Here is a 226,404-nt window from a genome sequence, read left to right on the forward strand (position 1 = left end):
AACCCTAACCCTAACCCTAACCCTAACCCTAACCCTAACCCTAACCCTAACCCTAACCCTAACCCTAACCCTAACCCTAACCCTAACCCTAACCCTAACCCTAACCCTAACCCTAACCCTAACCCTAACCCTAACCCTAACCCTAACCCTAACCCTAACCCTAACCCTAACCCTAACCCTAACCCTAACCCTAACCCTAACCCTAACCCTAACCCTAACCCTAACCCTAACCCTAACCCTAACCCTAACCCTAACCCTAACCCTAACCCTAACCCTAACCCTAACCCTAACCCTAACCCTAACCCTAACCCTAACCCTAACCCTAACCCTAACCCTAACCCTAACCCTAACCCTAACCCTAACCCTAACCCTAACCCTAACCCTAACCCTAACCCTAACCCTAACCCTAACCCTAACCCTAACCCTAACCCTAACCCTAACCCTAACCCTAACCCTAACCCTAACCCTAACCCTAACCCTAACCCTAACCCTAACCCTAACCCTAACCCTAACCCTAACCCTAACCCTAACCCTAACCCTAACCCTAACCCTAACCCTAACCCTAACCCTAACCCTAACCCTAACCCTAACCCTAACCCTAACCCTAACCCTAACCCTAACCCTAACCCTAACCCTAACCCTAACCCTAACCCTAACCCTAACCCTAACCCTAACCCTAACCCTAACCCTAACCCTAACCCTAACCCTAACCCTAACCCTAACCCTAACCCTAACCCTAACCCTAACCCTAACCCTAACCCTAACCCTAACCCTAACCCTAACCCTAACCCTAACCCTAACCCTAACCCTAACCCTAACCCTAACCCTAACCCTAACCCTAACCCTAACCCTAACCCTAACCCTAACCCTAACCCTAACCCTAACCCTAACCCTAACCCTAACCCTAACCCTAACCCTAACCCGAACCCTAACCCTAACCCTAACCCTAACCCTAACCCTAACCCTAACCCTAACCCTAACCCTAACCCTAACCCTAACCCTAACCCTAACCCTAACCCTAACCCTAACCCTAACCCTAACCCTAACCCTAACCCTAACCCTAACCCTAACCCTAACCCTAACCCTAACCCTAACCCTAACCCTAACCCTAACCCTAACCCTAACCCTAACCCTAACCCTAACCCTAACCCTAACCCTAACCCTAACCCTAACCCTAACCCTAACCCTAACCCTAACCCTAACCCTAACCCTAACCCTAACCCTAACCCTAACCCTAACCCTAACCCTAACCCTAACCCTAACCCTAACCCTAACCCTAACCCTAACCCTAACCCTAACCCTAACCCTAACCCTAACCCTAACCCTAACCCTAACCCTAACCCTAACCCTAACCCTAACCCTAACCCTAACCCTAACCCTAACCCTAACCCTAACCCTAACCCTAACCCTAACCCTAACCCTAACCCTAACCCTAACCCTAACCCTAACCCTAACCCTAACCCTAACCCTAACCCTAACCCTAACCCTAACCCTAACCCTAACCCTAACCCTAACCCTAACCCTAACCCTAACCCTAACCCTAACCCTAACCCTAACCCTAACCCTAACCCTAACCCTAACCCTAACCCTAACCCTAACCCTAACCCTAACCCTAACCCTAACCCTAACCCTAACCCTAACCCTAACCCTAACCCTAACCCTAACCCTAACCCTAACCCTAACCCTAACCCTAACCCTAACCCTAACCCTAACCCTAACCCTAACCCTAACCCTAACCCTAACCCTAACCCTAACCCTAACCCTAACCCTAACCCTAACCCTAACCCTAACCCTAACCCTAACCCTAACCCTAACCCTAACCCTAACCCTAACCCTAACCCTAACCCTAACCCTAACCCTAACCCTAACCCTAACCCTAACCCTAACCCTAACCCTAACCCTAACCCTAACCCTAACCCTAACCCTAACCCTAACCCTAACCCTAACCCTAACCCTAACCCTAACCCTAACCCTAACCCTAACCCTAACCCTAACCCTAACCCTAACCCTAACCCTAACCCTAACCCTAACCCTAACCCTAACCCTAACCCTAACCCTAACCCTAACCCTAACCCTAACCCTAACCCTAACCCTAACCCTAACCCTAACCCTAACCCTAACCCTAACCCTAACCCTAACCCTAACCCTAACCCTAACCCTAACCCTAACCCTAACCCTAACCCTAACCCTAACCCTAACCCTAACCCTAACCCTAACCCTAACCCTAACCCTAACCCTAACCCTAACCCTAACCCTAACCCTAACCCTAACCCTAACCCTAACCCTAACCCTAACCCTAACCCTAACCCTAACCCTAACCCTAACCCTAACCCTAACCCTAACCCTAACCCTAACCCTAACCCTAACCCTAACCCTAACCCTAACCCTAACCCTAACCCTAACCCTAACCCTAACCCTAACCCTAACCCTAACCCTAACCCTAACCCTAACCCTAACCCTAACCCTAACCCTAACCCTAACCCTAACCCTAACCCTAACCCTAACCCTAACCCTAACCCTAACCCTAACCCTAACCCTAACCCTAACCCTAACCCTAACCCTAACCCTAACCCTAACCCTAACCCTAACCCTAACCCTAACCCTAACCCTAACCCTAACCCTAACCCTAACCCTAACCCTAACCCTAACCCTAACCCTAACCCTAACCCTAACCCTAACCCTAACCCTAACCCTAACCCTAACCCTAACCCTAACCCTAACCCTAACCCTAACCCTAACCCTAACCCTAACCCTAACCCTAACCCTAACCCTAACCCTAACCCTAACCCTAACCCTAACCCTAACCCTAACCCTAACCCTAACCCTAACCCTAACCCTAACCCTAACCCTAACCCTAACCCTAACCCTAACCCTAACCCTAACCCTAACCCTAACCCTAACCCTAACCCTAACCCTAACCCTAACCCTAACCCTAACCCTAACCCTAACCCTAACCCTAACCCTAACCCTAACCCTAACCCTAACCCTAACCCTAACCCTAACCCTAACCCTAACCCTAACCCTAACCCTAACCCTAACCCTAACCCTAACCCTAACCCTAACCCTAACCCTAACCCTAACCCTAACCCTAACCCTAACCCTAACCCTAACCCTAACCCTAACCCTAACCCTAACCCTAACCCTAACCCTAACCCTAACCCTAACCCTAACCCTAACCCTAACCCTAACCCTAACCCTAACCCTAACCCTAACCCTAACCCTAACCCTAACCCTAACCCTAACCCTAACCCTAACCCTAACCCTAACCCTAACCCTAACCCTAACCCTAACCCTAACCCTAACCCTAACCCTAACCCTAACCCTAACCCTAACCCTAACCCTAACCCTAACCCTAACCCTAACCCTAACCCTAACCCTAACCCTAACCCTAACCCTAACCCTAACCCTAACCCTAACCCTAACCCTAACCCTAACCCTAACCCTAACCCTAACCCTAACCCTAACCCTAACCCTAACCCTAACCCTAACCCTAACCCTAACCCTAACCCTAACCCTAACCCTAACCCTAACCCTAACCCTAACCCTAACCCTAACCCTAACCCTAACCCTAACCCTAACCCTAACCCTAACCCTAACCCTAACCCTAACCCTAACCCTAACCCTAACCCTAACCCTAACCCTAACCCTAACCCTAACCCTAACCCTAACCCTAACCCTAACCCTAACCCTAACCCTAACCCTAACCCTAACCCTAACCCTAACCCTAACCCTAACCCTAACCCTAACCCTAACCCTAACCCTAACCCTAACCCTAACCCTAACCCTAACCCTAACCCTAACCCTAACCCTAACCCTAACCCTAACCCTAACCCTAACCCTAACCCTAACCCTAACCCTAACCCTAACCCTAACCCTAACCCTAACCCTAACCCTAACCCTAACCCTAACCCTAACCCTAACCCTAACCCTAACCCTAACCCTAACCCTAACCCTAACCCTAACCCTAACCCTAACCCTAACCCTAACCCTAACCCTAACCCTAACCCTAACCCTAACCCTAACCCTAACCCTAACCCTAACCCTAACCCTAACCCTAACCCTAACCCTAACCCTAACCCTAACCCTAACCCTAACCCTAACCCTAACCCTAACCCTAACCCTAACCCTAACCCTAACCCTAACCCTAACCCTAACCCTAACCCTAACCCTAACCCTAACCCTAACCCTAACCCTAACCCTAACCCTAACCCTAACCCTAACCCTAACCCTAACCCTAACCCTAACCCTAACCCTAACCCTAACCCTAACCCTAACCCTAACCCTAACCCTAACCCTAACCCTAACCCTAACCCTAACCCTAACCCTAACCCTAACCCTAACCCTAACCCTAACCCTAACCCTAACCCTAACCCTAACCCTAACCCTAACCCTAACCCTAACCCTAACCCTAACCCTAACCCTAACCCTAACCCTAACCCTAACCCTAACCCTAACCCTAACCCTAACCCTAACCCTAACCCTAACCCTAACCCTAACCCTAACCCTAACCCTAACCCTAACCCTAACCCTAACCCTAACCCTAACCCTAACCCTAACCCTAACCCTAACCCTAACCCTAACCCTAACCCTAACCCTAACCCTAACCCTAACCCTAACCCTAACCCTAACCCTAACCCTAACCCTAACCCTAACCCTAACCCTAACCCTAACCCTAACCCTAACCCTAACCCTAACCCTAACCCTAACCCTAACCCTAACCCTAACCCTAACCCTAACCCTAACCCTAACCCTAACCCTAACCCTAACCCTAACCCTAACCCTAACCCTAACCCTAACCCTAACCCTAACCCTAACCCTAACCCTAACCCTAACCCTAACCCTAACCCTAACCCTAACCCTAACCCTAACCCTAACCCTAACCCTAACCCTAACCCTAACCCTAACCCTAACCCTAACCCTAACCCTAACCCTAACCCTAACCCTAACCCTAACCCTAACCCTAACCCTAACCCTAACCCTAACCCTAACCCTAACCCTAACCCTAACCCTAACCCTAACCCTAACCCTAACCCTAACCCTAACCCTAACCCTAACCCTAACCCTAACCCTAACCCTAACCCTAACCCTAACCCTAACCCTAACCCTAACCCTAACCCTAACCCTAACCCTAACCCTAACCCTAACCCTAACCCTAACCCTAACCCTAACCCTAACCCTAACCCTAACCCTAACCCTAACCCTAACCCTAACCCTAACCCTAACCCTAACCCTAACCCTAACCCTAACCCTAACCCTAACCCTAACCCTAACCCTAACCCTAACCCTAACCCTAACCCTAACCCTAACCCTAACCCTAACCCTAACCCTAACCCTAACCCTAACCCTAACCCTAACCCTAACCCTAACCCTAACCCTAACCCTAACCCTAACCCTAACCCTAACCCTAACCCTAACCCTAACCCTAACCCTAACCCTAACCCTAACCCTAACCCTAACCCTAACCCTAACCCTAACCCTAACCCTAACCCTAACCCTAACCCTAACCCTAACCCTAACCCTAACCCTAACCCTAACCCTAACCCTAACCCTAACCCTAACCCTAACCCTAACCCTAACCCTAACCCTAACCCTAACCCTAACCCTAACCCTAACCCTAACCCTAACCCTAACCCTAACCCTAACCCTAACCCTAACCCTAACCCTAACCCTAACCCTAACCCTAACCCTAACCCTAACCCTAACCCTAACCCTAACCCTAACCCTAACCCTAACCCTAACCCTAACCCTAACCCTAACCCTAACCCTAACCCTAACCCTAACCCTAACCCTAACCCTAACCCTAACCCTAACCCTAACCCTAACCCTAACCCTAACCCTAACCCTAACCCTAACCCTAACCCTAACCCTAACCCTAACCCTAACCCTAACCCTAACCCTAACCCTAACCCTAACCCTAACCCTAACCCTAACCCTAACCCTAACCCTAACCCTAACCCTAACCCTAACCCTAACCCTAACCCTAACCCTAACCCTAACCCTAACCCTAACCCTAACCCTAACCCTAACCCTAACCCTAACCCTAACCCTAACCCTAACCCTAACCCTAACCCTAACCCTAACCCTAACCCTAACCCTAAACCCTAACCCTAACCCTAACCCTAACCCTAACCCTAACCCTAACCCTAACCCTAACCCTGACCCTGACCCTGACCCTGACCCTGACCCTGACCCTGACCCTGACCCTGACCCTGACCCTGACCCTGACCCTGACCCTGACCCTGACCCTGACCCTGACCCTGACCCTGACCCTGACCCTGACCCTGACCCTGACCCTGACCCCTGACCCCTGACCCCTGACCCCTGACCCCTGACCCTGACCCCTGACCCTGACCCTAACCCCTGACCCTGACCCTAACCCTAACCCTAACCCCTGACCCTGACCCTGACCCCTGACCCTGACCCTGACCCTGACCCTGACCCTAAACCCTGACCCCCTGACCCCAACAACTCTAACCCTGACCCTGACCCCGTGCACTCTAACCCTAGGCCCTGACCCCTGGTCTCTAAGCCCCTGACCCTACCCCTAAGTGCACTACCACCCCCAACCTCACCCCTACCCTGTAACCCTGACCCTCTAACACTAAGCCCTAATGATGTGCTCCCCTGACCCCAACCTCTAAGTGGTGCTCCCTGACCTGTGACCCCCTAATGCTAACCCCCTAACCGTGAGTGCCCCTGACTCCTTGACCCTCACCCCTCCCTGGAGCCAGACCCTAACCCTCCACCCCCCTGGGTCTGACCCTGTAACCCCTAGGCTGCTTGTGCCGTAAGTGGCTCTAACCCTAAGTGTGGGTGTGGTCCCTAGTGGTTAACCCTAGAGGTGTGGTTGTGGGATGGCTCCTGTAACCTTAGTGGGACAGGCTCCCCCTAGTGGTGGGTGGTGGTGATGCGGGGTTGTGTATATATAGTATATAAAAAGAAATAAAAATAATAAGAGAATGGAAAATAATTTGCATATGGAATGAAATGAGTGGCAGGGTTAGGATGCTAATTGGGAGTAAAGAATTATTATTTGAATAAATTGGGATAATAATTGATTACTCCCAATTAGCATGCTAAAGAGAGGGAAAGAGTAAAGAGAGGGAAAGAGTAAAGAGAGGGAAAGAGTAAAGAGAGGGAAAGAGTAAAGAGAGGGAAAGAGTAAAGAGAGGGAAAGAGTAAAGAGAGGGAAAGAGTAAAGAGAGGGAAAGAGTAAAGAGAGGGAAAGAGTAAAGAGAGGGAAAGAGTAAAGAGAGGGAAAGAGTAAAGAGAGGGAAAGAGTAAAGAGAGGGAAAGAGTAAAGAGAGGGAAAGAGTAAAGAGAGGGAAAGAGTAAAGAGAGGGAAAGAGGAGATAGACAAAATTAAAGTGGACAACAATCATAAAATACAAACAGAGCCCAGAGGGGGGAATCTAACCACAGAGGAAAAGGAAAAAAAAAGGAGATATACTGAAATAAGGAGAAATAGAATAATCAACATAAGGCTAACATTATCACAGTAGAGATAAAATAGAAAACCTACAGGAAAGAACACAGAGGGAGAAAGCAAAGGTAAGCACAAAGCAAGAGGGGGAAAGCAAAGGAAGACAGCAAGGCAGGACAGAGAAAGAAACAAAGAAGGTCAATGAGAGACAAAATAAGAGAAAAAATTTGTCCCGCTCTTTCTTTCTTTTTTAGGAAGCCATAGAAAGACCACCATACAAATAAGAACCAGGATAAATTTTCTCTCCTATTTTGACTTCAAAGGAGAAGATGAACAAGAGCAAAGGACTTCCATGCAACATGTACTGGAAATAACACAACAGAAACAAACAACATTCTCTTTATTTGAAAGGAGACACAAACACAGCCACCTCTATCATCTTTATTGCTCCAAAAAGAAAAAAAAACCCCACAACAATCTCCTTATTCCAACAGCATCAGAAACACCTCCAGCTTCATTCCTCACTACATAAGCATGCTCATCTCCACACTACACGACAGCTGCTTCTGCACCTGCAAAAAAAAAAAAAAAGGGAGGGGGGAAAGACATGTCAGTTACAAAACACTAAACAAAACCACCCCAACAACATAACATACCAGCCCACCATCCACAGCAGCTGCACACACTCGTCACCAACCTTCTCTACAATCACACCAATGCTACACTCATCCAGCAGCATACACTCTGCCTCCCTGCACTTACAAGGAAACACCTGCAGTTCTTTGGGACAGCTCTCGGTAACAACATTACCGAGCACTTCCAAATACCACCCTGCCTAGAAAACCCCGGCCCCGAGCCACAGCTCCGCACCAACATTGGCGATGCTTGTCGCCTCACAGAGTGACCGGGACCGGGGAAAAAAAAAACCCAGCCAGGGGAAGCAAAAAAAAAATCCCCCGGCTGGGGTTTTTTTTTAAAAAAATAAAAATGGAAAAAATTTTACTTGCTAACTACAGCCTGTAAGAACAAAAGGTGCATACAAGGTTAGACACATTCCATACCAAAACCACCCAACATCCACACAACTGCCCACTCAGTCCCACCACAGGCACTCTGCCTCCCTGCACTTACAAGGAAACACCTGCAGTTTCTTGGGACAGCTCTCGGTAACAACATTACCGAGCGCTTCCAAATACCACCCTGCCTAGAAAACCCCGGCCCCGAGCCACAGCTCCGCACCAACATTGGCGATGATCGTCGCCTCGCAGAGTGACCGGGACCGGGGAAAAAAAAACCCAGCCAGGGGAAGCAAAAAAAAAATCCCCCGGCTGGGGTTTTTTTTTAAAAAATAAAAATGGAAAAAATTTTACTTGCTAACTACAGCCTGTAAGAACAAAAGGTGCATACAAGGTTAGACACATTCCATACCAAAAACCACCCAACATCCACACAACTGCCCACTCAGTCCCACCACAGGCACTCTGCCTCCCTGCACTACATGGCAAACAGCACCAGTTTTTAGGACCGCTCACAGAAACAGCATTACCAAGCGTTTCCACATACCACCCTGCCTAAAAAAAAAACCCAGCCCAACCTGCACAGCAACATTTGCAATGATCAAATCACCTCAGGCAGTGAACAACACCACAGGAAAAAAAAGTCAGGGGGAAAAAAAAAAAAATTCAACCACCTGGAGGTTTCCATTAAAACAAAACCTCTAAATGCTAAGTACAATCAGAAAACAAACCAAACACATGCATACAGACTTGGATACACTCAATACCAAACCCAAACAACAACCACACAATTACCCACACCCTCCCACCGCAGCCCTTCCTCACCTCTACTAACACAGCCAATTTCCACCCATTTAAAAGGGAACACTGCACTGCCGTGAACAGGCTCCCACCAAAAACACCATTCCTATCCATCAATAAATAAATATACAAAAAATAAAACTACGCTTTGCCTTACAGTTTCACTCTCACAGAAACCCTAACAAGGACCCATGGATACAGTACTTAGCACAGCCCACACCCTCAACTACACGCACAGGCAAGGCAGCTCCAGCTCCACCCACAAAGACACAAACACACAGACACAACAAAAATCACAGCACAAACAACACTCTCAGCCAGAAAGCCCTACAACAACACATCCCTGCAGCTCACAGGCACAGGAGAAGCCCATAATGGCAAGCAGCTGGCAAAGCCAGGACCGTGAACACACAAGAGGCCAGCCAGAAAGATCCAAGGCTGAAACCACACAGGGAAGACCACCCTGAAAGGATGCCACAAAGGCGAGGAAGAGCGGCAGCGGAGGGCAAGGAAGAGCATCGCCACAAAGATGAATGGCTGCAGAAGGCGAGGAAGAGCGGCCATGGAAGGCAAGGAAGACCATCGCCGCAAAGACGAACAGCCACGGAATGCAAGGAAGAGCATCGCCGCGGAAGGCAAGGAAGAGCATCGCCGCAAAGACGAACGGCCGCGGAAGGCAAGGAAGAGCGGCCACGGAAGACGAGGAGCATCGCCACAAAGATGAACGGCCACGGAAGGCGAGCAGTATCGCCACAAAGATGAGCGGCCACAGACAGCTACGATGCTATTTCAGCGCAACACACCAACCCTTTTGGTGGGCGGCACACAAGGAGACACCATCCCTCAACACAACGCTGAGCACTCAGGCCACTCAATAGCCTGCGGATGCCTAACACCCTAGCCCTGCAAAGTTTACACCGTGCTCCACCACCACACAGGACCAGAGCAACGTCAAAAACTCAGCAAAACACAGGACACCTACAACACACACAGAACACAGCACACAACAACACAGACACAGGCTGGAGCTGCCCAGACTACCACACCCCCCTCTCCCTCTACCTCACACGCAGCACCCACCCTCAGGAGGCCTCCACACTACACTGATTGGCAGCACACGCACACACGCACACACCCCCACACCGCCCAAGACACACCAACACCCTTGGCCCCCTCCACTTAGCTTGGGCACTGCTGTGCATCACCATCCATCCTCAAGAGCCAGCCTCGATGCCAGGCACCTCCTCTCTGACCTTCCTTCACCCTCACCACCTGCCAAAACAGAACACAAGCCATCACCTGCATGCCACACAGCTCCAGCCTCTTCCCCAAAAAACACCCTCCTCCAAAACAACACGGTCCCTCCGCTCACCTGAAACACGACCGTTCCAAACTCAGAGATCCTGCCCAGCCCAGCACTAGGACACCCACAGCACCTGGGAAAAAACAACACAAAAGTCACTCTTCCGCCAGGCAGCACCCAACAGCCCTACTACAAAGGGCACACCGTGCCACTCACCTCAAATCCTCAGCCATCCGGGAAGACACCCCCCACAGCACCTGAAAAAAAGCACAACAAAAGACATTACTGAGAGGCAGCCCGACACCACCCAACCACAGAATAAAGCTCTCAACGACAAGCTGCCGCCTCTTACCTGCTCACCCTCCGCCTCAGCACTCAGCTTCTCCACGCCACAACTGCATCCTGCACCTGCAAAGTCAGAGACAATACCACACCTTGAGGGGATGGCCACAAAACTGCAGCCCGTCCACACCCACCCACCGCTCCCACACTTTTACCTGTGCCACTCACCCTTCCCCACTGTCAGGCTACAGGAGGCCACACCAAGCTCTGCCACGCACCTGCAAAACCAGAACAGCACTGGGCAACAGGCACAGCATCAACAACACAACAGCCCCGCTCCACGCCCTGCTCCATCTCTCACACCAACACTCACCTGGCCAGCCTCCTCCAAGGCACAAACAACCCACTTGCCTCACGGCTTCCCACCTACAAACACAAAACAAACATTGTTCAGGGAACCGCTGCCCAAGACACCCTCCTGCAAACAGCACTCACAAGCTCACCTCCTTAGTGCACATCTCAGTCTTCCTCCGTCTCCCTCAGGCACCCACAACACTGCTCTGCATCTGCAAAAGCAACACAAACTGCACCACCCAAAGGCAGACCTATCCCCATTCCACTCCCCTTCACCACTCCACGCTGCACGTTGCCATTGCTAAAACCCACAGGCAAGGCACCTCCAGCCCCAAACAAACAGGCACGCTCACACGCAGCACACACAAACACAGAACAAACCCCTAGGCAGAAAGAACAGTTCTCACACATAGGACCCTGCAGGCCACAAAGCCCTACAATGCCACAACTGTGCGGCTCAGAGGCTCGGGAGAAGCCCAGGAAAGTCAAACACCACGGTCCATGACAGAAAGCAGCCAGCAAAGCCAGGACCATCAATGCACAAGAGGCTGGCCAGAAAGACCCAAGACCACAACCACACAGGGAAGAAAACCCTGAAAGCATGCCACGAAGGTGAGGAAGAGCAGCCGCGGAAGGCAAGGAAGAGCATCGCCACAAAGATGAATGGCTGCAGAAGGCGAGGAAGAGCAGCCATGGAAGGCAAGGAAGACCATCGCCACAAAGATGAACGGCGACGGAATGCAAGGAAGAGCAGCCACAGAAGGCGAGGAAGAGCATCGCCGCAAAGATGAACGCCCACAGAAGGCAAGGAAGAGCATCGCCGCAAAGATGAACAGCCGCGGAAGGCAAGGAAGAGCGGCCGCGGAAGGCGAGGAGCATCGCCACAAAGACGAACGGCCGCAGAAGGCAAGCAGTATCGCCACAAAGATGAGCGGCCACAGACAGCTACGATGCTAATTCAGCGCAACACACCGACCCTTTTGGTGGGCGGCACACAAGGAGACACCATCCCTCGACGCAACGCTGAGTGCTCAGGCCACTCAATAGCCTGCGGATGCCTAACACCCTAGCCCTGCAAAGTTTACACCGTGCTCCACAATCACACAGGACAAGAGCAACATCAAGACCTGAGCAAAACACAGGACACCTACAACACACACAGAACACAGCACACAACAACACAGACACTGGCTGGAGCTGCCCGGACTACCACACCCACCTCTGCCTCACACACAGCACCCACCCTCAGGAGGCCTCCACACTACACTGATTGGCAGCACACGCATACACACACCCCCCCCCCCACACCACCCAAGACACACCAACACCCTTGGCCCCCTCCACTTAGCTTGGGCACTGCTGTGCATCACCGTCCATCCTCAAGAGCCAGCCTCGATGCCAGGCACCTCCTCTCTGACCTTCCTTCACTCACAAACCTTCGCCCTCACCACCTGCCAAAACAGAGCACAAGCCATCACCTGCATGCCACACAGCTCCAGCCTCTTCCCAAAAAACACCCTCCTCCAAAACAACACGGTCCCTCCGCTCACCTGAAACACGTCCGTTCCAAACTCAGAGATCCTGCCCAGCCCAGCACTAGGACACCCACAGCACCTAGGAAAAACAACACAAAAGTCACTCTTCCGCCAGGCAGCACCCAACAGCCCTACTACAAAGGGCACACCGTGCCACTCACCTCAAATCCTCAGCCATCTGGGAAGACACCCCCCACAGCACCTGAAAAAACCACAACAAAAGACATTACTGAGAGGCAGCCCGACACCACCCAACCACAGAATAAAGCTCTCAACGACAAGCTGCCCCCTCTTACCTGCTCAGCCGCCGCCTCAGCACTCAGCTTCTCCACACCACAACTGCATCCTGCACCTGCAAAGTCAGAGACAATACCACAGCTTGAGGGGATGGCCACAAAACCACAGCCTGTCCACACCCACCCCTTGCTCCCACACCTTAAGCTGTGCCGCTCACCCTTCCCCACTGTCAGGCTACAGGAGGCCACGCCAAGCTCTGCCACACACCTACAAAACCAGAACAGCACCGGGCAACAGACACAGCACCAACAACACAACAGCCCCACTCCACGCTCTGCTCCATCTCTCACACCAACACTCACCTGGCCGGGCTCCTCCTAGGCACAAGCAACCCACTTGCCTCACGGCTTCCCACCTACAAACACAAAACAAAAAGCATTCAGCAAACCACCACCCAGAACACTCTCTTGCCAACAACACTCACAAGCTCACCTCCTTAGTGCACATCTCGGTCTTCCTCCATCTCCCTCAGGCACCCACAACACTGCTCTGCATCTGCAAAAGCAACACAAACTGCACCACCCAAAGGCAGACCTATCCCCATTCCACTCCCCTTCACCACTCCACGCTGCACGCTGCCATTGCTAAAACCCACAGGCAACGCACCTCCAGCCCCAAACAAACAGGCACGCTCACACGCAGCACACACAAACACAGAACAAACCCCTAGGCAGAAAGAACAGTTCTCACGCATAGGACCCTGCGGGCCACAAAGCCCTACAATGCCACAACTGTGCAGCTCAGAGGCTCAAGAGAAGCCCAGGAAAGTCAAACACCACGGTCCGTGACAGAAAGCAGCCAGCAAAGCCAGGACCATCAATGCACAAGAGGCCGGCCAGAAAGATCCAAGGCTGAAACCACACAGGGAAGACCACCCTGAAAGCATGCCACGAAGGTGAGGAAGAGCAGCCGCGGAAGGCAAGGAAGAGCATCGCCACAAAGATGAATGGCCGCAGAAGGCGAGGAAGAGCAGCCATGGAAGGCAAGGAAGACCATCGCCACAAAGATGAACGGCCACGGAATGCAAGGAAGAGCGCCCGCAGAAGGCAAGGAAGAGCATCGCCACAAAGATGAATGGCTGCAGAAGGCGAGGAAGAGCAGCCATGGAAGGCAAGGAAGACCATCGCCACAAAGATGAACGGCGACGGAATGCAAGGAAGAGCAGCCACAGAAGGCGAGGAAGAGCATCGCCGCAAAGATGAACGCCCACAGAAGGCAAGGAAGAGCATCGCCGCAAAGATGAACAGCCGCGGAAGGCAAGGAAGAGCGGCCGCGGAAGGCGAGGAGCATCGCCACAAAGACGAACGGCCGCAGAAGGCAAGCAGTATCGCCACAGAGATGAGCGGCCACAGACAGCTACGATGCTAATTCAGCGCAACACACCGACCCTTTTGGTGGGCGGCACACAAGGAGACACCATCCCTCGACGCAACGCTGAGCGCTCAGGCCACTCAATAGCCTGCGGATGCCTAGCCCTGCAAAGTTTACACCGTGCTCCACAATCACACAGGACAAGAGCAACATCAAGACCTGAGCAAAACACAGGACACCTACAACACACACACAAAACACAGCACACAACAACACAGACACTGGCTGGAGCTGCCCAGACTACCACACCCACCTCTGCCTCACACACAGCACCCACCCTCAGGAGGCCTCCACACTACACTGATTGGCAGCACACGCATACACACACCCCCCCCCCACACACACCACCGAAGACACACCAACACCCTTGGCCCCCTCCACTTAGCTTGGGCACTGCTGTGCATCACCGTCCATCCTCAAGAGCCAGCCTCGATGCCAGGCACCTCCTCTCTGACCTTCCTTCACTCACAAACCTTCGCCCTCACCACCTGCCAAAACAGAGCACAAGCCATCACCTGCATGCCACACGGCTCCAGCCTCTTCCCCAAAAAACACCCCCCTCCAAAACAACACGGTCCCTCCGCTCACCTGAAACACGTCCGTTCCAAACTCACACATCGTGCCCAGTGCGCGCACACCCACAGCACCTGGGAAAAACAACACAAAGTTACTCTTCTGCCAGGCAGCACCCAACAGCCCTACTACAAAGGGCACACCGTGCCACTCACCTCAAATCCTCAGCCATCCGGGAAGAGGCCCCCCACAGCACCTGAAAAAGCACAACAAAAGACATTACTGAGAGGCAGCCCGACACCACCCAACCACAGAATAAAGCTCTCAACGACAAGCTGCCCCTCTCACCTCCTCTGCCTCCATCTCAGCACTCAGCTCCTCCGTGCCACAACTGCATCCTACACCTGCAGAACCAGAGACAATACCACAGCTTGAGGGGATGTTTGCAAAAGCACAGCCCATCCACACCCACCCCTTGCTCCCACAACTTTACCTGCGCCACTCACCTGTCCCCACTGTCAGGCTACAGGAGGCTACACTGAGCTCAGTCACGCACCTGCAAAACCAGAACAGCACTGAGCAACAGGCACAGCACCAACAACCCCACACTATGCTCTGCTCCATCTCGCAGACCAACACTCACCTGGCCAGGCTCCTCCTAGGCACAAGCAACCCACTTGCCTCATGGCTTCCCACCTACAAACACAAAACAAAAAGCATTCAGCAAACCACCACCCAGAACACTCTCTTGCCAACAACACTCACAAGCTCACCTCCTTAGAGCACGTCTCGGTCTTCCTCCATCTCCCTCGAGTACCTGGAACACTGCTCTGCATCTGCAAAAGCAACACAAACTGCAGCACCCAAAGGCAGACCTATCCCCATTCCACTCCCCATCACCACTCCACTCTGCACGCTGCCATCGCTAAAACCCACAGGCAAGGCACCTCCAGCTCCAAACAAACATGCACACACACAAACAGCACACACAAACACAGAGCAAAGCCCTAGGCACAAAGAACGATTCCCATGCATAAGACCCTGCTGGCCACAAAGCCCTACAACAGCACAACCGTGCACCTCAGAGCCTCAGGAGAAGCCTAAGAAAGACTCAAATGCCACAAGCTGTGACAGCAAGGGGCCAGCAAAGCCAGGACTACAGAAGCACAAGAGGCTGGCCAAAAGGACCCAAGGCTGCGACCATGCAGGCAAGAAAACCCTGAAAGGATGCCGCAGAAGACGAGCGAAGAGCGGCCGCCGCAGAAGACGAGCGAAGAGCGGCCGCCGCAGAAGACGAGCGAAGAGCGGCCGCCGCAGAAGACGAGCGAAGAGCGGCCGCCGCAGAAGACGAGCGAAGAGCGGCCGACAAGCACTCAGACATCACCACAAAGATGGCCAGCCACAGACAGCTATGATGCTAATTCAGTGCAACACACCAGCCCTTCTCACAGGCAGCACAGAAGGAGATATGATCCATTGGCACAATGCTGAGCACTCGGGCCACTCAAAAGCCTCCAGAGGCCTACCATGCTACCGATGCAACATCTGTGCCATGCTCCATGAGCACAAAGAACAAGAGCAACATCAAGACCTGAGCAAAACACAGGACACCTACAACACACACCGAACACAGCACACAACAACACAGACACTGGCTGGAGCAGCCCGGACTACCACACCCCCCTCTCCCTCTACCTCACACACAGCACCCACCCTCAGGAGGCCTCCACACTGTAATGACTGGCAGCACACACACACACCCACCCACACACCCACACCACCCAAGACACACCAACACCCTTGGCCCCCTCCACTTAGCTTGGGCACTGCCGTGCATCACCGTCCATCCTCAAGAGCCAGCCTCGATGCCACGCACCTCCTCTCTGATCTTCCTTCACTCACAAACCTTTGCCCTCACCACCTGCCAAAACAGAGCACAAGCCATCACCTGCATGCCACACGGCTCCAGCCTCTTCCCCAAAAAACACCCCCCTCCAAAACAACACGGTCCCTCCGCTCACCTGAAACACGTCCCTTCCAAACTCACACATCGTGCCCAGAGCGCACACACCCACAGCACCTGGGAAAAACAACACAAAGTTACTCTTCTGCCAGGCAGCACCCAACAGCCCTACTACAAAGGGCACACCGTGCCACTCACCTCAAATCCTCAGCCATCTGGGAAGACACCCCCCACAGCACCTGAAAAAAACACAACAAAAGACATTACTGAGAGGCAGCCCGACACCACCCAACCACAGAATAAAGCTCTCAACAACAAGCTGCCCCCTCTTACCTGCTCAGCCTCAGCACTCGGCTCCTCCGTGCCACAACTGCATCCTACACCTGCAGAACCAGAGAAAACACCACACCTTGACGGGATGTTTGCAAAACCGCACCCCGTCCACACCCACCCCTTGCTCCCACACTTTTACCTGTGCTGCTCACCCTTCCCCACTGTCATGCTACAGGAGGCCACGCCAAGCTCTGCCACGCACCTACAAAACCAGAACAGCACTGGGCAACAGGCACAGCACCAACAACACAACAGCCCCACTCCACGCTCTGCTCCATCTCTCACACCAACACTCACCTGGCCAGCCTCCTCCTAGGCACAAGCAACCCACTTGCCTCACGGCTTCCCACCTACAAACACAAAACAAACATTCTTCAGGGAACCGCTGCCCAAGACACCCTCCTGCAAACAGCACTCACAAGCTCACCTCCTTAGTGCACATCTCGGTCTTCCTCCATCTCCCTCGAGTACCTGGAACACTGCTCTGCATCTGCAAAAGCAACACAAACTGCAGCACCCAAAGGCAGACCTATCCCCATTCCACTCCCCATCACCACTCCACTCTGCACGCTGCCATCGCTAAAACCCACAGGCACCGCCAGCTCCAAACAAACATGCACACACACAAACAGCACACACAAACACAAAGGAAAGCCCTAGGCACAAAAAACAGTTCTCACGCATAAGACCCTGCCGGGCACAAAGCCCTACAACACCACAACCCTGTGCCTTTCAGGCTCAGGAGAAGCCCAGGAAAGACTCAAATGCCATGGCCTGTGACAGAAAGGGGCCAGCAAAGCCAGGACTGTGCATGCACAAGAGGCTGGCCAGAAAAACCCAAGGCCATGATCACACAGGGAAGAAAACCCTGAAAGGGAGCCCCAAAGGCAAAGGAGCGCGGCCGCCGAAGAAGAGGCGAAGGAGCGCGGCCGCCGAAGAAGAGGCGAAGGAGCGCGGCCGCCGAAGAAGAGGCGAAGGAGCGCGGCCGCCGAAGAAGAGGCGAAGGAGCGCGGCCGCCGAAGAAGAGGCGAAGGAGCGCGGCCGCCGAAGAAGAGGCGAAGGAGCGCGGCCGCCGAAGAAGAGGCGAAGGAGCGCGGCCGCCGAAGAAGAGGCGAAGGAGCGCGGCCGCCGAAGAAGAGGCGAAGGAGCGCGGCCGCCGAAGAAGAGGCGAAGGAGTTATGTTGCAAATCTGGCACGACACAACGCCCCTTTTCACGGGCGGCACAGGAGGAGATGCAAACCCTTCGCACAACACTGAGTGCTCAGGCCACTCCAAAAACCTGCAGACGCCTACCGTGCTAGCCCTGAAAAGTCTGCATCGTGCTCCATGAGCACAAAGGACAACAGCAACATCAACACCTGAGTAAAACACAGGACACCTACAACACACACCGAACACAGCACACAACAACACAGATACAGGCTGGAGCTGCTCGGCCTAGCACACCCCCCTCTCCCTCCGCCTCACACACAGCACTCATCCTCAGGAGGACTCTGCACTGTAATGACTGGCAGCACACGCACACACACACACCCCAAGACAAGCCAACACCCTTGGCCCTCCCAACTTAGCTCGGGCACTGCTGCGCCGTCCTCAAGAACCAGCCTCGATGCCAGGCACATCTGTTCTGCTCTTCCTTCAGTCACAAACCTTCGCCTTCACCACCTGCCAAAACACAACACAAGCAGTCACCTGCACGCCAGATGCCTCCAGCCTCTTCACCAAAAACACCCTCCTCCCAAACACCACGGTCCCTCCCCTCACCTGCGGCCTGTCTAAACTCCAACATTGGGGCTGGGCGGACACCTGCGGCACCTAGGAAAGGCAACACAGTTACTATTCTGCCAGGCAATGCCCAACAGCCCTACAACAAAGGACACACCTTTCTACTGCAGCTCACACCCTCAGCCACCCCAGAAAAGGCCCACACAGCACCTGAAAAAGCACAACAAAAGACATCACTGAGAAGCAGCCCAGCACCAGCCCCACGGCACAGTAGAGCCCTGACCCAAACAGCTCCCCCTCTTACCTGCTCAGCCTCCGTCTAAGCGCTTGGCTTCACCACACCACAACTGCACCCAACGCAAAAAAACCTAGGGTACAAAACTAGGAAAAAATGTTTTCCCTGAACCCCTCCTGTCTCTTCTTTTCTGCAGTCCTGCAGAGCAACAAACAATTCCCCAACTCTCATCATCTCAGAAGAGCCCCGTGAGGAAGCTGCATCCCTTCCACAATAAACTCAAAAACACCAGAAAACAACAGTGACCGTCAACAAAAGATACAACAGGATATTCAGAAGCCCTTTTTCAGCCCAAACAACCCACACCGAGATGCTACCCAAGAAAAACCCTATCTCCTACAAACACTTCCCTCTCATAATCACAGCTCCAGCTCAAGCTGCCTCATTGCTCTTCTATAGTTCAATGGCCTTCGCATCTCCAAGCGTACAAATAGGTCTTCCAGGATAGTTGTACATCCTCAAATGCTGTTATTTGCTAAGCCCATTACAAACTACCACTCCCACAGCAGATCAAAGGCAGAATGAACTCAGGGAAGACAGACCCCCGCTTTATGTAACCCTAGGCCCCACCCACTTCCCTACCCAGAAACCCTTTGGAGGGGAGGGGCAAACAAACAGCAACCATAAATACATAGGGCTAGGCAGAAGCAATTCTTCTGCCACTCAGCATCTAGAACAGAGAGGACAGAAGGGATAAAGAGACCTCTTCTATGAAATAGAACATCTGTTTTGTTACTGAGACTTCATATAGTATCTACATTATCAAGAGGTAGGTCATTAAACTCCTTTTTACCTTAACTAGCACAAGCCTTCAAATTAAAAACTACAAATGAGTTCTGGTTATACTTAGGAAAAAAACTACAACATTCCACAGTGCCTACAAAGGGAATGCTATACCATAGTCCTCTAATGGGTTCAGGTCTGCCTAGAATACAGCTGCTCGGGCAGGGCAACATTTCCTGAAGGGCAAACCAGGATATCAAAATGACCTCTGGGAACAAGCCCTCTGCTGTAATAGGAGCACTTCCTAAGAGGAATGGGTCTTCTATAGTACCTAAAATGAAGAGAAAAAAAGTCAGTGGCTGGAATGACTAGTTGTCGAGGAGAATACTATATCTGTATCACTAACTGGAGAACTGACACAAGGAGATCTCAGGATGGCTCCAGAGGGCACAAGAGGGATGCTAAGAGGGCTGAAAGACCAATGCAGCATTCTGGGGCACAACAAAGAATAATCCAGAATAAAATAAAGGGGCTCCTCACAAGTCTGCAGGACCAATGGAAGTCTATGCAACACAACAAAGCTCTACAGAGGACTCCAGATTGGATTACACATTTCCAATGCAGACTAGAGAGCAATAAAAAAAAAACCTAGTAGAGAATAACTAGAGTTTCCCCAAGGGGTCCAAGGGAAAACAAGGCTCCTAAGACCACTAGATGATGAACAGAGAGCACTGTTCAGAAAAGTTCTGAGGACACTACAACAATCTTAAAGGATTGACAGAGCCAAAAGATGGCTCTGGGAAAAAAGGAAAGCTGAAAGAGAACTCCAGAGTTCACTACAGGGGTGCTAAAAAGCCTAGACGGCCAACAGAGCTCTGTGGGGGAACGATAAAAGGCCAAAAAAGTGGGCGGGGGGGGAGGGGAGAAAGATTGAGAGCTGCTGAAAGGGCTGGAGGGCCAACACAGAGCTCCACGTTGCGACAAAAGACTCCAGAAACATTTTGAGGCCATCACAGGAGTCCTAAATCAGTCTAGAGGATCAAGATACAGCTCTGGGAAATGAGGAAAGCCAAAAAGAGACTCCAGAGCACACTACAGGGGTTCTAAGGGGTCTACATGGCCAAAAAGAGACTCTGAGGTGCAAGGAAGCCCTCAGGAGGAGTTCAGAAGTGACTACATGGCTCAAGAGGGGTCTAGAGGGCCAGAAGACAGCTCTGGGGAACAAAGAAAGACAAAGAGAGGTCCCAAATACAAGACCAACAAGCACAAAAAACTTCTAGAGCACAATTACAGCCAAAAGAGGGTTCCACAACAGACTGCAGAGCTGCAAAGACAGCTGCAGGGCCAAATGAGGGCTCTATGATCCAACAAAGACCTGCAGAGGGCTTTGGGAGGGACTACATGAGCTAGAAGTCCAAAACAAAGCTCTGTAGCACTAGGAAGGCTGGAAAAGGAGTGCATATCACACTAGAAAGTTACTGAGGGGCCCAGGAAGCCAACATTCGTTTGCAGGGAAAGATAAAAGAGGAAAGGCCAGGCAAGAACAGAGGGCTGTCAACAGGGACAGAGAACTAACACATGGCTCTGGGAACCCAAAGGTCTCCAGAGGGCTCCTGATGTGAACACAGGAGTTCTAAGAGCTCTGGGGAGCCCCAAAAGCGAAACCTTCCAGAGTAGTCCGGAGGGAACTAGACGGGTGGGCCTAACCGCAAAAAAGCCTCTGGACACGAGAAACCTGCGGAGGGGTTCTGGAGGACCTACACAGTGCCAAAGGGGTCTAGAGGACCAGAAGACAGCTCTGAGGTACAACAACTACAGCAAGACTGATTCAGAAGACACGAGAGGGCTTCTAAGGGCTCTCCATAGCCACAAAGAGACTCTGGGGAAGGAGGAGGAGCTCCGTAGGGATTCTGGGCCACCAAGACAGTTTCAGAGAGCTCAGCACGAGCAAAAGACAGCTCTGGGCAGCAAGGAAGAGCCAAAGAGTGGTGCGGAGTGCTCTACAGTGGTGCCAAGGAGCCTAGGGAGCCAAGATCCAGCTCTTGGGCACAGGGAAACCTGCCAGAGTAGTGCCGAGGGCACGAGAGGGGGCCCTCAAGGGTTTACATGGTCCAAAATCCCACTCTAGGGAAGGAGGAGGAGCTGAGGAAGGGGTCTGGACCACCTAGACAGTGCCCAAGGGGTCTGGAGAGCCAAAACAGTGCTGTGGTCTCCGCAGGGGCTCTGAGGTGGATAGAGCAGTGCTAAGAGCTGTGGGGGGCCCGAAGACAGCTCTGGGGCACGCCAAAGGTCTCCCCAGGGGCTCTGAGGTGGAGAGAGCAGTGCTAAGAGCTGTGGGGGGGCCGAAGACAGCTCTGGGGCACAGGGAAACCTGCCAGAGTAGTCCCGAGGGCACCAGAGGGGGCCCTCAAAATGTGTGCCTAGCCAAAAGACCACTCTGGGGAAGAAGGAGGAGCTCAGGAGGGGCTCTGGGCCACCTAGACAGTGCCTAAGGGGTCCGGAGAGCCAAAAGACAACTCTGGGGCACCCCAAAGGTCTCCCCAGGGGCTCTGAGGTGGAGAGAGCAGTGCTAAGAGCTGTGGGGGGCCTGAAGACAGCTCTGGGGCACAGGGAAACCTGCCAGAGTAGTCCCGAGGGCACCAGAGGGGGCCCTCAAGGCGTGTGCCTAGCCAAAAGACCACTCTGGGGAAGGAGGAGGACCTTAGGAGGGGGTCTCGGCCACCTAGACAGTGCCTAAGGGGTCTGGAGGGCCAAAGGAGTGCTGTGGGGCACCCCAAAGGTCTGCCCAGGGGCTCTGAGGTGGAGACAGCAGTGCTAAGAGCTGTGGGGGGAACCTACACAGCTCTGGGGCACAGGGAAACCTGCCAGAGTAGTCCCGAGGGCAGCAGAGGGGACCCTCAAGGCGTGTGCCTAGCCAAAAGACCACTCTGGGGAAGGAGGAGGTGCTGAGGAGGGGGTCTCGGCCACCTAGACAGTGCCTAAGGGGTCCGGAGGGCCAAAACAGTGCTGTGGTCTCCCCAGGGGCTCTGAGCTGGATAGAGCAGTGCTAAGAGCTGTGGGGGGCACCTACACAGCTCTGGGGCACAGGGAAACCTGCCAGAGTAGTCCCGAGGGCAGCAGAGGGGGCCCTCAAAGGTTTACATGACCCAAAACCCCACTCTAGGGAAGGAGGAGGAGCTGAGGAGGGGGTCTGGGCCACCTAGACAGTGCCTAAGGGGTCCTGAGAGCCAAAAGAGAACTGTGGAGCACCCCAAAGGTCTCCCCAGGGGCTCTGAGGTGGATAGAGCAGTGCTAAGAGCTGTGGGGGGCCCGAAGACAGCTCTGGGCACAGGGAAACCTGCCAGAGTAGTCCCGAGGGCACCAGAGGGGGCCCTCAAGGCGTGTGCCTAGCCAAAAGGCAACTCTGGGGAAGGAGGAGGAGCTCAGGAGGGGGTTTGGGCCACCTAGACAGTGCCTAAGGGGTCTGGGGGGCCAGAACACAGGTCTGGGGCACGCGAAAGGTCTCCGCAGGGGCTCTGAGGTGGAGAGAGCAGTGCTAAGAGCTCTGGGGGGCCGGAAGACAGCTCTGGGGCACCCCAAAGGTCTCCCCAGGTGCTCTGAGGTAGATAGAGCAGTGCTAAGAGCTCTGGGGGGCACCTACACAGCTCTGGGGCACAGGGAAACCTGCCAGAGTAGTCCCAAGGGCACCAGAGGGGGCCCTCAAGGTGTGTGCCTAGCCAAAAGACCACTCTAGGGAAGGAGGAGGAGCTCAGGAGGGGCTCTGGGCCACCTAGACAGTGCCTAAGGGGTCCGGAGAGCCAAAAGACAGCTCTGGGGAACTCCAAAGGTCTCCCCAGGGGCTCTGAATTGGAGAGAGCAGTGCTAAGAGCTCTGGGGGGCCCGAAGACAGCTCTGGGGCACAGGGAAACCTGCCAGAGTAGTCCCGAGGGCACCAGAGGGGGCCCTCAAGGCGTGTGCCTAGCCAAAAGACAACTCTGGGGAAGGAGGAGGAGCTGAGGAGGGGCTCTGGGCCACCTAGACAGTGCCTAAGGGGTCCGGAGAGCCAAAAGACAGCTCTGGGGCACCCCAAAGGTCTCCGCAGGGGCTCTGAGATGGATAGAACACTGCTAAGAGCTGTGGGGGGGCCGAAGACAGCTCTGGGGCACAGAGAAACCTGCCAGAGTAGTCCCGAGGGCAGCAGAGGAGGGCCCTCAAGGCGTGTGCCTAGTCAAAAGGCAACTGTGGGGAAGGAGGAGGAGCTGAGGAGGGGGTCTGGGCCACCTAGACCGTTCCTGAGGACTCAGCACGAGCAAGAGACAGCTCTGGCTAGCAAGGAGGAGCCAAAGAGTGTTGCGGGGTGCTCTAGAGAGTTGCGAAGGGGCCTAGGGAGCCAAGATCCAGCTCTGGAGCACAGGGAAACCTGCCAGAGTAGTGCCGAGGGCCCCAGAGGGGGCCCTCAAGGGTTTACATGGCCCAAAACCCCATTCTGGGGAAGGGAGAGGAGCTGAGGAGGGGTCTGGGCCACCTAGACAGTGCCTAAGGGGTCTGGAGAGCCAAAAGACAGCTCTGGGGCACCCCAAAGGTCTCCCCAGGGGCTCTGAGGTGGAGAGAGCAGTGCTAAGAGCTGTGGGGGGGCCGAAGACAGCTCAGGGGCACAGGGAAACCTGCCAGAGTAGTCCCGAGGGCACCAGAGGGGACCCTCAAGGCGTGTGCCAGGACAAAAGGAGACTCTGGGGGAAAAGGAAGACCTCTGGAGGGGGTCTGGGCCACCTAGACCTTTCCTGAGGGCTCGGCACGAGCAAGGGACAGCTCTGGGCAGCAAGGAAGAGCCAAAGAGTGCTGCGGAGCCCTCTAGAGCAGTGCGAAGGGGCCTAGGGAGCCAAGATCCAGCTCTGGGGCACAGGAACACCGGCCACAGTAGTCCCGAGGGCACCAGAGGGGGCCCTCAAGGCGTGTACCTAGCCAAAAGACAACTCTGGGGAAGGAGGAGGAGCTGAGGACGGCGTCTGGGCCACCTAGACAGTGCCTAAGGGGTCCGGAGGGCCAAAACAGTGCTGTGGTCTCCCCAGGGGCTCTGAGCTGGATAGAGCAGTGCTAAGAGCTGTGGCGGGGCCGAAGACAGCTCTGGGGCACAGGGAAACCTGCCAGAGTAGTGCCGAGGGCACCAGAGGGGGCCCTCAAGGGTTTACATGACCCAAAACCCCACTCTAGGGAAGGAGGAGGAGCTGAGGAGGGGGTCTGGGCCACCTAGACAGTGCCTAAGGGGTCCGGAGGGCCAAAAGAGTGCTGTGGGGCACCCCAAAAGTCTGCCCAGGGGCTCTGAGGTGGAGACAGCAGTGCTAAGAGTTCTGGGGGGCCCGAAGACAGCTCTGGGGCACAGGGAAACCTGCCAGAGTAGTCCCGAGGGCAGCAGAGGGGGCCCTCAAGGCGTGTGCCTAGCCAAAAGACCACTCTGGGGAAGGAGGAGGAGCTGAGGACGGCGTCTGGGCCACCTAGACAGTGCCTAAGGGGTCTGGAGGGCCAAAAGACAGCTCTGGGGCACCCCAAAGGTCTGCCCAGGGGCTCTGAGGTGGATAGAGCAGTGCTAAGAGCTGTGGGGGGGCCAAAGACAGCTCTAGGGCACAGGGAAACCTGCCAGAATAGTCCCGAGGGCACCAGAGGGGGCCCTCAAGGCGTGTGCCTAGCCAAAAGACCACTCTGGGGAAGGAGGAGGAGCTGAGGAGGGGGTCTGGGCCACCTAGACCATTCCTGAGGGCTCAGCACAAGCAAGAGACAGCTCTGGCTAGCAAGGAGGAGCCAAAGAGTGTTGCGGGGTGCTCTAGAGAGTTGCGAAGGGGCCTAGGGAGCCAAGATCCAGCTCTGGGGCACAGGGAAACCTGCCAGAGTAGTCCCGAGGGCACCAGAGGGGGCCCTCAAAATGTGTGCCTAGCCAAAAGACCACTCTGGGGAAGGAGGAGGAGCTCAGGAGGGGCTCTGGGCCACCTAGACAGTGCCTAAGGGGTCCGGAGAGCCAAAAGACACCTCTGGGGCACCCCAAAGGTCTCCCCAGGGGCTCTGAGGTGGAGAGAGCAGTGCTAAGAGCTGTGGCGGGGCCGAAGACAGCTCTGGGGCACAGGGAAACCTGCCAGAGTAGTCCCGAGGGCACCAGAGGGGACCCTCAAGGCTTGTGCCTAGCCAAAAGGCAACTGTGGGGAAGGAGGAGGAGCTGAGGAGGGGGTCTGGGCCACCCAGACAGTGCCTAAGGGGTCTGGAGGGCAAAAAGACAGCTCTGGGGCACCCCAAAGGGCCCCCCCCAGGGGCTCTGAGGTGGATAGAGCAGTGCTAAGAGCTCTGGGGGGCCCAAAGACAGCTCTGGGGCACAGGGAAACCTGCCAGAGTTGTCCCGAGGGCCCCAGAGGGGGCCCTCAAGGCGTGTGCCTAGCCAAAAGACAACTCTGGGGAAGGAGGAGGAGCTGAGGATGGCGTCTGGGCCACCTAGACAGTGCCTAAGGGGTCCGGAGGGCCAAAACAGTGCTGTGGTCTCCCCAGGGGCTCTGAGCTGGATAGAGCAGTGCTAAGAGCTGTGGGGGGCACCTACACAGCTCTGGGGCACAGGGAAACCTGCCAGAGTAGTGCCGAGGGCACCAGAGGGGGCCCTCAAGGGTTTACATGACCCAAAACCCCACTCTAGGGAAGGAGGAGGAGCTGAGGAGGGGGTCTGGGCCACCTAGACAGTGCCTAAGGGGTCCGGAGGGCCAAAAGAGTGCTGTGGGGCACCCCAAAAGTCTGCCCAGGGGCTCTGAGGTGGAGACAGCAGTGCTAAGAGTTCTGGGGGGCCCGAAGACAGCTCTGGGGCACAGGGAAACCTGCCAGAGTAGTCCCGAGGGCCCCAGAGGGGGCCCTCAAGGCTTGTGCCTAGCTAAAAGACCACTCTGGGGAAGGAGGAGGAGCTCAGGAGGGGATCTGGGCCACCTAGACAGTGCCTAAAGGATCTGGGGGGCCAAAAAACAGCTCTGGGGCACAACGAGTACTACAATTGTAGTTCAGAAGTCACGAGAGGGCTTCTAAGGGCTCTGCATGGCCACAAAGAGACTCTGGGGAAGGAGGAGGAGCTCAGGAGGGGGTCTGGGCCACCTAGACCGTTCCTGAGGGCTCAGCACGAGCAAGGGACAGCTCTGGCTAGCAAGGAAGAGCCAAAGAGTGGTGTGGAGTACTCTAGAGCAGTGCGAAGGGGCCTAGGGAGCCAAGATCCAGCTCTGGGCACAGGGAAACCTGCCAGAGTAGTGCCGAGGGCCCCAGAGGGGGCCCTCAAGGGTTTACATGGCCCAAAACCCCATTCTGGGGAAGGGAGAGGAGCTGAGGAGGGGTCTGGGCCACCTAGACAGTGCCTAAGGGGTCTGGAGAGCCAAAAGACAGCTCTGGGGCACCCCAAAGGTCTCCCCAGGGGCTCTGAGGTGGAGAGAGCAGTGCTAAGAGCTGTGGGGGGGCCGAAGACAGCTCAGGGGCACAGGGAAACCTGCCAGAGTAGTCCCGAGGGCACCAGAGGGGACCCTCAAGGCGTGTGCCAGGACAAAAGGAGACTCTGGGGGAAAAGGAAGACCTCTGGAGGGGGTCTGGGCCACCTAGACCTTTCCTGAGGGCTCGGCACGAGCAAGGGACAGCTCTGGGCAGCAAGGAAGAGCCAAAGAGTGCTGCGGAGCCCTCTAGAGCAGTGCGAAGGGGCCTAGGGAGCCAAGATCCAGCTCTGGGGCACAGGGAAACCTGCCACAGTAGTCCCGAGGGCACCAGAGGGGGCCCTCAAGGCATGTGCCTAGCCAAAAGACAACTCTGGGGAAGGAGGAGGAGCTGAGGACGGCGTCTGGGCCACCTAGACAGTGCCTAAGGGGTCCGGAGGGCCAAAACAGTGCTGTGCTCTCCGCAGGGGCTCTGAGCTGGATAGAGCAGTGCTAAGAGCTGTGGGGGGCACCTACACAGCTCTGGGACACAGGGAAACCTGCCAGAGTAGTGCCGAGGGCCCCAGAGGGGGCCCTCAAGGGTTTACAGGGCCCAAAACCCCACTCTAGGGAAGGAGGAGGAGCTGAGGAGGGGCTCTGGGCCACCTAGACAGTGCCTAAGGGGTCCGGAGGGCCAAAAGAGTGCTGTGGGGCACCCCAAAAGTCTGCCCAGGGGCTCTGAGGTGGAGACAGCAGTGCTAAGAGTTCTGGGGGGCCGGAAGACAGCTCTGGGGCACAGGGAAACCTGCCAGAGTAGTCCCGAGGGCAGCAGAGGGGGCCCTCAAGGCGTGTGCCTAGCCAAAAGACCACTCTGGGGAAGGAGGAGGAGCTGAGGACGGCGTCTGGGCCACCTAGACAGTGCCTAAGGGGTCTGGGGGGCCAAAAGACAGCTCTGGGGCACCCCAAAGGTCTGCCCAGGGGCTCTGAGGTGGATAGAACACTGCTAAGAGCTGTGGGGGGGCCAAAGACAGCTCTAGGGCACAGGGAAACCTGCCAGAATAGTCCCGAGGGCACCAGAGGGGGCCCTCAAGGCGTGTGCCTAGCCAAAAGACCACTCTGGGGAAGGAGGAGGAGCTGAGGAGGGGGTCTGGGCCACCTAGACCATTCCTGAGGGCTCAGCACAAGCAAGAGACAGCTCTGGCTAGCAAGGAGGAGCCAAAGAGTGTTGCGGGGTGCTCTAGAGAGTTGCGAAGGGGCCTAGGGAGCCAAGATCCAGCTCTGGGGCACAGGGAAACCTGCCAGAGTAGTGCCGAGGGCACCAGAGGGGGCCCTCAAAATGTGTGCCTAGCCAAAAGACCACTCTGGGGAAGGAGGAGGAGCTCAGGAGGGGCTCTGGGCCACCTAGACAGTGCCTAAGGGGTCCGGAGAGCCAAAAGACACCTCTGGGGCACCCCAAAGGTCTCCCCAGGGGCTCTGAGGTGGAGAGAGCAGTGCTAAGAGCTGTGGCGGGGCCGAAGACAGCTCTGGGGCACAGGGAAACCTGCCAGAGTAGTCCCGAGGGCACCAGAGGGGACCCTCAAGGCTTGTGCCTAGCCAAAAGGCAACTGTGGGGAAGGAGGAGGAGCTGAGGAGGGGGTCTGGGCCACCCAGACAGTGCCTAAGGGGTCTGGAGGGCAAAAAGACAGCTCTGGGGCACCCCAAAGGGCCCCCCCCAGGGGCTCTGAGGTGGATAGAGCAGTGCTAAGAGCTCTGGGGGGCCCAAAGACAGCTCTGGGGCACAGGGAAACCTGCCAGAGTTGTCCCGAGGGCCCCAGAGGGGGCCCTCAAGGCGTGTGCCTAGCCAAAAGACAACTCTGGGGAAGGAGGAGGAGCTGAGGATGGCGTCTGGGCCACCTAGACAGTGCCTAAGGGGTCCGGAGGGCCAAAACAGTGCTGTGGTCTCCCCAGGGGCTCTGAGCTGGATAGAGCAGTGCTAAGAGCTGTGGGGGGCACCTACACAGCTCTGGGGCACAGGGAAACCTGCCAGAGTAGTGCCGAGGGCACCAGAGGGGGCCCTCAAGGGTTTACATGACCCAAAACCCCACTCTAGGGAAGGAGGAGGAGCTGAGGAGGGGGTCTGGGCCACCTAGACAGTGCCTAAGGGGTCCGGAGGGCCAAAAGAGTGCTGTGGGGCACCCCAAAAGTCTGCCCAGGGGCTCTGAGGTGGAGACAGCAGTGCTAAGAGTTCTGGGGGGCACCTACACAGCTCTGGGGCACAGGGAAACCTGCCAGAGTAGTCCCGAGGGCCCCAGAGGGGGCCCTCAAGGCTTGTGCCTAGCTAAAAGACCACTCTGGGGAAGGAGGAGGAGCTCAGGAGGGGATCTGGGCCACCTAGACAGTGCCTAAAGGATCTGGGGGGCCAAAAAACAGCTCTGGGGCACAACGAGTACTACAATTGTAGTTCAGAAGTCACGAGAGGGCTTCTAAGGGCTCTGCATGGCCACAAAGAGACTCTGGGGAAGGAGGAGGAGCTCAGGAGGGGGTCTGGGCCACCTAGACCGTTCCTGAGGGCTCAGCACGAGCAAGGGACAGCTCTGGCTAGCAAGGAAGAGCCAAAGAGTGGTGTGGAGTACTCTAGAGCAGTGCGAAGGGGCCTAGGGAGCCAAGATCCAGCTCTGGGCACAGGGAAACCTGCCAGAGTAGTGCCGAGGGCCCCAGAGGGGGCCCTCAAGGGTTTACATGGCCCAAAACCCCATTCTGGGGAAGGGAGAGGAGCTGAGGAGGGGTCTGGGCCACCTAGACAGTGCCTAAGGGGTCTGGAGAGCCAAAAGACAGCTCTGGGGCACCCCAAAGGTCTCCCCAGGGGCTCTGAGGTGGAGAGAGCAGTGCTAAGAGCTGTGGGGGGGCCGAAGACAGCTCAGGGGCACAGGGAAACCTGCCAGAGTAGTCCCGAGGGCACCAGAGGGGACCCTCAAGGCGTGTGCCAGGACAAAAGGAGACTCTGGGGGAAAAGGAAGACCTCTGGAGGGGGTCTGGGCCACCTAGACCTTTCCTGAGGGCTCGGCACGAGCAAGGGACAGCTCTGGGCAGCAAGGAAGAGCCAAAGAGTGGTGCGGAGCCCTCTAGAGCAGTGCGAAGGGGCCTAGGGAGCCAAGATCCAGCTCTGGGGCACAGGAACACCGGCCACAGTAGTCCCGAGGGCACCAGAGGGGGCCCTCAAGGCGTGTGCCTAGCCAAAAGACAACTCTGGGGAAGGAGGAGGAGCTGAGGACGGCGTCTGGGCCACCTAGACAGTGCCTAAGGGGTCCGGAGGGCCAAAACAGTGCTGTGGTCTCCCCAGGGGCTCTGAGCTGGATAGAGCAGTGCTAAGAGCTGGGGGGGGGGCCGAAGACAGCTCTGGGGCACAGGGAAACCTGCCAGAGTAGTGCCGAGGGCACCAGAGGGGGCCCTCAAGGGTTTACATGACCCAAAACCCCACTCTAGGGAAGGAGGAGGAGCTGAGGAGGGGGTCTGGGCCACCTAGACAGTGCCTAAGGGGTCCGGAGGGCCAAAAGAGTGCTGTGGGGCACCCCAAAAGTCTGCCCAGGGGCTCTGAGGTGGAGACAGCAGTGCTAAGAGTTCTGGGGGGCCCGAAGACAGCTCTGGGGCACAGGGAAACCTGCCAGAGTAGTCCCGAGGGCAGCAGAGGGGGCCCTCAAGGCGTGTGCCTAGCCAAAAGACCACTCTGGGGAAGGAGGAGGAGCTGAGGACGGCGTCTGGGCCACCTAGACAGTGCCTAAGGAGTCTGGGGGGCAAAAAGACAGCTCTGGGGCACCCCAAAGGTCTGCCCAGGGGCTCTGAGGTGGAGACAGCAGTGCTAAGAGCTCTGTGGGCCCCGAAGACAGCTCTGGGGTACAGGGAAACCTGCCAGAGTAGTGCCGAGGGCACCAGAGGGGGCCCTCAAGGGTTTACATGACCCAAAACCCCACTCTAGGGAAGGAGGAGGAGCTGAGGAGGGGGTCTGGGCCACCTAGACAGTGCCTAAGGGGTCTGGGGGGCCAAAAGAGTGCTGTGGGGCACGCCAAAGGTCTGCCCAGGGGCTCTGAGGTGGAGACAGCAGTGCTAAGAGTTCTGGGGGGCCCGAAGACAGCTCTGGGGCACAGGGAAACCTGCCAAAGTAGTCCCGAGGGCACCAGAGGGGGCCCTCAAGGCGTGTGCCTAGCCAAAAGGAGACTCTGGGGGAGAAGGAAGACCTCTGGAGGGGGTTTGGGCCACCTAGACAGTGCCTAAGGGATTTGGGGGGCCAAAAAACAGCTCTGGGGCACAACGAGTACTGCAATTGTAGTTCAGAAGTCACGAGAGGGCTTCTAAGGGCTCTGCATGGCCACAAAGAGACTCTGGGGAAGGAGGAGGAGCTCAGGAGGGGGTCTGGGCCACCTAGACCGTTCCTGAGGGCTCAGCACGAGCAAGGGACAGCTCTGGCTAGCAAGGAAGAGCCAAAGAGTGCTGTGGAGTACTCTAGAGCAGTGCGAAGGGGCCTAGGGAGCCAAGATCCAGCTCTGGGGCACAGGGAAACCTGCCAGAGTAGTGCCGAGGGCCCCAGAGGGGGCCCTCAAGGCGTGTGCCTAGCTAAAAGACCACTCTGGGGAAGGAGGAGGAGCTGAGGAGGGGGTTTGGGCCACCTAGACAGTGCCTAAGGGGTCTGGGGGGCCAGAACACAGGTCTGGGGCACGCGAAAGGTCTCCGCAGGGGCTCTGAGGTGGAGAGAGCAGTGCTAAGAGCTCTGGGGGGCCGGAAGACAGCTCTGGGGCACCCCAAAGGTCTCCCCAGGTGCTCTGAGGTAGATAGAGCAGTGCTAAGAGCTCTGGGGGGCACCTACACAGCTCTGGGGCACAGGGAAACCTGCCAGAGTAGTCCCAAGGGCACCAGAGGGGGCCCTCAAGGCTTGTGCCTAGCCAAAAGGCAACTGTGGGGAAGGAGGAGGAGCTGAGGAGGGGGTCTGGGCCACCCAGACAGTGCCTAAGGGGTTCGGAGAGCCAAAAGACAGCTCTGGGGAACTCCAAAGGTCTCCCCAGGGGCTCTGAATTGGAGAGAGCAGTGCTAAGAGCTGTGGGGGGGCCGAAGACAGCTCTGGGGCACAGGGACACCTGCCACAGTAGTCCCGAGGGCCCCAGAGGGGGCCCTCAAGGCGTGTGCCTAGCCAAAAGACAACTCTGGGGAAGGAGGAGGAGCTGAGGACGGCATCTGGGCCACCTAGACAGTGCCTAAGGGGTCCGGAGAGCCAAAAGACAGCTCTGGGGCACGCCAAAGGTCTCCGCAGGGGCTCTGAGATGGATAGAACACTGCTAAGGGCTGTGGGGGGGGCCGAAGACAGCTCTAGGGCACAGGGAAACCTGCCAGAGTAGTCCCGAGGGCACCAGAGGGGGCCCTCAAGGCGTGTGCCTAGCCAAAAGACCACTCTGGGGAAGGAGGAGGAGCTGAGGAGGGGGTCTGGGCCACCTAGACCGTTCCTGAGGGCTCAGCACGAGCAAGAGACAGCTCCGGCTAGCAAGGAGGAGCCAAAGAGTGTTGCGGGGTGCTCTAGAGAGTTGCGAAGGGGCCTAGGGAGCCAAGATCCAGCTCTGGGGCACAGGGAAACCTGCCAGAGTAGTGCCGAGGGCCCCAGAGGGGGCCCTCAAGGCGTGTGCCTAGCCAAAAGACCACTCTGGGGAAGGAGGAGGAGCTCAGGAGGGGCTCTGGGCCACCTAGACAGTGCCTAAGGGGTCCGGAGAGCCAAAAGACACCTCTGGGGCACCCCAAAGGTCTCCCCAGGGGCTCTGAGGTGGAGAGAGCAGTGCTAAGAGCTGTGGCGGGGCCGAAGACAGCTCTGGGGCACAGGGAAACCTGCCAGAGTAGTCCCGAGGGCACCAGAGGGGGCCCTCAAGGCGTGTGCCTAGCTAAAAGACCACTCTGGGGAAGGAGGAGGAGCTCAGGAGGGGATCTGGGCCACCTAGACAGTGCCTAAAGGATCTGGGGGGCCAAAAAACAGCTCTGGGGCACAACGAGTACTACAATTGTAGTTCAGAAGTCACGAGAGGGCTTCTAAGGGCTCTGCATGGCCACAAAGAGACTCTGGGGAAGGAGGAGGAGCTCAGGAGGGGGTCTGGGCCACCTAGACCGTTCCTGAGGGCTCAGCACGAGCAAGGGACAGCTCTGGCTAGCAAGGAAGAGCCAAAGAGTGGTGTGGAGTACTCTAGAGCAGTGCGAAGGGGCCTAGGGAGCCAAGATCCAGCTCTGGGCACAGGGAAACCTGCCAGAGTAGTCCCAAGGGCCCCAGAGGGGGCCCTTAAGGGTTTACATGGCCCAAAACCCCACTCTAGGGAAGGAGGAGGAGCTGAGGAAGGGGTCTGGGCCACCTAGACAGTGCCTAAGGGGTCTGGAGAGCCAAAAGACAGCTCTGGGGCACCCCAAAGGTCTCCCCAGGGGCTCTGAGGTGGAGAGAGCAGTGCTAAGAGCTGTGGGGGGGCCGAAGACAGCTCAGGGGCACAGGGAAACCTGCCAGAGTAGTCCCGAGGGCACCAGAGGGGACCCTCAAGGCGTGTGCCAGGACAAAAGGAGACTCTGGGGGAAAAGGAAGACCTCTGGAGGGGGTCTGGGCCACCTAGACCTTTCCTGAGGGCTCGGCACGAGCAAGGGACAGCTCTGGGCAGCAAGGAAGAGCCAAAGAGTGCTGCGGAGCCCTCTAGAGCAGTGCGAAGGGGCCTAGGGAGCCAAGATCCAGCTCTGGGGCACAGGGAAACCTGCCACAGTAGTCCCGAGGGCACCAGAGGGGGCCCTCAAGGCATGTGCCTAGCCAAAAGACAACTCTGGGGAAGGAGGAGGAGCTGAGGACGGCGTCTGGGCCACCTAGACAGTGCCTAAGGGGTCCGGAGGGCCAAAACAGTGCTGTGGTCTCCGCAGGGGCTCTGAGCTGGATAGAGCAGTGCTAAGAGCTGTGGGGGGCACCTACACAGCTCTGGGACACAGGGAAACCTGCCAGAGTAGTGCCGAGGGCCCCAGAGGGGGCCCTCAAGGGTTTACAGGGCCCAAAACCCCACTCTAGGGAAGGAGGAGGAGCTGAGGAGGGGGTCTGGGCCACCTAGACAGTGCCTAAGGGGTCCGGAGGGCCAAAAGAGTGCTGTGGGGCACCCCAAAAGTCTGCCCAGGGGCTCTGAGGTGGAGACAGCAGTGCTAAGAGTTCTGGGGGGCCCGAAGACAGCTCTGGGGCACAGGGAAACCTGCCAGAGTAGTCCCGAGGGCAGCAGAGGGGGCCCTCAAGGCGTGTGCCTAGCCAAAAGACCACTCTGGGGAAGGAGGAGGAGCTGAGGACGGCGTCTGGGCCACCTAGACAGTGCCTAAGGGGTCTGGAGGGCCAAAAGACAGCTCTGGGGCACCCCAAAGGTCTGCCCAGGGGCTCTGAGGTGGATAGAGCAGTGCTAAGAGCTGTGGGGGGGCCAAAGACAGCTCTAGGGCACAGGGAAACCTGCCAGAATAGTCCCGAGGGCACCAGAGGGGGCCCTCAAGGCGTGTGCCTAGCCAAAAGACCACTCTGGGGAAGGAGGAGGAGCTGAGGAGGGGGTCTGGGCCACCTAGACCATTCCTGAGGGCTCAGCACAAGCAAGAGACAGCTCTGGCTAGCAAGGAGGAGCCAAAGAGTGTTGCGGGGTGCTCTAGAGAGTTGCGAAGGGGCCTAGGGAGCCAAGATCCAGCTCTGGGGCAGAGGGAAACCTGCCAGAGTAGTCCCGAGGGCACCAGAGGGGGCCCTCAAAATGTGTGCCTAGCCAAAAGACCACTCTGGGGAAGGAGGAGGAGCTCAGGAGGGGCTCTGGGCCACCTAGACAGTGCCTAAGGGGTCCGGAGAGCCAAAAGACACCTCTGGGGCACCCCAAAGGTCTCCCCAGGGGCTCTGAGGTGGAGACAGCAGTGCTAAGAGTTCTGGGGGGCCCGAAGACAGCTCTGGGGCACAGGGAAACCTGCCAGAGTAGTCCCGAGGGCCCCAGAGGGGGCCCTCAAGGCTTGTGCCTAGCTAAAAGACCACTCTGGGGAAGGAGGAGGAGCTCAGGAGGGGATCTGGGCCACCTAGACAGTGCCTAAAGGATCTGGGGGGCCAAAAAACAGCTCTGGGGCACAACGAGTACTACAATTGTAGTTCAGAAGTCACGAGAGGGCTTCTAAGGGCTCTGCATGGCCACAAAGAGACTCTGGGGAAGGAGGAGGAGCTCAGGAGGGGGTCTGGGCCACCTAGACCGTTCCTGAGGGCTCAGCACGAGCAAGGGACAGCTCTGGCTAGCAAGGAAGAGCCAAAGAGTGGTGTGGAGTACTCTAGAGCAGTGCGAAGGGGCCTAGGGAGCCAAGATCCAGCTCTGGGCACAGGGAAACCTGCCAGAGTAGTGCCGAGGGCCCCAGAGGGGGCCCTCAAGGGTTTACATGGCCCAAAACCCCATTCTGGGGAAGGGAGAGGAGCTGAGGAGGGGTCTGGGCCACCTAGACAGTGCCTAAGGGGTCTGGAGAGCCAAAAGACAGCTCTGGGGCACCCCAAAGGTCTCCCCAGGGGCTCTGAGGTGGAGAGAGCAGTGCTAAGAGCTGTGGGGGGGCCGAAGACAGCTCAGGGGCACAGGGAAACCTGCCAGAGTAGTCCCGAGGGCACCAGAGGGGACCCTCAAGGCGTGTGCCAGGACAAAAGGAGACTCTGGGGGAAAAGGAAGACCTCTGGAGGGGGTCTGGGCCACCTAGACCTTTCCTGAGGGCTCGGCACGAGCAAGGGACAGCTCTGGGCAGCAAGGAAGAGCCAAAGAGTGCTGCGGAGCCCTCTAGAGCAGTGCGAAGGGGCCTAGGGAGCCAAGATCCAGCTCTGGGGCACAGGAACACCGGCCACAGTAGTCCCGAGGGCACCAGAGGGGGCCCTCAAGGCGTGTACCTAGCCAAAAGACAACTCTGGGGAAGGAGGAGGAGCTGAGGACGGCGTCTGGGCCACCTAGACAGTGCCTAAGGGGTCCGGAGGGCCAAAACAGTGCTGTGGTCTCCCCAGGGGCTCTGAGCTGGATAGAGCAGTGCTAAGAGCTGTGGGGGGGCCGAAGACAGCTCTGGGGCACAGGGAAACCTGCCAGAGTAGTCCCAAGGGCACCAGAGGGGGCCCTCAAGGGTTTACATGACCCAAAACCCCACTCTAGGGAAGGAGGAGGAGCTGAGGAGGGGGTCTGGGCCACCTAGACAGTGCCTAAGGGGTCCGGAGGGCCAAAAGAGTGCTGTGGGGCACCCCAAAAGTCTGCCCAGGGGCTCTGAGGTGGAGACAGCAGTGCTAAGAGTTCTGGGGGGCCCGAAGACAGCTCTGGGGCACAGGGAAACCTGCCAGAGTAGTCCCGAGGGCACCAGAGGGGGCCCTCAAGGCGTGTGCCTAGCCAAAAGACCACTCTGGGGAAGGAGGAGGAGCTGAGGACGGCGTCTGGGCCACCTAGACAGTGCCTAAGGGGTCTGGGGGGCAAAAAGACAGCTCTGGGGCACCCCAAAGGTCTCCCCAGGGGCTCTGAGGTGGAGACAGCAGTGCTAAGAGCTCTGGGGGCCCCGAAGACAGCTCTGGGGTACAGGGAAACCTGCCAGAGTAGTGCCGAGGGCACCAGAGGGGGCCCTCAAGGGTTTACATGACCCAAAACCCCACTCTAGGGAAGGAGGAGGAGCTGAGGAGGGGGTCTGGGCCACCTAGACAGTGCCTAAGGGGTCTGGGGGGCCAAAAGAGTGCTGTGGGGCACGCCAAAGGTCTGCCCAGGGGCTCTGAGGTGGAGACAGCAGTGCTAAGAGTTCTGGGGGGCCCGAAGACAGCTCTGGGGCACAGGGAAACCTGCCAAAGTAGTCCCGAGGGCACCAGAGGGGGCCCTCAAGGCGTGTGCCTAGCCAAAAGGAGACTCTGGGGGAGAAGGAAGACCTCTGGAGGGGATCTGGGCCACCTAGACAGTGCCTAAGGGATTTGGGGGGCCAAAAAACAGCTCTGGGGCACAACGAGTACTGCAATTGTAGTTCAGAAGTCACGAGAGGGCTTCTAAGGGCTCTGCATGGCCACAAAGAGACTCTGGGGAAGGAGGAGGAGCTCAGGAGGGGGTCTGGGCCACCTAGACCGTTCCTGAGGGCTCAGCACGAGCAAGGGACATCTCTGGCTAGCAAGGAAGAGCCAAAGAGTGGTGTGGAGTACTCTAGAGCAGTGCGAAGGGGCCTAGGGAGCCAAGATCCAGCTCTGGGCACAGGGAAACCTGCCAGAGTAGTCCCAAGGGCACCAGAGGGGGCCCTTAAGGGTTTACATGGCCCAAAACCCCACTCTAGGGAAGGAGGAGGAGCTGAGGAAGGGGTCTGGGCCACCTAGACAGTGCCTAAGGGGTCTGGAGAGCCAAAAGACAGCTCTGGGGCACCCCAAAGGTCTCCCCAGGGGCTCTGAGGTGGAGAGAGCAGTGCTAAGAGCTGTGGGGGGGCCGAAGACAGCTCAGGGGCACAGGGAAACCTGCCAGAGTAGTCCCGAGGGCACCAGAGGGGACCCTCAAGGCGTGTGCCAGGACAAAAGGAGACTCTGGGGGAAAAGGAAGACCTCTGGAGGGGGTCTGGGCCACCTAGACCTTTCCTGAGGGCTCGGCACGAGCAAGGGACAGCTCTGGGCAGCAAGGAAGAGCCAAAGAGTGCTGCGGAGCCCTCTAGAGCAGTGCGAAGGGGCCTAGGGAGCCAAGATCCAGCTCTGGGGCACAGGGAAACCTGCCACAGTAGTCCCGAGGGCACCAGAGGGGGCCCTCAAGGCATGTGCCTAGCCAAAAGACAACTCTGGGGAAGGAGGAGGAGCTGAGGACGGCGTCTGGGCCACCTAGACAGTGCCTAAGGGGTCCGGAGGGCCAAAACAGTGCTGTGGTCTCCGCAGGGGCTCTGAGCTGGATAGAGCAGTGCTAAGAGCTGTGGGGGGCACCTACACAGCTCTGGGACACAGGGAAACCTGCCAGAGTAGTGCCGAGGGCCCCAGAGGGGGCCCTCAAGGGTTTACAGGGCCCAAAACCCCACTCTAGGGAAGGAGGAGGAGCTGAGGAGGGGGTCTGGGCCACCTAGACAGTGCCTAAGGGGTCCGGAGGGCCAAAAGAGTGCTGTGGGGCACCCCAAAAGTCTGCCCAGGGGCTCTGAGGTGGAGACAGCAGTGCTAAGAGTTCTGGGGGGCCCGAAGACAGCTCTGGGGCACAGGGAAACCTGCCAGAGTAGTCCCGAGGGCAGCAGAGGGGGCCCTCAAGGCGTGTGCCTAGCCAAAAGACCACTCTGGGGAAGGAGGAGGAGCTGAGGACGGCGTCTGGGCCACCTAGACAGTGCCTAAGGGGTCTGGAGGGCCAAAAGACAGCTCTGGGGCACCCCAAAGGTCTGCCCAGGGGCTCTGAGGTGGATAGAGCAGTGCTAAGAGCTGTGGGGGGGCCAAAGACAGCTCTAGGGCACAGGGAAACCTGCCAGAATAGTCCCGAGGGCACCAGAGGGGGCCCTCAAGGCGTGTGCCTAGCCAAAAGACCACTCTGGGGAAGGAGGAGGAGCTGAGGAGGGGGTCTGGGCCACCTAGACCATTCCTGAGGGCTCAGCACAAGCAAGAGACAGCTCTGGCTAGCAAGGAGGAGCCAAAGAGTGTTGCGGGGTGCTCTAGAGAGTTGCGAAGGGGCCTAGGGAGCCAAGATCCAGCTCTGGGGCAGAGGGAAACCTGCCAGAGTAGTCCCGAGGGCACCAGAGGGGGCCCTCAAAATGTGTGCCTAGCCAAAAGACCACTCTGGGGAAGGAGGAGGAGCTCAGGAGGGGCTCTGGGCCACCTAGACAGTGCCTAAGGGGTCCGGAGAGCCAAAAGACACCTCTGGGGCACCCCAAAGGTCTCCCCAGGGGCTCTGAGGTGGAGACAGCAGTGCTAAGAGTTCTGGGGGGCCCGAAGACAGCTCTGGGGCACAGGGAAACCTGCCAGAGTAGTCCCGAGGGCCCCAGAGGGGGCCCTCAAGGCTTGTGCCTAGCTAAAAGACCACTCTGGGGAAGGAGGAGGAGCTCAGGAGGGGATCTGGGCCACCTAGACAGTGCCTAAAGGATCTGGGGGGCCAAAAAACAGCTCTGGGGCACAACGAGTACTACAATTGTAGTTCAGAAGTCACGAGAGGGCTTCTAAGGGCTCTGCATGGCCACAAAGAGACTCTGGGGAAGGAGGAGGAGCTCAGGAGGGGGTCTGGGCCACCTAGACCGTTCCTGAGGGCTCAGCACGAGCAAGGGACAGCTCTGGCTAGCAAGGAAGAGCCAAAGAGTGGTGTGGAGTACTCTAGAGCAGTGCGAAGGGGCCTAGGGAGCCAAGATCCAGCTCTGGGCACAGGGAAACCTGCCAGAGTAGTGCCGAGGGCCCCAGAGGGGGCCCTCAAGGGTTTACATGGCCCAAAACCCCATTCTGGGGAAGGGAGAGGAGCTGAGGAGGGGTCTGGGCCACCTAGACAGTGCCTAAGGGGTCTGGAGAGCCAAAAGACAGCTCTGGGGCACCCCAAAGGTCTCCCCAGGGGCTCTGAGGTGGAGAGAGCAGTGCTAAGAGCTGTGGGGGGGCCGAAGACAGCTCAGGGGCACAGGGAAACCTGCCAGAGTAGTCCCGAGGGCACCAGAGGGGACCCTCAAGGCGTGTGCCAGGACAAAAGGAGACTCTGGGGGAAAAGGAAGACCTCTGGAGGGGGTCTGGGCCACCTAGACCTTTCCTGAGGGCTCGGCACGAGCAAGGGACAGCTCTGGGCAGCAAGGAAGAGCCAAAGAGTGCTGCGGAGCCCTCTAGAGCAGTGCGAAGGGGCCTAGGGAGCCAAGATCCAGCTCTGGGGCACAGGAACACCGGCCACAGTAGTCCCGAGGGCACCAGAGGGGGCCCTCAAGGCGTGTGCCTAGCCAAAAGACAACTCTGGGGAAGGAGGAGGAGCTGAGGACGGCGTCTGGGCCACCTAGACAGTGCCTAAGGGGTCCGGAGGGCCAAAACAGTGCTGTGGTCTCCCCAGGGGCTCTGAGCTGGATAGAGCAGTGCTAAGAGCTGTGGGGGGGCCGAAGACAGCTCTGGGGCACAGGGAAACCTGCCAGAGTAGTCCCAAGGGCACCAGAGGGGGCCCTCAAGGGTTTACATGACCCAAAACCCCACTCTAGGGAAGGAGGAGGAGCTGAGGAGGGGGTCTGGGCCACCTAGACAGTGCCTAAGGGGTCCGGAGGGCCAAAAGAGTGCTGTGGGGCACCCCAAAAGTCTGCCCAGGGGCTCTGAGGTGGAGACAGCAGTGCTAAGAGTTCTGGGGGGCCCGAAGACAGCTCTGGGGCACAGGGAAACCTGCCAGAGTAGTCCCGAGGGCACCAGAGGGGGCCCTCAAGGCGTGTGCCTAGCCAAAAGACCACTCTGGGGAAGGAGGAGGAGCTGAGGACGGCGTCTGGGCCACCTAGACAGTGCCTAAGGGGTCTGGGGGGCAAAAAGACAGCTCTGGGGCACCCCAAAGGTCTCCCCAGGGGCTCTGAGGTGGAGACAGCAGTGCTAAGAGCTCTGTGGGCCCCGAAGACAGCTCTGGGGTACAGGGAAACCTGCCAGAGTAGTCCCAAGGGCACCAGAGGGGGCCCTCAAGGGTTTACATGACCCAAAACCCCACTCTAGGGAAGGAGGAGGAGCTGAGGAGGGGGTCTGGGCCACCTAGACAGTGCCTAAGGGGTCTGGGGGGCCAAAAGAGTGCTGTGGGGCACGCCAAAGGTCTGCCCAGGGGCTCTGAGGTGGAGACAGCAGTGCTAAGAGTTCTGGGGGGCCCGAAGACAGCTCTGGGGCACAGGGAAACCTGCCAAAGTAGTCCCGAGGGCACCAGAGGGGGCCCTCAAGGCGTGTGCCTAGCCAAAAGGAGACTCTGGGGGAGAAGGAAGACCTCTGGAGGGGATCTGGGCCACCTAGACAGTGCCTAAGGGATTTGGGGGGCCAAAAAACAGCTCTGGGGCACAACGAGTACTGCAATTGTAGTTCAGAAGTCACGAGAGGGCTTCTAAGGGCTCTGCATGGCCACAAAGAGACTCTGGGGAAGGAGGAGGAGCTCAGGAGGGGGTCTGGGCCACCTAGACCGTTCCTGAGGGCTCAGCACGAGCAAGGGACATCTCTGGCTAGCAAGGAAGAGCCAAAGAGTGGTGTGGAGTACTCTAGAGCAGTGCGAAGGGGCCTAGGGAGCCAAGATCCAGCTCTGGGCACAGGGAAACCTGCCAGAGTAGTGCCGAGGGCCCCAGAGGGGGCCCTCAAGGCGTGTGCCTAGCTAAAAGACCACTCTGGGGAAGGAGGAGGAGCTGAGGAGGGGGTTTGGGCCACCTAGACAGTGCCTAAGGGGTCTGGGGGGCCAGAACACAGGTCTGGGGCACGCGAAAGGTCTCCGCAGGGGCTCTGAGGTGGAGAGAGCAGTGCTAAGAGCTCTGGGGGGCCGGAAGACAGCTCTGGGGCACCCCAAAGGTCTCCGCAGGGGCTCTGAGGTGGAGAGAGCAGTGCTAAGAGCTGTGGGGGGGCCGAAGACAGCTCAGGGGCACAGGGAAACCTGCCAGAGTAGTCCCGAGGGCACCAGAGGGGACCCTCAAGGCGTGTGCCAGGACAAAAGGAGACTCTGGGGGAAAAGGAAGACCTCTGGAGGGGGTCTGGGCCACCTAGACCTTTCCTGAGGGCTCGGCACGAGCAAGGGACAGCTCTGGGCAGCAAGGAAGAGCCAAAGAGTGGTGCGGAGCCCTCTAGAGCAGTGCGAAGGGGCCTAGGGAGCCAAGATCCAGCTCTGGGGCACAGGGAAACCTGCCACAGTAGTCCCGAGGGCACCAGAGGGGGCCCTCAAGGCATGTGCCTAGCCAAAAGACAACTCTGGGGAAGGAGGAGGAGCTGAGGACGGCGTCTGGGCCACCTAGACAGTGCCTAAGGGGTCCGGAGGGCCAAAACAGTGCTGTGGTCTCCCCAGGGGCTCTGAGCTGGATAGAGCAGTGCTAAGAGCTGTGGGGGGCACCTACACAGCTCTGGGACACAGGGAAACCTGCCAGAGTAGTGCCGAGGGCCCCAGAGGGGGCCCTCAAGGGTTTACAGGGCCCAAAACCCCACTCTAGGGAAGGAGGAGGAGCTGAGGAGGGGGTCTGGGCCACCTAGACAGTGCCTAAGGGGTCCGGAGGGCCAAAAGAGTGCTGTGGGGCACCCCAAAAGTCTGCCCAGGGGCTCTGAGGTGGAGACAGCAGTGCTAAGAGTTCTGGGGGGCCCGAAGACAGCTCTGGGGCACAGGGAAACCTGCCAGAGTAGTCCCGAGGGCAGCAGAGGGGGCCCTCAAGGCGTGTGCCTAGCCAAAAGACCACTCTGGGGAAGGAGGAGGAGCTGAGGACGGCGTCTGGGCCACCTAGACAGTGCCTAAGGGGTCTGGAGGGCCAAAAGACAGCTCTGGGGCACCCCAAAGGTCTCCCCAGGGGCTCTGAGGTGGAGACAGCAGTGCTAAGAGCTCTGTGGGCCCCGAAGACAGCTCTAGGGCACAGGGAAACCTGCCAGAATAGTCCCGAGGGCACCAGAGGGGGCCCTCAAGGCGTGTGCCTAGCCAAAAGACCACTCTGGGGAAGGAGGAGGAGCTGAGGAGGGGGTCTGGGCCACCTAGACCATTCCTGAGGGCTCAGCACAAGCAAGAGACAGCTCTGGCTAGCAAGGAGGAGCCAAAGAGTGTTGCGGGGTGCTCTAGAGAGTTGCGAAGGGGCCTAGGGAGCCAAGATCCAGCTCTGGGGCAGAGGGAAACCTGCCAGAGTAGTCCCGAGGGCACCAGAGGGGGCCCTCAAAATGTGTGCCTAGCCAAAAGACCACTCTGGGGAAGGAGGAGGAGCTCAGGAGGGGCTCTGGGCCACCTAGACAGTGCCTAAGGGGTCCGGAGAGCCAAAAGACACCTCTGGGGCACCCCAAAGGTCTCCCCAGGGGCTCTGAGGTGGAGACAGCAGTGCTAAGAGTTCTGGGGGGCCCGAAGACAGCTCTGGGGCACAGGGAAACCTGCCAGAGTAGTCCCGAGGGCCCCAGAGGGGGCCCTCAAGGCTTGTGCCTAGCTAAAAGACCACTCTGGGGAAGGAGGAGGAGCTCAGGAGGGGATCTGGGCCACCTAGACAGTGCCTAAAGGATCTGGGGGGCCAAAAAACAGCTCTGGGGCACAACGAGTACTACAATTGTAGTTCAGAAGTCACGAGAGGGCTTCTAAGGGCTCTGCATGGCCACAAAGAGACTCTGGGGAAGGAGGAGGAGCTCAGGAGGGGGTCTGGGCCACCTAGACCGTTCCTGAGGGCTCAGCACGAGCAAGGGACAGCTCTGGCTAGCAAGGAAGAGCCAAAGAGTGGTGTGGAGTACTCTAGAGCAGTGCGAAGGGGCCTAGGGAGCCAAGATCCAGCTCTGGGCACAGGGAAACCTGCCAGAGTAGTGCCGAGGGCCCCAGAGGGGGCCCTCAAGGGTTTACATGGCCCAAAACCCCATTCTGGGGAAGGGAGAGGAGCTGAGGAGGGGTCTGGGCCACCTAGACAGTGCCTAAGGGGTCTGGAGAGCCAAAAGACAGCTCTGGGGCACCCCAAAGGTCTCCCCAGGGGCTCTGAGGTGGAGAGAGCAGTGCTAAGAGCTGTGGGGGGGCCGAAGACAGCTCAGGGGCACAGGGAAACCTGCCAGAGTAGTCCCGAGGGCACCAGAGGGGACCCTCAAGGCGTGTGCCAGGACAAAAGGAGACTCTGGGGGAAAAGGAAGACCTCTGGAGGGGGTCTGGGCCACCTAGACCTTTCCTGAGGGCTCGGCACGAGCAAGGGACAGCTCTGGGCAGCAAGGAAGAGCCAAAGAGTGCTGCGGAGCCCTCTAGAGCAGTGCGAAGGGGCCTAGGGAGCCAAGATCCAGCTCTGGGGCACAGGAACACCGGCCACAGTAGTCCCGAGGGCACCAGAGGGGGCCCTCAAGGCGTGTGCCTAGCCAAAAGACAACTCTGGGGAAGGAGGAGGAGCTGAGGACGGCGTCTGGGCCACCTAGACAGTGCCTAAGGGGTCCGGAGGGCCAAAACAGTGCTGTGGTCTCCCCAGGGGCTCTGAGCTGGATAGAGCAGTGCTAAGAGCTGTGGGGGGGCCGAAGACAGCTCTGGGGCACAGGGAAACCTGCCAGAGTAGTCCCAAGGGCACCAGAGGGGGCCCTCAAGGGTTTACATGACCCAAAACCCCACTCTAGGGAAGGAGGAGGAGCTGAGGAGGGGGTCTGGGCCACCTAGACAGTGCCTAAGGGGTCCGGAGGGCCAAAAGAGTGCTGTGGGGCACCCCAAAAGTCTGCCCAGGGGCTCTGAGGTGGAGACAGCAGTGCTAAGAGTTCTGGGGGGCCCGAAGACAGCTCTGGGGCACAGGGAAACCTGCCAGAGTAGTCCCGAGGGCACCAGAGGGGGCCCTCAAGGCGTGTGCCTAGCCAAAAGACCACTCTGGGGAAGGAGGAGGAGCTGAGGACGGCGTCTGGGCCACCTAGACAGTGCCTAAGGGGTCTGGGGGGCAAAAAGACAGCTCTGGGGCACCCCAAAGGTCTCCCCAGGGGCTCTGAGGTGGAGACAGCAGTGCTAAGAGCTCTGTGGGCCCCGAAGACAGCTCTGGGGTACAGGGAAACCTGCCAGAGTAGTCCCAAGGGCACCAGAGGGGGCCCTCAAGGGTTTACATGACCCAAAACCCCACTCTAGGGAAGGAGGAGGAGCTGAGGAGGGGGTCTGGGCCACCTAGACAGTGCCTAAGGGGTCTGGGGGGCCAAAAGAGTGCTGTGGGGCACGCCAAAGGTCTGCCCAGGGGCTCTGAGGTGGAGACAGCAGTGCTAAGAGTTCTGGGGGGCCCGAAGACAGCTCTGGGGCACAGGGAAACCTGCCAAAGTAGTCCCGAGGGCACCAGAGGGGGCCCTCAAGGCGTGTGCCTAGCCAAAAGGAGACTCTGGGGGAGAAGGAAGACCTCTGGAGGGGATCTGGGCCACCTAGACAGTGCCTAAGGGATTTGGGGGGCCAAAAAACAGCTCTGGGGCACAACGAGTACTGCAATTGTAGTTCAGAAGTCACGAGAGGGCTTCTAAGGGCTCTGCATGGCCACAAAGAGACTCTGGGGAAGGAGGAGGAGCTCAGGAGGGGGTCTGGGCCACCTAGACCGTTCCTGAGGGCTCAGCACGAGCAAGGGACATCTCTGGCTAGCAAGGAAGAGCCAAAGAGTGGTGTGGAGTACTCTAGAGCAGTGCGAAGGGGCCTAGGGAGCCAAGATCCAGCTCTGGGCACAGGGAAACCTGCCAGAGTAGTGCCGAGGGCCCCAGAGGGGGCCCTCAAGGCGTGTGCCTAGCTAAAAGACCACTCTGGGGAAGGAGGAGGAGCTGAGGAGGGGGTTTGGGCCACCTAGACAGTGCCTAAGGGGTCTGGGGGGCCAGAACACAGGTCTGGGGCACGCGAAAGGTCTCCGCAGGGGCTCTGAGGTGGAGAGAGCAGTGCTAAGAGCTCTGGGGGGCCGGAAGACAGCTCTGGGGCACCCCAAAGGTCTCCGCAGGGGCTCTGAGGTGGAGAGAGCAGTGCTAAGAGCTGTGGGGGGGCCGAAGACAGCTCAGGGGCACAGGGAAACCTGCCAGAGTAGTCCCGAGGGCACCAGAGGGGACCCTCAAGGCGTGTGCCAGGACAAAAGGAGACTCTGGGGGAAAAGGAAGACCTCTGGAGGGGGTCTGGGCCACCTAGACCTTTCCTGAGGGCTCGGCACGAGCAAGGGACAGCTCTGGGCAGCAAGGAAGAGCCAAAGAGTGGTGCGGAGCCCTCTAGAGCAGTGCGAAGGGGCCTAGGGAGCCAAGATCCAGCTCTGGGGCACAGGGAAACCTGCCACAGTAGTCCCGAGGGCACCAGAGGGGGCCCTCAAGGCATGTGCCTAGCCAAAAGACAACTCTGGGGAAGGAGGAGGAGCTGAGGACGGCGTCTGGGCCACCTAGACAGTGCCTAAGGGGTCCGGAGGGCCAAAACAGTGCTGTGGTCTCCCCAGGGGCTCTGAGCTGGATAGAGCAGTGCTAAGAGCTGTGGGGGGCACCTACACAGCTCTGGGACACAGGGAAACCTGCCAGAGTAGTGCCGAGGGCCCCAGAGGGGGCCCTCAAGGGTTTACAGGGCCCAAAACCCCACTCTAGGGAAGGAGGAGGAGCTGAGGAGGGGGTCTGGGCCACCTAGACAGTGCCTAAGGGGTCCGGAGGGCCAAAAGAGTGCTGTGGGGCACCCCAAAAGTCTGCCCAGGGGCTCTGAGGTGGAGACAGCAGTGCTAAGAGTTCTGGGGGGCCCGAAGACAGCTCTGGGGCACAGGGAAACCTGCCAGAGTAGTCCCGAGGGCAGCAGAGGGGGCCCTCAAGGCGTGTGCCTAGCCAAAAGACCACTCTGGGGAAGGAGGAGGAGCTGAGGACGGCGTCTGGGCCACCTAGACAGTGCCTAAGGGGTCTGGAGGGCCAAAAGACAGCTCTGGGGCACCCCAAAGGTCTCCCCAGGGGCTCTGAGGTGGAGACAGCAGTGCTAAGAGCTCTGTGGGCCCCGAAGACAGCTCTAGGGCACAGGGAAACCTGCCAGAATAGTCCCGAGGGCACCAGAGGGGGCCCTCAAGGCGTGTGCCTAGCCAAAAGACCACTCTGGGGAAGGAGGAGGAGCTGAGGAGGGGGTCTGGGCCACCTAGACCATTCCTGAGGGCTCAGCACAAGCAAGAGACAGCTCTGGCTAGCAAGGAGGAGCCAAAGAGTGTTGCGGGGTGCTCTAGAGAGTTGCGAAGGGGCCTAGGGAGCCAAGATCCAGCTCTGGGGCAGAGGGAAACCTGCCAGAGTAGTCCCGAGGGCACCAGAGGGGGCCCTCAAAATGTGTGCCTAGCCAAAAGACCACTCTGGGGAAGGAGGAGGAGCTCAGGAGGGGCTCTGGGCCACCTAGACAGTGCCTAAGGGGTCCGGAGAGCCAAAAGACACCTCTGGGGCACCCCAAAGGTCTCCCCAGGGGCTCTGAGGTGGAGAGAGCAGTGCTAAGAGCTGTGGCGGGGCCGAAGACAGCTCTGGGGCACAGGGAAACCTGCCAGAGTAGTCCCGAGGGCACCAGAGGGGACCCTCAAGGCTTGTGCCTAGCCAAAAGGCAACTGTGGGGAAGGAGGAGGAGCTGAGGAGGGGGTCTGGGCCACCCAGACAGTGCCTAAGGGGTCTGGAGGGCAAAAAGACAGCTCTGGGGCACCCCAAAGGGCCCCCCCCAGGGGCTCTGAGGTGGATAGAGCAGTGCTAAGAGCTCTGGGGGGCCCAAAGACAGCTCTGGGGCACAGGGAAACCTGCCAGAGTTGTCCCGAGGGCCCCAGAGGGGGCCCTCAAGGCGTGTGCCTAGCCAAAAGACAACGCTGGGGAAGGAGGAGGAGCTGAGGATGGCGTCTGGGCCACCTAGACAGTGCCTAAGGGGTCCGGAGGGCCAAAACAGTGCTGTGGTCTCCCCAGGGGCTCTGAGCTGGATAGAGCAGTGCTAAGAGCTGTGGGGGGCACCTACACAGCTCTGGGGCACAGGGAAACCTGCCAGAGTAGTGCCGAGGGCACCAGAGGGGGCCCTCAAGGGTTTACATGACCCAAAACCCCACTCTAGGGAAGGAGGAGGAGCTGAGGAGGGGGTCTGGGCCACCTAGACAGTGCCTAAGGGGTCCGGAGGGCCAAAAGAGTGCTGTGGGGCACCCCAAAAGTCTGCCCAGGGGCTCTGAGGTGGAGACAGCAGTGCTAAGAGTTCTGGGGGGCCCGAAGACAGCTCTGGGGCACAGGGAAACCTGCCAGAGTAGTCCCGAGGGCCCCAGAGGGGGCCCTCAAGGCTTGTGCCTAGCTAAAAGACCACTCTGGGGAAGGAGGAGGAGCTCAGGAGGGGATCTGGGCCACCTAGACAGTGCCTAAAGGATCTGGGGGGCCAAAAAACAGCTCTGGGGCACAACGAGTACTACAATTGTAGTTCAGAAGTCACGAGAGGGCTTCTAAGGGCTCTGCATGGCCACAAAGAGACTCTGGGGAAGGAGGAGGAGCTCAGGAGGGGGTCTGGGCCACCTAGACCGTTCCTGAGGGCTCAGCACGAGCAAGGGACATCTCTGGCTAGCAAGGAAGAGCCAAAGAGTGGTGTGGAGTACTCTAGAGCAGTGCGAAGGGGCCTAGGGAGCCAAGATCCAGCTCTGGAGCACAGGGAAACCTGCCAGAGTAGTGCCGAGGGCCCCAGAGGGGGCCCTCAAGGGTTTACATGGCCCAAAACCCCATTCTGGGGAAGGGAGAGGAGCTGAGGAGGGGTCTGGGCCACCTAGACAGTGCCTAAGGGGTCTGGAGAGCCAAAAGACAGCTCTGGGGCACCCCAAAGGTCTCCCCAGGGGCTCTGAGGTGGAGAGAGCAGTGCTAAGAGCTGTGGGGGGGCCGAAGACAGCTCAGGGGCACAGGGAAACCTGCCAGAGTAGTCCCGAGGGCACCAGAGGGGACCCTCAAGGCGTGTGCCAGGACAAAAGGAGACTCTGGGGGAAAAGGAAGACCTCTGGAGGGGGTCTGGGCCACCTAGACCTTTCCTGAGGGCTCGGCACGAGCAAGGGACAGCTCTGGGCAGCAAGGAAGAGCCAAAGAGTGCTGCGGAGCCCTCTAGAGCAGTGCGAAGGGGCCTAGGGAGCCAAGATCCAGCTCTGGGGCACAGGAACACCGGCCACAGTAGTCCCGAGGGCACCAGAGGGGGCCCTCAAGGCGTGTACCTAGCCAAAAGACAACTCTGGGGAAGGAGGAGGAGCTGAGGACGGCGTCTGGGCCACCTAGACAGTGCCTAAGGGGTCCGGAGGGCCAAAACAATGCTGTGGTCTCCCCAGGGGCTCTGAGCTGGATAGAGCAGTGCTAAGAGCTGTGGGGGGGCCGAAGACAGCTCTGGGGCACAGGGAAACCTGCCAGAGTAGTCCCAAGGGCACCAGAGGGGGCCCTCAAGGGTTTACATGACCCAAAACCCCACTCTAGGGAAGGAGGAGGAGCTGAGGAGGGGGTCTGGGCCACCTAGACAGTGCCTAAGGGGTCCGGAGGGCCAAAAGAGTGCTGTGGGGCACCCCAAAAGTCTGCCCAGGGGCTCTGAGGTGGAGACAGCAGTGCTAAGAGTTCTGGGGGGCCCGAAGACAGCTCTGGGGCACAGGGAAACCTGCCAGAGTAGTCCCGAGGGCAGCAGAGGGGGCCCTCAAGGCGTGTGCCTAGCCAAAAGACCACTCTGGGGAAGGAGGAGGAGCTGAGGACGGCGTCTGGGCCACCTAGACAGTGCCTAAGGGGTCCGGAGGGCCAAAACAGTGCTGTGGTCTCCCCAGGGGCTCTGAGCTGGATAGAGCAGTGCTAAGAGCTGTGGGGGGGCCGAAGACAGCTCTGGGGCACAGGGAAACCTGCCAGAGTAGTCCCAAGGGCACCAGAGGGGGCCCTCAAGGGTTTACATGACCCAAAACCCCACTCTAGGGAAGGAGGAGGAGCTGAGGAGGGGGTCTGGGCCACCTAGACAGTGCCTAAGGGGTCCGGAGGGCCAAAAGAGTGCTGTGGGGCACCCCAAAAGTCTGCCCAGGGGCTCTGAGGTGGAGACAGCAGTGCTAAGAGTTCTGGGGGGCCCGAAGACAGCTCTGGGGCACAGGGAAACCTGCCAGAGTAGTCCCGAGGGCACCAGAGGGGGCCCTCAAGGCGTGTGCCTAGCCAAAAGACCACTCTGGGGAAGGAGGAGGAGCTGAGGACGGCGTCTGGGCCACCTAGACAGTGCCTAAGGGGTCTGGGGGGCAAAAAGACAGCTCTGGGGCACCCCAAAGGTCTCCCCAGGGGCTCTGAGGTGGAGACAGCAGTGCTAAGAGCTCTGTGGGCCCCGAAGACAGCTCTGGGGTACAGGGAAACCTGCCAGAGTAGTCCCAAGGGCACCAGAGGGGGCCCTCAAGGGTTTACATGACCCAAAACCCCACTCTAGGGAAGGAGGAGGAGCTGAGGAGGGGGTCTGGGCCACCTAGACAGTGCCTAAGGGGTCTGGGGGGCCAAAAGAGTGCTGTGGGGCACGCCAAAGGTCTGCCCAGGGGCTCTGAGGTGGAGACAGCAGTGCTAAGAGTTCTGGGGGGCCCGAAGACAGCTCTGGGGCACAGGGAAACCTGCCAAAGTAGTCCCGAGGGCACCAGAGGGGGCCCTCAAGGCGTGTGCCTAGCCAAAAGGAGACTCTGGGGGAGAAGGAAGACCTCTGGAGGGGATCTGGGCCACCTAGACAGTGCCTAAGGGATTTGGGGGGCCAAAAAACAGCTCTGGGGCACAACGAGTACTGCAATTGTAGTTCAGAAGTCACGAGAGGGCTTCTAAGGGCTCTGCATGGCCACAAAGAGACTCTGGGGAAGGAGGAGGAGCTCAGGAGGGGGTCTGGGCCACCTAGACCGTTCCTGAGGGCTCAGCACGAGCAAGGGACATCTCTGGCTAGCAAGGAAGAGCCAAAGAGTGGTGTGGAGTACTCTAGAGCAGTGCGAAGGGGCCTAGGGAGCCAAGATCCAGCTCTGGGCACAGGGAAACCTGCCAGAGTAGTGCCGAGGGCCCCAGAGGGGGCCCTCAAGGCGTGTGCCTAGCTAAAAGACCACTCTGGGGAAGGAGGAGGAGCTGAGGAGGGGGTTTGGGCCACCTAGACAGTGCCTAAGGGGTCTGGGGGGCCAGAACACAGGTCTGGGGCACGCGAAAGGTCTCCGCAGGGGCTCTGAGGTGGAGAGAGCAGTGCTAAGAGCTCTGGGGGGCCGGAAGACAGCTCTGGGGCACCCCAAAGGTCTCCGCAGGGGCTCTGAGGTGGAGAGAGCAGTGCTAAGAGCTGTGGGGGGGCCGAAGACAGCTCAGGGGCACAGGGAAACCTGCCAGAGTAGTCCCGAGGGCACCAGAGGGGACCCTCAAGGCGTGTGCCAGGACAAAAGGAGACTCTGGGGGAAAAGGAAGACCTCTGGAGGGGGTCTGGGCCACCTAGACCTTTCCTGAGGGCTCGGCACGAGCAAGGGACAGCTCTGGGCAGCAAGGAAGAGCCAAAGAGTGGTGCGGAGCCCTCTAGAGCAGTGCGAAGGGGCCTAGGGAGCCAAGATCCAGCTCTGGGGCACAGGGAAACCTGCCACAGTAGTCCCGAGGGCACCAGAGGGGGCCCTCAAGGCATGTGCCTAGCCAAAAGACAACTCTGGGGAAGGAGGAGGAGCTGAGGACGGCGTCTGGGCCACCTAGACAGTGCCTAAGGGGTCCGGAGGGCCAAAACAGTGCTGTGGTCTCCGCAGGGGCTCTGAGCTGGATAGAGCAGTGCTAAGAGCTGTGGGGGGCACCTACACAGCTCTGGGACACAGGGAAACCTGCCAGAGTAGTGCCGAGGGCCCCAGAGGGGGCCCTCAAGGGTTTACAGGGCCCAAAACCCCACTCTAGGGAAGGAGGAGGAGCTGAGGAGGGGGTCTGGGCCACCTAGACAGTGCCTAAGGGGTCCGGAGGGCCAAAAGAGTGCTGTGGGGCACCCCAAAAGTCTGCCCAGGGGCTCTGAGGTGGAGACAGCAGTGCTAAGAGTTCTGGGGGGCCCGAAGACAGCTCTGGGGCACAGGGAAACCTGCCAGAGTAGTCCCGAGGGCAGCAGAGGGGGCCCTCAAGGCGTGTGCCTAGCCAAAAGACCACTCTGGGGAAGGAGGAGGAGCTGAGGACGGCGTCTGGGCCACCTAGACAGTGCCTAAGGGGTCTGGAGGGCCAAAAGACAGCTCTGGGGCACCCCAAAGGTCTCCCCAGGGGCTCTGAGGTGGAGACAGCAGTGCTAAGAGCTCTGTGGGCCCCGAAGACAGCTCTAGGGCACAGGGAAACCTGCCAGAATAGTCCCGAGGGCACCAGAGGGGGCCCTCAAGGCGTGTGCCTAGCCAAAAGACCACTCTGGGGAAGGAGGAGGAGCTGAGGAGGGGGTCTGGGCCACCTAGACCATTCCTGAGGGCTCAGCACAAGCAAGAGACAGCTCTGGCTAGCAAGGAGGAGCCAAAGAGTGTTGCGGGGTGCTCTAGAGAGTTGCGAAGGGGCCTAGGGAGCCAAGATCCAGCTCTGGGGCAGAGGGAAACCTGCCAGAGTAGTCCCGAGGGCACCAGAGGGGGCCCTCAAAATGTGTGCCTAGCCAAAAGACCACTCTGGGGAAGGAGGAGGAGCTCAGGAGGGGCTCTGGGCCACCTAGACAGTGCCTAAGGGGTCCGGAGAGCCAAAAGACACCTCTGGGGCACCCCAAAGGTCTCCCCAGGGGCTCTGAGGTGGAGAGAGCAGTGCTAAGAGCTGTGGCGGGGCCGAAGACAGCTCTGGGGCACAGGGAAACCTGCCAGAGTAGTCCCGAGGGCACCAGAGGGGACCCTCAAGGCTTGTGCCTAGCCAAAAGGCAACTGTGGGGAAGGAGGAGGAGCTGAGGAGGGGGTCTGGGCCACCCAGACAGTGCCTAAGGGGTCTGGAGGGCAAAAAGACAGCTCTGGGGCACCCCAAAGGGCCCCCCCCAGGGGCTCTGAGGTGGATAGAGCAGTGCTAAGAGCTCTGGGGGGCCCAAAGACAGCTCTGGGGCACAGGGAAACCTGCCAGAGTTGTCCCGAGGGCCCCAGAGGGGGCCCTCAAGGCGTGTGCCTAGCCAAAAGACAACGCTGGGGAAGGAGGAGGAGCTGAGGATGGCGTCTGGGCCACCTAGACAGTGCCTAAGGGGTCCGGAGGGCCAAAACAGTGCTGTGGTCTCCCCAGGGGCTCTGAGCTGGATAGAGCAGTGCTAAGAGCTGTGGGGGGCACCTACACAGCTCTGGGGCACAGGGAAACCTGCCAGAGTAGTGCCGAGGGCACCAGAGGGGGCCCTCAAGGGTTTACATGACCCAAAACCCCACTCTAGGGAAGGAGGAGGAGCTGAGGAGGGGGTCTGGGCCACCTAGACAGTGCCTAAGGGGTCCAGAGGGCCAAAAGAGTGCTGTGGGGCACCCCAAAAGTCTGCCCAGGGGCTCTGAGGTGGAGACAGCAGTGCTAAGAGTTCTGGGGGGCACCTACACAGCTCTGGGGCACAGGGAAACCTGCCAGAGTAGTCCCGAGGGCCCCAGAGGGGGCCCTCAAGGCTTGTGCCTAGCTAAAAGACCACTCTGGGGAAGGAGGAGGAGCTCAGGAGGGGATCTGGGCCACCTAGACAGTGCCTAAAGGATCTGGGGGGCCAAAAAACAGCTCTGGGGCACAACGAGTACTACAATTGTAGTTCAGAAGTCACGAGAGGGCTTCTAAGGGCTCTGCATGGCCACAAAGAGACTCTGGGGAAGGAGGAGGAGCTCAGGAGGGGGTCTGGGCCACCTAGACCGTTCCTGAGGGCTCAGCACGAGCAAGGGACAGCTCTGGCTAGCAAGGAAGAGCCAAAGAGTGGTGTGGAGTACTCTAGAGCAGTGCGAAGGGGCCTAGGGAGCCAAGATCCAGCTCTGGGCACAGGGAAACCTGCCAGAGTAGTGCCGAGGGCCCCAGAGGGGGCCCTCAAGGGTTTACATGGCCCAAAACCCCATTCTGGGGAAGGGAGAGGAGCTGAGGAGGGGTCTGGGCCACCTAGACAGTGCCTAAGGGGTCTGGAGAGCCAAAAGACAGCTCTGGGGCACCCCAAAGGTCTCCCCAGGGGCTCTGAGGTGGAGAGAGCAGTGCTAAGAGCTGTGGGGGGGCCGAAGACAGCTCAGGGGCACAGGGAAACCTGCCAGAGTAGTCCCGAGGGCACCAGAGGGGACCCTCAAGGCGTGTGCCAGGACAAAAGGAGACTCTGGGGGAAAAGGAAGACCTCTGGAGGGGGTCTGGGCCACCTAGACCTTTCCTGAGGGCTCGGCACGAGCAAGGGACAGCTCTGGGCAGCAAGGAAGAGCCAAAGAGTGCTGCGGAGCCCTCTAGAGCAGTGCGAAGGGGCCTAGGGAGCCAAGATCCAGCTCTGGGGCACAGGAACACCGGCCACAGTAGTCCCGAGGGCACCAGAGGGGGCCCTCAAGGCGTGTACCTAGCCAAAAGACAACTCTGGGGAAGGAGGAGGAGCTGAGGACGGCGTCTGGGCCACCTAGACAGTGCCTAAGGGGTCCGGAGGGCCAAAACAGTGCTGTGGTCTCCCCAGGGGCTCTGAGCTGGATAGAGCAGTGCTAAGAGCTGTGGGGGGGCCGAAGACAGCTCTGGGGCACAGGGAAACCTGCCAGAGTAGTCCCAAGGGCACCAGAGGGGGCCCTCAAGGGTTTACATGACCCAAAACCCCACTCTAGGGAAGGAGGAGGAGCTGAGGAGGGGGTCTGGGCCACCTAGACAGTGCCTAAGGGGTCCGGAGGGCCAAAAGAGTGCTGTGGGGCACCCCAAAAGTCTGCCCAGGGGCTCTGAGGTGGAGACAGCAGTGCTAAGAGTTCTGGGGGGCCCGAAGACAGCTCTGGGGCACAGGGAAACCTGCCAGAGTAGTCCCGAGGGCAGCAGAGGGGGCCCTCAAGGCGTGTGCCTAGCCAAAAGACCACTCTGGGGAAGGAGGAGGAGCTGAGGACGGCGTCTGGGCCACCTAGACAGTGCCTAAGGGGTCTGGGGGGCAAAAAGACAGCTCTGGGGCACCCCAAAGGTCTCCCCAGGGGCTCTGAGGTGGAGACAGCAGTGCTAAGAGCTCTGTGGGCCCCGAAGACAGCTCTGGGGTACAGGGAAACCTGCCAGAGTAGTGCCGAGGGCACCAGAGGGGGCCCTCAAGGGTTTACATGACCCAAAACCCCACTCTAGGGAAGGAGGAGGAGCTGAGGAGGGGGTCTGGGCCACCTAGACAGTGCCTAAGGGGTCTGGGGGGCCAAAAGAGTGCTGTGGGGCACGCCAAAGGTCTGCCCAGGGGCTCTGAGGTGGAGACAGCAGTGCTAAGAGTTCTGGGGGGCCCGAAGACAGCTCTGGGGCACAGGGAAACCTGCCAAAGTAGTCCCGAGGGCACCAGAGGGGGCCCTCAAGGCGTGTGCCTAGCCAAAAGGAGACTCTGGGGGAGAAGGAAGACCTCTGGAGGGGATCTGGGCCACCTAGACAGTGCCTAAGGGATTTGGGGGGCCAAAAAACAGCTCTGGGGCACAACGAGTACTACAATTGTAGTTCAGAAGTCACGAGAGGGCTTCTAAGGGCTCTGCATGGCCACAAAGAGACTCTGGGGAAGGAGGAGGAGCTCAGGAGGGGGTCTGGGCCACCTAGACCGTTCCTGAGGGCTCAGCACGAGCAAGGGACAGCTCTGGCTAGCAAGGAAGAGCCAAAGAGTGCTGTGGAGTACTCTAGAGCAGTGCGAAGGGGCCTAGGGAGCCAAGATCCAGCTCTGGGCACAGGGAAACCTGCCAGAGTAGTGCCGAGGGCCCCAGAGGGGGCCCTCAAGGCGTGTGCCTAGCTAAAAGACCACTCTGGGGAAGGAGGAGGAGCTGAGGAGGGGGTTTGGGCCACCTAGACAGTGCCTAAGGGGTCTGGGGGGCCAGAACACAGGTCTGGGGCACGCGAAAGGTCTCCGCAGGGGCTCTGAGGTGGAGAGAGCAGTGCTAAGAGCTCTGGGGGGCCGGAAGACAGCTCTGGGGCACCCCAAAGGTCTCCGCAGGGGCTCTGAGGTAGATAGAGCAGTGCTAAGAGCTCTGGGGGGCACGTACACAGCTCTGGGGCACAGGGAAACCTGCCAGAGTAGTCCCAAGGGCACCAGAGGGGGCCCTCAAGGCTTGTGCCTAGCCAAAAGGCAACTGTGGGGAAGGAGGAGGAGCTGAGGAGGGGGTCTGGGCCACCCAGACAGTGCCTAAGGGGTCTGGAGAGCCAAAAGACAGCTCTGGGGCACCCCAAAGGTCTCCCCAGGGGCTCTGAGGTGGAGAGAGCAGTGCTAAGAGCTGTGGGGGGGCCGAAGACAGCTCAGGGGCACAGGGAAACCTGCCAGAGTAGTCCCGAGGGCACCAGAGGGGACCCTCAAGGCGTGTGCCAGGACAAAAGGAGACTCTGGGGGAAAAGGAAGACCTCTGGAGGGGGTCTGGGCCACCTAGACCTTTCCTGAGGGCTCGGCACGAGCAAGGGACAGCTCTGGGCAGCAAGGAAGAGCCAAAGAGTGCTGCGGAGCCCTCTAGAGCAGTGCGAAGGGGCCTAGGGAGCCAAGATCCAGCTCTGGGGCACAGGGAAACCTGCCACAGTAGTCCCGAGGGCACCAGAGGGGGCCCTCAAGGCATGTGCCTAGCCAAAAGACAACTCTGGGGAAGGAGGAGGAGCTGAGGACGGCGTCTGGGCCACCTAGACAGTGCCTAAGGGGTCCGGAGGGCCAAAACAGTGCTGTGGTCTCCGCAGGGGCTCTGAGCTGGATAGAGCAGTGCTAAGAGCTGTGGGGGGCACCTACACAGCTCTGGGACACAGGGAAACCTGCCAGAGTAGTGCCGAGGGCCCCAGAGGGGGCCCTCAAGGGTTTACAGGGCCCAAAACCCCACTCTAGGGAAGGAGGAGGAGCTGAGGAGGGGGTCTGGGCCACCTAGACAGTGCCTAAGGGGTCCGGAGGGCCAAAAGAGTGCTGTGGGGCACCCCAAAAGTCTGCCCAGGGGCTCTGAGGTGGAGACAGCAGTGCTAAGAGTTCTGGGGGGCCCGAAGACAGCTCTGGGGCACAGGGAAACCTGCCAGAGTAGTCCCGAGGGCAGCAGAGGGGGCCCTCAAGGCGTGTGCCTAGCCAAAAGACCACTCTGGGGAAGGAGGAGGAGCTGAGGACGGCGTCTGGGCCACCTAGACAGTGCCTAAGGGGTCTGGAGGGCCAAAAGACAGCTCTGGGGCACCCCAAAGGTCTGCCCAGGGGCTCTGAGGTGGATAGAGCAGTGCTAAGAGCTGTGGGGGGGCCAAAGACAGCTCTAGGGCACAGGGAAACCTGCCAGAATAGTCCCGAGGGCACCAGAGGGGGCCCTCAAGGCGTGTGCCTAGCCAAAAGACCACTCTGGGGAAGGAGGAGGAGCTGAGGAGGGGGTCTGGGCCACCTAGACCATTCCTGAGGGCTCAGCACAAGCAAGAGACAGCTCTGGCTAGCAAGGAGGAGCCAAAGAGTGTTGCGGGGTGCTCTAGAGAGTTGCGAAGGGGCCTAGGGAGCCAAGATCCAGCTCTGGGGCAGAGGGAAACCTGCCAGAGTAGTCCCGAGGGCACCAGAGGGGGCCCTCAAAATGTGTGCCTAGCCAAAAGACCACTCTGGGGAAGGAGGAGGAGCTCAGGAGGGGCTCTGGGCCACCTAGACAGTGCCTAAGGGGTCCGGAGAGCCAAAAGACACCTCTGGGGCACCCCAAAGGTCTCCCCAGGGGCTCTGAGGTGGAGAGAGCAGTGCTAAGAGCTGTGGCGGGGCCGAAGACAGCTCTGGGGCACAGGGAAACCTGCCAGAGTAGTCCCGAGGGCACCAGAGGGGACCCTCAAGGCTTGTGCCTAGCCAAAAGGCAACTGTGGGGAAGGAGGAGGAGCTGAGGAGGGGGTCTGGGCCACCCAGACAGTGCCTAAGGGGTCTGGAGGGCAAAAAGACAGCTCTGGGGCACCCCAAAGGGCCCCCCCCAGGGGCTCTGAGGTGGATAGAGCAGTGCTAAGAGCTCTGGGGGGCCCAAAGACAGCTCTGGGGCACAGGGAAACCTGCCAGAGTTGTCCCGAGGGCCCCAGAGGGGGCCCTCAAGGCGTGTGCCTAGCCAAAAGACAACTCTGGGGAAGGAGGAGGAGCTGAGGATGGCGTCTGGGCCACCTAGACAGTGCCTAAGGGGTCCAGAGGGCCAAAACAGTGCTGTGGTCTCCCCAGGGGCTCTGAGCTGGATAGAGCAGTGCTAAGAGCTGTGGGGGGCACCTACACAGCTCTGGGGCACAGGGAAACCTGCCAGAGTAGTGCCGAGGGCACCAGAGGGGGCCCTCAAGGGTTTACATGACCCAAAACCCCACTCTAGGGAAGGAGGAGGAGCTGAGGAGGGGGTCTGGGCCACCTAGACAGTGCCTAAGGGGTCCGGAGGGCCAAAAGAGTGCTGTGGGGCACCCCAAAAGTCTGCCCAGGGGCTCTGAGGTGGAGACAGCAGTGCTAAGAGTTCTGGGGGGCACCTACACAGCTCTGGGGCACAGGGAAACCTGCCAGAGTAGTCCCGAGGGCCCCAGAGGGGGCCCTCAAGGCTTGTGCCTAGCTAAAAGACCACTCTGGGGAAGGAGGAGGAGCTCAGGAGGGGATCTGGGCCACCTAGACAGTGCCTAAAGGATCTGGGGGGCCAAAAAACAGCTCTGGGGCACAACGAGTACTACAATTGTAGTTCAGAAGTCACGAGAGGGCTTCTAAGGGCTCTGCATGGCCACAAAGAGACTCTGGGGAAGGAGGAGGAGCTCAGGAGGGGGTCTGGGCCACCTAGACCGTTCCTGAGGGCTCAGCACGAGCAAGGGACAGCTCTGGCTAGCAAGGAAGAGCCAAAGAGTGGTGTGGAGTACTCTAGAGCAGTGCGAAGGGGCCTAGGGAGCCAAGATCCAGCTCTGGGCACAGGGAAACCTGCCAGAGTAGTGCCGAGGGCCCCAGAGGGGGCCCTCAAGGGTTTACATGGCCCAAAACCCCATTCTGGGGAAGGGAGAGGAGCTGAGGAGGGGTCTGGGCCACCTAGACAGTGCCTAAGGGGTCTGGAGAGCCAAAAGACAGCTCTGGGGCACCCCAAAGGTCTCCCCAGGGGCTCTGAGGTGGAGAGAGCAGTGCTAAGAGCTGTGGGGGGGCCGAAGACAGCTCAGGGGCACAGGGAAACCTGCCAGAGTAGTCCCGAGGGCACCAGAGGGGACCCTCAAGGCGTGTGCCAGGACAAAAGGAGACTCTGGGGGAAAAGGAAGACCTCTGGAGGGGGTCTGGGCCACCTAGACCTTTCCTGAGGGCTCGGCACGAGCAAGGGACAGCTCTGGGCAGCAAGAAAGAGCCAAAGAGTGCTGCGGAGCCCTCTAGAGCAGTGCGAAGGGGCCTAGGGAGCCAAGATCCAGCTCTGGGGCACAGGAACACCGGCCACAGTAGTCCCGAGGGCACCAGAGGGGGCCCTCAAGGCGTGTACCTAGCCAAAAGACAACTCTGGGGAAGGAGGAGGAGCTGAGGACGGCGTCTGGGCCACCTAGACAGTGCCTAAGGGGTCCGGAGGGCCAAAACAATGCTGTGGTCTCCGCAGGGGCTCTGAGCTGGATAGAGCAGTGCTAAGAGCTGTGGGGGGCACCTACACAGCTCTGGGGCACAGGGAAACCTGCCAGAGTAGTCCCAAGGGCACCAGAGGGGGCCCTCAAGGGTTTACAGGGCCCAAAACCCCACTCTAGGGAAGGAGGAGGAGCTGAGGAGGGGGTCTGGGCCACCTAGACAGTGCCTAAGGGGTCCGGAGGGCCAAAAGAGTGCTGTGGGGCACCCCAAAAGTCTGCCCAGGGGCTCTGAGGTGGAGACAGCAGTGCTAAGAGTTCTGGGGGGCCCGAAGACAGCTCTGGGGCACAGGGAAACCTGCCAGAGTAGTCCCGAGGGCAGCAGAGGGGGCCCTCAAGGCGTGTGCCTAGCCAAAAGACCACTCTGGGGAAGGAGGAGGAGCTGAGGACGGCGTCTGGGCCACCTAGACAGTGCCTAAGGGGTCTGGGGGGCAAAAAGACAGCTCTGGGGCACCCCAAAGGTCTCCCCAGGGGCTCTGAGGTGGAGACAGCAGTGCTAAGAGCTCTGTGGGCCCCGAAGACAGCTCTGGGGTACAGGGAAACCTGCCAGAGTAGTCCCAAGGGCACCAGAGGGGGCCCTCAAGGGTTTACATGACCCAAAACCCCACTCTAGGGAAGGAGGAGGAGCTGAGGAGGGGGTCTGGGCCACCTAGACAGTGCCTAAGGGGTCTGGGGGGCCAAAAGAGTGCTGTGGGGCACGCCAAAGGTCTGCCCAGGGGCTCTGAGGTGGAGACGAGACAGCAGTGCTAAGAGTTCTGGGGGGCCCGAAGACAGCTCTGGGGCACAGGGAAACCTGCCAAAGTAGTCCCGAGGGCACCAGAGGGGGCCCTCAAGGCGTGTGCCTAGCCAAAAGGAGACTCTGGGGGAGAAGGAAGACCTCTGGAGGGGATCTGGGCCACCTAGACAGTGCCTAAGGGATTTGGGGGGCCAAAAAACAGCTCTGGGGCACAACGAGTACTGCAATTGTAGTTCAGAAGTCACGAGAGGGCTTCTAAGGGCTCTGCATGGCCACAAAGAGACTCTGGGGAAGGAGGAGGAGCTCAGGAGGGGGTCTGGGCCACCTAGACCGTTCCTGAGGGCTCAGCACGAGCAAGGGACAGCTCTGGCTAGCAAGGAAGAGCCAAAGAGTGCTGTGGAGTACTCTAGAGCAGTGCGAAGGGGCCTAGGGAGCCAAGATCCAGCTCTGGGCACAGGGAAACCTGCCAGAGTAGTGCCGAGGGCCCCAGAGGGGGCCCTCAAGGCGTGTGCCTAGCTAAAAGACCACTCTGGGGAAGGAGGAGGAGCTGAGGAGGGGGTTTGGGCCACCTAGACAGTGCCTAAGGGGTCTGGGGGGCCAGAACACAGGTCTGGGGCACGCGAAAGGTCTCCGCAGGGGCTCTGAGGTGGAGAGAGCAGTGCTAAGAGCTCTGGGGGGCCGGAAGACAGCTCTGGGGCACCCCAAAGGTCTCCCCAGGTGCTCTGAGGTAGATAGAGCAGTGCTAAGAGCTCTGGGGGGCACCTACACAGCTCTGGGGCACAGGGAAACCTGCCAGAGTAGTCCCAAGGGCACCAGAGGGGGCCCTCAAGGCTTGTGCCTAGCCAAAAGGCAACTGTGGGGAAGGAGGAGGAGCTGAGGAGGGGGTCTGGGCCACCCAGACAGTGCCTAAGGGGTTCGGAGAGCCAAAAGACAGCTCTGGGGAACTCCAAAGGTCTCCCCAGGGGCTCTGAATTGGAGAGAGCAGTGCTAAGAGCTGTGGGGGGGCCGAAGACAGCTCTGGGGCACAGGGACACCTGCCACAGTAGTCCCGAGGGCCCCAGAGGGGGCCCTCAAGGCGTGTGCCTAGCCAAAAGACAACTCTGGGGAAGGAGGAGGAGCTGAGGACGGCATCTGGGCCACCTAGACAGTGCCTAAGGGGTCCGGAGAGCCAAAAGACAGCTCTGGGGCACGCCAAAGGTCTCCGCAGGGGCTCTGAGATGGATAGAACACTGCTAAGGGCTGTGGGGGGGGCCGAAGACAGCTCTAGGGCACAGGGAAACCTGCCAGAGTAGTCCCGAGGGCACCAGAGGGGGCCCTCAAGGCGTGTGCCTAGCCAAAAGACCACTCTGGGGAAGGAGGAGGAGCTGAGGAGGGGGTCTGGGCCACCTAGACCGTTCCTGAGGGCTCAGCACGAGCAAGAGACAGCTCCGGCTAGCAAGGAGGAGCCAAAGAGTGTTGCGGGGTGCTCTAGAGAGTTGCGAAGGGGCCTAGGGAGCCAAGATCCAGCTCTGGGGCACAGGGAAACCTGCCAGAGTAGTGCCGAGGGCCCCAGAGGGGGCCCTCAAGGCGTGTGCCTAGCCAAAAGACCACTCTGGGGAAGGAGGAGGAGCTCAGGAGGGGGTCTGGGCCACCTAGACAGTGCCTAAGGGGTCCGGAGAGCCAAAAGACACCTCTGGGGCACCCCAAAGGTCTCCCCAGGGGCTCTGAGGTGGAGAGAGCAGTGCTAAGAGCTGTGGCGGGGCCGAAGACAGCTCTAGGGCACAGGGAAACCTGCCAGAATAGTCCCGAGGGCACCAGAGGGGGCCCTCAAGGCGTGTGCCTAGCCAAAAGACCACTCTGGGGAAGGAGGAGGAGCTGAGGAGGGGGTCTGGGCCACCTAGACCATTCCTGAGGGCTCAGCACAAGCAAGAGACAGCTCTGGCTAGCAAGGAGGAGCCAAAGAGTGTTGCGGGGTGCTCTAGAGAGTTGCGAAGGGGCCTAGGGAGCCAAGATCCAGCTCTGGGGCAGAGGGAAACCTGCCAGAGTAGTCCCGAGGGCACCAGAGGGGGCCCTCAAAATGTGTGCCTAGCCAAAAGACCACTCTGGGGAAGGAGGAGGAGCTCAGGAGGGGCTCTGGGCCACCTAGACAGTGCCTAAGGGGTCCGGAGAGCCAAAAGACACCTCTGGGGCACCCCAAAGGTCTCCCCAGGGGCTCTGAGGTGGAGAGAGCAGTGCTAAGAGCTGTGGCGGGGCCGAAGACAGCTCTGGGGCACAGGGAAACCTGCCAGAGTAGTCCCGAGGGCACCAGAGGGGACCCTCAAGGCTTGTGCCTAGCCAAAAGGCAACTGTGGGGAAGGAGGAGGAGCTGAGGAGGGGGTCTGGGCCACCCAGACAGTGCCTAAGGGGTCTGGAGGGCAAAAAGACAGCTCTGGGGCACCCCAAAGGGCCCCCCCCAGGGGCTCTGAGGTGGATAGAGCAGTGCTAAGAGCTCTGGGGGGCCCAAAGACAGCTCTGGGGCACAGGGAAACCTGCCAGAGTTGTCCCGAGGGCCCCAGAGGGGGCCCTCAAGGCGTGTGCCTAGCCAAAAGACAACTCTGGGGAAGGAGGAGGAGCTGAGGATGGCGTCTGGGCCACCTAGACAGTGCCTAAGGGGTCCGGAGGGCCAAAACAGTGCTGTGGTCTCCCCAGGGGCTCTGAGCTGGATAGAGCAGTGCTAAGAGCTGTGGGGGGCACCTACACAGCTCTGGGGCACAGGGAAACCTGCCAGAGTAGTGCCGAGGGCCCCAGAGGGGGCCCTCAAGGGTTTACATGACCCAAAACCCCACTCTAGGGAAGGAGGAGGAGCTGAGGAGGGGGTCTGGGCCACCTAGACAGTGCCTAAGGGGTCCGGAGGGCCAAAAGAGTGCTGTGGGGCACCCCAAAAGTCTGCCCAGGGGCTCTGAGGTGGAGACAGCAGTGCTAAGAGTTCTGGGGGGCCCGAAGACAGCTCTGGGGCACAGGGAAACCTGCCAGAGTAGTCCCGAGGGCCCCAGAGGGGGCCCTCAAGGCTTGTGCCTAGCTAAAAGACCACTCTGGGGAAGGAGGAGGAGCTCAGGAGGGGATCTGGGCCACCTAGACAGTGCCTAAAGGATCTGGGGGGCCAAAAAACAGCTCTGGGGCACAACGAGTACTACAATTGTAGTTCAGAAGTCACGAGAGGGCTTCTAAGGGCTCTGCATGGCCACAAAGAGACTCTGGGGAAGGAGGAGGAGCTCAGGAGGGGGTCTGGGCCACCTAGACCGTTCCTGAGGGCTCAGCACGAGCAAGGGACAGCTCTGGCTAGCAAGGAAGAGCCAAAGAGTGGTGTGGAGTACTCTAGAGCAGTGCGAAGGGGCCTAGGGAGCCAAGATCCAGCTCTGGGCACAGGGAAACCTGCCAGAGTAGTGCCGAGGGCCCCAGAGGGGGCCCTCAAGGGTTTACATGGCCCAAAACCCCATTCTGGGGAAGGGAGAGGAGCTGAGGAGGGGTCTGGGCCACCTAGACAGTGCCTAAGGGGTCTGGAGAGCCAAAAGACAGCTCTGGGGCACCCCAAAGGTCTCCCCAGGGGCTCTGAGGTGGAGAGAGCAGTGCTAAGAGCTGTGGGGGGGCCGAAGACAGCTCAGGGGCACAGGGAAACCTGCCAGAGTAGTCCCGAGGGCACCAGAGGGGACCCTCAAGGCGTGTGCCAGGACAAAAGGAGACTCTGGGGGAAAAGGAAGACCTCTGGAGGGGGTCTGGGCCACCTAGACCTTTCCTGAGGGCTCGGCATGAGCAAGGGACAGCTCTGGGCAGCAAGGAAGAGCCAAAGAGTGCTGCGGAGCCCTCTAGAGCAGTGCGAAGGGGCCTAGGGAGCCAAGATCCAGCTCTGGGGCACAGGAACACCGGCCACAGTAGTCCCGAGGGCACCAGAGGGGGCCCTCAAGGCGTGTACCTAGCCAAAAGACAACTCTGGGGAAGGAGGAGGAGCTGAGGACGGCGTCTGGGCCACCTAGACAGTGCCTAAGGGGTCCGGAGGGCCAAAACAATGCTGTGGTCTCCGCAGGGGCTCTGAGCTGGATAGAGCAGTGCTAAGAGCTGTGGGGGGGCCGAAGACAGCTCTGGGGCACAGGGAAACCTGCCAGAGTAGTCCCAAGGGCACCAGAGGGGGCCCTCAAGGGTTTACATGACCCAAAACCCCACTCTAGGGAAGGAGGAGGAGCTGAGGAGGGGGTCTGGGCCACCTAGACAGTGCCTAAGGGGTCCGGAGGGCCAAAAGAGTGCTGTGGGGCACCCCAAAAGTCTGCCCAGGGGCTCTGAGGTGGAGACAGCAGTGCTAAGAGTTCTGGGGGGCCCGAAGACAGCTCTGGGGCACAGGGAAACCTGCCAGAGTAGTCCCGAGGGCAGCAGAGGGGGCCCTCAAGGCGTGTGCCTAGCCAAAAGACCACTCTGGGGAAGGAGGAGGAGCTGAGGACGGCGTCTGGGCCACCTAGACAGTGCCTAAGGGGTCTGGGGGGCAAAAAGACAGCTCTGGGGCACCCCAAAGGTCTCCCCAGGGGCTCTGAGGTGGAGACAGCAGTGCTAAGAGCTCTGTGGGCCCCGAAGACAGCTCTGGGGCAGAGGGAAACCTGCCAGAGTAGTGCCGAGGGCACCAGAGGGGGCCCTCAAGGGTTTACATGACCCAAAACCCCACTCTAGGGAAGGAGGAGGAGCTGAGGAGGGGGTCTGGGCCACCTAGACAGTGCCTAAGGGGTCTGGGGGGCCAAAAGAGTGCTGTGGGGCACCCCAAAAGTCTGCCCAGGGGCTCTGAGGTGGAGACAGCAGTGCTAAGAGTTCTGGGGGGCCCGAAGACAGCTCTGGGGCACAGGGAAACCTGCCAAAGTAGTCCCGAGGGCACCAGAGGGGGCCCTCAAGGCGTGTGCCTAGCCAAAAGGAGACTCTGGGGGAGAAGGAAGACCTCTGGAGGGGATCTGGGCCACCTAGACAGTGCCTAAGGGATTTGGGGGGCCAAAAAACAGCTCTGGGGCACAACGAGTACTGCAATTGTAGTTCAGAAGTCACGAGAGGGCTTCTAAGGGCTCTGCATGGCCACAAAGAGACTCTGGGGAAGGAGGAGGAGCTCAGGAGGGGGTCTGGGCCACCTAGACCGTTCCTGAGGGCTCAGCACGAGCAAGGGACATCTCTGGCTAGCAAGGAAGAGCCAAAGAGTGGTGTGGAGTACTCTAGAGCAGTGCGAAGGGGCCTAGGGAGCCAAGATCCAGCTCTGGGCACAGGGAAACCTGCCAGAGTAGTGCCGAGGGCCCCAGAGGGGGCCCTCAAGGGTTTACATGGCCCAAAACCCCATTCTGGGGAAGGGAGAGGAGCTGAGGAGGGGTCTGGGCCACCTAGACAGTGCCTAAGGGGTCTGGAGAGCCAAAAGACAGCTCTGGGGCACCCCAAAGGTCTCCCCAGGGGCTCTGAGGTGGAGAGAGCAGTGCTAAGAGCTGTGGGGGGGCCGAAGACAGCTCAGGGGCACAGGGAAACCTGCCAGAGTAGTCCCGAGGGCACCAGAGGGGACCCTCAAGGCGTGTGCCAGGACAAAAGGAGACTCTGGGGGAAAAGGAAGACCTCTGGAGGGGGTCTGGGCCACCTAGACCTTTCCTGAGGGCTCGGCATGAGCAAGGGACAGCTCTGGGCAGCAAGGAAGAGCCAAAGAGTGCTGCGGAGCCCTCTAGAGCAGTGCGAAGGGGCCTAGGGAGCCAAGATCCAGCTCTGGGGCACAGGAACACCGGCCACAGTAGTCCCGAGGGCACCAGAGGGGGCCCTCAAGGCGTGTACCTAGCCAAAAGACAACTCTGGGGAAGGAGGAGGAGCTGAGGACGGCGTCTGGGCCACCTAGACAGTGCCTAAGGGGTCCGGAGGGCCAAAACAATGCTGTGGTCTCCCCAGGGGCTCTGAGCTGGATAGAGCAGTGCTAAGAGCTGTGGGGGGGCCGAAGACAGCTCTGGGGCACAGGGAAACCTGCCAGAGTAGTCCCAAGGGCACCAGAGGGGGCCCTCAAGGGTTTACATGACCCAAAACCCCACTCTAGGGAAGGAGGAGGAGCTGAGGAGGGGGTCTGGGCCACCTAGACAGTGCCTAAGGGGTCCGGAGGGCCAAAAGAGTGCTGTGGGGCACCCCAAAAGTCTGCCCAGGGGCTCTGAGGTGGAGACAGCAGTGCTAAGAGTTCTGGGGGGCCCGAAGACAGCTCTGGGGCACAGGGAAACCTGCCAGAGTAGTCCCGAGGGCAGCAGAGGGGGCCCTCAAGGCGTGTGCCTAGCCAAAAGACCACTCTGGGGAAGGAGGAGGAGCTGAGGACGGCGTCTGGGCCACCTAGACAGTGCCTAAGGGGTCTGGAGGGCCAAAAGACAGCTCTGGGGCACCCCAAAGGTCTGCCCAGGGGCTCTGAGGTGGATAGAGCAGTGCTAAGAGCTGTGGGGGGGCCAAAGACAGCTCTAGGGCACAGGGAAACCTGCCAGAATAGTCCCGAGGGCACCAGAGGGGGCCCTCAAGGCGTGTGCCTAGCCAAAAGACCACTCTGGGGAAGGAGGAGGAGCTGAGGAGGGGTCTGGGCCACCTAGACAGTGCCTAAGGGGTCTGGGGGGCAAAAAGACAGCTCTGGGGCACCCCAAAGGTCTCCCCAGGGGCTCTGAGGTGGAGACAGCAGTGCTAAGAGCTCTGTGGGCCCCGAAGACAGCTCTGGGGCAGAGGGAAACCTGCCAGAGTAGTGCCGAGGGCACCAGAGGGGGCCCTCAAGGGTTTACATGACCCAAAACCCCACTCTAGGGAAGGAGGAGGAGCTGAGGAGGGGGTCTGGGCCACCTAGACAGTGCCTAAGGGGTCTGGGGGGCCAAAAGAGTGCTGTGGGGCACCCCAAAAGTCTGCCCAGGGGCTCTGAGGTGGAGACAGCAGTGCTAAGAGTTCTGGGGGGCCCGAAGACAGCTCTGGGGCACAGGGAAACCTGCCAAAGTAGTCCCGAGGGCACCAGAGGGGGCCCTCAAGGCGTGTGCCTAGCCAAAAGGAGACTCTGGGGGAGAAGGAAGACCTCTGGAGGGGATCTGGGCCACCTAGACAGTGCCTAAGGGATTTGGGGGGCCAAAAAACAGCTCTGGGGCACAACGAGTACTGCAATTGTAGTTCAGAAGTCACGAGAGGGCTTCTAAGGGCTCTGCATGGCCACAAAGAGACTCTGGGGAAGGAGGAGGAGCTCAGGAGGGGGTCTGGGCCACCTAGACCGTTCCTGAGGGCTCAGCACGAGCAAGGGACATCTCTGGCTAGCAAGGAAGAGCCAAAGAGTGGTGTGGAGTACTCTAGAGCAGTGCGAAGGGGCCTAGGGAGCCAAGATCCAGCTCTGGGCACAGGGAAACCTGCCAGAGTAGTGCCGAGGGCCCCAGAGGGGGCCCTCAAGGCGTGTGCCTAGCTAAAAGACCACTCTGGGGAAGGAGGAGGAGCTGAGGAGGGGGTTTGGGCCACCTAGACAGTGCCTAAGGGGTCTGGGGGGCCAGAACACAGGTCTGGGGCACGCGAAAGGTCTCCGCAGGGGCTCTGAGGTGGAGAGAGCAGTGCTAAGAGCTCTGGGGGGCCGGAAGACAGCTCTGGGGCACCCCAAAGGTCTCCCCAGGTGCTCTGAGGTAGATAGAGCAGTGCTAAGAGCTCTGGGGGGCACCTACACAGCTCTGGGGCACAGGGAAACCTGCCAGAGTAGTCCCAAGGGCACCAGAGGGGGCCCTCAAGGCTTGTGCCTAGCCAAAAGGCAACTGTGGGGAAGGAGGAGGAGCTGAGGAGGGGGTCTGGGCCACCCAGACAGTGCCTAAGGGGTCTGGAGAGCCAAAAGACAGCTCTGGGGCACCCCAAAGGTCTCCCCAGGGGCTCTGAGGTGGAGAGAGCAGTGCTAAGAGCTGTGGGGGGGCCGAAGACAGCTCAGGGGCACAGGGAAACCTGCCAGAGTAGTCCCGAGGGCACCACAGGGGACCCTCAAGGCGTGTGCCAGGACAAAAGGAGACTCTGGGGGAAAAGGAAGACCTCTGGAGGGGGTCTGGGCCACCTAGACCTTTCCTGAGGGCTCGGCACGAGCAAGGGACAGCTCTGGGCAGCAAGGAAGAGCCAAAGAGTGGTGCGGAGCCCTCTAGAGCAGTGCGAAGGGGCCTAGGGAGCCAAGATCCAGCTCTGGGGCACAGGGAAACCTGCCACAGTAGTCCCGAGGGCACCAGAGGGGGCCCTCAAGGCATGTGCCTAGCCAAAAGACAACTCTGGGGAAGGAGGAGGAGCTGAGGACGGCGTCTGGGCCACCTAGACAGTGCCTAAGGGGTCCGGAGGGCCAAAACAGTGCTGTGGTCTCCGCAGGGGCTCTGAGCTGGATAGAGCAGTGCTAAGAGCTGTGGGGGGCACCTACACAGCTCTGGGACACAGGGAAACCTGCCAGAGTAGTGCCGAGGGCACCAGAGGGGGCCCTCAAGGGTTTACATGACCCAAAACCCCACTCTAGGGAAGGAGGAGGAGCTGAGGAGGGGGTCTGGGCCACCTAGACAGTGCCTAAGGGGTCCGGAGGGCCAAAAGAGTGCTGTGGGGCACCCCAAAAGTCTGCCCAGGGGCTCTGAGGTGGAGACAGCAGTGCTAAGAGTTCTGGGGGGCCCGAAGACAGCTCTGGGGCACAGGGAAACCTGCCAGAGTAGTCCCGAGGGCAGCAGAGGGGGCCCTCAAGGCGTGTGCCTAGCCAAAAGACCACTCTGGGGAAGGAGGAGGAGCTGAGGACGGCGTCTGGGCCACCTAGACAGTGCCTAAGGGGTCTGGGGGGCAAAAAGACAGCTCTGGGGCACCCCAAAGGTCTCCCCAGGGGCTCTGAGGTGGAGACAGCAGTGCTAAGAGCTCTGTGGGCCCCGAAGACAGCTCTGGGGTACAGGGAAACCTGCCAGAGTAGTGCCGAGGGCACCAGAGGGGGCCCTCAAGGGTTTACATGACCCAAAACCCCACTCTAGGGAAGGAGGAGGAGCTGAGGAGGGGGTCTGGGCCACCTAGACAGTGCCTAAGGGGTCTGGGGGGCCAAAAGAGTGCTGTGGGGCACGCCAAAGGTCTGCCCAGGGGCTCTGAGGTGGAGACAGCAGTGCTAAGAGTTCTGGGGGGCCCGAAGACAGCTCTGGGGCACAGGGAAACCTGCCAAAGTAGTCCCGAGGGCACCAGAGGGGGCCCTCAAGGCGTGTGCCTAGCCAAAAGGAGACTCTGGGGGAGAAGGAAGACCTCTGGAGGGGATCTGGGCCACCTAGACAGTGCCTAAGGGATCTGGGGGGCCAAAAAACAGCTCTGGGGCACAACGAGTACTGCAATTGTAGTTCAGAAGTCACGAGAGGGCTTCTAAGGGCTCTGCATGGCCACAAAGAGACTCTGGGGAAGGAGGAGGAGCTCAGGAGGGGGTCTGGGCCACCTAGACCGTTCCTGAGGGCTCAGCACGAGCAAGGGACAGCTCTGGCTAGCAAGGAAGAGCCAAAGAGTGGTGTGGAGTACTCTAGAGCAGTGCGAAGGGGCCTAGGGAGCCAAGATCCAGCTCTGGGCACAGGGAAACCTGCCAGAGTAGTGCCGAGGGCCCCAGAGGGGGCCCTCAAGGGTTTACATGGCCCAAAACCCCATTCTGGGGAAGGGAGAGGAGCTGAGGAGGGGTCTGGGCCACCTAGACAGTGCCTAAGGGGTCTGGAGAGCCAAAAGACAGCTCTGGGGCACCCCAAAGGTCTCCCCAGGGGCTCTGAGGTGAAGAGAGCAGTGCTAAGAGCTGTGGGGGGGGCGAAGACAGCTCAGGGGCACAGGGAAACCTGCCAGAGTAGTCCCGAGGGCACCAGAGGGGGCCCTCAAGGGTTTACATGACCCAAAACCCCACTCTAGGGAAGGAGGAGGAGCTGAGGAGGGGGTCTGGGCCACCTAGACAGTGCCTAAGGGGTCCGGAGGGCCAAAAGAGTGCTGTGGGGCACCCCAAAAGTCTGCCCAGGGGCTCTGAGGTGGAGACAGCAGTGCTAAGAGTTCTGGGGGGCCCGAAGACAGCTCTGGGGCACAGGGAAACCTGCCAGAGTAGTCCCGAGGGCCCCAGAGGGGGCCCTCAAGGCGTGTGCCTAGCTAAAAGACCACTCTGGGGAAGGAGGAGGAGCTGAGGAGGGGATCTGGGCCACCTAGACAGTGCCTAAGGGATCTGGGGGGCCAAAAAAGAGCTCTGGAGCACAACGAGTACTGCAATTGTAGTTCAGAAGTCACGAGAGGGCTTCTAAGGGCTCTGCATGGCCACAAAGAGACTCTGGGGAAGGAGGAGGAGCTCAGGAGGGGGTCTGGGCCACCTAGACCATTCCTGAGGGCTCAGCACGAGCAAGAGACATCTCTGGCTAGCAAGGAAGAGCCAAAGAGTGGTGTGGAGTACTCTAGAGCAGTGCGAAGGGGCCTAGGGAGCCAAGATCCAGCTCTGGGCACAGGGAAACCTGCCAGAGTAGTGCCGAGGGCCCCAGAGGGGGCCCTTAAGGGTTTACATGGCCCAAAACCCCATTCTGGGAAAGGGGGAGGAGCTGAGGAGGGGTCTGGGCCACCTCGACAGTGCCTAAGGGGTCTGGAGAGCCAAAAGACAGCTCTGGGGCACCCCAAAGGTCTCCGCAGGGGCTCTGAGGTGAAGAGAGCAGTGCTAAGAGCTGTGGGGGGGCCGAAGACAGCTCTGGGGCACAGGGAAACCTGCCAGAGTAGTCCCGAGGGCACCAGAGGGGGCCCTCAAGGCGTGTGCCTAGCCAAAAGGCAACTCTGGGGGAGAAGGAAGACCTCTGGAGGGGGTCTGGGCCACCCAGACCTTTCCTGAGGGCTCAGCACGAGCAAGGGACAGCTCTGGCTAGCAAGGAGGAGCCAGAGAGTGGTGCGGAGCCCTCTAGAGCGGTGCAAAGGGGCCTAGGGAGCCAAGATCCAGCTCTGGGGCAGAGGGAAACCTGCCAGAGTAGTCCCGAGGGCACCAGAGGGGGCCCTCAAGGCGTGTGCCTAGCCAAAAGACCACTCCTGGGAAGGAGGAGGAGCTCAGGAGGGGATCTGGGCCACTTAGACAGTGCCTAAGGGATCTGGGGGGCCAAAAAAGAGCTCTGGAGCACAACGAGTACTGCAATTGTAGTTCAGAAGTCACGAGAGGGCTTCTAAGGGCTCTGCATGGCCACAAAGAGACTCTGGGGAAGGAGGAGGAGCTCAGGAGGGGGTCTGGGCCACCTAGACCGTTCCTGAGGGCTCAGCACGAGCAAGAGCCAGCTCTGGCTAGCAAGGAAGAGCCAAAGAGTGCTGCGGAGTACTCTAGAGCAGTGCGAAGGGGCCTAGGGAGCCAAGATCCAGCTCTGGGCACAGGGACACCTGCCAGAGTAGTGCCGAGGGCCCCAGAGGGGGCCCTCAAGGCGTGTGCCTAGCTAAAAGACAACTCTGGGGAAGGAGGAGGAGCTCAGGAGGGGGTCTGGGCCACCTAGACAGTGCCTAAGGGGTCTGGGGGGCCAAAAGACAGCTCTGGGGCACCCCAAAGGTCTCCCCAGGGGCTCTGAGGTGGAGAGAGCAGTGCTAAGAGCTGTGGGGGGCACCTACACAGCTCTGGGGCACAGGGAAACCTGCCAGAGTAGTCCCAAGGGCACCAGAGGGGGCCCTCAAGGGTTTACATGACCCAAAACCCCACTCTAGGGAAGGAGGAGGAGCTGAGGAAGGGGTCTGGGCCACCTAGACAGTGCCTAAGGGGTCCGGAGGGCCAAAAGAGTGCTGTGGGGCACCCCAAAAGTCTGCCCAGGGGCTCTGAGGTGGAGACAGCAGTGCTAAGAGTTCTGGGGGGCCCGAAGACAGCTCTGGGGCACAGGGAAACCTGCCAGAGTAGTCCCGAGGGCACCAGAGGGGGCCCTCAAGGCGTGTGCCTAGCCAAAAGACCACTCTGGGGAAGGAGGAGGAGCTGAGGAGGGGCTCTGGGCCACCTAGACAGTGCCTAAGGGGTCCGGAGAGCCAAAAGACAGCTCTGGGGCACGCGAAAGGTCTCCGCAGGGGCTCTGAGGTGGATAGAGCAGTGCTAAGAGCTCTGGGGGGCCCCAACACAGCTCTGGGGCACCCCAAAGGTCTCCCCAGGGGCTCTGAGGTGGAGAGAGCAGTGCTAAGAGCTGTGGGGGGCACCTACACAGCTCTGGGGCACAGGGAAACCTGCCAGAGTAGTCCCGAGGGCACCAGAGGGGGCCCTCAAGGGTTTACATGACCCAAAACCCCACTCTAGGGAAGGAGGAGGAGCTGAGGAGGGGGTCTGGGCCACCTAGACAGTGCCTAAGGGGTCCGGAGGGCCAAAAGAGTGCTGTGGGGCACCCCAAAAGTCTGCCCAGGGGCTCTGAGGTGGAGACAGCAGTGCTAAGAGTTCTGGGGGGCACCTACACAGCTCTGGGGCACAGGGAAACCTGCCAGAGTAGTCCCGAGGGCACCAGAGGGGGCCCTCAAGGCGTGTGCCTAGCCAAAAGACCACTCTGGGGAAGGAGGAGGAGCTCAGGAGGGGCTCTGGGCCACCTAGACAGTGCCTAAGGGATCTGGAGGGCCAAAAGACAGCTCTGGGGCACCCCAAAGGTCTCCGCAGGGGCTCTGAGGTGGATAGAGCAGTGCTAAGAGCTGTGGGGGGGCCGAAGACAGCTCTGGAGCACAGGGAAACCTGCCAGAGTAGTCCCGAGGGCACCAGAGGGGACCCTCAAGGCGTGTGCCTAGCCAAAAGACAACTCTGGGGAAGGAGGAGGAGCTGAGGATGGCGTCTGGGCCACCTAGACAGTGCCTAAGGGGTCCGGAGGGCCAAAACAATGCTGTGGTCTCCGCAGGGGCTCTGAGCTGGATAGAGCAGTGCTAAGAGCTGTGGGGGGCACCTACACAGCTCTGGGGCACAGGGAAACCTGCCAGAGTAGTCCCAAGGGCACCAGAGGGGGCCCTCAAGGGTTTACATGACCCAAAACCCCACTCTAGGGAAGGAGGAGGAGCTGAGGAAGGGGTCTGGGCCACCTAGACAGTGCCTAAGGGGTCCGGAGGGCCAAAAGAGTGCTGTGGGGCACCCCAAAAGTCTGCCCAGGGGCTCTGAGGTGGAGACAGCAGTGCTAAGAGTTCTGGGGGGCCCGAAAACAGCTCTGGGGCACAGGGAAACCTGCCAGAGTAGTCCCGAGGGCCCCAGAGGGGGCCCTCAAGGCGTGTGCATAGCTAAAAGACCACTCTGGGGAAGGAGGAGGAGCTCAGGAGGGGATCTGGGCCACCTAGACAGTGCCTAAGGGATCTGGGGGGCCAAAAGACAGCTCTGGGGCACCCCAAAGGTCTCCCCAGGGGCTCTGAGGTGGAGAGAGCAGTGCTAAGAGCTGTGGGGGGGCCGAAGACAGCTCTGGGGCACAGGGAAACCTGCCAGAGTAGTCCCGAGGGCACCAGAGGGGGCCCTCAAGGCGTGTGCCTAGCCAAAAGGCAACTCTGGGGGAGAAGGAAGACCTCTGGAGGGGGTCTGGGCCACCCAGACCTTTCCTGAGGGCTCAGCACGAGCAAGGGACAGCTCTGGCTAGCAAGGAGGAGCCAGAGAGTGGTGCGGAGCCCTCTAGAGCGGTGCAAAGGGGCCTAGGGAGCCAAGATCCAGCTCTGGGGCAGAGGGAAACCTGCCAGAGTAGTCCCGAGGGCACCAGAGGGGGCCCTCAAGGCGTGTGCCTAGCTAAAAGACCACTCTGGGGAAGGAAGAGGAGCTCAGGAGGGGATCCGGGCCACCTAGACAGTGCCTAAAGGATCTGGGGGGCCAAAACACAGCTCTGGGGCACAACGAGTACTGCAATTGTAGTTCAGAAGTCACGAGAGGGCTTCTAAGGGCTCTGCATGGCCACAAAGAGACTCTGGGGAAGGAGGAGGAGCTCAGGAGGGGGTCTGGGCCACCTAGACCATTCCTAAGGGCTCAGCACGAGCAAGAGACATCTCTGGCTAGCAAGGAAGAGCCAAAGAGTGCTGCGGAGTGCTCTAGAGCAGTGCGAAGGGGCCTAGGGAGCCAAGATCCAGCTCTGGGCCACAGGGACACCTGCCAGAGTAGTGCCGAGGGCCCCAGAGGGGGCCCTCAAGGCGTGTGCCTAGCTAAAAGACAACTCTGGGGAAGGAGGAGGAGCTGAGGACGGCATCTGGGCCACCTAGACAGTGCCTAAGGGGTCCGGAGAGCCAAAAGACAGCTCTGGAGCACGCCAAAGGTCTCCGCAGGGGCTCTGAGATGGATAGAACACTGCTAAGAGCTGTGGGGGGGCCGAAGACAGCTCTGGGGCACAGGGAAACCTGCCAGAGTAGTCCCGAGGGCACCAGAGGGGGCCCTCAAGGCGTGTGCCTAGCCAAAAGACCACTCTGGGGAAGGAGGAGGAGCTGAGGAGGGGGTCTGGGCCACCTAGACCGTTCCTGAGGGCTCAGCACGAGCAAGAGACAGCTCCGGCTAGCAAGGAGGAGCCAAAGAGTGTTGCGGGGTGCTCTAGAGAGTTGCGAAGGGGCCTAGGGAATCAAGATCCAGCTCTGGGCCACAGGGACACCTGCCAGAGTAGTGCCGAGGGCCCCAGAGGGGGCCCTCAAGGCGTGTGCCTAGCTAAAAGACAACTCTGGGGAAGGAGGAGGAGCTGAGGAGGGGCTCTGGGCCACCTAGACAGTGCCTAAGGGGTCTGGAGGGCCAAAAGACAGCTCTGGGGCACCCCAAAGGTCTCCCCAGGGGCTCTGAGGTGGAGAGAGCAGTGCTAAGAGCTGTGGGGGGGCCGAAGACAGCTCTGGGGCACAGGGAAACCTGCCAGAGTAGTCCCGAGGGCCCCAGAGGGGGCCCTCAAGGCGTGTGCATAGCTAAAAGACCACTCTGGGGAAGGAGGAGGAGCTCAGGAGGGGATCTGGGCCACCTAGACAGTGCCTAAGGGGTCTGGGGGGCCAAAAGACAGCTCTGGGGCACCCCAAAGGTCTCCCCAGGGGCTCTGAGGTGGAGAGAGCAGTGCTAAGAGCTGTGGGGGGGCCGAAGACAGCTCTGGGGCACAGGGAAACCTGCCAGAGTAGTCCCGAGGGCACCAGAGGGGGCCCTCAAGGCGTGTGCCTAGCCAAAAGGCAACTCTGGGGGAGAAGGAAGACCTCTGGAGGGGGTCTGGGCCACCCAGACCTTTCCTGAGGGCTCAGCACGAGCAAGGGACAGCTCTGGCTAGCAAGGAGGAGCCAGAGAGTGGTGCGGAGCCCTCTAGAGCGGTGCAAAGGGGCCTAGGGAGCCAAGATCCAGCTCTGGGGCAGAGGGAAACCTGCCAGAGTAGTCCCGAGGGCACCAGAGGGGGCCCTCAAGGCGTGTGCCTAGCTAAAAGACCACTCTGGGGAAGGAAGAGGAGCTCAGGAGGGGATCCGGGCCACCTAGACAGTGCCTAAAGGATCTGGGGGGCCAAAACACAGCTCTGGGGCACAACGAGTACTGCAATTGTAGTTCAGAAGTCACGAGAGGGCTTCTAAGGGCTCTGCATGGCCACAAAGAGACTCTGGGGAAGGAGGAGGAGCTCAGGAGGGGGTCTGGGCCACCTAGACCATTCCTAAGGGCTCAGCACGAGCAAGAGACATCTCTGGCTAGCAAGGAAGAGCCAAAGAGTGCTGCGGAGTGCTCTAGAGCAGTGCGAAGGGGCCTAGGGAGCCAAGATCCAGCTCTGGGCCACAGGGACACCTGCCAGAGTAGTGCCGAGGGCCCCAGAGGGGGCCCTCAAGGCGTGTGCCTAGCTAAAAGACAACTCTGGGGAAGGAGGAGGAGCTGAGGACGGCATCTGGGCCACCTAGACAGTGCCTAAGGGGTCCGGAGAGCCAAAAGACAGCTCTGGAGCACGCCAAAGGTCTCCGCAGGGGCTCTGAGATGGATAGAACACTGCTAAGAGCTGTGGGGGGGCCGAAGACAGCTCTGGGGCACAGGGAAACCTGCCAGAGTAGTCCCGAGGGCACCAGAGGGGGCCCTCAAGGCGTGTGCCTAGCCAAAAGACCACTCTGGGGAAGGAGGAGGAGCTGAGGAGGGGGTCTGGGCCACCTAGACCGTTCCTGAGGGCTCAGCACGAGCAAGAGACAGCTCCGGCTAGCAAGGAGGAGCCAAAGAGTGTTGCGGGGTGCTCTAGAGAGTTGCGAAGGGGCCTAGGGAATCAAGATCCAGCTCTGGGCCACAGGGACACCTGCCAGAGTAGTGCCGAGGGCCCCAGAGGGGGCCCTCAAGGCGTGTGCCTAGCTAAAAGACAACTCTGGGGAAGGAGGAGGAGCTGAGGAGGGGCTCTGGGCCACCTAGACAGTGCCTAAGGGGTCTGGAGGGCCAAAAGACAGCTCTGGGGCAGGCCAAAGGTCTCCGCAGGGGCTCTGAGATGGATAGAACACTGCTAAGAGCTGTGGGGGGGCCGAAGACAGCTCTGGGGCACAGGGAAACCTGCCAGAGTAGTCCCGAGGGCACCAGAGGGGGCCCTCAAGGGTTTACATGACCCAAAACCCCACTCTAGGGAAGGAGGAGGAGCTGAGGAGGGGTCTGGGCCACCTAGACAGTGCCTAAGGGGTCCGGAGGGCCAAAAGAGTGCTGTGGGGCACCCCAAAAGTCTGCCCAGGGGCTCTGAGGTGGAGACAGCAGTGCTAAGAGTTCTGGGGGGCCCGAAGACAGCTCTGGGGCACAGGGAAACCTGCCAAAGTAGTCCCGAGGGCACCAGAGGGGGCCCTCAAGGCGTGTGCCTAGCTAAAAGACCACTCTGGGGAAGGAGGAGGAGCTGAGGAGGGGATCTGGGCCACCTAGACAGTGCCTAAGGGGTCTCGGGGGCCAAAAAACAGCTCTGGGGCACAACGAGTACTGCAATTGTAGTTCAGAAGTCACGAGAGGGCTTCTAAGGGCTCTGCATGGCCACAAAGAGACTCTGGGGAAGGAGGAGGAGCTCAGGAGGGGGTCTGGGCCACCTAGACCATTCCTGAGGGCTCAGCACGAGCAAGAGACATCTCTGGCTAGCAAGGAAGAGCCAAAGAGTGCTGCGGGGTGCTCTAGAGAGTTGCAAAGGGGCCTAGGGAGCCAAGATCCAGCTCTGGGGCAGAGGGAAACCTGCCAGAGTAGTCCCGAGAGCACCAGAGGGGGCCCTCAAGGCGTGTGCCTAGCCAAAAGACCACTCTGGGGAAGGAGGAGGAGCTGAGGAGGGGGTCTGGGCCACCTAGACCGTTCCTGAGGGCTCAGCACGAGCAAGAGACAGCTCTGGCTAGCAAGGAGGAGCCAAAGAGTGTTGCGGGGTGCTCTAGAGAGTTGCAAAGGGGCCTAGGGAGCCAAGATCCAGCTCTGGGGCAGAGGGAAACCTGCCAGAGTAGTCCCGAGGGCACCAGAGGGGGCCCTCAAGGCGTGTGCCTAGCCAAAAGACCACTCTGGGGAAGGAGGAGGAGCTGAGGAGGGGCTCTGGGCCACCTAGACCGTTCCTGAGGGGTCCGGAGAGCCAAAAGAGTGCTGTGGGGCACCCCAAAAGTCTGCCCAGGGGCTCTGAGGTGGAGACAGCAGTGCTAAGAGTTCTGGGGGGCCCGAAGACAGCTCTGGGGCACAGGGAAACCTGCCAAAGTAGTCCCGAGGGCAGCAGAGGGGGCCCTCAAGGCGTGTGCCTAGCCAAAAGACCACTCCTGGGAAGGAGGAGGAGCTCAGGAGGGGATCTGGGCCACCTAGACAGTGCCTAAGGGATCTGGGGGGCCAAAAAAGAGCTCTGGAGCACAACGAGTACTGCAATTGTAGTTCAGAAGTCACGAGAGGGCTTCTAAGGGCTCTGCATGGCCACAAAGAGACTCTGGGGAAGGAGGAGGAGCTCAGGAGGGGGTCTGGGCCACCTAGACCGTTCCTGAGGGCTCAGCACGAGCAAGAGCCAGCTCTGGCTAGCAAGGAAGAGCCAAAGAGTGCTGCGGAGTACTCTAGAGCAGTGCGAAGGGGCCTAGGGAGCCAAGATCCAGCTCTGGGCACAGGGACACCTGCCAGAGTAGTGCCGAGGGCCCCAGAGGGGGCCCTCAAGGCGTGTGCCTAGCTAAAAGACAACTCTGGGGAAGGAGGAGGAGCTCAGGAGGGGGTCTGGGCCACCTAGACAGTGCCTAAGGGGTCTGGGGGGCCAAAAGACAGCTCTGGGGCACCCCAAAGGTCTCCCCAGGGGCTCTGAGGTGGATAGAGCAGTGCTAAGAGCTGTGGGGGGGCCGAAGACAGCTCTGGGGCACAGGGAAACCTGCCAGAGTAGTCCCGAGGGCACCAGAGGGGGCCCTCAAGGCGTGTGCCTAGCCAAAAGGAGACTCTGGGGGAGAAGGAAGACCTCTGGAGGGGATCTGGGCCACCTAGACAGTGCCTAAGGGATTTGGGGGGCCAAAAAACAGCTCTGGGGCACAACGAGTACTGCAATTGTAGTTCAGAAGTCACGAGAGGGCTTCTAAGGGCTCTGCATGGCCACAAAGAGACTCTGGGGAAGGAGGAGGAGCTCAGGAGGGGGTCTGGGCCACCTAGACCGTTCCTGAGGGCTCAGCACGAGCAAGAGACAGCTCTGGCTAGCAAGGAAGAGCCAAAGAGTGGTGTGGAGTACTCTAGAGCAGTGCGAAGGGGCCTAGGGAGCCAAGATCCAGCTCTGGGCACAGGGAAACCTGCCAGAGTAGTGCTGAGGGCCCCAGAGGGGGCCCTCAAGGGTTTACATGACCCAAAACCCCACTCTAGGGAAGGAGGAGGAGCTGAGGAAGGGGTCTGGGCCACCTAGACAGTGCCTAAGGGGTCCGGAGGGCCAAAAGAGTGCTGTGGGGCACCCCAAAAGTCTGCCCAGGGGCTCTGAGGTGGAGACAGCAGTGCTAAGAGTTCTGGGGGGCACCTACACAGCTCTGGGGCACAGGGAAACCTGCCAGAGTAGTCCCGAGGGCACCAGAGGGGGCCCTCAAGGCGTGTGCCTAGCTAAAAGACCACTCTGGGGAAGGAGGAGGAGCTCAGGAGGGGATCTGGGCCACCTAGACAGTGCCTAAGGGATCTGGGGGGCCAAAAAAGAGCTCTGGAGCACAACGAGTACTGCAATTGTAGTTCAGAAGTCACGAGAGGGCTTCTAAGGGCTCTGCATGGCCACAAAGAGACTCTGGGGAAGGAGGAGGAGCTCAGGAGGGGGTCTGGGCCACCTAGACCGTTCCTGAGGGCTCAGCACGAGCAAGAGACATCTCTGGCTAGCAAGGAAGAGCCAAAGAGTGGTGTGGAGTACTCTAGAGCAGTGCGAAGGGGCCTAGGGAGCCAAGATCCAGCTCTGGGCACAGGGACACCTGCCAGAGTAGTGCCGAGGGCCCCAGAGGGGGCCCTTAAGGGTTTACATGGCCCAAAACCCCATTCTGGGAAAGGGGGAGGAGCTGAGGAGGGGTCTGGGCCACCTCGACAGTGCCTAAGGGGTCTGGAGAGCCAAAAGACAGCTCTGGGGCACCCCAAAGGTCTCCGCAGGGGCTCTGAGGTGAAGAGAGCAGTGCTAAGAGCTGTGGGGGGGCCGAAGACAGCTCTGGGGCACAGGGAAACCTGCCAGAGTAGTCCCGAGGGCACCAGAGGGGGCCCTCAAGGCGTGTGCCTAGCCAAAAGGCAACTCTGGGGGAGAAGGAAGACCTCTGGAGGGGGTCTGGGCCACCCAGACCTTTCCTGAGGGCTCAGCACGAGCAAGGGACAGCTCTGGCTAGCAAGGAGGAGCCAGAGAGTGGTGCGGAGCCCTCTAGAGCGGTGCAAAGGGGCCTAGGGAGCCAAGATCCAGCTCTGGGGCAGAGGGAAACCTGCCAGAGTAGTCCCGAGGGCACCAGAGGGGGCCCTCAAGGCGTGTGCCTAGCCAAAAGACCACTCCTGGGAAGGAGGAGGAGCTCAGGAGGGGATCTGGGCCACTTAGACAGTGCCTAAGGGATCTGGGGGGCCAAAAAAGAGCTCTGGAGCACAACGAGTACTGCAATTGTAGTTCAGAAGTCACGAGAGGGCTTCTAAGGGCTCTGCATGGCCACAAAGAGACTCTGGGGAAGGAGGAGGAGCTCAGGAGGGGGTCTGGGCCACCTAGACCGTTCCTGAGGGCTCAGCACGAGCAAGAGCCAGCTCTGGCTAGCAAGGAAGAGCCAAAGAGTGCTGCGGAGTACTCTAGAGCAGTGCGAAGGGGCCTAGGGAGCCAAGATCCAGCTCTGGGGCACAGGGACACCTGCCAGAGTAGTGCCGAGGGCCCCAGAGGGGGCCCTCAAGGCGTGTGCCTAGCTAAAAGACAACTCTGGGGAAGGAGGAGGAGCTCAGGAGGGGGTCTGGGCCACCTAGACAGTGCCTAAGGGGTCTGGGGGGCCAAAAGACAGCTCTGGGGCACCCCAAAGGTCTCCCCAGGGGCTCTGAGGTGGAGAGAGCAGTGCTAAGAGCTGTGGGGGGCACCTACACAGCTCTGGGGCACAGGGAAACCTGCCAGAGTAGTCCCAAGGGCACCAGAGGGGGCCCTCAAGGGTTTACATGACCCAAAACCCCACTCTAGGGAAGGAGGAGGAGCTGAGGAAGGGGTCTGGGCCACCTAGACAGTGCCTAAGGGGTCCGGAGGGCCAAAAGAGTGCTGTGGGGCACCCCAAAAGTCTGCCCAGGGGCTCTGAGGTGGAGACAGCAGTGCTAAGAGTTCTGGGGGGCCCGAAGACAGCTCTGGGGCACAGGGAAACCTGCCAGAGTAGTCCCGAGGGCACCAGAGGGGGCCCTCAAGGCGTGTGCCTAGCCAAAAGACCACTCTGGGGAAGGAGGAGGAGCTGAGGAGGGGCTCTGGGCCACCTAGACAGTGCCTAAGGGGTCCGGAGAGCCAAAAGACAGCTCTGGGGCACGCGAAAGGTCTCCGCAGGGGCTCTGAGGTGGATAGAGCAGTGCTAAGAGCTCTGGGGGGCCCCAACACAGCTCTGGGGCACCCCAAAGGTCTCCCCAGGGGCTCTGAGGTGGAGAGAGCAGTGCTAAGAGCTGTGGGGGGCACCTACACAGCTCTGGGGCACAGGGAAACCTGCCAGAGTAGTCCCGAGGGCACCAGAGGGGGCCCTCAAGGGTTTACATGACCCAAAACCCCACTCTAGGGAAGGAGGAGGAGCTGAGGAGGGGGTCTGGGCCACCTAGACAGTGCCTAAGGGGTCCGGAGGGCCAAAAGAGTGCTGTGGGGCACCCCAAAAGTCTGCCCAGGGGCTCTGAGGTGGAGACAGCAGTGCTAAGAGTTCTGGGGGGCACCTACACAGCTCTGGGGCACAGGGAAACCTGCCAGAGTAGTCCCGAGGGCACCAGAGGGGGCCCTCAAGGCGTGTGCCTAGCCAAAAGACCACTCTGGGGAAGGAGGAGGAGCTCAGGAGGGGCTCTGGGCCACCTAGACAGTGCCTAAGGGATCTGGAGGGCCAAAAGACAGCTCTGGGGCACCCCAAAGGTCTCCGCAGGGGCTCTGAGGTGGAGAGAGCAGTGCTAAGAGCTGTGGGGGGGCCGAAGACAGCTCTGGAGCACAGGGAAACCTGCCAGAGTAGTCCCGAGGGCACCAGAGGGGACCCTCAAGGCGTGTGCCTAGCCAAAAGACAACTCTGGGGAAGGAGGAGGAGCTGAGGATGGCGTCTGGGCCACCTAGACAGTGCCTAAGGGGTCCGGAGGGCCAAAACAATGCTGTGGTCTCCGCAGGGGCTCTGAGCTGGATAGAGCAGTGCTAAGAGCTGTGGGGGGCACCTACACAGCTCTGGGGCACAGGGAAACCTGCCAGAGTAGTCCCAAGGGCACCAGAGGGGGCCCTCAAGGGTTTACATGACCCAAAACCCCACTCTAGGGAAGGAGGAGGAGCTGAGGAAGGGGTCTGGGCCACCTAGACAGTGCCTAAGGGGTCCGGAGGGCCAAAAGAGTGCTGTGGGGCACCCCAAAAGTCTGCCCAGGGGCTCTGAGGTGGAGACAGCAGTGCTAAGAGTTCTGGGGGGCCCGAAAACAGCTCTGGGGCACAGGGAAACCTGCCAGAGTAGTCCCGAGGGCCCCAGAGGGGGCCCTCAAGGCGTGTGCATAGCTAAAAGACCACTCTGGGGAAGGAGGAGGAGCTCAGGAGGGGATCTGGGCCACCTAGACAGTGCCTAAGGGGTCTGGGGGGCCAAAAGACAGCTCTGGGGCACCCCAAAGGTCTCCCCAGGGGCTCTGAGGTGGAGAGAGCAGTGCTAAGAGCTGTGGGGGGGCCGAAGACAGCTCTGGGGCACAGGGAAACCTGCCAGAGTAGTCCCGAGGGCACCAGAGGGGGCCCTCAAGGCGTGTGCCTAGCCAAAAGGCAACTCTGGGGGAGAAGGAAGACCTCTGGAGGGGGTCTGGGCCACCCAGACCTTTCCTGAGGGCTCAGCACGAGCAAGGGACAGCTCTGGCTAGCAAGGAGGAGCCAGAGAGTGGTGCGGAGCCCTCTAGAGCGGTGCAAAGGGGCCTAGGGAGCCAAGATCCAGCTCTGGGGCAGAGGGAAACCTGCCAGAGTAGTCCCGAGGGCACCAGAGGGGGCCCTCAAGGCGTGTGCCTAGCTAAAAGACCACTCTGGGGAAGGAAGAGGAGCTCAGGAGGGGATCCGGGCCACCTAGACAGTGCCTAAAGGATCTGGGGGGCCAAAACACAGCTCTGGGGCACAACGAGTACTGCAATTGTAGTTCAGAAGTCACGAGAGGGCTTCTAAGGGCTCTGCATGGCCACAAAGAGACTCTGGGGAAGGAGGAGGAGCTCAGGAGGGGGTCTGGGCCACCTAGACCATTCCTAAGGGCTCAGCACGAGCAAGAGACATCTCTGGCTAGCAAGGAAGAGCCAAAGAGTGCTGCGGAGTGCTCTAGAGCAGTGCGAAGGGGCCTAGGGAGCCAAGATCCAGCTCTGGGCCACAGGGACACCTGCCAGAGTAGTGCCGAGGGCCCCAGAGGGGGCCCTCAAGGCGTGTGCCTAGCTAAAAGACAACTCTGGGGAAGGAGGAGGAGCTGAGGACGGCATCTGGGCCACCTAGACAGTGCCTAAGGGGTCCGGAGAGCCAAAAGACAGCTCTGGAGCACGCCAAAGGTCTCCGCAGGGGCTCTGAGATGGATAGAACACTGCTAAGAGCTGTGGGGGGGCCGAAGACAGCTCTGGGGCACAGGGAAACCTGCCAGAGTAGTCCCGAGGGCACCAGAGGGGGCCCTCAAGGCGTGTGCCTAGCCAAAAGACCACTCTGGGGAAGGAGGAGGAGCTGAGGAGGGGGTCTGGGCCACCTAGACCGTTCCTGAGGGCTCAGCACGAGCAAGAGACAGCTCCGGCTAGCAAGGAGGAGCCAAAGAGTGTTGCGGGGTGCTCTAGAGAGTTGCGAAGGGGCCTAGGGAATCAAGATCCAGCTCTGGGCCACAGGGACACCTGCCAGAGTAGTCCCGAGGGCCCCAGAGGGGGCCCTCAAGGCGTGTGCCTAGCTAAAAGACAACTCTGGGGAAGGAGGAGGAGCTGAGGAGGGGCTCTGGGCCACCTAGACAGTGCCTAAGGGGTCTGGAGGGCCAAAAGACAGCTCTGGGGCACCCCAAAGGTCTCCCCAGGGGCTCTGAGGTGGAGAGAGCAGTGCTAAGAGCTGTGGGGGGGCCGAAGACAGCTCTGGGGCACAGGGAAACCTGCCAGAGTAGTCCCGAGGGCCCCAGAGGGGGCCCTCAAGGCGTGTGCATAGCTAAAAGACCACTCTGGGGAAGGAGGAGGAGCTCAGGAGGGGATCTGGGCCACCTAGACAGTGCCTAAGGGGTCTGGGGGGCCAAAAGACAGCTCTGGGGCACCCCAAAGGTCTCCCCAGGGGCTCTGAGGTGGAGAGAGCAGTGCTAAGAGCTGTGGGGGGGCCGAAGACAGCTCTGGGGCACAGGGAAACCTGCCAGAGTAGTCCCGAGGGCACCAGAGGGGGCCCTCAAGGCGTGTGCCTAGCCAAAAGGCAACTCTGGGGGAGAAGGAAGACCTCTGGAGGGGGTCTGGGCCACCCAGACCTTTCCTGAGGGCTCAGCACGAGCAAGGGACAGCTCTGGCTAGCAAGGAGGAGCCAGAGAGTGGTGCGGAGCCCTCTAGAGCGGTGCAAAGGGGCCTAGGGAGCCAAGATCCAGCTCTGGGGCAGAGGGAAACCTGCCAGAGTAGTCCCGAGGGCACCAGAGGGGGCCCTCAAGGCGTGTGCCTAGCTAAAAGACCACTCTGGGGAAGGAAGAGGAGCTCAGGAGGGGATCCGGGCCACCTAGACAGTGCCTAAAGGATCTGGGGGGCCAAAACACAGCTCTGGGGCACAACGAGTACTGCAATTGTAGTTCAGAAGTCACGAGAGGGCTTCTAAGGGCTCTGCATGGCCACAAAGAGACTCTGGGGAAGGAGGAGGAGCTCAGGAGGGGGTCTGGGCCACCTAGACCATTCCTAAGGGCTCAGCACGAGCAAGAGACATCTCTGGCTAGCAAGGAAGAGCCAAAGAGTGCTGCGGAGTGCTCTAGAGCAGTGCGAAGGGGCCTAGGGAGCCAAGATCCAGCTCTGGGCCACAGGGACACCTGCCAGAGTAGTGCCGAGGGCCCCAGAGGGGGCCCTCAAGGCGTGTGCCTAGCTAAAAGACAACTCTGGGGAAGGAGGAGGAGCTGAGGACGGCATCTGGGCCACCTAGACAGTGCCTAAGGGGTCCGGAGAGCCAAAAGACAGCTCTGGAGCACGCCAAAGGTCTCCGCAGGGGCTCTGAGATGGATAGAACACTGCTAAGAGCTGTGGGGGGGCCGAAGACAGCTCTGGGGCACAGGGAAACCTGCCAGAGTAGTCCCGAGGGCACCAGAGGGGGCCCTCAAGGCGTGTGCCTAGCCAAAAGACCACTCTGGGGAAGGAGGAGGAGCTGAGGAGGGGGTCTGGGCCACCTAGACCGTTCCTGAGGGCTCAGCACGAGCAAGAGACAGCTCCGGCTAGCAAGGAGGAGCCAAAGAGTGTTGCGGGGTGCTCTAGAGAGTTGCGAAGGGGCCTAGGGAATCAAGATCCAGCTCTGGGCCACAGGGACACCTGCCAGAGTAGTGCCGAGGGCCCCAGAGGGGGCCCTCAAGGCGTGTGCCTAGCTAAAAGACAACTCTGGGGAAGGAGGAGGAGCTGAGGAGGGGCTCTGGGCCACCTAGACAGTGCCTAAGGGGTCTGGAGGGCCAAAAGACAGCTCTGGGGCAGGCCAAAGGTCTCCGCAGGGGCTCTGAGATGGATAGAACACTGCTAAGAGCTGTGGGGGGGCCGAAGACAGCTCTGGGGCACAGGGAAACCTGCCAGAGTAGTCCCGAGGGCACCAGAGGGGGCCCTCAAGGGTTTACATGACCCAAAACCCCACTCTAGGGAAGGAGGAGGAGCTGAGGAGGGGTCTGGGCCACCTAGACAGTGCCTAAGGGGTCCGGAGGGCCAAAAGAGTGCTGTGGGGCACCCCAAAAGTCTGCCCAGGGGCTCTGAGGTGGAGACAGCAGTGCTAAGAGTTCTGGGGGGCCCGAAGACAGCTCTGGGGCACAGGGAAACCTGCCAAAGTAGTCCCGAGGGCACCAGAGGGGGCCCTCAAGGCGTGTGCCTAGCTAAAAGACCACTCTGGGGAAGGAGGAGGAGCTGAGGAGGGGATCTGGGCCACCTAGACAGTGCCTAAGGGGTCTCGGGGGCCAAAAAACAGCTCTGGGGCACAACGAGTACTGCAATTGTAGTTCAGAAGTCACGAGAGGGCTTCTAAGGGCTCTGCATGGCCACAAAGAGACTCTGGGGAAGGAGGAGGAGCTCAGGAGGGGGTCTGGGCCACCTAGACCATTCCTGAGGGCTCAGCACGAGCAAGAGACATCTCTGGCTAGCAAGGAAGAGCCAAAGAGTGCTGCGGGGTGCTCTAGAGAGTTGCAAAGGGGCCTAGGGAGCCAAGATCCAGCTCTGGGGCAGAGGGAAACCTGCCAGAGTAGTCCCGAGAGCACCAGAGGGGGCCCTCAAGGCGTGTGCCTAGCCAAAAGACCACTCTGGGGAAGGAGGAGGAGCTGAGGAGGGGGTCTGGGCCACCTAGACCGTTCCTGAGGGCTCAGCACGAGCAAGAGACAGCTCTGGCTAGCAAGGAGGAGCCAAAGAGTGTTGCGGGGTGCTCTAGAGAGTTGCAAAGGGGCCTAGGGAGCCAAGATCCAGCTCTGGGGCAGAGGGAAACCTGCCAGAGTAGTCCCGAGAGCACCAGAGGGGGCCCTCAAGGCGTGTGCCTAGCCAAAAGACCACTCTGGGGAAGGAGGAGGAGCTGAGGAGGGGGTCTGGGCCACCTAGACCGTTCCTGAGGGCTCAGCACGAGCAAGAGACAGCTCTGGCTAGCAAGGAGGAGCCAAAGAGTGTTGCGGGGTGCTCTAGAGAGTTGCAAAGGGGCCTAGGGAGCCAAGATCCAGCTCTGGGGCAGAGGGAAACCTGCCAGAGTAGTCCCGAGGGCACCAGAGGGGGCCCTCAAGGCGTGTGCCTAGCCAAAAGACCACTCTGGGGAAGGAGGAGGAGCTGAGGAGGGGCTCTGGGCCACCTAGACCGTTCCTGAGGGGTCCGGAGAGCCAAAAGAGTGCTGTGGGGCACCCCAAAAGTCTGCCCAGGGGCTCTGAGGTGGAGACAGCAGTGCTAAGAGTTCTGGGGGGCCCGAAGACAGCTCTGGGGCACAGGGAAACCTGCCAAAGTAGTCCCGAGGGCAGCAGAGGGGGCCCTCAAGGCGTGTGCCTAGCCAAAAGACCACTCCTGGGAAGGAGGAGGAGCTCAGGAGGGGATCTGGGCCACCTAGACAGTGCCTAAGGGATCTGGGGGGCCAAAAAAGAGCTCTGGAGCACAACGAGTACTGCAATTGTAGTTCAGAAGTCACGAGAGGGCTTCTAAGGGCTCTGCATGGCCACAAAGAGACTCTGGGGAAGGAGGAGGAGCTCAGGAGGGGGTCTGGGCCACCTAGACCGTTCCTGAGGGCTCAGCACGAGCAAGAGCCAGCTCTGGCTAGCAAGGAAGAGCCAAAGAGTGCTGCGGAGTACTCTAGAGCAGTGCGAAGGGGCCTAGGGAGCCAAGATCCAGCTCTGGGCACAGGGACACCTGCCAGAGTAGTGCCGAGGGCCCCAGAGGGGGCCCTCAAGGCGTGTGCCTAGCTAAAAGACAACTCTGGGGAAGGAGGAGGAGCTCAGGAGGGGGTCTGGGCCACCTAGACAGTGCCTAAGGGGTCTGGGGGGCCAAAAGACAGCTCTGGGGCACCCCAAAGGTCTCCCCAGGGGCTCTGAGGTGGATAGAGCAGTGCTAAGAGCTGTGGGGGGGCCGAAGACAGCTCTGGGGCACAGGGAAACCTGCCAGAGTAGTCCCGAGGGCACCAGAGGGGGCCCTCAAGGCGTGTGCCTAGCCAAAAGGAGACTCTGGGGGAGAAGGAAGACCTCTGGAGGGGATCTGGGCCACCTAGACAGTGCCTAAGGGATTTGGGGGGCCAAAAAACAGCTCTGGGGCACAACGAGTACTGCAATTGTAGTTCAGAAGTCACGAGAGGGCTTCTAAGGGCTCTGCATGGCCACAAAGAGACTCTGGGGAAGGAGGAGGAGCTCAGGAGGGGGTCTGGGCCACCTAGACCGTTCCTGAGGGCTCAGCACGAGCAAGAGACAGCTCTGGCTAGCAAGGAAGAGCCAAAGAGTGGTGTGGAGTACTCTAGAGCAGTGCGAAGGGGCCTAGGGAGCCAAGATCCAGCTCTGGGCACAGGGAAACCTGCCAGAGTAGTGCTGAGGGCCCCAGAGGGGGCCCTCAAGGGTTTACATGACCCAAAACCCCACTCTAGGGAAGGAGGAGGAGCTGAGGAAGGGGTCTGGGCCACCTAGACAGTGCCTAAGGGGTCCGGAGGGCCAAAAGAGTGCTGTGGGGCACCCCAAAAGTCTGCCCAGGGGCTCTGAGGTGGAGACAGCAGTGCTAAGAGTTCTGGGGGGCACCTACACAGCTCTGGGGCACAGGGAAACCTGCCAGAGTAGTCCCGAGGGCACCAGAGGGGGCCCTCAAGGCGTGTGCCTAGCTAAAAGACCACTCTGGGGAAGGAGGAGGAGCTCAGGAGGGGATCTGGGCCACCTAGACAGTGCCTAAGGGATCTGGGGGGCCAAAAAAGAGCTCTGGAGCACAACGAGTACTGCAATTGTAGTTCAGAAGTCACGAGAGGGCTTCTAAGGGCTCTGCATGGCCACAAAGAGACTCTGGGGAAGGAGGAGGAGCTCAGGAGGGGGTCTGGGCCACCTAGACCGTTCCTGAGGGCTCAGCACGAGCAAGAGACATCTCTGGCTAGCAAGGAAGAGCCAAAGAGTGGTGTGGAGTACTCTAGAGCAGTGCGAAGGGGCCTAGGGAGCCAAGATCCAGCTCTGGGCACAGGGACACCTGCCAGAGTAGTGCCGAGGGCCCCAGAGGGGGCCCTTAAGGGTTTACATGGCCCAAAACCCCATTCTGGGAAAGGGGGAGGAGCTGAGGAGGGGTCTGGGCCACCTCGACAGTGCCTAAGGGGTCTGGAGAGCCAAAAGACAGCTCTGGGGCACCCCAAAGGTCTCCGCAGGGGCTCTGAGGTGAAGAGAGCAGTGCTAAGAGCTGTGGGGGGGCCGAAGACAGCTCTGGGGCACAGGGAAACCTGCCAGAGTAGTCCCGAGGGCACCAGAGGGGGACCTCAAGGCGTGTGCCTAGCCAAAAGGCAACTCTGGGGGAGAAGGAAGACCTCTGGAGGGGGTCTGGGCCACCCAGACCTTTCCTGAGGGCTCAGCACGAGCAAGGGACAGCTCTGGCTAGCAAGGAGGAGCCAAAGAGTGGTGCGGAGCCCTCTAGAGCGGTGCAAAGGGGCCTAGGGAGCCAAGATCCAGCTCTGGGGCAGAGGGAAACCTGCCAGAGTAGTCCCGAGGGCACCAGAGGGGGCCCTCAAGGCGTGTGCCTAGCCAAAAGACCACTCTGGGGAAGGAGGAGGAGCTGAGGAGGGGCTCTGGGCCACCTAGACAGTGCCTAAGGGGTCCGGAGAGCCAAAAGACAGCTCTGGGGCACGCCAAAGGTCTCCGCAGGGGCTCTGAGGTGGATAGAGCAGTGCTAAGAGCTCTGGGGGGCCCCAACACAGCTCTGGGGCACCCCAAAGGTCTCCCCAGGGGCTCTGAGGTGGAGAGAGCAGTGCTAAGAGCTGTGGGGGGCACCTACACAGCTCTGGGGCACAGGGAAACCTGCCAGAGTAGTCCCAAGGGCAGCAGAGGGGGCCCTCAAGGGTTTACATGACCCAAAACCCCACTCTAGGGAAGGAGGAGGAGCTGAGGAGGGGGTCTGGGCCACCTAGACCGTTCCTGAGGGGTCCAGAGGGCCAAAAGAGTGCTGTGGGGCACCCCAAAAGTCTGCCCAGGGGCTCTGAGGTGGAGACAGCAGTGCTAAGAGTTCTGGGGGGCCCGAAGACAGCTCTGGGGCACAGGGAAACCTGCCAGAGTAGTCCCGAGGGCACCAGAGGGGGCCCTCAAGGCGTGTGCCTAGCCAAAAGACCACTCTGGGGAAGGAGGAGGAGCTCAGGAGGGGCTCTGGGCCACCTAGACAGTGCCTAAGGGATCTGGAGGGCCAAAAGACAGCTCTGGGGCACCCCAAAGGTCTCCCCAGGGGCTCTGAGGTGGAGAGAGCAGTGCTAAGAGCTGTGGGGGGGCCGAAGACAGCTCTGGGGCACAGGGAAACCTGCCAGAGTAGTCCCCAGGGCACCAGAGGGGACCCTCAAGGCTTGTGCCTAGCCAAAAGGCAACTGTGGGGAAGGAGGAGGAGCTGAGGAGGGGGTCTGGGCCACCCAGACAGTGCCTAAGGGGTCTGGAGGGCAAAAAGACAGCTCTGTGGCACCCCAAAGGGCCCCCCCTAGGGGCTCTGAGGTGGATAGAGCAGTGCTAAGAGCTCTGGGGGGCCCAAAGACAGCTCAGGGGCACAGGGAAACCTGCCAGAGTAGTCCCGAGGGCCCCAGAGGGGGCCCTCAAGGCGTGTGCCTAGCCAAAAGACAACTCTGGGGAAGGAGGAGGAGCTGAGGATGGCGTCTGGGCCACCTAGACAGTGCCTAAGGGGTCCGGAGGGCCAAAACAGTGCTGTGGTCTCCGCAGGGGCTCTGAGCTGGATAGAGCAGTGCTAAGAGCTGTGGGGGGCACCTACACAGCTCTGGGGCACAGGGAAACCTGCCAGAGTAGTCCCAAGGGCACCAGAGGGGGCCCTCAAGGGTTTACATGACCCAAAACCCCACTCTAGGGAAGGAGGAGGAGCTGAGGAGGGGGTCTGGGCCACCTAGACAGTGCCTAAGGGGTCCGGAGGGCCAAAAGAGTGCTGTGGGGCACCCCAAAAGTCTGCCCAGGGGCTCTGAGGTGGAGACAGCAGTGCTAAGAGTTCTGGGGGGCCCGAAGACAGCTCTGGGGCACAGGGAAACCTGCCAGAGTAGTCCCAAGGGCACCAGAGGGGGCCCTCAAGGCGTGTGCATAGCTAAAAGACCACTCTGGGGAAGGAGGAGGAGCTCAGGAGGGGATCTGGGCCACCTAGACAGTGCCTAAGGGGTCTGGGGGGCCAAAAGACAGCTCTGGGGCACCCCAAAGGTCTCCCCAGGGGCTCTGAGGTGGAGAGAGCAGTGCTAAGAGCTCTGGGGGGGCCGAAGACAGCTCTGGGGCACAGGGAAACCTGCCAGAGTAGTCCCGAGGGCACCAGAGGGGGCCCTCAAGGCGTGTGCCTAGCCAAAAGGCAACTCTGGGGGAGAAGGAAGACCTCTGGAGGGGGTCTGGGCCACCCAGACCTTTCCTGAGGGCTCAGCACGAGCAAGGGACAGCTCTGGCTAGCAAGGAGGAGCCAAAGAGTGGTGCGGAGCCCTCTAGAGCGGTGCAAAGGGGCCTAGGGAGCCAAGATCCAGCTCTGGGGCAGAGGGAAACCTGCCAGAGTAGTCCCGAGGGCACCAGAGGGGGCCCTCAAGGCGTGTGCCTAGCTAAAAGACCACTCTGGGGAAGGAAGAGGAGCTCAGGAGGGGATCCGGGCCACCTAGACAGTGCCTAAAGGATCTGGGGGGCCAAAACACAGCTCTGGGGCACAACGAGTACTGCAATTGTAGTTCAGAAGTCACGAGAGGGCTTCTAAGGGCTCTGCATGGCCACAAAGAGACTCTGGGGAAGGAGGAGGAGCTCAGGAGGGGGTCTGGGCCACCTAGACCATTCCTAAGGGCTCAGCACGAGCAAGAGACATCTCTGGCTAGCAAGGAAGAGCCAAAGAGTGCTGCGGAGTGCTCTAGAGCAGTGCGAAGGGGCCTAGGGAGCCAAGATCCAGCTCTGGGCCACAGGGACACCTGCCAGAGTAGTGCCGAGGGCCCCAGAGGGGGCCCTCAAGGCGTGTGCCTAGCCAAAAGACAACTCTGGGGAAGGAGGAGGAGCTGAGGACGGCATCTGGGCCACCTAGACAGTGCCTAAGGGGTCCGGAGAGCCAAAAGACAGCTCTGGAGCACGCCAAAGGTCTCCGCAGGGGCTCTGAGATGGATAGAACACTGCTAAGAGCTGTGGGGGGGCCGAAGACAGCTCTGGGGCACAGGGAAACCTGCCAGAGTAGTCCCGAGGGCACCAGAGGGGGCCCTCAAGGCGTGTGCCTAGCCAAAAGACCACTCTGGGGAAGGAGGAGGAGCTGAGGAGGGGGTCTGGGCCACCTAGACCGTTCCTGAGGGCTCAGCACGAGCAAGAGACAGCTCCGGCTAGCAAGGAGGAGCCAAAGAGTGTTGCGGGGTGCTCTAGAGAGTTGCGAAGGGGCCTAGGGAATCAAGATCCAGCTCTGGGGCACAGGGACACCTGCCAGAGTAGTCCCGAGGGCACCAGAGGGGGCCCTCAAGGCGTGTGCCTAGCCAAAAGACAACTCTGGGGAAGGAGGAGGAGCTGAGGAGGGGCTCTGGGCCACCTAGACAGTGCCTAAGGGGTCCGGAGAGCCAAAAGACAGCTCTGGGGCATGCCAAAGGTCTCCGCAGGGGCTCTGAGGTGGATAGAGCAGTGCTAAGAGCTCTGGGGGGCCCCAACACAGCTCTGGGGCACCCCAAAGGTCTCCCCAGGGGCTCTGAGGTGGAGAGAGCAGTGCTAAGAGCTGTGGGGGGCACCTACACAGCTCTGGGGCACAGGGAAACCTGCCAGAGTAGTCCCGAGGGCACCAGAGGGGGCCCTCAAGGGTTTACATGACCCAAAACCCCACTCTAGGGAAGGAGGAGGAGCTGAGGAGGGGTCTGGGCCACCTAGACAGTGCCTAAGGGGTCCGGAGGGCCAAAAGAGTGCTGTGGGGCACCCCAAAAGTCTGCCCAGGGGCTCTGAGGTGGAGACAGCAGTGCTAAGAGTTCTGGGGGGCACCTACACAGCTCTGGGGCACAGGGAAACCTGCCAGAGTAGTCCCGAGGGCACCAGAGGGGGCCCTCAAGGCGTGTGCCTAGCTAAAAGACCACTCTGGGGAAGGAGGAGGAGCTGAGGAGGGGATCTGGGCCACCTAGACAGTGCCTAAGGGGTCTCGGGGGCCAAAAAACAGCTCTGGGGCACAACGAGTACTGCAATTGTAGTTCAGAAGTCACGAGAGGGCTTCTAAGGGCTCTGCATGGCCACAAAGAGACTCTGGGGAAGGAGGAGGAGCTCAGGAGGGGGTCTGGGCCACCTAGACCATTCCTGAGGGCTCAGCACGAGCAAGAGACAGCTCTGGCTAGCAAGGAAGAGCCAAAGAGTGCTGCGGGGTGCTCTAGAGAGTTGCAAAGGGGCCTAGGGAGCCAAGATCCAGCTCTGGGGCAGAGGGAAACCTGCCAGAGTAGTCCCGAGAGCACCAGAGGGGGCCCTCAAGGCGTGTGCCTAGCCAAAAGACCACTCTGGGGAAGGAGGAGGAGCTGAGGAGGGGGTCTGGGCCACCTAGACCGTTCCTGAGGGCTCAGCACGAGCAAGAGACAGCTCTGGCTAGCAAGGAGGAGCCAAAGAGTGTTGCGGGGTGCTCTAGAGAGTTGCAAAGGGGCCTAGGGAGCCAAGATCCAGCTCTGGGGCAGAGGGAAACCTGCCAGAGTAGTCCCGAGGGCACCAGAGGGGGCCCTCAAGGCGTGTGCCTAGCCAAAAGGCAACTCTGGGGAAGGAGGAGGAGCTGAGGAGGGGGTTTGGGCCACCTAGACAGTGCCTAAGGGGTCTGGGGGGCCAGAACACAGGTCTGGGGCACGCGAAAGGTCTCCGCAGGGGCTCTGAGGTGGAGAGAGCAGTGCTAAGAGCTCTGGGGGGCCGGAAGACAGCTCTGGGGCACCCCAAAGGTCTCCGCAGGGGCTCTGAGATGGATAGAACACTGCTAAGAGCTGTGGGGGGGCCGAAGACAGCTCTGGGGCACAGGGAAACCTGCCAGAGTAGTCCCGAGGGCACCAGAGGGGGCCCTCAAGGCGTGTGCCTAGCCAAAAGGCAACTCTGGGGAAGGAGGAGGACCTCCATGGCGGCCTCTGGGGAACAAGAACAGTCCCAAGGGGTCTGGAGGGCCTAAAGAGGACTCTGGGGCACAGCGTTGGGTTCAAGAGTCGTCCCGAGTATACTAGATGGCTGCTAGGAGGGCCGGAGGGCCACAGCGGGGCTCCAGGACAAACCAAGGTCTCCCCAGGGCTTCTGAAGGGACTAGAGGGGGGCTAAAGGGGCTGGACGTCCAAAAGACACCTCTGGGGCCCAAAGGAGGCGGCAAGAGTAGGCCATAGCACACTGGAGGGGGCCTTCAAGGGGTTTATGGGGGCCAGCAGACGTCTGTGGTGAGAAGAAGGTGGCCTAAAGGGGGCTCCAGAGCAGAAGAGAGGGCTGCTGAGGGGGCTGGAGGGCCAACCCAGGGCTCCAGAGGGTTTGTGAGTTGACTCCAGGGGGCCTAAGGGGTCTCGAGGGCCAACATACAGCCTCGGGAAAGAAGACAGGCCAAAAGAGTAGCCCAGAACACACTAGAGGGATGCTGAGGAGACCCGATGGCCAACAAATGAAAACCTGGGGAACAAGGGTGACCTCAGGAGGGCTTCAGAGGCAACTAGACAGTTCCTAGCCAAAGGAACTATTTGCCAGCGGAGGGCTGGCAGACAGCTCTGGGCAGCAAGGAAGACACAAAGAGTGGTCCAGAGTGCCCTGGAGTGGTGCTAAGGGGCCTGAGGAGCCAAGATAGAGCTTTAGGGCTGACAGAATGTTGGAAGAGTAGGCTAGAGCGCACTAGAGGACCGCTTGGGCCTCCATGTCCCTGAAAAATGACTCTAGGGAACAAGGAAGACCTGAGGAGGGGTTCTGAGCAGATAAACGGGCTCCTGTAGGTGCTGGAGGGCCAGAAGACAGCTCTGGAGCACAACAAGCATCCGAGGACGGGTTCTGAGTAACAAATGCCTCTGGAAGGTTTCTGAAGGGACTAGAGGGCCAACAGAGGTCTGTGGGTCAAAATTCAAGGCCAAAGTGGAGAGTAGGGCAGCCTAGAGGGGTGCTAAGGGCTCCAGAGGGTTAACACAGAACTCTGGGGTACAACGAAATCCTACAGGGCAGTTCCAAGGGGACTACAGGGGTCCTAAGGGGTCCAAAGGGCCTGACTGTTCTGGGGCAGAAAGAAGTTTGGAAGAGTCATTCAGAGTGCACTAGAGGGATTCTCAGGGGTCTAACATTGCCAAAAAAAGACTCAGGGGTCAGGAGGGCCAAAAGACAGCTCTGTGGCATAATAAAGGCCTCTAGAGGGGTTCAGGGGTGACTGGAAAGGTTCTAGTGGGTCTAGAGGGCCAATAGAGCTCTCTGGGGCACAGGAAAGGCCAAAAGATGGGTACCGAGTTCACTAGAAGGGTCATAAGGGGGTTATATAATCAAAGGAAGCCTCTGGGAACAAAGGTCCTAAAGGATCCTGAGGGGGAAAAGAGAGGTCCTAAGGGATCTGGAGGGCTAAAAGAGGGCTCTGGGACACAATTTTGGCCAAAAGAGACACCTAGAGTAGACTAGGGAGGTTGTAAGTGGGCTAGAAAGAAAAAAAAAAAAAAAAAAAAAAGCAAGGGGGCACAATGAAGGCAAAAGGAGGGGTTCTGATGGGACTGGAGTGGTCCCCTGAGAGCTAGAAGGCTAACAGAGGGCTCCTGCACAACGCAGGCCAAAAGAGGGGTACTGAAGGAATTAGGTCCTAAGAGAGCTACTGGACCCCAAGAGGGCTCTGGGGCACTACAAAGGCCTCAGGAGGGGTTCTGAGGGTACTAGAGGGCTCCTAAGGACTCTACACACCCAAGAGAGCCTCTGGTGCACAATGGAGGGCTTCTGAGAGGATTGGAGCAGGCCTAGGGGGACTAGACATCAAAGAGAGGCCTCTAGGGCACAGTGAAGGCTTTGGGAGCAGTTTTGAGGTAACTAGATTAGAAAATGGAAGAGTCTTGAGAAGATTAGAGGGCATTCATTGGGTTCTAGGATGGCATGTCAGAAGGATGTCTCCAGTTCAAATCAAGGGCTCAGGAAGGGGTTGTTAGGGAGCCCAAGGGCCAAAGGAGGCATTCTGTGGGGATTAGATGCCGGGGTCCTGAGGGGAAGAGACAGCACACAGTGGGCACTGGGGTGCACCAAAATGGAAAAGGACTGGTTCTGATGGGACTAGGTTGCAAACGGCCCTGGAGCGCGACAGGAGAACACAGGGTTCTGGGGTGCTTTGAAGAACAAACATGGGGGTTCTGAAGCGAGTACAAGATAATTGAGAAGGCATAAGGCAGGCTGCAAGGAAATGGAGGGCTATAGTATGCACTAAGAGGCAAAGAAGGAGAACAGAAAGGGATCTGAGAGAAACAGAATTCCCAAGGAGGAGCTCAGGTGAGATTTGGGGGCATTTAGGCAATGCTGGAACACAATGAAGGCCAGCAGTTTTGAGGCTACATGCCACATGGATTGATTTTGATCAGACTAGAGAACACAGAGAGCTCTGAGGTAAAAGAAAGGAAGATGGAGGAGTCTTGAGGGGACTGGAAGGAAAGGGGACCTGATGGGATAGAGGGCACACAGAACGGTCATAGGGATAGGGCATAGAGAGGACTCTGTGGTGCAATCAATAGAAAAGGAGGGCTTCAGGGCACACTGAAAGGGTGCCATGAGCGCCCAGGGTTCTGGAGTGCCCTCAAGGCAAACAAAGGTTCCTGAGGGGAGCGTGTGGCAGAGGGCTGCTGATGGGACTAAGAGACAGTGAGGTGGGCCCTAAGGGGCTCAGAGGGCAAACAGAGGCATCCTGAGAGGACTACAGGGAAAAACAAAGGCTCTGGGATGCACTAATGGCAAATGGAGGGGTTTTGAGGGACCCAGAAGAAAGAGAGAGGGGACTTAATAGGACAAAAGAACAAACATAGGAGTCTTGATGCTACCAGAAGACCCACAGACACTAAATGGCAGAGTAATCATGCAGGAACTAGAAAGCAGCAAAGACTTCCGAGGGGACAGGAGAACAAATGGAGTGTCTTGGAGCACACCTGAAGGCAAATGGATAGGTCCTGAAGGAACTAGGGAGCAAACAGGTGAGTCCTGGGGTGATGAGGCAGAAAACTGAAGGTTCTGGGACATTAACTCACCTGCCATAATCCTTCCACTTGGACCCTGCCTCTTACCTCTGAGAAGCAGGCCTTTGCTTTCATTCCGCAGGCAGCTGTCAGCTGTTGCGTAGTCTTGGCAGACAACTTGAGGATCACTGCCCAGGCAGTCTTGACCTACAACACCATGTGCTCAGAACAGTTCTCAGGAAGTCATGTAGAGTCATAACCTGAAGGGCAAAAAGCAAATCTCTTCAGGACAGTTCTTATTTCATCATAGGAGCATTTTCCCCCTCTCTTCTCCGCTGTACTGCCTCTAACAACACATCTTCCTCATCACCCTTTTCCCCTGCTACTTCTACTCCTGTCAGTTGCCCCTGCATCTTAGTCCTCTAAAGCACCTGTTTCTCATCCACATGTGCTTTTATGTCCTGTTGCCCGTTCCCCCTCCTATTTGTCCTATACCAGGCAGCTGAGACACCCTGGCCTAGCTCTTAGCCGCACACCCCTTTTGATCCGGCCAACAGCTCTAACAGAGCAGAGGGCAGCACAGAGGGTGGATGCGAACATAGCACACCTAGGCACTGAGCAACACAGAAGCAGCAGCAAGGCATCCAAGAGATCCCATGTTTGTAAAGAAAATATGTAGAGGCAACTGGGGATCCTCTGCAGCTGTGCCCAGGGCTCCTGGAGGCTCTTTCCACCCAGTTAAAGGTAGCTGAACACAGTGACCTTGGGAGGCAGTGACACAGTCCCTGGGGCTGCTGTGGGTGCCTGTGGCTGTTCCAGGGTCTCTCTGGCTCTTTTAGGGTCCTCGGACAGCCACAGTGCTGGTTGCGTTTCCTTGTGCTGCAAAACAGGACAGCTTTGCACCATTCCCTCCCAGCGCCACCACTCCTCCTAGTTGTTGCTGCCTACCTGGCCCCAAGCCTGAACTAAGCTATGACTATCAGGAGCCCCCACAGCCCCTCACACTCTCCCTGCCCTCCCCAGGGACAATAGGGATATTGTTCTCCCCAGGCCCTGGGGAGAACCCTGTCTGGTCACACCAGAGATGGAAAATACTTCCTGCCCTGTACCAGGGAAAGACAGGGAAATTCCACTGCCTCGGTGACCCATGGACACTCTCCTGGGAGCAGCAAACGTCCAGTGAGGAACAGAGACACTGGGCCAATGCTGCAGGGCTGAGAAGGCACAGGCACCTGGAACTACAGCTCCTGGTATGCCACAAAACACAACGTGGCCAGCGGGTGGGAAACCCGCTGACAGCTGTACCTCCGGCCACCTCGAGAGGCACAAGATGGTCGCCCAAAAGCCCCGCAGGGAAAGGTAACACCTGCCAGCATGCCCTGCAGATTAAAATGGCCGCCGGGAAAGCTACCGCTGGAAGACTACTACTCCCAGCATGCAGAGCGAAACAACATGGCCGCCCGGAAGCTCAATGCCGGAAGTTTACTACTCCCAGCATGCAGAGTGAAACAACATGGCCGCCCGGAAGCTCAGTGCCGGAAGTTTACTACTCCCGGCATGCAGAGTGAAACAACATGGCCTCCCGGAAGCTCAGTGCCGGAAGACTCCTGCTCCCGGCATGCACGGCGAAACAACATGGCCGCCCGGAAGCCCCGTGCCGGAAGACTACTGCTCCCGGCACAACGCGCGAAACAACATGGCCGCCCGGAAGCCCGTGCCGGAAGACTACTGCTCCCGGCATGCACGGCGAAACAACATGGCCGCCCGGAAGCCCCGTGCCGGAAGACTACTGCTCCCGGCACAACGCGCGAAACAACATGGCCGCCCGGAAGCCCGTGCCGGAAGACTACTGCTCCCGGCATGCACGGCGAAACAACATGGCCGCCCGGAAGCCCCGTGCCGGAAGACTACTCCTCCCGGCACACCGCGCGAAACAACATGGCCGCCCGGAAGTTCCGTGCCGGAAGACTACTACTCCCGGCCTGGCCCGCAAAACAACATGGCCTCCCGGAAGCCCCGTGCCGGAAGACTACTGCTCCCGGCATGGCCCGCGAAACAACATGGCCGCCCGGAAGTTCCGTGCCGGAAGACTACTGCTCCCGGCATGCCGCGGTCCTCAGCGCTCTGTGAAGCTTGACCCTGCGGCGATTCCGTTCCGTTCCGTCCCACCCCCTGAGACCCGGAAGCCGCCGAGCCCGGAGCGCGGCCCCGCGATCCCCAACCCCGGCCCGAGATTCCCCCGACGCCGCCGGACCGGCCCCGGGTCAGCTCCGACACTGCCCCTGCCCCCACTGCGACTCTCCCAGGCCTTCCTCTGGGATCTCTCCTTCCCCCGTCCCCCCCGACACGGTCCCGGTCTGACCCAGGACCCCCCGCGCCACTCCCACCGCGCAATAAACCACCCCGCCAGCCCCGACGCCCCCCGTCCTCCCTCCCCCCGCACCACTGCAGCCCCGACGCCCCTTTTCCTTCCTCCTCCAGCCCCGGTGCAACCCCTTTCTCGTTCCACCCTCGCCCTGGCGCCCCCCTTTTTTCTCCGCTCCTCGCCCCATCACAGCCCTGGCCCCCCTCCTACCTCCCCCCCAGCCCCAGCGCACCCCCTTCCTGACCACTCCCCGTGGCCCCGGTGCTCCGCTCTTCCCCACCGCCCTGGTGCACCGCCATCCCCGGCGCAGTTTCCGCTGGCCCGAGATGCTCCCGTCTGCCGGGACGCGCGCACCCCCCGGCCCCGCTCACCTCCTCCGCGGTGCGGCCGCAGCGCCGGTCCCGGCGGGCGGTGCTCAGAGGCAGCTCCGTTGTCCCAGACCGGCCCCTGCACGAGCTTCCTCCCGACTGCGGCCCCAGCCCCGGCGCATGCCTGCCGTGGCCCCCAGCCCCACCTGGGGCTTGTTCCAGCCCCAGGGCCCACAGCTGCAGCCCTCAGGAACCAGGGGAAGGGAATTACCCTCAGCCCCATCAGGGACAGCTGGGGCTGCCAGGGCAGCAGAGGCACCCCAGCGCCTGAGAGGTGCTCGCTAAAAGCTGAAGGGAGAGCCCTGGGCTGTACAGAGAGGAAAAGGGAGTATTCAGGGCACAAGAGAACAAATCGAGACCTCTGGGTGCAATAGAAGTTAAAAAAAAAAAAATTACCAGGTGATGATAGAGCAAACAGAGTGACTCTGGGGGCACCAAAAGGCAAAGGCAGGACCCTGGGGCACACCAAAAATCACCCAGAAAACTCTGGGACAGGGGATAAAGATCCTCTGGATCTTTCCAGGGATCCTTGTCCTGGATCCCTGGACAAGGAACTTTGCAGTGTGCTGCAAAACAAACATCGGGCCCCAGGGCACGCGGAAAAGCACACAGAGGGCTTGCCAGCAACCCAAAACGTGAATTGAGCTGTCCTGAGGACCACCAAAGGGCAAATGCAGGGCTCTTGGGCAAACCAAAATTCAAGTGAAGGGCCTTTGTGCACACTAAAGTGGCCACAAGGCATGTCACAGGGCTCAATGCAGCTGACGGCAAGGTGCCTGCAGGCTCCCCCTTTCCCCAGGAAAACTGTCTCCCAGCACCAGGCACACAGGCCCCCGCCACCGACACATGAGGGACATTGCGGAGTGCTGAAAGCAAATCTGAGGGCAGTCTGGGGACTTCACATGGCCCTGGGGGGGGCCCTGGCTGCCCCCAGGATAATGGAAAACTCCACCAAGAGCCCCAAGGGTCGAGGCAATACAAGGGAAGTTACCCCGAGCCCTGTGAACAGCACTGGGGTCCCTGGGAACCGCAGGGACCCCCAAGTACAAAGGATGTGGGGACCAGCTCCCAATCCCAGACACAATGTGTAACCTCCTCCCCTGGGCATCATCTTCAGGCAAAGCGACAGCAGAAACCACAGACACGAGCGCAAAGAGTAAAGCAACTGTTTATTGTTTTACTGCACAGAAGCAACACCTGAGAGAGAGTGCCATGGAGCTCAGTGCCAGCATGCTTCTCCTTACCCTGTGACACCTGAAGAGTCATCTCTGCACCAGCGTTCGTCGGTCCTTTGGGGAAGGGTCAGCTCCTGCTGCTGCCCTTGAGGTGGCAGGCGTCTGAGTAGCTGACAGCCTATCCCCTCTACTTTTTCCTTCAGGGATAGGATTCAGCTCTGACAGGTGAGAGGATCTTTGATCTCTGATCCTGCCTGTCTGCACTACTGCCCTACCCCAGACTAGAGCCCTGCAAGACACTTTCACAGCTCTCACCTCACCTGTCACATCACCACTCTCAGTGCGATGGGCCTGCGCCTTATCAAATCCAGACCTCAGGTCAGTGCGCAAAGCTGAACGCTGGGTACAGGGGAAGGTTAGGAACCCCAAAGAAGGGATTTGCAGCCTGCTGCTTAGGCTTTGGGTCTTACAGTTTATTATCTAAGGATTCAGCCCTTGTCATTTATCAGTAAGGCGTAAGCCCTGAACCCTAAGTGACAAACTGCAAATCTTGGAACCCAAGTGGTTGCTTTAAAATTTACGGATGAGGTTGGATTTTAAATCCTGCGCCCTGATCGCTAAGTCAGCGAACTGTAAACCCTGACTGATAAAGACAACCCCACAAAATAAAGTAATAAACCATAGCCCCTGAGTGACAGACCCTCAACAACAAACTAAACAATAAACCTCAAGTGAAAAACTCCAAACCCTCAGCTTTAAGCAAGAAACACCAAAGTACACATGAGCTTGCAAGTTTTGCCCACAGCTTAAGAAGTTTCCCCTTCATTTAGAAGTACAGCAGAACAGGAAGATATGCATCAGAATCATGTTACAGTTGCTGTTTATAAGCTTGGTCTTAGCCACCATTCAAATGTGAGCACATGCAAGAATCGCTCCACAGGACTGCAGTAAGCTGCACTTCCACTGAACCTACCTGAAACATTGCAAGCGCTTATTCAACTCCATTACAGACAATTAATATTTTTGGTCCCCTCAGTTCCATGGGCAAACATCCACAGCCAGTGACACCAGCAACCACCTAGGGGACAACCACCTTCCACCTCCCAGCCCTGCACACACACAGTGCAGCCCCAAGACTTAGCTGTGTCCACGCTGCAAGTCAGAGCGCAACCTTCATGGCCAGCCACAGATCTCCGCAGAGCTCCCAGCTGTGACACCGCTCCTTCGACTGCCAGACTATGCTTCAGCACCTGCAAAGAAGCCAGAACAGTTACTGAGAGGCCAGGCAACTGCACAGCCCTCCTAGAACTACTCCCTAGTCCAAGGCCCGTAACTATTCCCACAATTATGACTGACCCTCTACACTGCTCCAGTCACTCTCTCAGGCTCCGTTTTATCGCAAGGATGTCACGGCAGCCCTCACATACAGTCAGGCTCGCTCAGGCACTCGGCCACCTCCAGCCTTCGGTAGATGGTCCTCCTCAGGGAAACTGTGCCGCTGACGGACACTCTCAGAAAGCACTGTCCAGCCAAGGCAGGATAAAAACTAAGGCCTCCAAAAACTCCAAACTCTGGAGACTGAGCTGATGGGAAACTGACTCTGGCCTGGACAATGACAGAAGAAGGATTTTGCTTCACTCGTTCAGGCTGCCTAGCATGTGGCCCAAGTTAGACAGACCGTACTGGAAATCCCTGTGACGTGACAGCGTGTTGGAAAGCAGAGCTGAGCACAGGCTCCTGGAAGAGGAGCAGAGTAAGGCTGATGTAGGGAAGACAACAGTTTGCATAAAGTCAGAAAACAGGGCTCAATGCCAGCGACACAATCACGACTCCAACTGCACCGCGCAGCAGCCCTGTCTGCGCACAGGCAGACAAGACACAGTAACTGCAGACTGCGCTGACGTGTAAGACGGACAACAGCAGCTCCAGACTGCCCTAGCACACCCTGCCCTACCTGCACCTGTCCTAACACCCGAATACTCAGAGCCTCTGCTAATCTCTACCACATGCTAATGTCTACCACATCCCCCCACAGCATCTTTGGCCCATTAGTGCTCCCCCACTGCACATCCGCAGCCCCATGCCTCTGCACATAGAGTCACTGCAGGGGTATCTGACATGACCTGAACCAGGCAGATTGATGGGACCCTCTGGTTGCTACTGATCGTCTCTGCTGAGCACCAATTGCCTCTTGACACCTTCCACACCAGACAAAACACAAAGGAATGATGAACCTTCAGCTGGACAGAGGGACAGGGAGCAGAACAGAAGAAAAGAGGGATAGAGAGCTTGGCTGACAGATGGAAAAAGAAAGAGAAGGATAGAGACCTAGCCCCAGGGTCAGGGCCCTGGACAAAGGAAGAGAAAAAGAGGACAGAGGGCCAGACAGGTGGAGGGCTGGACAGAGGACCAGGGAGCAGAAGAGAGAAAAAGAGGGATGTAGAAGTGGACAGAAGAATAAAGAGAGGAAAGGAGGGAAGGGGAAGCAGACAGACGGACGGGAAGCAAAAGAGAAGGGTGGAGAACCAGACAGAGGAACGGGGACTGGAAGAGAGGGAAAGGGAGCCAGTCAGACCAATGGGAAGAGAGTGAGAAGGATGAAGAGCCAACCAGAAAGGTGGAGAGAAAAAAAAGAGAGAGGGGAAGTCAGACAGAGAGATGAGATAGAAGAGGGGAAAAGAGGGATAGGGAGACAAATAGATGGATGGGGAGCTGAACAGAGGGACAGAAATAGAAAGAGAAGGCTGGAGAGGGGGACAGAGGCTGGAAAGGTACAAAGAGACAGACAAGAGCAGCAGAGGGATGGGGAGCTGGACAGAGGAACAGCGGGCGGGTAGTGGGACAGAGAGGGGAAAAGGATGATGGAGAGCTGGACAGAGCGATAGGGAGCCAGTCGGAGGGAGGAAGATATTGACAGAGGGATGCAAAGAGTACCAGAGGGATGGGGAACTGGGCAGGGCAATGAGTAGCTAAACAAAGGGACGGGGTATCGGACAGAGCTACGGGGAAAGAAAGAAAAAGATGGAGCACTGGACAGAGGGACAGCGAGTGGAACCAGATGGATCCAGACAGCCCGGAACAGCCCTCAACCCGCTCCAGTTCCACTCACCTGCTGAGTTGCAGAGCTCTCTGTGTACCGCTGGGCCCAAAGTCCACTTGGGCACTGCTGTGTGGAGGACCCGCAGTCACACCGAAAGGCACGTGGAGGCCACTTGTGGGCCTGCTTGCCTGTATCCCTATACCTCCAGAGTGTCTGTGTCTGCAAGAGCGAGGGTGCACCCACGGGCCCACTATTCCCCTCTCTCCTTGGCTGGTCCATGAATTGTGGCTTATTACTCACAAGTCCAGTGAGGATGCAGCCAACCTTCCTACAGCTGAAGTTCTTCAGCAGGACCACGCAGAGAATCTTTCCACTGGCATTTGGATTCTCCTGGCCGCTCTTGACACGCTGTAACTTACAAAGGTCTGAGAGCGGTAGCCTGTAGTTCTTCATGGCAGCATGTAGTCGATCCCCGATGTTCTGAATACCTAAGATTAACACAATTTATAAACACAAAAATACTGCCGCTATAGGGTGTACAGTCAAGCTACAATTTCCGCCACCAAAGAAAACCCCTCCGTGTCTGCCAGAATGAGCCATATGCATCAGCGCCTATAGCTCAAGGCTAGCAACCCCTCCCAGGTGACGTTCTTCTGGCAGGCTGCGTGTCTGAACTCCTCCGTCTTGCCTAAGAGTCTCCGCTGGGACATTATAACTTTGTCAGCCAGCGCTTGTTGATGGAGGCACGGTAAAATCCATCATCCTCCGAAAGTATAAAGCAAAGCAAAAAAAAAAAAATCAGAGCTCTGCAGAAAATCATAAGACAAACCCGTTTATATGCACAAAAGCAGATCTAATATACACACAAGCAAAGCAAACGAGCACAGGCAAGCCACAAATACCGCTTCCCCCAACTCCCCTTTTGGAAGCCATGAGGACACTTGGGTTGCTGTGAAAGGGAAGTTAGACTAAGTAGCTCCTAGAGCTTAATCTTTCAGAAGCCTTCTGTGTCCACATTTTTGGCACAACCGCGCTCTACCCCTCATTCAATTCAGATGCACAGAAGATGATCCACTTCTTGGTACACTTGCACTGTAACTCTCCCCTTGTTAAGATCAGTGCCCACTGTGCCACTTAGACAGAGGATACTCTGCTGCCTATTTATTTCCCTGACATGAGCTAGTTTAGAGGGAATTGAGCAGATTGGGCTGCATCTGGGCTGATAAAAGGTAAAAGTCTCAAAGACAGTTACAGCCCAGATTGCTTCTAAACAGTCTTTCTCACAGCCAGAGAGTTTCTGTTCGGGCCTCAAAGGGGATGTAAGGATGATGCCACTGGCACCCACTTTCCCTCTACTGCTCTTTTGCAGCAGCGCTGCTCCCACGAAATCAGTAGATGTGGGAATCCTTACTGAAAAAGGCTTGCCTTGTCCTGGGAATTTGAGGGCAGGAGATTTTACAGCCGCTTCTTTCAGTTTAGTGAAAGCAGCATCATGTTCCTTGTTCCAGCTCCATTCCTGACTCCTTTCCCGTAATTCCCACCGTGGTCTGCTGATACCACGCAAGTTATATTAACACTGCCGGAGGAAATTAAATCCTCCTAAAATTGCCCTAAAGTTGGAACTGACAAGAAAGAGTCTTAATTTCATAAGGCTTTAACCTTTTTTCTAGCTACTATATTCCTGTTTCCCCAAATACCATTGCCATATCAGGAACCTGGGGTTGCACCAATTGAGCCTTCCTGAAATTCACCTCTTAATTTTACAATTCAGATACTTCTCTCTCACTCTCACTTCCTCTTCGGGAACTCTGGTCACTTGACTATCATTCCCCTAAGATAATAAGTTGCTGTCTTGTAGCTCTTAAAATATGATGCTTCATAGATACATAAAGTCACATGCAAAGAAATATGTATGCAGCATACTTTTTGTAACACATGCAGACCTTCTGTTATATGTTGGTGATCTGTTATCCTGATCACTATTCCTAGGGATCCTTCCTCAACAGGAGGAATGGGGTTTCCTTTTTGGGGAGATGGAGACAGCTTTCAGTTGGTTCCATTTGATTTTATTACTTCAGCTTGCTTACGTTTTCCTGGTCTGTTCAATTTCAGCCATGGCAATTACTCTAACAAGTATTATATCTTTTCCTTTTTGTATACGGATATAAGATAACAACCAAAGCAAAACTGAGGCAGATACAGTTAACAATATCCAAAAGGTAAGAATGGGTTACTTTAGTCCTCAGTGCCACCCCCAGGAGACAGAAATAACAGGGATTTGTTATAATAGTTACCTTAGTTACCCATAGTGGAACACCTCCTTCTGTAGCAGTTTCTGATGATATTAAGGGTCCATTAAGCTTCATTTTTGCTTCCCTGTTTCATCCAGTCCATTAGGTATTAATCACAAAAAACTGCTTGTCCATCTTTTCTCTTTGTCAGCATTTGCTATCATTGCTTCCATCTCTGTAACAAACAGATAAACTTGCATTTTACCTTCAATGAAACACTTACATTTGTGCATGTTCTTTTTCTCTTTACCATGTTCTTTTTTTATTTTCTTTTCCTTAAAGGAAAGGTGCTATAACAGCACTTGGCATCATACATTACAGGGTAAACAGTTTGGTAACAAAACATACAGCAACTAGGGCTAGGTTATTAGACAGGCAGGCACATCACCTAATACACACCTATGCCATCTTCCATGAAACCTTAGTCTGGTTCACTGTTATTGTACCATTCAATATCCTTTCTCAAACCCTTGTATACACGTGCTTAACCAACAATTCTCTCAGTCTTTAACTACATGGAAGAATGACAGCACTTAATTTGCCTGCCTGTTTCAAACCTGTTACCTTTTTGATACATCTCCTAGATTATCCCTCCTGTACTTGGATGCTTACCTCAGAGGCGATGACCAAAATGAACAACTGCATCATGACGTCTAGCTGCTTCTCTTCAAGGTGTCCCCCTTCAGTGGGCCACCCTACCAAACAAACCCGAAAGACTGATGAGGCCATGAGGGTACCAGATTTTTGGACCACTTCTCAAAGGTTTTCAGGGTGACTGACTTAACCACTTCTCTTCATGTTACTCAAAGCTACGTTCATCTATTACTTAGGACTAACGTGTTTCTATTTTAAGAGAAGATTGTTGTTTCAACTTTACATATAGTTCATAATCTGCTATGCATCATCTCTAGCCCCTTCTGCTTTTACAGAACTTTTGGTAATTACAGGTGGTAATTAATAGCACCCATTGCCTATGGGCTGGAGTAAGACATTGCTCCTTCTCTGAGAACATGCCTAAAAGCCATGCTGTTTTCTGTAGCATCACTGGGGCTTCCCATAGCCCCTCAGTGTTCTACTAGCTTTTTCCTGAGCCTTTCAGTTGCTTAGGTTATCCCTTAGCCTGCAGTTCTATGTTAATATTCTCCTTAAGCATTGTGCACAGCACTATTATTCCAGACCAGCCACGCTTAGAGAGTTCTTTAGCACATACAGAGGGCTTGATGGGGAGGAAAAGAGAGAAAAATCCATTTGTCATCTGTGCATCCACCCATCAACATTCTTCAGCAAGAAGCGCTGTAAATTCCCTCTTCTCTAAAGTGGGAAGGAGTCAAGGGGGAGACACAGATCACACCCGATATGTATTAGAACACCTTTTACAAATTAATCTGTTAATTCATAAATTAATAAATTCATTTAAATTAATAAAACCAAGCTACTATTAGGGGCAGCTGTAGAGGAGGGAGGACTCAGCAAGGCTCAGTGGGGGTTTCCATCAGTTGGTGCCCGGGTTGGCTGAGGCCCACAGTCCGTGCCTTGGGGAGGCATCAGGGTGCCTAAGGCTACTTTTTTTCCTATCCAACTTCTTGTTTCTCTAGCTACAACTCTCAAGTAGACGTTCTAGGGGCTGCACTAATTGCACTTGTCTCAAATTTACCTTAAAACTGTTTGGTTTTAAACTTCCTTGCGACTAACCAGCACCCTCGGGCGGGCCTGCACAGCGGGAGCCGTCCTCCCGCAGACGCCGCTCCGGGGCCCGCCAGTCTCCCCACTCCCCACGGCCGCCTCCGCAGGGGCGAGCGCCCGTCCCGGCCGCGCCGGGGAGGAACCGGGGCCCTGAGGCGACACAGAGGAAAGGGACGGTCAAACCCGCGCTCCCGGCAGACCCCGCCCGAGCCCCCTCCCCAAACTTCGCCCAGCACCTCCGCCTCCACGCAGCGACGGCCCCAGCGGGCAGGAGATCGCCCGCGGCCGCCCGAAGGGACGCGCTCACCTCACCGAAGTCCCCGCATCCTCGACTCCGGGCAGCATCGACCCTCACCCGTCACCGTCGCCGCCCCAGCGAAAACTCCGTCCCTGCGCGCCGCCATGCTGCTCCCCGCCGCCGCGCATGCGCCACCCGCGAAAGGGGCGCGGCAGCGCCGGGGGCCCGGCTCTCGAGCACCGCGCATGCGCCGGCTCCGCCCCGAGCGGGAGGGGAGGAGGGAGAAGGGGAGGAGGGGAGGGGAGGGGAGGGGAGAGGAGGGGAGGGGAGGGGAGGGGAGGGGGGAGGAGAGGAGGGGAGGGGGGAGGAGAGGAGAGGAGGGGAGGGGAGAGGAGAGGAGAGGAGGGGAGGGGAGGGGGGAGGAGGGGAGGAGGGGAGGAGGGGAGGGGAGCGGGAGGGAGGCAAGGCGGGGAACGGCGCCCCCGCGTGCTCCCGGCGCGGGGCTGCAGCCAGCCGGCTCCCGCACGCGCACTGCAGCCCGCCCCCCCCGCCGCGGCACCGCGGAGCTCGCGCTCAGCGGCGGGCGCCCCGGGGCTGCTCGGTCCGTGTCCGAGAGCCCGGCGGGGATCAGCGAGCGGGCTCCGGTGCTGCATCGGTGTGAGGGCACCGCGGAGCAGCGCCGAGACGGCACTGCCCGTCCCCGCGACAACAGGAAGGAAGCACCAGTACGGAAAAGCACTCTGCGCTGCGGGTCTGTGAGCATCGGGAAGGGGCGAGGAGCACGGCCCCTTCGCTTACCCGTTAGCGACAAACGGCAGAGTAGCGGCGAACACGGCGACCGACACTACGCGAGTGTACGCCGGCTGGCTGCAATATTCTCCGCATGCCGGCGAGGGCAGCGGCGGGTGCGTAGCGGGTTGTGGACACCCGAGGGCAGCAGTGAACACAGGGAAACCAGTGCTCAGGCGGGCGCCTTACCGGTGCAGTACTGCTCTGTCGACACACGAGGGCAGCAGGGAGCACGGCGGGATCACTGCGCATGCGCTCGCTCCCTGGGTGCAGTACCGCGTTGTCGACAGCCGAGGGCAGGAGGGAGCACGGCGGGATCACCGCGCATGCGCTCGCTCCCTGGCTGCAGTACTGCGCTGTCGACACCCGAGGGCAGCAGGGAGCATTGGTGGAATCACTGCGCATGCGCTCGCTCCCTGGGTGCAGTACTGCACTGTCGACACCCGAGGGCAGCAGGGAGCATTGGTGGAATCACTGCGCATGCGCTCGCTCCCTGGCTGCAGTACTGCGCTGTCGACAGCCGAGGGCAGGAGGGAGCACGGCGGGATCACCGCGCATGCGCTCGCTCCCCGTGTGCAGTACTGCGTTGTCGACACCCGAGGGCAGCAGTGAGCATTGGTGGAATCACAGCGCATGCGCGCCCTCCCCGTGTGCAGTACTGTCTTGTCGACACACGAGGGCAGCAGTGAGCATTGGTGGAATCACAGCGCATGCGCTCGCTCCCCGTGTGCAGTACTGTCTTGTCGACACGCGAGGGCAGCAGTGAGCATTGGTGTTATCACTGCGCATGCGCTCGCTCCCCGTGTGCAGTACTGTCTTGTCGACACCCGAGGGCAGCAGGGAGCATTGTTGGAATCACAGCGCATGCGCTCGCTCCCCGTGTGCAGTACTGTCTTGTCGACACCCGAGGGCAGCAGTGAGCATTGGTGGAATCACAGCGCATGCGCTCGCTCCCCGTGTGCAGTACTGTCTTGTCGACACGCGAGGGCAGCAGTGAGCATTGGTGTTATCACTGCGCATGCGCTCGCTCCCCGTGTGCAGTACTGTCTTGTCGACACCCGAGGGCAGCAGGGAGCATTGTTGGAATCACAGCGCATGCGCTCGCTCCCTGGGTGCAGTACTGTCTTGTCGACACCCGAGGGCAGCAGTGAGCACTGGTGGAATCACTGCGCATGCGCGCCCTCCCCGTGTGCAGTACTGGTTTTTCGACACGCGAGGGCAGCAGTGAGCATTGGTGGAATCACTGCGCATGCGCTCGCTCCCCGTGTGCAGTACTGATTTTTCGACACCCGAGGGCAGCAGTGAGCACTTGTGGAATCACTGCGCATGCGCTCGCTCCCCGTGTGCAGTACTGTCTTGTCGACACCCGAGGGCAGCAGTGAGCACTTGTGGAATCACTGCGCATGCGCTCGCTCCCCGTGTGCAGTACTGTCTTGTCGACACCCGAGGGCAGCAGTGAGCATTGGTGGAATCACAGCGCATGCGCGCCCTCCCCGTGTGCAGTACTGGTTTTTCGACACCCGAGGGCAGCAGTGAGCACTTGTGGAATCACCGCGCATGCGCTCGCTCCCCGTGTGCAGTACTGTCTTGTCGACACCCGAGGGCAGCAGTGAGCACTTGTGGAATCACCGCAAGGCAAGTCGGGGGCACTGCTCTAGCGTTTTTCGCCTGGCTGCAGTGCTGGTCTGTAATCAGGCTATGGGAGCAGTGCGGCAGCGCTGCGCAGGGGCGAGCCGTCCTGCTGCAGCGGTGGAATTTCATCGTCCGAGGGCAGGCAGTTCTGCGCAGATCCGCACCAGTTCGCAGTCGTTCCTCGGCTGGCTGCAGTACTGGGGTGTCACCACCGAGGGCAGCACTGAACACAGTGCAGCACTATGCCTGCGTTAATCGCCGGGCTGCAGTACTGTTTGTTGTCACTTGGGGGCAGCAGGCAGCAGAGCGGTGCTGCTGCGCCCGCCTGAGCCGAGCGGCTGCAGTACTGGGGTATCACCACCCGAGGGCAGCAAGGAGCTGGTCGGCCTCAGTGCGCATGCGTGCGGCCTGCGGCTGCTGTACCGGCTTGTAACCACCCAAGGGGCAGCAGTGAACTAATTCCCTCGGTGCGCATGCGCGACCCCGCTGACTGCAGTACGGATCGCCCCCACCCAAAGGCAGCAGGGCGCAGCTCGGCAGCAGGGCGCGTGCGCGGCCCCGCTGGGGCATCAGCCTTCGGCGACGGCAGCTCCCCGCGCCCCCGGCCCATCCGGTTGTGCCCCTCGGCCCTTTCGTATCCTCCTCGCTGGGCATCTCTTTCCTGCAGGAGGAGACGGTGGTGGGGACGCCACGAGCACCCCGTGTCCCGGCCGCGGTGCAGCACCAGGGCACAGGAGCGCCGAGGGGTATCAGCGGCACCCAGCGGCCCATGGGGGGCCAGGGCACCCCTGTGAGCGGGCAGAGGGGTGCACCGGGTGCCCGCAGTCAGGGCCCAGGGCAAAGGCCCCCACTGGGGCTTGCCTCTTCCTCCTAGTTTTATGGAAATCGTGCTTACCGCCCCTTTCATCTGATTAGGGAAAACAGTGTCATTCCCTTGTTCCAGCTGTGTTACTCCTTTCCAGTACCTCCCCTTGCAGTCTGCTGATACCAAAAAATTTATGGATACACTGCTATAAGAAATGCAACCCTCTTACTCAGGAATGATGGGAAAGATCCTTTATTTCTCACAAAGCTTTAATCTTTCTTCTGTCAGCTTTCTGTTTCCCCAATTACAGTACCCATATAATGATCTTGGGATTGCGCTAATCCTCCCATCAGGATTCTCTTCCTCTTTCTCCACTCTCAAGGGAATCTCAGTAGCTAGTCCTCCTATTCCTGTCTTGGCATGACTGGACACTGGGCTATTGACTGCTCTCAGCTGCTTCCTGCAACACTACATTAGCATTAGAAGCACATGTGCCACGTTCTTTAATATTAGGTCAAAAAGATGTTTCCTTTACTTTGTTTAAAAAAAAAAAACAAAAAAAAAACACACACACACACACTCTCACACAAGCAAGGTCATTCCTAGGAAGAGCATATGTATACTAACAAGCACCACATAAGGGGAGTCATGCACAATAACACCACAATCTTTGTTTTACACTCAGTTATGAGAGTAAGACAACTAAGACCAATGTCTACATAAAAAGATGAAATGTTTCTCAAAGAGCGCAAATGACAACTGGAAGTAGCAGCCTCTGAGGCAGACAGAACCCATAACCACCTAGTACTTACATTCAGTTCACAAACCTGAATGATGCACAGCAGCATATCCAACAGGCTGAAACAGTGCGAGGGGATTCACCTCTCCTTCCTAGGCAAGAAAGCTAAATTAATATTAGTTTAATTCAAAAGCCAGAATAATTTTGTAAAGTCCACTTGGAGGCAGAACGGCCCTCAGCTGTTTAATGATGTTGCCATGGAACTGACTGCCCCAGCAGATTTTAGGATCTCCATTACTGAGGATTTTCAACAACCGCCAACATAGATGCAGGGAATGGTTTTACAATCCCACTTCAAGCAAGTTTGCCCAGTTTTTAAGATTAAACAAGTAAGGGATGTTTGCAGAGAGTATGCCTACCACACTAAAGCATTAAAAAAAGACCAGTGTTCTGATCATCTTTTGCAGTCCTGCAGGCAACAAGCTAAGTTCCGTTTCTAAAATAGCTCAGCTTTTCGAGCAGAGATCACAGCCTGCAGGCTATTACTCTGTGAAAAAGACTACTGGCTTGATCACTACAGATATTAGGAATGAAAGTACACAGCCTTTTAGAAAAGCTAAACATTGTCTTTTAAATTTCCTCAGAATTGTCATTAATTTTGATTGTTAGCCACCTTCTTGCTACCAAGCTGCAAGAACTTTAAGACAACAACAAAACATTTTGCCTTCAAGTCAGAACTTTCTGCTCCCCAGGACTTAAAGAGACACTACTGTCTGGTAAAAATTGTACTAATCCCTACAGCAAATCATAAGATGCTTTCTCCAGGGGGTCAGACCACTGTATCCCATTCACCTTCACTAAGGTTTCTTAGTATTACATTCCATTCAATAAGCAAAACAATACAATCAATATTTTAATCTGCTCTAAATGCTTTTCTAGAAGAGGATAATATAAAAATGAGGTATTACAGCATTTAGTCTTCATTACATATGCTACCCCAGTGTCATAGACTTATTTTAAAACATCGATAACCTACACTTTTCACAATAATGTTCAAGTAAGCAACATACACCTGATCTCAAGTATGACTATTCTTAAAAAGCTATGACAATGGGGCTAGTTAACAAACCTAGATAAGCCATTATTCACCCTGAGCCTCTGGCTCGCAGTGCTTCCAATGGATATAGTCAATGACATCTTTTCTGCATCCCACCGGCGGAGCCTCCCAAGCAACTTCAGCAAACATCTTACAGATGAGTTTTAAAAGGCAGAAATTATGCACCGCCATGAAGCACCAAACGCATTGTAAGATTAAGACAAACTGCTGCAAGAGAAATGGATTTGCACAGAAGCCACAAACCTTTTCACATGGTCACAGAGATACTTGTGTATTAATTCCTATTAGTGCCACAGGAAATAAGGTATCTAATTACCACTGGGACGATAGGCTTATTCAATTTAAAAATGACAGCCTGCCCTCACTCCCTTTCACATAAAATAACACCTTTTCTATATTCCGGGCAAACAACCATTCTAACACTTCTCTGACCACTGCAGGCATGTTGTGAAACCCCTGCAGGACCTGAGGAAAGGTTTGTCTCTAAATATGAAAGCCAATCTGTAAATTGGTTTGCTTCAGTAAAGACAAAGAAACAGTTAGCTCTAACTGACAGCCACTTGTTATCTTCCTGTGACTTACCAACACCCTCAGGCTTGTGTGCTAGACAGGGACAACCTCCCAGGGACTTCACGCCAAAATCCTGCTTGAGGGCCAGCTCATCTCCAGGCCATGCGTCTGCAAAAGCAAGGGTGCACATACTGGCTGCTCTGGGAAAGAGCCTCAGCCCTAAAGGCAAGAGGGAAATGGGGGCCGAAGAGAGGGATGGCGGGGGAGGGCCAAAGACAGGAATGAAAAGTGAAAGAGAGGGATGGAGAGAGAGTGAAGGACAAGGACAAAAGACAAAGGGACTGTGGGCCAGATACCATGACGAGGAGTAGGAAAGAAGGATGGAGAGCCAGACACTGAGACAGGAGTGAAAGAAAGGAAAAGAGGGACGTAGAGGCAGATAGAGGGATAGGGGGCCAGAGAGAGCAATAGGGAGAGAAAGAGGATGGAGAGGTAGGCAGAGGGATACAGAGAAGAAAAACGAGGATAAAACGAGGAGCAGCCGGAGAGCATGATAGGGAGAGTAAAAGGATGGAAAGATGCTTAGAGGGATGGAAAGGCAGAGAGAGGAAGCAGGAAAGAAAAAGACAGATGGAGAGCCCAGTGAAGGGATGGAAAGAGAAAGGGATGGAAGGAGAGAAGGATGGAGCGCAGGACAGAGGGATGGAGTGCAAAGGACAAAACAAAAGAATGGGAGGAATGGAGGGCCAGGCAGAGGGACAGGAAGTGGCAGAGAGTAAAAGAGGCATGGAGAGCTGGGCAGAGGACAGAACAGAAGCACAAGCAGCAGGATAAAGGGAGGTGAGGAGGGATGGGGCAGAAAGAGGCAGAAGGATGGACTCAGCGAGCTCACTTCTTGCTTCAAAACTTATGTGCTCAGTTCTTGCCTTGTATGTGGCCACATGAAACTCCTTACTCCCTGCTTTTAGAGTTTCCTGAACTCCTGTGTGTGATATATTATGATAGTCTATAATGATTTGCTGTCTTCCAGCCAGCCCTAGTATCCATTCCTTCTCATCTTTGGATTCCTTCTTTGGTCCGCAGCAGTTAAACACCAAGTCAACTGACCTACTTGTTCAGGAAACTGTTCCTCGTATTGTTTCTGCTTTAACACACCAGACATGTATTTTATTCCCATTGTCTCTCTGAGCTTGTAAAATAAACCTCAAGTTTTCTTCAAACCTCCAACCCACTAAGGCAAAACCTTGAACTTGCAATCATAACCCACTAACTCAAAACCCCAGGGCCAACCCCATACCTTCTAATCTCAAACCCCCAGCCACTAAGCTGAGGCTCCTAATCCCAAAATCCCCATACCCAAAGCCTGACCCTCCAATGCCAAAGTCACTAGCTCAAAACTCCAAACTCCTAACCTGTAACCTTAGGTCACTGATCCCAAATGACTGATTCAAAACCCCGAAACCATTCATCCCAAGCCCATAACCCTAACTCCAAACCCGAACGGTAACCCTAGGCCCAACCCCCAAATACCAAATCCCAAACCTCTAACACACATCCACTAACCTCAAAGCTGGGCCCCTAACCCAAAACCCAACCCTAAATTCAAAACCCAAAGCCTCAAATCCAAACAGTGACCCAAAACCCAAACCCTCCTGAACCCTGAAACCAAAGCCTCCCACCCCTAACCCAAAACCACAGCCCCCTATCCCTAAAATACAGCAGAAAGAATCAATTAATAAAAGTACAGACAGAAGGAAAATTAACTGTGAAATAGCATAGTGAAAACAGAGGGGGAAGATCAGCCAAGGGCAGGGCAACTCAAGCAGATGTGGGGAGAAAACAAAACACGCAAGTGAAAATACAGCAGGGGAAAAAAATGCTGCTAAAACACAGAAAAGAAAACCAGGAAGCCTAAAGAGCAAGGAAAGAAGGTTTAAAAAACAAAACAAAGCAAAAAAAAAAAAAACAACACAGAGTGACCAGTAACATCCAACACACCAAGGCGAACTGTGTTTATCTGAAGTGTACGAAAATATATATTTTTAATGACTCTCCATCCAGGGATACCCCACCTTCTCCCAGCGGAGCCCAGCTGGAAGTCACACAGCCCCACTGCCAGCTTGCTCGCATAGCAGCTCCGTGGAGTTAAGCGCAACACCCGCTCCTCCTGGGCAGCGGGGCCGATTCCCCAGTGCCTTCCCAAGGAGAGGATCAGTGCGAGCTGGTCCCGCAGAGTGACTCCCACTGGAGCACAGGTGGGAACAGGATCATTTCATGATGAACAGCCCAACCAGGGGACAGAGCAGCAAAGACAAAGATGAGGTCAGCACAAAAGAGACCCAGACTAGGGAGGTCTGAGGAAGAGAGTGGGGGTGGTTACCGGTGGGGCAGAAGCCTGCACGGAGCTAGGACAGACAGCAAGGTCACAGCCCAGCCGCCCCTGGAAACACAGAGCCGACGCAACGCAGAAAGGCCCTTCCGAGCAGCAGCAACCCAAGACACATATAGCCTCAGGGCAGTGGAGAAGAGTGGCCTGCGCCCAAGGCAGGGCAGTGCCGGCAGGAGCGCTCTGCAGCTACCCCAGCCGCCTCCAGGCCTCCACCGGCAGGCGGTGGTCGCGGGGCGCCCCCCTCACGGCCTCCGCCTGCCGCGCGCCCGGCCCGCGGCGCCTCCCCTGTGGCAGCGGCCGTCTCCAGCCGCAAACCAAAGAGTGAGGGGAGCGCGACCCTCCCCCCCAGCCGCTCGCACTCCGTGCAGGAGCGAACAGCCCACCTCGTGCTGCGCACGTCCTACCCACCCCTTCCCATGCCGGTACCCCCAGCACGACCTACACTCCACCGGCCGCCCCACCCACGGACAGGGCCGGGCGCAGCGGGAGGCAGAGCCCGTCCCTCCCGGCGGGCCGCGCGGCGCGACATGGCTGCCGGGCGGCGCCCTCTGCCGATCTGGGCGCTAGACCCTTCCCGGGCTTTTTAAGCTCTGGTGCTCCTAGCTCTCCTATTACCGCATATATCGCCCGAAGAGGCCTCATGGCAATATAAGCCCCCGATATGCAGCCTGCGGGTCCCTCTTGTCTCATTGGGGGTGGAGTGGCCGGAGAGCACTGCTCGTACATGGGGATGCGTCCAGCAGGCCCGGAACTGTTCTAGCAGGCTCCCACTTGCCCTGGATGGGCACCTAGATTTTTATGTTCCAGGCACAAACTCCCTGCATCGTCCAAACTCGAACTCAAGCGCTCCTGTTTTCGTCTGAGAAGTCTTCTATGTTTTAGGACGATCATTAGCCAAGCATCCACTTTTTGTCCTTTCCTGCTTTCTTGGTTTGACTTCCTTCCCGAGACAGTGCAGTTCTCCGCAGCGCATCGACACCTCTTAGCGCCTCGCGGCTCCTGTTTCCGCGTGGAGCAGAGGGAAGCATCAGGCGCTGCTGCTGGCCAAAGGCAGCGAGGTGCCTGCCCTGCAGCCTAGGGGGAGGGCTCATGGGAGCAACAGGAGCCACAGGAAAATAGCAGGCTGAGTCAGGTGTGTTTTAGTCTGTTTCCGAGACATTTTTTTCTTTTAGATATATTCTGGCAGCCCTTCCTTCGTTAGCCTCCTGAACCTCCACGGACACGGGCGGCTGACCGAGCAAGCCTTGTTCTCGCAGCGTTGAAACCCGCCGGCGGCCGCGCCCTCTCCGCTGCGTGGCCGCGGTCTCTAGGACCCGGCGCCGGCCCGGGCTCCGCGGCCTGCGCCCTGGCCTGCTGCCGCCGGTCCTCGGGCTGCTGAGGCGCCGCGCCGCAGCGGAGGCGGCGGAGAGGGCGCGGGGGCGGGCCGGCCGCAGCGCCCCCCCAGCCGGCGGCTCCCGCGCCGTGCGCTCGCCCGGCCCGCCTCAGCAGGGGAGCGCCGAAACCGACGGGAGCGTGGGGGTGCCGCGGCGGGGAGCCGTCTCGATGCCCTTCTCAGGTGCGCCGGGCAGCCTCCCCGCCAGCTGCTGCTGGTGCCCGGCGCCTCTCAGAGTCCTCTGGTAACTACCTGGCTCGGGTGCGTCCGAGAGGAGCGGGCTCTCGAGCGGCGGCGGGGGCGCTCGGAGCCACCGCCGCTCCGGGGAGCGCGGGCGGCGGGGGGCCCCTCAGCGGGGATCCTGAGGGGCAGCCAGGCCGGCTGGCGCCGAAATCGCCAGCTGAGAGGGCAGGCAACGTCCTTGCGCTCCCCGTTGTTTGGCAGAGGCCTCGCCGGCCTGGCGGTGACCCGGACACGAGAGGGAGCATACAGAGTGCCTTCAGAGGTCTGTCTTAAACAAACCAACGAACTAAAAGTCTCTGAGGAACTCCTTAGAATGAGGTCTGTGGGATGTGAACCTGCCAGCTTTTAATAAGCCTACATTTTCTTCTATTGACGTGTATTCTGTATGTGTTCAAGTCTACCTAGGTCTTTGAATATGTATACAGATATGTGCACACATGGCTACTCAGAGACATAAGGAGGTCTTTCCTACAGGAAAAGAAATCCTTGTTCTTTAATTTTGTTTTACAAATCACTGAAAAATGAACAGAGAACTGAACAGCTGAATTGTTCCATTTGGGAAATTAAGAATTTTTGAAACGCAAAGTTCTCTTGGTTTCTTAAAACCTGATACCATGTGTTTTCTTTATCTACTGCTTTACTGAGGTATCTTAAATATTTTAATTAGAGAATAATTGTATTTATGGAAACAGCTGGTTCAACCAATTATCTGAAAAATAACCGGAGTTCAGTCAGTATTCTGAACTTTCTAGAGCCTTTTAGAAAACAATTACTTTAGGTCTAGCCATGTAAGGTATTGTTTTTCCTGAAAAACATATAGTTTAGTAGTCCTTTTTTTTTAACTTTTTTTTGTAACATAAGTTACAAGTTTTGTGTGTTAGCCCTCTTAAACATAGTCATTGAAGTTTTTTTTCCAGATTTGATTTTTGGATTTTCACCCCTCTTTGCATCAGCTGTATCATTGGCAGAACTTTTCCCTCATTCCCAGTAAACCAGAACCGTCATTCCATACCACAAGCTCTTTTGCGCACTGAGATACTTTATGTCTCTCTGGTCTCAAATGTGATGCTGACTACGCTTCAGAGACTGCTATTGTGACAGTTCTGGGTTTTTTTACATATAAGAAAAATGTTTATTTTGGTATTTCATCTGTTCTCTCTCACATTATTGCGCCCTACACAAACTGTGATCGCTGGCTTTTCCTCAGCGTTCGGTATGAGGCTGTCAAGGTGCCTCTTGAATTCCGTTGCTTGTCATTTGGCGGGCAAGTCACCATGCAGGCCCACTTTTAATTGCGTAAGGTGAAGTAACTCAGGCATTGCATCACAGCAAATCTTACCTGTCTGCTTGACTATCTTGGAACTGGCCGGTTTCTGCTACTTATAGGCATGCTGGATAGATGTACTCTCCACAGAAAACTGCAGTTGACTGAAATGATCTAATACCTTTACAATCCTTTAAATGAACCAGCGCACAACCGGGTGGTAAGAAGCAGCTGAGGGACTGCTCCTTCTGGATCCCTTACCTCACTAGTACTGTAGGTATTCCAGCTCTCTCTTTTCCTAAGCATAAACTACTTTCCTACTCCCTTTGTGCTGATCGTTGTCCCTTTTAATGCCTTTTGTCCATTTTGTCACCAAGAACAAGCTTGGAGCTATAGCTGGCTTTGGAGCTCAAATGAGGTGCTTTGGCTCTAGTTTCATATGGGTGTTTTGCAGGCAGGCTGAACTTTGGCCTTGGAAGAGCCTTCAAAGATGGCAAGTATTTTTGCCACTGAATGTAGGATGTCAGATTTGTTTAGGCTGTGGCCAGCCTGTGCCGCCACTTCAGGTCATCGCCAGTCCACTGAAAGTATAGTGTGAAGGGACAAGTTTGGAAGTGGTAATGGTGAGTAGATGTCAGATTTGGCTATGCTCTGGAAACATTTTTAGGCCTGGGTGGAAGGTAACGTAGACCTCCTGGTCAAGATTTTGAGTGGTCTGAATTCTACCTAAGTCCTTATGTCTGCTGTTTGTAATTGGCTAAGCGCATTTGAAGGCTCAAAGCCATCAGATAGGAAATGCTGGTAATGTGGACTTCAGTAGAATTTAAGCCATCTTACTCTAGTCCTCTATGTTCCCAGAGGTTTCATGATCATCTTATTGGTTTTGCGAACATTTAAAAACAAAACAAAACACTCAAATTTTGTGACTTAGTGTTTTCTTGAGAACTTTGCTTTTAGGTTTGTCTTTTTTGTAGCAATCCAGTTATGAGAAAGATGAATAGTTTTGATTTCAAGTAATAAAAAGAAATGGAACACATCTTCTGTTTTTGGGTTGTTGTATATTATCTAAATGCCCTGAACTACATACTCCAGGGGAAGATGTAAGCTACTTCACTAGTGGAGAGATACAGAAAGGTTTGGTTATAAAGGGAACGTTCATCCTTTAAAAGTGTCACTAGAAGAGAGTTTGTGCTTTTTGGCAGAGCTGGGAAAGTTGAGAAGATAAAATGGAATGATAGAGTTGTTTTGAAATCTTAATTCTAGTGTTATTTATGAGTCTGTTAGGTTGAGATATTCCAACTCTATTCCTGTCTGAGATTCTGCAGTCATTTTCCAACTATGTTCCCTGTCTAGAAGTTCCTCACTACTGAGGATCTCGTCTGTCCTAAAGTTTGTTAGAAAGTAATTGTTTTACAATGTCTTAACTGAAGTAATGATGAAAAGACCTTGTTTTAAGAGTAGTATAGCACTACTTGTAATCTGTGAGAGTGCAGATATCAGAAGTCTAATGAGCTGAGCTCTTTGTTGGTCCTTATATAATCCAGACAAAAAGGACTTGAGTGACCCATGCTATTAAAAGGTTGTAGCAGACTAAAGTGGATATAATTCCGCAAAGAAAACAGAGAAAGTAGGAGTTTATTTTGCTTTGTACTTTCCTTCAAGTTTATTACCATTCCATATCTTTTTCAGTGATTCACTTCTTTTTCTTAATACTCTGATACTTCTATTTCTCAGATTTTGTTTTTTAATTCATAGATTGTGGGCTTTTTCTTCTGTTCTTTTTAGAAATATTATCTCTTTCTGTTTCTCAACACCTATGCTTATAGAATCTGTTTTTATAGATTAGGGTTTTTCTTTTTTGGGGAAGTATGGGGAGGAACTTGGCAAAGAATCAACTGTAATTCCAAATAAAGCTAAGGCAGTTCTGCTACTTATGTCTCTTGTCAGCCTGTTACTGCAGCAGATATGCTGCATCCTGCAACACCCGGCACAGAATAAGAAACATCTACCGTTGCTACAAGCTGCCACTATAATCCCAAATTTTAGTTAGACAGCATCCATGCCAATGGATTTGCAGCAATCTCTTTATTTTCTTATTTTGCTGAATTACCTTTCTTGTTCCTATTTTTGTGTGATTGTTGTCTGATAGAATGGGAAAAGAATTGTTAACAGAATGCTGTAAGGGAGGCGGCTGTTTGTGTAAAGAAAATCTTATTTTCTACCATGTTCAAGATTTATTGGGGCATCAGAATGACAGCATAATACAGAAATCTGATGTGCTGATCTCCTTCGTGCAAAGGCCCTGCATTTGCATTCTACCCTCACTGGAATTTGGGCATTGTGTTTGTTAGACCTCAGTGTATATCTACACTGTGCCAGGTGTTGCAGTATAAGACAGGCCCAAAGCTTTTGCAGGCTTTTCTTTTCCAGACACCTACTTGGAAAGAAATTGGTTGAGAAAAAAGCTCAATCTGAGAAACTGAAGTGAGAACCTCCACTGGTGTTGCAGTTTCTAAGATCTGTCAAGACATAGGATGTGTTTCTGTGTTGTTTCAGAGAGAGGTTGGTATATTTTAAAAATTGATGTTACTCCTTCAGGACAACAGGAGGGCACCACAGAGCAAATACGTAAGTTTGAGCTCGTGCAAGTTATCCATTTTAACTGCATTTTATACCTAGTGCACGGAAGGGGGTAAATGACAACTTCATTAGGGTGAAAATGAAATTTTAGGTGGAAAGTAGTTCTTCTTTCTGTTTCATTACTTCCATAGAAGTCAATTCTTCTGGAGGAGTAAGAGAAATTAAGCCTATTTTTATGGCAATAACCTCGTAAAGCAATCCAGATACTTAGAGAGGAGGAAAACTCTGATCTGGTACAAACAGCTGAGTAGGGTTGAGTGTTGGTATTCCTTTAAATAAAGTTTTTTTTGTGTCTCTAGTGTAAAAGCTCCTTTATGTTATTTAACTAGGTATGCATAGTTATGTAAGTTAGGGTATTTCTCAATATACAAGCAGTCAGCTTTAAGTTTTCTGTTAGCTGAAAGTTACTTTAAAGTGCTACATGGAATGCTTTAACATAGATTTGCAATAAACCTGTTTGTGGTAAAAGGTTAGATTTATGTTCTGACATTTAAGTTCAGGTGTATTGAACTCTGTACAGGTACTCTACAAAAAAACTTACTCTTTACAGTGTATTATTTGCAAGGCTAAAATCAGTAATTTCTATCAAGTTCCAAAACTGGAAGATCTTTTCCACACATGGGACAGAATCTGTCAATAACACAAAAAATATTTAGTGATACAGTACAAGTCATTGTTTGCAGTAATTAACCAGTTACCTTGTGGGAATTTCTTGCCTGTAGACGTAGTTTTTAGCTGAACTTTTTAACATAAAGTTGTAGTTGCTAACATGCAGATTCCTGTCTCCTGTCAGCTTTGAGGATATGTCAGGAGACTGACCCTAGATGATTGACCTCTACGGAGAGGGAGATTATTCTAGGAAGCTTATTCCCAAAATTGTTACATGTTTCTGATTTAATTTTGATGGCATTATTTCAGTATGAAAGAACTATGAAATAACATATTTATCTATATGAGGTAAAAAAGCAGTATCCAGAAGAAAGCATGATACTCCAAGATTGCTCCATGCAAGGAACCCCCACTATTTTATCAGCAGAGGTAAAAACTAACGAAAGTATATTTAAATTTTGCACATCTTATTTCTGTCTTGGATGCTGCCATCACCTGCCTGCAGCTTGCCATTTCTAGTCTTGAGTTTAAGAGGTTCAGTACTCGGGGACAGAGGTATGCTTCTCTGGTAGTAACGGCCAGTTTTGGGTGAGGGACTGGGGTGAGTGGCTACGATTTTGATTTGGACATGAGGAGCCACCTGCCAAACCAAGCAGCAGTGGGACATGTAAGTTGTAGGTGGTCCTACAAGATGTTGCAAGGTTCAGAATAATGGTAGTAGGCTCCAAACGTACTTCGATGTGCAGCTACGTATCACTTTATTCGTGCTTGCACTTTGCTCAGATCATCCTGTCATTAAACTCACAATCCACCTGTATCCTGTTAATTCCTTGGTTAACAAAAAAGAATTTCTGCCTTTTTTTGGCAAACGTTTTTCTTGTTTATTTTTGTAACCCAAGTTATTTTGTTGACCAGATCGTAGTGTGGTTCCTCAAACATATATTGGCAGGACTGACAGCAGAGTGATATTGTGACATAGAAGCAAGAGTGAGTAACTCAGGGAGGATGCAGACTTCTTTAGGCAACATTGCTGCCAGAGGCCCTACATTGTGAAGTTATCCCCTGCTGTCAATACGGTGGAACTTTTGCTTGCAAAAGATCCCAATGGGTCTGAACTCTATCTAATAAGCTTTATCTTTCTAGGTGGACTGAATTCTTGGAGGCATGGCTAATGCTTGACAGAATACCTCAGCAATATTTGGCCAGCTTTAGTCCAGTCCAGATCAGTAAGGATAAAAAGTTGCTCTCACTGAATGGATGTTTGGTGGCTCCTATTCAATACTGTATAGTAGGCGTCATTTGCCCTTCATTTTGCAGTGGTTGACAGAGCAAGCAGAGAAACTCAGAATTGATATGAACTCTGGTGATAAAACTATCGTTTCACACTAGAGGAGCTCCTCATTAAAATAAAACCTGGAAGTAGAGTTTCAGTTTATTGCATTAAGTTATTATTTCATAATCGTTGTTGTAAAGAAAGATAAGAATATGCACACAACCATTTCATGTATAATTCATTACAGTCTACTACCTAGCTGGTTGTGATATTTAATAATACACAGCAATGCAATGCAGTTTATTACAAACTTGAAGCTGCTAAAGGAGTTTGAGTAAGCAGAATACAATCATCTGAATTATAATTACCCAAGATACAAGCTGTTACTCTAGCAAAGCATTGTTCAATCTTTGGTGGCAATAGTTGATTTTTAATATTGGTTTTGACTCTAACCAGAAAGTTTTAAATAAGTCCTTCCATGGTCAAAATATTTTAGGTCATGTTATGCTTGATTCCTGGTGTGGATGTTTGAACCTTACTCCAGGGTTTAATAAGGCTTATATAACATGACAAGCATATAATATGTTTATGTCTTAGAACAGTAGAGAAAGAGCCATTGTGAATATCTGTGTAAAAAGAGAAAACAGGAAAGAGCTTCATGCACTTGAAAGCATTGCTGTTTCATTCTGCGTTAGACTTTTAAAGACATACTACTGGAGGTTGTTGAAGGCTCATTTGCGACGAAGTGGGCTCATGCCGCTAGCAAACCACCAACAGTCCTTGTGCTGTCTGAATTTTCGACTTTCTGAAAGAAATAATGCTGCATAGTGCTGTCATTCCTTCTTCTGGTAAGGGAATATAAGTCTCCAAGATGACTGCATTTCTATAGGTTTTGAGCTGTAGGTGAGGGGGTTGAGACTATCTTTTAATGTCCTTACTGATGCAAAAGCAGTAGCACTAAACATGACTTCCAGGATGCAGCAGAGACCACAAGTGCTTGGAAACCTTGCGAAAGGTATTGCTGTGGGGAAGGCTTCCATCAGAGTTTTTTCCAATTAAATAGTAAGCAGTTATGAGATAACAACTCCACGGGAGCCAGCTCCCCTAGCCCCCGCATTTACCAAGTGAGCGCTTGCCAGGGGCGGCGCCGGCAGCGGCCCTTCGCTTGGAGGGGCGCGGGGCCGTGCTCCGGCGAGCCCTCTGTCCCGCACTCCCCTCGGGAGCTCTGCTGCCAGCTGCGAAGGATGGGCAGCCCGGGACTACAGCTCCCGGCGAGCCCCGGCGGCGGCGCGGCGCCCGAGTGGCTGCGGGGCGGGGGCGGGCGCGCGGGCCCGTGCGCCGGGGCAGCGGGATGTGCGCGCGGAGCTCCCGCCGCCTCCCCTGCGCGGGACGGAGCCGCGGCAGCGACGCTGGAGGGGCGAGGCCTCCGCGCCGCCGCCCGCATGGAGCTGAGCAGCGCAGAGGCGGCCTCCACCCGGCTCCTCAGCCTCACTCAGCGGTACCGGAGGCGGGGGCCGGGCGCGGCGCGGCGCGGCTCGGGCTCGGGCTCGGGCTCGGGCTCGGGCTCGGGCTCGGGCTGTCGGCAGCGGAGAGGCGAGGCGGTGCTCTGCTCGCAGCAGCCGGGGGCCCGGCGAGGGCGAGGCTCGCAGCAGGCGGGGGCCCGGGGGCGGGGGCCCAGCCGGCCCGGCAGCGCCCGGGGTTCCTGGTCCTGCGGGGACGGGTGGCGGGTGGGCAGCGGAGCGGTGGGTGTCCCGGAGCTGCAGTTGCCTCCGTCGGAGGTTGCTGCAGGTGGCGTGGACAGCGCCAGAACAGTGTCTTCTGACCGATTTTGCAGCCTTTTCAGCGTTATGCTGGTACACGCAGGCGTCGCTGCTGTAATAACTGTGGATTTACCTGATTATATTAGGGTGCTTGTGACTGTGTCTGCATCCTCTATGAAAATAAATTAACTGATACGGTATGTTGAAGGGCTAACGAGTAGAGATCTAGGTGGTAAGGGGAAAGGGGAGCCGAAGAGGCATAGGGACTGGGTTGCTGTGATCACACAGGTGCCGTTTGCACACTCAGCCCTTCCTGCCAAACCCCTCCCCCGCCAAATGAAGTGCTTTCCAGTATGAAATTTTAGGAATACAAAACTTTTGACTTGACGGTAGGATCTTAAAAACGCATGCTGAAGTTTAGATTACCAGATATGTGTAAACTAACTTTCTGCTTTGACTTTCAAAACTGTTAAAGCTCATAGGAACTTCTCTTCCTCCTTATCATCCATTTATACAACACCACCAATGTTCCCAAATAGGGGAGAGAGGTGGAGTAGATCCTCGGTACTGTAAAAATATTTTAAAACTTTTTTTTTTTTTAATTATTACTGGAATAAAGGCTCATCCGTACTAAAACAGTTTTGCAATATAAGTAAATTCTAAATTATTGAACCAAACTAGTCTAGTTGGTTGCTAAACCAACACAAATTTTTCAGTGCTGGCAGTTCACCCTAATACGACAAAAATTACTCTTAAAAGTGGTGTAACTAGAGCAATAATGTTTTTCTAAATGTAGGCCAGGTCAGGACTGAGGAAGGATGTAATCCAGTGAAGAAAATAAATAAAGACAGTTAATAGTGACAACAGGATGTTTATAAATTAGATGATATGATAAGTCAAAGACACGATGAATAAAGATCTAGGTGATAGCTAGAAAGGGACAGCCAAAGAGGCATGCAGTCTAGAATGCATTGGGAATATGTAGATTTATGCAAATTGAGTGATAATGTAAATCTGAAATTTGCATAAGTTTAAGCTAAAATGCCTAGCTTTCTCAAGGTTGTTTACGTAGCGTTTATATTGGTGCAAGATTCGGCTTTTAATTGCTTGGTATGTAGGTGAGACTAACTTTTATGTATAATACTGATTTGAAAAGGACTGCTAGCGTATTTAAAAGTTAGGTATGTCTTAGGTACTTTGAATCAAGACTCAGATGGACAAGATGTTAAAATTCTGTTGGAAAAATGTTATTAATTTGCCCATCTGTGTTTGTGATGGTGTATGTGGAGATTCCTTCTTTTTTCTTTTTCTTTTTTTTTAATCCTGTTCTGGCTTAAAGCTATTACGAATGCCTTTTTCTTTTGCACATGTTGTTTTAGAGAACTTCTTTGCTATTCTAAGCATAAGTATATTGAGCAGCAGTGATTACAGTTTGCAGTCTGCATTGTACGTGTATTTGATCATGGATTGCATGATTGTGTTTACATACCTATTTTTTAAAATGTTATTGCACTATGTTAATTTTATTTTAATTTCTCTATTATTTTTTTATAGGAAAAAAGTTTAAAAATTATATCAGTTCATTATTGGGAGTGTATAAGCTTGTTAAACTGGAGCTAATGATGTTTAGTTTATTACCCCTCTTCAATATGAGAAGTGTCTTTAGGGAAAAGGGATTTTCTAATTTATAACCGCAGACAGCATGACAGTAAGTGTTGACATCACCCTTGCTGCCAAATCAAATGAAGATGGTAATAACAATTCATGTACCTCAGTTTCCATAAATGAGTGTCTTATATCATGCCTTCAAAGTTAACAAATTGAGATATTTTTGATTGAGGCAGGAGAACATCTTAGTCTCCGTGAGCTAAGATGTAGCATCATTTAAAATACTTTGAAATAATCCTGAAAAAATAGAGCATGCGTTTTAAGTCCGTTAAATGAAGCTGTTCCTTGCTGGCAGATATGCATAGCAAAATGATTTGCTAACCTCTGCTGCCAGTTGGGTCTTTGTAATGCATTTGTTGCTTTGGAGAAACTTTTGCTTTTCAAATAGAGAGAGCAGTTAAAAAAAATGCCTTTGATACCAAAGGGGCATGGTTTGCGGTGAGAGGATTTCCTTAAATTACTTGAATATAGTTTGTGGAGAGGATAAGAACGTAAACTTTTCAGGCACACAGACTTTTCTTTATACCTTTTTTTAAGGCTTGTCTGTGTTTTCCGTCTATGTTACGTGGTCTATGGAAATATATTGTTTCTCCCCATTAAACTGACTTGTTGATGTTCTCCTCTGCATCATTTGATGGATATACCATATACCATATCCCATCACATCTGGGAATCTCTGTGCTCTTAGAAGGGCCGGATCTTAGCTTTATGGATTGGAATGAAGTCTCATGGGTTCACCTTACAAGGGAAGCGTGGATATCACTTAATTCTTTTTCACCTATACCCCAGTAGGTCTCTGCGACCTTGGGTTTGCGCTGGAAGTTAGGCCTCCTCTGTTTTGAATGTTTTCTGGGGACTATTCTGCTACATGTATTCCACTGTGTAGTAGTGTGCAATCAACTGTTCTTTCTATCAAGACGTGATGGTCAGTGGTGCAAAGTCCCTGCTGGTTTCCTTGTGGAGTGGGGCAGTGCTGTCTCCTCATTATTTTATGTATGCTGCTGTTGGCGACTGTCTACAAGCTTTTCATTGTGGCTATTGTGCAACGACAGAATTCCGACGCAGCCCTGTTGTTCTGTGGCCAGCAAGGTTGATAAAAAGTGAAATGTTCCCAGTGCATCAGAGTGGTTCCTAAAAGCAGACGTTTTATTGCAAGTCATTATGGAAATGCTAAAAAAATTTCTGTAGCAATACTAGGTTTGTTTAGATCAACAGTTTTTTGGACAATGTGGAATAGAGGGTGTCTTTGTATAATAGAGAATATACTTTCCTAGACATCTCCCCAGTTATAAAGAGCTTTACATTTGCAGGTGCAAATAAAACATAAGTTTATGGATTAGCTGGTCTCATGCCACATTCCTCCCTTTCACAGATACCAGGGAGTCTTCATGGTGAATCTTTCTTTGGGCTAACTGGCCTCTGGAACTTTGCTAGAAGCAATGTTGGATACAACTGACACTGTGTGGAGGACAATCACCTTTTCCATGTCGAGAAGAAAAGTTTCATTTGTTAGAACCCAAACTTACTGTGCGCGTCACCTTGTCTTTTATTCTGCTGTGACTCACTACTTGGGAAATGGTACTGCAGTATTTGTTACTGGAACGTAGTCCAGTCAGATCTTAATTCTGCCATCATATTTTGTAGCCTGCTTCCCAGGCTCTTTACCTGGGCGTCTAGGTGTGCTCCTTAATGTATATTTTACATTTTTATAGAACAATGTAAATGATGTCATGCTCTCCTTTACCTTCATAACCAATAGTCTTGTGATGTTAGTGCATTCATGTATTGTATACCTATATCTATTTCTTAGTTATATGAAGTTTGCTTTTGAATACTCTTTTCATAATTTGTTTGTTAAAGCTTTTTATTAGCAAGTGACTTAGTTTGTTATCTGTGCAGGAGATGATATGCTCAGATCTCAGCATGTTTTTCCTGATGCAGTTTTAGTCCTTCACTCGGTTGCAAGTATTGTCAAGTTAATGTGTAGGAGTTAGTTTGTGTATGCACATACCTTCGTAACTCCCTGGGTGGTTCATGCAGCTGATTCAAAAGATGACTTTTCCTGTACTTTCATGCATTTTGAGATTAGCTTTGCCAGAAAGTAGTTCAGTTTTGTAAACTTCTCTTTGCTTTTTGCTCTCCCTTTGTGAAGCTAGCACGAGTTATGAGTTTGTAAAAATTAAAGGTGGAGATGGTTCCATTCAGAGCACAGTAGGCTAGTGATACTCTTTGTGGTGACTTTATAGTTTGTATTGGGATTATCCAGACTTTAGCTATGAAAGTGTTCTGACTTTCCCAAGACTTGAAAAGATTTATTGTGCTAGTAACTGTTGTTGGGTTTTCCCTGCTTCTTAAATTGTCATCTTACATATGCTTCTTCACTTAATCAAAGACTGAACTTAGAATTTCAGAGCTCAGCAACAGCAAAATCAATCTTGACCGCTGTTTCCTTAAAATTCTGCCACCAGTACTGACAGTGACAAATGGTTGTGGACCAGAATTGCTTTTACAGTGGTTTCCAAGGCAACTAGCACACCTAGCCACAGAAACGAATTACATAGAGCAAAAGTCACACACAAAGAAAATGCTAGCACTTCCATAATTACCTGATCTTTCTCTAAAAGTGAAAAATTATACAAAACAGCGCCTTAAGACGCATTACAAATGATGCATACCATTTGCTCCTTGACGCTTCAGCCGATTTGCATGTGCATCTTACAACACAGGAACTTTAAAAATTGTAATTTCGAGGTTTTATTTGGGCTTTCCAAAATCTATCTGAGGTATGTAAAGAGGCAAATAATAACTTCAACCCCATAAAAAGCCAGAATGTGTTTACATTTTTTGTAAGAAGTCTTTCACTGATTAGATTTGAGTTACACATTCTAAATCATATACTCGAGAACTCTTCAGGCTATCTGGAAGGGAAAAGAAAACCTAATGGCTTTATTTTTGTCTATATAGATGTTTATCTTGAAATATTTTTGTTGTATGTCACCTAATCTTAACAGCTGCAGAGAAAATTCTTTAGCCAGATTTATATGTGTTTTCTTCCCAAAAAATGACGTGAACTCATGATTAATAGCTTCAAAATATTTCTTTACTGCAAAGCGTATTGAAATAAGGCTTTTTTTTTTTTTTACTTCAGCTGATGAAAATAGGGAAGAAGATTCTGCGTTTGCAAAACAATGTACAATATGCAGAATTCTTCCATGTAAATAGCATGTATAACAGTAGGGAGAAAGGAAATTGGAAGATTATCCAAAAACAGTCTGTATGGGCATGTTTTGCAGCAGTTACTGCTGCAAAACGATAGAAGGTAAAAATGTCGCAGTAACAGAAGTTATTCTCTGGGATGTGTGATTAATAGGTACATTCGATCTTTTCACTGCTCTGGCCCTCTTCTCTCTTTGTGTTGCGGGCTCAGAAGGAACTGTTAAGTTTTATGGTGTGCTCCAATTTCTGTGTAATAATATGGCAGTATTGCATGGTGAGGTTGACTCAAAGGTCCAACAGCAGTACCACTAGATCTAGAAAGTATTGGACATGGAGTCCTCATGGTTTGTATTCGCTTAAGTTTTGAATGTACTTCTGGATATCCTAAAGTACCTTGAGTATTAGTAAACTGCCTCCCTCTGCCCAAGGTATAATCCTGATTTAAGAAAATTTCTTTTGTTGGCCTCCATTAAAATTGTTTCATCTTTTTCCAGTTGATAAGGCTCTGAAAATTCTCACTGTCAGAAATGTGAAAAGATAGTTAGAGATGTACTGCTATAAACTTCAAAAATTCCATCCACAGAGCATGCTTTTTTGAGGTAGCATCCTGAAGCAGCCCTACCCACTAGAACTGATTCTTATTGTGGCTCATTTGTAATTCATGCGACTCCAAGTTTTTAATTCTGTTTCTCCTCCCTTTTTTTTCTCCTTCTACTTTGTTCTGCTGTGGGGGGAAAGAGAAGGAATTATTGCTGTTACTTTAAATTAGATTGTAAGCTGTTTGAACCACAGACACTGAAATTTATTTTTCTAATCTTAAGCATGGTAAGGCTTTATACTGATTAGTTTGCCTAAGTACTTCTGTCTAGAAGTAGTGCATCTTAAGTATGATGAATTTGTAGCTGCTTTGATGGCAAGGGCTCTTAGATCAGGACCCAAGTCCCAGTCTCGTCTCCTCTCCTCTTCTCCTCTCCTCTTCTCCTCTCCTCTCCTCTTCTCCTCTCCTCTCCTCTTCTCCTCTCCTCTCCTCTTCTCCTCTCCTCTCCTCTTCTCCTCTCCTCTCCTCTTCTCCTCTCCTCTCCTCTTCTCCTCTCCTCTCCTCTTCTCCTCTCCTCTCCTCTTCTTCTCTCCTCTCCTCTTCTTCTCTCCTCTCCTCTTCTTCTCTCCTCTCCTCTTCTTCTCTCCTCTCCTCTTCTTCTCTCCTCTCCTCTTCTTCTCTCCTCTCCTCTTCTTCTCTCCTCTCCTCTTCTTCTCTCCTCTCCTCTTCTTCTCTCCTCTCCTCTTCTTCTCTCCTCTCCATATAGGAACATACAGTTACCTGGAAGGTATTTCATGCTGATTCTCAGGAAACTTAAGATAACAACTGTCTTCAGTCAAACCTAAATTCATTGTGTGGGCAACCAAAAGCTAAAATCTTAAATTATTGCGTTTGTGTTCAGGTGGCAACACTTCAAAATGTGTGATTGTTTTGGAGCCTTTAAAAAATCACGTCTAATGTGGTTTAAACTCAGTTCTTGTGGCCGATTTCCCTCAAATCACTGTTATTACTCCTACCGGGGCATACATATTTGTGTCCCCTATAGGTGTCGGAACACAGACTAAGGCCTTGCTGCCTTCAGGGACCAAACTGGCTGTATAGGCCGTGTCTTGCTTTGGAAGCAGGATAGCTACATTTGTGCACCATGGTGTCTGGCTGAAGGAGAACTGACCAAGAAAGTAGGTTGGTATGAATTACCCAAGTACCTTTAAATACAAATCCAAAAAGAAAAGTTGTCCACAAATTAAAATAATTCAGAATCTAGTGTCATGGTGTGTCCTAAAGACAAGAAGCAAGTATAAGGATGTTGCACTAAAATTTAAGTATTTCTTCTCTTATTGATGTAGTGCTACAATTTATAGCAAAAAGTGAATCCCATATTGTTGGTCCGTGGGTTTTTTTTTACTTTCGTTAAAATTAAAAATAAATTACTTCATTTTCATTACTGCTGACTTGATGGTGGACTGCAAGTTTCAAACATGATAGAATGTTTGAGCTATTCGGCATGGCACACACTGGCTAATCAAGATTTGTGTTAAATTTGCACCCAAATCTTTATTTAGCTTGTATTTTAACATGTATATCCCTATTTCAAATATGGGAAGCTTAGTGTTTATAGTTAGAGGAGATATTTGCCATCTGTTTGACCTCAAGAAGCACGTGTTGATGTACTTAATGTGACATGACTGTATGCGATTATATGTGCTAACGCATGGGGATTTTGAACTTTGCATTCTAGGCTTCCTTTTTGCTTACTTGACAATTTTAGCTTTGCTAAGGTTAGGGGAGGAGGAAACATAGGAAATGCCATTCTTTCCTTACACTTTTGAATTAAAGTAATTGCTTGTTTAGTTTCTCCCTGTCTGTAGGCTAAATAAAGACTCTCCAATAAATGTGGTAGTAACATACCAAGCATGAGCTTATTGAACATAGGTGCAGTTGTTCTGCTCAAGGCATTAAGTTTGGTGCAGGTTTCTGTTCCCTTAGATTAAACAGAGAACTCAAATGCAATTACAAGCCACCATCCACTTTGGAACTCTGAGTTGATCATATCATGACTAAATATTTAATTTAATCATAGCTTTTACTTTCCATCAGGGCACAGACGTGGCTTTCCGTTTGAGGGTGATATGAAAGCCAAACTGCAATGGCCACTAGAGGTTGTGCATGTTGTAAGAAATGTTCTTTACAGTAATGAGCTTATACACTGCAAACCTTGTTCAGCAGGAATTACTTTTGTCAATGGTGGTGTATAGTGTTGCGGGAGCTCTAAGGCTAGTTGATTATGTATAGTGATGAAGCGTTTCTGTTCCAGCTCCGTCTCTGAAGACCTGGGTTGCAGACGCGGAGAGTTTAGCAGAAAGCATTATGGATCTGTGGAACTGGTAAGTTTACACAGCCCATCCTGTAATTTTAACAGTTTGTAATGCAGAGTTCAAATCCTTTTCTTTTCATTTCCAGGTAAAAGACTGGAATTAGTTTGGAAAATGTGCTTTCTAAGATGGGCTTGAAAATGATAGTGCAGTAAAGAAGGGGTTCAGAATAGATACAGGAAACCTCTTCTAGGAAGTCTTTTTTACTACCCCGTTTATGAATCTTTCATCTTACCGTGATAGAAAGTGTTGTATAAATAACACCCAGATTTTTGTGTTTACTTCCAGATTGTTCAGAAAGATTGAAATTGAGCCCTTTTTTCTTCCTCTAACATGAAGTTTGCAAAATATTAGGATTATATTTGATCAAGTACTGTTGGTGATGTGAGTTAAACTGTGTGCATGCTCACGTGTGCGCATATGTGTGTTTGTGCATGCCTCTCAGTAGTGGGAGAAGGTTTAAAATTAAAAGAATTAGGCAGAATAAGGATATTAAAAAACCTTTGTTCCCTAAAATCTGTTAGTTTATTCTATATTTTCTTCAAATTGAAAGATGAAGTTAACACTTCATTTTTCTCACAGATAAATTTCTTCTCTGCTGTAGAAATTAGCAATGTGTCAGCAGCTGAAATAATATGACTCTGTATATAAGGCCATAATGAAATACATATAAACAGAAAATGAGGAGATGTAAAGAAACTGAACCCTAGCTCTGTTACTGTAAGAAAAAATCACTAATGTCATGTTAGGTATTGTTGTAATGTAAAGCTCTTGGATAGTATGTTAATCAATATTTATACTTTTGATATAAATTGCTGACTTAGTTTCTGAAAGTTGTATTGCAAGAAAACCAGGTGCTTTCCTTTCTTTCCGTACATGCCATGTATTAAGTTTAGTGTTACTCAAAAAGGCAAGTGAACTGCTATGTATTAAGAGACTTTTACTGCTAGTATTTGCGTTCTTTTGCTGCAAAAAGAAAAGTTACTGAAAAATATAAATTCGCAGTAAGCTCATGCAACTGATCTTGTCTTTTGATTGATCTTTCTTAAAATTCTACTTGTATTTTATAAAAGTGTGTCTTTTTATCTTTTGAGGTGCAAACATATAAAGATATTTGATGCACTTTCAAAATATTCTATTTAAACTTTTTCCCCTTAGTGTTTTCTCTAGCAGCCTCCCAATTGCTCCGTTGTTTCCGTTGTTTTATTTACTGCAACCTAATTATTTTGTCCCTACCCTAAACATTTTCATAGGAATGTCTTTCCCACTGGTGTAATATGACCAGTTGTCCAAATCATCTGTCTTAACGGTTCATACGAGGCCCCAGGATCTGTTGGAGTCTTTGCCATGTTAGTTTGTTCCTGACATAGCCTCCGATCCCTTCAAAGCGAGGGATGAACTTGAAACAGAACTTGAAAATGCTTTGAGAACTTTTCCACCAAAAAAAGGGAGAAAGTATTGTCCTAGAATAACAGGGACTGCTCGAAGGAAACCAGGAATGATTATGGTTGCGTTATTGTTGTTCAGATCCCATTTCTTAAGTTTGATATGGTATGTGACATTTTTTGCAGTTTTGAGAGAAGTAATATGCAATGGCATTGGCAGCTGATTTTTGAGGAAAAAACATGTTCTCTTCCCGGTCTTCTGTTGTATGAATCCTAAGCAATATTGTTGAACACAGCAGAAATGACAATTTATCCTACATTTCATTGACTTTTTGGAAATTTTTTTTAGAACAAAGATAGACTCAGTATACTGCAAATCTCTGGATTCCCTTATAAAAAGAACAGGCAGGTTTTCCAGAATATTTATGAAGGTGCCAAACATACTGAAATTTTCAACTGGAAATTAGCCATACTTTCTGATATTAATGTTGGAAGCAGGCTAGGAATCTCCTCTACCTTATGTTGTTCAGTGTCATCACTTACAATTATGTTGGGAGATTCTTGCTGCTGTCCGTCTCCTGAAAGCATCAGCATATAAAATGCAATAAAAGACTGCTAGTCTCATCAAAACTGCCAACACGGGGGAGTTTAGGCTCAGCAAGTCTCACGGGACTGGGATAAAGATGTCTGTAAGACCTGTTGTTTTGAAAGGAGCAATCTTCAAGATGAACTTCTGGAAAGAGAACAAATCTAGGCCATGAATGGTTAACCATGCCCGTTGTTTATCATTTGCATCTAACAATGTGAGGAGCAGATGGCCGCTGCTTGTTTCTGGTTCTTCTGTTACAACATACTGGAGTAGTAGGGGAGAACTTTAATATTTGTTTATTTGATAATTGTTTAGAAGAATCATATTTTCCATGCTGAAATCCCTCTATAGGCATTCTGCATGTTGGTGCAGCCAGAAGCTGAAACAGGAGGATTTGTAGTTGGTGCTGGAAGGCACCAAAAGAGCAAATATTTCTTCCCTTTATGCATCCTTAGAGTTATAATCGGGTCATTCCACAACTATATGCAAGCTGATGATAGCTGTGCTGATCCCATCCGTGTGGGCAATCATATAATGGCTGGAAGAAGGAGAAACCACAGTGTGAGCTTTAGTTACTGATCGTATGGATATTTTTGAAATTAGAACCTGTAGCTTAAATTCTCTTACAGCTTATATCTAGTGATGCTGATGGAGCCATTCAAAGAGCTGGACGATTCCGTGTGGAAAATGGCACCTCTGATGAGGTAAGTGGTTAAAGAAACTCATAGGAAGCTGAAAAAATAAGTCAGCTTCAGTTACTATTCACAACTAAGAAGACTTATTTACAGTCAATTGCCTATGAAGCAATCTTGAAAAATGCTAAATAATATGAGAATGTAAGAATCTAACAGGAGGGGGTTGGTGGGGTTTCTTTTCCCCATGTCTAGCTTAGATCTTCTTTCAAGAGTATGTAATCTCAACAGTTTCATTTTTTGTAAGGGAAATTTCCTTTCGTTTCAGTAGCATTTTGTTCACCTGATAATATTACAAGAAAAACACATATCCTCTGAGTAATGCTTTGCAGTCTCCATTCCAACACTTCATGCTGATGTCCTGGTGATGCTATTACATTCAAGCCAACCTTTAGGCTTTCAAGTTTGTTCCTTGGTGTCATGAGGTTATAACTTCCTTTTTTCCCTTAGCTGTCTTGTAGCAGTTATGCTTACCGTCAGATATGAGACGAAGAAGCGGACTAGAGCCTGTAAGAGTCATTCCCTCTGGCTTCCTGTGCTGATAAACTCATAATGTTCCTTCTGCCCACTCCAGGGACACTTACGTTTCTAATAGGAAAAAAATATATATACGTTCTTTGTAAAACATCTTCAACTGTAAATATCTTCTTAATGTTTGAAGAAAGACGACCTCACAATCTTATCAAAGAAATGATGTAAATAATGTATTTTAAGATGTGTGACTTCAATCTGAAATTTTTTTTTAAGAGAATGGTAAGGAAATGCACTTAGTCATAACTGTTGTATAAGTCATTCTGAACAAATGCAAGCCATGCAAAATTAGCTACATTTCTAAAACATAAATATTTTACAGGATTTGTTTTCTGACTTTTAGTTTGTGTCTACATATTCAAGCTGGACACGTTCAAAAGCTGTGTGTCATCATTTTTGAGAAAATGCTTGTTTTAGTTTTGCCTTTTAAACAAATGCCTTAAATTTCAGGACTCATCCCCATTGAATATTTAGTCTTAAATACAGTAATTGACATTAATCTTTCAAAACATACAGTGAAGGAAAATTAGTGTGAAATGATAATGCAAAACAGAAGTTTACAAGTCTGTAATCATGTTGCAGCTGTTTTGGTTTACGTGAAATCATTTGAATACTTAATAGACAAGTATGTCCAGACATTGAAGATGCAGAAGACCTATGTATCGGTATCTGCTCTGGTTAATGTTTAAGTATTTTATACCTAGTATAGTTGTTATAGCAGGGAGAATTGAGAATTCTGTCTATCTCCAGCGTGCAGCTGTATCTGAGAGGCAAGAAAAAGGGAGGAGAAGGGTAGAAGTACATTCGGTTCCCTCATTCAAGGAAGGGGTAAAGCTTCCACATCTCACCGCTACTGTAACCACTAATGATTTGGTGAAAGGCGAAGACGTTACTACTCTTTCTTCTGGTTGTATTTTGTGAGGGGATGCTGGCTTGAACAGCTGCTTTCAGAAGGAAGTTCATGTAGAAGAAGTTATTAATTTTCAAAAAGTCGTGGGGCTGGAGTCTCTTCTCCCACTTTACATTTTTTTACTGAGTAGCTTAGGCAGCTGTCTTTAGTAGACTGGCTTTTAGGGATCCATGTCCTGGGCATGTAATTTCCTCTATGCTTGTGAAGGGACCCTTGTGTTAACTGGTCTGTGGAGTGGCATTGCGGGGAGTAATGTAAAGAAGTGGCCTAAAAATTAAATCCTTGTGGGGATCTAGCTCTTCATAATTATTGTTATTTGGCAGATGGCAGAAATTCCCATAGAATTAGTTAGTTTGAAGGTGTCATTTAATGAAGTAACTAACAAAGAAATTCTAATTTGAATCATCGTTCTTCAATCCTTATTTTTATCAGATTCACTATTAGGGAAGTATATGTAAGGCCTTGGCAAGCTTATAATAACCCGATGTTACTAGTAAACTGTTATTGATCATTTTTTTGCATCAGTGTTGTCAAGTGCAGAGTTAAAGCAAACTAACTATTCTGCGTTCATGTGCTGTGAGGTCATGTTCTGCATGCTGTCTTTTTAGTTCAGTTTCATGCAGGTCAAAAGTTGATTAGCCTGCATCACAGAAAGGTTCTCTGTGCGGTTGATGAATGGCCGCAAGGTGAACGGGTATGGAGAATGGCTTTTTAGTAATTGCTATTGCTGTGTTAACTGTTAATAGAAAAGGACTTGAGGGACATTTGGGGATTTAGCTTAACCAGCTGGTCCCGAAACAACACTGGAGAACTTCCAGAAGCGTGCTCTGGTGTAGCAAGGAGTCCCTGAAGATTTTTATTTTGGGAAGAACAGAAAATAAAATCTGGAGGCAGAAATCTGTTTATCAATTTACTTATTTTTAAGTTTTAACACTACTTATCTTTACTTGAAATCCTACGTTCAATCATCATCTTTTTGGTGGAATAGTAAGCTGTTACCCATAACAGTAGCACAAAGGGAAAGGACTGCAGTTATTTAAAAAAAAAAAAAAGGCATTCAACGTGAAATGCACTGTAAGAAGTTTTAATTTCAGCTGCAGGATAACTGGCTTCAGAATAATTCTTTGCTTTTTAAAATGGAGATAATAAGGCTGAAACTCTTCTGGTGAATCAGCTACTCTTCATTGGCCTTTGCCTGAATTACTTTCTCTGTTTTCATTCAGCATTTAATGTAATAGTCTCCCAATTCTGTTTCAGAATGCAGACTACGCTCCAGGTACATGGCACAGAACGGATGTGCATCTGGAAAACCCGGAGTATCATACAAGATGGTATTTCAAATATTTTCTAGGAAAAGGTAATTATCTTTTTAAAAACAGGTTGAAGACTTGTTTAGAGGTAATGCATTGTAGCTTTGAACTACAATTATTTAAATGTGAAAAAATATGGTCCTAGTTTAGTGTTAATAATTCTTCTGACTTGTACAGAAAATGAGTCAGTGTTTCATATATTTTTTTAACCTAAAGACAGAGGCTTTAGGTTGAGTTGTAAGGAGCTGAACCAATGTAATGATTCCCTGCTATGAAAAGGGGAGGTTTTGACTCCCCTCTTGGCCTTGAAGGCCATGCCAGTCTCTTATCTTTTTATATATATTATATATTTATATTGTGTGTGTGTGTGTTACTGTGTATGCATATGTATATATGCATGTATATATGTGTGTGTGTGTGTGTGTGTGTGTATACACATTTGTGTGTGCATGTCTTCTTTACATTTGATAACACTTCTTGTTTTTTCCTAACAGTTCATCAAAATTATGTAGGTACAGATGTAGAGAAAAACCCTTTCTTTCTATCTGTTGTACTCTCTGACCAAAATAACCAGCGTGTTCCTCAATATCGTTCAATTCTTTGGAGAAAAACAGTAAGGAACAAATACCTATCACTTCTCTGACTTTTTGTGTTTGCTTTTTGTTTTGGATAAATTTCTCCTCATTGACTTTTTTTTTCTTTCTTCATAATTTCAGTATTTAGTATATATTTTTCATTTTATGTAATAAAAACATGTAATTGTTACCATAGGAGGTAAAACTAAACTAAGCTTTCTTGCAGAAATCTGTGTTGCCACATTTTTTTCTGTCCTTATCTGCAACTCATCCTTATTTTTAGAAATGTTGCCTAAATTGCTCTTGATTATGTCCTGCCATCAATTTATGCAATTATTTTATAGTGCTTTTAGGATTTTTCTGTACAACTTCAGGAAAATAGCCAAGTGTGATACTGATTTCACTATTATTTTTTAATTCTGTTCTTAATTTTTTTTTTTTTACTTATCTCTTCATAACTACCTTTTATTGCAGGAAATGATTTAAAACTCTTTAGTGTGGATGTATGGTTCACCTTTTTGGCGATGAGAAATAGTTTGTAATACCTACTAATTTCAGCAGCCCTCATAATGCCCAAAGTAGTAGTGCTAGTTTCCTCTTTAATTTCCACAGGTAGACTAGTCTAAACTAAGCAACAATAATTTTGCACCATACATAACTCCCTCCTGCTGCCCTCCTCCTTCCCCTAAATAAAACGAGGACTGTCTTGATCTTTGCTTTTTACTTGCTTGTTTTTCTTAATATTCATATTTGAATGCATGGGAGATGTCAATATGTCCTGTAATGTTTCCTAGTTTTTTTTCCTTTATAGGGTACTCAGAAAATATGCCTTCCTTATTGTCCCACAAAAACGTTGTCAGTGAAATCTATATTAAGGTATGTATTTACAAATAAGTTATCAGCTACAATATTTGTCTATATCTCTTTTCCTGTAATTCAAAGCTTCTGTTGTATGGTTTCATGATAGATTTATAGAAACAGTAAAACTAAGTATACAAATCTTAATTTTTCAGGACAGCAAAAAGTGGTTTTATGCCAGTCCTGTATTATACTAAGTTACAGCTTAGAAAAGAGAAAAATTCTCTTTCTTTGGCCGAGGATCTGTTTTCAAGTGAATGGGAAAATAGGTGCTATATGGAACTTCAGTGGTGGAGAGGAAATATATGTTTAAACTAGACAGACCCGTCCTTAGGAGCAGTAGATTTTGACTAGAGATTTGATTATAACATGGCTATGGCTGGCATAATGAAATAGGGCAGAAACTAAGAATTATATCTTCAAGAAATGGTCCTCATATATATTTCACTCTATGACCAGGTTATACACGCTGTCACTGAAGCTGAGAAAATTCATTCCCCCAGCCAGAGTCAGTATGGGGATGCTCATACTCTGTCCTGCCTCCTTTGTGATAGAGGAGAATATAAAGTGAGCAAACCCAACACTATTTCTATTTCTTTCAACAGTGTGGTAAGTTCAGAAATCAGAAATCCTTTCTGCGAAGTGTTCATTCCTATTTCACCTGTAATTTTTATGATCTAATGATGCTGATGTGTTTTCTCAAATGGGAATTCCTCGCTGATGGCTTCTTCAAATGCATCTTCTGTAAGAATTGAACTACCTTTAGAAATCCATAGTATAAGTGCTGTCATTTCACAAAGGCAAACAGAATCACAGAATGACTGAGATTGGAAGAAACCTCTGGAGATCATCTAGTCCAAGCCCCCTGCTAGGCTCACCTAGAGCAGGTTGGCCAGGACCGTGTCTGGATGGCTCTTGAATATCTCCAAGGATTGAGACTCTTTGGGCAACCTGTTCCAGTGCTCACTCACCCTCACAATAAAAAAGATTTTCCTTAGATTCAGATGGAACTTCCTGTGTTTCAGTGTGTGCCTGCTGCCTCTTGTCCTACCCCACTGGGCACTGCTGAAAAAAGTCTGGCTCTGTCATCTTTACAGCCTCCCTTCAGATACTTACACAGATTGATAAGATCCCCCGTGAGCCTTCTCTAGGTTAAGCAGTCCCAGCTTTCTCTGCCTTTCCTCATATGACAGATGCTGCAGTCCCTTAATCATATCAGTGGCCCTTTGCTGGACTTACTCTAGAAGCTCCATCTCTCTTGTGTTGTGGAGCCCAGACTGGACACAGTACTCCAGGTGTGGCCCCACCAGTGCTGAGCAGAGGGGGAAAATGTTTACTTAACAAGAAGTGTGTCTCAGATAAATGGGCAGTCTGCAGGTCCTCAAAATCTTTGGTCCGTGGTAGTTGCAATCATGTTTATTAATTGCTCAGAACTGGAGGTCCCCACTTCACCGCTGGATAACATTGCCAGTGCTCATATGAGATGCGCTTTCTGGGAATAGGGAATATCTTTTTGACAGTCTCAGAAAAATCTGAAATCAGTAGCAGCAAATCTGGATTTGCCCACAACTGTCCAAGATTTCTGAGGCTAGTAGACCATTGAGCCTGGCTTCTTAATTTTGATCTCCAGGGCTGTCTCTCCGATTTGGAGTGTCGAGACATAGAGTTGGAAATGTTTCAGGTCTCCTTCACCTGGCTTATGGAGATGAGCTAAGTCTCCTCTCCTAAATCCTGCAGCTCTGGCTTCTACAGCAGTATTTCTGATACTGAGGACCAATCCATCTGGTTCAAAGCAGTATTACAGGTCGTGGGTGCTAGACCAAGCACCTCTAACAGCATCCCTGTGTTAGGTGTCCCTCTCCGTCACAGGAGTCTGGTGCATAATCAGGGTATACTCCATGCATATGTTATGCTGCCAATATATGACACATGCCTGTAAGCTTCCCTTTCTGAATGTTCTTTTGTCGTTGCCCCTAGTAGTGATGGTAGCTGGCCATTCAGTTTTCATTACCTTGTCACTGACAGCAGATTCCTGCTCAGTAAATGTGGCAACGACTTGCTTTCCTGTACTTAGCCTTTGTGAGAGAAGGATGATTCTCCTTGTTAGAGTCCGTGTCTGCCCACCAGTCCCTGAAATACCTCTTCTCAATGTCAGTTTCTAACCTAGCTTCTCCCTCTCCCTCATACGCACTTTTGATCAGGCACTCCAGAGTGGAGAAATTTTGTCTTTTTGTCATCCAGGGTGTTACACTTTTGTTGAAACACCTTCATGGACTCCGTCCTGCGGTGCTCCAGTCTCTTGCAGGGAAAAATAGAGATTTGTTTCAGATAACTTGTTCCCTGCAAATCTCATTCAGTGATGAGTCTGAGCCTACTTGCAGGTAGTTAGACATCTGGTTGTCATCTGTGAAGACCCTTTTTATCGACAATACCGTTATGGAAGCTGCCAAGGCTGGTTGTACTTTTCTGTCTCTTGGTCTCTCAAGGTTTGTAAATAAGTGCTAAGTGGCAAATCCCAGCTAATGAATGTCTTTTCATTTACATTGGCTAAGAACAGGTTTGGAAGTGCTCATTTTGCCCCTTAGAAGTAGAAACTCTTGGATGGAACTGGAAGGGTAAATGAGAATGATTTTTTTCAAAGATGTCCCCTTCCATGTACGTTGTTTCCTTGTACTCCCCCAAATTCTTTCTTATTTCTCAGAGTCCAATACTCTCTGACCAGGTTCTTTTAGATATTGCACATATGGAGGGTTTAATGTTTAATAGAAAGTTTACTTATTTGAAGTTATTTGAAGTTACACGTGATTTTGATTTTAGCATGATGATACAGCAATGTTCTCAAATCACAATATAAACACAAATTACATTTAGCAGAGTATAACAATTGCAATGTACAATTGATTCAGAATAAAAACATGAATCTCATTACCAGTGTCTAGACTACTCTTTTTGTCATGATGCTGGGCATCCCCAGTCTGTGGGAAGGAATACATGGACTGAAACCAGCTCAAGCCCATTGTTCTCTTCAAAGCTCTGTTGTTCATATGTTGGCTGTTACAGTTCATGTTGGGCTGAGTCACGTATGCACTATCCATGCTGGTCTGGCTGAGTTGTTTATAGATGCGTGGTCTCCAGTGCCACGGCTGTGGCCCATCTGTTATCATATTATGCCTGTGCTAGTTCACTTTGCGTCCTGTGTCTTCACTTCTCAAGGCCTGAGCTGTTATACCAGGTGTACGTTTCATCACGTTGCAGTCATAGATCTCATTCTACATAGAACAACTGCTTATTACTGAGCGGCTATTATAAACTTTGGTTGTACTGTACAAAGATAAAAGTAAAAAAAAAAAAAAAAAGCTACAGACAGCTGGTCAGTTGGAAAAATTGCTGTTATAGCTAAACCACTAAAACAAAGTCGTAGACAGGTCAAGAAAAGTTCAGACAGAGCAAGCCTGAAAACCCTCAGTCCAGAGGTGTTGGAGATGTAGTACAAAGCTGAATCATTAGTTGATTTGTTAAGTGTTCTACGTAGTCCATACAAAAACACGAGCCTATTATAATTGCTAAATTGCCGTTATTAATGTGTAGAGCCAAGTTCAGAATTCTTGTAGCTAAAAAAAAAAACTATCCAACAAGCTGCACCCACAATGGAGAAACATATTTGTTCCTTCATCTCCCTCTGAGTCCGGTAGAGTGAGCTGTGCGTACCTGGAGCTGAAGGCTGGCAGCAACTACTGAGTAAGATTATTCTGGCAGGCTGTGTATCTCGGCTCCTCAGGCTTGCCTCAGAGTTTGTTGCTTGCGTAGCAACTTCGTCTGTCCCTGGTTGTAGCTGCATTCACAGCAAGCAAAGTCACCTGCTTAGAGAATGATAGGGCTCTACAGAAAAATATAAAACAATAAGCTAAGTATCAATTATAGTTACTTGAGTAAAAAATATAACTAATTGGAGTCATAGGATCATGGTATATATGTACCTCGAAAACCTGTTCTGTCCTGCTCTGTGGCTACATTTCTTTAAGTCAGAGGCAGACAGTTATAATCAGGTTGTTAAACTTAGCTGATGTAGCTGGTTTGCTTAGAAAAAAGGCACTCGCCCTTTCCTTTAATACTGGGATGAGTTTGGCTTCCTTTGCCAAATCTTTTCAGGATTGTTTGTTATTGAAATTCTGTAGATTGAGAGGGAAATGAAATGGCTTTGAGCTCCTTTTCGCACTTGGGATCGTGGCGAGTAGTGTGCCTTCCTTCAGATGCTGTAAGAAAAAAAAATATATCCAGCCTTGAGTGATAGGACACATCACTCAGAACTGCACAGTAAGCAGTTTGGGAAAATCCAAACTGTTATCACAGGTGTTTTCTGCAGTTGCTACCTCCAGCAGTCTCTGCTTCTGCCTGCTTCTCCTAGGGTTTGTGCCACCTGTGATCAGCTAGATGAACGTCCAGCTGATCCAGATGAAGGGGATCCTTTTGCCCACTCAGGCTTAGACTAAATTCTCTTCCCTGAGTATCTTTTGCTTTTAGGGTCCTTAAGCCTGCACCTGAGCTGACTGGTATTCCTTTGACATCTCACCCTGTGTACGACCAGTGCGAATGTAGGGTACAGAACTGTCTGTCTCAAAGAAATCTGGTTGCTGAGTAACCCTGGGTTTTTTTGTGAATGAATTGGACCATTTAAATCCCTTTCAAAAGGGACTAAATTAAATGCTGTCTGTATTGTGGTCTAGCATAAACAACAGTGGAAAGATCTGTCACCACTGTGCCGATCCACCACTGTGCCCCATACGGACTGTATTCTGCAGTGTGTGATGTGCTGCTGTAACTTCTGTAAGTTAACGGTAGGAGAATATATAGCAAAATAATATTAAATCCACGTAGAAACATGGATTAGGAAAAAAATGTTGCATATTGTATCTTATTGAGATAGTTGATCTTGTTTCTTATTGAAGTAACTTTTTTCTGTTTTTCTATTTGTGGATCTTTGATATGTAAATTTATTGTTAAAGTGCTTGCATTTCATTTGAGTTGCCTGTATTATTTCAGAAGAGAGAATAAGAGTTTACAAAACCAAACAGCTTATTGAGTCATCCTGAAATGCTCTCAATGAGTATGTGTAAAGCCAGAGTGAAGGGTGATAGAATGAAAGTTTGTGCTTTATAAGTAAACATGGTAAATTTAAAGCTGATGTTCGTGCAGTGTCCCTTATTCATTTCTGTTTTTAAAAGAAAAAAGAAGTTCAGGAAATCTTGGAGGTTAGTGTTATGGAAAATAAATAGTTACTCCACAAAGCATGCAATGAGAGAGGCCCTTTGAACAGTTCCTTCTGTAACCAGTTAGTGGATTAATGTTGAAACGTATCCCTTCTCTGCTGTAAAATAATATTTCAGTTGCATTTCAGTGCTATGAGTCTTGACAAGTTTGAGAAGAGCCCAAGGGAAATTCTTCATCCTGAGATACAAAAGGTAAGCGATAACTTTTTCTTCTTTTTGGTAATTTTTCTTTATTTTTTTCCTGGAAAAAAATAAGTCATTAAGTGTAAATGCTACTAGTTTCTTTATTGCAGTAGCAGGATAACAGTTGTGAGTAGGATTATGTGATATTACAGAGTAACCTTTCTTCATCATTTCAACTGAAGTATCCACTTCAAAAGAACATTTAAATACGCAAGGATGTAGTAATTTTCTTTGTGTTGTCTTTAAAGCAAGGGTGTTAAACGTGGTTTTTTTATTTACAGGATTTATTGGTTCTTGAAGAGCAAGAGGTAAATGTAAACTTATCACTACTAGCTTACAGGTCTGCTCAATGAATATAGCTTTGCATTTGAAATATTTGCACTGCTGCGCTTGTGGGAACGTAGAAGTTGATCGCTTATTGTAGTAAAAAATGTAACGTTAGTATGCAACATATGAAGTCAAAAATCATTTTAAGTATCATTTTGAAAGTTAAACATATATAATACAATTCATAATCTATGGTCAAAGGTATTTTTAGAGAAAACATTATTTTAGGTCTTTTTTGTTTGCCTGTTTATCGTAAAATCTCTGGTTTTATTTCTCAGGGATCTGTAAATTTTAAATTTGGAGTCCTTTATGCTAAGGATGGGCAGCTTACAGATGATGAAATGTTCAGCAATGGTGAGTTTTTCCCCCTTTTTCTTAATTATTTATTCATCCAAAAAAACCCCCGTAGGATAGCGCCAGATACTGCGCATGTGGAAAACAGAAGGGAGGTGATGAATACGCCAGCAGTAGTCTTCACGTTCATATTAGGTGCAAAAATAGAGCATAGAACCTTCTATGTCTATCAAAGGTTGTTACAACTTGAAGGATATTGAAATTTCCTTTCTAGAAATAGACTATACAACACAAGGTTAAAAACAAAAGAAAAGCCATAAGGGTAGGCAACTCTTCCTAGCTGTGAAATGTCACTCTTGCTTCTTGATCTTTTGTTCTTAAGTTTTTGCATTGTAATGACATTCTTCTATGCACTCGGACAGAGCCTTGGAATTAGCACAAGAGGTCACTATGTAATGACACGTGATGAACCCTTTTCTGTCATTCTACAAGACTAGACAAAGATATGTATAAAGATAAAAGGCTTGGATAACAGAAGGAGAAAATAGTTCAGCTGAAACTTTCATTTCTGCCTGTAGCTGTGTATTACTGGGAGCAGGACCTGTTTCTGTACATTAATCTTCAGTAGCAGCTCTCTTACTTAGTACATGCACTTTTCATTCCTAACATTTCTCCCTTCTATATGTAGAAACTGGAAGTGAAAGCTTTCAAAGATTTTTGGGTCTCATGGGCGACAAAATTGCTTTGAAAGGCTGGACAGGCTACAGAGGAGGACTGGACACCAAAAGTAAGAATTCATTGAAGAAAGAAAGTAGGGGGCCGCAGTGTAAATGTTTTTGCTTCCAGCATGCACATGTTGTATATATACATAGTAGAAATAATACAGTCTCAAAACAGACTTCCTCAGGTGCATGCTGAATGTTCTGCTTCACTGGGAAAAAGTCAGGCAGGTTAGCTTAAATCATTGGTATGGAATGCAGTAGAAGAAAAATGTTCATATGACCTGTGTTTTAAGGTGAACAGTTTCGCTTTATATTGAAATGGAGTAGATCAGAGACGGGCTGGACTCTGCAGCGTGGAATCAAATAACAATATCACTTTACAGAGTTACACTCTTCAAGAACCTGACATGTTATTTGCTTCATGATGTTAGGGCGTCATGACTTGAAGAACCATGCATGATTGCAGGTGGTTTGGTAAAGGACGCCATAGATTTTTAACAGTGTGAATATGCAGATTAGGTTGCAGACATGGGTTCAGGCACAGGGAGAACATGCAATGTGTACAGATTCTAAAATGTGTTTAGCAAGAAATGGTGGATCAGAAAAAGGGATGACTAAAGAAGGTTTGGCAGTAGGACCCGAAATATCTTCTAATCCTTAGAAGACCTAAAGGGCCTATTCCTGCTGAGAACGTTGTCTTCCTTTGCAGATGATACAACAGGATCCTTTTCCATCTATACAGTTTATCAAGGGCATGAAATTATGTTCCATGTTTCAACCATGCTACCATACTCTAGAGAGAACAAGCAGCAGGTACATGATTTTCATTTTTTGTATTATTGTTTAGTAAATTGAAAACTCCAAAACTCTCTTAAATAAAATAGGGACTTTTTTGCTTGTTTATATTTTAGAAATGTAAGACTCGAGACTTTCGCTGTTTTTTTTTTTTTTTCTCAAAATCATGCCTGATGCTGGGAATTTTCTAATGTTTGTTATGAAGGTACTGCATCACATCCTCTCTATTATGGTAGAAAAGACACTTGGGAAGAATATAAATATTGATTTATTTAAAACTGATCAAATATTTTATTATTCTGATGACTTATAGAATTCTGCTGCAAATATCATTGCCTCAAAGAATTTAGGAAGGTTGGAAGTTAGACTTACATATGAATAGTCAGAATATTCACATACATAACATACAACTCGTAATCAGTCGTTAATGTAGCTGGAAAGAGATTTCCCTTGTGAGCATGTAAATAACTATGGCAAGCTTTGTGTATTCCCTCTGAAGCACTGCTGTTGCCCTCTCATAGATAAAGAACTAGGTGAGTACTTGGGTACTTGTACAAAGATGCTCTTGTCCGTTGCTTGAAACTTTCTATGTATTGTAAGAAAACAATATATACGTTTTATAAGCATATGCATTTACCTGTACGTTTACCTGTACATCAGACATCCATAGTGATTTATCTGAAAGTATTTGCAAATTGCCTGTTTAATTGTTTTCTTTTTTAAGCAATAGTTATATATTAGAATGATGTAATTAGATGATATAAATAATTTTGATATCTTTTTTAAATTTCCGTGTCATTTTTTTCATGGTTTTGCCTTGGATTGATAACAAGATCGCAGCAGAAACTGGAGGCCGATCAGGAGGTTTATTCTTTTTATATAGTGACACCACATCAGGGTTTTTGCCCTTTTTATTTCACGTGGTGGATTTGCTTTTTTTGAAATAATTAGGTGTTCCATGCCCAACTCATTAATATTAATGTTTGCAAGTTATCAATGTTTTGCCAACTTTAAAATATGGAATAGCTGCTGTTTTAACAGCTGCCTTATATGTGCAACATACAACACCCATCTTTAGTGCCATGCCATTGGTATGTTTACTTGGTTATAGCTAAATAATAATTTTATATTGGCTTCAATCATATTGACCATACTTTCTCTTAAGATTTTCATTTCTCTTACCAGCTGTGTATGCAGTTTAGGAATGTTGTATTTCATCGTTCTCTCACAGAATTGTGAAGGCATTGATCTCATTCAGGTCATTGTGTTTGTCCTTCTTTCAGGTAGAAAGGAAGAGACATATTGGAAATGACATTGTCACTATCGTGTTTCAGGAAGGAGAAGAGTCTTCTCCAGCCTTCAAGCCATCCATGATTCGCTCTCATTTTACACGTATCTTTTTCTTTATATTTTCTTGTGGGTGTTCTTTTTTAAGGATAATATTACTTTTGATCCTCCTCTAACTCCTCCTGTGTGCTATTTATGAAAGGGAAGATTATCTTCTAAAGACAGTTGCATTCTTTACCTTTGGCTGCTTGATTAGGAATCTCTTAGTCTGCCATGTAAACATTTTTTACCTTGATCCACTCACAAGAGTAGAGAGTTAAAACAGGAATATGATTTTAAATCTTATTTTTATTACAGACACTTTTTTGGATCCTTTTACACATCAAATTTCATACATTCCATAAAATAAAAATTCAGAAAATATTTCAGTTAAGATTGTGTATTAATTTTGCATTAACTACTGAATGTTGCCTCTTAATATTTAGTTATTTATTTATTTTAGTTCAGTTGTTCTCAAATCTTTCAGACAGTAAACCATCTATCCTAAAAATTTATCACCGCCTGTCTTTCTCAAACTTTCCATTGAGAATATTGTGAAGACAGTGTAGTTCCAAAAACCCACAGCCAGTCACTTGGGACCACTTATCACAGGATCACACCGGTGGCCCATAGATTACAATCTAGGATCTCTTAGTCTAGATGGAAGGAGATATGCAACTAAAGAAGAAGCAGCTGATCTTTATCCATGCTCTGTTGCTGGGATTTTAAAAATGATCACAAAGCTTATGACTTCTAAACCTAATTCTCATGCTGACTACTTACTATTGTTAGAACTTTCCTGCTAACTTCAGCCATGGCTTGTCTTACCTGTTACATTTAAACTCGTAATAAAAGGAAAAAGCTTCTAGAATTAAAAAAAAAAAAAAAAACACGTAAAAATCTAGCTATTACAGCAACATAAATCTTGTTGTTAAGAGGTGTTTACTGTGTCAATGTACCTCTTTACCTGAGTATCAGCATTAGTAAAAACAGAATAATTCTTTTTGTATTGCTGTTGGGAGGACTAGTTATAATGCAATTTATGCATCACACTCTTTTGGATTTTAACAAACATTTCAAGTTTCAAAAGCCTCACCAAGCGAGCGTGGGGTGTCTGATGTCAATTTGTCTTCTGCAATACTGACATCTCCTGTTATCCGCTTGCCTCTTGATCTTTAGTGATAGATGTGGGCTAAGGCTTTTTACACGCTGAGGTGGTAAACTAAGCCACAGCTATCTTCCTTTATCCTGTTAACAAAGATCCTGACCAAACCTAGGAGAAAACCTTTTTAAAAGACAGAGAGGTACTTGACTGTTAATGTGGTGCCTCTGCACAAAGGAGGTAGTTCTCCACAGCTTTACTTGTTTTTTGTTAGTGTGAGTTTGGGGACAGGAGTGGGGGGTGTTAAAGAAACTGAGGAGCTCCGTGTCGGTGTTCTAACATCATTCTATAACTTGGAAATGCTTTTGAGCTAGTATGAAGAGTCACATGATTGCCACATATGCATAGCAAGAAAGTGTCTGGAGCCCTGACCTTACACTCTGAATCCGTGAGGCAGCGATTTGTTGGAAGCTTTTTTTTGTCATTTAAGAAACTTCTTGAGATTAGTGCAGAATGAAGGAGCTGATGCACTGAAAACGCTCTGCAGAACACTCCAATGGTGAGGTGCTAATCTGGTCCTGGATACCTTTCTGAAGTCAGACCTGTTTGAGAGGACTTTACTTTCCTTCAGGGACGTGACTGTCCTATTGAGTAGGAGCCTTATTCAGAAAAGTACCCAGCATCTGCTATTTCAGGGAATTGCTCTCCTTTATCTGAATCAAGTTCTTGCTTTCATAGTGAGTTGGAGGGGCATATGTTCCCTAAATCCATGAGGACTTGTGATCGCTTAGGTCATTGCAAGTAAACCACAGCTGGTCCATGGAGTTATATCACCTTCCTGATGTTTTCAGTTAAGTGTAGCCAGGGAAAAACGTGTCCCCGAGAAATCCTGAGAGTTGACAGTGGTCAGTGTCAAATATGGTTTTAGCAGTGCTTTCTACTCACTTTCTTGCATACTCTAGCACCCCTTTTTATTATTTTTGCAGTAGGAAAAATTAAATTTGCAGCTATCTCAAAATTAGAATCAACGGAGAGAATTTTTGTCACAAGTACAAAACTACATGGTATACCTTATGTTTCCCATAGTGGCTAGAAATTTGTATTTGTGCTGATAGCTCTTTTTTTAAATTGTTGTTCAAACACAGTAAAATTTTGTGTGAGACCTCCTTTACAATAGTAGAATGTGTGTAGTGTATAATATTTTATGTCTTTACATTGATTCATATGTTTCACCATTTTTGAATCTGCTTTTGCTGCAGAAAAAAATATTAAAATACAAATGAGCTTCATTAGTACTGGATTAATTTCCTTAACTAGAGCGGCAGATATTTTTGCCTTGGTGAGATATAATAAGCAGAATGATAGTTACAGGTAGGTGCTGATCGCAACAAATTTCTTCACATTGAATTGGGGCTAATGGGGCAGAGGTAATGGGTAAACATTTGGTATTGTCCACCCGTCTGTACGCCGGGAAGGAAAAGAAATTTTAAAATTGAAGGGTAAAGTAGACCTGGATGCAGATGGCTGTAAACTGGTTTTAAATTATATTTTTCTAACCATCAGAGCAATGACATTCTGGAATAGATTTGAGTTGGCAAAACAAAACTACTTTTTAGGTAAAGCGTAACAAAACGATGGAAGATATGTCTGCAAGGTTCTGACCTGATGATGTCAACAAGACATAGTGAGCTGCATATATGATGAAGTTAATTAGATGTGATGTTGTGATAGCCAAGGCCTAGATCCTAACACGTCTATGTTCAGTTGTAGTTAAGCAAACCAGTTCATTTTTAGTGATCTTAAATTGAGTAGCAGATGTACATTTGGACATTGTGTACCTAAAACCCAGTGAAGCTTTACTGGTTAATAATGTGTTCTTCATTGGTTTCTCAGTTAGCTGTGGGATGCTCACACATGGAGGCATGTGCTGCCCAAACCTGAGTCTGTTTGGTCTCACCAGATTCTGAACAGCAAGCATTTCTGCGGCCTAGTGCCCAGGCTTTAATGCACAATGTGGCTTTTGCCACATAGTTCATCCCAATTGTTGATTTGAGATTAATGGTGAGATGTCAGAGATGTCTATCAGTCTGGAAAGAGCAGAATGTCAGCAGGGTGGCATTGCTTGTGCACATGGAGGGGTTTCAACTTGGGCTTGACCCAAATAAGTAGTAACAAGAACTAAAAAGGCCACCCTATGGTGACCCTATGGTGGCCACCCGTGGCACAATGAGTGCTACGGTTCTCAGTATAGGACACAGACTTACCATTGTTATTTCTGCTTTACAAAGTACCACTAACGCCTAGAGTAATCCCTCTTCTATTGGAAGTATGCTAAATCATTTACTACTTAAACTAGGGCCCCCTCCCCTCCTCAAAAAAGAGAGGATTGCTTTCACATTCAGGTAGACCTCTAAGGACAGGATTGGCCAGGTTTGAAATCACTGCCAACTCAGATGTTAAATTCTCTGATGGCTAAAGAATTTGTATTAAGAAACCAAATTGTTTGGTTTATGCAGCACTAGACAGGAAAATTTGAAACATGAAACTAAAATTATGCCTTAAACTTGGAAAATCTGCATATCAGTACTACACTAAATCAAAAATAAAAACTTGGGAAGATGGAAGGGGAAGTCAGTCTGTTAGGCTCTGGGATGCGTATTCCTAGTGACTGTGTGAGCCTGCACAGCTGAAGTTACTTTTAGCAAAATTTTAAACTGTTTGCAAGTCATTATAACCCACATTTGCAGGACCAGGCTGGATATTAGGCGTGTTTGATCTCCTCCTTTGAGGTAAACTTATAGTTTGTAGTGAAAAGAAAGGAACTGTGCACAGTGTAGTCTTGGAAATGGCTTCTGGGAATATAGGGCCCTTAAGTAGGTTGGTTTTGCTTCCTCCTTCCTTGATGATTACATGACTTTGAGGACTCAGGCAGATTGTGAAAGAGACCAGCAATATCCCTTGCACTGATCACCTGATACTAGTGCTTTCTTGGACAAGCTGTGTCATTCTGATGGCTAAGTATTATAGTACAAGTGTTGAAGGTATTCTTTCAGCCTCTCCTTCAAAGCACAATACAGAAAAGTGGTACCAGCCATGCTCCATGGTTTCAGAAGTTGCTGCTCAGATCTGATCGCTTGGTTCCAGTCATTCCAACTTTTGTAAATTTTGGCTTGCTTTGGAGTTTTTTTATACTTCACACATTGAGCTATCTTCATGGTCATCTAAGAATCTGTTCTTGCTGCAGTACAGGTTAACGTATGTTGATTATCTTTTAATCAACATTAATTACGTTGATTTTTATCAACGTGTGTTGATAAACCTTCTTGCCTAGCTCCAAAACTTGATCATTATCAGTAAAAGTCTGGTGCTTCTTGTGCAGCTGAACTGCAATTTCAACTACTTACACAGTGCATTTCTGAAGTTTACTTGAAATCATCTACGGTGTAAATGTGGAAATGCACAAGAATGTGGAGAGGAGAAGAAAGTGGATTATTATTAATTGTATTTCTTCAGGAGAGGTTGCTCATATATACATGTGATTTCTTCTGTCTTACCTTTTTTTTCTTGAGTCCCTTAATATTAGGGCATCTCTATTTTGGGGCATGCTGGAAGAGAAGGTTCAGGCTATCCTTCTTACTCTTGATGTAGAGTATAAGAGAGAAAGCATGTGTATGCCAAATACAAAAGAGCTGAAAGTCTACAAACTTGAGTGCCTGAGATATATCTATATCCACAGAGGGGATATGTGTGAATAAGTACATCTCACAGGAATTTTTCACTAGAAATAACTTTATTTTTTTTTAATATAGCTAAGCAGAAAATTAAATCTTGATTCATGAGAGCAATACATATTATTATTTGTTCAGTATCCCATTAAATCTAGCCCAAGGGAAGAATCCAGAGCTGTGACTGTTACACTGCATGATACTTCAATTCTTTTTTTTTTTTTTCTTCACATTTATATCTAAGGCTTGTTTGGGGAAATGTTTGTACTGCAGTTTAAAAAGCCTTAAGATTGCCTTAAGATTTTGTGAGTACCTCGTTGCATTTTTTTCTTAATTAATTGTCGTCATGTTTGCTTTTCATAAACTACCATCTGAAGTTTGTGAGAGGCACAGAGCATGCTCAGGATTCCAGTTTGCGGTGTTTTTTCTCGTCTTCCTGCCCTGGGATAGAAACGTGGGCATCCATCCCTATTTAGCCTTTTAGAAGTTAGAGCTATTGTTCTAATTGTAAGCTAATAGTTGCTAGATAAGCTAGTCAAGGTCGATGTTTTTAAAGTTACTTTTTATTTGGAAAAGAGTGTAGCAATAAACGGGATAAAGTTACCTCTCTTGCATTAAATAACTGACTTTTATTACTAGATCAGTCAGGCTTATTCCTTAGTTGCTTCATTCGGCCGGTGTTAACACATTATCCCATAGTGCACACCACACAGTATTTTTGCCTAGTATGATATGCTTCACTACAGGATTGATCAATTCTTTTTTGGGTTTTTTGTTTTCTTTCCAGATATGCAGTCTCCACATTGGGGCCTCAGTGTACTTCAGCTTGGCTTAATAACATTTCTGTGCCCATCACCTCAGGCCTGTGGGCCTCCTGTTTCTTCTGTCACTTTTCCATGAAGACAATCTTCCAAGTGGCCAAAATCTCAGACAGGAGAAATAGGAGATATTCTAGGCCTTTCAGACAAGTTTTCCTTGTTTCATAGGCAATGTCACTGTGAGGTCTGACCCTGAATTTCTGCTTAGAATGACTTTAATTTTACATTAATAAAGACATCTATTGTTTGATTTGGTTTGGTTGTGTTTTTCCCCTTCCAATTCATTCTGCACTAGCCAAGGAACATTTCACGTCTTGGGTAGGGATAAATGACTGCTTTTTAGCTGGATTGAATAAGATGGATATAGGGCATCTCTGAGATTGTATCTTGAATCTGTGAAACAGGTACTAGGATGATCAGTATTCCTGCAGCAACTGAAATGTAGTACTGCATTTCAGATTGTATATGCAGCTTTCATGAAAAAAGACCAGATGAATACATTAGAATCCATTTGACCCAAGACCAGGCAACCTCTACTGCTTTTTTGAACAAGCAAATTCTGACTAGTTTGTATAACAGTGAAGTGGGATTGTATGTATGGTTTTACCACTCACCTTGCTGTGACCTGTATCAGCTGCGTATGCTGCTTAGATGATCTTTGTCTGACTGTTAGCTTATAGTGAAGAAAATTATGTAGGCTATTACTTGAAAAGTCAAAGAAAGATTGCTTTCCGTAAAGAAGCTATGGTTTGCTGAGCATGTTGTATGCACAGCTTTGGTACCTGCTGTTCATTCTTGCTGTGCTGGATTCTTTATGGTTTGAAAAAGCTCAACAGGTTCAACTGTCATGTAAGCCATTCTGACTCTGACTTCCTCAGCAAAAGTGAATTCGCTGTTCCCGAGATACAGGTTCAGCTGCAGTAGCCATCATTATTCAGAAAGAACCAAATCTTTCGTGCGTGTGGTGAAGGCATAGGAAAGATGGAAATCTGCCAGAAGAACACATTTTGTGGGTAAAGAACTGTTTTTTTACAGCTTAGTTTATTTGAAAAGGACTGGATTTTGCCAATACCAGTAAGGGCATTGTTCTGTGAGTAGAATTACAAAGTTCTGTTGTAATTGTTAGTATCCCATTGTTAATTCATGTAACAGACACAGAGCTTTGGTCTGAGTGAATAGTTCTGTGCCCATTTATGAGTTTTTTTTGATATTAGACCCATGGAAGTTCTTACCTAAGGCACGCCCAGATAACAGTTTGCAGTTCCTGCTTCTATTTTGAATAGTGTCTGTTAAAATGGTGGGTTTTGAATGTGACTTTCAATACAAATAAAGAGTTGTTCTTTCAATAGGCTTAAAATATTTTCAGAAGAAAGTGTTCCTCTCTTTGGGCCTCCTCTTCCATCCCCGCCTGTGTTTACAAATCACCAGGAATTCAGGGATTTTGTGTTAGTGAAATGTAAGTCACTTTTTCTTCGGCTAGAAACACTTTTTAAATCAGTGCTCTAATAAATTGAAATTCATAATGCTTAGGATGTGATAAATTATGAACACATTTTCCTGTGTATGCCACAGTTCTGTGCGAATTTTTTTTTTCCTCCAAATCCTTAAGAGTTGGTGGGATGTCAATTCTATCAAACTATTCCAGTCAGGTTGACAAAAAAATGAATTTCTATGCAGTTATGCTTCTCAAGCTGCTAGATCCAAACTGACCTTTGCATTTTCAGAATGCATAGCCATATTTAGCTTTATGTTTGCTTAAGGGACTTGGAGATTTGGAAGAATTTATAAGGTTGTTGGATATATTTAGTAATAAAAGGTGTTAGGTTAACAGCTCGGAAAACGTGGAAAGATGAGCTTTTTTGAATGCATGCTGCATGGGCAATAGTAAGTTTCAGCACCATTAAGAATTTTTTAATTCTGTAGTGATTCAGTTCTAGAGTTACTGATCTTTACTTTACTTACCCTTCTGTATCAGCCAGAAAGAGGTCTTTGGGACCTGATCATGATAATTACAATTAAACATCTGCCCAATGGGAGCTTGTCTGATAACTCATTTCACATACGTTACTAAAAAATGTTTAAATTGGTTTAGTATTTAAATCAGGTAGAAGTCCATGTCTTTAATTTTTGTATCAGTTAGGAGGTTATCAGAGTGACTTGTAGAATTCTACTATTTTTCTTTTTTACCTTTTTAAGCTTCAGGGATTATTATTTACTTAAATATGGGTGAAAAGAAACAAATCTAAATTACTCATGAAAAAACAAGAATTTTTGTACAGACACAGCTTAGAGTCAGTGAAAGGTAGCAAGGACTTCTTAAGTAATTATCTTATTTTCTTACCTTATTTTAGTAATAAATGGGGAAAAAGCCACCTTGGAAACCCCAACATTTGCTCAAAAACGTCAGCGCACTCTGGACATGCTGATTCGCTCTTTATACCAGGACCTGATGCCAGATCTACATAAGGTAAATATAAGTCATGAGTGATCTCTATACCATTGTATACCTTCTCTTGCTCTCGTTAGTACATTGAATGTTCTGTTGCTTAAAAAGACAACCATCGTGATGAGCACTGAATTGCATACGCTAGGCTAAATATTAATTGGCATCTAATTTATTTTACAGTTATATAAAAGTTGTCAGGACGTCCTTTCAGGATAGAATTCTTCATGCATTTAGTTAATAACAGGAGAAGACAATTCTCTGTGGAGAAGCATAACAATGTTATACTTTGTATAATCTTACCTTGAATAAGGGAATAGGAAAGTTAGGCTCTGAAGATTCAGAACAGGTATTAGTCTAGTCACCATAGAAACTGCACTTACTTGTTGTGTTATGTGTAAATTTGGATCATTTTTACCCTTGGGTAGCCATGAGATAACTTCATTCTAGAACAAGAAAGACATTCTCCTGAGGTGATTCTTAACCAGACAGAGAAGATCAGCACTTCTGAAATTAATGATTTTTTCCCCTTATTTATTTTTCTTAGCTAAATAGGGCTCCTTAAACTTTTTTAAATAAACTTATTAATTTCTGCAGTTTTTATTATAATCTTACAAATGTAACATTGATAAATGCTGACGCATTGGAAAGTAAAGCAGTAAAGGATTGAAGGACTTTGTGATTTCTGTCCTCTGAAAAGCCATGCAGTTAGGTTCATCATGACAGGAAAATACCCCAAAAGGACAGAAAATTTAAGTGATATCAGATTAAATTAACCAAAAAATAAAAGAATATGAAAACTTCTGGTTCAGTTACAAAAAAAAAAACAAAAAACTTTCGGATCAGTAAAAAAAAACCACTTTTGATTCAGTAAAAAAAATACTTTTCCTGTTTTAGAACATGCTCAATAGGAGGTCCTTTAGTGATGTGTTACCAGAGTCCCCAAAATCAACACGGAAAAAAGAGGAAGCTCGGCAAGCAGAATTTGTCCGTCTTGGTCAGGTAGGCTCAATTTAGGAAGTATATGTCTATGTCTAGAAAGACTGTGTCACCCATCCTATTATAACTTGGTTAGTGTACAGAGTTATGTCATGGCTTAATGCAATTCTCTCTCGTCAGAAATAGTTCTGTAATATTGCATTAACTTAACCTACATTAAAGTAAAATATGAATAAAAGTGTTTATCTGTAACATCTGAGATAGACAACACAGTTGCAAATATTTTTATAAAATACTTAAATGGAAAGCAATGTTGGAAAAATTGCCCTTTAGGATCAAACCTAAATGGTCTGTCCCTTTTTTGTACAGCAGATGATTTCTGGCTCCAAGCAGAAAAATGTTCTGTCTCTCTGTGCTTTGGAGAGAAGTACTCTTTCATGGAGTTCTTACATAGATTCCATTTAGATTGAATTTCTTAAAACTTACTTACTACTAGCTTAGTCAGGAAGAAGTTTTGACAGTCCTGCTAAGTTGGAGTTTGCCATGCATCTTTGAAGATGAGGATGTTTGAACATGTGAAACACTGCCTCCAGTCTTCTGTGGGCTTATTAATATCTTGATCCAGTGAGGAGTAAAACTTCCTGATGATTCAGATAGCGCAGATTCACAAAACAGGCTGATCAGATCTAACAGTTCATTGCAGCTGAAAAAGGAAATGTCTATGCCTGTCTATGCCCCTGTCCCTCCCCCCTTGTCTCTTCTAGATCCTGGACTGGTTACATGGTTCTGCTGCTTATGTTAAGAATACCTCTTTTTCTTAGCTGATTTAACTTACTAACCTAACAGGAAACTAAACTACAAAAACAAAGAAAAAAACACAACACCCCCAGTCCCCATTTTTCATCCAGATTAATAAACTTAGTTCAATCACAGCAGAGTCTGACAAGTTCCAGATCCAGTAAAAGGTGGCGATTGGAGTCACAGAATCACAGAATCGTTTAGGTTGGAAGGGACCTCTGGAGATCATCTAGTCCAACCTCCCTGCTCAAGCAGGGACCTCTAGAGCATATTGCCCAGGATCACATCCAGACGAGTTTTGAATATCTCCAGGGAAGGAGACTCCACTACCTCTCTGTTCCAATGCTCTGTCACCCTCACAGTGAAGAAGTTTTTTCTCAGGTTTAAGTGGAACTTCCTGTGTTCCAGTTTCTGCCCGTTGCCTCTTGTCCTGTTGCTGGGCACCACGGAGAAGAGACTGGCCTCATCCTCTTGACACTCCCCCTTCAGATACTGGTACACGTTGATGAGATCGCCTCTCAATCTTCTCTTCTCCAGGCTGAACAGGCCCAGCTCTTGCAGTCTTTCTTCCTAGGAGAGGTGCTGCAGCCCTCTAATCATCTTTGTAGCCCTTTCATCTTTGAGTCAGAAGGTTAAGAGCAAGAGAGGGAGAAGCAAGGCCTCCGTCTCTGGTGGCAGTGAGCTGTTGGATTAAGGCTGCAGTTCCATGAGCAGCTGAGCCAAAGTGTGCATTTCAGCTCAAAGTATGCACTGTCTTTGAATCTGTATTTTTGTATGTTCCCAAACTGAAGAACATATTTGATAGAAACATATTTGTAGAATTAGTGCCAGCAGTTCATAACTGCCTCTTAATTGGTACAGCCACCAAACAGCCACTTTACAAAAACAGACCGGGTCTTTGGGGGATTCTGTAACAGTTACTCACTACGAATGAATTTTTCAACAGGCCTTTCAAAGGAAGTTATTTCATAGGACTTTTGATTTCTTTCTTGAATATGTTACTTAACCAATATTGTTGCCTGTTGCAAACAACAGACCTTTGAAGTTGAGGTACTCTCCCTACTGTCCTGTTGCATGCCAGAAATATACTGGATAATGATTGGCAGTGAAGAACATCTCTTCCAAAATATTGTGCTGCACTACCAGCTTAAGATCAGTCTGTGAAAGCTGATACAAAGGAACCTCAGGGCTGTTAAAGCTTGCATTGGCAGAGCTGCAAGGTCTTTTCTTCCATGCTTTGCCCATGCCTCCCCCAACCACCTTGAAATAGCTTGCAACTCTAGACAGACATCAAAATAAGAGTAAATATGTGTTTAATATTCAGAAAGAAGTAACAAATAAATGATTTCCTGGGTTTACCAATTACAGAATTTACACAAATTAAAGAAAACTATGATTAGCTAAAGTACAGAGACCTATAAGCTTGGTTATCCCCCAGTTAAAAGCTGTTAAGATACTCATATAGCAAATGTAACTGGAACAGTTCTTAAACAAGACTTTCATCTTAGGCACAGTCTTCCTCAAAGGGAAACACAGTATGTGGGGTAAACACATAGGGTTATGCTTATTTTTTTCTTGGAGCTTCTCTTCACATTTAAATCTTTCCCTTCCCTGAAAGTTTTCCTCAAATTTACAAACTATATGTTTGAACAGTGTAGCACGTCTCCCAAGTAGTTCATGATCATTCTTGCCTAACTCTGTGGATGTGTCTGTCCCTTAGTTATAGCCATTTTTTTCAGACAGAAAACAAAACTCACTGACGACTGACTCAGCAGTATATTTAAATCATATATTTGTTGCCAAGAAGGTGATTACTACTGACTGGTGGAATTCAGATGTTAACACAATGAAGTATTTCATACATCTCTATAACCTGACAGCCATGCTCAATGCAAATATGCAAATAGTGCATGCAGCTTATTACTACCATTTGATAGAGGCTGTACATGATGGTAGGCAAACTTTAGGGCAGTAAAGCTGGGGTATGTAATTTCTGAACTTTGCATTAAAGGATACTGTGACAATTTCGTGTGCCCTTGCTTTATAGGAACACTGGATTTTGGTCTGCCTGTAGAGATCTTCAGCAATGAAGGTGTATAGGATACCTTAAATAGGCTTATTCTGTGTCTCACTGAAACTTTGTTTACACAATGTTTCTGTAGAGCTTTTAGCCCTTTCAGTATCAGCGCATTTCTAGTTATTCGTAGTTGAAGAATATGTGATGCTGTGGTAATATGTCTTTGGCGTCCCACAACAAGGTATATATGGCTTCACTTAGTGTGTGATCTTGCAAGTGAAAGGTCAGCTTATATAACTGATATCAGGACCCAATATCAAACTAATAGAAAGAATGAACTGTGACTCGCTGGTATTATTTGAAGTGGGTGTTTTTTTTTTTTTCTGTTACTATATTTGACTTTTTTTTAGGTTTTTAAGCGTGTTTTTTGGTGGGGGGAAAAAAGATGTTCTGGCTGTCTAGCACCCCGCTAGTGACTAGTGCGGTCTTTGTTCAGGATATAAGAAATGCTGCTTCTTGCCTGGGAAAATTACTTAAAACATAATAGGATTTCTAAGTAGTATTTCTAATACTACTTTGTATTCCTAAATTGTCCGTTCCTTATAGTTTTGGTATTACTGACAAAAACTCAATTTAAATAAAACATCTATTTTGTATTAGGCTTTGAAATTGAAAACCACTGTGAAAGGGGATGCCCCTACTAACTTGGCAACCACAAGCCTTTGTAAAAAGGAGGTGAGTGTAACCATCTGTCTGACTAAGGAGAGTTATTAGAAACTGTGACGTTCTAAATGCAATTGAGTATGGCATTGCATATCAATTCCGTGTACTGTTTATTTACTTTTGTGATTAGGTGCTATTGCAGCAAAGATGTAATGTGTAGTGTCAGAGTGATTCTGCAGACAATATCCAATAAATAAAGGATGAACCTGAAGCTAGAAGCACTTCTCAAGTTAAGAAAGTCAAAACATTTTTATATCTGAGAATAGTTAATGAAAATTCCATATTTTTCCATATGCAATCATCTTTTAATGTCTCACCAAATTTTAAACAAAATGCAGTTATTGTTTTTATTTCCAATGTAGTGTCAGATTTTTCCAGGGCATAGGGAGTGGAAGATAGAAAACAACACTCTCCTATGTTCATCTTGTATACTGTAGCATCAGAAGTGCTTGTAGAATTTCAGAGACTTCAGCTAATATTTAATATTTGGAGGAGGGGGGAGCCTTGGGAGGTAAGTAGTGAGCTGAAAAATCAGGTGCATGGGTTTTGATTCCGGTATGCCAGAAATGTAGCTTAAATTTATTAGTCTTCTGAGCCAACTGATAGGGAGAATGTTTCCTCTATAAGGAAAAAAACGAAATTCTCATATCTCAAATTTGAAAAATATACTGTTGAGTCATGCATATTGCCAAAAATATCTACATGTTATTACTTGTCACTGCATATCACATTTCATGTCTTTGTGCTCTCTATTTCCTAGTGTACTTAATATGTATACCTTATGTTACTTTGTAGCCATGGGAGTCCCAGTCTTTCTGCAGCAATTTTCCTCATGAGGTTATCTGTGCGGATTCTTGGGGCCAATCCTTGCTAGTTTCTACAGATGCTGGCATCTTGTTAATAGATGGTTAGTAAATGATCCAGTGTTTTGATGTCAATTATTTATGTATCTGACCAAATTCTTGAAAATACATGTTCATAAGCTGTTCAGGTGTCGGTAGCTCTTCACTTATAAAGATAGTTACCAATCCAAGTGAATTTATTACATTTATGTAATCTAGTTGCAAAAATTTTCTCTGCACCAGAATCAAGCCATATCGAGGAACCAATTTTAATTCAGATTTCTAAATGCGTTGTTATTTCCAATGCTGTTTTATTGACTATCTGAAAAGACTTATGAAATCAAACACAAGCCAAAGGAGTGTCTACATGTTCTGCCTGGATTTCTCAGTCCTTGATTTTACTAGTTAGCATGAAGCCAAAGGCTTATGTGACAATGAAAGCCCGATTCTTCCGTAGCAGTGATTTTTCCTGGCTTGAGTCCTTATCCTTTGTGGGCCACATAAGGATTTGTGGGCCTAAGGGATAAAGTTAGTTCTCACTGATTATTCTCAAACTTCCCAAAGGAAATATCCCTTTTATGCTTCAGTCACGTAATCTGATCCATGGCAATGATGAAACTCTCCCTTAAAGAAATATCAACTGTGATACTATAGTATAGACAGCAGATTTATGCAGGTTGTCTCACTTTCACGAGAAAAGAACAAGGCTTTTATTACAAGAATGAAATAGTTCAAAACCACTGCCTAGCAAATTGTGGAATTTTAAAGAAAATGTATATTTCCTTTTTAGATGATCAACCTTCGGTACAAGTATTTGATAAAACTCTACAAATAAAGCAGATGGATGTGCTGGAAGCTCTGGATCTTTTAATTGCCAGAACAGACAAAGGTAGGGGGAGTCCCTGTTCCTTGATTCTAATATGAATGTTCTTGACTCTGCTGTTACTTAGCAGACACAACAGTAGAAGGGAATAGTTCAGCTGTGCTTCCTAGAGGAAGAAGTGGGAAAAAATGCTATTGGTTTCAATTCTTGCAGTACTAGATTTAAACAGTCATGTTTTGTCACATCACAGAGCTGTTACTGTTTTGTTGTTGTTAGGTTTTAGAGCTTCTATTGTTTTTTTAGAGATCCTTCTACCTCTTTCCCTTTCCCCATTTCTTCTGGGCTGCTTAAACACTATTCAGTTATGTGTATGTCCCAAGGTTTTAGGCACTGCATGTTTCATGAGGCAATCATGTCTGTTAGTGGCAAGTGTACCTGAGGCTCCGTTTAGAATAAGGGAGTGCATACAACAGCTGTCACTTACAGCTGGCCTTCTTTTAAAAGGAAGGAAAAAAAACCCTAGACATGTGAGAAAGATTCATGATCTTGTTAGGGCAAACCTGAAACTGGTCATGTGGTGTATTTCTATTTAAAATTACCATGGTAGCTGCATTTTTGTTCCTGGGAAAGAAAATTGACCATGACATACACAGAAAAGATGCCACGTTCCATCCCTGGGGTCCCGTTTGAAGAACTTTCAGAGCACAAAACTATCCCAAATTCTGTAATAGACAAATGTTGTTGTTTTGTATTTGGCCGATAGTATGTAGCTTAAGCTCTTGTCAAGGCAGTGTTTCCCTTCTCTTGCAGTATATCTGGATCTGTGTCCTCATCTGTTCAGCAGCCCACATAGGCAAAAGCTCATTTGGTGGGTTCCTAAAGCCCTTTCCTAACCCTTCAGCATCACTCTGATAGGCTCTTTTGTCAGAACAGATGCTTAAAAGAAGGCTTTGCTGTCTCTGCCGTAGGAGGAGGTTTCTGGTGCATCATATTCTTTGTAGAAATTTTACATAAGGCTACGTGAAGATGATCCTCATAAACCCTGACAAAGGCAGGGTTGGTTTTCTAGTCGGCAAGTTCTGTTGCTTCTTTCTCCAAAGGGAGTAGGCTACTCCATTTATCAATTTCCACTTTTTCCTGGATTGCTGAGAAGTTTACCTATTACAGAAGAAATGTTATCAGAGTCAATGAGATATCCAAATTGACAGCAGGAACCATTTCATTAGAGCCTATTTTACAAAAGAGAGAAGATTTGTGCATCTGGCCCCATCCTTAATTGTTCTCATCCAGAGTGTACATCCCAAATATCATAGAATTTCTGCAGAAAATTAATAGCCTTCTTAATTAACTTGAATCATGTTCAGCCTTGCTACTATCTCAGCAATTCCTCTTCTTTTGCAAGAAAGTAATTTAATCTTGCCTCTTGCAACAGGAACATTTTTGGAAGAACCAAAAAGATTTTTTTGCTCATCTTTAAAAGACCTGTCACATTTTGCCTTTTCCCCTGGCAGTTTTAATTTACTTCTGATCCAGAGTTGATGCAGAAATTGGGAAGTTCTTTCTTCAGCCACTGCTTGAACTCAGCACTGCTTGGAAATCACCTGAACTGGGTTATATGTCCTTTCAGTTGTGCAAAAGGGTGGGGGGGAAATTACTTACGCTGTGACTGTTCTACCAAATGTGCTTTATTTGTATTTTTGTTTTTCCCAAAAGTCCATGATTTGAAATTCACAAAGCGAACATACACATAAAGCAAGTGCGAGATCTTTGTGTGTAACACAAAGAAAGTAGTTACATTGTTTTTGTTGTTTTTTATTACATTATATCTGTTTGTTCAGTATTAGCTGAAGTTACATTTACCCAAACTTAGGGTAAAACATGGCTCCTTTGGTATCCCTGGGATTTGCACAGATTGTGTTCAACAGGGCTAAGGCTTCATCCCTAATTTTCAATTTTTATTTTTATTAAATGTTTGTATTTCAGGAAGACATTTTTCATCCTTAAATACTGTGATATTAACAGTATCTGTCTGTCAGTGAAAATATATCTGATATGGCAAGTGAGAAAGTAGAAGCGTTAAGTAAGACATTTTTGTAAATGAAACTTGTTTGTGATGGTGTTGGTGTGAGCTTTTCAGAAGCATGGCAAAATAACCTCCACAGAATAGAATAAAAAACCTAAAAATCTAAAGGAGAATTTCATACTGAATGGTGTATTTTTAACATTAAGCAAACATAAGCAGAGCAACACATGAATGAACATAAAAGAAAACAGACATGAAAACAAAATCAGAAATGCCAGAATACAAAATCAGATACATTTGGCAATAGACATAGAAAGTAACAAGAAAACATTTTGTGAGAACAAAGAAATTGTCAGTTCACTACTCAGCCAGAGGAGAGGTGATAGGGAGTGGGAAAGGAGAAAGATACTGAGTGAGCCCGTTGTGGATTTTTAAGTGAGTAAAATGTTTTTTAAATCGGTTGGGCCTGATGAAATTCACCCTGGGATACTTGCAAAACTGGCTGAAACTATCTGAAAGGCATTTGCAATGACCTTTGAACACACCTGGAGACATTTCTAAAGATCTGAAAAGGGTAGTTATAGCTGAAGTTTTTGAAGGTTTATGAAGCTGCTAGAACAGATCACTAAATTTAGTCGTCAAACTTGTACTGTTCACTGATAAAACAGTTCACTGATACAGCAAAAATGGGGAAGATAATGAGTTAGATAAGCAACTTTTTAAGCACATACTTTAAATGCATCCTTCTGATGTACTTTAAGTGCATCAATGTGAAACAGTGGCATTTTAAGATTCGAGCAGAAAAATTGAGTATGGTATTATGAAATTGCTCATATAGGGTATAGTATTTCTGCAGCAATAATTTGTAACAGCCAGGCCTGAGATCTCTTTCAGGCAGCTCTTTTAAGCAACAAGTGTTGCTCCCACTGCTTTCTAGCATACCATACATTTCTGAGGGAGAGGAAACGTTAACAATGAAACCAGAGCTGAAGATAACACTATCAGCAAGAGCTCTTTCAGGTCAGCCTTTCAGGAGAAGAAGACATTGAAGAAGTTACCAATGCACCTGCTATCAGTGATAGCAGGATGAATTGCTTTGCTCTCCGTACTAACATTGATTAAATTTGTCCCAGTAATGAGATACAAGGCCAGTGGAGCACAGAAATTGATCTATTTTGTCATCCAAACACAGCTCTTTTCTTACAGCTTACTTTTCTGTTGGGGTGAGGGGGAAGGAGGAAGAGCGCCTTCACTGGTATGAATCAAGTCCATAGGAGGTAAAGAAAAACTGTGAAAAAGCTCAGATGATAGTCTGACAGCTTTATAGGCAGCCATAGATACCTAACACTGCAGCAGGGGTGTTTGGGAGGCCTGCAAAGCAACCAGTATCCTGAAAGAGGTGTGAAGCATCCTAGAGGACATACCTGTCAAATGGACAGAGCTCTTCTAAGCAACAAGTAACCGTGAAGGTTTATGTCTGCTGAAAGGCAGGCTCACTGTCAACCCATTGGGTTGCAGTGTGACCCGCGAGGATCTCTACCCCAGCGCCTTTTTAAAAAGCATATAAAACTAATAACTTCAGTGGGAGCAGAGGACATTATTCTACCTTAATAAAAATGCCTGCCAGAGGAAAATTTTATCATATTTGTCATTCCCTGTTGCACGCACATAGCACGTTTACAGACGTAAGTATGTTATGTTTCAGAGAAGCATAAAGGATCCTCTGAAGTTTGCCATAACCCTCAGGGATCATCCTTGCTTTGCTCTGATTACTTTCCAACCTTCACAACAGACAACTAGATATTGAGTCAGTCATTGTCTGCCCATGGTCATCATCTTCCTTTTTATGCCTTACTCCTACGTGGGTCTTTTTCATAGTTGCCTCTTATGTCAACATAAATTTATCTTATTACTGTGTCTGGGGCTCAAAGGAGAAGTTACTTAGAAATTCATGGAAGAGACTTAAAGTGATGATACTTCATTATGTTGAAAGGAGGAGGGTCTTTTATCCTAGTCTAGAGCTTCGAAGGTGGAACAAAAAAACCTCCAAAAATGACAGTGTTGAACTTAGATGGTAATGCATACTTCCAACTATGTCTGCAGGCTCATGACCATTTTTGTGGTTTAAATAATGTCGCCACTTACATTGCCCAAAGAAAGTTCTTGAGTTTTGCTGTAGGTACACAATGTAGTGTTTTGGAATTGTCTGCATAACCAAGACTCCTTGAAAAATATCTAGCTGAAATAGTCGCTCAGCTAGGAAGACTAAACACAGCAGTTATCACTGGATGAATAACTGACTAATCTGAGGCAGAATCTAGGAGAACGGTAATAAATTTAGAATAAATTTTTCTCAGTCTTGAATAGCTGCACTTTCTATTAGGTTACAAAAACAAAGCCATCTCTGATCTCATTGCATGTGATGGTAGTCGTAAGAGTTACAGCTGATTCTAGATCAGAAAAGATGACCTTCCTTCAGCTTGTGGCAATAGCTTAAAATCAGAATTGGTTGAAATGGAAAAGGATTTTAGGGTACTATGTCATGTGTAGTTTTTTAGGTATGTGATGATGTTTGACAACACTTGCAGCACCAAGAGTCGTGCAGTAGTCTAGACCATTGTAAGAATGGATGAACAGGCATGTCCTTGATTATGTTTCTGGTTTCATAGAATTAAAAAGTTGCATTAATTTCATAGCCACTCTTTATTCCTTTCTTAAAGCAAGATACCACAAATTTGTTAGGGACCTTAGATTGACAAAAAGGGTCAGTTAGTTGCTAGACAGCGACCACAGCCATCCAGCCTTGGGTGTGAGGGTTATAATTTGCACTTGCCAAAACCTGACAGCACGCCGTGAGACTTCCTGAGCAGACAGCATCCAAAATCATTGCGTCTAGCATATAAGATGTTAGCTGGTTAAGTGCCATGGACAAGGACAATTTCAGATATGATAAGGAGATTCTCGGGTACAGTGGGAAACACCTTATAGATAGCCTTACCTCATGAAGAATAAAAAGGCTTGGGAAAAGAGCAAGCCTAATGTTACCAGGACCTAAAGCAGGGAGTAATTGACACACTGTAATTCTACAGCTTAGTTTACTTCTTGATAACTTGTTTGACATTCTAAATGGCTAATGTATGCATTATCTGTACCTTGCTATTTGTCTGACTATTAAGACTCGTCCCCACCACAGCAATCTGAATTTAGAACCTACTTATTTGAGAAATTTGCCTGTTTCTGAAATCATCAAGTTACGTTGGAATAGCTAACTGAACGCCACAAAGCAGAGTAAGTCCAAGCAGACACTGAATTGATGAGAGCAGTAATACTGAGCCTGAATATTTGATTTAGCTAATAAAGTTTTTCAGCCTTCCTTCCAAAAGGGGTGAATGCTGCTTGCCATTCTTCTTTTGTGAACTCCACAAGCACACAAGAGAGGGATTGCATATAGTTTGTTTTCTTTTAGTCCGTGTTGCCACTGAGAATTTGTCTGCTCTCTGAGTCTGATTAAGCAGTATTTCAGATTGTGGTGGACCTAAGGGATGGTTTATGTTTTTTACTCTTTATACTTGCTACAGGAAGAGAAGGTGATGCAAAGGCCAGATTTTGCCCTCATGCATATTCATGTTCTATTGGAATGAAAGGCAGCATCCATTCTGATCTTGCTTTTGAATTTACAGTAGGATCCACCAGTGGGATCGACGCTATATGTTTAGAAAGCATGTTTAATTTTGCCAGCTAATTTATTTATTTGATTTAAACTTAAGGTTGTATTTTCCACTCATCTCTATCGTTGTTGGAAATGAAGGTTTAGCTGTGACAGTAAATACTGTGTTATTTTTGCAGCTGGAATAGGCCTTGGAAGTTGCCTAAATTTTGAAGAACGGACAAAAAAAAGTCAGTTTGCATCCAGAAGGTTTTCAAACTCTGTTGCAGGTTTCATGGTACTGTGAAGCTCTGACATTGTTCTCTGCTGCAGCACCACCTGATGGGAGACTGCTACTGAACTGAAAGGATTTGGTTCCTAGAATTGCAAAGACTAGGCAGAGTTCACAAGCAGTCTGCTTATCCCCAGAGAACAATATGCTTTGTCTTAGCTCTTCCAGCTGTGCCCTGCGTGTTAGGTGCTGCTTCTCTTTGGAAATAATCACTTCAAGCCACCACCTTTTTTTTTCAACTTGTTATTTCATGGCTCTCTCCATCCTTCAGGGAAGGACTCTCGTCTCCTTGTCTTCAGACTGAGTGCTGTCCAAAAAGATATAGAAACAAAGCAGATGATAAGGAGCAAATATGACTGCAGAGAAAATAAACTGGAGAGAACAAAAGGTGCTTTTTATTATTCTTTGTTAAAAGCATCCACTAAGGTATTGTGGCAGTAGTTGCCAGAGGTTTTAATAGTTCTCTTAAAGCTGTGGTAGGTATTCATCTTTAGTTTTATTCCAGATAGTCAATTCAAACTTTGTTAAGTTTATATTTGAAAATAAGTTTGGATATAGTCCAGCATGCCATTTGAGAACTTTGTAGAAGTACTAAGTTACTTGGCAATTCCTGCTAAAGAAAAGCTCTAGATGAAAATAGATACATTGCTTTCAGAATTGAGGGGTACAAGAAGAATTATGCGGGAATGCAAGACTGAAATAAAGGTCACTGTAAGGGTGAGGCGCACTGGCAAATTTCTGTTTAAAAGTAGTGTTTAGAATAGTTTGGGTGTTGCAGATTATTTTAGTAGATGTAAGCATTTTCTGACCTGCAGCAGCAAGCTTCTTTGGAAGGCTGGAACCTGCAGAATAGTAAAAATCTATGTATTTAGTCTTTTACTTGCAAATCTTAGAGAGTAAGGGGGAAACGATGACATTTCAAAAGAGTCGTAGCCTTTTGTCTTTTTCTAGAAGATAACATTAAAATGTTGAGGGAGTTGTAATTCTGTAATGCTAAAGTATCTTAGTCATGCATCAGAGCTGCATTGTATTAACTATCGTACAAATACAAAACAAAAAAGCAAGCCCTGCCCCAAATAGTTAATCTAGAGCATTATTTCCTCAGGCTGCCATTTGTATGCCATTAATACTCACCATGGCAGTGACCTGAGGATTGTTGTGGCTATTCGGAACAAACTACTACTCATCACAAAGAAATACAATCCATGCAACAGTTTAACCAGCAGCTCTCTGCTGTCATCATCTGAATCTCCAGTAGAGGAATTCCAGTACATCCGGGTATGTGTAATCAAATCACTAATTACCTTTACAGACTGGGCAGCACTCAGCTAGGGGGATTGAAGGCAAAGGACATACGTTTTGTCTTCCTGAACCTCTGGATAGATTTAAGGTAGAAGTTGTATTATGAGGTTCCATCCTACATATTCCAAAGAAACCATCCAGATTTTTTTAAATCGGTTTCTGTGCTTACAGCACATCACTTTAAATTCATGCGGAGTACCTGCAGTACTCTTAGTAAGAACTTGAAAAAGAGAATAATTTGATTATTTACATTACAGGAAATATGCCTTTCTGACCCTCCAGTGGTTATGACACTGGTGGATGGACCTACTGGAGACAGTGACAATATGATCTGTGTAGCATATCGGCATCAATTTGATTTAGTTAATGAAAGTACTGGGGAGTCCTATAGGTTGCATCATGTTGAAGCAAACAAGGTAAGTTCTCAGCACTGAAACTAATTTCTCATAGAACCACGCTGAACGTTGTTTCTTGCAGATTTAGTGCATCTTGTGATGGCCTCTTGGAAGTATCATCTAGGGAGCTCCTCAAGTCTCTTACTTTTCACTTCTGTAACCTCTACTTTAGGGGACTCTGATGTGTTTGTTCCTTTTAGGATACTCCCAAGAGATGCAAATACAAGGTTTGACACATTAGGAAAGAGCCTGTATTTCAGACTCTGGAATATCGCTGTCAGCAGAAACACAAAGCCTTCTTTCTCCTTTCTTAGTCAATAGTTTACTTTTTGCTTTTTCTTTATAGTCTCAGTGTTTTATTTTTTAAGAAATTGCAGCACGATAAACTCATTTGTTGGCCACCAATCTCTCATTCAGCTTTTCACTTTTGCATGTACTAAGGCTGAGCTATTTGTCTGTAGCTTTTAGATCTATTTAAGAAATTGCTGCCCAATCCACTAAGAACATTAAGGAAAAGAAAAACTGCATTGATATTACTGTTACGGTGACTGCATCTTTCTAACTAGGATTTAGGGCTGGGGATTTAAGTAAATGTCCTAATTTTCAGGAGAGAGTTCCAGTATTTCCTGCTGCTGGGAAGATGATGCTTTTCAGCATCTCTAAAGTCAGATAATTTTAATTGCTTCTAAATATGGATGTGGCCATCTAACTTTAGACACAAAAAATGGAATATTTTGCACAGTTAAATTTTTTTTAATGACTCTTAATGAGATCAAGGGCTAATCTTTTCATCTGATGGTTCTTGTTGGTAGCTGTTGTTGTTTTTTTTTTTTTTTTTTAAATTGTCTGTATTTTTATTCAGATTTGATGATGAAAATGTTTGGTACTCCTGGCATGGGCGATGCAATGTAAACTTCTCCACAGCACTGGAAATCTGTCTTAAACCTGATCAGGAAGAACTACAAGTAAAGAATGGGGGCGGGGAAGAACTCTCCCCCTCTGCCCTCTTCTGCTCTCCAGTAACCCTCATTTCCTTTGAGAATACAAATAAAGCAGACAATTAATATGAGGTGCGCGAGTGACTTCTGTGATGTTGATATGGAATGCCAAATTATTGCCACAAGTCACAAAGCAGAGCAAGCTTTCAGTCACTGCGAAGGATGGGTCAAAATGTATTTGGTATAAATATGTAAACTTCCAGGTCTGTTTAACAAAATTCTTGACCTATGCAGTCATCCTAAATCAAGAGGTGAACGTGTAGGCTTATTTTGTAAAGGAAGGCCAAAGAGCTGCTGTTCATGGATTTAATCCCTTCCTTCTCTCCATGGTCAAAGAGTAAATATTGTGATCTGGGAAGTGCTTGACTAATCTGATCCTATGTTTCTAATGATTTGATATGTATTTGTATTTTTTTAATTATGTTCACCAAGAAGACCTCATTTTCTGAAAGGATACCCTACTCTCCATTAGTGTTATGAATTTCTTAATTTAACTGTAAAAGACAAATAACAGTGTTAAAGTGTGAGAATTTATGTAGCCTATGCTGGTATGCATTGTAGTTTATCCAGTGACATTTTTCAGCTTCTAAATTCAACCTACTCAGTAATTCTTGAAGTACATCCATATCGATCTCTTTAAGTGTTAGTGGTTTTGATCCAATAGTTGATGTTTCTGGTCATTTTGCTAGTTGTGAGATGCTGTGGAGCTTTTTTGGATTTTGCTTTTTTAAAAACTTTCTTATTAGTATTGATATTTTTGGCATAGCATGTAGACTCACATCTGTCCTGAAATCACCCCATTTCCCAGCATTCTTATTACTAAATGAGTTATGTAAGTTTTAATCATTTTATAATGTAAGTATAGTCAGCATTGAATACAAAAGAAATTGATTTTCATCCTAAGAAGCATCCTGACAATGAATTCCAAAAGAGGCTACATTTGGAAAATGGCATTTTTTATCTGTAGTTTTGTACATCCACCCACTGATAGCATTGCTTTTTAGTCAAAACCTGTTTGTAGTAACCTCAGTATCCTGTCTGTCCATCCATTACCCTTGCCCGTTATCGTTGCAGGTTAATTTTGTTGCAGCTATTGATGTATATGAAGATGGTGAAGCTGGGCTACTATTATGTTACAACTGTAAGTATTTAGGGAAGACTGAAAATGGTATCAATATCTCAATCAGTATATGTAATTCCTGTTTTTGTCAGTATAGTCTAGATATGTATTTTAAAATAAATCTCACTGTTTTATTAAAAGATTTTCAACCTATGTTCTTTTCAGTTTAAATGCATATCACAGAGACTAGAAATAGAAGTATTATTTTTTTGCAAGCTATGCTAAATTTGGAAATGTTAGCTGTGCGGTTTTAATTTCAGTTATAGAAATATGTGTCCAAATGTTTATAGACGTTACCACTTTATTCGTGAAAATCCTATTACTTCAGATCTATCTCATTCTTACTAGGTGTTTCCAAGACATGTACAGTTTATCATTCCTCCTGTTTTCTTCTTTTTGCTGTCCCATTCTGTTTTTGTGCTTTGTCTTCCACCCTATTTCTTTGTGCTGTCCCATTCTTTCATCATAGATCTCTCAACCTCCTTTTGCAAAAAGGCCTTGGATACAGCACATATGCTCCTCCCTGCAACGCACATGTACTTTTGCTTTCAATCCTCATGAAAGTGGAAGCTCTCAGCATGAAGCAGCCTTTGTTAGGTGGTGCTGAAGGACAAGGCGCAGCTTGCTGTATTCCAGAAGGCATGTCCTATTTGCCTTTACAAAGTGAGCGTCGATGGAGACAGGATAAATGTGCCTGTGTTCCAGCACTGGCTGTTGGACTGGTACTGCAGAGCAGGATTAAAGCGTCTCTAAACTATATATCCCTTTATGCTCTGTGAGACCTCATTGGTTCTGGTAGCTTGCCATATCCTAGCTGGTTCTGTTTCACTTGGTACTGCATCAGAACTAATAAGCTATCTGAGAGAGCATGGTGAAGACCCACAGCTATATTTCTGTGCAGAATCAGTTCCCCTCTACTAGACCTATCACTGAGCCAGAGCTCGCAAACCTACCTGATCTCAAAAGTACTCTCCGGTTACTGCGCAGGCTTGCACTGAATTCCTATTTCTAGGACAGTGTCAGGGAAACCTACATTTGTTCTTTGCGGAGTCTCATAATTGTCAAAGTATCATCGTAGAACAAATATGAAAACACAGGATTTGCCAGTGTCCTAAGTTTGTGTTTAGAAAAAAGATCTTCAGTACGTTTCTGGATTTAAACTTAGGCTCAGTCTAAGGACATCAATTACAGAAAAAATAGAATTTTGTCTAAAAAAGTAGAGCTGTAAGAAAGAAGGAAGAAAGTGAAAAATAGAGTAGCAGCAACAGCATTAACCAATGGATATGTGGCACATAAGCTCTAAGTATTTCCGTATTTGAGACACTGATAGATGTTCACCTGGAGCCCCCAATACATTCATCTGAGCTTGTCAAGAACAAAAGATGATTGTAAGGTTAACTCCTTATTAAGGTTTTACTTTGTTTGCTAACATGGCATCTCAGATTCTGAATTCTAATGGATATTTTATCAACAGTAATGCACGTGTCTAGAGAAAAATCTGTTGGTAATGGACAGTTATGTTCCCCATCACCTAGATGCATCAAATAAAAATTCAGAATTGCATTCCAAACAAGTTGTATAAGCCAGAGAGTTCATGTTTGACCGTTATTTTCTGAAAAACCGCACCTACAGCGCCTAAGAAATAGGTACATGAATTATATGATTGATGAAATCTTTGCATCTATAGTATCCCACATGTATTAATGGTCTTCAAAGAACGTGAACTGTGCTAGCATATGGTTGCTTGAAGGGCAGTTCCTTCTGGCAGAGAGCTACACCACTGCTGACATTGCTTTCAGACATTTTCCTGCCTATTCTTCTACCCACAGACAAGGTAAGGAAGTGACTGGTGAAACAGAAGAATACTTATTTCATGAAATATGCCAAAATATTAAAATGTAGGTTCACGGAATCACAGAATAGTTGGTATTGCGAGGGATCTCTGGAGATCATCTGGTCCAGTGCCCTTGTGTGCCTCACCAGTGCTTAGCAGAGAGGAAGGCTCACCTCCCTTAACCTGCTGGCAATGTTCTTCCTTCATGCAGCCCAAGATGCTATTGGCCATCTTTGCCATGCGGGCACCTTGGTGGCTCGTGTTCAGCTTGTTGTCCATCAGGACTCCCAGATCCTTCTCTGCAAAACTGCTCTCGAGCTCATTGGCCCCCAGCGTATACTGATGCAAGGGGTTACTCCTCCCCAGATGCAGGCCTTGGCACTTCCCTTTGTTGAACTTCATGAGGTTCCTCTTAGCCCGTTTCTCCAGCCTGTCAAGGTTCCTCTGAATGACAGCCCAACTATCTAGTATATTTTGATCTTTCAAATGTTGAGTTCACAAAGCATGTTTTCCCTATTACCTACATAGATATAGAGGAAGTTCTACATAAAATATTTGATTGTATCTATAACCCATACTTCTGCAAAATCTACCTATAAGGTCAGTGTTTGTCATTTGCAGTGTAAGGTGATGGATTTTTTCTTTTTTCTTTTTTCTTTTTTTTTCAGATGTTTGTCAGTATAGAAAGGTGTATCCCCTTAATGGAGGTTCTCCACTGATCCAGCCATCAGCTTCCGACTTCCACTTTAGCTGGAATCAAGTTCCTTATGCTGTTGGTAAGAAGATATCATCATATTTCTTTTTACTGAATGTCTGTTTTTTTCATTATATTTAGGCTTGCACTTAGTTGTTAGAGGAGTTACAACATGTTTACCAGGAATAGGCATGTTGCATTCATCATGCCACTTCAGCTAAGTTTCTGCATATGATATTTTTCAAAAGTGGAGCCTTGGGGCCAAATTCTTCCTTGCTAAACTTTTTTCTTTGGTCTTTTTTTCTATTTTTCATTTTCCATTCAGTCTACCTGCTGCCGGACACAGGGAGTGCAGTTTTCTTCTGGCTTGATGTAGCTGAAAGTCCATCAATGTGTTAGAGAATATTTGTCACAGGAAAGGGAGATGACAGATACTCAGGAACAGTTTTCATGGAGCATCTGAGAAACATTTACATTAATAATTTTTCCTTGCTAAATATTTCTTTTCATTGCAGTTTGTGCTTTCCCTTATATTCTTGCCTTCACTACTGATTCCATCGAGATCCGGTTAGTGGTGAACGGGAACTTAGTCCACACAGCAGTTGTGCCTGAACTTCAACTTGTAGCATCAAGGGTAAGACACAAGAAAAGCATGTTTGTATTTGTAAGATGTTGGAATCTAATTCACAAAAAAGTTGGTGCAGTGAAAAAAAGAACCGAAACAAAACTGAAACATTTGTTACTTGATGCGTGGTAACTGCTCATATGTGCACTCTTACTTCGTACCAAGTACAAAGAGAATCAGAATTTATCTCGCTGTCTTTTATTATTCCCAGTAATCCAGATCTGAGGTATTTGATTGTTTAAGGGGCAAAAGCTGTCTTCCGCATCACAGGAGGGTTCATTTATGTTGGGTAATCTTTCTGTGGTCAACCATGGTTGACTTGTCAGTGATACTGCAGCAATGGCTATAGGAAATAATGGACAAACATTTGATTTTTTATTCAACAGTTGAATTAGAAAGTCTGCTGTACTAATGATGAGTTCTTTGTCATTTCAGTCAGATATTTATTTTAAAGCTACTGCTACAGTAAGTGGATCATCTAATAGCAGTTCCAAGGAAATGAGTTCCAGAAGTTCTCCTCAAACACCGATAGTGTATGAAATGCCAGAATGTCCTCTTTCTTCTTTAGAAGGTAATATGGTTTCCAGGCAGGTAGAATGATGTTCTGAGATCATTCCAAGAACGACCACATCTTAATGCAGCCGATCTTTAGTAAATGAAAGTGAATCAGGTAGATTTTGAGTTCATAGCTGAGTCCAGAAGGTAGACATTTTCTGTTTATTCACAAATCTGAAGCACCTGGCTGAGCTTTTTCCCCACAGTATCTCCTCTGAATGCGTGACAGCACTGCTTTGAAGAAATCATTTCTGTAGGAAGGGATGAGTTAAATTTCAGTAGCTGAATGAATCTTTGGCAATATAGCCAAGACTAAGACTGCAAAAAGAGATACTCGGTTGTGGGAAGACTTGAGACTTCACGCACACCATTCATTTCATTTAAGACCAGCTGAACTATCACTGGATGATTAAAGCTCTTTTGCAAGCAAAGAGTAAGGAGTTGTTCTAGCTGGAAAAGAGTTTGCACAGTCAATTTAAGGTAATACGATCTGTGAACAATCAATCAAATGGGGAACAATAATGGAGAAACAAGGGAACATCAACTAGATAACGCAAGGTGTATGCATCTCTTACTTATATCCGCTGTGCCCTCTTGGGAGAGGGGGGAAGGAGAAAGGAATCATAATTTTAATTTTTAAAAGGCAGTGATATTGGATGGTAAATTATTTTTTTCTAGGAATTAGGCAAACACACAGTATTTTATGTCACCTAAGAAGAGGAGCCATAATTTAAGTGATTTAAGATCCAGGCTCCAGTATTCCCGCGTTCTAAAATATGTGGAAAATCTTTGCACAGAATGCAAAGTTATGTCTTGTAGTCAAGAAACCCGCCTCAGGACATGGAAATTTCATTTTACATTTCCACTGCCAGTTCATCATGTCACCAAGAGTCAGTCTTTTCCTCTCTAAGCCAAATGGCCAGGCTGCAAAATGTAGTTGTATTTTTTTTCTCCTCCTAGCCTGTTTATATTGAAAGGTCTCTGGGGCAAGAAAGGTCTTTGTTATTTGGATTAAAAATCATCTCCAGCACAATGAAGTCTGTATAACTTTTCATTTGTCAGTATTAAGAACCATTACTATTGTGGAAGTGTAACATTCTTTTTTTCCTTCTATGTTTCAGGTGATGTTCCATGCAAAAACCTGTACAAAATTCCTCTCAGTAATCTGGTTGGGCGGAGCATTGAACGACCTCTGAAGTCACCTTTGGTTCCCAAGGTCATCACTACTCCGATATCCAGTGGCTTTGCTTCTATTCCTGTTACTCACTCACTATCATTATCTCGTATGGAAATTAAAGAAATCGCAAGCAGAACACGTAAAGAATTGTTGGGTAAAGTCCCCTCGTTCTTTAGCGTATATATCAGTTACCAACTACAACATTTTTAATCTTTGGACCACCACAGACAGATTTCTGATGTGCACAAATTTCTGTACTCGCAAATATGTACTACAAACAAATGAAACTGAGAAAAACTGCTTATTTGCCAATAGCTTAGCTAGTGTCTAGTTACATGCTAGGTCTGATATTATTAACCAACTAGAAACTATGTAGTTACTAATAGAAACTAATGAGAGAGAGAGAGAGAGAGAGAGATCTTAATATCTTCATGAATATTTAATTTTCTTTTGAGAGTATTAAGTCTTTTATTCCTTTATTGAGGCCTCTTGGATGAGCCAATTCCCAAGACAGAAGGCCCACAGAAGCAAAAAAAGGTTCCTCGAAGACAGTCAGACCCCAAGCAGGGAGCAGTAAGATCAACTAGTAGTGACAGGTAAATATACTGGCTTGAAAAAAGAACCTAAGTTAGACTATAAATGTTTTCAGAATTGAAGACTATTCTTCAAACTGTTCATGCTTGTCACGATGGGCTAGGGCCTCACTGAGACCTCTGTATGCTAATGTGAATTTCATACTAATGTGTATGATTATCAGTATCTGAATATCAGTATTATTTAAGTTATTACACTTTCTGCTGAAGACATGTTATAAGCAAAACAAGGCTAAATGGGGTTTTGTTGGGGACCTGCTGCAGCGCCTGTCATTAGGATCTGGACTACTAGATCTGCATTGTGCAAACTCACTTACTCTTTTCTTCATATATTCCTACCTTACCTCTGCCAAAACAAAATTACAGAGAGAGGCACAGTAGCATTTATCTGTATGGCTCTGCTCACCTGGTCTCCTTGCCATTCTGCTGTTTTCACTCTTTTCACAGCCCGCACTTGTGCAGAGTAGAGACAAAACTTAGCCAGCGTACAACAGACTGAGATACTTTTCGTTAATTTGCTGCAATTTAAAACTATATTTGATTTGTTTCAATATTTGGAAAGGATTTTTTTGGAAAAAAACTTTTATCATTAGCTTTTGGGAATATTCAGATGTTTATAATAAATTTTATGTTTTAACTGTGTTCTGCTTACGTGCTGGGCAATATGAGTGGTTACTGACGTACAGTTAAAGAAAGAGAGAGAAACTCAGTTTCAATGGTGTTCTGTCTTTCGTACAATTTGATTTTATCCAGAAATAGCCATTTATCCTACTTGCTCTGATCTGTATTTTTTTAGTGACCTTTGTCTTCCTCTTTCAGGATAATCTCAAGCTCTTCTGAAAGCAATGCTGAAAAGCGTCATCTTTCCACTAGTTCAGATCCTGATACTGTAGCAAACAGAGAGGAGAGTCCACCGTCTAGCTGTGCTTTTCAGCTGACTTCTTTTTATGATGAAGACATCATTGACTTGAAGTGATAATAGTCTTAAAACCTTTCTTCTTTCCTTTACCTTTTCTTATAATGCTGTGAGCTGTATAGGAATGTCACAAACACTGCTTCTATTGATAAAATGTGGCTGGAGGTATTGGTGATTAATCTTTATAGAACTCATGTTGTTCCGGCTAGCTCAGCCTAACTTGGTGATGCTTACATCCTTGACATATAGATGGTTTTTTTTCTTGGTTAATGAACCATTACTCTTTGTGGCATTCAAAAGGTAGGTAATCAATGAGAGCACTAGCCCGAAACTGAGTGAAATAAGAAGTAATACTTCTGAACTTCTTATATTTGAAATATCTGAATGAAATTAACATTTAGCTAAGTTAATTGCTGTTGCTAGTATTATGAGTTGTTTTACAACAGTGTGCCATGTAGGAAGAAGAAGTGGGTAATGCAAATCGTTCCTTTTGTTTTTTTAACCTTAAAAAAAAAAAGGCATAGGCAAGGACTTTCCAAACAGTGCAGTTTGTCTTTGAAATGATGCAGCTGTGTTATGTTCACTGAAGAATCAAGGATGTTCTATAAAGATCAGGTAAGATATGAACATGCTGCTTTCTTTGCACTGACCTATCCGTGCACATTTTTTAAAAGAAACTTGAAAACTGTTTTGGCATTAAGAATCCTTGAGCAGGGAGACTCTTTATATAAAATAGAAACTTTCAAAATATTCCTTAAAAATTGAACGTCAAAGAAATATTTTGCTTCTCCATCCGCTGGAATACTGTTCCTGTAGTGCACCTACAGATTTTCCATTACAGGCAGAAGCCAACACTTGATTTCCTTTTTGACTACACAAGGATTCCTATGCAGGCATCAGAATTAGCTGTTGTCTGTTCTTGCATTAACAGTGTAAGTCTTTGCTCCAGCTAATTGTATTTTTCTAAGCGGATCCAGACTGAAGTTTCACTGCTAAGCAGCTAGTTTTCTATGATGAAATGGTCATATAAGATCATTTGTTATGTTAAAGGACAGAATTTCATCTTTAAGGAGTGATTTCTTTTTTTTTTAACCCTTTCCTCTATGCCAAAAATCAATTTTAAACAGTATTTGAAAGGGTTAACGTTTTCCATGAAAATGTGATGCTTCCAGGCTTTTTATATATGAAGATTTTAGCTTTAGTAGCAAGTATTTCTTGCTCTATACTTAGAAATACTTCTGCTGTCTGGACTTATTTTGTAGTATCATTCCTGTATGATTATTTTCTTTTCTGTCCAAGCATGACTATCTGGAGAGTTGTGCCTTTTTTTTTTTTTTTTTTAACTTCAGTCTGTCTGAATGTAAAACTGTTTTTTCAAAGTATTATTATATGTAATGGTTTAATTGCTCCACCTAAGAAAATATGCAAGGCCTTAATTGAAAGGATCAGTTCTTATTCTCAACTGTAATGGCTGATCAAGGGAAGAAGCAATATTTTCAAACAATAATTAATCCAGGAGCAGAAGCAGTGTTAACCAATGGCTGCTATAGTTTCAGGATTTTTTTTTTTTTTGCACCCATAGGTGTTTGGGCTGTACCTTAATAAACATCTGAAAGGAAATACTAGCTTGAAGTCTTTGCAAGAGGTTGTAACTTTTTTTTTTTTTTTTGCGAATGTTATTTCTATATATTGTATTCATCTATCCTGTCCTATTTATCTGGTCAGCTAAGGCTGGAAAAAAAAATCAATCTGAAAGTATCACATGTGATGCTTAGTTTTGCTGGAAGTTGTAAAAACATCTGTGAACTCATTGAATCTACTTTAGGGAGCACTACTCACACTAGAATAGGTTTAGAAAGCAGAAGCATCACCTTCTCTTTTCCATAAACTGAATTCTCAGTATAGTATTTCACTTCTGTTGTGTGTTTTTGAAGACCGTACCAGTGTGTTGCAAAACTCAGGCTTTAGTTCAGATAAAATTTTAACTGGAAATTTGCTTTGCATTGTCAGAATATTACATATATTGTGGTTGTTTACTCCTGCTATTCTGGCATGACTAATAGCTTAGTAGCAGCTGAAGCAACATAGAGCGTTTAAAACTTGTTTTTGAAGAACTTGAGGCGATACATATTTAGGTATGCAGAAAGGCCTTGGAGATGGAGCACTAGACATATCAAGAAGAGTGGAGAAAGCTTGACAAGATGACCCCCCCCCCCCGGATGCGTATGGCTGCAGCATTTGCATCATAACCAAGGCATGATTATAGTCAGAGGGGCTCAGGAAGGCAAGTTATTTTCTTTGAGCAGAATCAAAACAGTGGCAATAAAGCGTTGCCCAGAATTTAAGCATCTGCAGTATATACACCAATACACATACATGCATACACACAGATGGATGGACACGTATATACACACACACACACGCACACACAGTCTTTGCCTATATATACATATGTCTGTCTATAACAGCAGCACTGTTGACAGCCAGCAAATATTAACAAGCAGTAAAAGAATTGAAAAAGAGTGCTGCTAAATTTTGAATGCTTAAGGTTGCCAAAAAATGATCAGACTGAATACATGGTACTTATCTCGAACAGGATGTTGGAATAGTTTGAAGAGGGAAGCCTGGATTCTGTCAACTGGCTTTTTTTTTTCTCCTAATCCTAATTTTATGCTGTAACTTAACTTACTTAATGTTAGCAGGTCACATTGATACCTTCTGGTCCTAAAAGACTACTACTCATATAGGACAGACAGGATCTGAACACTGAAAAAAATTTTACCTGTCTTTATTCCTAATGTATGCAGTTAAGTGCCTTAACAAGACTGTCACTTCTTGAGTTTTTGCTTCTATAATTAATCAGCATGGCTTGCAGGCATGTGGGGCTAATATCAGACCTATCAAAAGGACATGGGAAGGGGTCAGGTGACATTACTTTGGCTATATGACTCCCAGAGATGGTAGCTGAGGCCTTAGGGCAGTGTACATGTAGCTATTACATATGACTGTAGGAGAGCAGCCTGGAGTGTAAGTAGCCGGGAGAGAGAGCACAGTAGCGATGTTCCAATTTTGTTGTGACACAAGCCACTAGAACCAAATTCCATAGAGGACCTTAATCACATTTGTCATACCTAAAATAGATTAGTGCACAATCGTGTGAAACTGCTGGCACAACTGGACAAACAGCCACTGTCCAAGGATGTGGTTTCTGTGGGTTAACAGCCTCAGGCTGTGCCATGAGTTACATGCAGTACACATTAATTTTATGAATGTTTGAAAAATGAAACTAACAAAACTCTTCCTTCTAAGGAGAGATAAAGACACAAGTGCAACTTGGAAGGGGTAGGTGCTATCAAGGCCAAAAGGCAGAAATATAAACACTAGAAAGAATGGATGCATGTGACCAATACCTTCAATTGCTTGTTTTGCAAAGAAAAAGTGGTCTGGTTCTGATTACAGCCCTTCCTGAGTTTGGGGCATTTAATTATTGCTGTTTTTAAGTGCATAACATAGAGCATGCAAGTAGCAGCCAGAATGAGTAGTGTGCCCGTACAAGACTATTTATAAACACCTGTAAGCCACACAAATAGGTCTCATAAATATTTGTTACTGCCTGCGAGATTCAAATGAAATATTGAGTACTAGGCCATTGTGTAACTATTTAAGCAGTTCTTAGTATGGTGGGGCCCAGTCAACCATTTAGGTAGGACCCACAGGAAGAGCAACGCTATGGCCTAACCTGTTACATATGCTCAAAGTTGCTGCTCCTGCCATTTACTTTCTGCTGTTCTGCCAGTACGTTTATGTAGGATAAGCCACTTACTTACTTTCATGCTAGTACATGGTTTCCCAAAGGTGTGCATTTATAACTTGTACTTTCAGCTGCAGGTGCTTTCCCAGCCAGCTCTGCTGGGTTTTTCCTGCATTTGGGACATACTTTTTTTTTTTTTTTTTAATGTTTGTGCTGTCTATCACAAGTTTTAAATGAATAAAAGTACTAAGAATCTAACATAACTTGAGCTGAAAACAAACCATCCCATTTGCAAATGAAAAGGTGTTGCCGTACCACTTTTGTTGCTGTCTATGTACGAAACTAAGTACCTTACTAATACCATTGTTAACACTTTGGTGTCACAGTTCATATGGCCAGTGTCCGTCAATTATGTTAAAGCAGTATTTTCTAATAACCTGCCTAATTTTTATGAGGGCATAACCTATATGCTGAGAACTAAAGACCTAATAGTAATGATACGGAAAATGTGACAGGCTGCAGCAAACATTCATACTAGCATGCAGGAAAGGAAGTATTTTTACTGTTAACATATAGGAGAGCACAGTAACTTTGCCAGGCTGCACAATACCTAGCTGCTTCACTTTGCTGCTGACCTGCAACTGACTAACTACTGTTTGCTACTTAAAAAAATTACATTAAGACATGATTTGAAGAGAAAAATTTAAGAGTATTTTTTGCATATTTATTTATAGCTTTGTTAGGTATTTATCTGGTTGAATGAAAATGTTGTCTCTAAAGGTTTGTACAAAAAGTGTTATCAACTTGAAATGTCAGTTTTAATGAAGTCTTTGAATGTTAGCAGATTGCTTTGTACTTTAATAATTGCATATTGTTAAGACTGTTGCTAAAATTTCTGTGATGAAAAACTATCTACCACCACTTGTCTTAAAAATTGATGTATTGCCATTGTTTTTAATGTCATATGACAGCGTGTATGTTTTGTGTTCTAGATGTAGTATCCCACAGAGACATTCCTATCACAGCTAGAACTGTTTTAAGAAGTGCAATGTATTACCTTTCTGCAGTGGTAACAGACACCATTTATTCCTTCATATATAATAAACAATAAATTTGACATCACTTACTTGTTTTGCACTTGCAGGACTAATTACTTTTCTAAACTCGGTTCATTAAGCAACAGAAATTAAAAGGGAACAGGTAGTATGGACCTAGGGTAGACAACCCTGGATTACTGTTTCCACCGTTTATACTCTGTAGAGACTTGTGTTTCAGAGGATACAATTCATTTATGCAAGTGCTGTTTCACACCAATGACATTAGTATTTGAGGCCTGACCATAACACATCATTGACAGGACCATATCCAGCATCTGTGTGGAGTTGGCAAGAGTCTCCAGCGGTCTTTCAGACTTTCAGAAACCTCCTTTAGTTGCAGAACTGTGCCCCTTAAATTGACACTGCAAAAGATAGATATATTTTTTTCCCTTTGCAAATGGTACACACTCATTCTAAGAGTTGTGTTTTTTTTTTTTTTTTCCCCCTCCTTAAGACCTCTGGAAAAGAGATACTTTTGACTCAATTCTGAAATATATTGTGGTGAAAGCTAAACCCTTTCTCATAACTTAAATTCATTCCTAGCTAACTTGTCATTCATAGGAAAAAACTGTCTGGCAAAATTTAAAACCAAACAGTAGTTACGCTTTTGAAGATGCTTCACCCTGGAATAGCTCTTAAGACAGGACGTCAACTACTGTCATTTCTTTAAGCAAAATGAGCTGAAACTTACTTTGCTGATACAACAGTTTCTGTTGACATGTCCTGAAAAACAGGGACATGCATCAGCTGCTACCTGGAAACACAAGCCCAAAGAGGCTATTCATGTTACTACAAGATCAGACAAAAGACCCTAGCTGCCTTCAGTCAGCAATGAGATTCTGCTTTTGTCCTGCTATACGGATCTTAGAATAAATCCCACACCAGAAGTATAGCAGCAATGGTCGTCTTCTGTAATTTTTCCCCTCTTTTCATAAAGTTTTCAGTGAGAGAAACTTGTTTAAGGCCATTCCAATATTTACAAACATCATGCAATCGCGATGCAACCACAGAGTTAGCAGCTGTTACACAAGTATGGTAATTCAGCTGTGCTAGCTCAAGGCAGCTTTTTGAGGTCTTGATGAACTTACAAACTCCAGCATCTCAAAAGACAGCTTAATGCTAATACACATGAAAGCAGAGCCTTCATATCTAGTCAGGATAAAGACTTCCATGGTCATTATTCCATGGTCAGAAATCCCAGACATGCAAGCAGGTCCAAAAAAAAAAGTCATAGTAGGCTGAAGTTCACATTACCTAGGCTATGTCATTAATTTCTTCTCTGTAGCATATGCCATAAAAGAAGTCAGCATCACATGTGTACTGGGGCAAAGGAATTAAATTTTGCAAATTTAGATCTTTATTTACATCTTCCCCCCCCCAAAAAAAAAAAAAAACTCGCCAAAACATTTAGCGTTCTTGCCTGTTCATTATATTCAGTCTGGACCAGGTGAAGGGAACACAGGAACTAGGGAAAAAGAATACGTCCAAGACCTGTACAAGTGAGAATGTGTACTACAATTAATAGGCAGAAATGCTAAAGTGTGTGCACATTCCCTTTTTTTTTTTTTTTTTAATAAAAATCAGATTTTTTCTCAAATCAAATTGTGTCACTCAGAAGTCTGCCAAGTGATGCAGATAGTTTTAACAATGGTACCATAATTCATGATACAGAAGTTTCGTATCTATATAAGAGCCTCAGGTTTAAGATCTTCTGAAGTAGGCTTCAATTTGTTCCAGGGTCCGTCCTTTTGTTTCAGGAACATAAAAGGCTGTAAAAATTACATTCATGCAACAGAAGGCAGAGAAGAGCCAGAATGTGCCACAGGACGTTAAGAAATTCTAGAGAAGGGAAAAGAGGAAAAAAGAAATTATAATCAATACTGCAGATCTAGCTCTGTATTGCTAGAGAATACTGTGGCCCAATGTTCTCCCAGGAGCATCTTTAATAAGCTCCTGATTGTAGTTTATGATGCTTACTACAAGATCATGAAATTCCTTGGTTACCAAGAAGGCCATAACCCAGTTTGTTAACACACAAGCACCGCTGGAAATGCCTCTAGCTTTAAGTGGGAAAATTTCAGACATCACCAGCCACGGGATGGGACCCCAGCCAAGGGCAAAACCTGCAATTACAAACAGAAGAGAATAAATGCAAGTTAAACATATTGTAAAGAGAAAACTGAATGATACCCACATTAGTCAAGTAAGGAATATGGTTTTCACTGTGATTCTAGAAACCCAATACATCTGAGGAGACTAATAAGCTATTTTAAGGACAGCACTGTAAACAATGATGCACTTTATGTCAAATTATTTATAAAGGTGTTCTTATCAGGCAAAACTTCTTACTAGAAGTCTCTGAAGTGGTAGACTTCAAAATTAACTTTTTGTCTAACTGCAGCTGCCTCGTACCATCACAGAACTCAGCATGGCTCACATGCTCCCACAGCCTGATTTTGATTAATGACTGTAAAGCAATTCAACCTGAGCAATTCCTACTTACTACTAGCCCAAGGAGGTATAAATTGATTTCCTAGGATATTGGCTTAACTACTTAATTCCTAAGCTCTACCACCAGGGTTGTGTCAGCCCAACTTTACGTTATACACTACAAAGCTCTGTTGAAGACAAAACTCATTTCTAATGTGACAAACTTGTTACATTCATCAGAAGGTTTGTTTTTTTGTAATCTCTACTAAGAAGCCTGTCCCACTTACCCGCAACAAAGAGCCCTAGGCTCACTACAGCGAGCCAGGATAGGTTGCTTTCTGTTCCTGGGGCTACTGTATTTAAAAGTAGATCAGGATGTGATGAGTTGTTTGGATTTGGAAGGACCATTTTAAAGTAAAACCCAAACAATGCAGTACTGAGAGCCATGATGATCCCTGAAAAAGTAAGCAATTACCAAATTGTCATTGATTGTCACTTGAGCACTCTTTTGAGAGAGAGAACACAGTTGGTCAGACAAATATAAGGTTTGCAGGCCCTGGCAGAAATGTTTCTTACATGATAGTGTTCTTAGGAACAAACACTGGACTTGACAAAATTGAAAAATCCCAGACATAATCATTCTAAGTGCTGTCAAGCACAATATAGTCTTGACAGCAGTCATTACTATTGACTTGAGTATGCAGCAAAATTGTATCAAACAATTAATTTTCTCTAGCAAATTTACTTGATAAGTTAAAAAATATGTTACTGAATAGCACAATGTTCCATGAAAATAGCAGCAGATATGGAAAAATGAAGGTATTACTTTGAAACGGCCACTTGTTGCTAAGCCAGATAAGAGTATTTATTATGATAGTGAATCTCTTACACACAAAGATGATCAAGAGTATTAAGAACTGTCTCAGTAACATAGCTAGTTCAATGTAAAAACTTGCCTAGTAAGATGACAAAAAGATAGCAAAATGTAGTTTCAAGAGGTCTCACCTACAACGTGTATATGAATCTCCTGACTAAGGAGATAGCTCCTAACTAATCTCCTACTCAAAATCTTTTTAGTCTGAGCATGATGATTTCCCTCTTCTGAATCACAGTTATTTCAAATTATAGAGCAAGCTACCTAAAATGCATACATTATAATACTTAATCCCCTCAGTTAGGGCACTTTTTGTTACTATACATAAAATTACATTTCTTACTGAACAAAATTCAGTAACATCAGAAAGTTTAGACTCCCTTAAAGATCTGACATATTAACGCTTAATCCAAACTGTGTAAGTGTTTTTGGCATGCTACTTGACTCGTTTTCCTCAGTCTACCAGACTCATTAGAAAAATTATCGTGAAAAGGATTAGAACTACTAGTTCATAAATGCATTATTTACATTTAGTTTAGTCAAGACTAACAGCTTTAGGTAAAGACTGAAAATACCCAACAGGAAAACCTAGGATTCCACAGTGACTCTTAAATTTACATGCAACACAGAAACTCTCTCCGCTTGGCCAATTATGCTGATTAAAGCCCTGATTTTGTATAGCCTTTAAGATATGACTACGTTTTACCAGATATGTAAAGCAGTACTTTTCGTCCAGTTTTATCTATGATAAGCGCAGCCACTGCAGTGAAACATACTTGTATGGAACCCACAACAACGGAGGCCATTCTGCTGTCCTGAAATAAAGAAAGAGGTAGGGAGAAGGATTCACTATTCAGATGGATAAGAGGATCACTTATCTGACATTACAAATGCACTTTTCTTGAATCTGGGTCAAACTGTGCCACAGGACTTACCAAAGGGGAGGGGGAGGGAAAAAAAGCAATAGCAGCAGATACTATTAGGATTTTATTTGAGGTCATTTAAATGAATGACAACAGTAAGAGGAAAAAACATTGACAGTTTACATAACATACTGATCATTTAATAAGCTTTACAAGAAGCCACAACTTCTCCCTGTAGTTGTACTTTCTCTGAAGCAGAGGATTTGCAACTGTAATTAACAAAAAAAAAAAAAACTCTACATACAAAGATGAGTATAACAAAATTTTTGTACCAGTAGCAAAGTTTCAGACTAGTAGCCTGCAACATTCTTCCCCAAAAAAAGCATAATGATCAGGTATGCCAGAGTAACACAGTCAAGAGGGTCTCTGTAACCCAGAAAAAAAAAGCCCACCAAAACCCAAACCCTTCTTTATGACACAGACAGGATCATCATCAAGTCACTTTGTTAACGTGATCTAGATTTACTCTGGCACTGCCTAAACTCAAACAATAGGCATGCTTGCCAATTTGCAAATGCACTCCAATTACCTTGAAGTTTGCATCTTCAAAGATAGTTTCCGCATAAAACATAACTGCATTAATGCCTGTTACTTGCTGGAAGAACATCAGAGCCACACCAATAAGAAGTGGCCTGTAGATTGAAGGGTTCTTGAACTCTGAGAAACTCAATCCCTGTTAAAAAGATTAAACAGTAATTCAATGAAAAATTCAGTCCTTTAAAGAACAAAGAACTTCCTCAGAAGATTTCAGCCTGTTCAAAACCAGTAAGTTCATCTTTAGCCTAAATGCCCCCCTCCTAAATGCCTCGGTAGTAACATAGTTTACATTTGAACTATCCGAGGACTCCATAAAATCATTTTTTTCTCTTTTTGTCAAGTTCTAGAGACAGTAATTGAGCCACAGTACTGGCAGAGTATATGGACGTATCCTTTGAAAACAAAGTGGTGAATTTAAAAGTCCATGAACGTGAAATTAGATTTCTTCAACTTCTCTGGCACCTTCTTATCTGCCATTATTAAAATAAACCTTTGTAGAGAAAGCTAACATGAATGAATTCATGGCTTACAGACTAGACATGCCTGTTTAAGGAGGCTGTTAAATTTTAACATCTCATTACAAGGGACTAAATTATGCTATTACAGAGATGCAAGAGGACATGTTTGTACAACAGAAAAAAAACTAGGAAATTAGGGTTGGGTGTTGAACAGTCTATAAAATTGTTAAATAAAGTGGAAAAACTAGATAGCTATCACAGAAAATTAAGAACAAGATCATGAGCCTGACTGCTACTCGTGCACATCTATGGCAGTCAATGGCGATAGTAGTTACAGCTGAGAGGTAAGGATTCTTCCAATCTTATTTGCTTCGTAAGTAAGAATTTGGCTGAGGGAATGCGTTTGGACAACCATTTGTAGAAAAGGCCATCAAACTAAGCTATGGTAAAACTCTTAATTACACTACACTTTCATATACTGTCTCCATACACAAAGTTTTTACTGTATATCAGATTCTCATCACCTCCTCCTCAACATTAGCTTCAATCTGCCTACATTCCCATTCATGATCCACATGTGGTCCCCGAAGAAACCGTAAAGAAGCTATGGCTTCTGAACGTTTGTTCTGATTCAGCAGAAATCTTGGTGTTTCAGGCATGAAGGACATGAACAAAAGCATTATGCAGGATGGGAAAGAACACAACACTGCCAGCCAGCGCCATTTTAGTGTTATTCCTGGACAACAAAAAGGAAACAAAGAGGACTATAAACATCCACTGTACAGACAAATTAACATATACTTTCAATTCCTTAGTGTAGTTCTTTTATTACAAGTACTAATTCTTCACTGCAATCTAGAGCCCTAACCCCAATACCTGCAATGTAGGCTCCCAGTATGCCAGTCACCACCATCAGTTGAACACAAGAGCCAAGCATACCACGAACTTTAGGATGAGATACTTCAGAAATATACACCTAAAACACAGGGAGAAAATACCTAATAATTATTCCTATCCAATTTTAGAGCAAGGATTTGAAGAGTAATTCATTTCTGGAAAATATGGGTGTATTTTCCAGTAACTCTTCCCCTCAAAAAAAGTCTCAATAAAATGGAGTAAGTAGAGAAGTACCATCTCAGAAATTCATATCTCCATAATGAAAAACCCTGGAAAGAAGGGAAGCCCTGAAACACAAGAATGCTGATGATGTTTGGTAAACTGCAGTATCAGCATCTCAGAAATGAAAACAATCTTGCAATCTTAAGGACTTACTTTGTTGGCCATAATCAACAAGAAACACATCCTCACAAAGTGGCCTGGTGTTTGGAGCAGTCTTTGCATAGACACATAACCTGAGCCACAGATAAAATTCTTTGCAAATAAAAGTTTGAAAATTTTAATTCAACATAAAGAGCACAAATTATTTCATCTTCCATGAAGGCCCAAATTATCAGCTCTTGTCCAACTACACATTACACAAATAACATCACATCTCATCCGATATTTGAGATAACTTAAACTGCTCAGCTATTTTTTTACATTGATCTCAAGTCCACAGTTACAGCTTAGCTGAATACATGAAAGAGAAATCCCTCCTATCTAGGCATACAGTTCTTCACAAAGTTACAGCTCTTACTTTTTTTCAGATGGAAAACAAGCAACTCTTAGTTCAAAAATTATTTCAAACTAAAATCACAGGGTGTTAAGACATCACACTCCCCTCCCTCATCACTGTAGTCATAAATTTTTTCCTGTTGGCTGCAGGTTAAATCCTTTACATAAGTGAAAACAAAGAGAAAGCAGATGGAACTCTTCCAAAGACACTAATGCACCAGACTAAGAAAGCATATTTTCAACAATAAGTAAGCTACACAGGATTACCAATCTAAATATTTATAAAAATAAAACTAAAAAAAGATTTGAGGGAGGAGGTCCTAAATGATAAAGAATTAGCATTTATTCAACAGTGCGTTAGGAGTTTATCCTTTGATTTTTAGTAGGCATATCACTTCAAGAGCTGGAAATGCTGGACCCACCAGAAAGGAAACAAATGCAAATGTTAGGTGGTTTATTTCATACTGCCACCTATTCAGTTAGATACACATGTCAAATAATACCAGAGAAGGAAGATAACAAAAGGGCATGAATTCTTTCCGTTTCCCTACTGTACAAATATTTCTGAATGCAAGGGAGAAGTTAATGTTCAGAAGGCAAGAGCTGAATCAGAATTCACTGCTTGGCATTGCGCTAGAATGAGACAGCGGCCATAATTTATTTGGCAAACCTAAGAAGTCTGGTGAAATACAAGATATCTTCAGACTACTAGAAGCAGATGGTGATAGCAAAAAACCCTCCCAAAATTCTAATGCTACGTGTGTATGCGTGTGTGTGTGTGTGTGTGTGTGTGTATGCGTGCGCGTGGGCATGTGTGCGCGTGCATGCCTGCGCGTGGGCGTGCGTATATATATGAGGCATTTGGAGAGAAAAATGAATTACTAGACAATAACAAAACAGAAACACTCAGATAAGGAAAAAAGGATTAAAAAAATGAAAGATCACATCACTGTATTATGAATGCATACTGGAATGCATCTAGCGGCAAATGCCACTAGAAGAGACAAAACTTATTTTGCTTGTTTTTAATAAAAATATGAATAAAACAACATGAGATTTTTTTTTTAAATCAGCTTCTTCTAAATCCACAAATTGCATTGGTTACAGTTGCTCAGTTATTTCATCCAAGCCGCTAAGAAATGACAAAAAAAAAAAAAACCCACTCCAACCCAGCATCCTCCCCAAAACACACAGAAAATATGCTAAGCAGAAAAGATGCCTTACTCACCGGAACAACAAGTGAAGTAATTCCACTGGCCAAGCCGGTCAATATTCTTCCAAAATAAAGCATCCAAATATTCTGAGCAGAAATAATAACTATATATCCAGAAACATATGGTATCGAGCACAGCATTAGACTCAGTTTTCTCCCAACTTTATCCACAAGATAGCCTCCCAGTATTCCTCCAGCAGCAGCTCCTAATGTTACTACAGACTTCAGAAGATAAGTTTAAAAAACAAACAAACATATTATATGTATGTGTGTGTTTGTATATCAGACTCCAATTTCTTGAAATATTTTAGAAATTAAATAGCAGCTTCTAAACAAAATATGCAAGTACATAGAGGTGTTTAAAAAAAAAAACAGTTAACATTAACTTCTTTATCAAAACATAGTCCAGAATTACTCCTCACCACAAATGAGCAGCACATAATTTTTAGATTAAATACAAAGACCTTTCATTGAAGAAGAAAAAATTCAGTATTTCTTTTTATCCATCTAAAATGCCATCTGTTCAACTAGCTCTTCAAAATGTTTTAAAGCCCTGGAGAAGTTACAGTCTTAACTAACCTGAAGTTCAGCCTGCATCCAAAAAGCAGGTATTCCCTATGTTGATGGATGGCACCTAATTTATGAAAAAGTTTATCCTCTGTGGTCCCTTAACAGCTACAACTGAGAAAGCTGAGAATTGTGAGAAGACATTTTAGCACCAAAAAGGAGTTCAGTGAATAGGGCCATCTTTTAGTACATGCTGAGAGTCACCAAAGAATAATATCATTGCTATCCAGAAAAGATTTGAACCAACCACTGAGTTTAGGGAGAAAAAAATTAAAAAAAAAAGTCTAGGCTTCATTAGTAACGTTTGCATTTATCATCCTCCTAAAGGAAAGTAAGACCCTGCCATATAAACAACATCTTCTGGACCTACACCTTCAACTGAAGTCACTTAACGGTGAAGAATCCTACAGAGACTTACCCCAAACCACGACGCTTGATTACCGTCCAGTCTTAGTCTAGGATCGTCGGCTTTACTCAGCTCTGGAATAACAGGTGAGCTATAGCCTAGCACGAAGCCAAAGCTAAGAGGTCCCAAGACAGCAGCGAAGGTGGCGAGATACAGCTTCTTGTTCTGCACTCTGAGGCGGGAGAGGCCGAGAAGGATCGCGCCGCCCCGCGTCCAGCCCCGGCGCCCCCGCGCGACGCCCCCGCCCCCCGGGGGCCCGAGCCCCGCGCAAGCCGGCGCCCGCCGGCCCCAGCGGCGCGGGAGGCCGCCGCCGAGCCGCGGGGGCGGCAGCGCCCAGGCAGGCTTAGCAGAGGGCCCGGCCCAGGGCTCGCCTCAGCGGCCTGGCGGCCGCCGAGCCCCTGCGCATCCCGCGCCGCCCCCGAGTCCGCCCGAGCGGCGGGCGGCGGCGCCCGCGCTCACCTCGGGTACGCGCCCGGCACGGGGCGGCCGAGCAGCCACCGGGACTCCTCCGCCGCCATGTCCCGCCCGCAGGAAGCACGTCAGCGCGGGCGCCCCTGCTGCGGGGCGGCGCGGCCGAGGGGCCCGGCCCGGGCGCGGCGGGCAGAGGCGGCGCGGCGCGGCGCGGCCAGCCTCCAGCCGGACGGAAGCGGCCCGCGCGTGGCAGCTGGGAGCGATGACGCCAGAGGCGAGCGCCGGAAGCTGCGGGCGCGGAGAGCCGCGGGTGCTGGCAGCGCCTTCCCTGCGGTGCCGGCCGGTTCAGCGGGGCCCGGCCGCGGCGCGAGCCTCGCCTCGCCCCGCCCCGCCCGCCCGAGGGCGGCCGCAGGGCCGCGGTGAGGGCCGCGGAAGTGGCCGGAGCCCATCCTTCTGCTGCGGGAGCGATGGCCCCGGGGGCGCCCGGGCCCCTGCCGGGCCGCGGGGAGCCGCGCGAGCCGCCTGCCGAGGGACGCCCCGCGCCCGGCCGCCACCTGAGGTGAGCCCGCGGGACTGGGCCGAGCGGCGCCGGCAGCCCCCCGCGCTTTCTGCGTGCGGAGGCGGATGGCGGCGGCGGGGCACCCGCGCGGGCAGCGCGGAGCGTCGGTTCCGGCCGTTGCTTTCCGCATTCGCTCCGCGCATCGCGTACAACAAACGCCCTAGATCTCATTTAATTCTTATCAGTAGGGAAACGGTTAGAGGTTTGTTTGGTCCTAAGAGAATACATGCCTGTTAGAATAGCGAAAGTATCCTTTGTCATGCGTGCTGGGGAAAGCCGGTAAGAGCCGTCCGTTAAAGTTACTGTGTGAACTCACGCCTTGATAGGAATAGCTGTCTATATGCACTTTACACCCAGTACCTTCTTGTTTTTAGCAACAGCTGCTGTTTCTCCGCATACCACAGGCAGCCTTTCACAGTGAGGACTGTGCTTCCCTGTACTATGACTCCATATTTTTAAGAGGTGTATTTTAAAGTCTTATTCGATGAAGATAAAATGCCTGTATAAAAATAAACATGTTATTGACTCCCACTCAGATTCTTCAATTCTTTGGATTTGGGAGCTGTATACTGAATTCAGCCAGTTGTCTAATGGATGGAATTAGCTCTTCCAGAGAAAATAATTAATTATGGCTTTTTAACTGTTTGCCCAATATTTATCTTGTTAATCGTTTATTCAAACTTACTGCAGGAACTAGAGATGCCCCGATGTAGTATAAATGCACATAGTTAAAGAGGTAGTTTTTAAACCCGCAATTTCATAGTTAATTCTGTTCACTGGAAATAAACCTAGAAGATAGGAAACAATTAAAAAAGAAGTGTCAAAACTGATATTATACCAGTGCAATTTACAATAGCCAAATAGTTGGCTAACACATAACTTCATCCCAATTCCTGAGAAATCTCTTTGTATCTTTTTTTAAAACCGCACAGTTACCTACTTTGTATAGGGCAAATGCATGGAGTAAGTTCTGTTAGTAAGTAGCCTCTCATCACCCTATCTGTATGATTTGTTTCCTTCCATATCAATGTTATCCGTGGGTAAACTGTAAGACAATGTTTATTTGCCATAAGTTTAAAACTTGAACCAACCCTGACCTTATTGAATTCAGAATTTGAAAGTGTTAACCTAGAACAAGAAGGATGTTAACATCCATAGTGAATGCTAACATGTACTGGCTCCATACAACTCATATCTAAGTCTGATGTGGGACATCTAATAGTTCAAAGTATTTGCAAATGCTTAGTACTAACCTACTGAATATTTTAAGATGTGTTTGGTCATTTCAGTCCATGTGTTAACATGCAGTTTGGAATATTGATGTACCAGCAATAAAGATGTGATGCTTATCTTGTTTTCTGAACAGAACTAATACAGTATTTTGATGTATCACAGGTAAATTTTTCCATAACCTTATGGAGAAAAAGGACTTTGAAGCATGGCTTGATAACATTTCTATTACATTTCTTTCTCTGACGGACTTGCAGAAAAATGAAACTCTGGATCACCTGATTAGCTTGAGTGGAGCAGTCCAGCTCAGGCACCTCTCCAATAATCTAGAGATTCTTCTCAAGAGGGACTTCCTCAAACTTCTTCCGCTGGAACTTAGTTTTTACCTATTAAAATGGCTCGATCCTCAGACCTTACTCACATGTTGCCTCGTCTCTAAGCAGTGGAATAAGGTTATAAGTGCCTGTACAGAGGTGTGGCAGACTGCATGTAAGAATTTAGGTTGGCAAATAGACGACTCTGTTCAGGACCCTCTACATTGGAAGAAGGTTTACCTAAAGGCTATTTTAAGGATGAAGCAACTGAAGGACCACGAAGCCTTTGAGACATCCTCTTTAATTGGACACAGTGCCAGAGTATATGCACTTTACTATAAAGATGGACTTCTGTGTACAGGTACGAAGTTCAGAAAACTTGGAGTCTTACAATTCTTCTTTTGTCTTTTTTCCCCATGAGATTAGTGACAATTTGAGTTTCCTTAACCAGGCAAGTTATTTTCACAGTGCTGGTGATTAAGGTTTTCAAAATTACTATTTTTGCAATTTCTGAAACACCTGGCACACTAAAAAGCTAACTGGTCACTTCAATAGAAAGACCAAAGAGACTTATTTCTTTCTTTTTTTTTTCTTTTTTTTTTTTTAAATCAATAAAAAGGCCAACAGTGCTGCATATAATTCTTCAGAACAGTAAGCCCATTTGAGAAGTACAGATATGTTAGCTATCCTCTTAGAGGATACCTTCTTCAGATTAAAGGGACCTTGTTTGGACTATCTGATCACTGCAGCCTCCGAAACATGGCAGGAAAATTCTGTTGTCTTCTTCCCAGCATGACAATTTCTGTGGTATGATCTGTAAACTCTTTCAATTCTTAATATAATGTAAAAGCATGTATGAAGACTTGTGAACTAGATCTAGCCTTGCTACTCATCTGAATTACACATTGTAAGAATGATTTCAACTTCCTTCCTAAAAACTGCAGACTCCTAGATTACAGTTTGACTTTAGGAATACAGCCAGACCAAATATGAAACCTTAAGTAAGAAAGAATAGTGACAAAGTTACAGTGAACTGTTGCCAGAGCATATTCCAAGGAATTCCTAACTATGGCACTTGAGACAACAGTGCTATAGAATAAGCTGGGAGTACTGAGTAGTACTCCCACATTTGTGGGTACATTAAGAAGATTGTGAGAAACTAGGAACTAGTCTCCAACAAGTCTTTTGCTTCCCTAGTAGTCAGCAGGGAGTGAAAAATACTCAGGAGGTGGCATTGTCAAACCTTACTGAAAAACAGCTCCCTCTTTTATGCTGAAACCACATGTTGTAGAGAAAAACATGTGAAAGAGTCTAGGGTTTATTCTGCTCTACAAAGCAAGCAGGCTTTGAGTTATGGTTATGCATTAAAAAAAAGTGAAACTTAGGAGGAGAAAGGAAACCAGCAGGTGAAGGGGCCAGGTATTCGCCTGCTGTCCTTCCGTCTTTCTCTATAAAGAGATTTGATGGACTGTTTCCCCACCTGAAGCAAACTAAAGCTTGCATTATAGTCACTGGCTTTGCAAACCTGAGAGTGATGCATCATATAAAACTTCAAAAAACTTCAGTATGTGTTTCAGTAGATACTGTCAAGCAGACAAGAGTGCTGGAATCTGCTGAAGGTGCAAAAAGGGTGTGGGAAACTGGGAGGCCAGACACCTACTAGCTCAGCTGAGATGAGAATACACTGGCTTCAGTGTAGTGCTGAGACAAAGCAGCTTGAAAGCACTACCTAGTGAGAAAGTGCTGTATGAAAGGAAAACCAATATAAAATTGGAAATATTACTTACTCTTCATTTCCAACTATCCTACTCTTTCATATTCTAGGATCAGATGACTTATCTGCAAAACTGTGGGATGTAAGCACAGGTCAGTGCATATACGGTATCCAGACACATACTTGTGCTGCAGTGAAGTTTGATGAACAAAAACTCGTAACAGGATCTTTTGATAACACCGTAGCCTGTTGGGAATGGAGCTCTGGGGCCAAGACACAGCATTTTAGAGGACACACAGGTGCAGGTATGTTAACCTTTTCAGTTTTTAAGTTCACCAGACAAGTAACACACATTGCCATCAAACAAATCATAATTTAACTTAACTCTTTGCAGAATACCCCCCCCCTTTTTTTTTTTTTGTCCCAAGTCACCTTGTTGAGGGAAGTAGCCAAAACTGATGTAGACCTTTCTGCCCTTGAATAATGCCAAGGCTTAGTCATGCTAGTTAGTGTTTTGCATGTGCATAGACATAATACTACGCGCTGTGGTGTTTCAGTGTTTTGGAGTCTGACAAAAAGATGCAGATCCTAGGTAACAGGGAACACATGTCAATAGGAGTTCCTTATATCCCCAAACTGGAGAGGGGATTACAAGGAAGAGCGTGATAGGACCTGAGAATCTATTTGCATTTCTCTCATAATGAAGTTCTCCCTCCTCTACTGCAAAATATCTGCAACTCAGCTGTAGGTTTCTCTCTTTGGAGTAAGGAGATATAACAAATATACTAATCCTGCGGGAATTGACTTATTTGAACTCCTGCAATATAAGCTAGCTTATTTAAGTTGTGCTTTGCAACCAAACTGGAACCACCGATTTACATATTTGTAATTTGCACATGAATCAGTAATTTTGCAATGTAACCTTAGGAGTCCAGAGTAACAATTCAAGTGTACAATTTAAGAACAACAGTTAAAGCCGTAGTAGTGCATGAAGTATGTATAAAGTGTATGAATTTTGAGGTTACTTGACCTAATTGGTGCCTCGCTTACAGAAAAACACATGCATAGAGACTGGTATTTCTCATTTAGAACCCTCTTTGCTTGTAGTTTTTAGTGTGGATTACAACGATGAACTTGATATTCTGGTCAGTGGCTCTGCAGACTTCACTGTGAAAGTATGGGCCTTATCAACAGGAACGTGCCTGAATACCCTTACTGGACACACAGAATGGGTCACCAAGGTGGGAATATTGATTTGTAATTAATCTTGCAAAACACCTGTTTGCAAGAAGTTTGCTACATGTATTTTGTATTTCTGTTTCCTAACCCTAATCCTGCACCTGGGTGTAGAACCTGAAGAACCTCAGGAAACGCAAATACTGCACAACAACATTTCAGCAGAAGAGATACTTAAGGCAGCTGTAATAAAACCTTTCAGACCATTGAAGAGATTTCTCTTCCAAAGCAGCTGGAATAATACTACACGTCAGTGTTTGATTCAAAGAATGAATGAATATTGTGCTTCTGAGAGAAAGAAGCTTTAAATAGAATAACCAAATGATTTTGATAACCAAAATCTAAGCATGAAGAGTGTTTGCAAGTCAGGAAACAGTATTTTTCATCTGAGTATTCCAGAACTTGGACGGTGATAGGGAGGAGAATTCTAGAGGGGAAGTGTATAATATGTTAGCTAATTAATATAGTAAGTTGCAACTAGTAGAAACAGGAAGAGTGTAGATTCTAGTTTCCCTTCAGTTGTTAAAAATATCTGTGTTGCCTTCATAGAAGAGTACAGTACTCAGATTGTCAATGAATTAGAAAATGCAAATGAAAGTTCGGGTAATTAACAGCATCAAAATAAGTAATTTCATCCTTAATATATTCCTTCAATTACAGGTAGTTTTGCAGAAGTGCAAAGTCAAATCTCTTATGCATAGTCCTGGGGATTATATTCTTCTAAGTGCAGATAAGTATGAAATCAAGGTATGTACCATATATAATATACATTGCAGTATCCAGGGAAATGGAATGCTTGAGCACTTCTCTGAAGTTTACAGATAATATATTGCTTTATTCTCTCCCATATTCCCTGCTTGTAAAGTTGTGTATAGGACAGGTAACTCTATGAAAACAAACTTTTTAATGCTTTTCTTTATGTTTAGATTTAAATATAGGTACCAAATAGCCGGGTGTGCTTTGAGTGGTAGGTCCAGGGGAATGGTAATGCAAAAAAATAGTGCTTTTAGTGCTTGCCTGATGTGCTAACTTCAAAGTGAAGCACTTGCTACAAATATCGCTGTTGTTGGGGTCTTTTGGATTGAAGGATGCTGCAAATTCATTGGGGCTACAAGTGTTTCGTAACTGAAACATCATTCCTTCTCTGTCCAATTGGATGATGGGATTTTTTGATATTTTTAATAACAACCAGGCAATCAGCTTTCACTGGGATTTTTCAGGGTAGAAACAAAACATACTGAAACTGTACTATTAGACAGGACATTATGGAATTGGAGTTCCCACCTAAAGAAGAAAAATATTTCTGAAGATCATATGCACATTTACTGGCTGCTTAAAAAGAGACTGTGACCCTTGCTCTATTTTTGTAATGGCTTATAACTTGAATATTTTACAGTCTTAAACTGTCTTTTAATTGTAGATTTGGCCTATTGGAAGGGAAATAAACTGCAAGTGTTTAAAAACGTTATCTGTTTCTGAAGATCGCAGCATCTCCTTGCAGCCCAGACTGCACTTTGATGGTAAATACATAGTGTGCAGTTCAGCTCTAGGATTGTACCAGTGGGACTTTGCCAGCTATGATATTCTCAGGTAAATCTTTCAGTTTAAGACTAAGGTGTGTAAACTTATTCTCTAGGTCTTCTTTAAGTAAGAAGTAGAACATATTACTTTTAGTTTTAATAACTTATTTTAGATGTAGGCCAAAAGAATCTTGATACAAATTCCAGAAGTTCTGTAAACCTCTTACTTTACGCAAATTGCCAGGTTTTCTTCTAACTTAAACTCTATACATTTCACCTATTGATTTGACTGGCTTGGGGCCAAAAACCAAAATAGCAATCATGTTTTGTGTTTTCAATACATAAGCTGAAGAGTTTCAACATAGACTAAAGTCTACCAGCTGCAGTTGTGAACATGAGACAGTAGCGACTAGGAGTTAGTGCTGCCATAGCAGTCTGCATGGCCAATTTAGAGAGGCATTTGGTGAGACAAGAAATTAAAAAGACTGTTTTTCCTTAGAGCACTGCTGAACTGAGATCTGTTGTTCTTGATAACTCTACAGAATGACAGTGAAATCTGTCAGACTGTAGAGAAGAATCAAACAAGATGGCATTCTGTTTCATTAAACACTTAGAATGAGGCTTTTTCTGTTAGAAATGGTGGCATCAAAAACAGCAACTTTTTAAAGAAAAAGTTGCATTATAGAACTGTTAAAAGGCCTGAATATTTGTAGAGTGCCCTACCGTAAGATGATTTACTCCAGAACAAGTGCTGCTTCTCACTAAGAATAATTCAATGATTTTACCTCTTAGTCTGTCCTCCCATCTTTCAAAAGGGCATACAGCAGCCTGTGCTGCTGAGAACGGACTTGCATCTCAGTACATGTTCATACCCCAGTTCTGTACTTCATGTAATGCTATAATCAAATGCTCTGGTCAGTTGTGGGAAACTTATTCTCTCCAGTTTTTGTTCAAGTTTTATTTAGTAAGGCAAAAAAACCCCAAAGACATACTGGAACTAACAAATACTGTTATTTCTCCCCAAGATGAAAATGGTTAGCCTAGGCTAAGTGTCACTAACACAGCATGCCGTTAAGACTCAATCCTGAATGAGCTATCTTACCATCATAAGGGGGCATTTCTGTGTTTTATTTCCAGCTTTTAAAAGAGCAGTCAAAAGAATAATAAGAGGTTGTTCCTCTTAGTTTAAAGACATTTAGGCTTCAAATCCCTATGATAATTTACTGTAAAACACAAGTACATTTGCTCTTTCATGCATATCTGGAAACAGACTTCTTTTTTTTTTCCCCCCCCCCCCCTTGAACTATACAGAATCCTTTTCAAGCCTTAACCTCTACTTATATTTAGAAGAGTCTGTCCTGAATGCACAAAGTCAGAATTGAAACCTCGAGTCTGACTCAAGATAAATGTTCGGTTGTTTGAAGTAATTTGAAAAATTTGCATCAAGTTTTTTCTAAATAATTTGGAAATGATGAGTTTAGACACTTATTCTCTATAGACACACATAAGAATTTATTTATAGTAAAGCAGGTTCACAACTACATAGCGACACAGTTTCTAATGATATTTTCTTGTCTTCTAGGGTCATCAAACCTCCTGACTTCTCAAACGTGTCCTTGCTGGGCTTTGGAGAGATATTTGCTCTACTGTTTGATAACAGATACCTGTATATAATGGACTTGAGGACAGAAAAACTGATAAGCCGCTGGCCTCTACCAGAGTATAGAAAGTCAAAGAGAGGTTCAAGCTTTTTGGCTGGTGAAATGTCTTGGTTAAATGGACTAAACGGCCAAAATGATATGGGCTTGGTTTTTGCCACCAGTATGCCAGACCACAGTATCCATTTGGTGTTATGGAAAGAACATGGCTGAAAAGATCACACATGGCAGAATCTTCAGGAATATATGGACTATCAGCAGTGTGTCCATAAAATAAGACTTTGCATGAACCAAAGTTGCGCACCTAATGGTATCATCATGCAATGCACAATCACTTACTTTTATTTGGGCATTTGGGGATGGGTTGTTTTTGACATAATGCAACACAGCATGCTAACAATATTCACCACTAAATTTTGTCTGTACTCATGTTTAAGCATACTTATTGGGCTCTGAAGCATAGTTTGTAAAGTTTAAACCATTCAAATCCACCATTAAGTCTAAAATGAAGTAGTATTTGACCTGACTTCTGCCCTATTTTTTGTTGTTGGAACAGAAGGTGAAGCTACTATTTTAGAACAATAGGCTTTTGTACACATAACAGCAAGTACTGGTTACAGTGCACAGCTGTTGACCTCAAATGAGAACAGAGCAGACCTGCGCACTCTCGCTCTCTCTCTCTCTCCCCCCAGTATCAATCTCTTCAGGACTTTTTTTTTTTTTCCCTTTATGATAGCTTTAAATGCTTAGCCTTTGAAATTGAGGACTCAATTGAATCCTTTAACTAGGATCAGATGCTAACAGTAATAATTTGTTTAAGCTCAGAAGTACGTTGATGCAAGCTTTTCTCAGCCAGAATGAGCCAACTTTTCAGGTACCTGATAAAGCTTGCCATGGCAACTAACCTTAGAGAACCTGTTACCATATTTCCTGATGGTGCAATTGGGACAGAAACAACTCATTAACCCCACTGATAAATTCATTGTGCTACTCTGGTAGCTGTTCAGTGGCACAAATACTAAAGGAACAGTTTGGACCATGTCTTGGTCATCTCATGAAATACTCTTTCTACAGAGTTTTCAATATCTCACTCAAAGTGCTTTGATCAGTATTTCATAGTCCATGTTTCCTACAGAACGTAGCTTAGTTCATCAGTAGGTGGAATTATAATGAAAGGAAAGATGATCAATCCCTACAGTAAGACTTGATCTTTTACATTAAATGCAGTCTAGTAGCCATTCACTTTTTCCAAAGAATGCAGTTAATATAATGATGCGCTTAAAGTTGTTAAATTTAGATTGGAAAGCAGGGACAAAAAACAGGGTGACTGCCACGTCTCTGAAACTCAGAGTTCTGAAGAAGAAAAGAAAAGGCGTAGAAAAAGGTTTTTGGCTTTGATCAGCTGTAGGAAAGCTCATGTAAAGATGAGTTAACCACTGAGAAGCAAATATTTATCCACATACTTCTGTCGAATTTGACCTGTACCGAAAAGCTGTATCTGTGACATCTCAACTCCCATGCTTTAGAAGTGTGTTGGGGTTTTCTGACAATAAAGTCTCCCCTTAGTGTCTATTTTTACACAACTATAAAACATAAGGTTGCCTGAAGATTGACTCAGGTACCTGAAAAGATAAAACTGCCTATCGTAGATACCGTTTATATGATTTTTATTGTCACAGGATCATCGGTGGAGACCTAGTTTCTTAAGTACTACTGAGTGAAAGCCCAGGTTCCCAAAGGTACACGGTATAAATTGCAGACATGGGAGAGGAGTTTCTGTGTGCAAGAGTCTGTACTTGAGTGATGTGACAGGAAGTGCATGAAGTCACAGGGGAGCAGTGTCCCTTGAATGCAAGGCTAGTGTCTTAAATATTGAGTTTTCCACCGGTATGCACACAAACTTATTTTGAGAAAGTGCCTGTAGTCAAGGATTTTAATCAATTAGAAGCTGAATTCACAGCTTTTGCTTCAAACCATGCTGACATGGGCACAGGTGATGATCTCTTCGAACTTTTACTGTATCACTCATAAGTGAAGAAAATACACATGAAACAAAAGGCTTTCAATAACTTCTCAAAATCCAGCTCTCAGCACTGTTAACATGGGCATAACCACACTGTGCATAATGTGTGCAGTAAATCAGATTACTTTAAAGGAGCTACATTAACATGGGCTATCCATAAAACATTATATTAGCTTTGAAAGTTTAGTTAAGAATCCTTCATAGCAGGAATTTAGACAGGAACATGTCAGAAATGTCCTTATAACCAAATTGATTAAATATGGATTAGATATGTGGACTGTAAGACAAGTGGACAATTGACTGTACTGCCAGGCTCATAGTGGTGATCAGTGGTAGAAAATCCAGCTGGCAACCAGTTACAGGTGGTGGTCCTCAAAAGCTAGTACTGGGGCCAATATTGTTTAACCTCTTTATTAGTGACCTGGATGATGCAACAGGGTGCACTCTCAGCAAGTTTCTGGACAATATGAAATTGGCTGGGAGAGGGGGCACCGTGGGAAGGGAAAGCCATCAATTTACTGAAGAGTAGGGATGCTATTCTGAGGGACCTCAACAGACAGGAGAAATGGGCTGACAGAACTTCATGAAGTTTAAACAAAGCAAATGCAAAGTCCTGCACTTGAGATACAACCATGCCACACAACTGGACAGACTGAACAGCTTTACCGGAAAGGATCTAGGCATTCTGGTGCACAAATTCAACAGGACTTGTGACAGAGACAGACATCTGCACACTGAGCTGTACTAGCAAGTGCATGGCCAGCAGGTCAGGAAGGGATTCTTCCTCTCTGCTCAGCACTTGAGATCACATCTGCAGCTATGTCTGATTTTAAGCTCCCCAGTACAAAACAGACATTAACATACTGGAAGAAGTCCAGTGAAAGGCCACAGAGGTGGAGAAGGGGCTGAAGTACGCAGTGCCTAAGGAGAAGGTGTGAGAAGGCTGGGTTTGTCCAGCCTTCAGGAGAGAATGGCAGGGAGGGGGAGTTATCTTACTGCAGTCTCCAGCTACCTGATAAGAGGACAGAGAGAAGACGAAGTCAGACTCCTCTCAGAGTCTTGCAGCAGAAGGACAAGGGCCAATGGTCACAAATTGCAATGAGAAATTCCAGCGAGCTCTAATGAAGAGAAATTTCCACTGAGGTAGTTTATCTGGGCAACCTGTTCCACTGTTAGGTTGTGTGTCCAGCTTATCTGGACAAAGACCATCCTGCCTTATGCCGCTTTGAGTGGGGAGTTGCACTGCAGACCTCCAGATACTCCTTCTAAACTGTATAGGCCTATAATTCTAAATGGACCCCTCAGCAAGCAAATTCCTTCCATTGCAGCAGGTGCCTTTGACATTACTACGGCTTCCAGAGTTTCCTAATCTATACCTTGGCAGATGCTGCCACTGTGAAGCAGCTGTTACAGCTTGGTAAAGCTGTGACGTACTAGCGGGAAAGAGATTCTGCTACAAGAATTTCACAAGTTTCAGAAATTTTTGAACAATTTAAGATCCCTAAATTCTCCTTTTCTCTGTTGTGGCAGAGCATGAAAGCAGAAAAGCAGGATAAGAGGCCTCTGATACACACTATACCACTGTTCTACCCTTTCAGTTTTATAAAACAAGGTTGATGATTATTGCAGACATGATTACAAAGTTACTTGCAGACTGTTTCCTGAAGACTGCCAAAGAGAAGTTCCACATGGACATGTGCTAACTAATGATACTAATCTACTAGTGAGAGAGCTTCATAAGGACATAAGCATGTGCCGACACAAAACAGAAGAGGCAATGAAAAACATGACAGACTAGAAGTTAAATAAAAGAATGTTCACATGTAATCTCACTCCCTCTCCCCCTGCCCAAACACATACATACACAGGTTTCCTTGTGGGGCTTAGCAAACATGACTAAAAGTGAGAAATTACAATGAGTGTATTTTTTTGCTTGTTTTTTCTTTCCATCTGATCTTTAGATTAGAAATGAATAATTACATTGCTTATTTACGTAGGGGTTGGGAAAGAAAGATCTGTAACTTTACACCCACGTAATGAAGCAACACCATACAGCTTACCAGCCATATAAAGCATTAAAATTTACCTGGTGTCTGATTTTGGTGAATGAAGAAACAGGTTGCTATGAGTCTTCAAGGTCTGGGAGAAGGGGGGGAAAAAAACAAAACAAAACACAACACCACCTCTTGTATCATAAGTAGTCATCATTCCTTGCTGTCTTCCCATGTGGAAATAGTCTTCCTTCAGTTCACAACATCAGCATGTATCCCTTACCTCTATTTTATAGATTTCCAACTCAAAGTAGCACTTTCCTGTTAAGGAATTCAGAACAGCTGTAGGTAGCAAGAAAGGGTACCAGCCTTCTTCTTAAAGTTACAGATCTCACAGACCCATGCAGTTGTCTCAATTGGCAAAACTCCAACAGCTATTTTTAGTGCTACAATAAGTCACCACTTTAACAAACCCTGTTCCCAAGAATATAATTTATTATTATTATTACAGAAAAAGGTATACTCAGTGATTTTTCACAATGCATTAGTTTATCTTTTACACAACTTTGATGCATAAGAATTTTGTACCCAAGTCATAACATTAAAAACTACAATAATTCAGGAATGCTATTTTTAATACTAATGACTGTAGTTCTAATTCTATACATAGCCTGAAAAATGCTTACAGCTTTTTTTTTAGCATGATTTAAATCATCTGACTCATACTAGTAATTGTTTATTGAAAACACTCATTTTAAAATTGCCAGAAGAGGTAATACCACCTACAGAAATCCTTGCTGAATGACTCACAGCTTTGCTACAAATTCCAATTTCCCTTAGGAAGAAGTACTTCCAAAAAAGTGATAGATCTAGTGCTGCAGTTGGTGTATTTTCCTATTCTCTCTGTCATTCTAACAAGCTGCAGTATAAATGCCAATATGGGTCTTCATCTGGAAGATGCTGTTCCAAGCCATGTCCAACAGTCACTACTAAACACAGCTGTATTTTTTTTAGCAGCCACTTAATGCAGCTGTGTGTTTTTTTTTTTTTTTCCCCCTCCACCTAGTACTTTAGAGATACAGATAACAAAAACTCATCTGTTCCTTCTTCAGGCAGTTTACAGGGTTGTTGTACTAGGCACAACATATATGAAGGTGGGAAAAGAAAAAGAGAGAAAGCAGAAAATCAGTACTTAATCTTATTTCAGTATGATCAGTTCCTATGCCTTGAATAATGCCCTTTCATACTTACAGGCAGTTAAAGAAGAAATTATCTTATCATTGTGCCTCAGCTCTCACATCTCAGCTGCACAACAGACTTTATCTAAGGAAATCAAGTCTGTAATAGAGCTTGATCACTCTGGATAATTACAAGGTACCGTATTTCAGGTCACAGATAAAATGCATTTACCTTTATACAGTACGTAAAAGGAATGTTTCCCCCAAAGCTTTACAAAAATCTTCATCTGGAAGCATTTCCAGTGTGAACTTTTAAGTGATATCCTCTGCTCCCTGAGGATGTGGGCAGCTCTCCACTTTCCCGCCTTATAACCCAGGTTTCACTGTTGAGCTTCCAGTACTGTTTGATGCAGCACTTTGTTAACATTCATGATTAATGATGAGTTATATCGCCACAGTGTGGTATCCCTGATGAGGGACTCTCGGGGAAGGTTTCCTTGGAGGGGCACCCGACAGTGATAAATAAGGGCAACATCCACAGGAACACTCACACTCTTCCCATAACCACGCAGGACAGAGTGGACTGAAGTCTGAATCACTTTTCTTGGATCAATTATCATTTTTCTGGGATTGATTACCTCTTTCCTGTCAGGCTCTCTATGAACATGCTGCAGTATGTTAATACCTGGCACGGTATTCCAGGATGAAATGTTGAACATATGGGTAGATACGGTTTCAGGGAAGATATGATTCTCAAAGAGGAAAATGCCAGTCCCTGGGTTTTGTTCCTGAAGACTGCTCATCATTGTTTTCCAGTCTGGGTGCTTAAGGGGAAGAATTATTTCATCAGCATCATTAAGAACCACAAACTTGCTCCTCTGCATGTTACGATATACACAGTCATTTAGTGCTGTGATTTGGCCATAGTAGCCAATGTGTGTTCCATCTTGAGTGAAATGCCATTTAGAAGAAACCTTGAGGTGTGAATTTATTGGCCAGGGAATTATTTCTACGGTCCCTTCTTCCACATAGAACTTCAAGACTTTCTCCATCAGCTGGCTGCAGCTGTTCTTATAGACCACCACTTTCTGTACCCCAAGAATCTTATACATCTCCATACTCTGTATAAACTGTAAGACATTGTTGTAATTTCCAAACATGGCAGAGATGCATACAGTGAAGTCAACAGAAAAGGTCTCGGCCTTGCGGTTTTTAATTTCAAACCTTGGCAGCTGGTCAATATTTCCATGGGGGGACCAATGAACCGATACATGCGTCGGATCGCAGTTTTGGGGTTCCAAGCAAACTATGTCTGCTGCACCATAAGGGAATCCAAATCTATCTGAGTGAACCTCAATTTGTGATTTTGACACATATATCTTTCCCTGAGGCTGACAGCAGAACCAGCAGTAAAGTTCTTTTATATCTTCATGGTGAACAATCCCAATCACACGGGTGACTTTGCTTTCTCTGTCATCAAAGTACGGGGCAATGATAAAAGTTCTGTTACCCCTTAATGCTGTTATCGTGTTATTGGCAATCTCCCCTCTACATTTGCTACCTTCTTGAATTATTTTTGGCAGGAGATAAAGTCTCTGTAACCTAAGATAAGAAATTGTGAGCATTGAAGTTAAAGTAATAATGCACAGAGCAGCAGCAAAGCAAGATTTTTTCCCACTACAGAAATTTCTGAATTTATCTAAATGTGGATGCAAATGTCTGTGTTCTTGCAGTTTATGCTGCTGCATCTGCAAGAAAGAAAATATATAACATTAGGTAATATTGACTTATGTTAATTGCGCAATAATTTCTTAAATAAGATAGGGGGACAAATCTCTATCACTGTGCACTGACCTAACAGTGACCTTGGTCAATGTACTTTTTTTGCAAAATCAGTCACAGAATACACCTTTAATGAACAGTACTCTCTGTGACTCTCTGAATGTTCCCTATATGCCAGAGGTATGGAACAGTTTCTGTACGTGGAGAGTTCTTTAGGTACTGTGAGAGAATACGATAGAGGTCTATATGACCATCAATAAGCAGGGGAATAGGAAGCCATTATTCATTATTTTCTATAATCCAGATTTTAGAACATCCAATTAAGTAATTATACAGTAATTTTAAAGCAAAACAAAACCACATTTGTTTTCTCTGTGCAACATATAAGTAAATTATACACAAAGGAAACTCAACTGGACTTAGCACAGAAAAGTTCGGGGCAAAAATATAATTGAAATGAATACAGGATTAAGCAAATTCATAGAAAACATGGCAATTAGGGACAATTACACATGGTGGTCCCGATGCTATCTCTAATTTGTAAATTCCCTAACCTGCAGTTCATCATAGGTGAGACAATACATACAGAGAAAGGTCACTTGATACAGTTTAGCCGAAGAGAAGTGAATCAATGGAAATATAAAATAGTTCCACTTATCAGCACTACCATACTTAGCGTTGTTTAACGCAGGCTTTGTAGGGAAGGCAGCCTCATATTATTCTCAATAGCGATCTCGGTCTGCTGACATTATTTTAATGCCCGCAGTCCCTGGCATGGCTCTGGAGAATGAAGTCTTCCTCTCCCGCTGCTGCCAGCACAGACAGGCACCCCTGAGCACCCTCAGCAGCAATCACATGCTGGCATGTGTTGAGGTTTGAAAGAGAGCTCATGGCACTCTCAAGCAGTAATTTCTGTAAGCGGAGCTCAGATTAAAATTTTCTTTACAAATTCATCTTTAGGGATCCAGATATAATGAGCAGTAAGGGAACAGCAAACCTCTTTAAAGGCCTGCTTATATCACACAGATTCTCAGAAGAAGAGTGCCCCAGATTAATCAAATTACTGTTATTTAGACTAGAAACACTGGACTGGGTAGGAGAAAGTGTCCCTGACTTGCAGCAAGAAGAGTGAGGTAAAATGGAAATAAATAATGGAATAAACTGATTCTATTGCAGAAGATGGAGATGTTTCCTGTAGACATGTCATTGCTGCATAGCTGCTGACAAGAAAATTTGTGCTGCTAAAAGACCCTGATTTTTATGTGCATAATTTATAGAGAAAGCATGTAGTAATATCATAAATGTAGCAGATTTTGGAAGTTTGTCATATTTCTTATCCTTCCACTTGCTTCTCAAAAGTCCCAACACAGTTACTTACTTGCTTTTTTTTCTTTTTTTTAAAGTATCTTTAGAGACTATGCACATACTAAATCTCTGAGTAACATGTTTTGGAAAAAATGTTACTAATCTATTCTCAAATTAGAATTAGACCTAATATTTCCTCCTTTTCTTTTATCTTTTTTTTTTTAATTTCACACATTGTATAAAGATATTTTGAGAGCTTCTACTTCAATAGTCTTTTGTGATGTAACAGAATATTATCATTTTAAATTTGTAGGAGCAAAGTAAGAAAGAGACAAATCTAGGAAGCACATAAACACCTAAATCCACAGTTTTGTTCCAGAGATCATACTCGGCAGCTTCACAACTTTGGAAGTGCCTGAATTCACTGACAGCTTCACTGTTTGGCTTAAAAAGTTATTTAGGGGCCTGGTTTTCTGCTTTAACATATTCTCCAAAATTAGCAATCTAACTTCTGAATCTCAGCTGAGTTTAGGCAGAGTGCCCAAGCCTTCAGAAGGATATGCAATATTTTTCCCAATTGCTCTTCCTCCAAAATAAAAGTAAGAAGAGGTATAATCACAACACAGCCCTTAAAATGCCCCATTTTCTAAGACTGATATGATTTATAGCAGCCTTTGACAGCTCCCAGGAAATTGCTTTGCAGCACAGAACTGTCATAGGGCACCACAAATCTCACTACACCACGCTAGGGACAAAGTAGAACAGCAGCAGCAGGCTGTACTGACTCCATTGTGTCTCTAAAGTGGAGAATGTCCACTTACTTAAAATGTAAAATACTTACATTTTAGAGCTGAACCCAGAACAAATGTATGGTTAAAAGTCTGGTACTGTCATACAACTTTCTGCTGGAGAATTGTAACTAAGAACAACTCAAAATGTGTAAGTCTTTTTTTTTAATCAAACATTCTAAAGTTAGACAAAAAGTTTATCTATCTGGAGCATTTACTGATCTCATTCTCAGGTTCTCAGGTTTTTAGATATGTTAGCATTCTTATAACATAGAGTAGGTCCCATTGAACATTTCTCCTTGATCTTATGCATTTATGACAAAATATTGTTCAGTCCTATAGAATAAATAGTCTTTACTAAAGAAATATAACAACATATCAGCATTAAAAAATGCAATTAATTTATTACCTGTTATTTTGTTGTTTCTTCTGCTTTTGTTGGCTATAAATAATGAACAACAAAGCATCTTTGCAACTGTGTTGTGAACAGGGAGCATCTGAAAGCAAACGTACCTTTTAAAGCAGGCAGCAGAGTGAAGTTTTGTTCAGTTCTCCAGCTGGTTATCCAGACAGTTACTTTTCGGTATGGTATATCCACCAATTGCTCAATTCTACCCAGAAAAAAATCTTCCAAATTTTTATGATAAATTGCAAGAATTGTTCAATATAGAATGAGACTAGGGAAAAATGTAGATACAATACCTAAGATACTTGCCAGCACATTTTATTTCAAATGCTTAGTGTGCCTTAATGTCAGTAACAGCATCCACACCTACCAGAAAAACAAGTTCCCCTTCTTTTGAGCAAGGCATACAGCTGCCTCCCAATAACTTAATTTAAATTATAAACCTGCACGAGGAGTTGCTCAAGCAAATCAGACCTAGGCTCTTCTGCGATTTTTGAAGGCTACATAGTTAAGTTTCCTTGCGGAAATTACTCTTACATGTTGAGGTATTTGCAGTTCATAAACATATTTAAAGAAAACTAGAAAAGCTTACTATATAAAGATGATAATTTGTATTCATTGGACACTTCCTTCTGAGCAATATGTTATAGGCCTAATTAAGTAGGTGAATGCAGATTCTGAGGAGGAAGTAAGAGAGAGCTGAAACAATAGCAGGCTACAGAAGCAGAGAAAAAGAACACAATACAGAAGTCAAGACATACCTAAACAGAATCTTAGAAAAAAAGAAAGCCCTAATTATTTTAGGGATGAAATTTACTGTTTTCTGATATGTGAGTCATGAATTTTGATCTCCTGTGGTCAATAGCATAGACATTTGGTACAAATACATAGAAGGGAAGACTAATCAGGAACATCATATTTCTACTCCCCCACTTTCTCCGTATGACTATTGGCAAGTTTTAGCTTCAAAAATATGCTTCCAGCATATTTCAAAGAGTTGATTTCCTTCTAATAACAACAACTGTTTCTATTCTTGTGTGTTTTATTCCAATTACTATTCAAATAGAACATAATACAAACCATGCAGATCTGCTATGTGCTTTAATATTAAAGTTAACCTAACACTATCAATAACTACTTTGCACTAGTTTATTCTTCTTCAGTATTCCTCTAATTTTAAACAGCCTTTCTTCCTCCCTACTGCATTTATGTACTCCTGTGGAGTCATAGCCCTCCTAGTCTCCTTTCTTGCTAGTTTTTCATTAAACAAGACAGGCTGTTCTAATTTCTACTCAAAAAAAAACACTCTTCCTTGGTCAGCTGCTTCTCTGCAGTTGGCCCAGTTTCAATTAGTCTCTAGCGCAGGAGACCAGAAATGTATGGTCCTCTTCCATTTGTAAATGTCAATGATAAGCCCCATCATTGTAGGAAATAGTCTTTCTTAACATATACTAGGATTACATTTTTTTTTGTAGCTGCATTACATTGCACAGATACATCTGAGCCTGTCTGTCATCAGCCTGAGATTACTATACCAGTCTTTCACCCAAGGGTGCAGTTACCCAATGTGTTTTCTTCTTCAACAAGGTCATAATAAAGAGTTCTTTTCCCAGCTGATTGAACTAATCACATTTCTCCTTATTTCTTTAGTTGTCTTCTTTCCAAACTCTACTCTAAAGCCTTGTGTCCAATCAAGATCACACTTGCAGATGTGCGTATGCCTAAATTACCTTTTTGTCCTCCTCCCTTCTTAAACAAAACAACAACTCCTGCTTTCTTTTATCATATTGCAACACCATGATTGTGACACCTTTATTAAGTATCTGTTATTGCGTCTTCAATAGTTTGTCTCTCTTCTTAGAATTTTGGAATGGCAATTATTCAGTATTACCTTCCACCTGGAGTGTTGTTTTAGTATCTTTGCTATAGTAAGTCCTGTTCTCAGACCTTCATTCCCATTATCTTTCTTTAACTTCCACAGTTAACATTATCCTTACTAAAACTTGAATCAAAGTGCTAATTTAGTTCAAGAGCTATCCCTGGGTTATTAATCTTCCCCACGTATTCTCTACGAGGTGGCCCTCCTTTTCAATTTGTTTTCTTTGTATTAGTACAGCTGAAGATCTTTCCTGATAGCCATTTCAACATTCTTTGCAAAGACTACATTGAGTTTAATTTTTGGTAACTATCACTTTATCCTTACACCTTCTGACTTGGGGTCGGTATAGGGGGAGAAATAAACATAATTCAGACGGGCAATAGAGGTGGTTGTAAAGTTTCAACTGCTAATAAGCAGCACTAGATTCAGTAGTATAGGAATGATGAAAGACGAAGGCCTTATCCTTGAACTATCCATGGTCAAACTAAAAAGCCAATAGTAAGAAATAGCACTATTAATTTATTATTTTTGGTAAAATGTATTCTCTATCCTCTGCTTATTGCTTTGCCAAAAGTAACAATGTAAAGCACTGATGCTTAAATATAAATAAAAGTTCGAAAGAATAATAACCATTTAGCATCTTAATCTAGACTGTCCATCTCTAATTTCTTGATAGCTCATTTTTTACAGAAAGACTCTTTGCAGTTCCAGTGGTTTTCCACTCTTACACGAGCCAGTGTTTGAAGTTTAGCGGTTGAAGGGTTAAACTGAGGGCAGTATTATTCCATTGTTGGTAAAATATTGCCACAACATAGACTGATTTGCCCATGTCTATTCTCATTACAAAGAAGGCACAGTAAAGCATAATTTCGTAATACTTAGTTGTTGTGTATTAGGCCTGGCACAGCAGTAAACCATATAATTTCCTGTACATGCATAAGCTTTTCTTTTATAATCTACTGTACCTCCAACTGTAAACACAATTGTGAACAACTGTAATGCTCAGTTTTTGTGGACTTTGAAGAGGTCAGGCAAAATAAAAGTTGCAAGACAACAGTTAAATGGGCTTTTTTTTTTCCCCCCCAACTTTTTTGTCTTTCATATTGAAACCACTCTTTCAGGAGTTATGCATTCTTTAAATCTAAAATTAAACTTCCAGATTTGGAGTGTATGCTGATGGAGACTTCAAAAAACAAAACAAAACAAAACCACTCCCCCCCAAACAAAGACAAAAAACATGTTGTAGAATTAATAAATACCTTTAATTTACCAGTAAGGGACTATCACCAGTACAGCAAAACAGTATTGCAGCTGAGTGCCATCTGATCATGCTACTTGTCGGCATGAAAACAAACTCCTGAGCCTGGAGAGCCTCTCTCGCAAGCGCAGGGAAGCCAGGGACAGGATCTGCATGCGGATCCCCCCCCGCTCCCCGCAGTTTCACGAGGCGGCGGCCCCGACGGCGGTGCGGTGCGCTCCGCACCGGCCGCCGCAGCAGCTCCCGCAGCAGCACCTCCGCGCTGCCGCCGCGGCCCGGGCAACCCGGGGACAAGCGCCCCCTCCACCCGCCGCCCAGAGAAGCGGCGGCGGCGGCGGGACAGCGAGCAGCGCCAAGAGCCGCGGCCGGGGCCGGGGGGGCGGGGCCGGGGCCGGGGGGGCGGGGCCGTGCCCGGGGGCGGGGCCGTGCCCGGGGGGCGGGGCCGTGCCCGGGGGCGGGGCCGTGCCCGGGGGGCGGGGCCGTGCCCGGGGGGGCGGTGGCCCCTCGCCCCGGGGCCCGGCAGAGCGGCGGGCGGGGCGCCAGCGCGGCTCCGCCGGCACCGCCCCCGGCACCGAGCCGCGGAGAGCCGCGAGCGTCCGCTGTCTGCGGGGGCCCCGGGCTGGACCGCCGCGTTGTCTGCTCAGCTCATTAACTTCATGCAGAATAGAGACACACAAAGGAGCCATTATATTTTCAAACAGCAAATCAATGAAAAATAGTAAAAGAAACTCTGATAATTACATGATCACACAAGCCCATCATTCACACCAGTACTTTTACCTTATAAGTTTTAATGTCCAAGCTTTCGCTCTTAGAGACAGCAACTGCTAACACAGGCATTGATGCGATAACGTCCAGTTTGTAACTCTTGAGTTCTATGAACATTCTTGGTGAGATCTTTTCTAATGGTGATTGCCATTTGAGCTTTGCCTCCTATGAGCAATAGATGAGCCTAAAAGTGTATTGTTGTGGAGAACATTCCATTAAATACGTATTGCAATGCCTCTTTTAGTTTCTCTGCTGCACTTAAAATATTAGCTTCCCCAACACTTAACTTTTGTAACTAAAGATATATATTATATTTCCAAAGCAATGAATCCCTGTGTTCAAAAAATTTAATTTATAAGATTTCCTGCAATGACATGTAACAGTGTCATCGGGCTCCTCCCAAAGTTCTCCAGACCCCTCTATGCTCAGGGGACTGAGGACTGAATTGCCTTCCTGGGATCAAACACAGTTTTTTAGTTTTGAAATTATCTTCACCTTTAGGCCCCTTGTTTCAGGTCACAGATAAAATGCATTTACCTTTATACAGTACGTAAAAGGAATGTTTCCCCCAAAGCTTTACAAAAATCTTCATCTGGAAGCATTTCCAGTGTGAACTTTTAAGTGATATCCTCTGCTCCCTGAGGATGTGGGCAGCTCTCCACTTTCCCGCCTTATAACCCAGGTTTCACTGTTGAGCTTCCAGTACTGTTTGATGCAGCACTTTGTTAACATTCATGATTAATGATGAGTTATATCGCCACAGTGTGGTATCCCTGATGAGGGACTCTCGGGGAAGGTTTCCTTGGAGGGGCACCCGACAGTGATAAATAAGGGCAACATCCACAGGAACACTCACACTCTTCCCATAACCACGCAGGACAGAGTGGACTGAAGTCTGAATCACTTTTCTTGGATCAATTATCATTTTTCTGGGATTAAAAACCTCTTTCCTGTCAGGCTCTCTATGAACATGCTGCAGTATGTTAATACCTGGCACGGTATTCCAGGATGAAATGTTGAACATATGGGTAGATACGGTTTCAGGGAAGATATGATTCTCAAAGAGGAAAATGCCAGTCCCTGGGTTTTGTTCCTGAAGACTGCTCATCATTGTTTTCCAGTCTGGGTGCTTAAGGGGAAGAATTATTTCATCAGCATCATTAAGAACCACAAACTTGCTCCTCTGCATGTTACGATATACACAGTCATTTAGTGCTGTGATTTGGCCATAGTAGCCAATATCTTTGGGATCCATAGAAAAGTGCCATTTAGAAGAAACCTTGAGGTGTGAATTTATTGGCCAGGGAATTATTTCTACGGTCCCTTCTTCCACATAGAACTTCAAGACTTTCTCCATCAGCTGGCTGCAGCTGTTCTTATAGACCACCACTTTCTGTACCCCAAGAATCTTATACATCTCCATACTCTGTATAAACTGTAAGACATTGTTGTAATTTCCAAACATGGCAGAGATGCATACAGTGAAGTCAACAGAAAAGGTCTCGGCCTTGCGGTTTTTAATTTCAAACCTTGGCAGCTGGTCAATATTTCCATGGGGGGACCAATGAACCGATACATGCGTCGGATCGCAGTTTTGGGGTTCCAAGCAAACTATGTCTGCTGCACCATAAGGGAATCCAAATCTATCTGAGTGAACCTCAATTTGTGATTTTGACACATGTATCTTTCCCTGAGGCTGACAGCAGAACCAGCAGTAAAGTTCTTTTACATCTTCATGGTGAACAATCCCAATCACACGGGTGACTTTGCTTTCTCTGTCATCAAAGTACGGGGCAATGATAAACGTTCTGTTATCTTTTAACGGTGTTATTACATTTTGAGCAGGTTTTCCTCTACAAAGCTGACTTTCTGGACTGACAGTTCTTGCCTGGGGGAAGATTTTTCTAGTTATAATGTTCTGTAGCTGAGTACCTTTCCTGGAGCAGATTAAAATGCTTGCAAATATAAGGAGACATGCAACAACAGCACAAATGTGTCTTTTTCCACAGTGCATCATCGTTGAACAGCACAACTTGAAACTTAACACACTCTTGTACACTCAATCTTCCACTCAATCTTCCACTCACTTTCTCTAAAACAAAGAATAAAAAAGCACACTTTTAATCATTTACCAAAAAAAAAAAAAAAAAGAAAAGAAATGCTTTGCATTGAACTGTATTCAACATCACTTAGAAAAAGAGGTTTGGAAAGAATGATCTTTTCTCTTGTTTAAATGGCTGATATTACTTTAAATATAAATTGATTTTACCACTAAATATGAAGTCTTAGATCACTGTTTTAAATTGGCAGTTGATTTCAGCAGGACTTCATGTGAATAGTGGGACCATTCAATTCATCCACATGCACAACTGAACCTTTTAACCTTGCCATGGAAAATTCAAGTTCTCTGAATAAGGTCTACAGACTACAGACTGTATCGGACTACAACATGAAGATTTTCAATAAAAGTACAGCTTGATATTTAGACATGCTAAAGCCATCGAGCAGATGGAAGGCAAATTAAAACCAAATTAAACTAAGCTCTGCTATGGGTGGCCATAATGGCATGATAAAACGTTACATGTCACAACAACACATCACAACAACACATCACAAAAATTTACTGTTAAGAGTCTGTATCATTTGTAGCTGTTCTGTCCTCTTCTGTATGCATTCAATCCCAATTGAATAATAACTGCTGTCTAATTACTCACAAAATTGCAATGGTTACAACTCTACACTGACTTCAGAGTTTGAGGTTTGAAGAACATGATGAAAACACTGCTACCTGGTGTAATTAGCAAACCCAAGATGTTGCTCAGCTGTTATTTTTCATTTCTGTGGCCTAGAAAATAGAATAAAATAAGTTTTTTTTATACTCAGAATTGCTTTTATTTTCCTTTTTAAAAAAAAAATATAAATATACTTTGGAGGTGGGGATTTGGCACTCTCTTGGAAGAAGTCAAGAGAACTTTTTGCAGAGATTGAAGTGGGTCTGAAGGTGGAGAGGAATTAAAGAGACAGAGGTCAGGAACTTCCATTAAGTTGTAAAAGCAGAGTAGTTTATGGGTCCCATTCTTCTCTTCCCACCCAAAAGAACAACAAAGTGACTGAGGAAGGTATAGCACATTAGAGAATCTAGATAAAAACTTTTGTTACTGTTCTGGAGGGATGACTTACTGCATAAGAGACTGGACAAATTTACTAAAAGGTAAGATGAAAAAAAAGCACTGGTAAAGTTTCTCATCATTAATGTCTATTCTGCTCATTTACAGAAATACAGGGTCCAGTTTTTTGGATATAGGTGCTTAGCAAAAAAATTATACACTTCTGGTAAAATTTGTTCTCAAATGTCAGTCTTACACTCCAGGCAGCTCTATGCCTTAAAAATTCGTGTTAAATTGGGCTTGGGAAGTTTACATGAAAACTGCATTTTTAATATTTAAGAAATACTAGCAAACTGTTAGTCAGTTTCTGCAATAGAAACCTCATGGCAAAATCCACTTATGGCAAGTACTCTCATTTACCCCCTCTCCCTGTTGGAACATCACTATTTTCTAACCATTTGGGGGTGGGGGGGTGGAAGAGACAGAGAGAGCGAGATAGAGAAATCCCGCCACATTCCTATGCACAGAAGTTGCCATTTTAATGCCTGAGTTACACAAAGCAGGAAGTCCACTTACACATTCCCCTGCATTTCATATCTTCTAGTCTAAAACATAGTCTGTCATCTATTTTTAATCAGGTGCAAACAAACTGCTTTGGTATAGTTTCTCTTCAGAAATTTTGTTTGAATACATTACACAATTCAGGCAATGCAAGTTCATCCTAATAGCCTATTTTTTAGGCCAATAGGCCTACTGGAACAGAAACAGTTGTTCTGCCACTTTAATTGAGTAGTTTTAGCACGTCAAAAGCATAATCATGCACTTGATCTGGGACAAAGTAGATTAGCAATCCTATTATAAACCTATGGCCTGCTAGGGCACGAACAGTGATTGTGAATGTAATTTTATGGATCAGGATAAGAAAAAAAACAATTCACTTCTTTTATATAAAGGCGGCTATAAAAATAGAGCAATGCTTAGAGATACATATCAACTCTTTAAATAACCTGTTGTTTGACCCTCACAGAATTGTTTAAAGAATTTCTGGAAACCTCCAGTGGTTATCAACTCTGATCACATTTCTATCTTTTATCTTGAGCTGATCCCAGGGAGATTAGTTAATATATACATTTTTCAAGGAATAGATGGCATCAATTCCTAAATATGAAATATAAGTTTGAGTTCGAGATGGTGCCATCTCTTTCAGAATCCACAGGTTGCACACTTTAGCTGGTGTCCACTAACTAGGTGACTAAAAGGTCCTCTTTTCTAGCTGGAGCGGGATTATCAAAAAAAGAAGAAAAGAAAAGCTGTATCTTGGCTGTTACCAGAGCAGTCATTTCTGAACATAAATAGCCATTGCCATTCTGAAAAAGGATTCTGCACACGTACTCATTAAGAGACACGTATTGCCATGCTTTGTACTGTCCTTTCTTCAAACAAACATATGTTGGCAAAGCCTCACTTCATAAAAGGTGACATTCTAATGTTGGGCAAATGACCACTCTTTCACCATGACTGGTATCACTACAGACTTCTTTAGCTATTGAAAAAAATATTTTGTGTGATCAGAAGCTGAAAAATATCCCTTCTGCTTAAAAGAGGAGCTTTTAAAATAGGTTAGCGACTCTGGACCTCCTCTGCCTATTTAGAGTAATGCCACTAGCAATACAGAGAAGAAATCGAAAGACAACGTTTTACTGTAACGTATGTTATATCAACAGAGTTCGAGAAACTTCTTTACACAAAACAGTAAGATCTTGCTTTTAATAGCTGTGTTATGGCGCTTTATAAAGCGCTGTCACCCATTTTGCCTTGTCCAATTAGCCAAAAGCTCAGCATTTTGCGGTTGGGGAGAAAATAATCGCTAGTGGAATCCATGTTTGTTAGGTGCAGTCTAAATACTTCACGAGAACGCACGAAATCATGCTTTCCTGAACACAGCAGGAATCAGAAAAGAGACAGTATATCTACTCACAGTTCAAAGTCTGTCCAGCACTTCATGCTTTCCACTGCTTCAACCTGAGTTCTGTCTCTTGCTCCCTTTGAAAGGGGAGACCTTTGCAGCCTCGCTTGTCTCCTCAACATCTGCTTCCTCTGCAATTATACTAGTACTTTAGACCGTCTATGGGAAATCCGGTGACTTGGTTAACTTCCTGTACTGCAAATCAATTTACTTTCTGCTCTGCCATTTTCTCAGATGAACAACTTTATCAATTTAATTAAATTGCACATTCTCCAAATCACACTTATATCTTTAAAACATCTCAGTCTCTCAAATAGTCATTAACTCGGAAAATGATAGGTGATCAGGCTGCTCCTGCCTGAAGTTAGGCTAGTTGTGTTACTGTGGTTGTCATACGTGCCCATTAGGTAAAAAGTCTCCAAGCAATGATATCGTTAACAATGCTCATACACTTTTTTTTTTTTTTTAAGTAAAAGAAAACATCAGTAAGAATGAAGTTAGCCTCAGGAACCCATTAACAACTTCGATGCTAAGCAAAACAGATTATTACACAACTAACATCCACTTCCCTTTACCACTTTACTTGGCTCCGTTCAGTATGCGAAATTTTGATGCTTTTTAACAGCACACTTCATCAGCTGAACCTCCTCTAAGTCAATGTTTTCAAATAGGTATGTTAAACAGGTATGTTAAAATTCCTAGAATTCTAAAATACATTAATAGCCTTATTTATAAAGTGTTTATTGGACTTGTTTTCAAAAGGAGTCTGAATTTGTACTTCACTTTCGTTATATGAAAATAAGTCAGCTTTTTTGGAGGAAAAATGTAATAAACATAGCCTTTTCTGACTTGCTTATCTCTTATTAACACTCCTCAAACTGACGTAAACTACAACACAGAAAAGCAACTGCCAGCTGACTCCTCTCATAAAGCAGTTCTTATGCTCTCACTTGGATCACACCTTCTATTTAAAAAGCTTGTAAAAGCTCAGAGAAGGCTTCCAATAACTCATTTATTGTATTTGAATGCTATTGCTATACATACAGGTATTGTTATGAAACTGGTATGCCATAACTTAGCTATTGAGAGCTCCTGAGAGATAAGCCTGTACAGAAGGAGTGGCTGCCGTACGTGCAGCTACTCAACACTCAGTAGGGCTGAAGGTTCCTTCTAGTCCAAGAGATTGTTCAGGCCCTGGACGCACAGACTAGAATAGGCCAGCTTTTGAAGTTGTTAGTCTGTGCAAGCCTCTATATGTGAGCTGAGAGAAGCAACTTGCTAATTCTTGGAAAGGCAGTGGACCTTCATCTGCTTTAGTTAGCACTGCAAGACTTTAATTAGCAATGCAATAACAACTTCCCCGTATGGAGCTTGTTGCAACTGCTCAGCAGTATGAGAGACAAATGTCACTAAGAAACTATCATGCTGTGTGATCTTCTCATTTACCAAAAACAAAGCCTTCAAAACCAGACTAAGAGATAACAACAGTCTTTTTCTTTCTGTTTGAGTGCTGTCACTAAACTTGAAGATTATAAGAGCTTTAGGTGAGGTTGTTTGTTTGTTTGCTTTGTTTTGAGGTTTAGACTGACTAATACTACATTTGTCTGTAATACTATTTATAATACTCAGTAGACTAATGTCAGGAGGGATCCCCTCTAAGAGCACTGTAGTCTTCTCAGACTTCCTGACCGCGTTCAGCCAGGTGACTGCAGTTAGGAGCACTGAGGGCTGTGGGGCGCACACAGCACCTCCTGCAGAACCTCCAGGGAAGTGCTTGACTTCTGGTCAAGTCTGTCATGGTTTTTATGCTAGAACCGAAGAAGTCTGCACTAAGATAATTTTAATTAGAGGTCTGCATCCTTTCTGTGCACAAGAAAGATTCATATTTAACAGAATTTTGTCAGTCAAATTTGGCTGCCAACTGTGTTGTCCTAATAATCAGTATTTTATTAATTCCCCCACTTCCATCATTTGTGCCTGCATAAGTCAAAAGGAAACAAAATGGCACTATCTTAGCATCCCTGATTTTTTTTTTTTAAACCATCTTGCACTTCTTGCGCATCTTGCTTTTGACTTCTATTAAACAGAAAGTATGATTTTCTTGCTACAAAACCTGTTTCAGATAGTTAAGCAACATCTTCAGTTCATCACCATTCTGTCATTGCTTTTTCTTCCGGTACACAACAGAAGCCTACTCTTCCCTCTTTCTATCTCACAACACATCTATTCTTGCAGAATCATCCTATGCCACTCTGCAATTCAAAGAAAGTTAATATGTTTGCTAGGGGAAACACATCTTTCTGCTTCCCTTCTCGTCACTTTTTACTTCTGAACAGCAGATCCTAATTTCTCCCGTTTCTCAGACCAGGGCACAGCCAATCATAAGGCACACATCAGGGAGCAGGGAGGGCTGGCTGCTCCCGAAGGGATGGGATGACCATCCGGCAGGGCAGGGGCCTGGCCACTGAGGGCCCAGCCCCACCACAGCTGTGTGAGGGTGCAGGGCAGGCCCAGAAATTGTAGCCGTGTTCAACCAAGAGTCATCAGGCAAGTCAGCGGTGATGAGGCAGGTCCAAGGTCATGCTGGGAAGCTGAGCCGCAGGTCAGGCTCGGGTCTGGTGACTGTATGGCCCGGTGCAGGCATGGCTATAGCCGAGGTACAGACCAGCACACCTGTGGCACCACTCGGGCAGGGACCGAGGCCCGGGGCTGTGCTTAAATGGGCTCCTGGGCCCATGGGCAGGGGTGTGGATGGTGGCCCCAGGAGAGGCTGGTCAGAGCCCTGTCAGAATGGCTCTAAGAGGTACTTCCTTTTCTAGCTGAGGTACCATAACTCATCTATATATGCTCTTTATATAGACCAGTTACTTCAAAAACAAACAAATAAACAAAAAAAACCCACAAACAGCCATCAACAAACCAAAAAAGGATTAGAAGTCTTCCACCCTTAAGACTTCACGCTTATTTTCTTGAAACCGTACCGCAACAGCAGAGCTGCATCAACTCATCTTGGGTGCAGCAATTTTCCAGATGAGTTATGCTCATGCCCAGGGTCCTTCTCTCCTTTTCTGAAGGAAATATGTTGCTTCATAAATAGAGGTGACCCCCCAACTTCTTTGCTTACCTTTCATTTTCACTTTATCCAGAGAAATCTCCATTCTAGGAGGTCTCTTCCACAGCTCTGTTGTGATGTCAGGAGATTACTAAGCCAAAGGAAGCATGAAAGTCAGTAAAAGATGTGGCTCTTGGTCTGGTCACTTGTGACTCTGTAAATAACTGGCAGAAAGAATGAGAAAACAGTCCATTGCAAACTGGACTTCAGCACCAACGTGTCCCTCTTCCCTGGCACAGCTTTCCTTGGTGGCTACGTTAACTGTTTGTTAACTCGAAAGAGAGGAATGTTTGAATATAGTAAAAAATCACCCTGAAATATACTGTAACATGACAAGTTTCCAGTGTTTGATTGGAAACAGGAAGGTCACTGATCATCTCTGCTTATTCTGCCTAGTAGGAGAGAAACAGTGAGGTTCAAAGACTGGCAACAAGGGAGACTAAAGGACTGGAGATACTTCCACATAAAGACACAAAGGAATCACTTGGCCCATTTACCTTGACGCATAGGCCAAAAAAAAAAAAAAAAAAAAGCCCGTGAGAGAGAGATAGAAAATAATAACTGGAGTAGGAACCCCCGAACCCCCCCACCCCCCGCAAAAAAACTCCCCAAAAGCCCTACCCCTCTTTCTTCTCTCATATCCCCCTTCCTCAGTTCAAAGTAAGGAGAAATTCAGCAAATGCAGAAAAGTTTTCAACTCAAACATAATCATCACATATTTCCACGGTGGTAATTGTTATTTTCACATCCTTCAGGGGACGTGTCTTCATAGTGCATGCCAAGGTTGATAGCTGGGGGTGAACCTACCCATAAATTGTGTCCAGTATCTGGGTGTGTTCCCACTCCCCTTCCACAAACATTTAAGGAACAAAATATTGCATTAGCAGGCCATCACCCTAGAGACTTAAAATAATTGCAACTAGTAGTATACACATATACACACATACACAGACAAGTATACATACATACTCACAAATGTACACAAAATCTTTGCATAATATTAAATATATTAGTAAATAAAAATAAATATACTATATATATATATTTATATAGACAAATATATATTATGTGTGTGTATATATGTAAGTACCCATACAAATATACAAAAAATTGAAAAAGTAACTCTAATCTAGGATATGTTAAGACTCACAGCGTGGATGTGTCTAGCCAGAGAACAATACAATACATATCTATGTCGGAATTGTAACTTGCACGTGCTTGTCTCCCAATGTAGACATGTTCCTAATACTTTTAAATATGGACAGATATAGGGCTGTTAAAGAGGTCAAGCAAAGCTGACCAGCAAACATGCACATACCCACAGATGCTTTGCTTGTACAGTACATTCTTACCTCATTTACAGCTTTGCCCTGTTTCTGGGCCTATATTTCTGGTTGTTTTTGTCCAATTGCTTTTTGATGTAGCACCCAAATCATCTTTGAGTGATGTTATACATTATTTAAAACTGCTGCTACCATTACAAAGATTTACATACCTACTGACCATAAAATATCTTTGAGATTAAGAATTAGACTTTTATTAATAATTTATGTAACAAAGATAAACAATGACAAAATCCTCTTCAATGTTCTGCAAAGCTTCAATTGGGCACTAGATAACAGGATAAGAAAGAATTATCTTGCGGTCTGAATAGTCTGTAATGGCAGGTACAGAATTTCTTGCAGCTTCTAACAAGGCACCAGAGGTGAGTCGCTGCCGAAGGCAGGCTCTCAGACTGCACCGTGCTTGCACCTCACCTGGACACTGCTACGGCTCACATTCTAAAAATGCCTACAGGACTTCATCAACATTTTTTTTTTTTTAAAGAAACACAACAGGACTTCAGTGATGTTCCATGTATGGTTGTCTCCATCTGAAAACTCACCAGGTTCCTCAAATTTAATGAGTCAATAATTGCACTACCACTTTGCCATATTTTGACACCAACATCTTGGGTTAAAAAAAAAAAAACACTCATGTTAAAAATAAAGCTAAATCTATATAGCATCACACTTGCTGAACGTTAGGGAAAAGAAATAGAGTCAAGCAAATAGTTTTTTCCCCCTTAGCTCTAAAATGAAGCAAAATGAGACAGCAAAAAAGTAAGTACAAATGCTAGCCTCTCTAAGTTGTAATGATTAAACAGAAATGAAAACACCTAGGGAAACAGCCATCATCGGAAGTCCAGCTAAGAGCAAATATTAAATAAATCTCTTGAGAGACATGGATAAAGTCACAAGCATTTATCAGACTACAATTGACAGAAGCCTAACCCTAATATTCTCTAGTTACTAAAACAACATGTTGGACACAAAAGAATTAGCAAAAAGAGAACAGCGTGCAAACAACTCCACCTAGATGGCTTGTATCATAGAGCTAAGGGATTACAGTGAATGCACATCTGTCCCCACTGAAACAGAAGCTGAGCAAGCTCACATAGCTGCAGGGAAGTAACAAGATACCAGCATGCTGGTTCCAGCCACCATCAGGATGATCCCAGGCTATACAGTGATCTTAAGACTTAGCTGAGAGCCTCTGCTTACCCAGCTGTCATCTAGCTTTGCTCTGGAGCACACATACACCACCTTAGCATCTATCTATCTATCTATATATATATATGTATATGTGTGTGTGTGTGTGTATATATATATATATATTTTTTTTTTTTTGCTTCTTACCTGTTACAATGTCAGTGTGCTGTGCTGCCCTCAGGCTTTCTAGACAAAAAAGTGAAACACTTGACTGAAACAAACCTGCTCTGGCCATACAACAGGTGCTAGTCAGGAGCTGGTACAGAAATTGGTAGCACTAACATGATACAACCTCCCCCTTTCTTTGATTCCTTGGAGCAACAGAGGGCAGCAAGACTGAGGCAGCGTGTTCCCAAGGATGTCTAAGGAACTGAGGGGGCCACCTGTGGTTCACAGATGCTTCTGCTAGCTGTAAATCAGCACATTCACCGCTCAGCTAGGTATTGTCTTAACGTTTCCTACCTTACTGCTAATTGAATATAATTAACCCCTTGAATTCGTAGCCCTTTGCACCTCTGGAGACAGTGCCCACCCACAGGAGGCTACGTGAGCACGCAGTCAGGACAGCTATTAGGACAAAAGGAGGGCCTAGAGCAGCTTCAGGTCAGGTTGTGCTGTGCTGAGAGCAGGTCCTCAGGTAGTTGTAGGGTTTTCATAAATACTGGTGAGTTTCTGTTTCTAATCCTGTGGAAGACAACTACGTTGTCCCCATGATACAAATTCAAAACAACTGTAGGAATCTGCTCAACTTCTTTGTTAGAGGTCTGTAACCACCATCCTTCTCTTTGTGGTGACTGCTCCAGAAGCAAAATTATCTGCTGAAAGTGGCATTTAATCACATCTTACTTTACTGTATTTATCATCTCATGTTAGTTCTTTAAAAATTAATTTCACATCTGAACTACATCTAGCGTGAACATCCTTGTTGGTGTTGTAGTACCTAGAAAACTCTGGTCATGGGGATGTTCATTATGTGAGATGCTTCCATAGGGGGAAAAAAAAACAATTTATTTAAGACAGTGTGCTATATTAAC

The 226,404-nt window shown here is 49.0% G+C and overlaps 5 protein-coding genes and 2 long non-coding RNA genes across 38 annotated transcripts; 3 read left to right on the top strand and 4 right to left on the bottom strand.

Moving 5' to 3' along the window:
* The first annotated feature begins 98,650 nt into the window (after positions 1–98,650).
* LOC138061725 (uncharacterized) lies at positions 98,651–103,100 on the top strand. The gene is made up of 2 exons (XR_011135639.1): positions 98,651–98,767; positions 100,426–103,100. It is a non-coding gene; the product is annotated as an uncharacterized lncRNA (long non-coding RNA).
* Positions 103,101–111,127: 8,027 nt separating this feature from the next.
* LOC138061748 (uncharacterized) lies at positions 111,128–117,013 on the bottom strand. 4 transcript variants are annotated; one of them, XR_011135656.1, is made up of 5 exons: positions 116,088–116,110; positions 115,329–115,500; positions 113,329–113,424; positions 111,703–111,781; positions 111,128–111,358 (listed from the first exon to the last, which is right to left on the bottom strand). It is a non-coding gene; the product is annotated as an uncharacterized lncRNA (long non-coding RNA). The 4 variants fall into 4 exon arrangements; XR_011135654.1 differs by lacking the exon at positions 115,329–115,500 and having other exon boundaries at positions 116,054–116,134; XR_011135657.1 differs by lacking the exons at positions 115,329–115,500; positions 116,088–116,110 and adding an exon at positions 116,261–117,013 and having other exon boundaries at positions 111,149–111,358.
* Positions 117,014–117,085: 72 nt separating this feature from the next.
* GARNL3 (GTPase activating Rap/RanGAP domain like 3) lies at positions 117,086–183,641 on the top strand. 16 transcript variants are annotated; one of them, XM_068915215.1, is made up of 30 exons: positions 117,086–117,261; positions 132,543–132,612; positions 135,204–135,278; positions 137,965–138,064; positions 138,512–138,630; positions 139,404–139,468; positions 139,910–140,017; positions 144,846–144,909; positions 145,182–145,208; positions 145,506–145,581; positions 146,210–146,308; positions 146,953–147,056; positions 148,322–148,430; positions 150,792–150,837; positions 155,359–155,465; positions 156,361–156,476; positions 157,350–157,454; positions 160,867–160,941; positions 161,725–161,836; positions 162,562–162,660; positions 168,827–168,943; positions 169,661–169,833; positions 170,115–170,273; positions 172,325–172,391; positions 174,873–174,980; positions 175,414–175,532; positions 175,959–176,094; positions 177,200–177,409; positions 177,740–177,851; positions 178,668–183,641. In XM_068915215.1, the coding sequence occupies exons 1-30, from the start codon at positions 117,188–117,190 to the stop codon at positions 178,822–178,824; spliced, it is 3,108 nt and encodes a 1,035-aa protein (XP_068771316.1). In that variant the 5' UTR covers positions 117,086–117,187; the 3' UTR covers positions 178,825–183,641. The 16 variants fall into 16 exon arrangements, with proteins under 16 accessions (XP_068771316.1, XP_068771306.1, XP_068771309.1 ...); XM_068915208.1 differs by having other exon boundaries at positions 117,100–117,261; positions 139,910–140,059; positions 144,835–144,909; XM_068915211.1 differs by having other exon boundaries at positions 117,109–117,278; positions 139,387–139,468; positions 139,910–140,059; positions 144,835–144,909.
* SLC2A8 (solute carrier family 2 member 8) lies at positions 183,218–193,296 on the bottom strand. 6 transcript variants are annotated; one of them, XM_068915220.1, is made up of 10 exons: positions 193,094–193,296; positions 192,647–192,806; positions 191,677–191,883; positions 189,711–189,810; positions 189,359–189,570; positions 188,369–188,512; positions 187,623–187,731; positions 186,330–186,497; positions 185,590–185,735; positions 183,218–185,451 (listed from the first exon to the last, which is right to left on the bottom strand). In XM_068915220.1, exons 1-10 carry the CDS (start codon positions 193,150–193,152, stop codon positions 185,314–185,316), a joined length of 1,443 nt encoding a protein of 480 aa, XP_068771321.1. In that variant the 5' UTR covers positions 193,153–193,296; the 3' UTR covers positions 183,218–185,313. The 6 variants fall into 6 exon arrangements, with proteins under 6 accessions (XP_068771321.1, XP_068771322.1, XP_068771326.1 ...); XM_068915221.1 differs by having other exon boundaries at positions 191,677–191,748; positions 193,094–193,293; XM_068915225.1 differs by having other exon boundaries at positions 192,647–192,708; positions 193,094–193,227.
* Positions 193,297–193,487: 191 nt separating this feature from the next.
* FBXW2 (F-box and WD repeat domain containing 2) lies at positions 193,488–201,802 on the top strand. Of its 3 annotated transcripts, none has more exons than XM_068915226.1 (7): positions 193,488–193,604; positions 195,000–195,509; positions 196,973–197,167; positions 197,970–198,103; positions 198,759–198,845; positions 199,519–199,688; positions 201,201–201,802. In XM_068915226.1, the coding sequence occupies exons 2-7, from the start codon at positions 195,020–195,022 to the stop codon at positions 201,487–201,489; spliced, it is 1,365 nt and encodes a 454-aa protein (XP_068771327.1). In that variant the 5' UTR covers positions 193,488–193,604; positions 195,000–195,019; the 3' UTR covers positions 201,490–201,802. The 3 variants fall into 3 exon arrangements, with proteins under 3 accessions (XP_068771327.1, XP_068771328.1, XP_009681441.2); XM_068915227.1 differs by having other exon boundaries at positions 193,490–193,604; positions 195,092–195,509; XM_009683146.2 differs by lacking the exon at positions 193,488–193,604 and having other exon boundaries at positions 194,907–195,509.
* Positions 201,803–206,718: 4,916 nt separating this feature from the next.
* On the bottom strand, positions 206,719–208,195 carry LOC104149498 (uncharacterized). Its single transcript, XM_009683145.2, has one exon. It carries the CDS (start codon positions 208,091–208,093, stop codon positions 206,849–206,851), a length of 1,245 nt encoding a protein of 414 aa, XP_009681440.2. The 5' UTR covers positions 208,094–208,195; the 3' UTR covers positions 206,719–206,848.
* A 6,355-nt stretch (positions 208,196–214,550) lies between these two features.
* LOC104149496 (beta-1,4-galactosyltransferase galt-1-like) lies at positions 214,551–223,017 on the bottom strand. Of its 7 annotated transcripts, XM_068914423.1 has the most exons (4): positions 219,740–219,864; positions 217,443–217,499; positions 215,645–216,746; positions 214,551–214,838 (listed from the first exon to the last, which is right to left on the bottom strand). In XM_068914423.1, exons 3-4 carry the CDS (start codon positions 216,669–216,671, stop codon positions 214,789–214,791), a joined length of 1,077 nt encoding a protein of 358 aa, XP_068770524.1. In that variant the 5' UTR covers positions 216,672–216,746; positions 217,443–217,499; positions 219,740–219,864; the 3' UTR covers positions 214,551–214,788. The 7 variants fall into 7 exon arrangements, with proteins under 7 accessions (XP_068770524.1, XP_009681434.2, XP_009681436.2 ...); XM_009683139.2 differs by lacking the exon at positions 219,740–219,864 and adding an exon at positions 222,852–223,001 and having other exon boundaries at positions 214,551–216,746; XM_009683141.2 differs by lacking the exon at positions 219,740–219,864 and adding an exon at positions 222,852–222,995 and having other exon boundaries at positions 214,551–216,746; positions 217,440–217,499.
* Between the last annotated feature and the right edge of the window lie 3,387 nt (positions 223,018–226,404).

Source organism: Struthio camelus, chromosome 20 (genome assembly GCF_040807025.1).
Source record: "Struthio camelus isolate bStrCam1 chromosome 20, bStrCam1.hap1, whole genome shotgun sequence".
Taxonomy (NCBI): domain Eukaryota; kingdom Metazoa; phylum Chordata; class Aves; order Struthioniformes; family Struthionidae; genus Struthio; species Struthio camelus.

What these genes read in the sequence shown, in the direction of transcription:
- FBXW2 (XM_068915226.1), top strand. Translation starts at nt 195,020, where the DNA reads ATGGAGAAAAAGGACTTTGAAGCATGGCTTGATAACATTTCTATTACA. An exon ending in ACACAGAATGGGTCACCAAG is followed by an intron (nt 198,104 to 198,758) that starts GTGGGAATATTG and finishes CTTCAATTACAG; the next exon opens with GTAGTTTTGCAGAAGTGCAA. An exon ending in CAGATAAGTATGAAATCAAG is followed by an intron (nt 198,846 to 199,518) that starts GTATGTACCATA and finishes TTTTAATTGTAG; the next exon opens with ATTTGGCCTATTGGAAGGGA.
- LOC104149498 (XM_009683145.2), bottom strand. Translation starts at nt 208,093, where the DNA reads ATGCTCACAATTTCTTATCTTAGGTTACAGAGACTTTATCTCCTGCCA.
- GARNL3 (XM_068915215.1), top strand. Translation starts at nt 117,188, where the DNA reads ATGCCCTTCTCAGGTGCGCCGGGCAGCCTCCCCGCCAGCTGCTGCTGG. An exon ending in CAATTCTTTGGAGAAAAACA is followed by an intron (nt 138,631 to 139,403) that starts GTAAGGAACAAA and finishes TTTCCTTTATAG; the next exon opens with GGTACTCAGAAAATATGCCT. An exon ending in AGGAATTCCAGTACATCCGG is followed by an intron (nt 169,834 to 170,114) that starts GTATGTGTAATC and finishes TTTACATTACAG; the next exon opens with GAAATATGCCTTTCTGACCC.
- SLC2A8 (XM_068915220.1), bottom strand. Translation starts at nt 193,152, where the DNA reads ATGGCGGCGGAGGAGTCCCGGTGGCTGCTCGGCCGCCCCGTGCCGGGC. An exon ending in TTACTTCACTTGTTGTTCCG is followed by an intron (nt 189,811 to 191,676) that starts GTGAGTAAGGCA and finishes CCTGTGTTTTAG; the next exon opens with GTGTATATTTCTGAAGTATC. An exon ending in AGGAATTTCATGATCTTGTA is followed by an intron (nt 185,452 to 185,589) that starts GTAAGCATCATA and finishes TCCCTTCTCTAG; the next exon opens with AATTTCTTAACGTCCTGTGG.
- LOC104149496 (XM_009683140.2), bottom strand. Translation starts at nt 216,671, where the DNA reads ATGATGCACTGTGGAAAAAGACACATTTGTGCTGTTGTTGCATGTCTC.